The 288,358-nt window shown below is 42.1% G+C and overlaps 2 protein-coding genes across 6 annotated transcripts; both read left to right on the forward strand.

The window, feature by feature from the left end:
* Positions 1 to 94,243: 94,243 nt before the first annotated feature.
* On the forward strand, positions 94,244 to 216,142 carry Prom1 (prominin 1). Of its 5 annotated transcripts, XM_045161859.1 has the most exons (28): positions 94,244 to 94,557; positions 101,651 to 102,064; positions 138,642 to 138,697; positions 145,276 to 145,302; positions 147,288 to 147,493; positions 157,617 to 157,737; positions 160,157 to 160,220; positions 161,439 to 161,528; positions 173,096 to 173,322; positions 175,701 to 175,775; positions 177,765 to 177,828; positions 180,973 to 181,132; positions 183,552 to 183,704; positions 184,954 to 185,077; positions 187,210 to 187,313; positions 193,616 to 193,700; positions 195,738 to 195,884; positions 197,282 to 197,353; positions 198,350 to 198,442; positions 198,960 to 198,977; positions 200,245 to 200,298; positions 204,415 to 204,495; positions 204,608 to 204,676; positions 205,258 to 205,350; positions 207,953 to 208,068; positions 209,008 to 209,076; positions 214,106 to 214,145; positions 215,094 to 216,142. In XM_045161859.1, the coding sequence occupies exons 2-27, from the start codon at positions 101,842 to 101,844 to the stop codon at positions 214,119 to 214,121; spliced, it is 2,607 nt and encodes an 868-aa protein (XP_045017794.1). In that variant the 5' UTR covers positions 94,244 to 94,557; positions 101,651 to 101,841; the 3' UTR covers positions 214,122 to 214,145; positions 215,094 to 216,142. The 5 variants fall into 5 exon arrangements, with proteins under 5 accessions (XP_045017794.1, XP_045017796.1, XP_045017798.1 ...); XM_045161863.1 differs by lacking the exon at positions 209,008 to 209,076 and having other exon boundaries at positions 94,245 to 94,557; XM_045161861.1 differs by lacking the exons at positions 209,008 to 209,076; positions 214,106 to 214,145; positions 215,094 to 216,142 and adding an exon at positions 208,342 to 208,973.
* A 50,658-nt stretch (positions 216,143 to 266,800) lies between these two features.
* On the forward strand, positions 266,801 to 269,183 carry LOC101595826 (fibroblast growth factor-binding protein 1). Its single transcript, XM_004656073.2, has 2 exons — positions 266,801 to 266,847; positions 268,374 to 269,183. The coding sequence occupies exon 2, from the start codon at positions 268,394 to 268,396 to the stop codon at positions 269,111 to 269,113; it is 720 nt and encodes a 239-aa protein (XP_004656130.2). The 5' UTR covers positions 266,801 to 266,847; positions 268,374 to 268,393; the 3' UTR covers positions 269,114 to 269,183.
* The last annotated feature ends 19,175 nt before the right edge of the window (positions 269,184 to 288,358 follow it).

Below are 288,358 nucleotides of genomic sequence, written 5' to 3' on the forward strand. Positions count from 1 at the left end.
ATGGCACAGAATACACATTTACACTGCAGAGATGACATTGGGCATAGCAAAGAAATTTTCAACCAATACTAGATCTAAAACAACCAGGGCAAACATCAAACTAACTACAACTCTAATCAGTGACAAATCTCCAAATCTGATAATTCTAACCAGTGGTATGTCTCTGGAGTTCCAATTCCTCCCCGCCAGCTAGGCTACTCAAAAACTTATCTGTTGCCCACAACTCTCCTTGGCAGCTATTTCATAGCTGGCATCTCCATTGGGTCTCGACTGCAATCCATGGTTCATGCTCATGGCTCCATCCAGTCTCCACACAGGTAATCCAACAGGCCTGCTTCACACTGCCCATGGCCATTTCTAAAATACAAACCTGTGATGCAAATTCAATGACTCTTTCCTGCATTTGTTACATTCCATAGTACCAGACAGGCTGTCAGTTTGTTAACCCAGTGGGGAATAAAGCTGACTTTAAAAAAAAAAAAATTGTGTATTTTTATTTATTTATTTGAGAGTGACAGAGAGAGAAAGAGGCAGAGAGCAAGAGAGAGAATGAGCATGCCAGGGCTTCCAGCCACTGCAAACGAACTCCAGACGAGTGCGCCCCCTTGTCCATCTGGCTAACGTGGGTCCTGGGCAATCGAGCCTTGAACCAGGGTCCTTGGGCTTCACAGGCAAGCGCTTAACCACTAAACCATCTCCCCAGCCCTAAAGCTGACGTTGAAGAACAGGATACTTCTTCAGTATTCAGACCCCTTAAGAGTCTGCATTTTTCCTGTTGTCCCAATGCAGGTCAACTGGTCCAGTCTCAATGGTTGTAATCTCTCAATTGCAGCCGAATGGGCAGAAGTTGGGGTCCAAAGGTTTTATTTTTTCTGTGCCATACCCTTCCGCTCGCACCAGCCCATTTCTACACAATGCAGTCATGCACAAGTTCACAGGACACAATCACGCAGAACAGAGCAAGCCTCTCATAAACTGCTTCTAGCCAGCCCAAGCAAACCTTTTCTCATAAGCCAAATCTCACAGTTCATAGTTCTTACTGCATTCAGGTCTTTCAACCCTGACCAGAATAGTCCATCAAGCTGTACTTACAGCACTGCAAGGCATGTCTTAGGCCAAGGTTTCAAATCCTTCTACATTCCTCTCCCAAATCAGCTTCAAAAGGCCAAAAATCACAGGTGTCTAGCATCAATGACCCTACTTTTCAGTACCAATTTTACTGTTGTAGTCAGGTTAGCCTTGCTGGCAGAAAACACCTGACCAAGAGCAGCTTTCAGCTTGTGGGTGGGAGGTAGGGGAGGTTTATTTTGGCTTACAGACTTAAAGGGAAGCTCCATGAAGATGGGGAAATGATGGCATGAGCAGAGAGTAGATATCACCTCCTGGCCAACATAAGGTAGGCAACAACAACAGGAGAGTGTGCCAAACACTGGCAAAAGGAAGCTGGCTGTAACACTCATAAGCCTGCCCCCAACAATACACTGCCTCCAGGAAGCTTTAATTTCCAAATTGCCATCAGCTGGGGACCAAGCATTCAGAACACTTAAGTTTATGGGGGCATCTGAATCTAATCACCACAAAGGCCAAGTATTTGAAAACCAGAAAGATAGGTTAATCCAAGAACAATTGTTAGTAGCATCCTAAGTGTCAAGAATCTTTATATTGTTTTGTAAGATAAGCATTTTTTGACTAATTTTGTCTTGTAACCAATTATTAATTATAGAAATATAACTAGAGACCCTTGAAGAATTTTTTAAATTTTGTCTCATGTATGGTTAGATTTATTTTAAAGATATTGGGTCATACATATGGACTGATGCCTCCAATCACATTTTAAAACAGCCTGGAGCCTAGTGGCTTGAATTTTTAGTTTCCAACATATGTTATAGTTTATTTCATAAGTTGTACTTGGGTCAGCAGATTTTTATTTATCTCATGTTATATGGTAATGGCACTCATTAAATTACACACAGTTTGATATACAGAATATGTTGTTAGAGTAGATTAGGTGACTTTTGTCACTGCTATGACAGAAGCACTAGGATAAAATCAGCAGTGACTTTAGTGACTATGTGCATACCAAAACCATTTAACCATTAAGGTCTGTTGAAGTATACTACTTTATTAATTTTAGTAAGATCCCTGGATTCATTTCAAGGATCAGTGTAATTTACCTAGATAAGGCATAGGCCTCACATCACATAAATATATTTTCACCAAACAAGTAAATGAAGTATAGTAACAGCTGGGAGAGCGCAGACTATGAAATGGATTTTATTTTTGTGTAATATTAAAATGACCAGTAAGAAAGACATATGGCTAGCGACTGCAACAGTGAATTAATTGACCCAATGTTGCATTTATAGAAAGTAAGTGAAGAGACAATTTTTAATTGTAAATTTATTTTCTCACATTGAATAATTTTTAAAAGATGGAGCCAAGTCACCAAATAAAAACTTGTGATGATCCTTTACCTAAAAAGGGTTGGAGGTTCTATAGCCTTTTTTCTCCCCATATAAAAAAATCATTGTTATATACTGTTAAGCCATTGATAGACATATGGACAAAAAAAAGAACAAATATGTTTACCATTAATCCAATCTTTCCCCAATCAATAATAGAATAATTTCCCAATCTGGTAATGTCTTGTACAGTCCCAAAATGTTTCCCATAGGGATTTCTTGATACTCAGGATGAGGATTTGTATGAACAGAGCAGTGAGGTATGGAAGGATGAAAGCAAAAATTCAGCTTGGCTGCTGTTTAAGTGGAGCCAAACCTGTAACTTGGGTATAAGGCATAAATTATTAGAACCCATGCATATAAGCAAATGAGTGGACCAATAATTGATTTCTGACAGTGAAATGTGGGTAAGATTAACTTGGCTGTTAACTTTAGGAAGCTGTATGCCTCCTGGCCAAGAAGTGACATCATTGAAAATAGGGAAAGGCGGATCCATCCATGAAACAGGTCCCCATGAAGGCAGGTCAGCTATGAAAGCCCAATACACATTCCCTTTTCTGCCGGTATATACATTACCACCCAGGAGATGACTGTCATCATGGCCACAGGGATCAGAGTAGAACTTCTATAGGACTTTAGGTTGACCTGACATAGTCAGAGCCACCTCTGTCTCATGGGAAAGTTTCTTCGGGCTCCTTCATGTCACTGTAGGGTTTTTCTGGTCTGCACCAGGAGTGGAGGACTAGACAGGATTGATTTTGGTTGCTCTAAGTTTGAGCAGCCATGTGACCATCTTTTTGAACATTAAAAAATTAAATAATAATAGTGTGTAGCTTAGTCATGGATGATTTTAGCCTTATTCCTTAGTCCTTATTCTTTTTGATTAAATAACAAGGGTTTGTATGAACTGTGTGTCCTTTTTGATCTAAAATATGTGTTTTTAAATTGAAAACTTACCTTATGCTTATGATTTTATTTCTTTATATTGAATGGTCTTTCTTACTATTTTTTATTATTATTATTGTTATAATTTAGAAATGAAAGTCCAGAAAACTGTATTTTACAGGAAGTATAGCAATTATAAATACAGACAAAATACATTAACAGTTCTGTGGTCTGTTAATTGAAATTAATGGGTTAAAGATTTAAGTCATAATATATATTTAGAAGGTAACTTTAAAACTGTTGTAGTAATCATGAACAAACATTAAGGCAAAAGCTTAGAGACGAATTATTTTAAATATATTGTAAGCCTGATTTTAGCAATTATTTTAATATTTATCCATGTATTTTTGAACATTTAATGGAAATAAATTTAGATACACATAAAGACAAACTGCATATAATATAATATAATATAAGCACAGAATAACATAAAAAGTGGCTAATGACAAAGAACATAACTTATATTTAATTTATATGAGTATTCACGAATCAGTGTTACTATAATAGTAGTATAGACAATATACATCACCCTTAGCCACATACACCACTGTAAGGGCCAAATAAATTCTATAGTTTTAAGATTTGTCATTACTTGGTTTTAAAATCAAATAATTATCTTAATTATTATTAATTTTTGTAGCACTAAGTAATCTTAAAGGTAGGGCATCAGCTATAAGATGTAAGAAATGACATATTTTGCTGTGCATGGTGGCACACACCTTTAATACCAGCACTCGGGAGGCAGAGGTAGGAGGATTGCCATGAGTTTAAGGCTGCCCTGAGACTGCATAGTGAATTCCAGGTTAGCCTGGGCTAGAGTGAGACCCTATCTTGAAAAGCCAAAGGAAAAAAAAAAGAAATTAGGTATTTTTATTTGTCTTTGGGAAAACTCTGATATTGAGGGAGGGTAAATAGGAGGAAACATTTGTAACTCAGGTGAGAATCTTGTGATCCTTACTTTCTCCATTCATTATTGAATTGTCAATAGTTCTATTACCATTACTGTAGACCTTGTATTCCTGTATTGCTTTGCTTTAAAGTTTTAGTAGCTACCTAGCCAAGGAATTGCTTCCTCAAGATGACTTTATGTTATGTCTAGAGAAAAAATAAAATGTCATACAAAACTCGCCAGGTGAGGGCATTTGTCTATGAGGGAGGGGATAAAATCTTGAAGCAGGAACTATCAGTTTAAGCAACATGGACATTTTGTGAAATTAAAATTGGGACAGTAACTTATAGAATAAACTCTCAATTAAGATTAATTACCCTTGTTGTTTAAATTTTTAAAATTATATTGTGTTTTTTTTTTTATTTATTTGATAGCAACAGACAGAGAGAAAGAGTCAGGTAGAGAGAGAAAGAAAGAAAATGGGCACGTCAGGGCCTCCAGCCACTGAAAACGAACTCCAGATACATGCACCCCCTTGTGCATCTGGCTAACCTGGGTCCTGGGGAATCGAGCCTCAAACCGGGGTCCTTACCTTCATAGGCTAGTGCTTAACCACTAAGCCATTTCTCCAGCCCTATATTGTGTTTTAAAAGGAATTTGGACTAAGGCTGGCGATATGGCTCTGCAGTTAACATGCTTGCCTGCAAAGCCACCAAATGACCAGGTTTGATTTCCCAGGACTCACATATTATATGTTTTGCCCTTGAAAACTAGGGAATCTGAAGCACCTAATAATAATACAGATTTTAAGACCTATTAAGTTCACAGCAAGCAGGGAAAGCCTTTTTTTTTTTAATATTTTGAATCCAGAATGTTCTAAGATTAGCTCTCCCACAGTATTTCCAGTTGCTCTACTGAGGGTAGGAGAGTAGTTAGAATATCTGGTGATCAATCTTTATATGATATCCCATCAGAAAAGCCATGCACTGTAGAAAGAAGTAAACAAAATTATCCAACACATGTTTGAAAAAAAGAGCGCGATTGCTACTTGCTGTTGCGCGGTGAAGGAGGTCAGGGCCAGTTGCCTCCGTGGGCGCATGCAGGGTGATCTTCGCCAACAGCAACTGTACAATGTGAGGAAGAAAAGGCTGCTCTCCCAGGAGGACCTGGGCCAGAGAGCAGAGCAACACAGAGGGACAACATTGGAGGGTCCCTTCTCATGGGTTGTCTTGTACTCTGTATCCACCCGAACTCAGAATGCCAGACTCACCGTGCCATTGTCAGGAAACCAAAAATGACTGTCAACTACTGTCTATAATGGCTTCAAGGCTGTTCCTCTGAGACTCGAGCCCCTGAGAATTTTTTAAAATGTCAACAAAAACCTTAACATATTATTTCTGTTAAGTGAAAAATTATTCCTCCGTGTTACCATGACTGAACTACACTCCCTGACGATGGGCAGAAAATTCCTCATTTTACTTATGGTTCCAATGAGGAGCTACACTTTTTTTTTTATTTTCTTGTTTCTGTGTTTCCTTCATTTTTCATGCCTCCTGAGTTATAATATCCCTGTTCTGGACACCACTTATGTACATCAACCAGCGGTGTTTGGATAAACATGACATGATCACAAAACAGGTAACATATGATTTAGTGGAAGGCCAGGTGGTTGCACTCTAGTGTTCCCAAAACTCACTGCACTCAACATTTTTATTCATTTTCAGGCAGTTAAAGCTATAGGGTGTCTGAGCATAAGACAGACCAGGGGTTGAGACCCTAAGTTGTTTATTTCATCAGGAAACCTTTGGAGAAGCTGTGAGTTCTGTCTTCATCAGGCTCCATCGAAGACGCATAGTTTCCCATGTCTCCAGGATTAGCCTGTGCAAAGATTAGCCTCATTCCAATTGGCTTGATCTCCACAAGCTAGTGGAAGGCACTGTTTTACATGGTGTAAAGCTGTATTTGAGATTCATGCCTAAAGAAATAAAAAAGGGTTAGCATTAGCCAATGCCAGGGTTTTGCTTTTGCCTTCACTACATTTACAAGGTGTGGAAATCCGGGTGTTCTTGAGGGTGCCTGTGGTATCATTTAAGGGTTATTGCAGAGCTACAGAATAAATGAACCTGCGGGATGATCAGCATACGAAATGGATAGTTTGTTCTGAAACTGCAGTTACTCTTTGCATGTCTGTGTGAGGTGCGCATATATATCTGTATACTGTGAACACATCTAAGTGGATGTGTGTGCATGCAGAGATAGACTTAAGGGTCTCCATCAACCATTCTCCACTTTACTTGCTGAGACAGGGTCTCCATTGAACCCAGAGCTCCCTGACTCAGCTAGTCTAGCGAAGCAGCTTGCCTGCGAGGAGCTCATCTGCACCTTCAGAGTGCTGTGATTACAGGTAAATGCCATGCCCACCCAGCATGTATATGTGCTCATTACCCTCTACCCACTGAGCTGTCTCCTCAGCCCCAGAAACCTCAATTAATTTCAACAAGCATATTCTCATTCAGCTTTGCATCTGTCTACATAGGATTGTAAATACTAAGGTCAGCAATGGTTATAATGTGAGGGTTAGCCAGGTTAGTGAAATGCAGAATGAGAAAAACACATAACACATCTTGCTATACTTAATTCAACAAATATTCATTTCCCAGTCACTTCACAATGTACAAATGAAGCAGAACTATGAACTATCTGGTCTAGTGGTGAGGGAGGGGGAAAACACCCCAAAGTTGCAGCTCCACCTGATAAGGCTTGCCAGAATCATAAGCACCAGTCACAATGGAGCATCTCCTTGGGACAGGCTCTTCCACATCCGGGGCTGAAACGCTACACCATGCACATAGCCCCTGCACAGAGACAGCCAAGAAATCTTTCCTGGGTCAAGAATCACTATAGAGGGTGTGCACTTGGGATGCCTTGAAAAAAGAGTACTTAGAGGTTTAGAAGGGAAGAGAGATCGAAAAATGTCATAGGATTCAAAGAACACAGAGCATGGCTGCACCCCCGGCTCAGCCCCTGACCCATACCCATTGAGAGCCAGTGTCTGCAGAGATGTGGAGGAGGGCTTCTGATTGTGATAAGGTGGGGGCAGGGCAGGCTGGGGAGGAACTAGAGCTGGAGGATGACACTCAGTGGTTACTGCAGTTGGCCAAGCCAGGGGCTCTCAAGCTCATTTGTCTTATGACTTACAAAGAATTGGTAAGTCCAGACTCACAGATGAATTAGCTAAGAAAGAGTTATCTTAGGGAAAAGAGAGCAGAGACTAAAAGTAAAGCAGAAAAGCTGAGGTGGGAGAGGTCCTGAGCAGGCGGTCTGCATGGAGACATGAAATGGTTTTCCTTCTAACCTCAGAGATATAACTTAGGCATCCAGTTGGGATAAACTTCATTAGTTAAGTATAAATGTATGTGGAGCAGCTTAATTGGTTGGTGGGTCCGGGAGAACGGTGCTGACTTAGAAAGAGCCCTTGGGTAGGGAGAGGGACCCTAAGAAAAATTAAGGAGAAAGTACCAGAAAACTGCTCCTGATCCATCTTGAATCCGATGGCAATATTTAGTCAGACTAGAGTCACCTTCTAGTCTTGCCAGGGCAAGTCAACATTTATGTTCTTTTGGGCCTGTGACACTAACTTCCCATAAAAGACGACATTCTTGCTCTGAATCTCTATCACTAGGATATCACTGGTCCTGGGGCCCAGAGCAGCTGGCATGGGACCAGAGAGGCCAGTGAGGAGCCATCTGTATGGAATGATCTGGACTCAGACCCAGAGTCAAACCTGATGTCAGGAGTCCCCAGCCTGGCCTGGGGCAATGAAGCAGTTGCCCTAGAAGGCACCAGGAGTCAGATCTGGGCAGAGGACTCTAAACTCAACCTTGGCCCATTGCTTCATATAATCTGCACAGAGTTCCTGTAAAGCCCCATTTTACAGATATGTAAACTGAGGCTGAAAAAGCACTTTTCTTAACTAAATCACCTTAGTAAGTAATACCAGTGACAAGATTTCAAACACAGTCTATCTGCTCAGAGAGTGCCAGTCCTTAATCAATACATGGTCTATTGACCGTGGACAATAGTGGACTATGGACTTGGGACAATAATGGACTTGGGACTATGCACAATAATGGAGTATGAACAATGGACATCCCTGAACAAAAAGCTGTTTTCAACACAAAATACTTTTTTCCAACATCATCAATCACAGTCATATTTTCCATTCCTTATGCCCTCCATTTACATTTTTCAGACCTCACGTGATTCTAATTCTCCACAGATAGGTTTGCAGTGTGTTATCTTTAGAATCTGATTGTGAAGAGATAATTTTGGTTACCCTGCTTATATAGTTTAAGCATTTTTTCTTCAAGGAATCATGAAGTATGAGACAAAACAGCATAGATTTATGTGATACCTGGAACTTGTCAAATAATCTCTCCTTAACTTCTGACTCAAGACTGCAAAGGTGTATACAAGAGGACTGGTGGTGGCCATGTGCCACTGAGGCCCTGGGTTCCCAACAGTTTAGATGCAAGGCCAGGCTGTGAGGAGGAGAGGTCCCCACAGGTAGTTGGCCCTTGCTTGCTCAAAAGGTCTTCCAGTTCATGTAGAATATGCCCACTCTGTGAGAAGGAAAGTTAGGGAGGCCAACCTGTTCCGGGCTCAGGCTTTGGAAAATGCCACATATTTTAAAGACTCATTAGTTTAGATCTCCAAATAATACACATTAGCTATATAAAAGTCAGAAGGCCATTAAGTAAAAGGTGGAGTGAGTGAGAAGGATAGTTTGGGTTGTAAGCCTGCAAGTTGTTCCTGATAATGTACACCCAGGTCCAAGTGTCTACATGTAAATGTAATTCATTGAGACTGTATCATACATGCTGGAAATATGCCATAATTTTTATGCATGTTTCTTATGAGTATTTAGGTTTGAATGTGAAATGTCCATCACAGGTTTATGTGTTTGAATACTTGGTCCTCAGCTGGCAGCTCTGGGAAGGTGGTGGGACCTTTAGCATATAGAGCCTCAATGGACTAAGTAGGTCACTGTAGGTGAGACTTGAGGTTTTATAGCCCAGTCCCACCTCTCTATCTATCTGTCTGCTTTCTTTCTCTGCTTCCAAACTGTATGTGACTAGCCATCCTCATGCTCTTATTGCCACACCTTTCTGGCCATGATAGAATGAAGCCTCTAGACAACTATAAGCTGAAGTACACCCTTTCTTCATTAAGCTGCTTTTTGTCAGGTACAGCAATGAGAAAAATCAGGGATACAGTGGACATTCTTTCATATATATATATATATATATATATATATATATATATATACACATTTTTATTTCATATTAATTATAACAGGTTATTCTCATTTATTCTCACCCCATCTCCTGTTACCATGAAGACACTCCTCAGTGGGGTTAAGGTATTCACTGTGGTTTCATGAAGATCTCAAACAGGCCCTGTGGGGTAGCAAGGAACAGGGCCTCAGGTTATTTCTACCCACTTGGTGGCCCTTACAATCTTTCTACCCCCTCTTCTGCACTGTCATCTGAGCCATGGCATGCTTGTTGGCATTCTAATTAGTGTTGAGTTCCCTGTAGCTTCTGGATTTTTGTTTTGATAGGTTTTGATTGATCATCATGTTTGTCACCATCAGCCCCAAACTGGGCGTCAGGCTAGCAGTAAGAGCAGTATTCATGTTGTCATTTCCCCCTGCAATTTCTCCTGGGCTGTGGCAGATGTGCTAGAGGTGACATAGCTCATGGTGGGCAGTTGGCTAACTTCTTGTTGATGGATCTTGATTCTCCTCCATTTTCTCTGCCATCTGTAAAATAAAGCAGATTCTATAAACAAGAGTGCAAGCTGTTTGAGTTAAAAGAAGGTATGCAAATTTGAGAGGTTTTTTTTTGTGTGCAAGCTATTTTTTTCTATTTTTTATTGACAACTTCCATAATTGTAAACAATATTCCATGGTAATTCCCTCCAACCCCCACTTTCCCCTTTGAAACTCCACTCTCCATCATATCCCCTCTCAGTCTGTCTTTTATTTTGATGCCATGATCTTTTCCTCCTATTATGATGGTCTTGTGTAAGTGGTGTCAGGCACTGTGAGGTCATGGATATCCAGGCCATTTTGTGTCTAGAGGAGCACATTGTAAGGAGTTCTATCCTTCCTTTGACTCTTACATTCTTTCCACCACCTCTTCTGTAATGGACTCTGAGCCTTGGAAGGTGTAATGGAGATATTTAAGGGCTGAGCATTCCTCTTTCACTTCTTCTCAGCACCATGATACCTTCTGAGTCATCCCAAGGTTGCTGCCATCTGAAAAGAGAAGCTTCTCTAACAAAAAGTGAGAGTAGCACTAATATATGGGTATGAATAATAAGAGAAATGCTTACTGGGCAGTTTGGTGAGCATAGTATATATATTTAGCCAGACACCAACAGATGTTACAACTCTAGGGCTAATGGCTACACCTGTTGTAGGTTTTCAGTATTAGGGATGTACCTCATCCCATGGAGTTGGCCCCCAGTCCCGTTAAAGAGTGGTTGATTTCTCCCATAAAGAGACATGCCACTATTTCACACATTGGCTCATTATGCCTGGCTGGCCAAATTTAAGGTTTGCAGTGTCCACTGTTGAGTATCTTCACTGGTGGTTTCTCTGTCTCTCCAATTGAATTGTATGCAGTGTAGCTTTTTCCAGCTTTCTGTCAGCTGGTCTACATGGAAGAGGTTTTCAGCTCAGCTCCAACAGGATTTCTCAGTAGCCTTGCAGCCAAAGCATGTGAAGTCTTCAGCAATAGGGTCTTACCATCTATTCCTGGTGGGAAACCAAGGGCCTTGGCAATGGCCTGTAATGTTTTTGGAGTATTAGTGATCACATGGCCAACAACTCACTGGAACTTATCCTATCCTTGGCACTAAAATTTTCTAGTAACAATCTATGGCTTCTGAGTGTTCCATTGTCCCAAAACAGTAGGTTTCCATATGACTTATTTATATCCTCTTAGATTTTGATTATCCCTCCCTCCACCTTTCCTTTATTTGATCTCTTCCCCTGACTTCACTTAGGCCTTTTCACCCCCATTAATCTGTTCTTCTACTTACAGATATACAATGCCATCCTATTAAGTACCCCCTCCCTCCCTTTCTATTCCCTTTATATCTCCTTTCTATTTTATTGGCCTCTGCTACTGAGTTTTATTCCTACTCATATAGAAGTCCAATCATTTTTATTTATTTGTTTATTTTCATTTATTTATTTGAGAGTGAAGACAGAAAGAAAGAGGGAGGGAGAGAGAGAAAGAGAAAGAATGGGTGTGCCAGGGTCTCCAGCCACTGCAAACAAACTCCAGATGCATGCACCCCCCTTGTGCATCTGGCTAACATGGGTCCTGGGGAATAGAGCCTCGAACCATGGTCCTTAGGCTTCACAGGCAAGAGCTTCACTGCTAAGCCATCTCTCCATCCCAGGTCCAATCATTTGTAGCTAGGATCCACATATGAGAGAGAACACATGACTGTTGGCTTTCTGGGCCTGGGTTACCTCACCAAGTATAATCCTTTCCAGATCCATCCATTTTCCTGCAAATTTCATAAGTTCAGCTTTCTTTTACCTCTGAGTACTCATCAGTTGAGGGACTTCTAGGCTGGTTCCACTTCCTAGCTATTGTGAATAGAGAGTAATAGACATGGTTGAGCAAGTATCTCTAAGGTAGTGAGATGAGTCTGTAAGATATATGCCTAGAGTGGTATAGCTGGGTTATAAGGTAGATCTATTTTTAGCTGTCTCAGTAACCTCCACTCTGATTTTCACAATGGCTGGACCAGATTGCATTCCCACCAACAGGAGGGGTTCCTCTTCTTCCACATCCTCTCCAGCATTTATAGTTTTATGTTTTCATGATGGTAGCCAATCTGACAAGAATGAGATGGAATCTGAACATAGTTTTAATCTGAATTCCCCTGATGATTATGAGATGCAGAAAAAACATTTGACAAAATCCAACATCCTTTCATGATAATAATCCTACAGAGACTTGGAATAGAAGGAACATATTTCAACATAATAAAGGCTATTTATGGCAAGCCTACAGCTAACATACTAAATGGAGAAAAACTTGAAGCTTTTCCACTAAAACCAGGAAAAGCATAAGGTTGTCAACTGTCTCCACTTTTGTTTAATATAGTACTGGAAGTCTTAACCATAGCAAAAAGGCAAGAGACACACATAAAGGGGATACAAATTGGAAGGGAAGAGAAAAATTCATCATTGTTTGCAGATGACATGATTCTATACAAAAAGGACCCTAAAGACTCTATCAGCAAACTGTTAGAGCTGACAAACACTTCTATCCACCTAGCAGGATAGAAAATAAATACATAGAAATCAGTAGCCTTCCTATATGCTAACAACACATAGAGGATGAAATCAGATAATCATTCCCATTCACAATTGCATCAGAAAAAAAAAAAAAAAGATACCTTGGGATAAACCTAACCAAGGAAGTAAAAGAGCTCTACAATGAAAACATTAAAACACTCAGGTGAGAAAATTCAGAAGACACTAGGAAATGTAATGATATCTCTTGTTCTTGAATTGGAAAAATCAATATTGTGAAAATGGCAATCTTACCAAAAGAAATCTACACATTTAATGCAATCCCCATCAAAATCCCAGTGGCATTCTTCGTGGAAATAGAAAAAACAATCTAAAAATTCATTTGGAAGTGCAAAAAAATCTCAAATATCTAAAACAATTTTGAGCAACAAAAACAAGGCTGGTCATATCATCATAACTGATTTTAACCTATATTACAAAGGCACAGTAACAAAAACAGCATGGTTCTGGCACAAAAATAGACATGTTGATCAATAGAACAGAGTAGAGGACCCAGATGTAAGTCCAGGTATATAGCCTCCTGATCTTCTACAAAAATGCCAAAAAATACTCATTGGAGAAAAGAGAGCCTCTTTAGCAAATGGTGTTGGGAAAACTGGATATGTATCTTTAGAAGGATGAAAATATATCCTTATCTCTTTCCATGCACAAGAATTAAGTCCAAATGGATCAGATACCTTAATATCAGACCTGAAACTCTGAAACTGCTAGAGAAAAAAAGTAGAGGAAACCCTTCAACACATTGGTACTGGAAGAGTCTTTCTAAATATAACCCCAATTGCTCAGAAAATTAAACCACAGATCAACTGTTGAGACCTCATGAAAGTACAAAGCTTTTTTACAGTAAAGGACGCTATGAATAGAGCAAAGAGGCAACCTACAGAATGGGAGAAAATCTTTGCCAGCTATACATCAGACAGAGAGTCGATATCGAGGATATACAAAGAACTCAAAAAAATAAATAATAAATCAAACAACCCAATTAACACATGGGCTATGAAACTAAATAGAAAGTTCTCAAAAGAAGAAATACTGATGGCATATAAACATCTAAAAAATATTCTACAACCCTAGTAATCAGGGAAATGTAAATTAAGACTACATTGAGATTCCATCTCACTCCTATCAGATTGGCTACCATCATGAAAACAAATAACCATAAATGCTGGCCAGGATGCAAAAAAAGAGGATTCCTTCTATACTGTTTGTGGGAATGAAATCTGGTCCAGCCATTGTGGAAATCAGTGTGGAGTTTCCTGAGACAATTAATAGATCTACCAGGCTGGAGAGATGGCTTAGTGGTTAAGCACTTGCCTGTGAAGCCTAAGGACCCCAGTTCAAGGCTCGGTTCCCCAGGTCCCATGTTAGCCAGATGCACAAGGGGGCGCACGCATCTGGAGTTCGTTTGCAGAGGCTGGAAGCCCTGGCGCACCCATTCTCTCTCTCCCCTCTATCTGTCTTTCTCTCTGTGTCTGTCACTCTCAAATAAATAAATAAATAATTTTAAAAAATAGATCTACCATAGATCTACACTCCTAGGCATGTATCCTAAGGACTTGTCTCACTACCTTAGAGATACTTGCTCAACCATGTTTACTGCTGTTCTATTCACAATAGCTAAGAAATGGACGCTGGTAAGTTCAGATTGGGCTGCTCTCCTCCTCAGTGGCTTGCTGTGAGAGACAGTCATCAGCTGGCTAATAAAGACTCTCCTTTTAAAATCCTTAAAAAAAGAAAAGAAAAGAAAAGAAAAGAAAAGAAAAGAAAAGAAAAGAAAAGAAAGAAGAAATGGAATCAGCCTAGATGTAGAGTGAAATTTCAAAGGGGAAAGTTGGGGGAGTGAGGGAATCCCTATGGGATATTGTTAACAACTATGGAATTTGTCAATAAAAAAAAAAGAAAAAAATGGGCTATGGAACTAAATAGAGAGTTCTCAAAAGAAGAAATACAGATGGTGCATAAACATCACTCTTCTTTTTCAGAGAGCAATGGGGGCTTATCCCTAGTGTCTATGAATTTTCTGAAAATGAGATTTTGACTTGCTTTCCAATACCAGATATGAGTTCTCTCCCACTGAGTAGGTCTCATGTCTAATCAGAGAACAGTTGGTTACCTGCAGAAGCTGTGTGCCACTATTTCACAAGTGTGTACTTATTAACTGGCTGGTTGATTTCATAGTCTGTAGGGTTCCCTGCTTATTCATACAGGTGGTGACCATTTTCCTCCAGTGTCTACCATGGGGTTTTCTAGCACTATGAGATCTAGCCAGGTGGGAGCCAGTTTCCCTTTCAGTCCTAGCATGATATTCTGATGTCCTGTGACCTCAGCCAGTTTTTATCTTCAGCAATAAGGTCTGACATTTTAGCTGTGGTGGGCAATCAAGTGTTTTGGCAATGCCCTGCAAAAATTCTAGGAATCTTTTTTTTTGTCAAAGTAGGATTTCATTCTAGCCCAGGCTGACCTGGAATTTATTATGTAGTCTGAAGTTGGCTTCAAACTCATGGAGATCCTCCTACCTCTACCTCCTGAGTGCTGGGATTAAAGACATGCATCACAACACCTGGCTCAGTGGACATTCTTCCATGTCAATAATTTTAAATATATTCAAAGGCTACATTGAATTCCATGTATAGCCAGAATATGATTTGTTTGATGAATTACATTGCAAAGGGCATCTATCCCATTATTTCCTTAGAGTCCATTTATAAAGCTGGAATTCCTTGGACAAGTGAATATTGGTACCTTGCAAAGGCAGCATGTATGTGAGTGTGTCTGGAGTCCACACTTTGAACCAGCCCTGGGTTAAATGAATAGAACAGACTTTTAATTTCTGCCAACCTTTGAGGAGTTTGAAGCAGAGGACCTGGCTTCAGCAATGTGATTGAATATCTTTAATATGTAAAATACATGTTTTAGGTATCTTCCATTTCTTTCATATCATTTAGTGTTGCAATTTAAGTCTAATTTTTCTTTGATAATATTGTCTTGATAATTTAAAAAAGTTAGTTATGAAAGTTCAACCACTCTTCTGCAGTATCCAAATGAGTTCATAAAAAGATAGAAATTCTTTGTTCTACCAAGGTAAGGCGAGGCTCTCTGCAGGACTAATAAATAAATTTGCACTCTTGCAATATGCTACATACAAAATGAAGGAAGAAAGGAAATGTTAGCAGGTTAAACACTTACAAGGCCTCTTTAGTACGAACCCAAAGAGGGGATAAATAAGTCATTTCTCATGTGGTGTGTCTATGAGTAAAAAATTCATGGACACAAAGACAGTAAGTTATATGCAAAGACTCTGGATTAAGAAAAAAAGTAAATTCTAATGAAGTCAAACTGTCAAATATTGGCAGGCTCTCCTCACTATTTTAGGCCTCTGCTTTCTCTCCTTCTAAAGTAAGAATAGATGCATGCTTTAACCAATTAGTTTAGTTAAGGACTCTCCCATCTTGCCATTCTATAATAAGATAAATTTGTTTGTTCTTCCCTCTTTTGTTTAGTAACCTTTTGGGCTAGTTGAGTCAATGCCAAAACTGGAACTTTAGAGAAATCTGTTAGTTTTGTCACGCCAGTGAACCCAGACAACCTTCTTTAGTAGAAGCTTCAGAAGAGAAGGAATAAGATTGCAGGATGGTAAATACAAAGAGATTAAGCTGTCCCTTCCCTGAGAAAGGTGTGAGGTGACCTCCCAGGTACCTTCTAACCCCTAGAGTCTTAGAAAACATGACCCCTCTGCATGAAGGTCACTGAGTATAAAAGAATGTGGGGATTTCCCCCTGATTTACATTCTTCTTGAGAATTCTAGAAATTCTGGAAATCTTTGTTGTTGTTATTGGGTATTTTTTTCTTTTTTGTTTATTTTTTTGAGGCAGAGTCTCACTCTAGTAACACGGGCCTAGAACTCACTTTGTAATTCCAGGCTGGTTTCAAATTTATGGTGATCCTCCTACCTCTGCCTCCCAAGTGCTGGAATGTGTGCCAGCATGCCTGATTTTGGAATTTTTTTTAAAAAAAATTTTGAGGTGGGGTCTCACTCTAGCTCAGGCTGACCTGGAATTCACTATGCAGTCTCAGGGTGGCCTCGAACTCATGGCAGTCTTCCTACCTCTGCCTCCCAAGGGCTGAGATTAAAGGTGTGTGCCACCATGCCCAGCAGAAATCTATTTTTTTATTTCTTATATTTATTTGAGAGAGAGTACTGGCTTGACAGGGTCCTACCCCACTGCAAACACTCCAGAAGCATGTGACACCCCATGTGTCTGGCTCTATGTGGGCACTAGGGAACTGAACCAGAGAAGTCAAGCTTTATTTTTTTCCAAGGAAGGGTCTTACTCTAGCTCAGGCTGATCTGGAATTCACTCTGTAGTCTCAGGGTGTCCTCAAACTCATGACAATCCTTTTACCTCTGCCTCCTGAGTGCTGGGATTAAAAGGCGTGCACCACCACACCCATTTTTTTTTTTTTTTAAGAGAGAGAGAAAAGGAGAGATAATGAGCCTCTAGCCACTGCAAAGGAACTCCAAATGCATGTGACATCATGTGCATCTGGCTTATGTGGGATCTGAAAAATCAAGCCTGGGTCCTTAGGATTCACAGGCAAGCATCTTAACTGCTAAACCCGGAAATCTATTTTTTTAAAGAGCAACTCAGATGTTGGAAAACTCAGTCTTCTTTTCTCAAACTCTAGCTCTTTCCTGGAAGACTGCTGAAGACAATGGAAGGATCTGGGCTTTAGAATCAGAAAAACCTGAGTCTGACTGGAGGTATCCTATCTACTTCCATAAGTCAAGTGATATCATCTATGAAGACAATAGAAACACCTCCCAGTGTGTTTAGATGAAATGGTAGGAAATAAGTGTCTCAGAAATGATGCTTCCTCACCTCTTCTTCAGTCTATGGAAGAACATAGGCCATTTTGTTAAGTTCACCAAATAAACATTGACCTATAACGCCCTAATATGATGCTAGGAAGTGATGAGAAGATACAAAGGAAAATCAAAATATTACCATAGGGATGAAGAGATGGCTTAGTGGTTAAGACATTTGCCTGCAAAGCCAAAGGACCCAAATTCGATTCCCCAGTACCCACGTAAGGCAGATTCACAAGATAGCACATGCATCTAGAGTTTATTTGCTGGGTTAGAGGCCTTGGCGCACCCATCCTCTCTCTCTGCCTCTCTCTTTTTCTCTCTCAAATAAATAAAATAAATATTTAAAATTTTTTACCCTAACCGTAGATACATAATAGGTAGTAAAAACCTTCAAAGCAGGCTGAGGCAATGGCTCAGGCAGTACAGTTCTTGCCACACAAGCATGAGGACCTGAGTTCAGATCCCCAGCACCCATGTAAATTTTGGATATGGTCGCATACACCGGTAGTCCCAGTGCTCATGAAGTGTAGACAGTTGAATTCTTGAGACAAGCTGGCTAGCTCATTTAGCAGAATTGGTGAGCTTAGGGCTCCTTGATCAACCCTATCTCAATAAATAAATAAATAAGGTAGAATGCAGCTAAGGAAAATATCCAATGATGACATCTGGCCTCTATATGCACATATGTAGGATCATACATATACACATGCACACCACACACACATACCTATGCAAAGAAACATTTTGGGGGCAGGGATACTAAGAACTAGGGTGGGTCTCATGGGGAAGCTATGCTAAACTTTTTTGAATGAAAGCATTTGAACTGTATTTCTATAAGTAAGTCAAGATTCAACTGCAAGTAACAGGAGATCCAAGTTCAGCATCTCTAAGGGAGATGGCAATGGTTCTCACAGAATCCTGGGCACAGTCACTCAGCAGCATTGGTCAGTGATTGGACAGCGCCATTTTCCCTCTTGGTCTCAAGGTGAAATGCTGCTGCATTTTGGAAACAGGAAGAAGACAAGTGACATCCTCATCATGTCTGTCCTTTAATGGGGAAGGCACAGCTTCCCAGACACCTCTCACTGGTGCTTATGGCAATGGAGCTGGAAACAGAGAAGTATGGTTGGCCTACCCCAGTGTTTTTCAGGTGTTTGGACTGCAATCCATAAATAGAAGGGAATGCATTTTATATTGAAACCCAATATGCACACACAGTTGTAATAAAAGAATAAAGTTGGAGCCAGGCATGGTGGTACATGCCTTTAATCCCAGCACTCAGGAGGCAGAGGTAGGAAGATTGTCGTGAATTTGAGGCCACCCCGAGAATGCAGAGTGAATTCCAGGTCAGCCTGAGCTATAGTAAGACCCTGCCTTGAAAAAAAAAAAAAAAGAGAGAGAGAGAGATTGAAAGAGAGAGAGAATAAAGTTGGGACTACTGTTTAAGATGGCAGTAGGAACCACACTAGAACAACCTAGGGAGAAAGGAGGTAAGATTTTGGTGCTCCCATACAAGAGGGGATCTGGAAGACACACAGCCCCCAATAGTTAGACTTGGGGATTCACAAACAGTGAACCTTCCCAATTCCTATGCACTATGTCTCATGGCTGGATGCATGCATCAGCAGGTTTCCTACCTAATCACACACATGGGCTGGGGGCACACATGGGTGTCAGCCTGATCTCCACATGCAGCATGGTTCAGACATATGCATGGACTAATGATCTGCCTGATCTGGGACCCACATGCAAGCAGGCAGCTGGGCCATGACAGAACATTGGCACCTTTGGCACACTCAGTGTGATCAGGGCAGGGACACAAGCAGAAATCTGGGTGACTTAAACACTCAGAGTGTCCATGCATGTGGACAACTGGAGATCTGCAGACCATCACTGAACCCAGATCATCCACACAACTATGAGAGCCAGTCTGCTGTTCATGGACCATAATTAAGGTCCAGATCCAAAAGCAGGATTCCCCCTTCCCTATGAACCTGCTGCCAACAGCTGCAGCCAACCCCATCCCCAAGGACCAGCATTCAAGCAGCATGGGGAGAATAGGACCCTGCTTGGCAATGGACTTGACGAGGCTTCCCAGGGTCTGACCTAGAACCATTGAGAGACAGCACACACAAAGAAGATTCTGCCCAGACCCAAGGGCACCCAGCAAAAACCTACAGATATAATACTATCCCACCCCATCTGGATCAAATTTGAACAGAATATTTAAGAGCTCCTAATTGTCACATCCTTAAAATAAGACACCTACCTCCAAATGGGCAAACCTCAATGCAAAACAAATAATGCATGATAGCAAACCAAGAGACCTCCACCAGGTTCCTACAATGGAATCCTCCAATGGCGTGGGGTTGGGGGGGAAGAGGCTACTCCAGACATAGAATCCTAAAATGAAAGCATGATACACATAATAATAAGATTAATGAGGCCATGAAAAGACAGATGGGTGAGATGGAAGAAAAACAACAAAAAAAATCAATAAACAGTTTGAATATGAGTGAAACAACATGACAAACAACAAGAAAGTCAAACCAGGATCTGACAATAGAACTCAATAAAGGGATGGGAAAGCTGGAGAAATATGCAATAGAGAAAAAAAATGAGGGGGGGGGGGAGGGCGGGAATTACCATGGGATATTTTTTTATAATCATGGAAAATGCTAATAAACATTTAATAAAAAAAATGAAATAGCCCCTTTAAGAAAGACTCCCTAAAAAGCCTCACCAACAGAGTAGATCATGTGGAGGACAGAATATCAGAACCTGAAGACAAGACAGAGGAAATTGACCAGGAGTCCAAAAATTATGATAGGTTCAAAGAAGGATGCGAACAGAATATGAGGGAATTGTATGACACCTAAGCAAACAGAAATAACAAACAAGCAGGTGTGGCTATATTAATATCTGACAGAATAAACTTCAAACCAAAAGTAATCAAAAGAGATGAAGATGGTTACTTCTTACTCATCAAGGGAACAATTCAACAAGAGAACATCACAATCATAAATCTATATGCATCAAACACAGGTGCGCCACATTTTATAAAGAAAAATCCACTAGACAACAAACCAGAAATAAATCTCAATATTATCGTAGTGGGGGACTTCAATACCCCATTATCATCAATAGACAGATCATCCAAGCAGAAAATTAACAGAAAAATAATGGAGCTAAACAGCACCATAGACCATTTACACCTAACAGGCATGTACAGAACATTCCACCCTAATTCCACAGAATACATATTTTGTTCAGAAGCTTATGACACCTCTAAAATAGATCATATATTAGGGTATAAGGCATGCCTCCACAAATTCAGGAAGATTGACATAACACCCTGCATTATATCTGACCACAATGCACTAAGGTTAGAAATTAACAAGAGAAATAACAGAAAATATAACCATCCCTGGAGACCTAAACACTGCTATTAAACAATGAATGGATCATAGAAGAAATCAAAAAGGAAATCTATAAATTTCTAGGGGTGAATGATAATGAAAATGCAACATACTAGAACCTATGGTACACAATGATCCTAAGAGGAAAATTTATGATACTGAATGCTTACATAACAAAGACAGATCTCAAGTAAACAACTTAGTCATCTACTTAAGGTGTTGGAAGAACAAGAACAATCTAATCCTAAAGAGTTCCAGATAGAAAGACATAATCGAGATCAGAGCAGAAATTAATGAATTGGAAATTAAAAAAATATTTATTTCAAATGATGAAATGAAAAACTTGTTCTTTAAAAAATAATCAAGATTGATGAATCCATAGCCAAATGGATCAAAACAAAAAAAAAAATAAAGACGCAAATTAACAAAATTAGAGATAAAAGTGGAGAAGTCACAACTGGGCATGGTGTCTCATGCCTTTAATCCCAGCACGTGGGAAGTGGAGGTAGGAGAATCACAGTGAGTTCAAGGCTACCCTGAGACTACATAGTGAATTCCAGTTCAACTTGTCTAGAGTAAAACCCTACCTTAAAAAAAAGAAAGAAAGAAAGAAAGAAAGAAAGAAAGAAAGAAAGAAAGAAAGAAAGAAAGAAAGAAAGAAAAAGAAGTGGAGAAGTCACAACTGACACAGTGAAATTGGAAGAATTATCAGGATATATTAAAAAAAAAACTGTACTTTACAAAATTGGAAACCCTGGAAAAAAATGGACTAATTCCTAGACAAGTACCTCCCACCAAAACAAAACCCAGAATAGATAAATTACCTAAACATGTCTATTATATTCAACAAGATTGAAAAGGGAATTAAAAATCTCCCAACAAAAAAAATTCTAGACCCTGACAATTTCACTGCCAAATTCTACCAAATCTTCATCGAAGAACTAAAACCACCTTTTCTCAAGTTATTTAACACAATTAAGCAAGAGGGAGTGCCCCCAAACTCCTTCTGTGAACCCAGCATTAGTATAGTACCAAAACCAGAGATGCAAGAAAAGAAAATTATAGGCTGATATCCCTGATGAACTTAAATGCAAAAATTCTCAACAAAAACCTTGCAAACTGATTTCAAGAACACATCAGTCAAGTAGGTTTCATCCTAAGGCTGCAGGGATGGTTCCACATATGGAAATCAATAAACAGAATGCATCACACAAATAAACATAAAAACCACATGATCATTTCAAAAGATGTGGAGAAAGCCTCAAACAAAATACAGCATCACTTCATGATCAAAACACTGGAGGGACTAGGGATGGAGGGACCTTATCTCAACATAATAAAGGATATATATAAAGCACGCAAGGCCCAAATCATACTAAATGGGGAAAAACTTGAAGTGTTCCCATCAAGTTTGGCAACAACACTCGAGTGCCTTCTTTCATCAGTGCTCTTTAACATAGTACTCAAAGTCCTGGTCCAAGCAATAAGGTAAGTAAAATAAACAAAAGGGATACAAATTTGTAAGGAAGAAGTCAAAGTAGCCCTATTCTAAAGGTAATTAACTTTTTTCATCAAAATTAAAACACACACACACAAGGCAATATTTTTATACACAAAAGACATACAGAGACAGAGATCAGTGATACTGTCCCATTTTCAATAGCAGCAAAAGATAAATATCTTATTGGATCAATAACCAAGGGAGTGAAAGATCTATATAATGAAAACATAACACTCTGAGCTGGGCAACACATTTAATCCCAGCACTTGGGAGGCAGAGGTAGGAGAATCACCGTGAGTTCCAGGCCATCCTAAGACTACATAGTGAATTCCAGGTCAACCTGGGCTAGAGTGACATCTTACCTCGAAAAACAAAACAAACAAACAAACAAAAAACTCTGGAGTGCCAGGCGTGGTGGCACACGCCTTTAATCCCAGCACTAGGGAGGCAAAGGTAGGAGGATCACCAAGAGTTCAAGGCCATGCTGAGAATACAGAGTAAATTCCAGGTCAGCATGGACTACAGTAAAACCCTACCTCAAAACAACAACAACAACAACAAAAAAAAAAAACTCTAGAGAAAGAAATGGAAGAAAATATGAGAAGATGGAAAGTCCTTCCATGCTCATGGATTGGAAGAATTAATATGGTGAAAGTCGACATTCTGATGAAAGCAATATGCAGATTCAATATAATTAAAATAAATTTCCAGCAACATTCTTTACAAAGTTAGAAAAAAAATAATCTCAAAGTTCATATGGAACTACAGAAGGCCACAGATATCTAAAACTCTCCTCAGCAAAAAATATACTTCTGAGATATCACCACTCCTGATTTCAAGATACACTACATAGCCATAGTAATAAAATCAGCATGATACTGGCACAAAGACATATGGATTAATGTAATAAAATAGAAGATTCAGGCCTAAGTTTAAGTAAGTACAGCTACATGATCTTTACAAAGGGGCCAACAACACACACTGGAGAAAAGAAATTTTCAACAAATGGCACTGGAGAAATTGGCTAACCACATGTGGAAACATATCTAGAGCTCACCCTATGCAAAAACCAACTTCAAATGGACTAAGGGCCTCAATATAAGACCTGAACTTCTAAAACAACTGGAAGAAAAATTAAGAAGAACACTCCAAAATAAAGTATTGTGGAAACACTTCCTAAATAAGACCCCAGTAATTCAGGAAATTAGACAACTATGCAACCAGTGAGATCTCATGAAACTAAAAAGCTATTGTATAGACACACAAACCATGAAGAGAGCCAAGAGAGAATGCCCAGAATGTTGAAAAATCTTCTCCAGCCATATCTCCAACAGAAGTCTAATATCTAGAATCTACAAAGAGCTAAAAAAAAAAAAAAAAAAAACCTAAGCAATAAAAAGCAAACAATCCACTCAAAAAATTGGGGCAGAGACCTGAACCAAGAATTGTCAAAGGAAAAAAAATGTAAATAACTAATACTCACTTAAAGAGGTGTTTAATATACTATAATATAATATTCATTAGGGAAATGAAAATTAAAATGACTTTGAGATTCCATCTTAGTCCAGTCAGGATGGCAATCAACAAATCAAATGATTGCAGGGCATGGTGGTGCATGCCTTTAATCCCAGCACTCAGCAGGCTGAGGCAGGAGGATGGCTGTGAGTCTGCAGCCATCTTGAGACTACATAGTGAATTCCAAGTCAGCCTGGGCTAGAGCGACCCTCTCTTAGAAAACCAGAAAAGAATAAAATAAATAAATAAAATGACAACAAATGTTGGTGAGGCTGTGGGGGAAAAGGAACCCTTTATTCACTGCTGAGAGGACTGCCAACTTGTAGAACCACTATGGAAATGTGTATGGAGACTCCTAAAAAAGATGAAAATAGAGCTACCATCTGATCCAGCTATGCCACTCTTGGGCATGTACCCTAAAGATTCCGCTCTTCCCTTCAGGGATACTTGCTTAACCATGTTTATTGCCACTCTATTCACAATAGCTAGGAATTGGGCTCAGCCCAGATGCCCGCTGACTGATGAATGAATAACAAAGATGTGATATATATAAATTTTATTTGAATTTTACTCTGCAGTAAGGAAAATTGAAATAGTGAAATTTGCAGGAAAATGGATGGACTTGGAAAAAAATCATTCTAAGTGAGGTCACACAAACTAAGAAACTCAAATGCTGCACGTTTTCTCTCATATGTTGACCCTAACCTGGACCAACTGAAGTTGCATGAAAATGGGTATAAGCATTAGGACTATGGGTGTGTAAGTGGAATGCAACCAGAACTGGGTTACCTCCTGCCCTATAGTGAGCAGTTTATCAGGGAGATCCATGAGGTCCCTAAAACAATGCAGGCCATTGCCAAACACTTGGTTACCTGGCAGAGATTAAAGGTAAGACCTTATTCCTTGAGACACCACAAGCTGCTGTCTTATGATACAGAGACTGTGGGAACTGAGAGGAAAGCCAGTCCTTATCTAGTAAACCCTCATGGCACTGGAAAGTGCTATGAGACCTACTGGGGGATATTGGTTGCCAATAGCATGAATAAGCAGGGGACCCTGAAAGCTACATAATCAACCCTCAGATAGGAAGTATACTCTTGTGTAATAATGATATTCAGCCTTTGGAGGTAACCAAGTACCCTCTGATTGGACATGAGGCCTGCTCAGGGGGAAAGAACTCATATCTGCTACTGGGAACCAAGTCAGAATCCCATGACCAGGAAACTCACAAATCCCAGCGAGAAACCTCCATTGCTCTTTGGATAAGTAGAGTGGACACACACATCATAATGTCTCTCAAATTTTTATGCATATTCCTCTTAGTCAAAGCTGCTCTCACTCTTGGCTTAAGAAGCTGTTGTATTTTACAGATAGCAGAGCCACTAATACTAGAGAGATCCAAGATCCACCAATACAGCAGGAAAGCCAAATGCTCACCATGAGATGTGTCACCTCTGCCACATTTACCCAGGCCTAGGAGAAATTGTAGAGGAACCAATGACATAAGTATTCAGGAAAATAGAGATAGGGGTAGAGGGAATATAAGACTATAACCTATATTAAAATATAAATATATAAATATTTTTAAAATTTATATTTATAAATATAAAAAATTAATATTTCAAAAAAAGTTGGACAAAACAATATTTGCTTTTATTCTGATTTATTTGGATATTTTCTGCTTGTAGTTTTTAAATGCTGCTAAATGCACCTTACTGATGGACCTTGTGCCATAGTTTGATAAACATTTGCTTAGTCCAAGTGTAATCAACTGTCTGGAGCATATGAGTTCCAGACACCATTAGAGGGCCATGAGCAAAACCTCCAAGGGAAGTAGATACAGGCATGCACAGACGTGTGCATGTGTACATACACACACACACATACACACACACACACACACACACACACACACACACACACACTTCCTGGAAGGAAACACTGCACCCCAGAGAAAGGAGGAAAAGTGTGAGTGAAGGCAGAGGTGGTTGTGCACCTATACTCTTGGCTATCTGGAAGGAGGCATGGCTGCAAAAGTTATCTGAGCCTTGCCCACCACTGAGGGCTTTGACTGCTGTAGGGAAACCATATTGGCTGTGTCATGTTGCATGCTTATAATCCCAGCACTTGGGAAGTGGAGGCAGAAGGCTCAAGGTCGTCCTTGGCTGCATAACAAGTTCTGGCCCAGCTGGCAACACATGAGACCCTGTCTCATAATAAATAAATAAATAAATAAGTAAATAAATAAATAAATAAATAAGCAATAACTAAGCTCATTGTGGTATTTATGAGAACAATATTACACTATATGTGTTTTTTTTCTGTGTTGTCTTAAAGCTTTGTAAAAGACAGTGGTCAATAAAGAAACAAAATCTCCATTTTTCTGGAAGTTAGGGTATGTTTGAGAGAAATGACAGAGATGTGATTGTGAACCCTTGCATTTCCATATAGCCTAATGATTTTTGGGCTTAGTTTTCATCAATTATGTTATTTAGTATCTGGAATAGGACTGATTACTGTCAACACAAAAGACACAGCTCTATCCACAAAGGGAATAGCAGACAGTTCATTTATTAATATCAAATGATAGTAATCATGGCCCAGAAACACATATTTATCTTATCCTAAATTCCATGCTACAGTGTGTTAATTTCAGGAAGGCTTTACAGTTATAGAACAAAAGAAAGTAAAAAATCCAAAGCACTTTACAAAAAAAAATACATTGGCTAACCATTAGGTAGCAGGTTACAGAAAAGCAAAGAAATCTCCACAGGCTTCAGAGGCTATCTGATGACATTCTTAGCCCTTGGGTTGGTGGAAGCTGGAGTCTATAGTACATTAAAAAAAGTTCACACCTGATAGTCACCAGGATGTTAGGTCAGACACAGAGGTGGGCAATAAATGTGTATTAAGGGGCTAAAGGCAGCCTGTATTAGTCAGAGTTCTCTAGAGGAACAGACCACTAGAATGAATTATTTTAAAAAGGGAATTTATTGGATTCGTTTGTGGTAGTCCAATAGCAGCTGCAGGTCCGAGAATCAAGGAACCCAGTAGCCACTCAGTCCACGTGGCCAGATGACTCAGCAGTCCCAATCCGGCACTGAAGGCCTGTAGACTTCTTGAGGGGCCACTGGTTTTCAATTCCCGTGGGTCTTCAGTCGGTGCTGGAAGGCAGCAAGCAGGTCCGGCAGCCAAGTGGAAGGAAGGAAGGGGCTCTCTTCACCCAGAGCTTCCTTATGTAAAGGCCCCCTCTGAGAGGGGCCACCCGCTCTGGGGGAAGGGCTCACTCTGGGGGAAGGACTTCTTCCTTCAGTTAATCCTTCCTGGGAGCAAACTCAGAGACCCACCAAAAGGGATGTCTGTGGATTACTAAGCAGATCAAGTTGACAACAGCTTAACTGTCACATAGCCCAAGGTAATTTGCTCTGATTCTGCAACTTTCCATCTCTCTGTGAACACAGGAGTTTATCAGTCCCTTCAGCCTTGACCAAAAGATGCAGTGCTTTGTCAGGAACTTTAGTTCACATTACCCTATTTTCAGGGCAGGTAGACAAGACCTGGAAAGATGACATGGCCTGTTCTAGGTCACATCTCACACTCTAGTGATGGAAAGACCCACCTGGATCTGCAGGCCTCACAGCACTCCTGAGGAGAGCTGTGCTTCTCTCTTCTATTGCCAGTGTCAGTTAAGCTCCTGTGATTTAATTAAAGTAGCAGTAATTAGCTCTGTCAATTTATCACTCATGACTGATATCAGTGTGACCTTTGACTCCACTTTGCAGAAGTATTTTAGCTTCCTACTAATTAGGCCACAACATAATGCCCCCAGCAAGCTCCTGACTCTGGTTGAAAAGTGAGTCTGCACCTCATTGCAGGGGTAGTTCCTAATTGTGAATTAAAGTCTTCTAGGCATTGATGAACTCAGTTTTGACTAGCACAGACAGTCCATCCCTTGAGTTTCATCTGAGAGCAGGCCAAGTTCCCTCTTGGGTGTTAGGCTCAAATGACAATGAGCCCTTACTTTCAATAGCACTTACAGTTCACCAAGAGGCTCCTTCCCCTATCTAATGTGTAGTCAGGGATGCCCACCAGGTCACAGCAGACCATGGTACTCTATGTCTGTGGGATGCCATTTACCATGCCTGCACTCTGTGAGTAGCTGCACGCATCCTTTTCAGTGAGACACTGGTATAATCTACCTCCCTTTTACAGAGATGTATTTCAAGAGAAACTAGAAGTGCTCACTGTCAATGGCAGAGCAGACTTCAAACCCAGGAATCTGAACCCACAGCACCATTATCCTGTAAATTCCACTGGAGGCCTTTGTGCAGTACTGAGGGCTGTGTCTGCCACTGGGGCTGGGGTCCAGTTCACAGAACATGCAAGACCAGCAGACCCTAGGAAGATCATAAAATTCCCCTTTCCTATGGGATAGCATAGGCATTAACTGATTCCTCGGGAACCAGAGGGCTAAAGAGAAGGAGGCCATTCTCTTGGGTGGCACATTCCTGGTCCAGGCCATATACTGTTGTAGTCCTCATAGCAAAGACAGACGTCTCTCAGGTTTATAACTGAGGAGCCAGGGGTACAAGAAGGCCAAGGAAGGTCTCTAAGGTCATGAAGTTGGTAATGAGGCTGACTGAAGGGTGGCAACATTGTCTCATTCAGGGTCAGAGGCAACAATCTCAAGGTAGGGCTGGTATCAATGACACAAGGTGATTAAGAAGGCACATGGCCAGCTCATATGACTGGCAGCATAGACCAAGCCCAGACAGAATCAAAGTCTCCCTAGGCAAACCTCAGTATTTCCTTGGATTTTGTTTTTCAAAGATCAAGGTCCAAGAGACATTGCAAATGGAACATTCTTTCATTAGAGGTGACAAGACTTAGTGATTCCCCCAAAGAGCCAAAGCCCACGTTATCTGACTGGTTTGCATCTTGGTGACCAGTATGAAATGCAGCCTGTCCTCTCTGATAGGGCATTAGCTGGACCTACTGCTCCTGTAGTTTGCCATCCCTGAAGCATGGCTTTTCAGTCTCACACAATGACAAGACACACAAAGGGGTTGGCAAAAAGAGGGTGGAACTGTGCTGGGAAATCACATAGTAAGTAGTGTTTGCATGAAGTCGGATCCCTAGGGCTCACTGACCAGCCAGTTTAGCTTAGTAGCTGAGCTCAGGCCAATGAGAGACCCCATCTCAAAAACATAACGTGGACACTGTTTCTGAGGTCTCTGGCCCCCACACACTTGCACATACATGTGCACTGCACACACACACACACACATATATACACATACACACACACACACACACACTTTTTTTAAATGGTGGACAAAACGATGGTGGAGTTTGCAGGCTACGCCTAGGGTACTCTCTTAGAGTGAGGCTGAGGGAAGATGAGGTTTGGACTCCTTCCTCCTCAGCACAGTCACCACCACCTGAGAGCTTAAGGGAATGAAGATGGCAGATAACATCTTTAATGACACCCTCAGCTCCTACAGGTCACACCCACAAACCCTGTGGTAGGAAAACCGCCTACACTAAGATGGACACACCTGGGGAAGATTGGCATGCCTGGAAGTCCTCAAGAAAGAGGTGGTCACTGCCCCAGCTGTTTGCCAGGGTATAGGAAGAGAGATCCAGGAATGCATTTTTGGTTCTGCTTAGCAGACAAGCCCTGTTAGAAGCCTGGAGAGCTCTTCAAGCTGGCAGGAGAGCCTGGGATATTCTCCTAATTCCTGTTGCCTCTTCCCACCATGAGGAAACAAGGTATTCCCTGAAAGGTCAAATTATGGGAGGCCCAGCCACTGAGTAACATTCTTGTATTCTAGCAATAAGCTTGAATTTCTATTTCTGTGGTAGCTTAGTAATATTTCAAGAGGTAGGCATAGTGTTGAGTTTTGGGGGCACAGGAAATGGTGATTAGGGTGCTCAGTGGGGAGATTCTTGTTACCTTCCAGCCCTTATAAGAAAAACCACTTGGTGGGGCCAGTCAGTTCTCTGGGATGCTGGCTAGCCAGTGACCAGGAAACAGACTGCTGTGTCTGTTTCCTTTAACCCAGCATGTGAAGGGAAACACCCAGACCAGCTAAGGCCTGAGTCTGTTCTGGCCAGTGCCCATACCTTTGAGTTGGGAAATGCATCCCATGCTTGGCCCTGAGTACTATTTTATACACAAACTATTTCTACTGCTTTAAAGTAATTGGTCTGGTCTTCCCCTCTCATAGTTCTTTTTATGCTTTCTGCTTCAACATGTCTTACATGTATATAAATTTAAATCTAGATCTACATCTAAGAAAAAATATGTAATAACTATATTTTTTAAATTATTTATTTGAGAGAGAGAGAGACAGAGAGAAGCAAATATAGATAGAAAGAATGGACATTCCAGGGCCTTTACCCCCGCAAATAAACTCTAGAAGCATGTGCCAGCTTGTACATCTAGTTTACACAAGTTCTGGGAAATTGAACCTGGGTCCTTTGACTTTGCAGGCAAACACCTTAACCACTAAACCATTTCTCTACACCAATATTTGTCTTTCTGATTTGGGCTTATTTTGCTGAACATAATTGTACAGGTTAGGAGCAAGGCAGCCTATTTTATGGTCGGTAGCTAAGGATTGGCCCATGGAATCCACCTTGACTACGCTGGCAGGACTAGAACCTGTAGCTGACCCAGTCTCATCCAAGATGGCCGCAAGCAACACCTCCTCAGGAACAGCTTCATGTTTCTTTCTGAGCTTAGCACACCTGTGGGCTGGCCCTTCCTGAGTCAACCTCTTGAGCTTACCGACCAATCAGGTCTCCCCTTTATGCACCTGAGTCTGATGATGCAGCTCATCCTAATTGGATGTTTGACCCATATAAATTAGCCTAACCATGTATGTGAAGTTCTCTTGGCCCCTGACTCTCCTGCCCTTTGCTTCTAGTCACCATTGGTAAACTCTTCTTCTTCCTGGAAAGAGGGAGGATTTCTTTTTCTCCCAGTGCTTTACTGCTTTGCTACACATGTGGTCTAAGTCACTTACTCTCTCTCAGTGTTCTCAGACCCCCTCTGCACAGAACAGTTTTTGGCTTGGGATATCCTGCTTTGCTTTCCACACGTATGTGAGCCCCTTCCCTTGAGGCTCCCTCCCAGAGATGTGAGGGGGACTTTCCCCAACTACCCTCTCCCTTCCTATCCTGATTGGGAGAACTTCTAGCTTGGCCCTTCCTGTTATCCTTCCCTCTGGAACCTAATCTTCCTAAAATAAATCTCGCAACTCATATTTTACTGTTCTTTGAGTCTGTGCTTTCAATTCTTTATTTACTTGGACAGGGACCCAAAAATTGGGTCTTCAGCCTCCTGCATCTTCATGGACATCTAATGCCCCACACACTTCAAAATATTGCATATACTGATTTTCAGTTTCATCCATTTTCCATTGAGCATCATAATTTTTTTCTTCTTTATGCTAAATAAAATTCCATTGCATATACTTGTCACATTTTTTTATTTATTCATATGTTGTTGAAACTACAATAGTGCTGCAATAAACATGGATATGCAAATATCTCTGTGATATGCCAAGAATTCTTTGGGCATATACCCAAAAGAATAGCTGGATCATATGGTGATTCTAGTTTTAGGGGTTTTTTTGGTCCTTTTTTTTTTTTTTGGAACCTGCATGCTGATTTCCACAGTAGTTGTACTAGTTTACATTCCCATATAAGAGTTGCTTTTTCTGGGTCTGTAGAGATGTCTCAGTGGGTAAGGAATTTACCTGAAAAGCCTAAGGCCCCAGGTTTGATTCCCCAGTACCCATGTAAAGCCAGATGCACAAGGTGGTACATGTACCTGGAGTTTTTTGCAGTGGCTAGAGGCCCTGGAATACCCACTCTCTCTATCTGCTTCTTTTTATCTCTCTTATAAATAAATAGATGATGAATAAGGTATTTTTTAAACATTTTTTAATTAATTAATTTATTTATTTGAGAGCGACAGACACAGAGAGAAAGACACATAGAGGGAGAGAGAGAGAATGGGCGCGCCAGGGCTTCCAGCCTCTGCAAACGAACTCCAGACGCATGCGCCCCCTTGTGCATCTGGCTAACATGGGACCTGGGGAACCGAGCCTCGAACCAGGGTCCTTAGGCTTCACAGGCAAGCGCTTAACCGCTAAGCCATCTCTCCAGCCCAAAGGTATTTTTTAAAACTTGCTTTTTCTCCCACACCCTCATCAGTACTTGTTATCACTTGTTTTCATGATGGTAGCCATAGTAGTACCTGGCAAACTGATCTCTGTCTGTGTATTTGTAGGGTCTAGTATACTTAGCATGATTTCTACAAGTTTTCTGGAACCTAGAGGACAAACAAAGTCATCTACATTAATCTTGTTGAACTATCAAGTACTGTGCTACTGATACAGGCATTGGGTTATCATTTCTGCTCCAGTTCCTTAGACATTTGTCACTCCTTAGGTACTCTAAGATTTAGATAGAACTGTTCAGGAGTGGTTAGATACATGTAAGATGCAGGAGTGACCAAGACCACGGAGACCACTCTGAGGCAAAGATGGAATTCGGGAAAACATGAGCTGCCAGGACTAACTCTCAAGAGTGGAAGTGGAGTACAGACAACTTAAAATTCCAGATAGTGCACTATATAGAATTCTTCAGTTGAGGAAAGGTGAGGAAGGGAAAAGTTAAAAAAAAAAAAAAGGTTTCCTTAGGGGAGATCTAAGATAGCCAGGGTGTGACACAAAAACAGTGACCACAAAATAAGGGGACAGGAGACCTAGACCTGGGGCATTGTTAGGCAGGGAGGGGGTAATGACTGGGTGGTTCCTTGAGGAATGTGGATGACCCACTTCTTTGTGTCTGTCACCATCCTGCTGTCTTTGGTGACTCCATTTTGTCCTGATCTAACAGTAGCAAGTTTATCAAAGTGAGAAGACAATTGCTGCAAATGTCAAAAATAGAAAAACACAGTTTGTTAGAGTTGCCAAGTATGTGGGTACCAATTAGAAAGTGTAATCATCTGATTCATCACTATTGGGTTTTGTAAGTCTTTCTAGTTCCTCTCCATCCCCACTGGAACACTCCCATAGATTGCCACTCAGATCTCAAATCCTTTCTTGCCTAAGTGCACAGTCAAGATTTTGAGACTTACTGGCATTATGGATAAATATGGAAGGAGGACTGGAGGGGCTTCCAAGAAGAAATCCAAGGAGGCCTGAAGAAGAAGACCAGACAGACAGTGTTGTGATGATGACAGTGGTGACTTGGGACATCAGGACATGGAACATATTATTCAGGAACTTCCAAATGAAAGCCACTGAAAGGCCCTGGAATGCACACACTATAACTGTGTTTGGTGTTATCAGTGACCTTAGTTCTAATAGTGTTTGTTTGATGAATTTCGGAGCCCCCATGTTAGGTGCATATATGTTTAGGATTGTAATGTCCTCCTGTTGGAGTGTACCCTTAATCAATATAAAGTGACCTTCCTTATCTTTCTTGACTAATGTTGGATTGAAGTCTACCTTGTCAGATATTAGGATAGCAACCCCTGCTTGTTTTCTAGGCCCATTTGCTTGAAACAGTTTTCTAACCTTTCACCCTAAGATAATGTCTATCCTTTGTAGAAAGGTGAGTTTCTTGGAGACAACAAATTGTAGGATCCTGCTTTTTAACCCAGTCTGCAAACCTATGTCTTTTAGTTGGGGCATTGAGGCCATTGATATTAAGAGATATCATTGAAAGGTGTGTATTTATGTTTGCCATATTTTTTTGTTGTTGTTCCGGTTCTACGTTTGCTCTCTTGTGTTAACTAGTATTTGAGTATTGCTTGCTTTTTCCAGGTTCCTTATATGTGTGCTTTTCCTTTTCTTCAGCATGAAGGATTCTTTCAAGTATTTTCTGTAGAGCTTGTTTTGTCTTCAAATACTTCTTTAACCTGCTTTTGTCATGGAATGTCCTTATTTCTTCATCTATTTGGATGGATAGCTTTGCAGGATAAAGTAACCTTGGTTGACAGTTGTTAATCTTTCAGAACTTGGAATACATCACTCCAAGCCCTTCTGGCTTTTAAAGTTTGTCTTGAATAATCTGCTGTAATCCTGATGGACTTGCCTTTGTACGTAACTTGATTTTTCTCTCTGACTACTTTCAATATTTCTTCTTTGTTTTGTGTGTTTGTTAGTTTGATTATACTATGGCAAGGAGAGTTCTTTCCAGGTTTTGTCTGGCTGGGGTTCTAAAAGCTTCCTGTATCTACATTGGCACCTCTCTCCCAATTTGGGGGAAGTTTCTTCTATGATTTTGTTGAAGACGCCTACTATGCCTTTGGAGTGGAATGCTTCTCCTTCTACTATGCCCTGAATTCTTATATTTGATCTTTTCATAGTGTCCTGAATATCTTGAAATTCCCACTTACACTTTTCTCTAAGTTTGTCTTTCTCTTTGTTGGACTGTATTAGATCTGCCACCTGGTCTTCTACTGGTGAGATTTTCTACAGAGTTTTTTATTTCATTAACTGTGTTCTTCATTGCTAGTAATTTTGACTGTTTTTTCTTTATTTCTATTTCCTTATTTATGTCTTGTATTGCCATCTTCACTTCATGAAATTGGTGTCCTGCATCTTCTTTGATTCCTTTGAGTTTGATTCTCTTTGAGTTCCTCTTTGACTCCTTTGATTTGTTCTTTGACTTCTTTGATTATATTTACAATCATTCTTTTGAAATCTTTCTCAGGCATTTCCTCTAACTCATTCTCATTGGAGGTAATTTCTGATGCATTAATACTTTTAGGTGGATTTATATTGTCTTGCTTTTTAGTGTTTCTTGTGTTATAATGTATATATTTTTGCATCTTGGATTAAGTTAATGCTTGGATTTTCTAGCTAGCTGGGTATTGTTAGCTGTATCAATTGATCTGATGTTATATATCTTCAGGGTAGGAGCTTAAGGTGTTAGGTATGGCTCTTAAGACTCTAGGAGTATCTACAAAGGTGCTCCTAGGGGTTTAGTTTGCTTGCTATGGGGGTGCTCAAGTAGGCTGAGTGGAATAAAATACAGGTAGATTCTAAAATTTAACTAAACACTGTACACATTCAATCAAAAACAGCACCGAGTACTTATGTAAGAGTAGGTATTATAATAACAAGATCTTCTATCTACAAAGAGGTTAAGATTTATGGTCTGCTGAGGGATCTAAGTCAGTTTGTGACCACGTGGGACCCTTCCCTCATGCAATGCCAGTTACCTTTTTTGATGATTTTGGTCTCAGTCAAGTTGCTGGCTGGGTTGTTGGGCCACTGTTCTGATTTCTGGAGCTGGGCACTGGCTTTTCCTGTGGGGCAAACCGAGCCTGGCAACTGTGGCCCTGAAGATTGGCACCCCCGCTGCTGGAACTGCTACTGCTGCTGCTGAAGCTGCTGCTGCTGGATCCATTGCCACTGCTGCTAACACTGCCGCTGCTGCTACTGAAGCTGTTGCTGCTGAAGCTGCTGCTGCTGGATCCACCACTGCTACTGCTGCCACTCCTGTAGCTGCCACTGCTGGATCTGCCACTGCTGCCTTCGAAGCTGCTGCTGCTGGAACCTCTGCTGCTGCAGCTGAAGCTTCTGCTGTTGGATCTGCTGCTGCTGGGGCCACTGCTGCTGTTGCTGGAGCCACTGATGTTGCTGCTGGACTCTGTTCTTGCTTGGGTCCTGCTGTCGGCTCAAGTTGGCCGGGTCCCTGGATCACTGCTCTGTTCACTGGAGCTGGGCACAAGCGGTGGGTGAGGGGAGGAAGCTGTAGTTATCTCACTGTTCCACGTGTTCTTCTTCCTTGTGATCCCTTCCTCCGTTGTTCACTGCCGCTCTCCCTTCACGTTTCTAGAGTTTGCGGTGAGCTCTGGTGTGAGTGGGAGCTCCCCTCACCTAGCTTTTCCTGCGGCTCAAGCCTAGCATGGTGGCTTTCTGTCAGACCTGCCAGGGCCGCTTTTGCCGGACTGTGCGGGCTCTGGATGCTCTAGATCTCTTCTACTTCTCCGCTGCCATTTCAATTTCCTTTACACCTCGCTTTTTAGTAAAAGTGTATTTTGCTGAGTTTTTTTTGGGTCTTCCCCCCCCCCCAGGCTGCTTTGGCATGGTATCTATGCCACCATCTTAACCGGAAGTAAGATATGAATTTTTTAACATATATAGTTGACAAAGATCACCTGTTCTGAAGACTGTCCTTCCACTCACTGCTGGTTATTTTCTTTACTGTGCGTCTCAGTTCTATGTAATCAATCACACTTGCCAATTCTTGCTTGAGCCATTGGAGTCCTTTGCAGAAAATTGTGAAGTGTTTTTCCTATATTTCCTTCTAGCAAGATCTTTGATTGGAAGTGTGGGCAATAAAGAAGGTAATAGGATATGTGTCATAAAAACAGAAGGATGGACTGTTTGGTGGGAAGAAGCTGATCAGCAAGAACAGGGAAGTGGGACGGGCAGACCAGAAGAAAAAAATAATGATATATGTGTATTGAGAGAGAGGTAGAGAGACAATGGAGGAGAGAAAGAGAAAATGTACATTTGGGAAGGAAAAAATAAGAGACAAAGAGATTAAGAAATATGCACTTTATGTTAGGAAAAAAGGCAGAAGAAAAGTGTTAAAGAGTTGACACATACCTATTTGTGACCATGCCCTTGGAGCAAGGCAGATGTGCCCAGTGTGTGAGGGTGTGAGTCAGTCCTCAAGGAATAAGAAAGGCCAGTTATATTCTCTGTCAAGTGAATGATCCCTTTGAATATCTCCGATTTGGCCAGTGAGGAGAAGGAGAGAGTTCTGAGGCTCTAAGAAAATATTTAATTTTTTAAATTATTTATTTGAAAGAGAAAGAGGCAGAGAGAGGGATATAGAGACAGAAAGAGAAACACAGTGAGTATGGGTGCACCAGGACCTCTAGCTGCTGGAAATTAACTCCAGATGCATGCCCCACCTTGTGCATCTTGGTTATGTGGACCCTGGAGAATCGATTCTGAGTTCTTTGGCTTTGCAGGCAAGTGCCTTAAACTGAAAAGCCATCTCTCCAGCCCAGAAACATTTTTATAACCCTGAAAGAGACTACCTCCAACTCCCCCAAACACCAACCCCATCCTTCAGTAACTGTTTGCCTACTTTCTAAATTACAAACACCTGATATAAGTGGAAGCATACAACATGTGGGCTTCTGTGGCTGAGTGCTTTCCCTTAGCATAACACTATTGTTTTTCCTTGTTATAGCATGCATCAATGCTTCATTCCTTTTCTGCTGAGTAACATTTGTTATATGGATGACTGTATTTTCTTTTTCAAAAAAATATTTATTATCTGCATGCAGAGGAGAGAAACAGAATGAACTCAAGATGCATGTACCACTTTGTGCATCTGGCTTTATGTGAGCACTGGGAAATTGAACCCAGGTCACCAGGCTTTGCAAGCAAGTGCCTTAACCGCTGAGCCATCTCTCCAGCCCTATATTTTCTTTTCTTTTCTTTTTTTATTAGTTATGTACACAGTGTATATACAGGCATGTTGGTGCCATCATTGGCCTCCTTCCTGTCTTCTCCCCTCTGCAGGGACACTCCTTGTTGGGGAATGTGGGTCATGAATTGTGGGGTTAACCATCAGTTATGGGGAAGAGGCAATGTCTCTGTGCATAAGGTCCCAACTTGTGGCTCTAACAATCTTTCTGCCCTCTCTTCTGTGAATTTTCCTGAGCCATGTTGGGTTCGTTTTAGGTCTACTTCAGCGATGAGGTCTTGAGAGCCTCTGTGTCTCTAGATATCTGGTTTGGTAGGGGTTGAGTGTTCTCTGTGTCACTCTCCTTCACTCTTTTGCTGGTATTAGGCTCACCAAGAAATTAGCATTCTTGCTCATTTACCCAATTACTCTTAGTTTCAGCTTGGGCCCTGATGAGGTGAGATAGGCTGATTCTTTCCTCAGGATCTGTGTCCATCTCGAAAAAAGAAGCAAATTCTCCAACAGAGAGTGAGGTCAGAATGAGATAAATGGGATAACCATTATTATTTTAGAGAGAATTTAATAGGTGTAGGCCCTCTTGTAGCCCACAATTGGTGGGAGCTTGATATTGGAGAGCAGGTTTGTTTTCTGGATATGGTTCTGACTTGTTTCCCAGTCACAGCTATGGGTTCCATTCCACTAAGCAGATATATTAGCCAAATTAAGAGCAGTTGGTTACCCACCATGGCTGTATGCCACTATTTCACTTGTATGAACATCATGTCAGGTTGTTTGCTGCTGAGTAACTTAGACCACAAGTTGCTTGGACAGATGTTGGTCATTTTCCCCCAGTCAATAATATAGCTTCTGGCATTAGACAAGCTGTGTGGGGACTGACTCTCTTCCAGATTCCAGCCAGGTCACTCCATGTTCCATACCAACAGTATATGGTGTCTTTGGCAGTAGGGTATTAACATTAATCTTTGGTGGGTCATTAAGTAGTCTGACAGAAATCTGCCTTCTTTTGGGAAACCTTGTAGGTCTTTCTGATCAACAGCTCACTGTGGATGTTAACTGCATGCTAGTATTGGGAGCTACAGGCCAGCACCAAGGGAAAATAAGGTGGAAAAAGATAGGTGATATAAAAGAGAAAGAGAGAAGAGAGAGAAAAAGGAGAGAGAGAGAAACAGGAGAAGATTAAGGTTAGTCTTCATACCCTCTCCAGGGCCCTGGGATTCAGGTGTTCCCTCTAAGGACCTGATGAGTGTACAACCTTTTAGTATGTCTTTCAGGATACAGAATTTTATGGTACCAATGCCATTTGGGTCCAGTTTTGTGTCCCCCTCACCCTTGCCCTCCCCTCCCACCCAATCCTTCCTATTGTCTGTTTCTCAAGATGTTTATTAGGTAGATCAACATCTCTGGCCTATTCAAGTTAGGAGACACAGATGAGTGAGACCATGTGACAATTATCTTTCTGTGATTGGATGAGTTACTGAAGAATGATCTGTTCCAAGTTCGATCATTTTTTTTCAAATTATATTGTCTCATTTTTCTGTATTGATGTGTAGAATTCCATCATGTAGATATACCACATTTTGGTTATCCATTCATCTAATGATGGACATCTGGGCTGATTCTAGCTCTTAGCTATTATGAATTGAGCACTTATAAACCTAGTTGAGCAAATCTTTCTGAACTGAGGCATGGAGCTTTTAAGGAAATTCCCAGTAAGGGAATAACTGACTGGGTCTGTTAGGACTCTCCATATTTCTTTCCAAGGGTGGTTGTACCATCTTACATTCCCACTAACAGTGAATGAGTGTTCCTATTTCTCCACATCCTTTCCAGCATTTGTTTTCATTAGATTTTTTTAAAGATTTATTTTTATTTATTAGAAATAGAAAGAGAGAGAGAGAGAGAATGGGTGTGCAGGGCCACTGCAAATGAACTCCAGATGCATGCAGCACCACGTGCATCTGGCTTACGTGGGACCTGGAGAATCGAACCTGGGTCCTTAGGCTTCACAGGCATGCGCCTTAACCGCTAAGCCATCTCTCCAGCCCTCATTAGATTTTTTAATGTCTGCTATCCTTACTGTGGTAAAGTGGAATCTCATAGTTGTTTGAATTTGCATTTCATGATCATTTCAAAAGATGCAGAAAAGGCCTTTGACAAAATGTGACATCACTTCATGATCAAAACATTGGAGAGAATAGGCAGGGACAGTTTACATCTCAACATAATTAAGGATATATATAAAGTTCCTAAAGCCAAATAATATTTAATGGGGAGAGACTGAACAGAGTCCCATTGAGACCAGGAACAAGGCAGGGGTGTCCACTCTCATCTCTGCTCTTCAACATATATAAATCTGTCAATGTAATGCACCACAGAAATAAGCTTAAGCACAAAAATCACACAATCATTTTGATAGATGCAGAAAATGCCTTTGACAAAATGTGACATCACTTCATGATCAAAACACTGGAGAGAATTGGCATGGTCGGTTCACATCTTAACATAATAAAGGCAATATACAATGCTCCTAAGCCCCAAATAATACTTAATGGAGAGAGACTGGAGGAATTCCCATTGAGATCAGGAACAAGACAGGGTTGTCCACTCTCACCTCTGCTCTTCAATATAGTACTGGAAGTCCTAGCTCAAGCAATAATATGGGAGAAAGAAATAAAAGGTATACAAGTTGAAATGAAGAAGTTAAGTTAGCCTTATTCACAGACAACATGATTCTATACATAAGTGACCCGAGAACCTCAGTCTCAAAACGCTTAAAGGTGATTAACTCCTTCAGCAAAGTAGCAGGATACAAAATCAATGCACAAAAATCAGTAACCTTTCTACATGCAAAAGACAAAGATACAGAGAAAGAAATAAGCAACATTGTCCCATTTTCAATAGCAACAAAAAACATAAATGTTAGACACAGCCAGGACCATGGTTTAAAGCAAGCCTAAGCATCTAACACAACTAAGAGCCCTAGATCATGGAGAGGTCACAGCAGTCTGAACCACTGGACATATCTTGGTGACCAGATAAGCAGCGGAGCTCCTCCCCCAATTTTCAGGGGTTACAGTGAGCCTGGATCCCTGGACAAAATCTCAGGCCCCGAGAGAGGCAAGTAGTAGGGCCACTCCCTTTCCAAGATGGAGATACCTGGAAATTCAGAAAAGACATAGGCTTTGCTTATCGGCCTGTGGCCTTTGGCCAGTTGCCTAGGAACCTCCTTATCAGCCAGTAGCCTTCACACAACCCATCCCCCTGGTACTCTCTTCCTGCCACTACATAGGTCACCTGACTCTCTCCCTATGTGCTGGAATGAACATCCCCAGACATCGGCTAGCAACCTTTGAACCCACCAATCCCCTTAGGACCCTCTTTTGGTTCTCTTTCAACTGCTTATAAAAACTCAGTCCCCCTAAGCAGGCATGGTGGCACACACCTTCAACCCCAGCACTCAAGAGGCAGAGGTAGGAGGATCACCATGAGTTTGAGGCCACCCTGAGACTACATAGTGAATTCCAGGTTAGCCTGGACTAGAGTGAGACCCTACTTTGAAAAACAAAACAAAAAACCTTAGTCCCCTGACAAATAAAGGAGCTGGAGCTGTTCTCTGAAGCTCTGAAGATGTCTTCCAGGTATACTGTCCATCTCACTCATGGCTGCTCAAGACCCTGCTCTGCAAGTTACCTGAACATCTCCAGGGAACGATGGCCCAAAGGATCCAGGAACCCACAAATAAAATACACTGGAATAACATTAACCAAGGATGTGAAAGACCTATGCAACAGAAACACAAAAACACTCAAGAAAAAAATTGAGAAGGACTTGAGAAAATTGAAAGACCTCCCATGCTCCTGGATAGGCAAAATTAACATTGTAAAAATGGCAATGTGAAAATAACATTGTAAAAAAAATACCAAGGGCAATATACAGATTTAATGCAATACCAATAAAAATCCCAACATTTTTCTTCATAGAGATAGAACAATGATCTCAAAATTCATATGGAATGAAAGAAGGCCTCAGATACCCAAGCATATCCTCAGCAAAAGAAACACCTCTAAAGGCATCACCATACCTGATCTAAAGCTATATTACAAAGCCATGGTAAAAAAAAAAAAAAAACAGTATGGTACTGGTATAAAAACAGGATTATAGACCAATGGAACAGAATTAAAGACTGGACTTTGGGTCAAGTAACTACAGCCACTTGATATTTGACAAAGGCTCTAACAATGTACACTGAAAAAAGACAGCATCTTCAACAAATGGTGCTGGACAAACTGGATAACCATATGCAGGAAAATGAAACTTGATCCACACATCTTGCCATGCAAAAAAACCAAGTCCAAAGAGATCAAAGACCTCAATGTAAGAGTGGAAACTCTACTAGTACAGGTTGAAAAAATAGGAGGAACTTTCCATGATATAGGAGTGGGAAAAGACTTCCTGAACAAAACCCCAGTATCTCAGGAACTTAATCACTCAACCATTGGCATCTCATGATGCTGAAAAGTTATTTTACAGACAAACATACAATAAGCAGAGCCAATAGATTACCCACAGAATGGGAGAAAATTTTTGTCGACTATACAACTGACAGAGACCTAATTTCTAGAATCTCCAAAGAACTCAAAAACCTAAACAACAAAATGTCAAACAACCCATTCACAAAATGGGGCAGAGAACTGTACAGGGTGTTCTCAGAGGAAGAAATACAAATGGCAAACACACACTTAAGAAAATGTTCATTATCCCTAATCCCTTATCATCAGGGAAATGCAAATTAAAACAACTATGAGATTCCATCTCTCCAGCCCTAAGTTTTCTTTTTCTTTTTTAACTTTGTTATTCATATTTGTTTATTTGAGAGAGAATGAAGAGGAGAGATAGAAGAAGGGGCTTGCCAGTGCCTCCTGTCTTTGCAAATGAACTCCAAACACATGCACCACTTTGTACAATTGGCTTTATATGTATACTGGGGAACTGAACCTGGCTCTTCAGGCCTTGTAAGCAAGAATCTTTAACCACTGAGCCATTTCTCCAGTCCCTTTTAAAGCTTTTATTGACAACCTCCATACATGTAGACAATATCTCATGGTTGTAATCCCCTTCCATCACCCTCCCTTTCTCTACTCCTCTACCCTACTCCACTGAATCCCTTTTTCTTCCCAGTGAGTCTGTCTTCTATTTTTGATGTTATCATTTTTTCCCTTCCATTATGCAGGTCTTGTGTAGGTAGCACCAGTCACTGTGAGGTCATGAATGCCACAGCCACTTTGTGTCTGGAAGATAGTACAGCAAAGCACTCTTCCCTTTCCTTTGACTCTCACATTCTTTCCTCCACTTCTTCCTCAATAGTCCCTGAGCCTTGGAAGGTGTGATAGAAATGTAGCACTTAGTGCTGAACACTCCACTGTCACTTCTTAGCACTATGGTAAGTTTGAATTCTCCCCAGTGGTCACTGCTATCTGAAAAGTTTCTCTAAACAAAAGTGAGAGCAACATTAATATAATGGCATAAACATAAGTAGCTCATTTTGGTGGGTATAATATATCCATTTAGCCAAACAACAGTAGTAGTTACCCCCTTCCCACGCCCACCACAAGAACTATAAGTAGGTTTTCAGTACCAGGCATGAATTCCCTTGTGGATGGAGGAGGCCTCTCAATTCTAATCAGAAAGCAGCTGGTCTTTCACACGAAAGACAAGCCGCCATTACACCTGCACTGTATTAGCTTGTGGACCTTTACATTGCTTCCACTTTTTTGTCTGTTGTGGATATATTCATGGACATATTTCATTTTTCTTGGGCATAATCGTAGGAGTAGAATTGCTGCGTGAGTCCCACATAACGATTTAGCTTTCTGATGAGCTTGCAAAGCAGCTGCCCCGTGCGCCACCACTGCCATGTCTGTAATCTCTCCAAATTTTTGGTAATACCTGTTATCTCTTGCTGTTTTTTATGATACCAATTCTGGTGGGTGTGGTGATTTCTTTTAATACACTGTACATGTCACTGTTTTATGACAAGCATATATCATTTCAGTAATTGTAAAGGGTGTGTCATCAAAGTACACATTGTTAAAAGCCCCAGTGGGTAGAGTTTCCATGGGTAAGTGTGTGGAAATGTAGTTCTCATTAGGAAAGCTCACAGGGTCTGTAGGAGAACTTGGCAGCATTATGTCTGTGGCTTCTATTGGTCACCCTGAGCCCCACACCCACCTGGATGTGGCAATAGCAGCCTCTATGCAGGTAAGTTTCTTTCTAAAGGCTATGAACGTGGCTTCCAAGTTCCTGGCCCTCTGAGTCAGGCACACCTGAGTGTGAGCCCTGATGTCAGGCCTCTGTTAATACCAACCTCTTGTTCATTGACAACCTCTGTAAAACTGAGATGAGTCTCAGCCTTTCACCACCACTGAGGTGGAGTGCAACATGGTCACCACAGTGACCCACAAGGAGTGTGTTCTTCCTACCCTCTTCTCCAGCATTGTTCTTCCTGTCTCCTGCTTAGTGAGTTTGGGAAGGACAGCCCTGGCTAGATTTGAAGGTTGCTTTTGGTTTAGTCTGCTGATTAGTCTATGTGGTAATGACCAGCCTGGCTGGATCAAGGGGTGCCCTTGGTTTGGGTCTTGCTTTATCCTTCCCCTTGGATGGTGGGCAGCAGAACGCACTAAAGGGATCAAAGAGCTGGAAGCTATTTCTGGAAGATGCTAGACATAGCACAAGTAATAACAACCTACAGCAAGACCCAAGCTGTGGAAGAGATATGGCCAAACACACCCAAATTCCCTTGTTCAACTGATGTACAATTAGCCCTCAGCTGTTTGAGAATGCTACACCAGTGTTCCCCAACTCCAGGCATCTCAGGTAATAACAGGAACTTCCTTTGTAAGTATAGCCTAACAAACAGCATGATCACTGTCAGCACCATCCAAATTACTACATTCAAAACAATTGCGGTAGACCCCAGTCATTGAGCACTTGGTGTCCTTAAATCAGCAAGCCACTCCCGAAGCTTCCTAGTCCTCCTCCTCCGAAGCCTCCTGTTTCCTCCCCATCCTGAATGGGGAAGGAGCTCCTCCTCACACTGTTGGTTAGTTCTACAGTGGTAATGAGACAGAGTAGGCATTTAGGGTGACTGGGCCCCTGAAAGTAAAAAAAAAAAAAAAAAAGACAGGCTGGGAGTGGTGACGCACGCCTTTAATCTCAGCACTTGGGAGGCAGAGGTAGGAGGATCACCATGAGTTTGAGGCCATGCTGAGAATACATGGTAAATTCCAGATAACCCTGGTCTAGAATGAGACCTTACCTCAAAAAAAAAAAAAAGGAGGGGGGCAGGAAAATATGTACTTGCTAGAAATCAAAGATGATCTGACTTCTTATCTCTTGCCTAGTTCCCTATACTTGTTTCCCCACAAACAACCTGTACCTCCTGAGAGGGAGGTCTTTTGTAGGATTTATTATTTATTATTTATTTATTTGAGAGAGAGAAAGAGGCAAATAGAGAGAGGTGATGGGCATGCCAGGGCCTCTAGCATGAACTCAGTTATACATGCTACCTTGTGCATCTGGCTTACATGGGTCCTATGGAATTGAACCTGGATCCTTTGGCTTTGAAGGCAAGTGCTTTAACTGTTAAGCCATCTCTCAAGCCCTCAATTGTGTAGGATTTAAACATTGCAATTGGTCAAGTTCAGCCCCCAGGACTTGGTGTCAGGGCTAGCCTCTTCCTGACACAGCTCCCAACCCTAGCCAACCACCTGTCCCTCTAGTTCACCTGAGCTGGAATACAGGGCCCACCACTGTAAGATTATAAATACCTTTGCAAGAGGGGGCCATGCTTTCAGAGCTGCCTGACCACTTGGGAATTTCCAGTTGTGGGTGAATTTTTCCTCGGCTGGCCAGCCGGGCCAGCACAGGGGAGGGCCCCTAGCCCTTACTTTCCACATGGGCTCTTAATCTCCTCTAGCTCCCCAAATGGCAGGAGCTCCTTGAACTTTCTTTTCTCTCTTTTCTTTCCAAGGTTTTCCCAGGCCCTCCATGTAGGATCTCTAGCCACATGGGTACCTTTCCTTGGCTGTGTACTTCCCTTAATGAATATAATAATTAACTAATTATCCTTCTCAGTATTTTTTATTCAATGCTTTGATTAAAATTATAAGTGAACCTAGGATTTGGAATTCAAAGACTTTCCTGAACCCTGAGTACCCTATTCCAATAAGGAGTCAGTGCGTGTGTCAGTCATATCTTTTTCGGCCTGTATTTTTTAAAATTTTTTATTTTCATTTATTTATTTGAGTGTGATAGAGAGAGAAAGAGGCAGAGAAAGAAAGAGAGAGAGAGGGAGAGAAAGAGGGAGAGAGAGAATGGGTGTGCCAGGGCTTCCAGCCACTGCAAACGAACTCCAGACGCATGTGCCCCCTTGTGCATCTGGTTAACATGAGTTCTGGGGAACGGAGCCTCAAACTGGGGTCCTTAGGCTTCACAGGCAAGTGCTTAACCACTGAGCCATCTCTCCAGCCCATCATCCTGTATTTTTTATACTTTGCCATCTTGAGGCTTTGCTAACCCTGGAGGCTTTGCCCTTCCCAATGGCTAGGGATGGCAAATTTCAGGTCTGTTAGCCAGCTTGCCTTTCATGTGCAAACAGCCTGCCTACAGCCATCTTCCTTTCCCAGCTGCTTCCTTTCCCAGGCTTCCACAGTGGCTCAGTGGCTCCTGCCCTGAGCCCCCAAGACCATTAACTAGACCAATGGGGATTGCCTGGGTGTCCCAGAGCTGCTGAAATTATCCAAACCAGCTGATCCAAATCTGCTTCTCTTGTCCTTCTCTTGTTCCTTCCTGTGAATAAAAAACATTGTGTACACATTCCCCTCACTCCTGCCTTGTGACCTGTCCTGGAACTTTTCCACCTGGCCCTGCATAGCATGTAGTAAGTCTGGCTTTTCGGAATTACGTGTATGTGAACTCCTTCAAGCCAGACACCTCCAAGTTCACTGTACCTAACAAAAGCAAATCCCAGGCAGCTGCTATGCACTCCTAGAGGATCTAGGGCCCTCACCGACCAACAACCTCCTGATGATTGTGGTGGGCATATAATTTCCTTCACTAAGTCTCTTCTTTCCTTAAAATACATACAGGGGGAATCTACTTCTTGTACTCAACTCTGCTTGTGGGGGACCAGATCAGGCATCTAGTTTTTGAAGTAGCTTGAGTTGCAGAATTCAATGTTTGTCCATCTCACCCAATCAGATCTCTCTGGAGCATGCACCCTGCCCAGGTGTGGGTGGATTCCTCCTCTGAGCCCAGGTCCAGTGGTTGGGATACCTGGTACAGATTTGTCAAGGTGTGCTGAGCACAAACTCTAAAATAAATCATTTATGGGCCCACAGATAGGTTTCCATCCCAACTGTCTCCACTGGCCCAGGACAAGGTCCACAGACCCCTCTGACTGCACCTCTGTGTCCACCAGGAAGCATTGCCATTGACCCCAGCACAGTACCACACTCACCAATTCCAGAGGCCTGAAAGCATTTTCCTGAGCATGGATTGTTGCTCTGGCCACAGTGGTCAGCCTCCAGGGAAGCTGTTGTCAAGCAAGTGTTTTGAGATTCCTTGAAGTCTGGATCATTTCCCCTGTAGCTCCAGGTTAAGGTTCAGTCCCTAGAGGGTGGGATATTGTGGAATTGAACACACATTCTTTCTACCACGGAGAAGCCCCAGGATGGTGGGAAATCTGAGCACAGTGCTTTCTACCTCCAGCTTCTACAGAAACATGCTTGGTGCTAACTGAGACTTATAGAAAACTTCAGGGTCAATGCCCATCAGATGTTTCTACATGAATGTTTTTGTTGGATTCTCTTCCATCCTTGGTTTATTGAGACAATTTCCTCCACTATATGCAGATTCCATAGGTCATTTTGTTAAATTTGAGATAGTGAACAGATTCTAGTTAAACTAAGTCACCTTGATATAGTTGCTTTCTCTCTTTCTTTCCCCCGCACTCTCTAAAACTTGCTCTGAGAGACGGACTTCTACCTCAACCTTCTGGGTGTTGCCTCTCCTTTACTATGCATTAGAGGGGCGATGTGCTAGGTTTACATTTTGGCTACTTCTGGGGGGATGTGTCTAAAACTTCCTTTCATTTTTATTTTTCCTTTGTGTGTTTGCTCTTTTGGGGGAAGATGCACTCTAGCCCAGACTGGTCTCAAATACATGGTACTCTTCCAACCTCTAAAACTTCCTCTAAAATGTATGAGAAAATAAATATATAAATAAATAATAAAATATATGAGAGAAGATAGGCGGATGGCTCAGTGGGTAAAATGCTTGCCACACAGTGTGAGGATCGGAGTTCAGATTCCCAGCACCCATGTAAAGTCCAGGTCTGATGGCATGTACCTGAAATCCCAGTGGTGGGAAGGTGCTCAGAGCTTACAGTTCGTCTAGCCAAATTATTGACTCCAGGTTCAAGGATGATGCTCTAATCAGCCTCTGCCCTCCACATGTGTACACATGCACATGCACCCACACTCATACACACATATGGGCACACCACACACATACCCACAGCCATGTGAAAGAACCACTGTGTTTAGCTTGAGGCACTCAGGCAATCACAACATATCAGACAAGTCCCACTCAGCATTCTGGTTGAGGGACAAAGCACTCAGTAGGTGACAGTGTGAGTGAGTTCTGTGACCACAGATCTTGCACTGACTCTATTCACACATGCCTGGCAGTCACTGGCAGCCACAGGGCTGAGGGGATGCTGCTGTGCTCCAGTGCATACCTCATCAAGGACAGGATACCAAGTTCTGTTCTTTCCAGAGGACTATCCTGAGCTTGGATAGATAGAATTTATGCATGTGTGATTAACATGAGCCAACCCAGATGCCCTCTTATTCAATTGTAACTACAAGAGGGCTACTTTACCCCAAAACAAACCAATTTCCTCATCTACACAGTCTCCTCAGCCCTTCATAACAGTTCTTCAGAGCAGTTTTTATTATATGAAACATCTTGAGTTATAGTGAGTTGGTATGCCTTGCTCCCACTTTATGGAAGCTGAGCCTTATCTGAATAGTTTCCTGCTACATCTAGGGTTTAAGAGAGTTGGGAAAATGACAGATGGTGTGGATTGAAAGTTATTCACACCTCTGCATGGATAAGTCAGTCAGAAGCTGTGCATGGCTTTCTTTGGGGAGGGGCCTGTGCAAAAGTAATTATTTAACCCCAACACTAAGGAGCAAATCCAGGTCCTGGCTACTTATGCACTCTGCAACTGAGAACAACTCTAGCTATAGTTACAGAATCTAAATGAAGATCATCCAGAGTAAGGTGGGCTCTAAACCCAATGGCAAACGTCCTTGTAAGGAAGGAAGAGGAGATGTGGACAAGGAGGCCATATGAAAAGGTAGTTGAGTTGGAGTGATGCAACCACACTCAAGGAGAGAGCACAGCTCTACTGACATGCTGCTTATAGGTTTGGGGGGCTTTAAGATGGCAAGTTTGTGGAAATTTGTTACAGCTGTTCCTAACAGTCAAGGTAGACCTCCAGTGAATACATGATGAATTAACAAGGTTCCTGTGCATCTACGCAGCATTGAGCCCCTTTCTGCCGGATCTTGTAGAACCCAGTACATCATGGGCTCACTTCTAGAGAAGGGGATGTCAGAGTTGGCCTCAGGATGATTTAATTCCAGTTCTCTTCTAATCCAGCTCCCCAACTCTAAGAAACATCTTCATGGTCCCACATACACTGTGGAGACTGTGATGACTCTCTGAACATAGCTCTTCCCTAACCTCGAATGCCTCTGCCTAAGGCCTCAGCTGGCAGAGGGCCACCAGGATCCCTCTAGAGCAGGGCCCAGGCTGCATGCCCAGGAGTGGCAGCTGCTTTGTGTCTGTATCTGCCCATTCATTGGTGTCTTTTGGTTGGTTACCTTAGCAATCGTTTCTCTCTCAGAGAGTTGGGAACAGATGGTGGTAGAACTAGGTGTAAGCTATCTCCTGACCAGGCTACAAGCCTAGTGCATTGCAAAGGACTTTTACTTCTAGGAAAGTGGGGGAAACAATTGCTTGGGGATGTTTCCTGTCAATGTTCAAGGTGTGCTTCCGTTGTATGGATTCTGGGATTCCTCCTGGTATCCTGTACCTGCTAGCAAGTCTGCTCAGCTCTCCTGGCATACATAAAGCAGGCTATTTTTGGACATTTGTAAAAATCTGCAGAAAGCTCTGTTCGCTGAAGAAGCTGCCTGTGGATCTCCTGGGATGGTGTTGGAGAGCCAGCTCTGGGTTTGTTCCAACAGGCTTATATGGGGTTTTTAAACATGCAGATGCCCAAACATTTGAGATGAAGTTCAGTTGACTTCAGTCTTCTGACCTTTCCAGTGACTAATTCTTTCTGGTCAGCTGCTGGCTCAGTGGAACAATTGTGGCCCTGGGAGCTGGAGTGGGGTCAAAAGGAACATAGAATTATATATCAAGATATAAGGGCATGAGAACAACATGTGTGACTTTGGGCAAAATTTATAATTTTCTCTGGACCTCAGCTGACTCAGTTTCTCTGTGACAACCTCAGGAGGTGGCAAGAGGATCCAGGAAGCCAAGCACTTCAGGACTTCTTAAAAGGGCTTGAGGGTAAGATGAGAAATAGTGGGGAATACTGGGAAAGGAAGTCTGATATTCACAAAAAGATTAATCTTGCCCAAAGAAAAGTGTGTCCTCTGCTCCAAAACACCTGGAAAGTGGACCCTTTGAGGGCTGGAGAGATGGCTTAGTGGTTAAGAGCTTGCCTGTGAAGCCTAAGGACCCTGGTTCGAGGCTCGGTTCCCCAGGTCCCACGTTAGCCAGATGCACAAGGGGGCGCACGCGTCTGGAGTTCGTTTTCAGAGGCTGGAAGCCCTGGCGCGCCCATTCTCTCTCTCTCCCTCTATCTGTCTTTCTCTCTGTGTCTGTCGCTCTCAAATAAATAAGTAAATAAATAAAAAATAAAAAATAAGAAAGTGGACCCTTTGAGCCTTGTAATATTTTGCGTAATTATCTTCATTTTACCAGAGCCTTGGACTCTGCCTGAGTCTGTGCTAACACTGTGGTTTATAGTGGGGTTCTGAATCAGGACTTCTCAACCAAAGCCAGTCATGTGGGTACGTCAGCCATGTACACATGCTCAACCCCCAGTAAGAACTCTGGCCATCAAGTAATCTGCCCAGTTGGCAATACTCCATCTAGGTTGCTGACCATCTTTGTTGGGAAAAGTATTCCTTACCCTCATGGTTCTGGGTGAGAGCACCTAGAGGCTCATGCCTGGATCCCTCCTTAAGCGCTTCCTTTTTCTATTGCTGAGTCCTTTCACTCTAAAAAAAATCATGTGTATTATAGAGTTAGCTGAATTCAGTGTCCCCCTACTGGGTTATTGAGCCTGGTGGTGGTTAGGGACTCACAACTTGAACTTGTACTTGGAGAACAAGCAAGAGGTAAGAAAGGCTCAGCATTAAGGAAGCCAGAGAAGGCCTCGAGAAAAGTGAGTCCCACCAGATGCCCCCTGCTACTCGGCCCCAGCCTCCTCCAGCTATAAGCTCTGTGAAAGATCAGATTAGATGTTCAGTTTCTAACGAAGAAGAGAACACATGTCAGGGTGCCTCACAGCAGTCTCTGTCTCAGAAGTCTCATGTGGAATTTCCAGGAAGACTTACTGGATAGCAACTTACATGTTGCGATGACCAAAATACCTGATACTGAAGGGAGTCAAGGTTATTTTGGTTCATGATTTCAGAAGGATTTCAGTCCATGTGTGGGGAGTGGGGAGTTCGTGGCTGTGGGAGCTTGTGGCAGGTATTAGTCACATGGCAGAGGAAGCAAAAAGGGGCAGAAAGGAGGGGTTAGGTTGTAACCTTCAGAGGTCTGCCGCACCCCTGAAAGGCTGCACAGTACCCTAACAGAAACATCAGCTGGGGAACAAACCTCCAAACCATGAACTTATGGGGAGGACCCAGGATTTCACTACTGACCTGGGGGCTGGGCAGCCCAAGAGCAAAGTGCTGACAGATCCAGTGCCAGGCGAGGACTTGCTTCCTGGTCCTTCTTGCTGCATCTTCTTCCATGGCAGGAGGGCTGAGGCATTTCTCTCAGACATGTTATGAGGCATTAATTCCATGCCTGAGGGTTCTGTCCTATACCTACATACTTTATTAATCACTTGGGAATTAGGATTTCAGTCCTGTGAATTTGGGAGGCCACAGGTATTTAAACCATAGCATGGCCTCAATATAAATATCACACAGGAGCTCAGCAACTTTCTTGGACTCAGTGGCAGCCTTGAGGTTGACAGAGGATGAGGAGGTAAAAAGATGGACTGGATTACAGTAGCCATGCAGTGAGTAGTCATCCTTCTGTTGAGGGTAGCCCATCTCCAGATTGGTTTTCATTAGAAAGAGATAAACACTGTAGTCATAAGCTAGTCCTAAAGCCCGACTGCTACAGAAGTGACATGAGTCCCAGGCACAGCAGACAAAATAGTTGTGATTTTTTTCTTTCCATGACATAAACATACCTTTCTGTTCAACTGCATAGTAGAAGAATTCACTCATGTTTCTAAAGAGCTTTGAAAAGTCCCTGTAAACAAATTTAGAAGAGAAGTGGGATTTGGGCAGAATAAGACAGAGTGATGGTTTAGGCTCTAGAGGGCAGTACTAGACATATGAAAATGAAAACATTTTGGAAGCTTGCACTTGTATATCTGTTCTGACCCAACTAATATATACTTATGGATGGAAAGGCTGCATAGGTAAACAAAAGAACCCCTTGGAAGCCACAGGGATTGCTATCAATGTGATTAGAAAACATCTTGATAAGGCTTGGTGTGTGTGTATTTAAAAAGTGCACTGAAATGTGTTTGGCCAAATTTCAAAATGACAAATGGTGCAAGTATTTCATCACAGACAAGATAAAACTGAATATTGTGATCACAGGATGAAGTTATGTGATACATAATAAATTGATTTTTTCCAAAATTCATTTAGTTTTTTGTTTTGTTTTGTTTTTGTTTTTGCTAGTGAAACAACTTAATCAACATAAAGCTTCAGCACCAGCAGCTGTGTGTCTCCTAAATCACTCCACTGTCACAGGACTAAAAAGACGCTCATTTTCCTTTTTGATAGAAGGAGACATGTTTGGCCAATGTCAGGAAAGTAAAGTATCTTTACCTACTTGGCTCCAGTTTGGTTTATGATAGTGGCACAATTTCACTGAAGCAATTTTAGAAGCTAAAGCTTGGAGCTCTTACAGATGCTACCTCACAGATTTGAAAACTTAAATAAAATGGACTAACACTTAGATTATCCAAGTGCTGAGATCATCAAAATTCATATGGGATAAACAGTAACTAAGACAGTCTTATATAGAGTAAAGAAGTTTAAGTGATAATTAACACCATTGGAAAGAAAAGAATATTATTTCAGCTGAGTATTGTGCTACATATTTCAAGAAGTTATACTGTGTTTTTGCCAGAGATGGCAAGCATGCCATTTCAGGATCATGAGGAATCAAGCACTGAAGAGCTGCTTGACACAGTTCCAGCCCAGCTGTCTCTTCCTTGAAGACCAATGTGTCCCCTCTATAGAAAAACCTTTGGCTATCTAGGCTACAGATATCTATGGTTTTCTGTATAACGTTTGTCTTTCTCTGTCTTTCACTTGGTGTCCTAATCTCTAAGTTTACTTTTCCAATAAAAATTGGTGTTATGGGCTGGAGAGATGGCTTAGCGGTTAAGCGCTTGCCTGTGAAGCCTAAGGACCCCGGTTCGAGGCTCAGTTCCCCAGGTCCCACGTTAGCCAGATGCACAAGGGGGTGCACGCGTCTGGAGTTTGTTTGCAGAGGCTGGAAGCCCTGGTGCGCCCATTCTCTCTCTCTCCCTCTATCTGTCTTTCTCTCTGTGTCTGTCGCTCTCAAATAAATAAGTAAATAAATTTTTAAAAAATTGGTGTTAGTGAAGTGTTGCTCAATGTATCTGAAAGAGGCTCTGGCATAGAATTGGAAAAATAAGAAAATGGGTCAGAGATAATTGTTTTCCTTAAAGGCCTTAATTAAAGTCAGGCATGGAGCACAGTACACTTAGGAGGAATCAACCTCCTAGATCAATGTATAAATTGTTCTATGACTAATTTTTCCAAATGGTGGCAATTGCAGCAAACTATGACTCTTTACGAAGAATCCTTTCAGAAAGACAGCCGAAGTCTGAAAGAGTTCAACTGGGGGGACCAAAGTCTAAGTATTGGAGATACATGAAAAGGAAAATTCAAAATAAATTATCGAGGGATAAATGGACCTGTTGGATCAGTGATTAATGATGGGAATTCCCATTTGTGTTTTTTTTTTTCTCTCACCTTTAATATAGTAATTGAAAGGATAGAAGTTCAGGAAATCACAGGTGCTTGACTGCACATACATGGGGAAAGTGTGAAAACAGTTAATCATTATAGGGGCCTGACGATTTTACTTGAGGTGAATAATTATGGGATTGTTTGATGTAAAGGAATAGCAAAAAGTTTCTATGAATTCTGTGAAACTACCTTTCTTTAAGTTTGCTCTTGCATGGCGTGATTAGAAAATAAAAGACTTAGGCTAAGAGCTGTGGCAGCAGAAAAACATAGAAGCATGAAAGCATAGAAACAGGAAAATACAGAAAACAGAGAAAAAGACAAAAAAAAAGAGAAAAAGGGAAAAGGATAAAAAGAAAAAAATAGAAACAGAGAAGCAGAGAGAGAAAGATGGAAAAACTCAGCTGCCTTCAGCATTAGCCTGTCAGCTTGCACCAGAACTTGACTTCGAGTCATTATTGCGCTGCTCCCTTTCACACCTCTCTCCGGGGACCCTCCTTCAAGCCAGGGCTGGACTCCTGCAGTTTTTGTACAACTTTCCCTGACAAAATAGAAGCAAAGAAACAGGGCCCCAGTATTAAGAGGGTAGCATTACCCTAATATCAAAGACCGATAAAAACTAAATTACAGTCAGGCTGGAGGGCTAGCCTTGTAGTTGGGGTACTTGTCTGCAAAGCCAAATGATCCAGGCTTGATTTCCCAGGACCCATGGAAGTCAGATGCACAAGGTTGCGCATATGTCTGATATTCATTTGCAGTGGCAGGAAGCCCTGGTGCACCCATTCTCTATCTGCCTCTTTCTCTCTCACTCTCTCTCAAATGAATGTAGTATGTCTTTAGTTCTCTGTATTGTTGTCTCAAAAATATTAGCTTCATTATTAGAACCACTTATTACAAATATTAGGCATGATAGACACCTTTAGTGGCCTTCTCACCATTTTCTCTTCCCTTTCTTTTTCCTGACTGGTGTGCCTGTAGTGTGAGGGGGTGCTGAGATGGGGTCTCTCACTGAGCCTGGAGCTCTCCCAGGTGTTTTGGTTAGACTGTGTTGCAGTTACCTTCTTGTTGCTAGGATAATATACCTGACCAAAAGCAGCTGATAGGAGAAATTTTTTTTTTTATTATTTTGGTATACAGTCTCAAGGGGAATCTCCATGATGGAAGGCAACAGCTTGGTATGAGCAGAAGCTGGACACCACCTCCTTGCCACAGCAGGTTGACAGAAAACAGCAGCAGGAGAGTGCTCAACCTCCCCCAACCAGTTGTGGCAAGGTACAGCTGGTTATAACACCCCTAAGTCTGTCCCCAACAACAGACCTCCTCCAGCAAGGCTACACCTCTCAAAATACTGTCTCTGGGGGCCAAGCATTCAGAGTCCCCCACCTTAGACATTTTTTACAATAATGTGATAAGCGGTCCTTCCCCCACTCTCCTTTTCAGGAGTCCTGTCGCACAGGGTGGCCAGAGGTCTGAACACAACCTCTTGTGGCTTTATCAGTGCCATACCCCATGCCAAGAACTCAGCATAACCAACAAACATTTGTTGAGTAAATGAACAAAGAAATGTTTCCTATCCCTATAATGTGGAGAAGGAAGTAAGAATTCACATTTATGTGCTGTGGGATCAAATAAGTGTGACCACCAGAGCGAATCAGTACTAGGGCTTGAGCAGTGCAACAAGAATTTTCATCATTATTTCATTTACAGGTGCATTATAATGAAAATCAACAAAGGTATTCTCATTTATTCTACCTTTTTGTTTGTTTGTTTTTGCTTTTATCAGGTAGGATCTCACTCTACTCCAGGCTGATCTAGAATACACTCTATAGTCCCAGGCTGGCCTCGAACTCATGATTCTTCTACCTCTGCCTCCCGAGTTCTGGGATTAAAGCCATGTGCCACCATGCCTGACAGCTATTCTAGTTTAAATGGATCTAGCTGCTCCTCCACATTTCCTGCCCTGAAGAAAGTCACATCCCATAAATAGCTAATGAAACTTCTTCCTAAGCCATGAGTCTATTTTCACCCTATGCAGATAATTCAAGGGGTTTTATACACAGACAAGAGCACATGAACTCCTCTGGGGGCCTACCCTGGAGTCGGGGGATGGGAGCCTTTTGTCGCTAGTCACCAGGTTCTCTGAAATGTGAAGATAGCCAGCCAATGTTAGGAGAAAATAAAGTTAACAAGGCCCTGGCTGTAGAACATGAGTCGCTGAATTACACTGTACCTAAGAACATGCCTCTGTTCTTTTTCAGGTACCTAAGACAGCTTTCTTTTCATGCTTAACTTCCTTTGGAGCTACATTTCTATCACCTTCAACCAAAGGAAATTACAGCTGTAATTCTGTCAGTTTCCTTCTCAGCAAGTAAGCTACCTTCCAGGCCTGTTATAGAACCAAGTGAACTAATGTTTGTTTCAGAGCTTTGTAAGAACAAAGTAATTCAGTCCTATACAGCCCCAAAGCACGTGCTAGGAAGACTGCTTTGGGCTGTAGGTACTAGAGCACGAGCCTACCATCAGTCTAAACCAAGGCTCCTGAAAGTGTGGAGCCTGCACCAGCACCAGCACCAGCACCAGTACCAGCACCAGCACCAGCATCAGCATCAGCATCAGCATCAGCACCAGCACCGCCTGGCAGCTTGTTCAACTGCAAACTCTTGGGCTCACTCTGCTCTCACTCAATCTAAATTGCTGCATTCTGAGATGCTCCCTAAGGGGTCCTGGGGCGCACTAATGTTTCAAGATTAGTGGCTTAAGGAACAAATGATTCATTATCTGGTATCAAGAGTGCTCCAAAGGGAGGCAGGAGCCTTTGTTTAGTTCACACTGTTTCACTTGTTATCAAGGGCCTGGGTCCACTGACTGGAAGTCCTTGCCTAGAGAACTCTAAAGGTTCTCTCCTTTCATCTTCGAGGTTGAACTAGGACTCATGCGATTTCTGAGCCATCTCGGACCTGGTAGTGAAGTGACTGCACTGTTTTACATTAAGCAACACTGGTCCTATTTGGCTATTGTCACAGAGAAGTCAGGTCCCTGGAGTACACAATACTGTATGTCTCCAGGCCTTATTATGACTTTGTCACCAAGAGAGGAGGTTTGTCACAGTGAGGGAAGAACCAGGTGGATCATTGTGTACCCATAGGATACACCCTGGATCATGTGTGATCCCTTAGTCAGTGCCAAATCAGAGAACTAGGAGCCTTTTCCCTTTCTTGGGTGCCCACATGGGTCACAAATCATGGAGATTTTTCAAGATGCATCAGTTGAGGTTTTGTTAATGGGGAAAGCCAAGGACAGAAGTAAGATGGTGAGAGCTTGTACTTTTCAAAAACTACCTGCAGCCTTCTGCTCCAAACCTTTCCCAGAGTCAAGCCACACCCATAGCACAACAGCGCTCCTCTTGCGGTCTTGTACCACACAATGTTTCCACACAGGCTTTGTAGCCACATAACCTAGTGGAGACCTGACATTGTCAAGAAAAAGATTCCAAGTCATGAATTCCAAATTCATGAATACCAAGAATATGTCACATCAATGACAATAGTAATGATAAGGAGAGAGCAACCCAATCCAGATGTGGGTGCTGTGCAAAAGGCTTGGCTCACTGACTAGTCCACATGGGTTTGGTGGGGAAATAAGTGTGTTGAAAACAAATGTTTTACGTAGCGCATGTATTACTTTTCTCATTGCTATGATCAAATATGTGACGAGAAGCTGCGTACAAAAGGGTTTATTTCAGCTTGCAGGTTCAGTGGGTACAGTCCATCGTGGTGGAGAGCCTGGAAGCAGAAATGGGAAGCCTATTGGCTACATTGTATTCATAGTCAAGAAGAGAAAGGCAACAGGAAGTGGGGTGGGGCTACAAAAACCTCAAGTCCCTCCAGCAGATGCACTTCCTCCAGTGAAGGTCCACCATCTTCCCACACAGCACTACCAGATGGATACCAAGTGCTCAAACACATGAGCCTATGAGAGGCCTTTCATATTCAATCCACTACGGTGCTTTAGCCATCTTGGAAATTCTTCATTCAGGAAAAATAAGGGCCAAATGACTAGAGCTATTACCCCTTAAGGTCAAATTTTACTGAGCTTGATTTGAGAGGGAGTCAGGTAGCTTTGTTAGGAATCTAGGGTGACTGGGCCCCTGAAAACATTTTTTTTTAATTTTTACTTATTTATTTATTTATTTATTTATTTATTTATTTATTTATTTATTTATTTATTTGAGAGCGACAGACACAGAGAGAAAGACAGATAGAAGGAGAGAGAGAGAATGGGCGCACCAGGGCTTCCAGCCTCTGCAAACGAACTCCAGACGGGTGCGCCCCCTTGTGCATCTGGCTAACGTGGGACCTGGGGAATGCTCCGAGCGTCAAACTGGGGTCCTTAGGCTTCACAGGCAAGCGCTTAACCGCTAAGCCATCTCTCCAGCCCCCTGAAAACATTTTTGTAGTCTCCACTTTGCTAGAGATCAAAGTATGATCTGACTTCTTATCTCTTCCTTAGATTTGTTTTTACACAAACATCCTGGGCCCCTCCTGGGAGGGAGGTCTTCTTTCCTAGGATTTAATCCTAACATTGTGTTCGGTCAAGTTCAACCCCCAGAACTTGGTGTCATGGCTAGCCTCTTCGTGAGACAACCCCTAGTCCAGACCAATTGGCTGCTCACCTGACCCAGAAGGTGGTGCCCCCCACCATAGGTTATAAATATATTTACTAGGGGGAGGGCAACTTCTCTTGGTGGTCCATTCATCACTCATAAACTTCCAGGTTCTGGTGAATCTCCCCTTCGTGCAGGTGAGAGCCCCCTGACCCTTACTTTCCACATGGGCTCTTTACCTCCTTCTGCCCTCCACATGGCAGGAGTTATTTATACTTTCTTTTCTTCCCTCTCTAACTCTTTTTACATTTCTTTCAGGCCCACCATGTGGGCTCTGAGACCACGTGGGAGTGTTCATTTTCCTTTCCTTGATTCTGTACTTCCCTCAATAAATATAATAATTTTTTTTTAATTTTTATTTATTTATTTGAGAGCGACAGACACAGAGAGAAAGACAGATAGAGGGAGAGAGAGAGAATGGGCGCGCCAGGGCTTCCAGCCTCTGCAAACGAACTCCAGACGCGTGTGCCCCCTTGTGCATCTGGCTAACGTGGGACCTGGGAAACCGAGCCTCGAATTGGGGTCCTTAGGCTTCACAGGCGAGCGCTTAACCGCTAAGCCATCTCTCCAGCCCTAAATATAATAATTTAATACTTATCTTCTTGCTCTTATTTTATCCAATTCTTTGGTTGGAAGTAGACACAAACCTAAGGTTTGGGGTTCAAGGATTTTCCCGAACCACTAAGACCCCATTTCCAATTTACTGAAGCTTAGATTTATAACTACTCCACTCACACACCATCCAGAAATATTCTTGTTTGTTTTTGGAATGAATTAGAAAGTAGGTCATAAAATATGTACAGTGTACACTAGACAAATATTGTGAGTATGTCTTGAAAATGGTGAATAGGGCTGGAGAGATGACTTAGCAGTTAAGACACCTGCCTGCAAAGCCTAAGGACCCAAGTTCGATTCTCCAGTATCCACATAAGCCAGATGCACAAGGTGTTACATGTTTCTGGAGTTTGTTTCCAGTGGCTAGAGGCCCTGACACAGCCATTCTCTCTCTCTCTATCTGTCTCTTCCTCTTTCTCAAATAAATAAATAAAATACCTTTTTAAAGGGTTTTTAAAAAATTATGAAATAATGGTAAATAACTCAAAAAGAGATAGAGATACAAACATATGCTTTACAACATATGGACAGAAGGGAAGGGCATAAGCAAAGGGATGAAAACACAGGTCTGAAAAAGAGGGTATCTCAATTATTTGTTCCCTGGTCAGCTTTTAAGTAACGTGATACAAATGACTAGGCATTGATTTCTCTTATCACTGTCCACAGCTCAAACTCTTAGCCTTAGAAAAGAAACTGATAATTCATCACCTGGGTTATATCTGAGCAGCAAGGAAGAGGCAGGAGAAGGGCTCGGAAGGGACGTTGCACATGTGCCTGATGTCAGCTTGCACACACAGCCTGTTGTCTTCTGTACTTCCTCCTTTTTTCATCCTTAGTTGATGTGCTTTTGGCTTTAGAGGAAAACATCCTGTGTCCTCTTCCAGACCCCTAATTTCTTCTGTTTCCTACAAGATGGATCATACACATCATCCCATGGGTAACAGATGGTGGCAGTCCCTGTTCTTTGTCAAGACTGGGTGCTGTACTTGACCCTGGCCACCACTCATCAATCATGTGTGACCTCATAACAGTGTTCATACCCTGTGTGAACTATAGTGGACCTTTGTGTGGTGAAACTCTGGGGGAGCTGATACCTCATGAACTCAGGGAAGGAGGTGCTGAGTAAAAATTGCTCAGGGCAGTCCTGGCATTTAGTGAGAATTCAGTGCACACTTCTGTGGTAGGATGACGATGGTGAAAAATGTGGGACAGATCTAAGGTGTCTCTCAGCATCTCTCTCCACTACCTCTCAACATTCATGATTCCTGGGGTGGGCTCATGGCACCTCATTGAGTTTAGTGGAGTGGGGTTGTGGAGCCTGTAGCTCATCAGCCGTACAGCTAGGATCATTGGAGCCTGCCAGTTATTGGTGTTGACAATAGGACCTGGGGCTACAAATTTTCCTTGAAACTAAGAAGGCAGAAGGACTTGGTGAGTCCATGCCAAGCCCCTATCCCATGGATGACCCAGAATGCCACTGAAGAGAGGGATTTTGCTTTGAGTCAAGTCTCACAGCCAGATCAGCCAACTTGGCAGCTATGTGGGCCTCTAGTCCCAGGACTCCATAGGAGCTGGGAGCAGCTGCCTCTGGGGATGTTCCTCCCCTGCGTGAGTGCTCCAAAAAGACAGGACTTCAAAGAACTGGGCACTCTGCAGGGACTTGAGCAGCAGTGAGACCTGGAGTCCCCCTGCACCTTCAAGTTGGGTTATTTATTTTGCTGTTTTGGTCTGGTCATGGTTTTAATTAGCACCCTGGGAGCAGGCATAGTCTTGTGGCTCTCTGGTGGATTTAAGGAAATGCTCAACAGACCCATTGAATTGTTTTGGTAACAGCATGAAACACCTACCGACCAGTGAGCAGCAGATACCAACTGTGGATGAGTGTCTCAGTCTAACACAGTCTGCCTTGCTGAACCTTACCCCAGTGCCCAGCTGTCCTCCTGGGGTTTACATGAGAGGCTCTCTGTGAGGAGCAATTCTTGGCACAGCATTGCCTGAGGGTCCTGCTTGAATGACTTTTGCAGAACCCAAGGCCCAACGAGCCTGTTTGCCCAGCACAGTTTCTGCTTCTCTGGAAATTCCACATGAGCTTCTCCAGGAACAACCAGGAGCTGACAAAGCAGGCCAAGGAGGAAGCCTTGGCAACTGGGAAGCCAGAGTCAGATGCCTGGAACCACACAAAGGTGAGGAGCCTCATCACAGGCTGATACGTCCCAGGTGAGGAGCCTCTTTTACCTGGGAGGAGACAACTGGCTGGGCAGGGGAATACTGACAACTTGCCCTTGTTACCAGATTTATTCCTAACTAGGGGTAGGGGTGGGATCCCATATGGATTTGGCCTTCAATGCCTCAGTTTCCCTTGCTCTAGGATGGGATCAGCTAGCATGTAGAAAAGTACTCAAAAACAATGTTGATTTTCCTTGTCTGAGGGCAAGTTATGTGACCTCCCTGACTCTGTTTCATCCTCTGCAGATATAACAATCCCAACTTCATGGGGTTGAGGGGCCCAATCATAATGAAAGCCTTTGTATGCTTCATTGACCAAGTGCATCTATACTTTAAATAAACCTATGAATTGAGTATTGCTATCATCTCCATTTTGTTGGGAAAGTTTAATCAATCAACCCAAGACACACAGAAGACTTTATACTCATCCATATTTTCGTGAAGGGGGATGGAAGCTTGTCTCTGATATCATAGTATAATTATTCCAAAAGATGGCATTTGAGTAATTTTTTTTATTTTCTTCTATGAGTTTTCTTCTATTCCCAGCTTTTCTACAATGGCATGTGCAACTTTTAGCAGCTACACAAAATAATATCAAGAATGTTTCAAATACAACAAATACAAAAGCAGTTAAGCCCTATCAGCCTGATGCTCTGCAGGCTGTTAGAAGAAGATGCTACATAAATCCATGTGGCTAAATACCCAGAATAAGGATATTTGGAGACAGAAAGTGGATTGGTGATTGTTAGAAGCTGGGAGGGACAGTGGAGGACAACTGCTTCATGAGGAGGGATTGTTAGGGAAGATGAGACTCTTTTGGGGATTGGAGAGATAGCTCACTCAGTAAAGTGCTTACCTCACAAGCATAAGGACCTGAGTTCAATCCTTCGTAACTACATGAAAATGCCAGGTGTGACTGCACACTGGAAAGAAGATGGATCCCTAGTGTTTGCTGGCTGACTAGTCTAGTATAACTGTGTTCCTGAGGATGGCACGCATATTCAAACATGCACAGACACATGCAAACCCATGTAAACACACAGAAAAAAGATTTTGAACTAGATAGAGGTGTTGTTTACCCAACATTTACAATGTGCTAATTGGCCCTAAATTGTTCAGTTTTAAATGGTTAATTAAAAAAAATTAATGTCTTTCTTTTTGCTGAAGATCTGACCCACAGCCTTTTTCACATAGGCAAGTGCTCTATCACTTAACTATGGCCCTGGCCTTTAAATAGTTAATATATTTTTTTGTTTGTTTTGTTCTGTTTTTTTTTTTTTTTTTTTTTTTTCCTTTTTTTGAGACAGAGTATCACTATATCCCAGGCTGACATGGAACTCACTCTGTATTCCCAGGCTGTCCTTGAACTCACCGTGATCCTACCTCTCTACCTTCTAAGAGCTGAGGTAAAGGTGTGAGCCACCTGCCTGGCCCTGGCTAATTTTTCATTGTGATTTTAACCTCAATTTTTACAAAAAGCTGGAAATGCAATTTCTATAGCTAATCCCTATTCTCTGACTTTGGCTAGTGGGAAGATGTCCCTGGGTCTTCCCTTCCAAAACACCTTCAGAGGGGAACTCTCTCAGGCTTTACCTGGCCTTTGTGTGTGTAGTGTGTATGCATGTGTGTGCATGCCCTGTGTGTTCGCACGCAGAGGCCAGAGGAGAGGGGGCGTTGTCCTCTTCAATGATTGTTCTGCCTTATTTCCTTGAGACAAGTCACTAAACCTAAACCTGGAACTTGCCTTTTTTTTTTTTTTTTTTTTTTGGTTAGACTAGCTAATCAGTGAGATCCAGCAATTCTTCTATCTCCACTTCCCTTCCAACCTTTGGATAATAGGCATGCATCTACGTTTTATGTGAGTGCTAGGAATCCAACTCAGGTCCTCATACTTGCTCAGGAAGTGCTCAACCTGCTGAGCCATCTCGTTAGCCCATCATAGCCCATCATCATACTTCGAATGCACTAGCTCCAGTCTCACCAAACACAAACCTGGAGAGATGATCTCATTCATGGGAGTGACATTGAAATGGATGAGAGGTCTTGGAAGCCCCCAGCAGCCTTGTCACCGAGAATTTTCTCCGTGTTGCCTTCTGGGAAAAGCCTATTTCCTAAAAGTTGGCCATGTACAGCAGTAGCCATAGCCTGTGGCTCCAAACCTGTAGGACCTATGTAGCATAGGACTCCCCTAATTCCCCATTCAACTGCATTGTTGGGAAACCAAGTTGCTAAAGTGGCCCTTGATAGGAGCCCTGGGGCGACAACTCTGGACAGAGTGGAAAAGGCCACTCATTTTTCCCCTCCATGTCAGAACAGCTTTCAACAATGTTTGCAAATAGATTCTGGGCAGAGACAACAGAAGGGTTGTGTGTGTGTGTGTGTGCGTGTGTGTGTGTGTGTGTGTGTGTGTGTCTCCACTTCCTTGAGTTTGGCTTTCCTTGACTGTAGAAGGAGGAACCAAAGGCTAGTCTCTGCCTCCCAGGCATGGCAAGACAAGAAGTGTGCAGACTAGTCTCCCGGAGCAGGAATTTCTTCCTCAGAATGACTGGTGCATGTTGCTGGGCCTTCAGAGCTGGGGCCACTCACTGGGCTTCGTAATGTAAATAAGGAAGCACCTGCCAGGCATCCAGTCCTCTCCCCTCTGGAAGAGCAGGTGTTCTGTTCCGTGAACAGATATCACCACGGGAGTTAATTGGCAGCCATGCCACCTAACACACCGCACTGAGGTGGTGAACTGTGGTAATTACCACCTTCTCTGATTACACCTCAGCTTGTTCCTGCTGTGGGAAAGCACAGCGCTCCAATGCCCCAGACCTGGAGAGGGCCAGGCAGTGCAGTGAGTCAAGCTCACTGATGTTGCCATGTATGAGGCCCTGGGGAGAAGGGAAGGTGACACCTGCCTTTGCAAGACTCAGTTTCCTCCCTCATGGAGTATGGATTTGTTTGTTAGGGTTGACACAAAAATGTCACTAAGTGCATAGCCTAAGTAACAGAAACTTGGTGTCCCTAGTTGTGAAGGGTGGAAGTGGCAGATAAAGGTGTGGGCAAGTGGGTTCCTTCTGAGGGTGATGAGAAAGGATGTGTCTTGGGCCTCTCTCCCTGCCTTTAGGCCACGACCTTCTCCCTGTGACTTCCCTCTGAATGCAGATGTCCATGTGTCTGAATATCCCGTTTTCATAAGGAGAGCAGTCATATTGGTTACAGGCTACACATTTCACCACAGTTTCATTTAATAATGTATAAAGATATTGTTTTCACACAAAGTGACATTCTCCAGTTTTGAGGAAGGGATAGCAATTCAGTCCCTTAGTAGGCTGGCTGTGATGAGAGGGATCAGAGACAGTTACCAGCACTAACATATTATTTTAGCAGAGGAAGGAAAGGGGAGCCTTTCTTTTGGGGGAACTTCTTCTCTCCTCATCTTGTGTGGCCAGTAGAAGCAATTCCTGGACTCTTGTTGGGTAGTAGCCTATCTATTCCAGATAATTCTACCTTATAGTCTGGTGGAGAAGGGAGCATGGGCTCAGCATAAAATGGTACCAGGCTTCAGGTCTCTGGTTTGGTTGTTTCTGCTTCCCCAGCTTCAGAATTCTTCAGTTAACATGCAGTCTGGTATATTGGCCAAAATGCCAGTCCTGGGTTGGCCAACCTGCTTGCCAGTCCCCTGCTCCCATTGCTTACAGGGCCTCTCGCCAAACCTCTCCACCTCAGGAATCAGAATCAATCACATGCTTTGTGTCTTCCTTCACACACTCTCATGTCTACCCTGCTAAATTCACAGAGCACATTCAGCTCTGTGGGTGTGCATGTCTGTTTGCTCTCCTGGCATGTCACCCAGGCCCCGCTTCCTGTGTGTCCCTTCTGAATTCAGACAACAGCCCTGTAATATTTACTTCAGGGGAAGGATTCCTCAGACCAAGGCACCCTGGGTAAGGAACCACATCCCCAGCCTGAGTCTGGTAGGTTTTTAGGAAAATCTCTGCGAACTATCTGAATACTGCAAAGTGTGTCAGCAAGAGGCCAGCCTTCCCAGAGACCTTGTTCTTCTATGCTGGGGCTAGTGATGGAGCTTAGCTGCCACTGCCCTCCGGAACTCCAGGCCTCTTTTCTATCACATGAGCACATAAAGCAGACACCTGTTACAGAGTCTCTTCACCTGCCGCATTTATCCATAAGCTCTTTTTTATTAGAATGTTTGCTTAAATGTCACCTCAGAGAGATGCTTTTGAGGACTCCGTGAAATGAAGCAACTCATCTTCTCCCTGCATGTTCTTTGCCGTCACAGCATTAATTTCCTAGAGGTATATTTTCTAGCATGTTCACTCATGTGTTTTGTCCCAACAGAATGTCAACTCCATGGGATAGCAACTGCCTTGATCACTGCTGATTCCTAAGGGCCCTGGAACAGGGCCTGGTGCAGAGTTGGTAGATAGGGAGTATCTTTGAGTGAATAAGTGAAAGCAACAATACTACTTAGCTTCTTCTAGGGACCTAAGCTTTGCCATCATGGAGGATCAAGCTAGCTTCCCAGGACAGGAACATGACCATGGTGGCCTTAAAGAACCACTACATGTTCACCTCCTCTTTCAACCATTTACCCCCCTCTCCTTACATAGTCACCTTCTGTGAGGAGATCTAGCCCCCCTGAGCACAAATGGCCCTTCCCCTGGGTATCCTGGATATTCATGAGTTTTGGTTCCAGGACTCCTGTGGATAGCAAAATCCGCAGCTGCTCTGACCTCTTGTATAAAGTAGTGTAGAGTTTACAGAGAGCCTACTTGAGGCCTCGTGTGCAGTTTGTCTTCTCTAGTTTACTATGTACAATGTGGATGTGATACAATTGTTATGCTGTGGTCCTTAGGGGCTAATAACAAGAAAATAAAGTCTACACATGCTCAGGGAAGCCATAAGTTTTTATGCAGATATTTTAAATTCACAGTCAGTTGAATCCAAAGTCATGAACCCATGGATGCAGGATCCTGCTGTGTCCCTGACTACCCTCCAATTATCCTTCATGGGTCTACTTCTTACAGTGTCCCTCCTCACTCTTGCGTTCTAAAAGTCCTATTCCTCTGTAGACTCAAAATGTATTCACTCTTCAAGGGCTGGCTTGAAGCTCTTGAATTTTCTTTTGTAAAAGTATACCAAGTGAAACAAATATTCCTTGAATCCCAGGGCACATTCTTTTTTTTTTTTTATTTGAGAGTGACAGACACAGAGAGAAAGACAGATAGAGGAAGAGAGAGAGAATGGGCGCGCCAGGGCTTCTAGCCTCTGCAAACGAACTCCAGACGCGTGCGCCCCCTTGTGCATCTGGCTAACGTGGGACCTGGGGAACCGAGCCTCGAACCGGGGTCCTTAGGCTTCACAGGCAAGCGCTTAACCACTAAGCCATCTCTCCAGCCCCACATTCTTTTATTTCAATTAAAATTTCACCTGCTTTATATTACATACATTATATGTCAAGGTTTAAATCTCCTTGGTAAGAATCTTAAGGCCATGGATAAAATGTTAGAATCTCTAGAATTTTGCATATAATAAATGTTAAATTGATATTTGATCAAGTGAACAAAATTGGCATTCTCTGAGAATTAAGTAGAAAAAAGGAAGTAAATTTAAATGTGTTCTATGTGCTAGAGAGTATTTTAATAACACACGACATACTTACCTTTCAGAAGTGCTCTCTATAGACTAACCAGATGTATGTTTTAGAGATTAAGGCTGAGAGAAGTTAGGTAAGCTAGCAAGAGGTAGAACCAACATTTGAAAATAGACATATTTAATGACAAAATAGTCTATATTCTTTTAAATTAATTTGATCTCTATACAGTGCAATATGGAATTCTATAACATAGCATAACTGGATATGAATAGGCATGAGTTGGTAAGGAGTTTTAAAAGGCCAGAGAGTAAATAAATTAGTGTGTCCTGGTTCCATAGTTCATACCACAAACAAAACAAAGCAGTGTGTCTTTTTTTCCCCCACAGGAATGAAAGTGATTTTTACATAGTCATCTTTTGTGTGAGGACTCTCTAAACTACATAGACAACAGCCTCAGACAAATCAAATAATTGTGCACAGTGAGACCATACATACAAGTGACACTTAATTAACATGTTTCTTGGGGCCAGGACGAGTGAATGTCATCCAGTGCTTTAAAAGACCGAAGAGATGTGTGTTAACAATCACAGCTGATTGGAAGTATTTCTGTGCCAGTTAAGTTTATTCTAGGGAAAAATATTCTAGAAAATCTTATAAATACTGTATTTTATAACAGCATTGTACTGGGCTCATTGGCTGGAGCAACAATTTAAAAATAATATTTTAAAAACCAGTACCTCGGGCTGGAGAGATGGCTTAGCAGTTACGTGCTCTCCTGTGAAGCCGAAGGACCCAGGTTTGGTGCTCGATTCCCCAGGACCCACATTAGCCAGTTGCACAAGGTGGCACACTTTGCAGTGGCTGGAAGCCCTGGCATGCCCATTCTCTCTCTCTTTCTCTCTGCCTCTTCCTCTCTTTGTCTGTTGGTCTCAAATAACTAAATAACTAAATAAATAAATAAAAAACAGTACCTCACTGAAGTTAAAATAGACAGAGAGAAGGTTGCCTCAGAGTCATATTTATGAGAAATTTAGCATGTTGAATTTGGCTTGATTTCCACCTTCATAATAGTTCAAATGAAGTAAAAGTCTTTGTCATAATAAAATGATGCAGCCAAGGCCACAGTCTGCATCAGAGTGCAGGATTTGCCCCTGATACACTGTCATTTGCTCCTCTGCAACACAAAGCTTGTATTTTTTTTGTTTATTTTTATTTATTTATTTGAGAGTGACAGAGAGAAAGAGGCAGATAAAGAGAGAGTGAATGGGGAAACCAGGGCCTCTAGCCACTGCAAACGAACTCCAGACACATGCGCTCCCTTGTGCATCTGGCTAACATGAGTCCTGGGGAGTCAAGCCTTGAACTGGGGTCCTTAAGCATCACAGGCAAGCGCTTAACCACTAAGGTATCTCTCCAGCCCAAAACTTGTACTTTAAACTGAATGTGTTTTTAGACTTTCTTGTTTTTTTCCCCAGAAAAGTTTGTTCCCAAAATGCCTCACCTATAAACTCTAGAGATAGCAACACCTTCAGAACTGTACAAAAAATATGAAAAGAAAGGATAGTTTAATAAACTTTTATGTGGTTTTAGTGACTTCCTTTAGTGACTAAAGGAAGCATTCTTCTTTTTTAAAAAAAATATTTTTATTTATTTATTTGAGAGAGGGAGAGGGAAAGAGATAGAGAGAAGGAGAGAGGAAAAGAATGGGCATGCCAGGGTATCCAACCACTGAAAATGAACTCCAGATGCATGCACCATCTTATACATTTTGTTTACATGGGTCCTGGAGAATCGAACCTGGACCCTCTGGCTTTGCAGGCAAGTGCCTTTACTGCTCAGCCATCTGTCCAGCCTGAAAAATCTTCTTGTTTTAATGCTGATTAAAGTGAAATGCTCTTACACAGCAAATCATGAAAACAGAAAGAAATTAAAAGAAAAGAAAAAGAATGCTATTCCCTTGCTCAAAGACAATAGTGGTTGGTGTGTTATTGAATTGACATTCTGTGATTTCTTTTAATCCTTAAGTTTAGTTTTCATAGTTGGGTGCAATTTAGTTATAAAAATCATGGGTGACCTTGCAGATGGAGGTCGTAGGTCCCAGCTGTGCCTGGAGGTGGAGAGTGAGCCATGGATGCTGTGCTGTGCTCTTGAGTCACTTGTCAGTTCAGGACCATGTCCAAACCTACTAAGAAACAATGCAGGTTAACCCCTTCAACTAGGAGGTTTTTTTTTTTTTTTCTTCTTCTTCTGTTTTTTTTTTTTTTTTTTTTTAAAGAGGATCTCATGAAGTCCAAATTGGCCTTGAACAGTCTTTATAGCAGCAGACGACCTTGAATTTTTGATCTTCCTCCCTCCATCTCATGAATTTTGGGATATTGCAGGCACTATGCCTAGTTTCATGTGGTACTGGGATCAAATCCAGGGCCTCATATGTGCTGGGCAGGCACTCTACCAACTGAGCCACACCAACTAGGAGACTTTGAGGATCCCTTGGCAGTTTACAATCATGACTCCCCTGAAACTCTCAGTATCTCCAGCTATTATTTAAGTCTTTCTTCATCCTAAGGAAGGAAAGTAAAAATGAGGAGGCCCTCAGAACCTAGCGCTGGACCTCTCCACAGCGGCCTCCTCAAGGAGTGACACAGTCTATCGGGAGCAGAAAGTCTGAAGGTTAAGTTCACTGGGAACTGTCTCGAGGCAACTGGCCAGAGATACTGAGATTAACTTAATGTAACTTGGGGGGGGGATCAGAATCCATCAGTTAAGCTTCAAGGAAATATTTGATTTTTCCTATTCCTACAAAATGTTTCTGACTCATGGCATGCCTTGGCATGCACCTGAAGCTTCCCGGTGTGCTGGTCACACCCCGAGTACTAGACCACCCAGTGTCCAGAGGAAACAGGACAAAGAAAAGCTTCAAGAGGAACCAACTTCCAAATTGTCTCAGTCAGTTTGCAGTGACTGCTTCCCACCCCATTTTGTCCCCTGAAAGCACAGTCAACACCTGGCATTGCCACTGGCTAGCTCAGGAGGGACAGAGCTGGGTGCAGTGACAGGGGGAGAATCTAGTGGTGTGAGTATGGCCCAGGAAGAACTCCTGACTGGAGTCTGCAAGGGATATGGGCCAGAAAGAAGCACGGAAGTGCATTGCCACATCTAGCTTTATGTGAAGCAATTTTGTTCTCTAGAAAAAAGTAAGGGTTATCTCATTTGTCCTGGTGCTAACTTACTCTCCGTGGGAGAATCTGCTTCTCTTTTTCAGATAGATGTAGATCCTAAGGAGAGAGCCACCCCATCATACCTCAAAAGGGCCCAGGCTGAAACTAAGAAAAACTGGCAAAACAAGCAAGGGTGCTGTTTTCCTGGTGAACCAGATACCAGCCAAGGGGGAAGGAGATCAATACAGAGAAAAATCAACTCCTACCAAATCAGAGAGCCAGAGGCCCCCAACACCTCATCACTGAAGAAGACCAAAAATGAACCCAACATGGCTCAGGGAAATTTTGTGGAAGAGGGGGTGGAAGGAATGTCAGAGCCACATGTTGGGTCATGATATTCAGAAACATTTATCCTACCCATAACTGTGGGAGAACTCCACAATGCCTGACCCATATACCTCAACAAGGAGGGGCAAAGGGGAGGGGGTAGGTCACAGATGAGCCTAATAATGGTACCAACCTGACTATATTTGCTGAATACAAAACTAATTTTAAAAAATTTAAAAATTAGAAAAAAAGAAAGATTTAAAAAAAAGAAATACCTGAGGCTATGGGGGCATGCATTCAAACTACCACAGACATACATTTCTAGGGGATTTCTTTGCAAGAATATTTCCAAGACAGAAAAAGCAAAGGGGAGGCAAACACAGACCGCACTGAGTAGTTCATGTGACAGTTCCTGCTCAGATGCCTCCTCTCTTTTGTCAAAAGAAATTCTGCAACTGAAACCTGTTATTTATGTGAATTGTTTTGTGGGTTCCATGGAAGGTCTCTAAAATTTCCTGGGCAACTCTAAATAACACTGCCCTGACAAGCTGTGGCCAAACCTGAAATGAAGAACAGGGCAAGGAAGAGAGAAGATGAGAGAGACTCTCAGAGGCTCTGAAAGGAGAGTCTGCTACCCAGAGGAGGCAACCAACCTGCCTGAAGACACATAGGGTAGGTGGCAGAACTGGAATCAGACCCAGCACCCTGTGTCCCCAACTTGTGCTTTTCTTCCTTTGATTTTTAGAGAAAGAAAGAGGGAGAGAGAGAGAGGGAGAAAGAGAGAAAGAGGGGGGGGGGAGAGAATTAGCACACCCGGGCCTCAGGCACTGCAATTGAACACCAGACGCTTGTTCCACCTAGTGGGCATGTGCAGCCTTGCGCTTGCCTCATATTTGGTGCATCTGGATTATGTGGAATGTGGAGAGTGGTCCTTAGTTTTTGCAGGCGAGGGCAGTGTGAGAACTCCTACACTACACCCGTAAAGGCAGGCATAAGCAAGAAAGATGGTCCCATGGTACTCACCATCTTCCACTGGACGGGATCATGCTGTCATTAGTTAGGAGGAAGTTTGGCTACAAGTCATAGACAACCATCCACAACAGTGGCTTAAACCTCACAGAGGCTTGTCACTCATGTTCCTAGCTGCAGGAAGGTACTTGTCATGTAATCCACTATGGCAGCATCCAGGTTCTTTAGTTTTCTTATCCTGGTGTATGCGACCTCATCTTCAGTGCCAACTCATGATCCACAAATCCCAGAACTTCATGTCAGTCATTTAAAAACTTATTTCCTTATTTACTTATGAGACACAGAGAAAGTATAGCTGGTACCAGGGCTTCTTGCCACTGATAATGAACTCTAGACACATGTGCTATTTTGTTTATCTGGCCTTTATGTGAGTACTGGGGAATTAAACCCAGGCCGGCAGGCTTTGCAAGCAAGCATCATTAACTGCTGAGCCATCTCTCTAGCCTTCAATGTCAGTCATTTTTCCAAAGTTGAGTTGGAAGGAAACAACAGAATGCTTTCTTTTAGAGTGAAAATAGTGTTAACAATCTACCATTGGGCTGGAGAGATGGCTTAGCCTGAAAAGCCTAAGGACCCAAGTTCTGCAGGTCCCATGTAAGCCAGACACAAAGTGACGCAAGTGCACAAGGTCACGCATGTGTCCGGCGTTCAATTATCATGGCTGGAGGCCCTGATGCACCAAATCTCTCCCTCTCTCCCTCTCTCTTGCTCTTTTTTGTTTGTTTGTTTTTTCAAGATAGGATCTCACTCTAGCCCAGGCTGACCTGGAATTCACTATGTAGTCTCAGGATGACCTCGAACTCATGGTGATCCTCTACCTCTGCCTCTTGAGTGCTGGGCTTAAAGGCATGCACCACCATGCCCAGCCTTCTATCTCTTACTCTCTCATTAAACAGAAAAATAAAAGAATCTATCATCTATATTTGACATAGCTGTATCTAACTGCTTTGAAAAGGAGATGAGAGCAACTTCCTGCTTAATCTCTAAGGCTCGGTGCATTTGTGCCAAGCTCTTACTGAGAGGCCTTCCCTCTATGGATAGAAAGAAGTAGCAAACATGGCTTCCCTCGCTTTGTGCACACACCGTAGCACAAACCACTCCCTTGATAGCACAATTGTGGGGACCTTTTCCCAGCAGAAAGCAGACACACAACAGACACCACCAGGATCCTCTAACCCAGCTCAATTCTAATCCTGTGTGCCTGGTGACAGCATCACGTTCCAGGCCCAAGATGGCCTCCCCCAGGTGTCATCAGAAGCCCCTGCTTATTTTACCTGTACCTCTGATGACAAGCTATATAAACCATAGATTCTATTAATTGGCAAGAATGGCTTTCAAGACTTGAGGAAATACATTAACGACTTTATTATAGAGGATACCAAAGGAGACAAATGAAGATGGGCACACAGCAAAGTCTGGGGGAGGCAGTTTGAGCTTCTATGCTCTCTGTCCTCTCTGTCTGCTGCCCACTGCCTTACAGAGATCCCCACATAGTTTGCTCTGACTTCTGTCCTAAGCGGTTGTTATGGGGCCTCACTGCATATGCATTTGAAGCTTGAGCAACCATAGAAGTGTGACTAGATGAAAAGAGGGAAATCAATGCTAAGAAGACACATGGCCAGGTTGGGGAGATGGCTTATGGTGTAAAACCTATAATTTCAGTTCTGGGGAAGTGGAGACAGGCAGATTTCTGGGGCTTCCTGGCTACCTGGTCTAGCTGAACCAGTGAGCTCAGGGATATATAGGGTCCCTTCCTCAAAAAAGAAGGTGGAAATCAGTTAAGGAAAATACCCAGCATCAAGCTCTGGCCTCCACATGCATACACATGCACATATGTCATGCACACACACACGTTTTAAAAAAGGAGAGTGTTGCAGTCCGGTTCACATTGCTGGTAGAAATCACCCAGCCAAGAGCAGCTTCTGGGAAAAAGATTTATTTTGGCTTATAGGCTTGAGGGGGAAGTTCCATGTTGGCAGTGAAAACAATGGCACGAGCAGAGGGTGGACATCACCTCCTGGCCAACATAAGGTAGACAATAGCAACAGGAGAGTGTGCCAAACACTGGCATGGGGAAACTGGCTATAACACCCATAAGCCTGCCGCCAACAATACACTGCCTCTAGAAGGCATAAATTCCCAAATCTCCATCAACTGGGAACCTAGCATTCAGAACACCTAAGTTTATGGGGGATCACCTGAACCAAACCACCACACCAGGGTTTGGTGTTCAACAACCTTCCTGAGCCCCAATACCCTACTTCAACTCCACAGAGTACATACTTACCATATCAGGAAGGCTTCGGTAGTCTGTGCAACCATGCCTCTAGAACACGGTAGCTCTTAGTATCATACAGAAAGCTTGAGCATATGTAAGCTGCCTAAAGAAGGAACTAGCTGAGAAGTTAATGGACACTCAATCCTACCCTTTATTGATATCCTGACATTGACATGCAATAATATAATAAGATTTCATGGCTATAATTTAGGGCTCGGGATAAACAAAGCTGCTGAAAAGCACAACAGTGTCATTAACAAGTAATTTAATGGTCATTTTCTAAATCAAAATATTAAGCCCTCTATGAATCACAAAATTGCTTCAATGTAATGCTGTCCTTGGGGGAAATGGTGAATCACAACAGACTGTGATGGGAGAGGATCTTAGAGACTTCACTAAATGTTCCAAACAGTGGATGGAGAACACTAACTCCTGTGTTGAGCTGTGTGCAGAGGAAAAGCAGGGAAAGAGCTGAGAACGGAGGGTGCACAGAATCTCTGCCCTGCTGGCTCCTACAGGAGAGTCAGGTGTTGGAGTCTTTCAGATCAGAAGAGTAAGATTCTGAAGACAATAAACCAGGTCCCAAGACGTGTGTGTGTGTGTGTGTGTGTGTGTGTGTGTGTGTGTGTGTGTGTTGTGCATGCAGGCTAGAGAACAACTTTGTGTTGTTCTCAGGAATGCAATCCACTTTTTTGAGACAGGGTTTCTCTCATTGACCTAGAGCTCACCAATTAGTTTCTACTGGCTGGCCCGTGAGCCCCAGGGATCCATCAGAGCCCACCTCCCTAGTCCTGGGATTATAGGTGGGAGCAGCCATGCATGTCATTTTTACATGGTTACTGGACTCAAACACAGGTAGTTTACCAACTGAGCTATCTCCCCAGACCCAGTTCTTGAGGCTGTTAAGATTCTATAGAAGCATTCATTGGTGTTTTGATTTCTGAATAATAGCTCCCATTGGAAAGGAGGCTATCCCCCCACCCCTTGATCTCATGAGGCTTCTGGAAGAATCTGCAGATGACCGCTGGCATATTTGTAAGTGACTTGCTGACCTCTGTCAGCAAAGGGGCAGCAAAAGTTCCTTGAGTGGTTCTGGGGAATTAGAGTGGCCACCTAAAACACATTGAGCTTTCTGTGGTGACACAGGGTTGACCATGAATAAACCCCATTTTTCAGAACTCGCAGATTTGTTTCAGAAATATCTCATAAGAAGTCCAGCAGGCATGATGGCTCATGTCTTTAATCTCAACTTTTGGGAGGCTGAGATGGGAGTATAGCATGACTTCAAGGCCATTCTGGGCTACATGGATAGCCTGAGCCAATGTGTGACTCTGCCTCAAAACAAAAACAAATAATAAAATAAGAGAAATCTAATTCCTTGCAACTGGGGTGGGGAAGGGCATGAACTTTGTGTAATTAGAACATGAAACTAAATGAGATTTTGTTCTATTGGTTGCTTTTGAGCCACTGTGACCAAATACCTAACAGAAACAACTTAAAGGAGGAAAAATTTATCCTGCTTTCAGTTTTGGAAGTTTAATCCAGGGTTGCTTATCCCCAGGCACTTGGGCAGAACCTCACAATGGAAGACAATGACAAAGAAGGGCCAGGGACAAGATACCTGCTTCCTCTAACTAGACCCCACCTAAAGTTTTGTCAACCTCTGAAAACAGTGCCCCTGCAGGGGAAGGAGTGTCTCACACATGACATTTTGAGATCTGGCCTGTCCAAATCACAACACTTTGCTTGCAGAGCTGGCTGGTAGACTACAGACAGTCACTGAATGTAACAATTACACTTCCTTGGCCTGCAGTTGCAGAGGTGGTGGGGGTAGAGGCACAGGAGGAGGGGTTCAGTGTCAGGATTATCCTAGAGCCCCAAACTATTTAACCTCCAGCAAAGCCAGGCTCCACAGGATGCCCCAGCTCTTGTGATCCAACTCTGGAACTCATGTGGGTTGCTCCCTACTAGATCCCTCTCTCACCAAACTGCTCTCCACCTCAGCCTCCTTCTGGAATGATCCTCCTGAATGATGTTACCCCATGTTACTATAGTACCTTTAACAGCTCCCTCACTGCCTTAGATGGTCCTAGTTCCTTAGCCTGGCAGATGAACCTACAGCTCTAGACTCTTCTCATTCATGTTTCCATGCTGTGTTGTATACCAGCATATTGTAATCTTGCCTATACCACCAACTGACTCTGAGCACTACTGAGTTCTCTCTCTCCCTCACTCTGATGTTTGAACTTAGGGTTCATGCCTACCAGGGAAGCACTCTACAACTTTGCTGTACCCACAACCCTCTTCTTACATTTTATTTTCAGACAAGGTCTCATGAAGTTGCCTAGGTTGGTCTGGAACTCATTCATTACCCTAGGCAGGTATTGTATTTGTGACCCTCTTGCCTTAGCTCCTGAGTAGTAGGGTGACAGGCCTGTCCCACCAGGCCCAGCTCCAGGGAAAGCTCTTCTGATCCAGCTGGGTTGAAGTGGCCCTTTGGCGAGCCATATGCATCACCTTGCCCTCATTCTCTATTGCTGCCTCTAGAACTCAGATTGTCTGACATTTGCCTGTTTTCCTCACTACACTGTGATATATTTTCAGGTTGGATAATGGTGTAAACTACCAAAAGAGAGAAGCTATACAAGAATATCAAGTTAACTAAGAAACAACAATGTTGCAAAGAGTCATGGTAAATTGTGGGTGTGTCCAAGGAGACCTCAGGAGACAAAGGTGTTCAAAGGTAAGAAGACATGACTGCCTAAGCTATTTTGAAATGATTACCCTTGCCCACAGGATCAGAAACCCAGACAGCATCAATCCAAGGCTGAATAGAGGTAATTTTGTACAAGGCTATGATTTTGCTAAAGTCTTTCTGGATAGCTTCTGTTGTCAGGCAGTGATGTCTGAGGAGCTCTGCTTCACGGCCTCTCTTGTTCCACTTTTCCAGGGTGTGACACAAGTGGCTTCACTGTGATTCCAATAATCTTCATATTGTGAATCCTCTCTGTGTCATCATTGTCAAGTAAAGTTGGGGGCAGAGCAATGCTCTAAGAATGGATCAATGGAAGAAGGTGAGTTCCTAGCAGTTTGGGCTGGTATCAACAGAGACGTATAAGGGTCAGCACACAATTTGACAATGGGCTGCCTAAACAGCTCATCGTCAAAGCTTATCATACTTATTTGTAGGTTTGTTTCACATGTGTATGTGTGTGCATGTGTGCACATATGCATGTGAACAAAAGTTGACACTGGGTGTCTTATTCTGTTACTCCCCACCTTATTTTTCATAGTTTTATTATTTATTTGCAAGCAGAAGGATACAGAAAAAGAGAGAGAGAGAGAGAGGCAGAGAAAGACAGAACAAGAGAATAAGCACACTAGGACCTCCAGCTGCTGCAGATGAACTCTAGATGTATGTGTCACTTTGTGTATCTGGCTTTACATGCAGGCAAGTACCTTAACCATTGATCCATCTCTCCAACCACTTTGTATTTTTTGGAGACCAGGTCTCTCACTAAACACAGAGCTCACCCATTCAGCTAGTCAAACTAGCCAGCAAGCCCTGAGGATCCTCCTGTCTTCACCTCCCCAGAGCTGGGGTGACAGGAACATGATACCACACCCAACATTTTCCATGGGCCTGGGGATCTGAAGTCAGGTTCTCAGAATTGTGTGGCAAGTATTTACCTACTGAGCCATCTCCTCAGTCCCATACTCATAGTGTTTAATTAAGTATGTAAAAAATCCTTCTTTATACCAAAAGTTCATGATACAACCATCTCAAAATGTTAGATACTGGCAGGGTCTGCCCTTGAGTTTGCATGATATCTCCCTTGCCTTCCTTTGGCCTTGGCACTGAGTACTGTGGGGGAGTTCAAATTCTGAGTGGATGAATTAGCACTGCCACCCTGAGACTGGAGAGGAGGGGAAGTAGTAGAAAGTGAAGGGAAGGAGATGTTGCTCATGGCATGCCTATCAATCAGAGATCAGTGCAAGCCATTTCTGGATAATCTTCACTAGAAACAGAATATGTCAGAAGGGCATCACATGGTTCCACAGGTCCAGTGGCTAGAAGGCAGGATGGGAACCAACTGTGCGCACAGCCTAGTTGGGAGACAGTTGCTGGCCCCACCCGTACCCACCAGAACACACTCAGGCTATTGCAGCTGCTCCTCTGATCATTGCATTGCCCATATACTAGATCACACGTGCCAGGTCAAAGTTCTGCACAAAAGTGGCCTCTGGTAGGCCATGCTTGGTAGGGTCCTGAGAATGGGTATGGGGGGAGAACAGTCTTTTGGTTTTGCAGTGAGCAGGGCTGGGCTGGATATAGCTACTGCTCCACAAAGAGGAGTTTCATCAAGTTAAAAAAGAGCACAGTTGTGAATCACTAAGCAGATGGTAAATAATATGGAAAGTGTTGGCATTTTCTATGTGGTTTCTGCTGAAGTCATTAAGATGGACAAGTCTGAGAAAGAACTGTAGAAGTAATATTCTAGAATAAGTTCTCTAGAGTGGCTTAGATTTTGTTTTTATTTTTGTAATATAGTCAAAGGAGCATATAATCATCCCTTGGTGTCCACAGAGGAGTGGCTACTCCCTTCAGAAACTAAAATCCTCAGACACTGGCCCTTATATAAAATGGCTCTGTCCTGTTTGCTTTAAATCATCTCTAGGTGACTTACAATGCCAAGTACAATGGAAATGCATGTAAGCAGGTGCAATTTTGTATTGCTTAGTCAATAATGACAAGGCAGATAATTTGTACATCTTCAGGACAGGCAGGACAATCATAAGCCTAACTATATAGTATGTCAGCAATAATGTCACTTTTCCCCTAAGTATTTTCCATTTATAGTTGATTGGCCTTTGTATGCAGAACCCACGGATATGGAGGTTTTCAGCTGGTTTAACCTTTAGGACTACAGCTGGCCAGGAGGTACACTAGACTGTTTGCTGGGTGAAGATAGCTGTGGAGAGCAGGTGGCCTCCAAAGGATCAGGACAGTGCCACCAGAGTGCCTCCTCTTTGCAGGGGGTCAGAGCAGCACCATCCCTGGGGGCTCCCGTGTCGCTGCAGCATTGCTCCTATCCAGCTCCATTCCCTGGTACTCCAGCCACACATTTACTTCTTTTTTTTTTCTTTAATGAATATCTCAAATCTGCAAATTATCCATCAGCCACAGACCCATGGGTATGGGGGAAGGCACAGTGGAGACTGGGCAAGGGTGCCATGTATCATGTACCCTAAACACAGCCCAAAGTGCAGCAGAGCAGGCAAGAAGAGAGTCCACTCCTACCAGGCCCCTCTGGCATGCAGTTGCCATTGTCATAGAATGCTAAGGGGACAAAGGAAGGTAGGTGTGTCAGAGTCAGACTGAGCCCCAGGGTGGGCCCCTCCGAGGCCATGTTTCTCTCACCAAGAAGGGGATACCCCTCATATACTAAGCTTTGGTGGCATTAGACATTTATTTAATAAATTAGTGATAATGGCAAAGTAGCCTGAAGTCAGACACATGTGTCTCCTTGCTTGTTACCTGTGCACTTTCCCCTAGATTCCACCAACCTCTTGGCTTTCGCCAACTGCCATCCCACCCTCTGGGCAGCTCATTCAAGCTCAGATGCATACATTTCTCAGTGATACAGCAACAAGCTTTTCTTCCTCTTCTACTTACCTTTCTATAGTAGAAAATTTCAAACCTGCACAAAACACACCCAGATATCTATTACCCAGTGTGGGGGTTTGATTCAAGTGTGCCCCATAAACTTAGATGTTCTGAATGCTAGGCCTCCAGCTGATGGAAATTTGGGAATTAAAGCCTCCTGGAAGGAGTGCATTGTTAGGGGCGGGCTTATAGGTGTTACAGCCAGCTTCCTCCAGCTAGTGTCTGGCACACTCTCCTGTTGCTATTGTCCATCTGATGTTGGCAAGGAGGTTCATCCTGTGCTTATTCCATCATTTTCCTCTGTCATCATGGAACTTCCCCTTGAATCTGTAATCCAAAATAAACCTTTTTTTTTTCCCCACAAAATGCTCTTGGTAGAGTGTTTTCTGTCAGCACTGTGAACCTGACTGCAACAGTAAGTTGGTGCCGAGAAGTGGTATTACTTCTGGTAGAAACCTGATTGTATGGCTTTTGGCCTTTTGGAGCTGATTTTCAAGAGGAATGTGGAATGATTTGAAACCTTGGCCTAAGACACACCTTGTAGTGCTGTAAGTACAGCTTGATGGACTACTGTGGTCAGGGTTGAAAGACCTGAATGCAGTAAGAACTATGGGCTGTGAGATTTGGCTTATGAAGGTAAGAGAGAGCTTTGCCTGGATTGGGCTAGAAGAACTTTATGTGAGAGGCTTTCTGTTATGCCCTTGTCCTGAGAACTTGTGCAGGCTTGCATTGCATAGAAATGGACTGGTGTTAGGAGAGGGATATGGCACAGAAAAAAATAAAATCTTTGGATGAAGCTGCTGCTCATTCAGCTACAACTGAGAGATTACCACCATTGAGATTAGGCCAGCTGACCTACATTGGAATGACAGGAAAAATGTAGTCTTTTGAAGGGGCTTATTGCAGTCCGGTTCGCATTGCTGTTAGAAATCACCCAACCAAGAGCAGCTTCTGGGAAAAAGAGATTTATTTTGGCTTACAGGCTCGAGGGGAAGCTCCACGATGGCAGGGGAAAACGATGGCATGGGCAGAGGGTGGACATCACCCCCTGGCCAACATAAGGTGGACCACAGCAACAGGAGAGTGTGCCAAACACTGGCAAGGGGAAACTGGCTTTAATACCCATAAGCCAGCCCCTAACAATACACTCCCTCCAGGAGGTGTTAATCCCCAAATCTCCATCAGTTGGGAACCTAGCATTCAGAACACCTAAATTTATGGGGGACACCTGAATCAAACTACCACATTCTACCCCTGGACCCCATAAACTGATATCCATACATGATGTAAAATACAATGCATTCAGTCTGACTTTAAAAGTCCCCATAGTTTTTATCAATTCCAATGATGTTCATACATCCCCATAGTCCAAGATCTTTTAACTGAGCCATAAAACCAAAAAAATAACCTCAATAAAACCATAATGGCACAGAATAAATATTCACACTGCAATAGATGGCATTGGGCATAGCAAAGAAACATTCAACCAATACAAGATTTAAACAACCAGGGCAAACATCAAACTCTGTAGCTTCAAGTCCAACAACTCTAGCCAGTGACAAATCTTCAAGTCCGATAATTCTAACCAGCAACAAGTCTCTGGCATTCCCATTCCGCCCCTCCAGCTAGGCTACTCACAGTCCTGGGAAACTTCATCGGGCTGGCAGCTCCTTGGCAGCCATCTCACAGTCCCGGCATCTCCACTGGGTCTCCACTGCAAGCCACAGTTCATGCTTATGGCCCCATGGGGTCTCTATGCAGGCAACCAGCAAACCTGCTTCACACTGCCCATGGCCATTTCCAAAACACAAGACCATGTTGCAAACTCAATGACCCTCTTTCCAGCATTTCTTAGACTGCACGATACCAGGTAGGGTGCCAATTTGTTAATCCAGGGGGGAATAAAGCAGACTTTGAAGAACAGGACACTCCTTGAGCACTCAGGCCCCTTCAAAAGAGTTTACATTCTTCTTGCCCCAGCGCAGGTCAGCTAGCCCAGTCTCAAAGTTGTAATCTCTCAGTTGCAGCTGAATGGGCAACAGTTCACCCAAAGATTTTTCTTTATGTGCCATATCCCTCTGCACACACCAGTTCATTTCTACGCAAAGCAACCCTGTACAACTTCTCAGGACACAGGCATAAGAGCAAGCTTCTCACACAAACTGCTAGCCCAGTCCAGGCAAAGCTCTTTCTCACCCTCATAAGCCAAACCTCACAGTCCATAGTTCTTACTGCATTCAGGTCTTGTAGCTCTGACCAGAATAGTCCATCAAGCTGTACTTATAGCACTGCAAGCATCTCTTAGGCCAAGGTTTCAACTCCTTTCACTTTCCTCTTGAAAATCAGATCCAAAAGGCCAAAGCCACACAGTCAGGTGTCTAGCAGCAATCCCACTCCTCGGTACCACTTTACTGTTGCAGTCCAATTCGCATTGCTGTTAGAAGTCACCCAACCAAGAGCAGCTTCTGGGAAAAAGAGATTTATTTTGGCTTACAGGCTCTAGGGGAAGCTCCACGATGGCAGGGGAAAACGATGGCATGAGCAGAGGGTGGACATCACCCCCTGGCCAACATAAGGTGGACCACAGCAACAGGAGAGTGTGCCAAACACTGGCAAGGGGAAACTGGCTATAAAGCCCATAAGCCCGCCCCCAACAATACACTCCCTCCAGGAGGTGTTAATTCCCAAACCTCCATCAGCTGGGAACCTAGCATTCAGAATACCTAAGTTTATGGGGGACACCTGAATCAAACCACCACAGGGCCTGAATGCTGAAGTGGTGTCCTGTTCCTATTCCCCCCTGGATTAACATGTTGGTAGGCCACCTGGTATTGTGAAGTATAACAAATTCAGGAAAAAGAGGGTCATTGCATTTGTATTTTGTACTGAATTGGTTTTGTACTTTTGAAGTGGCCATGGGCAGTGTGAAGCAGGCTTGTTGAATTACCTGTGTGGAGCCTAGTGGAGCCATGAAGATGAACTGTGGGTTGCAGTGGAGACCCAATGAAGATGGCAGGATTATGGGATGGCTGCCAAGGAGAGCTGCTAGCACTGGATAAAGTTTTCCAGGACTGTGAGTAGCCTAGCGAAGGGAAGGGTGGAATCGGAACTCCAGAAACTTATCACTGGTTAGAATTATTAGGCTTGGAGACTCATTTAAATCTTTTCTTAGTTGAATATTTCTTTATTATACCCAGTGCCATCTTTTGCAGTGTGTTATTTTGTGCTATTATGGGAATTTTGAGTTTCTTTTCTTTTTTTTTTTTTGGTATTATGGCTCAGTTCAAAGACCTTGAACTATGAGGATATTTGAACATCATTGGGGTTGATAAAAACTATGGAGACTTTTAAAGATGGACTGAATGCATTGTATTTTACATCTTGTATATCAGTTTATGGGGGTCAGGTGTGGAATGTAGTTGTTTTATTCAAATGTCCCCCATAAACTTAGGAGTTCTGAATGCTAGGTCCCCAGCTGATTGCAATTTGGAAATTAATGCCTCCTTGAGACAGTGCATTATTTGGGGCAGGCTTATGGTTATTATATCCAGTTTCCCCATGCCAGAATTTGGCACATTCTCCTGTTGCTATTGTCCACCTGATGTTGGTCAGGGTGTGATGGCCACCCTCTGCTCATGTCATTGTTTCCCCTGCCAACATGGAGCTCCCCCTTGAGTCTGTAAGCCAAAATAAACCCTTTTTCCTACAACATGCTCTTAGTCAGGTATTTACTGCCAGTAATGCAAACCTGACTGCAACACCCAGCTTTAATGATTTAACTACCTAATCTGACATCACCTCAGAGTTCATTAGTACTTCTTTGTTTCCTTAGCAGGGATTTTGACTTTTGGAAGTCTATGCTAATTTTACTTTGAGATCTTCCCTCTCTTCAAATTGAACATCTCTAAAAATAAGGCACTTCTTTTTGCATCTATGGATTAAAAAAAAATAAGAACAGCGTTCATGAGCCTCTGAAATGCCATGCAGAATGCAATGCATACAACTAATGACTGGTGTGGATTCATGTCTTTTGTCTTTGTTAATCTGTAGAATCCACTATCCTTGGTTCCATTTTCCAAGGCCTTGATTCTCTAGTTATGACCATTCTTTGTTGCTTCACAGACAGTTCCAGAAATTAGGTTCTTCTCTCTTTATATATATACAAATACATACTTACACACACACACACACACACACACACACACACACGTATATATATTATGTGTATAATATATACTTGTACATATATTTATATATTTACTTATCTTTTGTGTGTTCTGCTGGGAAACAAACCCAGGGTTTGTTCATAACTAGGCAAGTGCTCTACCACTGAGCTATGCCCACTAGCCTCCTTTTCCTTGTTTTATTGTGTGTGTGTGTGTGTGTGTGTGTGTGTGTGTGTGTGTGTTATACACACATGTGTGAAGAGGCTTTGTGTTCTGGGTACACATGTGTAGAGGCCATTGAGGACATTTGGGGTCCTCTATTGCTCTTCTACCTTATTACTTGGAGGCAGTCTCTTACTGAATGTGGAGATAGAATTATTTGCTTCAACTGGATCCAGGAAGTGCCACTGGTCCTCTTGTCTGTGTCCCACTCAGCCCTAGGGTTGCAGGCATGTGCAGGCATGTCCTCCCCCTCACCACCCCACCTCCCATCTTTTTACATAGGACTTGGAGATGAGACTTAGGTCCACAGGCTTGTACAAGCACTCTTATCTTCTGGGCCATCTCTCCAGTTCTCATTTTCCTTCTAAATTATTAGTTTCTTTCCACCATTGATTTGCCATTTAATAGAATTTAATTGGCCAACTAGGGTCTGTGAGGCTTACAATGAGTGTGAGGTTGAAATCACCTCTGCATCCCTGTGTACCAAGACTAGGACCTGCCTGGTAGAGATCAAGTGTTCATTAACAACTCAGGCTTTACCTTCAGCCCTTAGGTTGCAAATCTCCAGTCCCTGTTCTTGTGCTAAGAGCTTTCAAGTTGTAAATAAGAGGTGGGTGAGATTTGCAAGTGAATTAGACTTTAATTGACATTGGCTTGGGGCAAGCAGGTCTTTCCTGCTAGCTGTACCAAATTTCAGTCTCTTCATCTGGCCTCCTGGCAGCTTGCCAGCCAGGGACAGCCTGCTGGTCCTTGTGGTGGTCTTTGCCTGCATGATCATCCTAATTACCTGGCTCACTCTGCACCTCTTGAAGGTTGTACTTTGAAACTGTTTCTCACTGAGACCACCTTGGCCATCACACTGAAAAGTTGTTTTTTGTTTGTTTGTTTTTTCCCTTTCCCTCAGCCTTCTCTATTTTTAGAGCTCTGAGCAACTTCCAATACGTTATGTGTTTTAATATTTGCGGTTTAGTCTATTTTCTGGTCAAAACAATGGTGCCACGAAGGCAGGTATCCTTGTTTTGCTCATGAATGGTACTCACATGGTGGCAGGAGACTGGCACAGGCATGGTGAAGATCTCAGTGCTGACAAGCCTGTGATCTGTCTCTTATGGTGAAGCAAGAATTTCTGAAGCATTTTCTTGGGACCTTTTTCCTTGAGAGCTGGGTTGACATCACAGATGAAGGTGTGGCCTCTGGAGTGAGCCAGACTCAGTCAGAGTCCCCCTTAGGCAAGTTCATTTCTCAAGGGTGTTAGTTATTCCACCTGTAAAATGATGTGCTTATGAGTTAAGCTGTGAATATGCCAGGTCTATGAATGAGCTCTTCAAAGTAGATTCTTTGCAGACAATGGACTTAGAAGTCATTATAGTGGCTGGAGTCCTTTCAAACAGGACGATGTAGAGATACAAAGACAAGGAGAGGTGGCAGGAAGATACTGGGAACATCCTGGGCTACCAGAAGCTGAAGGAGAGGCCCAGAACAGTCTCTCTCACCACTTTCAGAATGATCAGCCCTTCCAGATTATAAGGCAGTACATTCCCGTGGTGTAGGTTACGCTGTCTACAATACTGTTACAGCAGTTCCAGGAAACTAATATGAACCATCTTGTTTTATGGTTCCCTAACATAGATGGTTAACTTCCTCCTTTCTTCGTACACTGAAAATCCCAGAAGTGTCCTTTGCTGCTGTAACTTTACCACCTATCACTATCTTAGCACCTATGTTTGTTTAGTTTTCTACATTTGTCTTAAGTGCTTAAAATAATGGTTGCACTTACCAATGATAATGGTTACTCTTAGAAACAAGAAAGTAAAGCCAAGGTCTATGAACCTTAATTTCCTTGTCTGGAAAATGAAAGTAACAATGCCTTCACTATTAGACTTAATTAAGAGAATATAGGCAACCCAGTGCTTGGAAAATAGCAGTTAGGTTAATGAATAACAGCACCAGGTGCACAGGCTACATGGCAGATTTCTTTATAAGTCTTTTAGTAGGCTCTTGCTGCTGTCACGTTACATGAATTTTTATTTATTTTGTTCTTTTGTGGCAGGGTCTTGCTGTAGCCCAGGCTGACCTGGAACTCACTATGTAGTCTCAGGGTGGCCTTGAACTCACAGCAAACCTCCTACCTCTGCCTCCCAAGTGCTGGGATTAAAGGTGTGTGCCACCATGACTGGCTGTTTATTTTTATTTTTATTTTGAAATACATTTATAAGGAGAGGGGAGGGAAGAAAAAGGACATGCAAGGGCCTATTGTCACCACAGACTCCAGACACATGTGCCACTGTGCATCTGGCATTATGTGGGAACTGAAAATTGAAGATAGACTGGGAAGTTTTGCAAATAAGTGTCTTTAACTACTGAGCCATCTTTCTAGCTTCCAAATTTCATTTTTCCTCTGAAATGTATTAAAGATATATCATGGGGAGATATGGGCATAGTGGATAAAGTGCTTCCTGTGCTACACTGAGTACCTGAGTTCAGATCTCCACTTAGACCCCATGTGAAAGCCAGAATTGAGTTAGCTTTTTGTAATCCCACGTGCCTACAGCGAGAAGGTAGGCAGAGACAACAGAATTTCCTGGGCTTGCTAAGGCCACACTGAATAACAAGAGATCCTGCCTCAAATATGGTGGGAAGGGAGGCCAACCTAAAAGTTGTCCCCTGACCACCACCCATGCCATGACATACATATGCTTGTACTCCCACACACTAATTAGATAAAATATTAAATTGTATCATGTGCTAATTTCAGTAATAGTTCTGTAATTTTTTTTCTAAGTATGTCTGTGCTCCATTATCTTGTAATAAACGTTGGAATTTCAATAAGGGATGGGCTGTGTTCAGAATGAGCACCAACCACTTTGGATTGGAATTTTTATGTTCTGAGGATGAAGTCTTTGGCTCATACAAAAATTCAGCATAAGTTGGAATAAATTTCTATGATTAAGTGTAAATGTGTATAGAGGACTTTGATTAGGGAGTGGGTCAGAGACAAGAGTATAAAAGCAGAGAGAGCCACTGGAAGGGGAAAAAGCCTATCAAAAGTTCCAAAGAGGAGGAAGAACCAGGAAGTAGTGAGAATAAAAGTGCTGGCGATCCAGTGGTGTCTTCTGGAGTCACAGCTTTTTGGATTTCACCTCTGAACTTTCTACTAGGGTATGTAAACATCTTGTCCTCTCTGGACCTCTACCCTAAGTAGTTGCCTAAAAATGAGACTACGTTGCCTCTAATCTCCATCACTGTTATCAGGCAAGCACTTAGCCAGCGTGACTGTGGTTTTGTAAGAAAAGCCAGCTCTGCCCAATGTTCTTGTTTTCATCCTCTTTCTCCAAAGTTGTGATAGTTAATCTTGGTTGTCAATTTGGTAGGATTTATAATCACCATGGAAACAGGTCTCTAGGTATATCTATGAGGGATTTTCTAGGTTAGAATAATAATTGAGGTGAGAGGACCCACACAAATGTGAGTAGCCCTGTTCCATGGGTTGGGTCCCACAGTGCAGGAGATGAAGCAGGCAAGCGGAGCAGCGTTCATGCTTCTGTCTCTGCTTCCTGACATAGGACACAAACTGACTGGCCCCATCGAGCTCCTGTCTCCAAGACTTCACCATGATGGACTGTACTCCCAAACCGGAAGCCAAAATGAGCTCCTCCTTCCTTGAGTGGCTTTGACCAGGCATTTTGTCACCTCAGTGATAAAGTAACTAAAACAAGCATGTTTGCTTGTCCTTCTGTCATGTAGTGACTAGCACAGAGCCCCTTTCCAGATGGGCCCCCAGCCCTGGACTTCCCAGTCTTCAGAGCGGTAAGCCAAATGAGCTATTTTCATATTTTATGGGTGTATGGAACTCTATAAGCACCAGTAAAACAGACCAAGACAGTGGTATAGGCCACCTTTCACACAGAGGAATTGCAAGATTTCTCTTTTGTGTTTTTCTGTGTAGGAAGAGTCCTGAAAGGGAATCTGAAAGCTCTGAGTGTGGCCTATCCTTCCTATGACTTTTGGGCAAATCACTTATTCTCTAGGCCTCTGTTTTCCATTTATGCAATGCCACTAATGAGAGACCTATTCAGCTGCTTGCCTTGGGGACTGTAAGAGAAAATACATACTTAGAAAATATAAAAACCCTGTCACCAGGAGAAGAAAGTCCACTAGCCTAAAGGGCAAGGAAACATAAGTGGGTCAAGTGGGCTGAGTGGACAGTATGTCTGATAAGATTTTTTTTCCCCAATTTCTGTCAGTGTTGCTTGTGACCTTTAAAAATCGAACTTAACTTTTGAACAATCTGCCCCAGATAGGGGAGAAGGAATTATCTATACCTGATGAAGCTGCTATCGGATATTGTTAAACAGCTTCTGAGGCACAGCACAGCTCTCACTGCCAGAATTTATCCAGCCTCAATGTTGAGTGCTGAGATAAAGAAAAAAAAAAAAAAAAAAGCCTGACCTAGAACAATTTTATTGTATTATACTAATACCTATTCCCTCCCATGATAAGCAATTCTGGAAACTATTCTCACATCTTGTTCCTATTATTGGAAAGTGTTCGGCAGTCTAAGCCTCGAATTCCATCTCCAAGCACAGTTTTGGTCAATATTTTCCCTCTAGCCAAATCTGCTTTGATGTGCCCTGACCTTCATGGCTGAGGTCATTCTATTAAGCTATGGAAATGACTGCATTGTCAACATTTGCACTTTGCTACCAAGACACATTCCTTCATCTTTAAGACCTCACAGTGCAGTGGAAGACCATGTGCTTAGCATATACAAGGTCTTAGGATCAACCCCCAATATCACAAACAAAACAAAAGAAAAAATCCTTCATGTTGGTTAATTTAAAACAAGAAATCAGGGCTGGAGAGATGGCTTAGTAGTTACGGTGCCTGCCTGCGAAGACTAAGGACCCAGGTTCCATTCCCTAGTGCCCACATAAGCCAGATGCACTTGGTGGCACATGCATTTGGAGTTTGTTTATAGTGGCTGGAGGCCCTGGAGCACCCATTCTCTCTCTCTCTATCTGCCTCTTTCTCCCTCTTTCCCTCGCTCTAATAAATAAACAAAATATTTTTTTTAAAAAGAAAGAAATCATTGTGTTCCGAGCAGCCAACAATTCACTAGAATCTAATTCTTGAGTATTTACTTTTGTCTCTGGCTGTTGCTTGGAACCTTGAATGAAGGATTGCTCTGAACGGAGTTTTTATGGGAGGATTTAGGAGAGTTGACAAGAACCTTCCTTGTGAACATGGAGCATATCTGACCCAGGAAAAAGACTTACTGCAATCCCAGGTCAACATCACAGTCCCTTCAAATTTTAGAGGTAACTGCGGATTTAATTTTGGTTTCAAAAATCAATTGCATAGTCTTTAAATTTTTTTTATTTTTCTCCATGATGGCACACACCTTTAATCCCAGCACTTGAGAGGCAGAGATAGGAGGATCACTGTGAGTTCAAGGCCACCCTGAGTGAATTCCAGGTCAGCATGAGCTAGTGAGAAAACAAAAACACATGTGAACAATTGTACTCAGTTCACTGATAAATGAGGAAACCACTGGGTTGTTATAACTGGACTGGTTCGAAGATTAATTTGAAGGACTGGCATTTATGTGGACAATGAGAAAACTGAAGTAAATATTTTTCGGTAGATGAAAAACTTGTCGGTGCTCTCAATGATGATGAGGAAAAGCGCAAATCAGAAATTCTTTAGAAGAAAGCCCTAACAGTAATTAGTCCTGCCAAGGTGAAACATTGCCCAGCAGAGGCAGAGACTTGCTTGATACACAGTATAGGTTACTGGCAAAAAATGTTAAGTCTCCTATTGGGGATGACAGAATACTGCCTCCTGCAGATAGCATCTTCTCTTCCTTGTGAAGTGGGATGCTCTTGTGCTTTGTAACTGGGTTTCTGATGTTCTCTTTTTCCCTTATTGGTTAGTAAAGACAAATTAAAGCCCTATCTGATTTCATGCACATTCACAATGTTATCAGAAAGAAACAGAGATGAAAGGTGGGTCTAGAAAAGGGTAACTGTCCTGAAGCAGTTCCCCACGGGAAGAGATTTCTATGCACAAAAATTTTGAAAAGTACCCCACATCTGCAGCCATCAAACTGTGAGAGAGGTGCCCCACTTCTCCGTAGTGCTGGCAGTTTGAATCTAGTTGTCTTTGCCTGGCCTAGTCTACCTCTTACTTGTACATTCTTCATATAGGGTGGTAGCCTTCTTTCTCTGCCCTTGAATTAGTTGTATACAATGGACTTGTGGATCTGTGGCAGATCAGATCAGAGCTGATGGTGCTCCATGTAAAGAGGAAGGGTATATTAGCTTTTCATTATTAAAGATCAGTGATGTTATTTTTGGCAGCCAAGCCCAAAGGCAAGGGAGAAGAAAGCAAGAAGAACAGGAAATCCTCAAGTAAAACATTTACAGAGAACCCTGGCTTGACTAAAAGCCTCTCTCTCTTCTCCTTTCCTCTTTCCCTCTTTATTTCTCTTTCTTCTTTATGCCTTTCACTCTTCTCATTCCTTCTCCTTCTTTTCTTTCTTGGGTTACACAAATTTTAGTTTAAGTGCAAAATTCTTTACTGGACAGGCCTTATGCAGCCATATTTGTGGGTCATACAAAAATAATATTTTAATTATTTAAAATACTTATTTTACCATAATCTACCGTAAATAACTCACCAGAAGTTTCTCTCTGCCACAGGTACACATGAGAACTGTTGCCTTCCAAAGGATGACTTTCTGAGTGATTTTCCATATTTTCATGTCACCAAGAGCATACCTTCGATGCAGTCCCTGTCCCATGATTACTTCAAATCTACATCATCAAGTCCTTTATTCCCTGAGCCAGTTCAGAGTAGTTAGTGAGGCAGGCACTACAGGGTCCGCATTCTCCTCCAGGGTGAAATAAGGCCCCTGCGGTGGCACAGGGCTCTGAGAGAGCCACTACAGGCTCTGCCAGGCCCCTTTGCTCAGTCTCACTATGGTGAGCACCTATCCTGCATCAAGGTCCTCCACAGTAGCACTGTGCAGGGACTCTGAAAAGCAACACCTTTTTGGGGGGTTGAGCATGGTTATTCCTGGAACAAGCTGTCAGGTTGGGTAGTATAATTACTCACAAACCTAGATGCTTTAGTTTTAGCCACTCTTGGAAAAATATTTATAACCACAAGAGATATTTTGCCAAGGACAGGACTGTTGAATTACTAACTTCTGTCTGTATTCTGACGATAATTAACTTTAAATAATATTTGTTTTCTTTTGTGACCCAGGCTGACCTTGAATGTTTGTTTTAATCTTCCAAGTGATGGGATTATAGGCGTGTGCCACCATGCCTGCCTCTCTCTTTTGGTGCTGGATCTTAGAACTCAGACATGTTTAGCGTATACTCTATATAACATCCGTTGAAAGTTATGTGTCTTATCCAAGTGCGGCTCTGACTTCTTTTATCAAAGCTGACTGCTCTTAGTTATCCTAAGGCTGCCAGTGGACTTTCTGCAGTAACAGAAACATTAGCCATCAGCAGTGAAGCTACTGAGCAGGGCATTGCTTTCGTGAGGTGCACAAGCCCAGGGAGGTTACACAAGCTGCAGAACCGTGCTGTGAGCTGGAACAGAACCTGAGTGGGCCTCCTGGCACTTAACCCCGCGCTCTTTCCAAAATGGCACACTGCTCATGGTCAGATGTCATTTTGGAAGGAATAGGGAAACCCAAATGTTGCATGTAATAACTGAGTGTGTAACTGAAAACAAACATAAATCATAAACATTGTCACCTCTGGTCTTATAGACAATAATGATACAGATATTATGGTGACCATGGAATTAGGGTTGTCATATCACTGTCTGCCTAAGGATGTTGTCTAATAGTGTGTCTGTGTTTATTTATTTGTACATATTGAGTATCTACAGTGATCCAGGTCAACAGGCCATGGAAATGCATAAAACATTTGGAAGCATTAAGTGCCTTGAGTAAAGATAGATGGTTGTGTAACTACTTTCTCTGAATTGAAACATTTCCTCCAAGGAGACAGGATCATAAGTTTCAGGAAACCAAGGAACAGAAGTCGCAGGAAGCTGGGAAAATTACAAGACCCAGAAGGCCCCTCTCCAAGGTTGTGGAAGCAGGAAGCAACTGCTGGTAGAGGGGAGACTCTCCAGTGGACCTGCCTGCAAATGGGCCAGGGAACTCCACAGATACAGCCCTTAGCCGTCACTCATGCTGGGGTGGGCTTTCTGGTGACGCTGCTGCCTTTGTGTCTCCCATGCCCATGTAGGTAACCCCTCCCTCACTCGTGCTCCTGCAACTCAATAAATTCACTGGCTCATCAAGTTGGACTTTGGTGAAATTGTTTATTTGGCCTGTTGTCAGTGCCCTGTCTGAGAAGAATAGGCATTCTGATTTCTTCTGGAAAAGACATTTAACAATGGCCAATCAACCATTTCAATCCAATGTGGCAATGGTCAAGGTGACTTTTCACATATTTTCTAGAGGGCAATCTTTGAGGTTCATTGAGACTTCACTTGCTGGGTAACTCCAGACAAATTAGTGAATTTGTAATTATTATCACAGATGATTAATTATTGTCATCATCATCATTTCAAGCTGCTATTGTCACTAAGTTTACATAAAAATTCATTTAAAACACTTGGTCTGGTGCCTTTGGAAGTGTTGCTACTCCACACTACTGCCCTCACTCCATGGACATTATTATTATTAGGAATGAAAACTAACCACAGCAGTCACGCACGTCTTCATTTTGCAAACAGAGAAGCTGAGAATGAGTCAAAATCACCAGAATAAGATGGGACAGGAAGAGTTACTCTCTGGAAAGAGAACCGACCTCTTCCCTTAGCATCCACTCCCTGAGACTGAGCATCAGGGTCTGCAGGAGGGAAACTGAGGTCTTAGAACCCTCCAGGACCACCAACCCTGATACATCTTAATGTGATTTTTCAGTTTTTTCTTAATTCCCATTCTTGTCCTGCAAATATGCACAATCAGGGTCAATTTAAACTTTACAAATAAAAACCTTTTCCTTAGCTGGGCGTGGTGGTGCATGCCTTTAATCCCAGTACTTGGGAGGCAGAGGTAGGAGGATTGCGGCGAATTCGAGACCACCCTGAGACTACGTGATTACATAGTGAATTCCAGGACAGACTGGGCGAGAGTGAGACTCTACCTCGAAAAAACAAAATACAAAAAACCCCAAAATACCAAAAAAAACTTTTTTCCTTTCCCTTCTCGTCCCTCAAACCTGTTTTATGTTAGATTCTGATGTAGTAGAAGATCTCCTGAGTTAATGTCCATTTGTCCATATATCCATGCTTCCATCAAGCGATCCATATACACTAAACACCTATTGGATGCTAAACACTGTCCTGAGGATGCTTTCCTTCCTTAGTAGTGCTTTTCTTATCCAATAGTACAGTTATTCCATGGTATTGAGGCAGTTTAGGGATTTATTAAGGTCCCCGAAAGTAAGCTAAAAATGGCTAAGGATCCTCTAAGGGGAGGAAAGTTCTCCAGACTATTAGGGAGTGATAGATCCTGGTTCTTTCTTACCTCTTTGTTCCACAAAGGTGTCCTGGCAGCCTCCACCTGGCTAGTGGCCAGAAACATAAGGGGGCGGCTGGGGGATCTGGTATTGCTTGGAAGAGAAATTTAAGAGATGAGATTACTTCCTTTTTTGGAAACCTGGGAGCACCTGGACACCTAAGATGGGTGCTGGACTGACCAACTGGGCCCCATCCAGTGCTACCATAAAGGATCCCACTCAGAGTTTCCATGCCGGCTTTTCCATTTCCGTGAACACCCTCCTGCCTTATAGCAGCAGTTCAATGTGCGAAATCTGTGAATTCATACGAGAAGAAACCAGAGGCCACTGACTCAATGGAAGTTTGTGTAGCTGTGAGCTTCCACAACCCTAACTCCTGATTTACAGCCCAGCCAAGAACTGAGAAAAGCCCTGTCACTCTCAAAGATACCCCAGATTCCAATATCAGTATTTGGGAAGGAAGATTGTTTCCAGGACCCGCCATGGATGTCAAAATCTGCAAATGCCCAAGTTCCTTACATAGTGTCATGGTGTTCAGACAGAACTATTGGAACCCTCTAGGATCCTTTAAACTATCTCTAAATTAGAGTATCTAATGCAGTATAAGTGTTATGGGGTTGTTCTACACTTAGGTTAGGGAAGACTGTGCAGTTGACAAGAAAAAGTTCTCTTCCTAACAGAACAGAAGCAGTGTGGTTTTGCAACCTAATTTCCATTCACTCTTGGTTGAATCCAGGAATGTGAATGGATAACGAGGATCACGGAATCCTCCATCCCACATAGCACGGCGTGGGGGCGTGGGGGGACCTACCTTCCCAGCACCAACTTGTTTTTTTTTTTTTTTTTGTTAAGTTTTGTTAAAAACTTAATGCATTGGAAGCAGATAGCTGGTCTAAAGAGGACAGGAGGCCACACAGGCAAGGAGTTTTAGGAGCTAGGGGAGGGCTCTGGCAGGGTCAAAGAAGCTTACGTGATCTAAGAAGAGTGTGCAGGGACTAAGCCGGCTTCTGCAGCAAGAAGGAAGTAAGTGCTGGCCAGGTCCGTGTGGATGTCCTGAGACTGTGGCTAAGTTGTTCAGATGGTCCAATCAGAGCACACCCATAGCCCCGAGGCTCAACAATATTTAAGTTACTAAGCTGGTGACAACAGGCACCTGGCCTCCAGCCCAGCTCTCCCGCGGGTAAGTAACTTCCGAACTTTTCCCTTCCCGCCGCTCGGTCCCCACCTCGGGGCCCAGAGACCCGGCAGCAGCAATAGGTCTCCCAGCAGCGGCTTCTCCCGGCTCGCAGGGTCCCGCCACCAGCATCCCTCCGGCGCGCGGGCGGGCTCTGGGGACGCCACGCTCGGCCGGCCGGCGGGTGAGCGGGGCTGGGAGGGCGGCGCGGCGCGGGGCCGGAGCTGGCGAGCTGGCGGCGAGCGGAGCGGAGGGGCTGGGAGAGCCGCCCGGGCCAGGGCCGAGGACGGGAACCACGGGATGGAGCGGCGGCGCTGCGCCCCTCCCAGGCTCTGCAGCAGGTGGCGGGAGCCTCGACTGTGCCCGGGACTTAGAGGTGCTGCGGGTGGTCAGGGACTCCCGCCCCTGGGGATCCCGGGTTCTGAGAGCCCGGCAGAGCGCACAAACTTTTCCCGCTCGCCGCCCCTGCGGGCGAGCCTCCATCCTCGGGCCGGGCTCCACGGCGCGCGGCTGGAGGGGGCGCGTGGCTGGAGGGGGCGCGCGGCTGGAAGGGGTGCTCTCCGGCGGGGGCGGACTGTCCTGCCCTGGTGAGCGAACTGGGACTGGCCGGGGGACGCGGGACGCCCAGCCTCCCCAGTGACGGACGAGGAAGGCCGCCGCCTTCGGCTTCCCGAGTGGGGTGCGCACAGTGCCGCCGGCCACCGGCCGAGGGAAACCCCCCTTCCCCTCCCCTCCCCCCCTCCCGGCAGTTGGCGAGCGCACGGACCCCGGCCCGGAGCCCCCTCAGCCCTCGTGGCGCGGCCCTCGCGCTTGCCTAGAGGCCCCCGGGACTTTGGCTCTCGCTGGCGGAAGAACCGGGGTGCTCGGGACTTAGCTCTGCGGAGCGCGGGACGGGACAACAAAGGGGAGAGTGGACCGAGGCAGAGCTTCGCGGAGGCGGGGAACTCGGGGCTCCGGGGCCTGCCAGAGAAGGGGAAGGGGCAGCCCAGCCCCCCCTTCTCGCGGGCTCCAGGGTCCCCGGTGGGGAGGCCGAGCGTCGCGCTGGGGCGCCCAGTCCCTCCCTCCCCTCCCCCAGCTGGCTCCGCGGCTCTCGGGGCTGCGCGCCCTCCCGGCCCCGCGGGCTCTTTTGTCCCGCAGCTGCACCGGCCCCCCGCGGGGGATGGAGCCGGGTCCGGCGCCGGCCGGGCGGGAGCCTGGAAGGCCGAGCGGACGCGAGAGCCGGTGCTGGGCTGCGGTGGGGACCCGTCGTTCCCGGAGCCGCTGGCCTGCGGACCTCTCCCCGCGCCGGCTGCCCGCCGGCCTTTGTTAAGATCCGTGAGTGAATGAGGGTCCTTGAAGGGCCGCCGCCCGGACCACCGGAGACTGCTACAACCTCGGCGATGCACTACTTCAAAGCCGAGGAAACGCTTTGTGTTGGACATTTGAATTCCGTCGGCTTTCTAAGGTTCATCTTAGAGGGCTCCTTTTTCTTTTCTTGCTCATTTGTGAATTTCCCTCTTTGAATTTCCACGGAGCTGCCCTGTGTATGAGGGTGCTGCGATGGTTAGGTGGGCACGTGGTTAGTACGGAGCTTCTAGAACTTCGTTGACTGTTTGCACCGTGCCTTGTTATTTACCTGCCAGCTCTCCAACCTGCGAACGCCGTGGAGCCCACTTCACAGATGAGGCTGTAAGCAAGTGACGTTGCCACAGACTTAAGTGAGACCACAGCCCCATTCTTTCAAAATATCAGGGCCGTTTAATTTTCTTTTAAGTGGCCTACCCATAAGTTTTTATAGACTTCCTTATGATTTCTGGACTGTGTTTTAATTTAGTGAAGTAAGCTAGTGCACCCAAGGTCAGATTGAAAATAACAATCCTTTTAACCGGTTTTGTGTAAAATATGAAAGAAATGGGGGTTGCAGGTGGCTGGGTACTACCTACCTCCTGGTATTTGAGGGCCAGGTCACTCTGGGCGTTTGAGGCTGAAGCAGGAGATCCTGGAAGAATGGAGCACTATGAGGAACTGGGGACCGGGGTGGTTAGCCTTCATCGGAGACACAGGACAGCTGGCTCTTCGACTGCCTACAGCCGTGACAGCCATCAGGGCTGCTGTTTCTGCTTTCTGCACTGCCACCCTAGTTCTAGACAGGATTAGAAACCGCCCAGCTTCACTATGGGGTCCAGGTCCAGGGGCGGCATCTGATTGGCTGAGTCTGGCTCTCTGCCATGACCTATTTGGGCACCTCAGCTGTCCTCACAATGAAAGGCAGGGCTGCCTCATGGGACTCACAAAAGGGGGGCTCAGAAGTTAGGTAGCCCCCACATCCCAAAGAAGCACTCCAGATAACATCTATCACAGGGATCCCTTTTTAGAACAGATTTTGAGCAATTCCCACCGAAAGAAGAAAAGAAAATGAAGCTAGCTGATCACACTCTTTCCTGTTAAAGCCAGGGTTTGCAGAAATGCAATTTTTCGGACTCCATCCTCATAATCATGTGAGATACTTGTTTAAAACTGACTTTCTTGGTTCCTTTTCCAGTAGGATTTTTTTTTTTTTTGAGGCCCGACAGAATGGCCTTTTTTAAAATTTTATTTTTAGAGACAGAATCAGAATTGGTACCCTAGGGCCTCCAGCCACTGCAATTGAACTCTAGATGTATGCACCATCTTGCTGGGCGAGTACTTGCATCACCTTGTGCCTCTGGCTTACAAGGAGAGTTGAATATGGGTCCTAAAGCTTCACAGGCAAGCGCCTTCACCACCAAGCCATCTCTCCAGCCGTCCAATAGGATTTTTATCCATTTGGGCCCATCAGTGAGCAAAGTGATGAGGCTGGTTTATTGACCAGTAGCTGTGTTTACTATGGGGATGGCTCTGGATGGAGAAGTTTGCAAACTTGTAGAGTTGAAGGTCTCAGGAAAGCAATCTTCCCCAGAATGACAGAGGAGAGTTTGCACTGTGAGTTGAAGGAAAGAAGCAATACTCCAGTTAGAATCCTTCTCTAGAGTGTAAGACTGCCTACGGGTAAATGCTTGCTACAATTTTATAAGGGGTAAAAATAATGGCTTTGAGCCAGCCTTCTTCCCATATTCTTCTAGCAGTCCTTTATTGAGTACCTCCTGTGCATCAGGCCCTGGGGATGCTGAGGAGAGTGGGCCCCCTCCCCCTCTCCTGTCACCTACTGCACAGAAGCTGGGACAGGTTAGGTTCAAACAACATGAGTTGGCATGTGGGGGAGTTTGTACCTTGTGTTGGTTGTCTTGCAGTTGTGTCCAGAGCACCTGGAGGACCCTTGCAAAGTTGTATGACTAAGCTAGGCAGTGGATTCCAGGAACAGCAATGGTTCTCAAAACTTCACTATTTTCCATAGGAGTCAGCTGAGGAGCTTGTTAAAAGTGAAGATTAAGTTAAATTTAGCTATCTTGTATTTTTAAAATTTTTATTTATTTATTTGAGAGAGGGAGGGAGGGATAGAGAGAAGAGAGACAGATAGAAAATGGGCGTGCCAGAGCCTCAGGCCGCTGCAAAGAACTCCAAATGCGTACACCCCTTGTGCATCTGGCTTATGTGGGTTCTGGGGAATCGAACCTGGATCCTTTGACTTCACAGGCAAAAGCCTTAACCGGTAAGCCATTCCTCCAGCTCCAACATTCAAGCTGTTATTAGAAATTCCTGACTTTTATCACTTGTCTAATGCTTCATACCTTCTAAGAGTTTCATTCATTTTTAAAAACTTACCTTAAAATTTAAGAGATTTGCACTTTTTCTAGTAGGATACCCTCTTAGGCAAAGGATGCTTTTGTCTTAGCTATAGTTAGCTGAGGTGTTTTCTTTCCTTTGGGAGAACTTCCTGGTACTGAGTTTGGAAGCTTTTTTTTTTTTTTTTTTCGTTTTTCAAGGTTGGTTCTCTCACTGTAGCTCAGGCTGACCCGGAATTCACTATGTAGTCTCAGGGTGGCATTTAACTCATGGCGTTCTTCCTACTTCTCCCTCCGGAGTGCTGGGATTAAAGGCATGCTCCACCACACCTGGCTAAGCTTGTTTATTCATAGCTCTCTCAGGACAATTCTTTCTATCTCTGTGGCTTGGTGGTGTTACCAGGAAATGTGCTTTTCTCAGCAGCTGAGCCTTTAAGCCTCCAACTGCTATGGTCCAGCTTAACTCTAGCCAAGCAAGGTATGAGGCTAGTGTGGTGGGGAAGGAGGAGGGAGGCATTCAAACCAAGCCCTTGAAAACTATCATCAGGGTCACAGGTGCATATTGTGAGTGTGATGAAGCTTGGTCCTGGGGGCCCTGGGGATCTGAGCAGCATGTGATTGGCTGAAGGGAGACTTCAGTCATCTGTTGGATGCTCTGATGCTGAAGTAATTGGAACAGGATAGGAGTTGGAAGAGGAAGTGGCATCTAAGGGATTAGATAGGAAGCAGCATTTTCATTGAGATAACTTAATGAAATCCCAGCTCATCTCTGGACATGTCATGGCCCCACCCCCAAAATATGTTACTTTCTTGGTTTTTTTTTTCCTTTTCTCTTTCTCAGAGTGTGTATTTTAGGTCAACTTGTACTGAACTTAATTTTATCAGAAAGTGTACTTTGTTTCTAGCATACAAAATAAAAGCATGTGTTCTAGAACAAGGCTTCTTAAACTTTTCCATACACAACCCCTTTACATCAGGGACATTTTATACATAGGCATACGAATCAAAAACTAACTGATAATAAATCAAAGATACTTATTTGAAAAAAATTCTTTGATATACACATGCTTTTGCCATTTATTAAAGATGAAAGTAAATTTGCATTCTAATCAGGTATGTGTTCTTTTTGTCTAACATCATGCAAATCAAAGATATACTAATTTCTTATATGCTGAGTTGGAAAATAGTGAAAGCCTTTGTTTTCTGTATTAGTTGCGATGGCTCTATAAGAGCAGAAAATTTTGTATAGTAAAATCACTGCAGTTTGTAACACATAATAGTCTTGAACCTGAGCAGAGAAGAGTTCAGGCTGCATTTGTTGGAGTTGTGTGCCAGTGAACAGCGCAAAGTTGCACATGGTGTGTGTTCAAAGGTGCAGTGAAGTCACGTCACGCAACACTGCCCAGCACTGCCGGAAACATCGCACATTTATATGCGTTTTATTTCAAGTTAATTTTTGCAACCTCTTATTGTCATTCTTTTGCCACCGCCACATTCAGTTTCTGGATGCCCACATGGCGGTGTGAACCACAGTTTAAGAAGTTGGGTTCCAGAGCTCCAAAACCAAGAGGAAGAGCCATGCACCCTAGGTTCTGCTGGCTCACCTAACCTTATGAGATGATGCAAACAGTCAGGTGTTTGCCTTCTTGTTTTCTTTTCCTTTTTTGCCCTTTCCTTTCTTTTTCTTTTTATTGATATTTTCGAGGTAGGGTCTCACTCTAGCCCACGCTAACCTGGAATTCATACTGTAGTTCCAGGCTAGCCTTGAAATTACAGTGATCCTCCTGCTTTTGCCTCCTGAGTGCCGGGATTAAAGGTGTGTGTTACCACGCCTGGCCTTTTTTTTTTTTTAATATTTTTTTATTTATTCGTAAGAAGAGAGAGAGAGAATGAATGAATGAATGAATGAGACACATAGTGAAATTGAGAGAGTACTCCAGGACCTCTTGTCACTGCAAACAAACTCCAGATGCATGTGTCACTTTGTGCATCTGACTTTATATGGGTACTGGGGCATCAAACCCAGCTATCAGGCTTTGCAAGAAAGTACTTTTGACAGATGAACCATCTCTCCAGCCTTCTTTTTCTCTTTCATTGTTCTTACATCCAACAGGCACTTACTTATCAAGTATAGATGTCAACTTTTGCCTGAACTTGTGTTAGGACAAGTGGCCCCTCCCTAGACAGTGTATATGATGTTGGCAGCTGTCTGCTCTGCCCTGCTTCTCACTCTTAGTGGTTAGTCATTGGAGATAATGCTTTGGGACACACCTGGTGGCCTTATTAGAAAAGCACATTCTGGGGCTGGAGGGATGGCTTTGTGGTTAAGGCATTTGCTTGCAAAGGCGAAGAACCCAGGTTCGATTCCCCAGGACCCATGTTAGCCAGATGCACAAGGAGGTGCATGTGTCTCGAGTTTGTATGCAGTGGTTAGAGGCCATGGCATACCCATTCTCTCTCTCCTTTCTCTGTCAAAATAAATAAATAAATAAATAAAAATTGCATATATATATATATATAGAAGAAAAGCAGAATCTGGCTTGGGGGAGAAGGCTCAGTCGTTAAAGGCACTGGCTTGCAAAGTCACTGGCCTGCTTAGAAAAACTAAATCTGTAGTATATAGTTGAGTGTGTGTGTGTTGGGAGGGGGGCTCTGTGGTCTTGACCACACGGCCTGAGAGGGCTAGCATTGCAGATCACAGACTCAGAGTCCTGGTTACAGCTTGGCCTGAAGCAAAATACTTGATTTGTTTTGTGTGGAGGTCTCTGTGAGCAGGGGCAGGTTAGTAAGATTTTCTCTATCCATTTCCTTTGGAGTTGGATAATACCTTGAAAGTATGTACGGCAGAGTCTGATGCAGTAAGTGCTCAACAAATGTCAATTTGTAAGAATCGTGCACTTCCTGCACTCTGGCCTTTCTAGAACCTGGAAAGGATCTTTGCTGTAAGCATGCCCTGTGCTGTAGGGAAGGTACTTAGCTTTCACCCCAGCCCCTCTCCCACACTTCCAGAGCAGGCTGAGCAGGCTTGTGTGTTTCGTTTCTAGGTACCTGGATCACAACAAAGAGCTTTCTTTCTATCTTTTAAAAATATTTTACTTATTTGTTTGTGTTTGTTCTTTAAATTTATTTAAGAGAGTGAAAGAGGGAGAGAGAGAGAATGGGTGTCTTAGGGCTTCTAGCCACTGAAAACGAACTCCAGATGCATGTGCCATGTTGTGCATCTGGCTTACGTGGGTGCTGAGGAGTTGAACGGAGGTTCTTTGGCTTTGCAGGCAATCACCTTAACCATTAAGGCATCTATCTCTCCACCCCCAAAAGCTTGCTTTCTAAACTGCTTTGTGACCCCTCTGAGGTGATGGGTGGGGCAGCTCCTGGGGCTGTGAGATGCCTGTGAGTGACTGCTGGTCTTCTCTCTTTAGCAGGCATGGTGCTTTGAGTGAATGACTGACTCCCTTGGAGACACACTTCTGTGGCCCTTGCTGTCAGCCAGCTTTGTCTGGAAGCCGAATACTCTGCAGCTCCAGGGTCCAGTGGGCCTCTTCTACGGGTGAAGGCATATCTTTCCTGAGGCCCCCAGAAGCTAGCACATGCTCAGGAGATCAGGCTAGCTATGACCCTCCTACTTGGCGTACTGCTCTTGCTGCTGGGGCTGTGTGGAAATTCCACTTCAAGAGTGTGGTCTAAATCTACTAACACACCGGAAGATTTGAATTATGAATTTCCTGCCACGAACTATGAGACCCAAGACTCCTATAAACCTGGGCCCATTGGCCTTCTCTTCCAGATGGTCCAGGCCTTCCTCTACGTAGTACAACCAAACGATTTCCCTGCAGGTAAGTGCTTACCTTGGGGAGATGGGTTTGCCTCCACATGCCCTCAGCCGTGGTTTCTTAAAGCTCATGCCATTCATATAGTACATAGCTAGAGATTTACAATATGAGGTTTAAAATCATTGACTGAACAGAAGACAGAATATTCAAATATAATTAAGTTAATCAGGTTAATTAGGGTGACAGGAAAGTGTTTTAGTTCCTTACCTTTTGTTTTGCTTTGAGCTAGGGATTATGCTGAAGCTAATATCAAAAGTGAAAGTTAAGGGGAAAATGCAAATTCTCTGTCATGGAATAAGATGGTGATAATTGCCTAGGTTTGAATTGGGGCTTCATAATGGAAGACCAAGAGAAACAGCTTTTTGTAATAGGGAGAGGGAGAAGTGGGGAGGGAGAAAAAGAGAAAGAAAGAAAGAGAGAGATAAGAAACAGGAGATCCAGAAAGAGGGAAGAGTGGCCCTTGGGTGGTGTACCCAGGTGTGGGTAGGGGGATGTGATCTTCTCCTCATAACACAGAAGTAGACTCATCACACCAGGAGGGAGGAGTCTCAGGGTTAAAGTGGTCAGGTAGAGGGGAGAGAGAGGTGAGTATGTAAAGAATCTGAGACTCAACACTTGGCATCTATTGGTCACGTCAGTTCTTAAAAACTTAACTCCGCTGCATACCACCAAGTGGAATTTTGGACCTGTTTACCTGATTTAGTTCTAAGAGTTTGGTGTGAGGAAGGGAGGGTGGCAGCTTTCTGGTTTTCCATGCACAGTACTCTTTGATCCTCTTGCTGTTCTTAACCTATTCATTTGGACTGGAAAGTCCTGTAGGGTGTCCTTTAAAAAAACTATTTATTTATTTAATTTGTTTATGTACGTGTGCGTGTGTGTATGTGCGCGCGCATGCATGTGTGCACGCCATGGCCTTTTGTTGCTGCAAACATACACTAGGCACATACACCACTTTTTGTATCTGGCTTTACATGGGTACTGGGGAATTGAACCCAGATCATCTGGCTTTGCAAACAAGTGTCCCTTAGCCTCTGAGTCATCTCTCCAGCCCATTTTTTTTTAAATTTACTTTTTAACTGAAACACAAAAATATTGAAACTGTACATATTAATAATGGGATTCCATGTGCTATTTCAATACATGTATATATCATGTAATGTTTTAATCATGTTTAAAATTAATCATTTATGGTGAAAATATCACAAATTCTTTCTTCTAGGGCTCTGAAATACAGCCATTAATTGACATCTGTAGTCAGGCTACAGTTCTCTTGCACACAAGAACTTGTGGTTCATATCTTACTGTAACTTTATGCCTGTAGATTACTTTTCCACACTGCTCCCTCCTCTCTTCTCTGCCTCTGGTTACTTCCAGCAACTGTTTGAGTACCAAGCTTGTCTTTCAAGTACAAAGATTCGAATTAATTACAAAGTTTGTGGTAGTCTTCATTTTACTTTCCTTAACCAGTCAGCTAGCATTCATAAGAAGCTTATTCATAAGCAGCAAAGGTGTCTTCGAGAAAGAAAGAGAGGAATATCTAGTAAACATCACTTGTTTATGTTGTGAGGCATTGGTAGCATTTCATTAAGGAACACTTTTACTGACATTTTCATGTTTGTCATAGATTAGCTTGAAACAGTTTGTAGTGCTATTGTCAATGATCTGTTCAAATTTGAGTTGTACAACATGAGTCAATCTGGGCACTCCTTTTTCCATTGAAGAGGATCCTGAGCTAATGCTACCTAGAGTTAATGTCACTGCTTAAGTGACTGAAATTTGCAAATCCAAACACAAACACAATAATAAGCAGAGTTGGGCTAGAGAGGTGGCTCAGCAGTTAAGCGCTTGCCTGTGAAGCCTAAGGACCCCGATTTGAGGCTCGAATCCCCAGGACCCAAGTAAGCCAGAAGCACAAGGTGGCGCATGCATCTGGAGTTAGTTTGCAGTGGCTGAAGGCCCTGGCGCCCCCGTTCTCTCTCTGTCTTTGCCTCTTTCCCTCTCTGTCTGTCTGTCTCTTTTCAAATAAAGAAAAATAAAACAACAACAAAAGAAGAATGCAGATTCTAAAAAAAAACCAAGCAGAGTTTAGTTACTAATGTTGGTGACAAATTCACTGTTTGGAAGAAACCTCTCTCACATTATTCTTTTTTTTTTTTTTTTTTGGCTTTTCGAGGTTGGGTCTCACTCTGGCCCAGGCTGACCTGGAATTCACTATGGACTCTCAGGGTGGCCTTGAACTCACAGCAATCCTCCTACCTCTGCCTCCCAAGTGCTGGGATTAAAGGCGTGCGCCACCACGCCCGGCCTCTCACATTATTTTATTTGTAGACTTAGTATGAATGTTATTGTATAAGCAAAAAACTAATAGTGATACAGTCTTTATGTGTATGCCAAGCACAGACTTCACTTGTTTCATATGAATTTACAAATGACTTCCCATGCCTGAGTCTAGGGCACACTATGTAGTTAGTTAATCCTATAATCCCCTTCCATATGCTGTTTTATTTTGCTCCCTCTGGTTTTATAGGAAGGTCTCCTCATGCCTTTCGGGGCAAAGCAGTATTCAAAGTCTGCATTTCATATTGCTGCAATAGCTGAGGATATGTCTAAGGTTTTGAACTGCAGCCACATTGTTAGTTTCAAAAAGAGATTTCTGAAGAATCTAAATCCAAAAGTTGTTGAAGTTTATTAGTTTACCTTGTAGTTGTAGTTTGGCCTTCATCAAAAATCACTACCATTGAGGAAGAACTTCCCCAAAATTTCAATGGTAGAACAAAGCAGACTGGCTTTATCTTTAGGGTGAAAATTATCGGAGTGCTTCCAGAATATATTTAATTTGACAGTTCACACCTTGGAATTGTGGCTTTCTTTTATCACCACAGTTTTCACATTCTTTTACTTAGTTACTAGATTTTTAATAGCCTCAAGGTACTTCCCTTACCCTGTGAAGGAGACACATGAGACATATGAGCCAAGGCCGTGGCTCTTTCACTCGGGCCAGTACAACTCACAAGCACCTAATTATGGAGAGATGTCTTCATAAAAAGGAGGAAAAACACAAATAAAAAACAAATGAACCAAAACAAACAAACAAGCAAAAATCCAAAACCCAAATCCATAGCATGGTGGCTCATACCTATAATCCCAGTTTTTGGGAGGCTGAGATAGGAGGATTCCTGTGAGTTTGAGGCCAATCTGGAATTACAGAGTAACTAACCTGGACTAGAGTGAGTCTGCCTAAAACAACAACAACAGAATCAACTAACCAACCAAACACTTCATTCTGCCAAAAACAAAGAGGGAAGGGGATTCCTGTTTATCATTGATTAGTTTAATATATCAACCCAAACAGAAAACTTTAAGATGAATATAATATCTTGATGGATATTACCTGTGGTTCTCTGCTTCTGTTTGAGAGTAAGAAGCACTTGAAACACAAAGTTCAGTGCAGGCTGAGGAGGGGAAGAGAAAAGGATGACACTAGAGCCTGGACTCACTCTTCTTGTCGTATATCCTGTGCCCAAACAAAACACTTAACTGAGTTTAGCATTTTAAACTCATTAGAGAAACCTATGCTCAATCTTGAAAAAGCATCTAAGCTAGAAATGCTTGATCAGTTGCTATGGAGACAAAGTTCCACTTCTTAGACAAAAGAAGGTAGATGAGAATAGATTAGGGGCACGAAGAATGTGTGCTACTGCACAGTGTTTCCTGGAACATGATGTGCCTGTCTCATGATCATCTTGGTTTGAAGCGGCAAGAGTAAGGTTGCTGGCTTTGGGTTAAGAAGAGAGCTGTGTTTCATCTTGAGGTGACTGGGAATCCTAAAATCAAGGGGATATAAAATTTGACATCAGAGGAAGGCCCACATTCCAGTTTGTAGACATCTGTCTTCTTGCTCTCTGCTCACAAGGCCTTTCCTTGGGCCATGTTCAGACAACGAGAGCAAGGAAGATAGATGATAGATAAATAGAGATAAATAGAGACTGTGCTTTCTTGTTTCATCTAACCCCAGTTATCTCTCAGAATCTCTACCTCCAAATGCCGTCACATTTGTTCAATATCTAAATTTAAGGGAACACAGACATTCAGCCCATAACAGTGGATGAGGTAGGAATTCATGTAATAAGTTGGTCAAGGTTAGGGAGCCCCAGAGCCGGAGGGAAAGCAGTATCCACAGGACAGATGGTTTTGGAAGTCTCTGCTTTCTGTAGTGTCCCTTTTGGGTATTGTGAGCCAGTGTATACATGGGATTGGGTTTGGGAAGAGTCCCCAGTAGCTAGTGGGATAGATCACAGAGAGGTGGAGAGTCCTGCAGTGGTCCAGAGGGAAGATAATGAACTTGAAAGGAAGCAGAAAGTAGTGGAGGACATGCATCCAGTATCTATGTCATGTCCAAAGAACTAGGCTGAAATCTTAGCTATAGGATTGCCTGCATGGGTGGTCATGACCTTTGTTTCTCTTGGATGGAATCTGACTTTCAATTGATAGTTTTTATTTCTGAGGCCTACATGATCTGATACATGTAAGGCCTTTGTTGAAAACCATGCCTGAAAGGCACGAGGAAATTCTTCAATACTTATATTTACTGTTAACGTTATTGTTCAAGGGAGTCGACCAAAATGTGTTTGCCAACATTTTGTAAGGAGGGGGCATAGAAATAAGCAGCTTTCTCCCAGAGGCATTATTAAAATGTCCTTGCTGCTGCTCCTTTGGGAACTTTCTACACAGATTTTCCCACTGGAAGCAGTTCCATCACTTCTCAGGGTACAAGGGTCACGTCTGCCCGGCAAACCCACAGGAGAAGAATGGGCTCTTGGAACCAGGATGTTTACTAAGTGCTCTCCTCTCTTCACCAGAATACCTACATTGAACAGGTTCTTGTGTTTCTCCATCTCTTTGTTCTTTCCTGTTGTCTCCAAAATCTGTAGTAAGGCTTTGCTATGCAGTAGCTTGTGGAGTATTTGTAGGTGGCTGATGACCATAGTGGGGTGTTAGTTTCAATTATTATATTCCTTTTTTATAGGCTAGAAAAATAAGTCATAAATGTTCTAGGCACTAGAGAAGGACAGACTGAGATGTCTTTGTCTTTAAGACTATAATTCATGATTACCTTTGGGCAGTTGGTTTTCATTTTATTTTATTGGGTGCTGTTAAAATAACCACAGCTTGAGAAATTAAAAAAAAAAAAAAGAAAGAAACAATGAAAATAAAGCCATTTTTTTTTAATCAAGAGAAATAAAACAAGTATGGGTTAGTGTGAAAAGTAGTAATATTTAGATCTTAAAAGTGGGTACTATAGAAGATTATCTGATATAGTGTTGAGTAGATCTGAGCCATTTTAATTCTGTGTCTACCTTTATGAAATTCTCTATAAAGTATATTTCAAAAATTAGATTTTAGCATGGCTGACCTATTTCTCAAGGCATTCTGGCTAATCTGGTTTGTCCCTGGGATCTGGAGCCTGTGAGCATGAAGTTAGGAGGTAGAAGTGTGGCTGAGGGAAAAGGGATGTTGTCTCCGAGATCCCTTAGGATGTTCTAGTGCGTGTAGGAGCCCTCTCTCATGTAGTTAAGGAAACTTATTGGCTGAGGTGATCAGAAAGGAGATGGGGTGTATCATGGCACTCAGTGAGGGATGAGGCATGGGAGTAGGGTCACCTAGCTGTCAGAATTCCCTGTGCCTCTCTCTGGGCTCTTCAGCATCGGCATATATTCTGCATCCTCGCAGCCCTGCCCTTCTGAACTTCCATTCCCACAGTCCTAGTGAAGAACCAGGTTGGTCATGTCACTCACAAGTTTCAGACCAACAGTTTCTCAAAGAGGGACAAGGCCATTCACCCAGCAAAGCATCACTGAGTACCTGTGGCCAGGGTAGGGTTGTGTGGGTCACTCTCACCATAACATCAAAGGCAGAGAGAGACAGTTCTAGGAAGATGCTGGGCAGGTGGACAGCCCAACAGGTTGTGCCCGTGCCAACATCCAGGTCACACTGGGCTCCCAACACCTGCATGTTTTTATGTAATTCACATAAAGCCTGCATTGTTCCCTTTAGGTTATGTGACTCATGTTGGCATTGGGCCTCTACATGAATAAGTTCACAGAGGGAAAAAACTGATGTGTATTGCTCCTCCCTCCCTCCCTGCGTCAGTCAGCACTGGGCACCCTGTGGCACCCTACCCTTCCATCCCAGCAGCCTTAGACCAGTCAACCATTCTAACTACATCCTGCTAGTGATTCAATTTATGGAAGCTGAAGCTGAGGCCCAGAGGCTGGGGGACTGGCCTGGATGTAGCACCTTAGCTCATCATAGCCACCATTGCTGCTAAGGGATGTGAGACTCCAAGATGGAGAAAGTATCCCAGGGTCCCTTGTGCCATGGCCAAGGGGTCACAGTAAGCTTTGACCAAGACTCTAGGCCACCAAGCCTGGCTTCTTCCTCATGCTGCCCTCATGGGTGACAGAGACTTACCACCCACACTGTGCTTGCATATGGATGGGTAGGTGGCATGTTCACAGGTTATAACAGGCACCCCAGTCCTCTTGTGTTTCCAGCTTCATAGGACAGTGTTATAATATATCTACAAAACATTTGCTGCCAGCCAATGCCAGTTTTCCTTGCCTGCAAAGTCCCTCTGAAATGTGGTTGTATCTTTCCATAAGTGAGCAGAGGTGGCTTAACACAGCCAGGAAAGTTCTTTCCAAAGACACAAGAAGCAGGGCTTCCTGCTTTGCTGGTGTGGTGTTATCCTTCAGGCATGAAAGTAGGTAGAGGGAGGTGCCCCAGCAGCTTCCAGAACCAGCAGGGGGAAAAGCATCATTCGACCACTGGATTAGCAGATATGAATGTATAGGCTATACTTTGTGTCAGCTCAGAGCTGCCCAGCAGGGCAGACCTTTTCAGCAGAGATCAGGACCCCACTGTTTGGCTGGGGTTGAGATTCAGAGGAAGACACCATGCTGAAACCATTGCCTGGGCTTGACTGTCTCTAGTGTTTACTAGCTCTGTATTATTGAGCAAATTATTTAACATTTCTGTTCTCCTATAAGAGAGAGCTATTAATAATAATAGCATCTACTCTTTGGGTCATAATATTTAAACCAATAATATTTATAGAGTATTTAAAATAGCACTTAGCAGTTAATGTTACTTAATTGTTTACCAAATAAAACCTGAATGAATAAAATCTATATTTATTGCAAACTTTTAAGTCAACCCCAGTCTTTGTCAGTGGAAATGAGAAGAAGCATATTTATCTGATCCTCACTGTATAGATGTACGCAGGACAGCTGTGGCAGATGATCACAGCCTGGGGAGCTTAAGCCAACTCTAACATCTCTTCTCACAACTGGACGCTGAAGGTCTAAAGTCAGGGTGTGGGCAGGGCCTCTGTGTGAAGGCTCTGCGAAGAATCTTTCCTTTTGTCCTCTAGTCAGATGGCACAGGGTGCCCATTGACCTGTGGCAGGATTCCTGCCAGTTCAGTCAGTCTTTGGGCCAACTTCTGGGTCTTTGGCTCAAAGTTCTCTTTCATAAGGACAGCTGCCATTGGATTTAGAGGCCCACTAAGCCCAATATATTCTCTTCTCTGGATACCTAATTCAGCTGCAAACATTCTGCAAATGTTGTAGGTTCTGGGGTTAGGACTTCAATATATAATTAAAAAATATTTATTTATTTACTTTTATTTATTTATTTATTTTTAATTTTTTTAAAATTAATTAATTAATTTATTTATTTATTTGAGAGCGACAGACACAGAGAGAAAGACAGATAGAGGGAGAGAGAGAATGGGTGCGCCAGGGCTTCCAGCCTCTGCAAACGAACTCCAGACACGTGCACCCCCTTGTGCATCTGGCTAACGTGGGACCTGGGGAACCGAGCCTCGAACCGGGGACCTTAGGCTTCACAGGCAAGCGCTTAACCGCTAAGCCATCTCTCCAGCCCTATTTTTAAATTTTTATTAACATTTTCCATGATTATAAAAAAATATCCCATGGTAATTCCCTCCCTCCCTCCCCAACACTTTCCCCTTTGAAATTCTATTCTCCATCATATTACCTCCCCATCTCAATCATTCTACTTACATATATACAATATAAACCTATTAGGTACCCTCCTCCCTTCCTTTCTCTTCCCTTTATGTCTCCTTTTTAGCTTACTGGCCTCTGCTACTAAGTATTTTCCTTCTCACGCAGAAACCCAATCATCTGTAGCTAGGATCCTCATATGAGAGAGAACATGTGGCGCTTGGCTTTCTGGGCCTGGGTTACCTCACTTAGTATAATCCTTTCCAGGTCCATCCATTTTTCTGCAAATTTCATAACTTCATTTTATTTATTTATTTTTATTGACAACTTCCATAACTGTAAACAGTATCCCATGGAAATACCTTCCTTCCCTCCTCTTTCCCCTTTGAAACTCCACTGTCCATCATATCCACTCCCCCAATCAGTCTCTTTCATTTTGATGTCATCATCTTTTCCTCCTATTATGATGGTCTTGTTTAGGTAGTGTCAGGCACTGGGAGATCATGGATATCCAGGCCATTTGATGTCTGGAGGAGCACATTATAAGTAGTCCCACCCTTCATTTGGCTCTTACATTTTTGTCATCTCTTCCACAATGGAGTCTGAGTCTTGGAAGGTGTTTATTTTAATTATGTGTATGATATCTGTCAGTATCTCTCTCTCTCTCTCTCTCTCTCTCTGTGTGTGTGTGTGTGTGTGTGTGTGTGTGTGTGTGTGTGTGCACGTGCACATGGGGAAGCATGTGTGGAAGACAGAGGTTGAAAGTGTGTCTCTTCCTCTGTCCTTTCTCTACTTATTTTATGAGTCAGTGACACTCACTGAACCTGAAACTCACTGATTTATGTAGACAAGCTGGCCAGCAAGCCTCAGGGATCCTCCTGTCTCTGCTCTGGGATTACAGGCATGCACTGCCACTCTGGCTTATTATATGAGTGCTAGGAATCCAAACTCAAGTCCTCATGCGTGGTAAGCATCTCTCTAGCTCCAGATATGTTATTTTAATGGCCATTATTCAGCTCTCTTTGATTATTACATTCTTTCTTGGTTCTCTCAGTAACCTTGTGCAGCTCAGAGGAACTGAGAAAGGATTTCAAGATCATAGTTTAAAAATAAATAAAGGTGAGAAATTCAAAAAGTCATAGGGACATACTATAAAAGCATATACTCCACAAAGTGTGAAAATCTGAAAGAAATGGATGATTTCCTTGATTTATATGACCTACCTAAGTTAAATCAAAATGAGATTAATCACTTAAAGAGACCTATAACAAACATGGAGACCCGAACAGTTATCAATAATCTCCCAACTAAACAGGCCCAGATGGATTCACTGCTGAATTTTACCAGACCTTTAAGGAAGAGCTAACACCATTGCTTCTGAAGCTTTTCCGGGAAATAGAAAAAGAAGGAATTCTACCAAACTCCTTCCATGAGGCCAGCATCACCCTGATACCAAAACCAGGCAAAGATAGAACAAAAAAAGAAAATTACAGACCAATCTCTTTCATGAACATAGATGCAAAAATTCTCAACAAAATTTTGGCAAACAGAATACAAGAGTATATCAAAAAGATCATTCACCCTGACCAAGTAGGCTTTATCCCAGAGATGCAGGGATGGTTCAACATATGCAAATCTATAAATGTAATACATTACGTAAACGGGTTAAAGGACAAAAATCACATGATCATCTCATTAGACACAGAGAAAGCATTTGACAAAATCCAGCATCCCTTCATGATAAAAGTCCTACAAAGACTGGGTATAGAAGGAACATATCTCAATATAATAAAGGCTATTTATGACAAGCCTACAACCAACATATTACTAAATGGGGAAAAACTGGAAGCTTTTCCACTAAAATCAGGAACAAGACAAAGGTGTCCACTGTTCCCAATTTTATTTAATATAGTTTTGGAAGTCTTAGCCATAGCAATAAGGCAAGAGACACACATAAAAGGGATAGAAATTGGAAAGGAAGAGATCAAGTTATCATTACTTGCAGATGACATGATTCTATACATAAAGGACCCTAAAGACTCTACTAGCAAACTGTTAGAGCTAATCAAAACCTACAGCCATGTAGCAGGATACAAAATAAATACACAGAAATCAGTAGCCTTCCTATATGCTAACAACAAACACACAGAGGATGAAATCACAGAATCACTCCCATTCACAATTGCATCAAAAAAAAAAATAAAGTATGTTGGAATAAACCTAACGAAGGAAGTAAAGAATCTCTACAATGAGAACTTTAAAACACTCAATTGAGAAGTTGCAAAAGACACTAGAAAGTGGAGAAACATCCCTTGTTCCTGGATTGGAAGAATCAATATTGTGAAAATGGCAATCTTACCTAAAGCAATCTACACATTTAATGCAATCCCTACCAAAATTCCAAAGGCATTGTTCATGGAAATAGAAAAAAAAATCCGAAAATTCATTTGGAATCACAAAACACCTCAAATATCTAAAATAATACTGAGCAACAAAAATAAGGCTGGTGGTATCACCATACCTGATTTTAACCTATACTACAGAGCCATAGTAACCAAAACAGCATGGTACTGGCACAAAAACATACATGTAGACCAGTGAAACAGAATAGAGGACCCAGATGTAAGCCCAAGTAGCTATAGCCACCTGATATTCGATAAAAATGCCAAAAATACTCATTGGAGAAGAGACAGCCTCTTCAGCAAATGGTGTTGGGAAATCTGGATGTATATCTGCAGAAGGATGAAAATAGATTCTTCTCTCTTGCCATGCACAAGAATTAAGTCCAAATGGATTAAAGACCTTAACATCAGACCTGAAACTCTGAAACTGCTAGAGGAAAAAGTAGGGGAAACCCTTCAAAATATTGGCAAAGACTTTCTGAATACAACCCCAATTGCTCAGGCAATAAAACCACAGATTAATCACTGGGATCTCATGAAATAACAAAGATTTTGCACTACAAAGGACACAGTGAAAAAAGCAAAGAGGCAACCTACAGAATGGGAAAAAATCTTTGTCAGCTATAAATCTGATAGAGGATTAATATCTAGGATACACAAAGAAATCGAAAAGTTAAATAATAAGGAATCAAACAAGCCAATTAAAAAGTGAGCTATGGAGCTAAATAGAGCATTCTCAAAGGAAGAAATACGAATGGCATAAAAGCATTTAAAAAAATGTTCTACGTCACTAGTCATCAGGGAAATGCAGATTAAAACTACATTGAGATTCCATCTCACTCCTGTCAGATTGGCCACCATCATGAAAACAAATGTTCATAAATGTTGGCGGGGATGTGGAAAAAGAGGAACCCTTTTACACTGCTGGTGGGAATGCAGTCTGGTTCAGCCATTGTGGAAATCAGTGTGGAGGTTCCTAAAACAGCTAAAGATTGATCTACCATATGACCCAGCTATAGCACTTCTAGGCATATATCCAAAGGAATCATCTCATTTCCTTAGAAGTACGTGCTCAATCATGTTTATTGCTGCTCAATTTATAATAGCTAGGAAATGGAACCAGCCTAGATGTCCCTGAACTGATGAGTGGATAATGAAGATGTGGCACATTTATACAATGGAGTTCTACTCAGTGGTAAAGAAAAATGAAGTTATGAAATTTGCAGAAAAATAGATGGACCTGGAAAGGATTATACTAAGTGAGGTAACGCAGGCCCAGAAAGCCAAGCGCCACATGTTCTCTCTCATATGTGGATCCTAGCTACAGATGACTGGGCTTCTGCGTGAGAATGAAAATACTTAGTAGCAGAGGCCAGTAAGGTAAAAAGGAGATATAAAGGGACAAGAAAGGAAGGGAGGAGGGTACTTAATAGGTTGGTATTGTATATATTTAAGTATAATGATTGAGATTGGGAGGTAATATGATGGAGAATGGAACGTCAAAGGGGAAAGTGTGTGTCGGGGGGAGGGAGGGTATCACCATTGGATTTTTTTTTATAATCATGGAAAATGCTAATAAAAGTTAAAAAATAAATAAATAAATAAAGGTTTGGAGAGATGGCTCAGTGTTTAAGGCACTAAAACCCCATGCATAAAGCAGCACATGCATCTGGAGTTTGTGACTAGAGGCCCTGGCGCACCCATACTCTCTCTTACTCCCTCTCTCTGCCTGCATGTCTGCTTGAAAATAACTATATAAAATATAAAAAAAAATGAACAAAAACCAAATTGCAACCTTACTGTCTTGATTCCAAGTGCTCCCATTTCAACTTTGCAAGCCCATGGTGAGCTGTCTGGCTGGTGGAAGCCTGCTGCTGTCTGGCTGACATTCCTTGCTGGGTCCACTACTTTCCAAAGACTCAAATTTAGCTGAGAAGCCCTCCAAAGTCAGCCCTGACCCAGGTCAGGCTGGTCTACACTCATTTTGAGATGGGAATGTTGAGCTCACTGCTATCCACAGGAGAGACTGATCATAGGAAGGAAATGAGAAGAATCTTCACAGAGGAAGTAGCATTTCAGCTGAACTCTGTGCAGGAGAGTTCCAGTAACAAAGAGCACACCAGCTTGGGAAAGCTGCCCCAGCAGTGGCTGAGTGATGCAAGCTGAGATGGGGTTCAGGAACGCGGCTGGGGAGTAGGAAGCTGCAAGATTGGAAGGATGTGAGATGTGATGGGGTTTGTAGGCAGATGGCTGTTAGGCTGTGTAGTGTCCATATGAGGTTCTGCAGACAGTGAGGAACAGACATCACTAAGAAAGCCTATGGTCCTGACACAGCTACCAAAGGAGGCCATGGGGCAGGGGTGTACTTGAACTAAGCCTCCTCCTGGAAATTGTCTATACCACTGGACGCTAGGATAGCTCACTGCTACTTCAAATGTGTGGCTTTTGGGCCACTTGGGAGCTTTATGAAGTGCAAGCACTTGTCCCTTCATGTCACACTTAATTAAATCACTCTTCTTCTTCTTCTTTTTTTTTTTTTTAGAATATAAGTATTTTAGTTAGTGATTAGAGACATACTTTTTGTTTTATGAAAGGCAGAGAGTGCGTGAGTGCTAGAGAATTGGCATACCAGGGCCTCTAGCACCTGCAATCTAATTCTAGACACGTGCCACTTTGCGCATGCATCACCTTGTGTGTCTGGCTTACGTGGGTTTTGGAGTGTCAAACCTGGGTTCTTAGGCTTTGCAAGCAAGCGCCTTAACCACTAAGTAATCTTTCCAGTCCTCACTCTCCTATTTCTTAAGCCCATTTAAACTTCTATGTTAAAGTACCATATGCATGCAGAACAAAACACATCAGCTTTCAGCTTGATGACTTGTCACAAGTGACACACATCTAGAGCTGAGTTTGGAGGAGCACCCTCACAAAAGCCCAATGCAGCAGCAAAGGGGAGGTGGAGACAGTAGAACCCTGTCTGGTTAGTTAGTCTAGACTTACCAGTGAGCTCTAAGTTCAGTGAGAGACCCTGCCTCAAAAAACAAGGTGAAGAGTGATTGAGGAAGACATTTTCCTCTGGCCCCCACATGCATGTGCACACAGGTACCTGTACCTGCTGATATACAAACACATATATGCATGTTCATCATATACACATAAAATGATTAAAAAATAAAGATAAAAAATTAAAAGTAAAATGAATGACAGGTATCCAGAGCAAGGAAAATCCATTCCCCAGATGACACCCCTCCAACTTTTTCTTGGTCACTGATAAGCAGCCATTTTATTGACTTTCAGTATTTTATGCACTTTCAGTAAAGACTAGGCTATTCATGGTGGGATCACATCATACGTGTTTGGGTTCTGGCTTCTTTCCCTCAACATTTATTTATAAGATTATGGTTACAAGCATTCATGAATACTCATTCTCATTTTTACATTCTGTTCTACTGTGTGTTTATATCAAATCATATTAACCTATCCAACTGGATTAGCATTTCAGGATTTCTGGTTGGGGCCATTGTTCACATTGCTGCTATGAAGATTTTTCTATATATGTTTTATGGCTTTATGCACACATATCTGCTGGCCATGATTGCCTATATTTCCTTAGTATTTATTTTATTTTTTTTACTTATTTGAATGTGTGTGGGAGGTGGGGAGTGGACACCAGGGTCTCTTGCCACTGCAAGTGAATGCCAGACATATGCAGCACTTTATGCTTCCAACTTTATGTGGGCAATGGGGACTTGAACCCAGATCAGCAGGATTTGCAAACAAGTACTTTTAGCCACTGAGCCACCTCCTAAACCTACCTTTTTTCTCCTTTTACTGTTACCAATTTTCCTAGGTGAATATATTCACTGAGTCTTTTAAAAACATCACTAAGGGGCTGGAGAGATGGCTTAGTGGGTAAGACATTTGCCTGCAAAGCCTAAGAACCCATGTTTGACTCCCCAGATCCTGTGTATACCCAGATGCACAAGGTGATGCATATGCAATGTCGTACATGTGCACAAGGTGGCACACGCGTCTGGAGTTTGATTACAGTAACTAGAGGCCCTGGTGCACCAATTCTCTCTCTCTCTCATAAAATAAGGCCAGTCTGTTGGACTTGCTCAAAAAAAAAAAAAAAAATCACTAAGAGCCAAGCGTGGTGGTGCACGCCTTTAATGCCAACACTTGGGAGGAAGAGGTAGGAGGATCACCTTGAGTTCAAGGCCACCCTGAGACTACATAGTGAGTTCCAGGTCAGCATGGACCAGAGTGAGACCCTTCCTCAAAAAAACAAAAACAAAAAGAAAGAAAGAAAAAAAATCACTAAGGAGCATTTTGGCTGTGTATATGGCAGGAGCTGAGTTTGATGAGCCCCCATTTCCAATAGCATCACTGCTGGGGTTGCTCTTCCTCTAGCCCTTTCTCCTCTTGTTTTGAAGTGAATTCCAGCTATTCTATCATCTTATTCCTAAATATTTCATTGTAGTTCAGTCTAAAAATGAAGACATAATACTACTATCACATGGAAGAAAGTTATCAGTAACTCTTCAAGTATTTAGGAAGTGTGTGTGTGTGTGTGTGTGTGTGTGTGTGTGTGTGTAGTATGCATGGTGTGGTCTATCATGTGTAGCAAATGCATATGTGTACAAATGTATGCAAAATGTATGTGCCTACAGAGGCCAGAGGAGACCCTCAAGTGTCCTACCCTATTGCTCATCCTTGGACTTCCTTGAGATGGAGTCTTTTTCTCACTCTGGAGCTGCTGTTTTGCATCAGTAAGCCCTGCTCAGGCCCTGATGCCTGGGAAGTGCTCTTAATCACTGAGCCATCTCCCAGCACTATTTTTATGTTTATTTGTTTCTGCATTTTTTATAGTTTGTTTCAGTCAGGATCTGAATAATGCCTATATGTTACAGCTGGTTGATATGTTCCTCAAGACTCTCTTTAATTTATTGGATAGCTTCTATGTCGTTTTCTTCTCCTGATTTGTCTGTTGCAAAAACCAAGTTGTGTTTGCTGCAGTTTTCTTATCAGCTGAAGTCGATGGTTGCATCTTCTTGGTCAGGTTCCTGAGTCCTCATCTTCTTTCATTGTCTTCCAGCAGGAATTGGTTCCCACACACACCATAGGTAGCTTTAAGTGTTGGCTCTACATCAAAAGATTGGCCTTTCGTTTGTGAATGAATGAGTCTGTGGATGTTCTTAATGTAAAATGACAGTGTTTGTATATAAACGATGTATATTCTCTCATATGCTTTATTTTTATAAGTTTTGAATACTTTTAAAATAAAAGAATTTTTGAAATCAGGTCTCATTTAACACAGACTACCCTGTTTAAATAAAATAAATGAAAACTCATGATCCTCCTATCTCAGCCTATTGAGTGCCATGATTACTGGCATGTACCAGGTTTCTTGGCCTGTCACGTATAGGTTTGTGACTTTATGCTCACATCTAGATTACTTATAATACTAGGACAATTTCTACATTACTTATAATACCTAATACCATGTCAATGCTGTGCATGTAGTTGTTATACTGTACCGTTGAAGGAATATCTGAAGCAAAACACCTTCAAGATGGTAAAGATCTGTACAGGCGTCAGGTCATATGCAGTTGTATCTCTGTTTCAGGTCCTCACTTGATGATAGACACGATGGTCAGTGTCTGATTCACTCAGTCATATGGAGCCTGCTTTTTTTTTGCATCAACACCAAACATGTGCTCCAATATACTAAAACTTTTAAGAAAGAATGAGATCCTCCACATCTTTTATAACTTGATATTTTCACTTCATGCATTCAGCACAACTTCCCATGTTGTTCCTTTTATAGTGTTGCTGAAACTAAAAAAAAAAAAACAAACTCTTTTAATCAAGGAATTTGAAAACATTTATTCATCAATCTTTTGATGTAGAGCCAACACTTAAAAGCTTGTTTTTATTATGAGTTAATTGTTTGAAGGACCAAAATTTGTATTTCTGATATAAATCACGTTCACAATGCATCCTCTATAATTTTGATTTTTTTGTTTTGGTTTCTTTGAAGTATAGCAAAAATGAAAACACTTGTTGGAGTTCAAAGTTCTAGAGTTTTTAATTTGTCCTTTTTCTCCTTTGTACAATTTTCTCACATATAATTTCATTGAAACGTTGGCCTTTACTAAATCTATAGATTATTTGGTTTAATTTATTTCTTTCACAGTGCTGGGAATTGAACCCAGGGCCCCCCACACGCTAGGCAAGTGTTCTGCCTCTGAGCTACATTCCTAGCTTGTTGGCTTGGTTTTTAAATACTCATCAGCTTTACATTCATATTTCTTCAGTTTGTGTAATATTTAATTGACTATACATTAAGAGCTTTACTTACTATACATAAAAAGACTTACTGGCAAATCTAGTGTTACCTGGTTAAATTAGCTGTGCTTTTCCCAAGTTTATATGTGGAAGTTCAAACCCTCAGCATCTCAGAATGTTATCTCATTTGTAACCAGGGTCATTGAAGATGAAATTTATGGTAAGGTGAGGTCATATTGGAGCAGGATGGACTCTTGATCCAACATGGCCAGTGTCCTTTTGTAGGGGGAATTTTGAAGATAGACACACATGGACAGTGATGGTTGAGATCACACTGCCGGAAGCCAGAAGATCTTCCCCAGAGCTGTCCTTCAGAGGAGCATGGTCCTATTGACATTTTACTCTTGGATTTCATTGCACAATTTTTTTTTTTTTAAAGAAATCTTTCCTGCTAATCACAATTAGGATCCAGAATTTAGAGTCTGACTTTACTGGATTCTGAGGTGTAACCTTCATGGCAGGAATGGAGATATTTTAAAGAAACACTGTGCTCCTCCTGGTTAGCAGATGACTAAAACAATGGACCTCAAGAAATTGGAATTTCCCCAGGAGTTTCATGCTGAGAGAAGGAAAAGACTGAAGCCTGGTCCCAACCAGAGAGGGAACTTGTCTTTGGAAAAGAGATTTCACACAGTGCTGACAATTTGTTAAACCATATTACACCAGGTACTGGAGCCCAGACAATGATGATTGGTGGGACCACACCTGGACCAGGACTGCTTAGTTATGCACACATCATGACCTCTGAGTGTAAAGCTCATGTAAGAACCCTGAAGATGGACTTGGCAGGGTCAGGGGAGTGTCACTAGACATCTTAATTTATTCCTTTTCCCAATGTGGCCATGTTGAGCAAATCACCTTTCTCAGCTTTTTGCTGTTTATTTGTTCTTTCAGTTGGCTTATTGAGGACTGGTGCCCAAGCCCCTCTTCACACTGCTCTTCCTGTTTTCTGGAATCATGCATGAAACCTGTCCCTTTAGTTTCCCTTATGATAGTCTGGAGGCATCACTGATCGTGTTCCAGAACAAAACATAGTGACATACAAAAATATTGCCTTTCTCCCCTGCCTTTGACCACAGGGCATGACTGTGGTGTGCCGTGGCTTTGTGTGGCCTTTCCCAGTAGAGATGCGTGGAGCTGGTGCTGTGGGAGGGGACTAGAGTCTGCCTGCATGGAGCTCCCAGGTGTCCTCTTAGCTGCCTGGGTTTGCCCCCTGTTTTTGTTTCTTTTTATATTGTCTGGACTTTTCATGTATTTCCATTGAGGCTTATGAATGAAAAATACAAAACCCTAAGAATAAATGAAAACCAGAAAAATAAATGAAACCCAAAAATTAAAAAAAAAAAAAAAACCCAAAGCGGTGGGTAAGAAAAGACAGATGCTTTAAAAGTGTCAGTGGAGAGCTCCTCTCCCCTCATGCTACCTGTTGGATGGACGATCCTTGAGTGTCCCCTTAGTGGTACAAAGAGAGTGGTGATGAGTTTGTAATGGGAGTCATGGGATTCCTTGTCAATATGCCAATTGTTACAGTCAGATTTGCATTGCTGGCAGAAATCACCTGACCAAGAGCAACTTGTGGGGAAAAAGGGTTTATTTTATCTTACAGATTTGAGGGGAAGCTCCATGACGGCAGGGGAAAACGATGGCATGAGCAAAGGGTGGAAATTACCTCCTGGCCAACATCAGGTGGACAACATCCAGCAGGAAAGTGTGCCAAATACTGGCAAGAGAAAGGTGGCTATAATACCTATAAGCCTACCCGCAGAATACACTGCCTCCAGGAGGCTTTAATTCTAAATTGCCATCAACTAGGGACTGGCCATTCAGAACACCCAAGTTTATGGAGGACAGCCGAATCAAACCACCATCCCAGTATATATCAACATGCTAATAAATTTGGACTAACCCCAGATCCTTGTCTTGTGAATTTAAAGAATTAAAATCCACAGTCCAGAGGGTGAGTCTTAGACAGTCTTTATTAGATTAAAAGAAGGAAACAGAGTGTAGAGAGCTCTTGCCATGTGACAGGCAGGAGGGGTAAAAAGCTTGTAGGAGTCCTCTCCCTCTGTCATCCCAGCCTAACTAGGCTGAGGTGAGGGGTCCTTACTGGAATAGGGGCCGGGAGGTTCAGGAAAGATGAACAGCCAAAACGAGGCAGTGTTCATCTGTTAAGCATCTATTGATAATTTTATTGTAGTGGGCTTTACCCACAGGCTGAGGTGAGTCTGAGAGAGGGCTGGTGGATCTGGGTCAAGGGGCTGGCTGTGAAGAGGTCAGCACACCTGAGTAGGGGACAAGAGAGCTGACTGGAGGAGACTGGATTAGACATTGAACTCTAAACAGGTGCTAAGCAGGTGCTGTGACCTCTCTTTGATTCCCTCTTTGGGCCCTCTCCTGACTGGCTGTCTGACAATAAAGCTACCTCACTAATACCCCTCAGGCTGGCCATAAGCACCCCGAAACAGGCTTCCGTTTAATAGTCCTGTGCAGAGGAAACTTTTCAGTGGACTGTGCGAGTCCCAAGGTGGTTCTGTGATGGTGCATTCATATTTGATATTTCTCTGGCAAGAAACTCTAAGTGCCTGGGTGCTGGCTTTAAAATGTCTCAGTTGGATGCTGTTACCTGATTAAATATTACATGCTGATGAGGTGAGTCAAAGGTTCTCTTCGGATGGCCTTATGCCTGGGGTAAGAGGAAGGTTTCTCTCTTTCTCTGTCTCTCTTTCTCAAGATCCTCTTGGAAATTGGCTGACCCAGAGATTCAGCCTAATGACATTTGAACAGCCAGCTCCTGGAAAGCAATAGAGTGTCATGTCTCCAGGTCTGCTGAGGTATGGAGGTGGATGCCCACTTGGCAACTGACTGTATTTTTTTTAAAGAGCCATTCCAAATACAGCTTGTACATGCGGATAAATATGAGAGCAGTGTTAGAGTCTCAGAGCTCCCTTCCCATTCCCCTCTCCCTTACCATCCAGCCCAAACTCAACAGGGGATCTACCCAGCCTGGCATCTTGAGAGCTTGTTTGGAGGTTTTAGCGGGGGAGTGCAGCTACGCGTATACCCTTGACGGAAGACTGATCCTCCTCTATTTGGAGGAGGTTGTCCTCTTCAACCTACTGAGCATGCAGCTTCAGGCGGGACACACATGGAGCAGTGAGGGAGGAAGGGGACACCCACTGTTGCAGTCCGGTCCTCATTGCTGGTAGAAATCACCCAACTAAGAGCAGCTTCTGGGAAAAAGAGATTTATTTTGGCTTATAGGTTCGAGGGGAAGCTCCACGATGGCAGGGGAAAACGATGGCATGAGCAGAGGGTGGACATCACCCCCTGGCCAACAGAAGGTGGACCACAGCAACAGGAGGGTGTGCCAAACACTGGCAAGGGGAAACTGGCTTTAATACCCATAAGCCGGCCCCCAACAATACCCTCCCTCCAGGAGGCGTTAATTCCCAAATCTCCATCAGCTGGGAACCTAGCATTCAGAACACCTAAGTTTATGGGGGACACCTGAATCAAACCACCACACCCACCTAGCCAGCTATCAGCCATATCAACCCTGGCGACCAGTGGGGTGACAGACATTGCAGCCAGATCACCCTCACATCCCTGGCTCCTTTTCTTAGCACAGCCCACACCTCCATAAGGCCCTTCCCTTCACTGGTCAAATCACCCTGCTTCAAGGGCATGAGCACAAAAGTCCCAGACACCATTCCTTCGTTCTGTTTGCTGGCCCTGTTTCTTAAAACAAGGTATATGCTCTGTTCTCCGTCTCAGACAATCTCTGTGTCTGCCTCAACCTCCTGTCTGCTTTCCTTTTTACATCTGTACTTCTGGGCTGACAGCACTGCTGTCCACCATGGATTCCTCTGGTTCTTGCCCCTCTCCCTTTTCCTAAAACTCCTGCTCTCAGCCATTAACAGTAAATAACAAGTTTCTTGATGGAATATCTGCTTCTAGCATTCAAGCAAATAGTTCACCAACTTTGGAAATGGGAGTCCCACTGTATAAAACCACAGGAAGCAGGCCTGTTCTACTGAAGGTCAGTCTGCTCACTTGGAAATGGGATGTTGTGTGTGAGTATGCTTCAGATCTGTCCCCTTCCTTCTGTTAGGCCTGTGGTTCCACAGCTGAGGCTGCTAGTCTGCTGGACGATGGCCAGGTCCCTCTAGCATAGACAGACACTGGGGACTACATGCACTGCTCACCTCCACAGGACTGTGATGAGGCCACCAGCTGAGCGCTGCCCTGCCTCAGGCCCTGAGCTTGAGCATTCTCCTGGGGGTCTCATTTCTCATTTCCATGTCTGTTCAGAGTTCATCTACTTTGAGAGATTATCTCCCATTTCAACCTCCACTTCCTTGTTTCATTGTCCTTTATATCAGGCATCCTAGTATTATAGTAATACTGTGATAGAAACTAGGAGTAAGTTAGCCCCCATTTTGTAGGTAGGTAGTTAGGTTTACAGGCCCTAAAAGAATATCACTAATTAGAAGTCTGGAGAACAGAGTTCAGTGACTAAATTCCAAAAACCCTGACTCATCATGACTTGCCAAGATGTTGGCGACCACCAACCCTTGTGCCTTTGTTATTTTTTTCATTAAGAGCTCTTATATACACACAAAATAGCTCATTGAGTTTATCCAGACTTGATGCCTAATTTCTATCCCTAAGGGTCCCTGAGGGTTTAAGAACCCCTGTGCGCTCAGTCACTAGGCAGTTAGGCTCTCAAGGACCCTCCTAGCTCAAGTTTTGGAGGTTTCTACTTTACTTGATCAGAATATAAGTTGTGTTTATCTTGCCCTTCTGGTTTGTCTACACTTGTCAGTCCTGTGTGGGTTGTAATAGTGAACACGAGAGAGCCACTGGCTTGGGGAGTTCTAGTGACTGCTGAGTGCCTGGCACTCTAACACCTAAGCTAAGCTGAAAGAGAGCTGAGAAAGGCTCATATGCTCTGAAAACCTGAAACATCTGCTATTTCATTTCCCATAGCTTCAGTAACTTACAGTCTGCAATATTAAGTTGAGAACCCAGAAGAAAACAATTGAAGTTCTCAAGCTGTATACTGTTCTGTTCAGGAGGGTGTGATGAAATCTTGCTCCATCTGGCTTCCTCCCATGCAAGATGTGAGCCAGCCCCTTTGTCCGGAGTCCCCATGCCATAGAAACTACCTGCCTGTTAGCTGTCTCTGCTATCAGATTGGCCGGTGTGGTGTCACAGTGCTTGTGTCCAAGTAAGCCCAATGTTTTTACGATGCTGGTGGCTTTATTACACTAGAGTGTTACAGTTCTGTATTATTAGCTATTGCTCATCTCTTGCTGTGTTCAATTTATAAACGAAACTTTATCATAGGTATGTGTATAGGAAAACATTATAATATATGTAGGGTTTATTACTATCTACAGTCTCAGACCTTCACTAGGAATCTTGAAACATTCCCCCTACTGCCCCTAAATAAGAAAAAACTGCATAGGAAATATTTATCTTCTCAGAATCTAAACATCTTGAGGGGGTGGGGCTAACTGATCAGTTCCTCAGTACTCCTCAGAGCCTAGAATGGTGCTGTAGTACAAAGCGAGTGATGAGTACATATCTGCTGGCTAGATGAGCCACACCCCAGCCCTGTGCTGGCTTCTGCTCTCTTCTCTGAGCCCACCTCCAGCTTATGCCCTCTCTCAGTCTGTGTAGCCTCACTGGCTGGGCACACAGGCTCCAGCCTGATCTTCCAAGTCCTTGCCCATGCTGCCTGCGCAGGCATTGGCCTTTTCTGACAGAATGCACTAGCTAGGCCCCTGCCTTATTCTCCAACTCAGCACCCTCAGATCTTGCCCTTGAAGCCCTCTCCTCACTTTTCCAAATGCACAGTCCCCACTCTAAGCATCCCTTCACTCTCTTTTACTATGGTTGTCGAATGGTGAAACCCCAGGTCTAGTTTTAGTGTTTGCTGGGCACTTCTGGTGTCTACGTCCAGCAGTGGACTGCTCTTGGAACTGCATCACCTGGACTCACTTTCCCTGTGTTATTTCCTGCTCTCCAATGACACTCATGTTTCCTTCAGCCCTGACTGTCCTCAGCACATTGCATTCCTATGTCCTCCTGTCTTCTCGTGACTCAACTCTACAGAGCCCTTCTCCACCAGCCTGTGACTTAGCTCTTCTCAGAGAACTTGGATGAGATCATGGAAAAGCCAATGTGTCCCCCTGAATTGGCAGTTTTTCACTAGGGTTACATATGCACATAACTTGGTGTTTGTGCTCTTTGGATTCTTTCTCCAAGTTGAATGATTTGTCAAAAGATATGATCATTTTCAAAGGTATAGGAAGAGTTAACAATCTACCAAAAGGTCTCAAATGACTTATGCCACTCTGAGTAGTGTGATAAGCATTTAAAAAAACTGCATTGTGGAGGCTGGGGAGAGGGATCATCAGTTAAAATACTTCTTGTACAAGCATGAAGACCTGAGTTCAGAACCCTATCACTCATGTTAAAGCTAGGAATAGTGGCATGGGCTACTTCCCAGCTCTGGGGAGGTAGAGACAGGGGCATCTCTGGGTTAACTGACTAACTAGTGGAGCTGAATTTGTGAGCTCTAGGTCCAGTGTGAGATCTTGTCTCAAAAAATAAGGTCAAGAGTGGTTAAGGAAGATGGTGATATCTGGCCTCCACACACACATGTATACATACATTTGCCCATATACATATGAACAAACACAGAGAGCATGCACACCACACTCACACACCTCAAAAAGAGGAGCCTGACCTGTTAAAAATATGGGCATCACTTTCTTTTGGTATGTTTCTGATTACTGGGGAGACTGACGATTTTCCCATTTGTTTGTTTCCTTTTTTGAGGGATTTATCTATAAAATAGCATTGTCTAGTTAGATCTCTTAGCTCCTTTTTATTCTAGACTCCTCCGCAGCAAAACTTTACTTTTTAAAATTTTTGTTTTGTTTTGTTTTTCAAGGTAGGGTCTCACTCTAGCCCAGGCTAACCTAGAATTCACTATGTAGTCTCAGGATGGCCTCAAACTCACGGCAATCCTTCTCCCTCTGCCTCCCAAGTTCTGGGATTAAAGACATGTGCCACCATGCCCTGCCTGCAGCAAATCTTTGTACAGAACCCTGTACACTGGGATTTATTAAGACATTTGGTTTGAGGGAATTTGTCATTTGGAGGAGGTCATCTGTTCACAAATAATCATCATCTAGTCACATACTTTTGCTAAGGGAGCACTAAGGCTTGGAGAGAGGAAGTTTGCTCACATGAGTTCTCATAGCAATGGGAGCTGATGGGACAAGTGCCACAGGTCTCTCAGCACCCAGAGACAAATGTATCCTTTGTCATTCCACATTGGGTTCCTGTTGTTTGGAGTATCATGGAAACTCTTTTACATTAATATGCTTTGTTGAATGTAGAATCCAGTGGTTGAATTTTTTTAATAAAGTTATAATTGCAAGCATGACGGGCATACCTTCATTTCTGTTTTGCAAGGAATATATATTCATATAAGATATGCAGAAACAAAAAAAGGTTTGTGTTTATCTACAGATAACTCTGTTTCTAAACTTCTTAATTGTTATTTTTTCAAAGCTGCAAGCATACTGTATTACCACATAAAATGTAGGCATTGCAGTATGACCCAGAAGAAAACAGATTTCTAGATCCTCTGGCTGTGAAACATTTACCCACTAGGCTCTTGTGTATGGAAGTTATTTAAAACTTTTTATTATAATAAATGAGACTTAAAAAGTAGGCTTCTCATTTAAATAGTAGCCAGACATTCAAACTTGGAGCTGTAGGGAAATTAGAATAGACGTGATCTCAAATCTACCTTGGGTCTGGAGTTGTTATGATCTCGAAATTACCTTGGGCCTGGAATTGTAATAATCCTTAATCTACCTTGGGCCTGGAGTTGTAATGATCAATGATGAGTTGGAATTTTTTTGTTTGGAAGAAGCTTTTGATTTTTTGGCTCATGTCACTTACCTTTTGGGCTCAATAAAGAAGTGGAGGTGGAAAACATACAGAAACCTATGCCTGATAAAAACCCACTTATTAATAATAGTAACATGTTTGTATTTCTGCATTTGCCCCCAAAGAACATAATTACGCCTGAATAAATGCTCATTTCTGGACCTCATTCACATGTCTTGTTTAGGGCATACAAGTTTTATCAAGCACTTAGCAAACACTCTGAAATTTGGGGTCTACGTGAGAGAAAGAATATTTCCTTCTATAAGGAATGAACTGTCTCTAATGGAGGAGACAGCATATATTTTTTCACTGAGTCAATAGTCTAGGGAACATATAAACCAAGTAGGTGTTAGTATTCAATGTTAGGGAAGTCAGCTGGGCCCCTCAAATTTTAATTTTGAAGGAATAATGGAGTCTTTGATAGGTGAAAGAATGGCATTGGCAATCCTCAGAGGGGTCATGAACAAGGGATGTTTTGGTGGCCTGGAAACTGGCTGGATTGGCTATAGTAACTGTCTGCTACTATTTTACTGTGTGCTGAGCATGTTGCTAAGGTCTTATCAAATATTAATGAATAATACTATTATCTCCATTTGATAGATGAGAAAATTAAGGTCCAAGGAAACTAATAATTTATGAAATTACACTGCATGATGAGTCAGACATGAAATTTGATTTCAGATTTATGTGATTATGGTGATTATTCATTTAACATGTGTTGCAGTCTGGTTCACATTGCTGGTAGAAATCACCCAACCAAGAGGAGCTTCTGGGAAAAAGAGGTTTATTTGGCTTACAGGCTCGAGGGGAAGCTCCACGATGGCAGGGGAAAATGATGGCATGAACAGAGGGTGGACATCACCCCCCGGCCAACTTAAGGTGGAACACAGCAACAGGAGGGTGTGCCAAACACTGGCATGGGGAAACTGGCTATAAAGCCCATAAGCCCGCCCCCAACAATACACTCCCTCCAGGAGGCATTAATTCCCAAATATCCATCAGCTGGGAACCTAGCATTCAGAACACCTAAGTTTATGGGGGACACCTGAATCAAACCACCACATTCCGCCCCTGGCCCCCATAAACTGATATCCATACATGATGTAAAATACAATGCTTTCAGTCTTACTTTAAAAGTCCCCATAGTTTTTATCAATCTCAATGATGTTCATTTATCCCCATAATTCAAGATCTTTTAACTGAGCCATAATACCCAAAACATAACCTCAAAAAAAACCCAGAATGGCACAGAATAAATATTCACACTGCAAAAGATGGCATTGGCATAGCAAATAAACATTCAACCAATACAAGATTTAAAATAACTAGGGCAAACATCAAACTCTATAGCTTCAAGTCCAGCAACTCAAACCAGTGACAAATCTTCAAGTCCATTAATTCTAACCAGCAACAAGTCTCTGGCATTCCAATTCCGCCCCTCCAGCTAGGCTACTCACAGTCCTGGAAAACTTCATCGGAGCCGGCAGCTCCTCGGCAGCCATCTCATGGTCCCGGCATCTCCACTGGGTCTCCACTGCAAGCCATGGTTCATCCTCATGGCCCCATGGGGTCTCTATGCAGGTAACAGGCAAACCCGCTTCACACTACCCATGGCCACTTCCAAAACACAAGACCGTGTTGCAAACTCAATGACCCTCTTATACTCCACAATACCAGGTAGGGTGCCAATTTGTTAATCCAGGGGGGATTAAAGCAGACTTTGAAGAACAGGACACTCCTTGAGCACTCAGACCCCTTCAAAAGAGTTGACATTCTTCTTGTTGCCCCAGCGCAGGTCAGCTAGCCCAGTCTCAAAGGTTGTAATCTCTCAGTTGCAGCTGAATGGGCAACAGTTCACCCAAAGATTTTCCTTTCTGTGCCATATCCCTCTGCACACACCAGTTCATTTCTACGCTAAGCAACCCTGCACAACTTCTCAGGACATGGGCACAAGAGCAAGCTTCTCACACAAACTGCTAGCCCAGTCCAGGCACAGCTCTTTCTCACCCTCATAAGCCAAACCTCACAGTCCATAGTTCTTACTGCATTCAGGTCTTAGAGCTCAGACCAGAATAGTCCATTAAGCTGTACTTACAGCACTGCAAGGCATCTCTTAGGCCAAGGTTTCAACTCCTTCCACTTTCCTCTTGAAAATCAGCTCCAAAAGGCCGAAGCCACACAGTCGGGTGTCTAGCAGCAACCCCACTCCTCGGTACCACTTTACTGTTGCAGTCTGGTTCACATTGCTGGTAGAAATCACCCAACCAAGAGGAGCTTCTGGGAAAAAGAGGTTTATTTGGCTTACAGGCTCGAGGGGAAGCTCCACGATGGCAGGGGAAAATGATGGCATGAACAGAGGGTGGACATCACCCCCCGGCCAACTTAAGGTGGAACACAGCAACAGGAGGGTGTGCCAAACACTGGCGTGGGGAAACTGGCTATAAAGCCCATAAGCCCGCCCCCAACAATACACTCCCTCCAGGAGGCATTAATTCCCAAATATCCATCAGCTGGGAACCTAGCATTCAGAACACCTAAGTTTATGGGGGACACCTGAATCAAACCACCACAACATGTAAATGAGATATTTTAAGAAAAAAAGAGTAATGTTGTCAGTAATGATAGCATTAGGACAAGTATGACCGGGAACTGCTGGGACAAATTGAGATGTACATTTGATTACTGTAACCCCCCCAAACCTGTACTCACTTTGATAAGAATTGGAAGGGCACAATATGTATAGCTTAAAGACAACTAAGGGAGTTCAAGGAAAGGGGCTGTAGGTAGATTAATGGAGACTGAAGAGCTTGTAGGTAGATTAATGGAGGCATTGGAATGACTGAAAATAGATTAATGGAGATCATGGAAGAACTGTAGTTAGAAAATGGAGGCCATGGAAGGACTGTAGGTGGGTGAATGAAGGTCGTGGAAGGATTGTAGGTCGATTATGGAACACCATGGAAGGACTATAGGTAGATTATAGGAGGTAATGGAAGGACTGAAGTTAGATTAATGGAGGTCAAGGAGGCATTGTGGCTATATTAATGAAGGCCATGGAAGAGCTATAGGTAGATTCATCTGGCAGTATTGTTAGTTGTTACAAAGCTGGTAAGATTGTTTGATTATTTAAGGCGGTATCTTCCAAATTGTTCAATATTCTATGCTTTGCCCAACAATCACTTCATTTTAGCGTCTATAGATTCTTATTTCTTCAGACTCAGTTCAATTGTTTCAATCTTGACTATTCCCCAAAGGCCCATGTGGTCAAAGTCTTTGTCTCTTAGTTGTTGCTCTTGAGAAATGATACAAACTTAAGAGTTGGAGCTTAATAAGAGGTCTTTAGGTCTTTTGGGGTATAGCCTTAAAGATGATTGTGGGACAGTGGCCCTTTCTGTTCTTATTTCCTTTCTTGCTGTGATTTGAAGGTATGTCTTTTCATGTTCTTCCACCATGGGGTTCCTTATCACAAGCACAAGCAACTGGAACCTCTATGTGAGTGAAAACACACCTTTTATCTTTATAAAGTCATTTTTTCTGTGTTACAGTCAGTTTTGCATTGCTGTACAAATATCCAACCAGAAGCAGCTTATGAGAGAAAGGGTTCATTTCAGGCTTACAGAATCAGAGGATGTTTCCTCAGGCTAGTAGAAGCTGAGTCACTTCTGTAGATCCAAGCCACAAGATGCCATCAAATAGCCAGGAAGCATCAACAACCAGAGTTCCCACTAGCTCTTCACACACTTAGTAAGGCTGGACTAAAGATCTACTCCCCAGTGACATGCCCCCTAAGCAGGGATCTGCCTGCTAGAGACTCAAGTTGCAAACTCAATCTTGATTTAAAGAAAAAAGTGCCTGAATCTATGGGGCCACAAATTCAAACCACGACATTCTGGTAATTTTTATAGCAATGCAAAGCTGACTAATACAGTCACTATCATGGTGGTTCTATTTCATTTCTTTATTTTTGCTATGTCAGGAGCACTGTGGTTACTGTGTGACAGAAATGGGGAAAGCTGCAGATCTCCATATTTCCCAAGAAACTGATGGCAAATTTGTAAGTGTTCTAAGTAGAGCTGCTTGTTCTGTGGGAGTAAAGCAAATAAGGTTGGAGGTATGGAGCTGCAGAAACCCCAGGGGAATAGCTTTGTGGTTCTGGTTTCCTGGAAGACCTGCTCTAGCCAGGCATTCTCAGGGAGGCTCACAGGTGGTAAGATTCAGGGATTTAACATCATTCCTGTCTATTCCACATTGGCCATAGCTTCCATTCCAGAGTTAACATATAGGTGCATAAAGAGAGCCTCCAGAGAGTGGCCTGTTTATGTTGAAATTGAAAAAAGGTGGTCTTGGGCAATTAGATTCCCTGTCTCTTTTATTTCCTTCTCCCCTTCACTCTTCCTTTCTTATACCGGGAAAATATAAGGTCTGATCATATTTGGGCCAACTAAACACTTTTGGGGGCTAAAGAGATGACTCAGTGGTTAAAGGCAGTTGCTTGCAAAGCCTGACAGCCCAGGTTTGATTCTCTAGTACCCACGTAAAGCCAAATGTACAAAGTGGCACATGCATCTAAGTTTGTTTTCAGTGGCAAGAGGTCCTGGCACACCCATTCTCTGTGTTTCTCTCTACTTGCAAATAAATAAATAAATAAATAAAACATGTTGGGGGATAAAATTAGACCAGGCCATATATATGTTAGGAATCTTAGACTCTAAAAAAGGTAAGTGACTGTCTCAACAGTATAAAATAGAGAACCAAGACTAATCTCCAAATTTGTCTTCTCCCAGTCTTACCCTCTTACTAGCTGTAAACAAATGTTTTGACATTATTTATCTTGGATTGATAAGGCCTGAGAACTCTATGTTCATGACCTTATGCTATGTTTACCATCGTGGCCACCACATTTGGGACTTATCCTGTATAATTAGATTCTGTTCCAAGCACTTTACATGGGCTCTTTGTATTGCCTAGAGTAACATGCAAGGTTGGTACTATTTCTGTGTTCGCAGATAAAATTTTAAACAGAGTTCAAGGGGATGGCTCAGGTCCCTCCACATGCTCAGGGTGGGTGGCAAGGGTGGCATCAGTGTCAGAATTCATTCAGAGGTGCTGAGTGGAGAGCCCTGAGTGTCTGCATGACAGCTGTCCTGCGTGAACTCCTGCCCACCATCTGTTCATTGAGCATTCCTAAGCAGCTTCTTCAGCAGTTCTGGGCTCAGGTCCCTCTGCAAGACTGCAGGGAGGCTCCTGAGAGGAGGCCACTGGACCCGCTTGTTATCTGATAACACTCACAAGACAGCTGTGGTGGTTTGAATCAGATACCTCCCTCCCATAAACTCATGTATTCTGCATGCTTGGTCCCTGTATGATGGCAATTTAAGAGGTGGAGCCTTGTTGGTGGGGTGGACTTAAGGGTATTAAAACCAGCTCACCCTGGCTAGAGTTTGATACAATCTACTTCTTTTCTTTTCTACCTGCTGTGGCAGAGGTGATGTCCAGCCTCTGCATATGCCATGCTTTGCCCTGTCATCATGAAGCTTCCCCTCAAGATTGTAAGCCAAAATAAAAACTTTCTTCCCATCAGCTGCTCTTGGTCAGGTGCTTTGTCCCAGGAGTGACAAGGTAACTGCAGCAGTAGCACGCACTCTGTTTCTGAGGTGAAGTCTTGCCTTTAGGTGAAGAAGCTGTGTTCCTGAGTTTCTGCCCTTTGTCATTGTTGAAGCTAGCCACGCAGCTTGCTGGTGCTGGACGCAGGGGAGGAGGCCAGTTCTGCATGATTCCAAGGTGCACGCTTCTGCCCCTCAAACCTGCCTGAAGCACGGAGCTCAGTGTGTGGTTAGTGGTGCATAGAAAGTAGTCTTTTCTCTTTCCCTCTCCTCTACAGCCCTCTAGGAAGTATGGAATGGGAAGAGCCAGTTAAACCTGTGGAGCAGGACCTGGACAGACCAGGACAAGGGATGATAGTTCTTAGAGATTTGTGACAACTGATGTATGGTTAGGGAACATCTTTCACCAACAAACAAACAAACAAACAAACAATAAAACTATCTCTCCATCCTCCCTGTATCTATAGGGCTTAATTTAAGGAGACATAGGTTTGTTCGACATAGTTACCAGCAGTAGTTGTTAGATTTTATGGCAAATAGTCCACTGTATACTGGGTACTGAAATGATGTGAAAATCACTCCAGGTCACATTTCCTCTATAGACTATAATAAAATCTTATTTACCTTATAGGAACAGAAATTTTTCACTTTATAGTGTTAGGAACCATATTTCTCTTTTGGAGGGGATTGGAGTTGAGACGAATATGGAAGAATATGTCAATAACATTATTTTTTAAGATTAAAAGGTTAAAAAATATTCAAATGAGCTCAAAGTATATACAGGACCCCCTGTCCTTCCACCACACACCACACGCCTGTCCCTAAACAGGCGAGCCTTTGGCACATACACAAAAATGGAGCTTAACCGAGTCATACTTCTGCAGCTCTGTAGTTGACATCCTGTGATATTCCTTAGATCAGAACAGGTAATTTGAACCACATGTCTTTTTCTGCAAGGCCTTCCAGGGATACTCTTCCTCATGATGAACAAAGATAAAAGCTGTAAATGGAAGTATGTTCTGTGGGGACTTTTAGGGGAGGATGCATACATGGGTTCTACAGGGAGTCTATGAGTACTGTGGTGGTGGGTCTTGACCTGCTCAGCCTGAGCTTGCTGTGGGCTGTAATCCTAGGCTTCTTGACCACAGGCCATGGAGAAGCTGCTTCCTATAGCTCAATGCCAGAGAGGCCTCTCAGCCCCAGAACTTCCTGAAAAGTGACCTTGCTGAGGATTTCCAGCTCCGGGAGACTTCAGAAGCTTTCTAAATGCAATGGCAACCTCAGAGTACCCTTTAAAGGATTCAAGGGTAGCCAGTAACTGTGGATTCGTGCCACATGCTAAGTGGATCCAGCTAAAGTACATCACCATCCATGGATGTGGGTGACGGGCAAGCCCGTGGCTGGCAGCCTGGTCCCAGGTGCTACCACATGTATAGCCTCCTTGGCAGCAATGCTTCCTTGTTCCTTGGAAGGCAAGTTAGTCCCATTATTAGTTTAGTATATACCAATGTGCAGGGAGAAGCACTCGGTCAGCAAGAGGAGAGGAACTGAATGCAGACATGTGCTGTCCAGAAGGCAAAAGCACAAGAGTGTTTGAATTAGCATCATCGGATATGTCTTTCTTTGTCACTCAGGCTGGCCTCAAATTTTTAAGCTGAGGTGATCTCCTCCCTTAGCCTGATGAGAGCGAAGATGTCAGCTATGCATTGTTGTACCCAGATTCAGGTTAGATTTTAGATAAAAGGAAAGAGGCTTTCCCTGGCCCAAATACTTGGTTATAAACTCTGAGTCAGGGGCATACCTGCTAAACCTGACTTGGCTTCTAAATGTCTGAAGCATCTACCTCCGATTAAAGGTGAAACCAAAGGGCTGTTAGGTTGGTCTGGGATCTGAATGGTTTTCACCAAGCCTTTCACTTGCATCATTATGGGGAACTGTGGTTCAGGAACAAACCACAAGCCCCAAACCCTAAATTTGTGTCTGTAATTTAACCAAAGAACTGGATAAACCAGACTGAGAAGGATGATTTTCCTTCTTTCTTTCTTTTTTTTTTGAGACAAGGTCTCATTCTAGCCTATGCTAACCTAGAACTCACTTTCTAGCACAGGCAGGCCTTGAGTTCACGGGGTCCTCTTACCTCCACCTTCTGAGGGGTAAGCCTGTTAGGAGTCACATTGCCCAAAGTTGTTGTTTTGTGTAGTTCTGGGGTTTCAACCCAGGGCCTTGTGCATGCTAGGTAAGCACTCTACCGTTGAGCTATACTCCCAGCCCTAAGAGTTGTTAATGATGTTTCACATCCCTGATCTGAAACAGTGCTGCTCTGAGATGTTTGCTTGGTCATACCTGCTGCTCTGATAACATTTCTTATGTACATAATGGCAAACTTGGACAGATAGAGTGATAGTTTTCTATTTCAACTTAGCCACATTAATGTACTCAGTCACTTAATCTGACATCAATCTGTGATGGTGTAGATAAAGTTAACACCTGTGATTAATTCTATGTAATTAGGTGCTATGCTTTAAGCCAGGGCCTTGCACATTATGATTCCACTGAGCTATGTCTGAGCCTACTACAAGTTGAGTTTTAAGAAAGGCCACTTGCTCTTCATTATGTGGATAGGATTCACATGTTAGTCAAAAACTTTATAGCCAAAGCCTGAGCATTCTCAAGGGAGAAGATACGCTGCCCTACATTGTGGCATCAACTGCTGCCTGAATTGCCAGCCTGCCCTGTAGATTGCAGACTTGCCAGCAGCCATAATGACTTGAAGTAAACCTCTATCTATCTGTCTCTGTGTCTACAGTCATGCTTCTCCATCTTTTAGTTCTCTTCATGATCCTGTCTTTCTGGAGAACTCAGATGGATGTGGGCAGTTCTTCTTAGGCTCTTTCTAATCAGAGAGGCAAATGGACCTCTGAATCTTGAGTCTGACCAATGAATGCTATTTCTGAAGTGTTCACACTGGGTGAACATTGCAACTTTGTGACTCTGTGAGGAGGCCTATGGATTGGAAGTAAGATGCCTGGCACAATTTTGCCGTTATATTTTGTCTATTTTTTTAAGGTGCTGGGGTTTGAACCCAGCAGGTTGCATATGCTAGGTAAGCAGTCTACCACTTGGAACTCACTACGTAGCACAGGCTGTCCTCAAAATCACCGTGAACTTCTAGATTCAGCCTCCCCAGATCTGGATTACAGCATGATTCAACTCACCCAGCTCATTAAAAATAATTTATTTCTCATGGCTCAAGTCCAGTGTAGAGGGCGAGGGGTTAGTCTGATTCCATGTGCCTAACCTACCATTCTCCCATGCTCCTGGGTTTTAGAATTCACCATGGGATCCTCCATCTTCATCAGAGAGATAGAAAAAGTGGACAAACACTGGAGGGTATTGTGGCGGTTTTAGAGTCTGTATAGAATGCCACAAGGATATGTCTGTTCATGTTCTGCTGACCATAATTCACATCACAAGGTCCCACCTAATGTAGGGACTATGAGGAACAGAATTGTGCTGTGGGCCAAGAAAGAAGAGGCAATGCACAGAGCTGAAAAGTCCTCATATTCTGTGTTTGCTGAGGGAGTGGGACAAGAGCTATCTAGATTTGTGTTTGTTGAGACTTAAGAGGTTCTGCTTGATTTCCCTGTTTGGGAAAGTATGATGGCTCACTTACAGTTGCAGTGCTTAAGAGGTGAAGATGGATTTCCAGGGTCAAGCGGGTTAGTTAGACTAGCCAAATTGGCAGACTCTGGGTTCAAGTAAGAGACACTGCTCAAGAAGTGACAGAAAAATTGAGAACAACATGCAGTATTATCCTTTGGCTTCCGCACATGTGTGCCAATGTGTACATGTATATGCCCAAATACATATGAATATATACCACTCATATTTACATATACCAAACATAAACTAAAATAAGCCCTTGTAATCTGGGCATGGTGGTGCATGCCTGTAATTCCTGTACTGAAGATGCTGGGGCATGAGAGTCACCATGATTTCCAAGCTAACCTGGGTTATACATTAAGACTTTCTCAAAAAATAAAAAATAAACTAGCAAATGTCAAAGAAACAAACAAAAACCCCAACCCCTCACTTTTATAGATAACTATTTTATTAGAAATAAACATTTTTAGATAGCATTTGGTTTCTGTATTTGTGCAAATCCCTTCAACATCTAGCTTGGTGTACATCATCTGCACTCTTATAGCAGTCAGTTTGAAGAATAGTGTGAGCACCTGGTCATGCTGAGATATATGTATACTTATAAAAGAGGAGAGTTTTAGTCATCTTTTAAGATAATTCTGTGTAATATATTTTATTGTGACCTGACATCAAGATACTAGTTTTTTATATATTTTATTTTTATTTATTTATTTGAGAGAGGGAAAGAGAGAGGCAGAATGAATCAGCATGCCAGGGCCTCCAGCTGCTGCAAACAAACTCCAGATGCATGCATCACCTTGTGTATCTTGCTTACATGGGTTCTGGGGAGTCATACCTGGGTCCTTTGGCTTTGCAGATAAGCAACTTAACCACTAAGACATTTTTCAGCCCCTAAATACTAGTTTTATAAAAGCTATTTTCAGTGTAGAATATGAGTAAATATTTCATACTCTGATATACTCAAATCCTAGATTATGATACTACATCCCATCTTATGATGAACATGACTGTGTAAACATATAGATGACTTTTAATCTTCTTTTAACCAATAGGAGAACCTCTCCAGTGAAAATCTGTCTGTCTATAAGGCAGACCAAAGTGATGCTGCCTGGCTGCGGGGACTGGATAAAGAGATGGCAGCTGGGGGTGTGGGACAGCCTAGAGGTTCTGTGAAAGAATGACTCAGGTCCCCAGGGTTCTTCACACTGTTCCTACAGCATAGTCTTCAAACATCTACCCAGGTCTCTGCTAGGCAGGATAAAGTTGTGTTCCCAAATTCCTATCAAGAAGTAGCTGGTTTTGTTCTGCGCCACGGAAATAAGGGCATTCTTATTTTAGTATTTTAGTTTGTTTAGGATTTTAGTTTGCTTAGGATTTTAGTTTGTTTGTTTATTCACTTTTTGGAGTGTGCATGTGGTATAGTACACAGTGTGTGCTTTGCGTAGGTATAGTGTATGAACACGAGTGTGTAGATGCATGTGCCCCATGTGGAAACCAGAGGAGAATGTCATTCTTTCATGTAGATACCTTGAAGTGGAGTCTCCTTGAAACCTGTAGGTGACATTTCTTCAGTCAGATTTGCTGATCAGCTAGCCCCAGTGATTCTCCAATCTCTGCTCCCCATAAGACTGTGGTTCCATGTATGCATATCCATCTTTTGCTTCTTACATGGGTGCCAGGAATGTTTGAATAGCAAAGAACTCTTACCTGCTAAGCCAAGGATTTCTTATGGGGTTTCTTCTGTCCCATGCTGGTGGTACATTTCAGTGTGATGGACACAGAGCATTGCAAAGGTTCTTGCTGTGACTGAGGGACAGTGGCAAGGAGTCTGGGCAGAAGGGAGGCCTAGCTGTGGCCTGGCCTCATCATCAGTTATGGTGATCCTTTGGCAGGGACTTCCCTGTCTGGGTCATCAATGTCTCAAACATGCCTCCATAGTAGCTCGGAGGAAAAGATGGCTCTCGATTTTTGTTTGTTTGTTTGTTTTGGTCCTAGAGTTATCTGAGAATTTGAAAATGTCCAAAATGCACATGAATAGAAAAGTACAATTTTTCATAGCATTTCAGTTTTAACATACTGCTCAGAGGGGGGACGAGAAGGATTTTCCATGGTAAGAACTCTTAGACCAGCTTCATTTCAAGACTCATTTGTAAAATGTTATGCAAATGTGTAGTTACTGGAAATTTAATCATATTTGTGGTTCCAAATAAAGATGAGGGGTCCCAGTGTAATGCTTTATCAGTGATTTTTGATGAGTGGCCTGTAGCTTGCTGGGAAATGTTAAGGTGACTTTTGAGAATTTATGAATTCTATAAAAATGACCATCCTCTGGTTCTGCATCTGCCAACAATGAATCAAAAACACACGTCCTTCTTCCCTGTTAGCCTGACGCACAGATTCAATTATTTTCCCTCCTGTTGGCAAGTAGGGCTAATATTGTGAGACTGTTACATCTAGGTATAGTAATTTATAAGTATACATAGTCCTTTTTTTCTGAATAGGCACTTTACATTTTTACTGAAAAAATAATTTAGCTATTTTGTATCTTTTCTTTTTCCCAGATATTGTCAGAAAAGTCGTACAGAAGAAGTTTGATATCTCAGTTGATTATGAACAGGTAACTTTCGGTTGATGTACTTATTAGCAAAAAGAACAAGTATGAGAAAAATCTTGGATGACTTGAGCACAGCTCTTTAAACATCCATTATTTAATCTGTAATTCCAGTAACCTGTTTCAACTAAAAACTTTTATGAGATATTGAAGTACCTTGTAGATTACATTTGAGTGACAGCAGAGATTTCAAAATTGGCACTTGAGAAAAAACAAGCTATATGTTATTTGAAAATTCACATTTCCTGAGAGAAAACATTAGGTTGTTTTTTTAGCTAAGGGAGGAGAAGGCCCTATCTACTAAGTGAGACTGTTTAAATTCCTAGAAACCATGACATAAGGGGTGCTTTAGAAGACAGATTTTTACACACAAAGCCACTCCCTGCCTGCACTGTGTTCACTGATTTACTGGGCAGAGGTGGAGGGACAGCAAGTGGGGATGAGGAAGGCAGCCAGCACTCAGCACATGGTGCAGGCAGGACCCCATGGGTCAAGGAGGAGGGGAAACAAAGAAATAACTAAATACAGAGAAGCATGCAGAAAAAACAGAAAAATAGCTCATTCTGACCACAGGCTCCCCAGAGGAAGTGACTGGGGCAGAGGGAGAAAGGATAAGGGTATGGGTCAGGTGGAACGTTGCTCTGTTCACATCTCAGGCTAGGGAAGCTATTGAGCTCAGAAGCCAAGTGTGATATAGACCCAGATCCTGGGAGGTGAGCAGTCAGGAGTTTAAGGGAGCATCAGGCAACTTTTGCTAATCCATTCTGTTTCCATCAGTGACCTGAACTGAAGAAGGGTCCTTTGATTTTGCTTTGTTGTCGTGTAATGCCCCGGAAACATGTAATGCCCAACTTTTGTGTTTAGTGTTAAGTGATAAACATTATGGAATCTGCCTATCATGTTCTTAGTCCTCAGCAAGGTAAGTAAGGTACATTGTTCTTTCTTTCTCCTTTGAGGATGGTGTCACAGTCAGAATGAGCTGACCAGCACACATCTGGATTGCTAAGTTTGGATATGTATTTACAAATGGCCCCATCATGTTCTCAGTTTGCAATAATTGATGCCCACAAGAATGGTGACGATAGAAGCCAGAGGAATGCCTTCTCAGAAAGCTGTTTGCAGTGACAGATGTCAGATGACAGATGAGGGAGCTGCATTGCCTCCTGTTTGCAGTGCTTGCTAGAACTCTGCAGAGTGCCTCCGTTCTCGGTGCCACTCGCACCATTCATATCTTCCAGATCGTTGTCCAGATTAGCCCATATCTCCAGCCAGATCCAAAGATTGCTACTTGCCTACATGCTTGAATGACCTGAGTGCCTGAATGACACAGGTTTGCCTGGGAGCAGGTAGTAACTGGAGTTTCACTTGGAGCTAGGCCTCAGGGGACAAGGTCCTGAGACCCTCTCACCCTGACCAACAAGACTGTCAGGAGCCTGTGAACTGGTGCAAGCTTCCCTGTCCATGGGAGACTCTTAGAGGAGAAACCCCTTTCTCTTTGGCTAGGCATTAGGTTTAGAGGTTCTGTATACTTGGGGTGACCTGGACATAAGTCAAGTCACATAGGTGGATCTGAGTGAAGAGAGGATGCAGAGCTGAGCCTTTTATAAACAAAGTGGGTCATTCCCCAGATACAAAATTGGATCACTTTTTGCAGTCTCCCAGGACAAGGGATTTTATTAAGCATAGGTACCAAGGAAGTGGGGAACCTCTACAGGGGACTTTCTTTCCTTCTTTCTTTCTTTCTTTCTTTCTTTCTTTCTTTCTTTCTTTCTTTCTTTCTTTCTTTCTTTCTTTCTTTCTTTTTCGGTTTTTTGAGGTAGGGTCTCACTCTAGCCCAGGCTGACCTGGAATTCACTATGGAGTCTCAGGGTGGCCTCGAACTCATGGCAATCCTCCTACCTCTACCTCCTGAGTGCTGGGATTAAAGACATGCGCCACCACGCCCGGCTTTAGGGGGCTTTCTGATTAGAGTCCCCTCTTCCTCAGGCATCCAGAGTCAGGGACTGAAGGCAGAGTCATTTATGTGGGAGAAAGCCCATAGGGAAAATACCCTATACAGTGAATGCCAATATAACACCTGACAGAGACTAACAGCTGTATCCAGATTGGCCCATGGCAAACTGCATAATAGCAGCTTCCAGATCAGCCTGTAGGAAGGGTGAGAGAGCTGATACATCCATGTACCAAGCCATGTACTGATGAAGGGCTGCTTGCAAGTTGGAAACAGTGCTATATCCTAAGTACTCTGACTCCCATGATTGCAGAGAAACCCTCTCAAGCACTGAGGTCAAAGGTTTCTCTGGAATCATGGGAGTCAGAGTACTTAGGATGTAGCACTGTCTGGGATAGTTAAGACTGCAGAACATTGATTGGCACTCTCAGTATCTTCACTGTGAAGTCAAACACCAGGAGTTAGACTTCTGCCCTGGGATAGTTAAGGCTGGGGAGCATGGGTGGCCATTCTTGGTATCTTCACCCTGGTCCACGGTCACTCTGCACAGTGACAAAGGAAGAACTGTCCAGGTATGTGACACTGGTGTAAGTGGAGCCCTCCAGTGGCCAAAGGGCCAGGCAGCCAAGCCAGTGGCTTTCTGGTGGAGTCTTTACCAGTGACCTCTTCATAAGGATGTTAAGAAACATTCGCAAGTGCAAATTTGTTTTTTCAAGGAGTAGTCTGATTTTTGGAAGGAAATAAGACTTTTTTTTTCCCTTTCAAAAAACCGCCTTGATTCTGCACTGTAAGTGAATGCTGAGAGTAGCTTTTTAAGTGTGTAGCCCCTTTCTTCCATGACTTCTTAAAATGCTTTTTCTTGAGGCTGGGGAGATGGCTCCATTGGGAAAGGGCTTTCTGTACAAGCATGAGGACCTGGATTTGGATTCTTAGTCCTTGTAGAAGTGCCTGCCATGCTAGTGTACACCTGTGATCCCAACACTGGGAAGATGGAAACAAGATCCAGCTTGCTGCAATGGTGAGCCCTAGGTTCACTGAAAGACTCTTTTCTCAAAAAAATAAGGTAGTGAGTGATTGACCTCTGATCTACACATGCATGTGCATAAAGTTCACACACACATGAATACACACACATACATGCATGTATAAAAATGCTTTCTTTTTATGGTATACCTCATGAATCAATATGTATGGCGCTCCATTAGCAGCAGTTCATGGTAAGGGTACAAACACTCCAGAGCCCCTCCTCCAAAATCTCTATGAAATAAAGACCAAGCCCTAAGATGGGAGTGTTGAAGTTACAGGCTAAATTGTGCCCAGAGTTCTTATGCTAAAGTCCTCACCACCTGTGTGTAGTTTGACATAGACTTTTAAAAGAGACATTTGGTAGAAATATAGTCATTAGGTCAGCACTGATCCTCTGATCCACTGTCCTTCTAAGAAGGAGAAAGGGCATAGTCAGTGATGCAGGAAGACTGTGAAGGTGAGAAGACCTCTGATAAGCCAGCGAGGGAGGCCCACAAGAAACCAACCCTGTGACACCTTGACCTTAACCTTGCCAGTTTCCAGGCCTGTGGGAAGTGTGTGCCGTGGAAGCCATTCACCTGTGCTTCCAAGTCCTGGCTCCTGGGGTTCCTTTGCATATGGTCATGCTTTATCTCCTCTCTCATCTTGCTCATCTCTCCTCTGCTTTTAGCTGCTTTGTCTTGGCTTCATTCATCTTATTCCTCAGGTATATGCTTTCCCCTGCTTGTTGCTTCCTCTGGTGACAGGGGACTCCCCGTGATGCTTTTCTAACCTCAGTTATGAGCATGGATTTGACACTAAGTGTCAAGAGGTTTGTGGGTTTGGAATTCATCTCCCTGTCTGTGAAAGATGAGTGGCTTAGCTACCTTTGTGTTTCTTCCCAGAGGGAGATGATACACAGAGGGCTGAATGCACACCGCTTTTCCACTCTACAGAGCTCAGAGGGCATATAGAGAGAACTGGAGTTTTACTGTGGTAGATACTGCTCTGAGTGCTTCACAATTATCCATTCATTTACTACATGATAAGACATTTAGAATAGAAAGATGTATAAATAATGTTACTTACTGCCATTTAGATTCCTGTTCTTTCCCAACTCTTCAGACACTGTAGAGGAAGGGGAACCTGGAAGTTAGTGGGGGTTTTTGTGGTTAAAGTTTATTGGTTTTGCTGGGTGTGGTGGTGTACACCTTTAATCCCAGCACTCGTAAGGCAGAGGTAGGAAGATTGCTATGAGTTCAAGGCCAACCTGAGACTACAGAGTGAATTCTATCTCAGGCTGGGCTAGAGTGAGACACTACCTTAAAAAAAAAAAGTTTATAGGTTTTATCAAATTACATATAGAAGAGAAGGAAGGAAGACAGTTCATGCCCACAGGCATGAGTGGGGTTTCTAGAAATGGGGAAGCCCAGAACTTAAGAGAAAGAAAGAATGCAGAGCTCTTGCCCAAGGAAGCAAGAGGGGGTTTGAGAAGCCCCAAGTTAGTGGTTATAACCCATCCTGAGAGGTGCTTATTGTTGGTGGGTTTGTGAAATTGTGCCAAGTGGTATCAAGCCTATGGACTTTCAACCAGGAAGAAAGGATAGAGCTGTGCTGGATGTCCAGGGTGACCCTGGAGACATGTGTAGCTGAGCTGCTCCCACCCCCAGTATTTTGAATGCCTCACTTAAAAATTACTAGACTTGCCAGGCATGGTGGCACACGCCTTTAATCCCAGCACTCAGGAGGCAGAGGTAGGAGGATCACTGTGAGTTCAAGGCTACCCTGAGATGACATAGTGAATTCCAGGTCAGCCTGGGCTAGAATGAGGCCCTACCTTAGAAAAAGAAATTACTAGACTCAGGCCGGGAAGAGAGCTCAGTGGACAAAGTGCTTGTGGTGCAGCTGTGAGGACCACAGTTTGGGTCCCCAGCACCCATGTAAATGCTGGCTGGGTGTGGTGGCCCACCTGTAGTTTGTTCCAGCATTGTTAGGCAGAGACTGAGGTCACCTGGGACAATTTGGCTAGCAAGAATAGTACAATTGGTGAGCTCTGGGTTCAAGTGTGAGACCTGCTTTAGTAAATAAGTGGAGATCAGTCAAGGAAGACCCTGTCCTCAACCTCTGGTCTCTCTGTGCATGCACACCCCCACGTGTTCACAAATATGCAAACACATACACCCTTGCCGCACACAAACAACAACAACAAAGAAAACTTATTAGAATCATGATCATTGTTCTTTCTGATCTGTGAAGATCTGCCATCTAAGGCAATATTTGTATACTTTCAGATTTCTTGAAAAAAATTTCTTTAAATTATTTGGAGAATGACAGAGCCACCTCATTTTATTTCATCACAAAAGGATTTTTTTTGTTTATTTTTTTAATTTTTGAGAGCGACAGAGAGAGAAAGACTAAGAGAGAGAGAAAGAGAGAGAATGGGCGCGCCAGGGCTTCCAGCCACTGCAAACGAACTCCAGACACGTGCGCCCCCTTGTGCATCTGGCTAACGTGGGTCCTGGGGAATCAAGCCTCGAACAAGCGTCCTTAGGCTTCACAGGCGAGCACTTAACCGCTAAGCCATCTCTCCAGCCCCACAAAAGGATATTTTAAATCAACTATAGCAACCACAATGGCTTTGTTTCTCCTAATGCATAGATCACTAAAAGGGTGGTCTTATAAACAGCAAGTTTAGCTTACTAGAACATTCCTAGCCTCAACTTGACTCTCTCCTTGTCAACTGGTCCATCTCCCTCACTACTTGTCCCAGGTCTCAGGACCACTGTGGAGTAGTCGCTGGTTTGAGGTCATGGCTTCCATTCTATTAGTTTATCAGTTGATTCCATTTGGGTTGAGTAATTGTTGCATGCCAGTTCCTGCTCTGGGTACTAGGGAGGGAAAAGTGAGTGTCACCATCATAGGTCTTGCTCTGCTGGAGGTAGTATAGCACAGGAGAAGGCCATGAGGGGTCCAGTTCTTCTAAGTGGAATAAGTTATGTCAAATGGCAGGTACAGGGTTCCAAGGTAGTGTGAAAGAAGTGTATAGCAGCCCAGACTTCTTGGAGAAGGTACCATTTACATTGATATTTGAGTTTGGTTTGGAGATACTGTATGTGAGGAGGCATCATTGGGAAGAGAGAGGGCAAATGACACAGTCTTAGGACATTTGATAGAATGACAGCAAACAAGTTAGGATGGTCAAGAAGAATGCGGACATGGAGTCAAGATCAGGTCATGTAGAGCCAAACTGGGAAGTCTGCACTGAAAACAATGGAACCTCACTGAATCTCATCATAGAACAATGTGGAGGAAGTTGCCCCTAGCTCTGGGACTTGCTTCCCTAGCTCATGCAGATCATGTGGCTAGTGTGCTGGCACACACAACTTCCTCACTCTCCTTCCTGTGACTGCTATTATACTGCTTGATAGCCTTTCAGGAACACAAGTGAAAACTTTACAACTTGACTTGAAACACTTTCTCAGATACTCATGTTGTGTTCCTTTCATATTTCAGCTCTATCCTTGCTTTTTCTCTGTGGTTGTGGTTAATCACTCATGTGACTTTCTGTTTTTTTGATGCATGCTGCCTCTGCCACACACAAACTCTTCAACTGCTTTGACTTCCACAGCCAGAAAATGTAGTTTTGGCTCTCAAGGTAAGCTGTGTGTCTGACATCTGTTTCATGTTGTTTGTCTTGAGGCAGTGAGTAGTATTTTGATCTTATTGTCAAGATACTCTATAATATGCCCAAAGGTCAGACAAGATTGTATGAAGTGGCACATGTATGCCTATTCTCTCTTTCTTCCTCTCTTCCTCTCCCCTTTGCTTTTAAATATTTCAACTTTTTTCTCTTCAATATTTTAATCTTAATATTGAAGTGGATGTACTGAAGTGCCATATGCACCTGGCTTCATATGTGAACACTTGTGCATCAAGTTAAATTATTATTAGATACTGACTGTGAGTTGGGCACCTGGCTAGTTGTTTTCACAGTAAGATGTGTAAGTTCCCATTCTTCCTTGCAATATACTTGTAGAACTCCTGCTAATAGAGCACTTTCCAGGTTAGGGACCCAGGATCCCACTAGTGGGATATCCATGACTCTGATGCTTATGCTCTCTACAAAGTCATCAACATAACATGTGGATTAAATCAAGAGACAGGTATTGAAGCAAAGAAGGTGATTATTTAAAAAGTCAGCAAGATGAGAGAATTTGTCACCAAGTTCATTTTGTCAATAATTTAGAAGTGATTTACATACTTTCTCATAGCAGGTGGTCAGATGGTACTCATCTGATCATACTCTCCTAGTCAAGATGCTTTTAAGTTCTGCAGACATCAACAAAGATCGGCTGGTGTGGTGGCACACACCTTTTATCCCAGCATCTAGGAGGCAGAGGTAGGAGGATCGCTGTGAGTTCAAGACCACCCTGAGAGTGCATAGTGAATTCCAGGTCATCTTGGGCTAGAGTGAGACCCTGCCTTGAAGAACCAAAAAAAAAAAAAAATAATAATAATCATTATTTCCTTTGGCTGGTTGTGTCATTGGAAGATGGAAGATGCCACAATGACAATGTAGAGGGAGACAATGTCGAGGGAGTGCCCGCCCTGAAGCCCTCCTACTGATTGCAAGACTCATGGTAATGGAAGGGCACTTACTTCCCCCATCACTGTAGAAGAAAGGGGAGGATGAGATTACCAGATGGAAGTTGGATGTTACATCTGCTCTCAATGTGTGGCTTCACTGTGCTCGTCTTGACTTTTGCATCCATTGTTATCTAGGTGGCCAAATGCCAGCCTGTGATTTTCTGCCATTCTTCAGAAGTGTGACTTCATGCATGAATTACAATGAGATAAACTTCATTATTCAGTTGCATTGTTCCATGCATCCCAGAATAGAGACAGCAGTCATAATGAAAACCCACTTAGGTCCCATAATTATATCTGGAAGGTAGTAATGGCTGTTGGGAGACATAGGCTGCCAAGTCTCACCGGGTCTGCCTCATAGGTGGCATAAGAAGTTAAACTCAGTGAATGTCCACAATGGGGCTGCTATTCAGAAGGTACTTTCTCTTTAACCACATACCACCTCTAAATTTCATAGTGATCTGACAAGGGCCATGATGTCATTTTCAGTGTATGGACAGAAGCATGACTTGCTGACTCAGAAAGTCTGAGCCTCTGTTCTAAATCTAGATAGATTCTGTATTCTTTTGTGAACATATACTTTTCAGTAACTGCTCCCATCTAGATTGTTTAAAATCTTTAATAATTTCTCATCTATTTTCTGATATAAGGCACACTATATGCAAATGGTTTGTTATGCAAAAACTTACTGTACCACTTAAAAACACACAAAATACCTTTGAGGTTAAAAATAAATGGTTTTCCATTTGACCCTGCACTTAGCTTGCTGGCAACGGAAAGGAATACATTAGCCTTTTGCCCTATACATTCTAATAACTTAGATCTCTGCTTCCTTAGGGCGAAGAAGCTTCAAGATGGAAAATGATCTGAACACACATAGATATTGTGATACAGTGGTGAACAGGCTAAGACAGTGAAGTATGTACACCGTGGCATGCTCTCCTTCCAGCTCTGTGTCACAGTGTGTGCTGTTTCTTTCCTTTTCACTGGCAGGTTGCCTACTATGAGATTGGCATTCTCATCTGCGCTATCCTGGGATTGCTGTTCATTCTTTTCATGCCTCTCGTGGGCTGCTTCTTTTCTATATGCCGTTGCTGTAACAAATGTGGTGGAGAAATGCACCAGCGACAGAAGGAAAATGGCCCCTTCCGGAGGAAATGCTTTGCAATCTCCCTCTTGGTGATTTGCATACTTATGAGGCAAGTGGAATCTCACACAACAGCTTACTGCACATGTTTTAGAGTAATGTGGGATGTCTCCTTTTAACTCATAAGCCCATGAGATTTATTTATTCATTTATATTTGTGATCTATGTAATTTAGGCTGGTTTTGAACTTACCATGTAGCTCTGACTAGCCTGCATGTGTCGGCACACCCTGCTATACCCATGAGTTTAAAGTAACACACACACAAAAAAAATTAGTAACTACAAAAACAAAACAGGTAGGGACACTTCACGTATTTGGCTAGGATGATGATTCAAAAATTTAGTATAGTAAGGAAGCTGTCCTAACTTACTTGTTGGGCCCACTTTAGTAGTTTCCCCTTTTGCGGAAAAAGTTCTGGTCATTATTCACTGGCCTAAACCATTTACCTTTGGGGTGGACCCCTGCTGTGCCATGTGGAGCTGACACCATGCAGGAAGGTGGAGCCTGCCTTTCCAGCTGGTTTGTTAGTTATTCCAAAGTAGTGCTGATGGGTGCTAGAGTCCTTGTAGTTTAGAAATTTGTGAATACTGTTGAACACAGTTAACTTTCTAATAATTTCTAAATCGCCTTTTCTTGAACTTGTCTCTTATTTACTACCTTCTTTGTGAAGTCTAGAACACATTCATAATTTAGGATGCTTCTACTACAGTTCTTGGTGCTGACAGGAGTTCTGAAGTTGGTGGGCAGATAAGAAATGCACTGCTTGTAAAGTGAAGATGTTTTTCTGAATCCAAACTTATTCTCCACTGAAGAATGTCAATCAGGACACTGGTCCCCTTATGATTTTCAGTTATTGTTCCATATTTCGTCATGTATCCAATGAGTATTTCAAACTTAGCAGAAAGGAAGTGGATAGCGCCAAGATAGACCTGATGGATCCAGACAACAAAACAAGGCTGGCACTCAACATTCTGCTTATCTTTTCCAAACACCATGTTTGTTCAGTAGCTGTCAGATTTTTCATGTTTGAGTGAAAATAATTTTAAGAATTTAAACATAAACCTTAAGTCTTACTGGGAAAAGTTGTAGCTGTAAACCCCACATCTAGGTCCTTAAGTGTGTACCGTCTGGCTACGTTGCATGGCTTGGGGGATCTGTCACTAGAATGGAGCCTGTGCATTGAGAGACACAGCAACTCGACCCTGTTGTTAGGATACTGTCTAAGAGATGACATGAAAATGGCAGCTCACTGATTCTGAGTATAACCTGGCAACTGTGATTCAAAACAAAGGAGGGGGGCTGGAGAAATGGCTTAGTGGTTAAGGTGCTTGCCTGCAAAGTTAAAGGACCCAGGTTCAATTCCCCAGGACCCATGTAAGCCAGATGCACAAGGGGGCCACACGCATCTGGAGTTCATTTGCAGTGGCTGGAGGCCCTGGTGTGCCCATTCTCCTCCCCCAACACCTATTTCTCTCTCTCAAATAAAGAAAGATAAAAATATTTTTTAAAAACAACAAAGAAGGAGCCGGGCGTGGTGGTGCACGCCTTTAATCCCAGCACTCGGGAGGCAGAGGTAGGAGGATTGCCATGAGTTCAAGGCCACCCTGAGATGACAGAGTTAATTCCAGGTCAGCCTGGACCAGAGTGAGACCCTACCTCGAAAAACCAAAAAAAAAAAAAAACAACAAAGAAGGGAGGCACAAAGTTGGTTTTATTTGCATACAATGTCCATGGAAGGGCTGACAAGCAGGCTAGCAGGAAGAAGGAGAAGCAATGGTGGGTTATTGGGCAGAAGGAAGGAGCTTCTTGCTTGAGCTCAGCAACTTCACTCCTGTGTTAATGTCCAGGTTTGGGTATTATTTACTGAATTAAGCTAGAAATGAAACATGGACAACTGAGGATCCCTGTAAATGACAAACATCAAGGTATTAGCACTTGTTTCTACAGCAGGGATTATTTAAGCAAGACACAACTTCGCTGAAAATGGTGAAATAATAGACTGACCAGTGTTGTGCCAACAGGACCCAAGTAAATATGTTACTTCTATAGCAGTAGGTCACCTTGGGATTCTGTATGCTCTTGCTATGAACTTGAAATGTGCATATCTCTTGTCCGGCTGGCTGGCTCTCTGCATACATAACTTGACTCTCCCTTCACTCATTCTGAAAAGCGGTTTAGAATCTAGACAATGGAAATTCCAATTGTCTGTCTCTTTCCCCTTTGTGTTTGAAGTCTTCCCAGGGATACTTAGCCCCCTGCAGCCTGGTAGATACTTAACTTCTTCTTAGTGACCAAAAGAATGTCAGTTATAGCCAAAGGCCTGTCAGACTAAATGGGGTTACATTAGCATTCCCTGGAAGCCAGAGACTTAACAAGCTTCATTCATTCAAAGACTTGCTTCTCATCTGTATGCCCTAGACACCAAAGGTGGGATTCAGATCCGAAACTGTCATTTGAACACATTGCCTTTAGGGCTTGTTAACATTTAGCTACTTAACTAGTTAATCGTTTTTTATTGGTATAAATAAATATATTAGTTTCAGGAAAATTATCGTACCGATTTGCCTACCTCAATAAGTATTTACATACCTAATTATGGGTTTTCAGTCTTTTGAATGCAGTATGTACTTTATAATGGATTCCTTTTTGTTTTTTTTAAATATTTATTTATTTGAGAGAAAAAGAGAGGAAGAGGCAAATAGAAAGAGAGGAGGGAAGAGAATGGGTACACCAGGACCTCTAGCCATTGCAAATGAACTCCAAATGCATGTGCCGCCTTGTGCATTTGACTTTACGTGGGTATGGGAGAATTGAACCTGGGTCCTTACGCTTCACAGGCAAGCACCTTAACTGCTCAGCCATCTCCCAGCCCAGATTCCTCTTTTTTTGTTAATTTTTCCTTACTTATTTTTTATTAATTGACAAAGTTCCATAATTATATACAAAGTTCCATAATTATATACAATAAACCATGATAATTCCCTCTCCTCTCACTTTACCCTTCACAACTCCACTCTCCATCAAATCCCCTCCCCCTTTCAGTCTTTTTTAAAAATTTATTTTTATTCCATATGGACATACTTAGTATGTAAACAACACATGCTGGTGCCATCCTTTTCCCTCATCCCTGCCACTTTTCCAAGAGGCCCTCCTCATTGGGGATGCATGTCCACCCCATGGGAATTGTGGGTCATGCATTTTGGGGGCAGCAGTCAGTTATGGGGAAGAGGCAATGTCTCTGTGCATAATGTCCCAACTTGTAGCTCTAACAATCTTTCCATCCTCTCTTCTGCAAAATTCCGTGAGCCGTGCTGTGAACATTTTAAGTCTACTTCAGTGATGGGCTCTGAGGAGCCTCTGGATCTCTGCTTTGGTAGGTGTCGGGTATCCTCAGTGTCTCCTTCACCCTTTTGCAGATACCAGGTTCCCGGAGAAAGCAGCACTCTTGCTCATTTTCCCAGTTCCGCTGTGGTTCCAGCTGGGGCTGGGCGGAGTGCAGTGGGTCATTTGTCTCCTCCAGTACCACTCCCATTCCATGCCTCTGTGCCCCCTTGGACACACAGACCAGAATGCAGAACCCGGATCAGGGACCTGGGAGGAGCAGGGAGACAAGTTTGCTCAGTTAGTCTTAAATTGGTCTTCTGTTTGTGTTTCATGTAATTTGTTCTTCATTCTGAACTGCCTGAGTTATTTACCACATATATACACACACACACATACATACACACACATACACATGCATACATATATTTGCAAAATAAGAAGTAAGTATGAATTCCATTTATTTGTAAAATTAATGTGATGATTATCTTTGTTCTTCAGATGCAGACTCATCAAACAAATTTAGATATGTTTCTTTTGTTTTCCAAGTACACATTAATTGGGAAAATTCTTCTTTTTTAAATCCCTTGATTCTAATCTTTCCTACATATTCACTTAAAATGTTTTTGTAAGCATTTAGAATATTAATTTGAAAATCATCATTTATATTTCAGTACAATTGAAACAAAAGTGATGTACTGTTTTAGGTTGTGACAGATTTAAAACTAATTTGATTTTACCTTGTACATTGAATTTGTGTATAAATTACAAATAAGTCTAAATGAGAGTAGTATATGGGATTTTTTTTTCCATTTATTCAACTTAAGACAAGAAATTTAAGGATCTTTGCCTTGAGCTTCACAGTATATTGTAGCTACTTTGATGATGCCTCTTTGAAACCTCTTAAGCATCAGGAATTGAATAACAGCTAAACATTGTTTGCAAGTAATCAAAGCTTCTGGGAATGATGAAAAGCAGAGGGAAAGTGAAGACAGAGAAGAAAACACATCACAAAGTTAGAATACTAGGTAAAGAGAAGAGGGTGCAAATGCCACCCACAGTCAACAGCAGGGAAAACATGAAAGTGCAGGCGGAGCTCTCCCTGGCCTCCAGCTCATGTTGACCTCAGCAGAAATGGTTAACACTTTACATTGTGTGCTTGTGTGTCCATGTTCATGAGTGCGTGGTGTGCATCTGTGTGATGGCCAGAGGCCTGTGCTGGAGTTCTTCATCAGTAGCTCTTCACCTTATTCTTTGCGACAAAGTTTCTCACTGAACCTAGAGCTCATGGATTTGGCTAGACTAGCTTTCCCTGTCTACACTTCGCCAGTGCTGGGACTACAGGGGCATGTGCCATCTGGCCCTGCGTTTTATGTGAGGACTGGTGATCTGAACTTAGGACCTTTTGCTTGTGTAAGCACTTCACCCACTGAACAATCTCCCCAGCCCTTGATAAATAGTTTTTGATTATGATTTTTATTTTTTGGGGGGTTTTCAAGGTAGGGTCTCACTCTAGTCCAGGCTGACCTGGAATTCACTATGTAGGCTCAGGGTAGGTTAAACTCACGGCGATCCTCCTACTTCTGCCTCCTGAGTGCTGGGATTAAAGGCGTGCACCACCACACAGGGCTTTTGATAATGATTTTTTAAACTATTTTTTTAAATTTTTGTTTATTTTTATTTATTTGAGAGCAACAGACAGAGAGAGAAAGAGGGAAAGAGAGAGAGAAAGGGAGCGCCAAGGCCTCCATCCACTGCAAATGAACTCCAGATGCGTGCGCCCCCTTGTTCATCTGGCTAACATGGGTCCTGGGGAATTGAGCCTCGAACCGGGGTCCTTAGGCTTCACGGGCAAGTGCTTAACTGCTAATCCATCTCTCCAACCCGATAATGATTTTTTAAAAGTTTTTCAAAACCCAGGCACAGTACTTACTTTTCTTTTTTCTTTTTTTTCTCAGGTAGGGTCTCACTCTAGCCCAGGCTGACCTGGAATTCTCTATGTAGTTTCAGGATTGCCTTGAACTCACAGCAATACTCCTATTTCAAACTCAGCTAGGATGAAAGGCATGCACCACTATGCTTGCCTCTCTGTTTATTTTCTATTGGACTCAATTTTATTTATTGATTCTAACTCTTATAATGATATGAAGTTTGTTTAAATATTAGTTTTTACTAATCTATTTTTCATTTAATTCTTTTTTATACCAAAGATTTTAAAGCTCTTTTTATTTTGTTTCTGAGAGATTGCCCCATCTGTGTGGAGCACACATGAGGAGTGCTTTCTTTGTTAGAGCTTTTCCAAAAGGCAGCTATGGAATATGAGCTTTTGGGACCTAGACACATGTTTATATGGTTTGTCTGGGCACCAGTAGGAGATTGGGTTTCCACCTCCCCGTGGGCTGGTTCCACAGATGGGTTGCACTCCATGAAAAGCCAGCTTTCCCTTCTTGTGCACTTGTTACCTCTACATCTTTCACAATTTCCAAAAGCATATTTATGGAAAAAAAAAAAACCACTTTAACTTCTACTGAGTCTTTCTCAGTTTCTGAGTGCCTAATCACCTTTGCTTCTGTTGCCCTGGTGAGTTGATGTAACCCTGTCCCTGGGAAGCTGGCTGTCCTCAAAGTTGTTAGGATATGGTCATTAACTCCTGGCCTGGAAGCTAGAAGAGTCTAAGAAAAAGAAATGGAACTGTAGCATGCCTGAAGATCATGAGAGGTCTAGCTATTTAAAATTTAAATAAATTATAATAGTAACAGATCAGTTACAGACTAAAAACATTTATTTGGCACTCACTGGCTAATTTCATTGTCAGCAAAAATTGGTAGAAAAAAATTGCTTCAAATTTTAAAGGTTTAGTCAGTAAAAGCTTTACGTCTACTTATAAGCATATGTGTGAGGATATGAGTTTTGCCATAAAGCGTAGAAAATTTGTAATACCATTATGCCATAAAAATTCCCACCTTCTCAAAATTTTAGGACATTTCATTATGTTGCATAAAAGTATCTGGTTTCCATAAGTTAAAAGCATTATTTCAAGTGTCAGCAAAGGGCTATTCAAGGAAGGAAGTTTTACTCCCTTTTGGTGTTAGGTAAATTTCTCTTAGTAGCCCATACCCTAACAGTTCACTAGTGGTTGTTAAAGTACAGAAAACTTAATTCATATGCTTGTTTCTTTAGCACATAGCTCCAAACCATTTTGAGCCACTTGGCCATATTTGCACAAATATCATCCACAACTGATTATTACTAAGGCACAAAGTTGTCTTTCTAAAAACATTGAAATTTAGGATGGAAAGTGTGGGCTATATAAGATAGTCATTCTAAATGGTAGAGAATATTTTTTATCTACTTTCTGAGATGCTATCAGAAGGAGCCTCCAGAACTCTTCTCTCCTTTGTGCTTGAGGAACACTCATGCAATCTAAGCAGCATTGGGCCCAATTTATATAATGAGATTTAAATTGGCTTTTCCCAGTTACTAAATGAGGCTCACAAGAAAAGTGACTCTTCTAAGCATGCCCAACGACTTGCCAGAGGAGGAACCAGACACAAAAGCTATGTTCCTGGTTCTAGTATTCATCCCACTGTAACTTGTTAGCCACAAGAAGCCATGTTCAGTGCTTGGACCTGTATAATGCTATGCTGGGAAGATGGGTTTTAACTGACACTAGCTTTTAAGCAGGAGGAGTGTCCACTTTTATCTCATAATGTGGAATTCTTCAATAGCAAAATTAGGACAACTTGTCCCTCTACATTGTGTGTGTATTTATAAAGACCAAGAAACTGCTTTTGCTTAATAGGCAATTTATTAATTTTTGGTATTTTCACAAGGTTTTTTTGTTATTTGTAAAATTGTTCTAAAATCTTACACAGAGACTTTCCACTGGATGATTATAAAATAGCAATTTTGATTTGTTGCTTCTGAGGGTTAAACATGGTGTTTTGCTATCTCTTTCATTCCTTGCTGCCATCTAGTGTTCAAACCCAGTAGGACCTTGGCTATGAGCTGTTACTTGAGGTCTTTCGAGACTGAGTCTCCGCCAGTGCAGCCCTTGCAGGCCTGGAACTCTGGGCTCCTCTCATCTCAGCCTGCTGAGTGTTGACGTTTTCACATGTATACCACTAGACCTATCTGAAAATTAACTGCTAAAATTTAAAAATTGAAAGTTCAAATGCTTTGTAAAAAAAAATGGAATAATCTAATATAAAGTGAAAAGATTGACAATAGCTGGAAAATATTAGGAGTCCCTAATGTGATTAAATTTAGTCATTTTTGATGCACTAGAAAAGTTTATCTTGATATATAGTAATCTTGCTTATAAGATGTCTTTCATGAAGCATTTATAAAGCAGTTTTTATAAATTCTTTTTAATTTTTAAATTTTTTTCTGCAGAAAGAGGGAGAGAGAGAGAGAGAATAAGAATGGGCACACCAGGGTCTCCACCCACTGCAGACGAACTCCAGATGCATATGCTTCCTTATGTATCTGGTTTACGTGGGTCCTGAAGAGTCAAACCAGGATCCTTTGGCTTTGCAGGCAAATGCCTTAAGTGCTAAATCTCCCAGCCCTGAATTTTTTTTTTTTTTTATTAACAGCTTCCATAACTATAGACAATAAAACATGGTAATTCCCCCCACACACACACTTTCCCTTTGCAACTCCACTCCATCATATCCCCTCCCCTTCTTAAACAGTCTTTCTTTTGTTTTGATGTCATAATCTTTTTCTCCTATTATGATGGCCTTTTGTAGGTAGTGTTAGGCCCTGCTAGCTCATGGACATCCAAGCCATTTTGTGTCTGGAAGAGTGCATTGTAAGTAGTTCTATCCTTCCTTTGGCTCTTACATTGTTTCCGCTACCTCTTCCTCAATGGACCCTGCACCTTGGAAGGTGTGATAGAAATATTTCAGTGCTGCGTACTCCTCTGTCACTTCTTCTCAGCACTATGGTGTCTTCTGAGTTATCTCAAGGTCACCACCATCTGAAAAGAGAAGATTCTCTAACCAAAAGTGAGAGTAGCATTAACATATGGGTATGAATATTAAGAGAAGTGCTTACTGGGCAGTTTGGTGAGCATAGTATATACATTTAGCCCACCAGCAGACGTTACGCCCCCAGGGCTCATGACTTCCCTTGGCATAGGTTTTCAGTATCAGGCATATATTCCCTCCAGTGGAGCATGCCTCCAGTCCAAGTAGAAAGTTGTTGGTTTCCCTCATAACAGACATGCCACTATTGTACATGTTGGCTCATTTGGCCTGGCTGGCTAGATTTAAGGCTTGCAGTGTCCACTCTTGAGAATCTTCACTGGTGATTTCTTGTCTCCCATGGAGCCGCATGCAGTATAGCTTTTTCCAGCTTTCTGCTAGCTTGTCTACATGGAGGAGGTCTTCAGCTCAGCTCCAGCAGGGTTTCTCAGTGGCCTTGCAGCACAAGTATGTGGAGTCTTCAGCAATAGGGTCTTATCATATATTCCTAGTGGGAAACCAAGAGCCTTGGCAATGGCCTGTAATATTTTGGGGGCATCAGGGAACTTCCTGGCCAACAACTCACTGGAAGGTATTTCATCGCTAGCACTGAAAATTTTCTAGCAACAATCTGTGGCTTCTGGTTGTGCATTTGTCCAAAAATTAGTTTTCCATATGAATTACTCATACCCTCTTAGATTTTGATTAGCCCTTCCTCCACTTTTCCTTTTCTTAGTCTCTTTCCTGACCTCACTTAGGCCTTTCCATCCCCATTAATCTGTTCTTTTACTTACACATGTACAATACCATCCTCTTAAGTCCCCCCTCCCTTTCTATTCTCTTTATATACCAGGGCCTCTAGTCACCGCAAACATATTCCAGATGCATGTACCACTTGTTGCATCTGGCTTACATGGGTTCTGGGGCATCGAAACTGGGTCCTTAGGCTTTGCAGGCAAGTGCCTTAACTGCTAAGCCATTTCTCCAGCCCATTATTTATTTATTTATTTGAGAGAGAGAGAGAGAGAGAGAGAGGGAGAGAGAGAGAGAGAGAGAGAGAGAGAGAGAGAAAGAGAGCAAGCACTGCCAGGACCTGTAGCCACTACAAACAAACTCTAGATGCATGTACCACCTTGTGCATCTGGCTTACGTGGGTATTGAGATTTGAACCTAGGTCTGTAGGCTTTGCAAGCAAGTACCTTAACCACTAAGCAATCTCTGCAGCTATAAAACTTTTTATTAAGTATGTTTTACATGGAGAAAAGTGTTCTTTTCATAAGTACATATGCATGGATTTTTCCAAAACAGTAAAAAAGTACATACTGCCTTGAATCATCCTTCAGATTAATTAAATTCAGGCTTTTTATGTCATCATTGTCCTTGCCTTGTACTTTACATAAGTGACTGGTACAGCAGACATGAGACTATGTGTTGCTCCTCATGTAGTATATAAGCCTAAAACAACTATTTCTTTTCAACCTGGATATACAGTAACTAACAAAGGCTTAGTCAAAAAGGACTAAGTCATTTGTACCACTTGAATATTTCCCTCATCTTCTTTGGGGGTGCGGGCAGCACAGATTGTTTGGGTCCATAAAGGTGCATACAGGATACACATGTGCATGTCTGGACCAGAGTGGGACTAGACATGCACACGGTCTAAAACCTTTGTGACTTTCTTCCTTGATTTGCTGTAAATGGTGTTCCTTGATGGGAGTCATTTCCAACAGAGTAACTTCATCTTAACTGTAGATTTTTCTTCTGAGGTTCAATTTTGTGCCCCTATTTTAGTGATAGGTGGACAGGGATCTTCATGGTGGTCTAAAGAGGGAAGGACAGGGAAGCCCTCTGTGACTCTTCCTTCTTCTCTACTTCTCTGGCAGCCTTGGCATCATCTATGGTTTTGTGGCTAACCACCAAGTGAGGACCTGGATCGAAAAGACACGGAAACTGGGAGACAGCAATTTCAAAGACTTGAGAACATTCCTTAATGAAACCCCAAAGGTAATTCCCCAGCTACACAACCCATGCGGGCACTTGGTGTCATAGCTACTCTGAGTTCCTGCATGTGGGTTTGGAACTTGTGTGAATCATGCAGGAACCCTGGGAATTCATGATTGAATGTTGTAGATGAGGAAATACAGGTCCAGCAAGTGATTTTCAGCAGTACAAAAGCATGGTTTTAGAATTTGTGTTTTTATTTTTATTTATTTTAATTTAGGTGTAACAATCACATAAAAGTTCCTAACAATTTTAAGGAGTTCATGATGCTTTTAGAAAAGTTATTGGAAGCTGTTATTCTTTCCTCTGGGCAATATAATTAGTAGTGCCTCATTATTTACAAGGTTATTCTTATGTTAAGATCCTTTTACCTAATGCACACACATTTATTAATATCTGTATAAGTGTGTAACACTGCATCAGAAGGACCGACACTCTCACATGAACACACATGTACTCACGCATACACAAATTATCTTTGGGGAAGGGGAACAGAGGGTCCAAAAGTCAGTGATGGGAAAGGCCCTCTGTTTGTCTGTATCCTTTGAATGTGTTGATATATTACCTGTTCAGAACATGGTTGGAAAACGTGCCTGGGCAGGAACCCACCTTTCAATCGTGTGATGCTGCAGGTACTAGCACTGGGAGGAGGGTGCCACGCTGATTGCCTGAAAGAGCCCCCCACCCACTGCTCACACAGGATGTGACCTTATATGTTTATTCTATTCTAAAAGTACTATGCATTAAGTAAGTACTTTTTTAAGGAGCTGGAAGTAAAAGAGAACCAAATTGCAGGCATTTAAAAATGTTTAGAATAGATAAGTTTATTTTATCCATAGTTTTTTGTTTTTTTTTTTTTTTTTTTTTGGTTTTTTTTATGTAGGGTCTCACTCTGGCTCAGGCTGACCTGGAATTCACTATGTAGTCTCAGGGTGGCCTTGAACTCTCGGAGATCCTCCTACCTCTGCCTCCCGAGTGCTGGGATTAAAGTTATCCATAGTTTTATAGCCTTGTCCAGATGGAAATATTTTCTCAACCTGTAAATAAAAATTCACTTTTTAATCATCACATTCTGAAAACTTCAAGGAAAACCCTTTTCCCCCTAAAATGTTGAAATTAGCAATTATGGGTCAGTGAAGCTTGGGATTGATTTTGTCTTATTTTCTTTATTTTTATTTTTTATTGTATTTTATTTTTGTTCTGTTTTTGAGGTGGGGCCTCACTCTGGTTAAAGCTAACCTGGAACTTATGGTCATCCTCTACTTCAGCCTCCCAAGTGCTGGAGTGCAGATGTGAGCCACCATATACTGTTTGCTTTCATATTAAAAGAAATAGTAAATTGTTGACTTTGGGGAAACTTACTGGTTGAACACATGAAGGGATTTAACACATAAAAATTAGGCATTAGGGCTGGAGAGATGGCTTAGCAGTTAAGCGCTTGCCTGTGAAGCCTAAGGACCCCGGTTCGAGGCTCGGTTCCCCAGGTCCCACGTTAGCCAGATGCACAAGGGGGCACACACGTCTGGAGTTCGTTTGCAGAGGCTGGAAGCCCTGGTGCACCCATTCTCTCTCTCTCTCTCTCTCTCTCTGCCTCTCTCTCTGTCTGTCGCTCTCAAATAAATAAATAAAATTAAAATTAAAAAAAAATTAGGCATTAAATTGAATAGGTAACTGACAGATGAACTATAAATGGCCTCAAACAAAATAAAATGTTTGATATACTCTACTAGAGTATTGCCCATTACTAATTGGAGAACTGAAAATTTAAGCACAGATGCATATTCACTGGGAAATGGGCAAGAGTTGTTGAAAAATGATAGCTCAGTCTTGTTAGCGAGAGTAGGAGACAGGTCCACTGAGCTGTCAACAGAGGACAAACAGTTCCTTCTAAGGCTTGTTGGTTCCAATCAATAAAATGGACTCAGCATACCAGATTGCAGATGGCTGCAAACTCGCGGTAGTCCCTACTGTCAGGAGTAGAGTTTGTCTGCTGGAGTGTGGGCTGTCCCTGTGATATTCTTGGGACGAGGAGAATATAGTGGGCATATCTTTGACTAGTTCTAAACTGTAGCCTTATAACAAGTCTGTATTATGTAAAGCTACATGGAGAGAGAGAGGTCCTTAGATGTGCCCATTTAATGCCAGCAAAACAAGGTCAATCCACAGAATCATGACACATAAGGAATCCTCACAAATAATAAATTAATAATAAGAGAATACACTTCACATAGATAAGTTGGTGTCTGCCAGTAAGCCTGAGAGTGTTAAACCTTTGTGTTAGAAGCATCTCCACTACTTACTGGCTAGTCATTTCTTTTAAAAAATATGCAAGGACTAATTTTTGTGTGCTAAATCTCTTACTGTTTTTACACTGTGGCTGTGAACCTCAGGAAGGCAGATATCATACTATTCTCTTTTTCAGCAAATCAGTTATATATTGGATCAGTACAATATCACCAAGGACAAGGCGTTTTCAGATTTGAACAGTGAGTAGCATTTCAAATTGGCTCATAATTTTGTTTGTTATAGCGCAAACGATGTGTCATAATCACCTCCCATGAAACAAGAACTAAGAGATGCAGTGATTGAAGGCAGTGTGAAGATGCATAGTTCCATGGAGTTGTCTGCTCCACCCAGCCTGTCAGTGGATGGCTAAAATACAGAGTTTAGCTCTAATTTCACAGGCAGAAGGATTTTTTGTTTTAATTATGTATTTATTGCAAAGAGTTTTCTATTTTAAAATCACTCTCCATGTAGAAGAAGAAATACGTTCCTGCCAGCTGCTCTGTTACAGTGGGCTTTAGAACTAGCCTAGTATTGCTGGTTCTTGGTGGACCAGGTCTCATCGGAGGACTCTCACAGTTTGGTTCTCAAACAAAGAGTGACATTTGGTGACTTCTGAAAGGGTTAGCTGAAAGCAGTGGTACCTGGTATCTGTTGGGATCTGCTGCTTAGCATATAGTGTGCATGACAGCCTCCCTCACAAAAGAGAGATCTTATCCCACACTTAGCTGTGACATCATGGAGAATGACCAGTATAGCTGCAGAAATTGGGACAGCAGCTACACAGCTCAGTGCAATAAAGGCTGTGTTCCCAGCACATGGGGACTGATTTTCCAGTAAGGGCCATGACTGTGGGGACTTTGAAGCATGTGATGAAGTCCCTGTAGAGCACAGTTGAATGGGGTCAAGAGTGAAAAATGGAGCTACCGGGCAAGCCATGGAATCCTGCAGTTGAAGAGAATGCTTGTAGGTGTTTTGAGAGACAGCAAGCTGGTACTGCTGAGAGGCACTGAGAGGAAATGCCTTTTTAGAATTGGAAGTTTAGTAGGAAGTTGTAGCACCATGCCACAAGCAGCACATGGTGTGGTGGTGGTGGCATTGAGAGAGAGAGACTCCAGAAATTATATGTATGTATATATAAACAAAGGAAATTATTTTACTTTCATAGAGTTCACTGGGAAGGGGGAGGTTCCAACCTGTGTGACCCATCTAGGAGCCAAGGAGGTGCAGGCAGTTGGGAAGGACAGAAGGCAGGGATCTTGGGTTCCCCTTGCAATAAGGGACCAGTCTTGCTTTCTCATTTGGCCTTGGACCCAGGGAGCAAGGCCTCTTAAAGAAACCACAGTTATGTTCAAACAATGCTGAGAGTAAAGGGAGAAGAAGACTTCCCCTTATTGCCCTCTCTGCTTCTTTGAATCCAGGAATTAATTTATTGCTCGGAGGTGGAATTATTGAACAGCTCAAACCTCACGTGATCCCTGTTCTTGATGAGACCAACTCCATTGTGACTGGTAAGTATGGTGGCATATGTCACTCATCTGCCCTTGGATTCCCCTGAATTTGGCAGTTGAGCCATGGGAACAGGCCAGGTAAAAGCACAAGGTTGCATAAAAGTTGGGTGTTGCTTTTAAAAGCTATTGTACTGAAGAGTCATTTGAAATAGTAGTGGCAGGATCTCATAGAAGTTAACTACTTGTTTTTTCTAAATAAAGTTGTTTTGTTAATTTTTAATTTTTTTATTGACAACCTCAATACCTACAGACAATAAGCCATGATATTTCTCTCCCCCATATTCCCCTTCAAAACTCTGCTCTCCATCATATCCCTTCCCTCTCTCTGTTAGTCTCTCTTTTAATTTGATGTCATCATCTTTTTCTCCTATTATGAGAGTCTTGTGTAGGTATTGCTAGGCACTGCAAGGTCATGGCTATCAAGGCCAATTTCTGTCTGGACAGTTGCATTGTAAGGAGTGGTACCCTTCCTTTGGCTCTTACATTCTTTTCACCACCTCTTCCACAATGGACCCTGAGCCTTGGAAGGTGTGAGATGTTTCAGTGCTTAGCACTCCTCTGACACATCTTTTCAGCACTATGTTGCCTTTTGGGTCATCCCAGTGGTCACCACCATCTGAAAAGAGAAGTTTCTCTAACCAAAAGAGTAGCATTAATATATGACTATGAACATTAAGTGTACTGCTTTCAAGGCAGTTTGGTAAGAATAATATATGCATTTAGCCAGACATAAGCAGACTTTATACCCCTAAGGCTCATGACCTCCCTTGTCATAGGCTTTTGATTAGATTTTCAGTACCAGGCATGTACTCCCATAGAGCAGGCCTCCAGTCAAATAGCAGTTGGTTTTCCCCAGAGCAGACATGACACTATTGCACCCATTTGGTCATTTGACTTGTCTGGCCAAGCTTGAGGCTTCCAGTGTCCACTGTTTTCACCACTGATGACTTCTATCTCCCAAAGGGCTGCATGCAGTGTAGCTTTTTCCAGCTTTCAGTTAGCTGATCTACAGGGAGAAGGTTTTCAGCTCAGCACCAGCTTGATTTTTCAGTGACTTTTCCGCCCACACATGTGAAGTCTGTAGTAATAGGGTTTTACCATCTGTTACTCAGGGGAAACCCAGGGCCTTGGTAATAGCTTGTAATGTTTGGGAGGCAACAGGTACCTCCCTGGCCAACAACTCACTGGAAGGTATTCCATCCCTGGCACTTAAATTTTTCTAGTATCAATCTATTGCTTCTGGATATACCATTATCCAAAAAAGTAGGCTTTCATATACTTATTCAGAATATCTTGAATTTTGAATGACCCTTTTCCCACCCTTCTCTTACTCAATCTCTTCTCCTAGCCTCACTTAGGCCATTCCATTCCAATCTGTTCTTCTACTTACATATATACAATACCATCCCTAAAGTCATTCCTTCCCCTCCTTCCTTATATCCCTTTTCTGACTTACTGGCTTTTGCTACTGATGCTTTGGTTCCAACTCACACACAAGTCTAAACATTAGTAGCTAGGATCCACATATGAGAGAGAACATTTGGCTTTCTGAGCCTGGGTTGCCTCACTTAGTATAATCTTTTCCAGATCCGTCCATTTCCCAGCAAATTTCATAATTTCATTTTTCTTTACCACTCAGTAGAACTCCATTGTGTAAATGTACCATATCTTTTTACCCATTCTTCTGTTTAGGGACATCTAGGCTGGTTCCATTTCCTAGCTATTGTGAATGGAGTAGCAATAAACAAGTTGTGCAAGTATCTCTAAGGTAGTGAGAAGAGCCATTAGTATATATGCCTAGGAGTGCTATAGCTGGATCATACGGGAAGTCTATTTTTAGCTGTCTTAAGAACCTCCACACTGATTTCCACAATGGCTGTACCAGATCACATTCCCAGCAACAGTGTAGAAGGGTCCATTTTTTCCACATCCTCACTAACATTTATTGTCATTTATTTTCTTAATGGTAGACATTCTGACAGGAGATGGAATCTCAAAATAGTTTTAATTTGCATTTCCCTGATGGCTAGTGATATAGAACACTTTTTTAGATGTTTATATGCCATCTGTATTTCTCCCAATGAGAACTCTCTATTTAGTTCTGTGGCACATTTTTAATATACGTTTTATTTATTTACTTGAGAGAGAAAGAGGTAAAGAGAAAGAGAGAGAGAATGGGCCCACCAGGGTCTCTAGCCACTGCAAACGAACTCCAGACACATGTGTCTTCTTGTGCATCTGGCTTACATGGTCCAAGGGAATTGAACTGGGGTCCTTTGGCTTTGCAAGAAAATGCCTTAACTGCTAAGCTATCTTCTCTAGCCCCCATATCCCATTTTTAAAATTGGTTTGTTTGATTTCTTATTGGTTGTTTTTGAATTCTTTGTATATCCTGGATATTAACCCTCTGTCAGATGTATAGGTGTTAAATATTTTATCCCATTCTGTAGGTTGTCTTTTTGATCTGTTCACAGTGTGCTTTGCTATACAAAAGGTTTGTAGTTTCGTGAGAACCCAGTGGTTGATCCATGGTTTTATTTCCTATGCAATTGGAGTTATATTCAGAGAAGGCATTCCTTATGTCAATATGTTGAAGGGTTTCTCCTAGCTTTTCCTCTAGCAGTTTTAGAGTTTCAGGTCTGATATTTAGGTCCTTGATCCATTTGGGCTTGATTCTTGTGTATGGAGAAAGACAAGGATCTATTTTCATCCTTCTATGTATAGATATCCAGTTTTCCTGGCACCACTTGTTGAAGAGGCTATCTTTTCTCCAATGAATATTTTTGGCATTTTTGTCAAAAATCAGGTGGCTGTAGCTGCCTAGATTAACATCTGAGTCCTCTATTCTCTTCCATTGATCTATGTGTCTTGTCTTAATGCCAGTACCACGGTGTTTTTATTACTATGGCTTTGTAATATAGCTTAAAATCAGGTACGGTGATACTTCCAGCCTTATTTGTGTTGCTCAAAATTGTTTTAGCTATTCAAGGTTGTTTTGTGCTTCCAAATGAATTTTAGGATTGTTTTTTATTTATGTGAAGAATGCCATTAGAATTTTTATGAGGATTGCAAATGTGTAGATTACTTTTGATAAGACTGATACTTTCACAGTATTGATTCTTCCAGTCCAAGAACAGGGGATGTCATTCCATTTCCTAGTGTCTTCTGCAATTTCTCACTTGAGTGTTTTAAATTTCTCATTGTTAATGTCCTTCATTTCCTTGGTTAAGTTTATTCTAAGGTACTTTATTTATTTATTTATTTATTTAATTTATTTATTTATTTTGAGGCAATTGTGAATGGGAGAGATTCCCTGATTTCATCCTGTGCATGTTTTTTGTTAGTATATAGAAAAGCTAAGATTTCTGTGTGTTTATTTTGTAACTTGCTATGTTACTAAAAGTGTTTATCTCTTACAGTTTGCTGGTAGAGTCTTTAGGGTCCTTTATATATAGAATTATGTCATCTGCAAATAATGAGAATTTGATTTCTTCCTTTCCAGCTTCTATCCCTTTTATGACTGTCTCTTGCCTTATTGTTATAGCTAAGACTTCCAGTACTATATTGAATAAAAGGGGGACAGAGGACATCCTTGTCTTATTCCTGAATTTAGTGGAAAAGCTTTAAGTGTTTACCCATTTAGTATTATATTGGCTGTAGGTTTGTCATAAATAGCTTTTATTATGTTGAGGTATGTGTCTTCTATTCCCAGTTTCTGTAGGACTTTTACCATGAAGGGATGTTGGATGTTATCAACTGCCTTTCCTGCATCTATTAAGATGATCATGTGATTTTTGTCCTTCAGTCAATTATATAGTATATTACATTTATCAATGTGTGTATGTTGAACCATCTCTGCATTTCTGGGATAAAGTCTACTTGGTCAGGGTGAATAATTTTTCTGACATATTATTGTATTCTGTTTGCCAATATTTTGTGGAGAATTTTTACATCTATGTTCATGAGGGAGATTGTTCTGAAATTTTTGTTATTGTTCTGTCTTTGTCTGGTTTTGGTATCAGGGTGATGCAGGCTTCAAAGAAGAAATTCAGTAGAATTCCTTCCTTTTTTATTTTATGGAAACATTTGAGAAACAGTGATGTTAGATCTTCCATGAAGATCTGCTACAATTCACCAGTGACTCCATCTTTTTTAGTTGGGAGACTTTTTATAACTGCTTGGATCTCTGTACTTGTAATAGGCCTATTTAACTGGCTTATCTCATCTTGATTAAATTTTGGTAGGTCATATGAATTGAGGAAATCATCGATGTCTTTCAGATTTTCAAACTTAGAGGGATATATATTCCTAAAGAATGCCATTATTGTTTTCTGAATTTCTTTGGTATCTGTTATAATGGTGCCTTTTTCATCTCTAATTTTATTAATTTTGCCTCTTCTCTCTTTTTTCTGGTCAGATTTGCAAAGGGTTTATCAATCTTGTTTTTCCTTTCAAAGAACCAACTCACTGTTCCATCGATTCTTTGGATTTTTTTTTTGTTGTTGTTTCTATTTCATTAATTTCTGCCCTAATATTTATTGTTTCTTCCCAAACCATTAGTTTTTGGCTTGCCTTTTTCTTCTTTTTCCAGTTTCTTAAGGTAAAGTATTAAGTTGTTTACTTGTGAACTCTCTATTTTCTTAATACAGGCACTTAGGGCTATAAATTTCCCTCTTAGGACTGCCTTCATTGTGTCCCAAAGGTTTTGGTATGTTGTATTCTCATCATCATTTGATTCTTGGAATTTATTGATTTCTTCAATGACCCATTCATCATTCAATAGTGTACTGTTTAGTCTCCATGGATTTCTGTATGGGCTGTAGTTTTTTCTTATTGTTGATTTGTAGTTTAATCCATTGTGGTCAGACAGGGGGCAAAGGATTATTTCAATTTTCCTGCATTTGTTAAGGTTTGCTTTCTGTCCTAATATATGGTCTTATTTTATAGAATAATCCATGTCCTGCTGAGAAAAATGTATATTCTGCAGCATTCGGATGGAATGTTCTGCAGATATCTGTTAGGTTCATTTGTTCCATGACATAATTTAAGCCAGATGTCTCTCTGTTTATTTTTTTGCCAGGATGACCTATCAATTGATGAGAGTGGGGTATTGAAGTCACCCACTACAATTGTGTTTATTGTTATCTGTGACCTTAAGTCTAGTAGTGTTTGTTTGATGAATTTGGGAGCCCCCATGTTAGGTATATATTTGTTTAGTATTGTAATGTCCTCATATTGAAGTGTTCCTTTAATCAGTATAAAGTAACCTTTATCTTTCCTCACCAATGTTGGATTGAATTCTACTCTGTCAGATATTAGGAATGCAACCTCTACTTGTTTCCTGGGCCCATTTGCTTGAAATACTGTTTTCCATCCTTTCACCCTAAGACAGTGTCTATCTTTTTTTGAGTGATGAGTTTCCTGGAGACAACAAATGGTAGGATCCTGCCTTTTAAACCAGTTTGCAAGCCTGTGTCTTTTGGTGGGGGCATTGAGGCCACTGATATTAAGAGTTATTATTGAAGGTATGTATTTATTCTCTCCATTCTTCTTGGTTTGTAGTGCTTGCTGTTTTCCTTCACTTGCTAGTTTTAACTATTATTTGAGTGTGGATTATTTTTTCTTTTTTCCTCCTGTGTGTGATTTGCTGTCTCTTCAGTGTGAAGGATTCCTTCAGGTATTTTCTGTAGAGCTGGTTTAGTTGTCATAAATTCTTTTAGCTTGTTTTTGTTGTGGAATGCCCTTATTTTTCCATCATTTATCTAAAACAGTCTCATTGGTGATAATTTCTAATGGATTTATATTTTTTGTGGGGTTGTATTGTCTTGATTCTTTGTGTTTCTTATATTATAATGTTGTGATGTTTGCTTCCTGAGTGGATTTGATGCTTGGATTTTCTAATAATCTGTGGTGCTTTTAGATTTGGAAATCCAACTTTATGTACCATCCATTTATGGTGCCAAGTGTACCTCTTATACTCCATTCCAACTGCAGAAGTAATCCTAGGTTTTGAATTTGCTTGCTATTCAAGTATTCTAGTGGGCTGGGTGGAGCACATTCTAAAATTCAACTGAGCAATATACACATTCAATAAAAACCAGCACAGAATGTGCAAGTGTGGGGATTGAAACAAACAGATAACCTTTTAAAGCCATAATCCTTAAGGGTGTGTTGCTCTACACCCTTAATCCTGTTAGCTGGGAGGTTGAGATTTCTGTTCTAAATTGGGTTCCAGGTCAGCCTGGTTGTAAATCAGACCCTGCCCCCAATAATGACAGAAGCAAAAGACAAAGGCTCTATAAATCTGAAAGCATCAGAGGCAAAGTAGTCAACCCCTAAATACAACTTAATTGAGACTGGTAAAGCCAACCAAGAATATGTAACCCATAACCTGCCCTGACATGGAAAGAGAGATTAGCACTTCCAGTGTAAACCCGTGTACCTGCTTTTCTGTCAGTCATCCTCATTACCTTTTGGGGTGTCTTGCAATCTCACCAATGCTGAGTACCCACCTCGATTGTTCCCTCTGTATTGTGCTGTGGAGCTGCTGTTATGGTCAGCTGTACTGGGTACCCTGCTGCTGCAGACTGAATGTGTTCTCTGGAGGTTCGCGAATCTGATAGTTGGGGGATGGGAGAGTGCAGGAAGCTGGAGCTGTACTGGAACTGCTCAGCTGGTCCCACCTGTGTCCATTTCAGCAGCTCCTTAGCTGATCTGCGCGGTCTCCCCTTCAGGTTTCTTGATTTTGCAAGGAGGCTGATGAGCTTGGAAAATCCCCTTGTTTGATTTGTGCTCCTGCAGGGTGGGTGTACCAATTGTGAGGATCATGGCTGCAAGCTCCTCAGTGGGCTTCTGGCCATTTTCCTCCTTTCTGGTGTATCTTGGTCTCTCCTACTTCTCTGCTGTGGCTAATTTGCTTGTATATTGGCCTGTGACTGTTTTTGTGAGAGTTCTGTGGTTGTCATGGAAACTGTATTCCACAGTCTTAAGAAATTTCCTATCTGGACTTTAAAAGAAATATTTGTTTACCTTAAAATGGTAAAAGTAGGATTTTAGGTCTTTCGAGGTCAGTTGATTATTTTCCTTTTTCTCCCTTAAAAGAATAACATATATATACATACATATATATGTATATAACATGAGCAGATATATTGATTTCAAAATACCTATTTTTTAAAACAAGTTTTTTAAAAAAATATTTTTATTAATAGAGAGAGAGAGAATGGGTGCACCAGGGCCTCTAGCCACTATAAACAAACTCCAGACACATATGCCACCTTGTGCATCTGACTTTCATGGGTACTGGGGAATTGAACCTGGGTCTTTAGGCTTTGCAGGCAAGCAACTTAGCTGCGAAACCATGTCTACAGCCCAAAACACCTATTTTTTTTTTTTTTTTTGTGATGACAAAATGTCCTCAGGCCCTTCCAAATGTTAAGGAAAATGTGCTGAATACTAGATTTGAGCAGTGGAAGCAGTTTCATCTGTGCAGAACAATTGGTCAATGTGAATTGTGCTTTCTGGTACTAGTACTTCTGAGAAAACAGGAAAGGATAGTGCGGAAGGTTCTTTTTGCCATTACTTACAGGTCAACAACTTTGTGGACCATGTGGGCACTGGGGCAGAACAGCCCAAGAAGTGTCAGGGTTAGTTTTAGCTAATCAAAGAGGTGTCCAGCCTGGTGGAAAAGAGCTGTGTAATCCTGACATTGAGGGATCAAGGCCAGACTGGACTACATGGAGAGTTCGAGGCCAGCTTGGGCTATATAGGACCCTATATCACAAAAGAAAAAAACAATGTGGGAGAGAGCTGTCATGATGTTTCCAGATCTCTTCATCACCAACCCTTTCCTTTCTAGGCCAGGAATATGAGGTGCAGAGAGGGGATGTGACCTGAAAGACCCTTGTCTTCCTATCCCTGTGTTTCCTTTTTTTAAAAATTATTTTTTATTGACAACTTCCATGATTGTAAACAATATCCCATGGTAATTCCCTCCCTCCCCTCACTTTCCCCTTTGAAACTCCACTCTCCTTCGCATCCCTGCCCCCTCTCAGTCAGTCTCTTTTATTTTGATGCTGTTCCTTTCCTCTTTCCCTCACCTCCTCCCTTTCTTTCCTTCTTCCTTGGCCTTTACCTATCATTCCAGTTTCACTTCCTATCTCAATCACTCAGCTCTAGTGTCTCTTTCCTCTTCTTATAAAGACGTAAGTCCTATCCAATTAGATTTATGACTTTATTTCATCTTAATTACTTTCCTTAAGGCCCTGTTTTCAACTATGGTCACATTGTAGGCTAGGGATTACTAATTTGGGAGATAGTTTATACATATCAGTCGCTAGAAAAGGTAGAGTTGGCATCCAGCCCTTTCTGACAAAAGGCCATGGTACTCAGATCGGCCTAGGTGGATAGATTCCAGAACACTGAGTAGTGCTCAGCTGCAGGGATCCACTGTGCCTTCAAGAAGAGGGCCACAGAGTCTTTGTTTGAGCTAATGTGACAACAGGTTGATGCCAGGCACTCCCACATCCCAGACTCCTTGTGTGTTGGTGCATTTGGAATCCTAGATCCTCTTTATCTCCACAACTAAATAATGGTGCCAGTAGCAAAACAGTCAATCACCAAAACCACATAGGAACAATGCAGTGTGATTGGTGTATAACCTTATCTTTTGCCCAGTGTTTTTACATTTTTCATATTTGAGTTATGATTCTTTCTAGATAAAAGTCAAAGTAAATGTTACTTTCCCCTCATTGTGTCTCATATTATCAAAGTGGTATTTTTAAGGTAGGCTGAATAAATAAATCAGTTTTTTTTTTAGCTTCCATCATTGCTATTTTAAAACATGCTCAATACGCTGACCCAGCAAATATTGTGCCAAAAATGTGTTGTAGCTTTGTGTTTAGTGAACCTCGTAGAGGAACACAATTGCCCTGCCTAGCATACGTGAGCTGCAGGTTATGGCCTAGAAAGGGAATGAGCTCTAGACTGGTGAAATGTTAATTAGCTAAAATTTAAAATCTGAAGCTGGCACGGTGGCACACACCTTTAATCCCAGCACTTGAGAGGCAGAGATGAGGATGGCTGTGAGTTTAAGAGTTTGAGGCTAGCCTGGAGTTATAGAGTGAGTTCCAGGTGAGACTGGACAGAGTGAGACCCTGCCTTGAAAAAACAAAAAGAATGACAGTTGGTTTTTTTCCTGTTTATTTCATGTACATAATATCCATGATGGAGTAGGCCTGGAATGACTTCTAGAGGTATTATCCAATACATATTTTATAGGCATGAAATGCCTGGGGAGCTTATAGAAAATCTTTATTATAACCCCTGAGTGTTTCCTGGGACATGACACAGTATTACCTATAATTCAGAATGTCTCTAAATAATGACTAGACATGATTCCTGGGCCATCTTTCATGTTGTTTCTTGCACTAAAGAATCTTACCTTGAATATAAGTTGAAATGGGCAGTGAAAGGTAACCCTCAACATGGAGTATGGTATGAAGTTGTACTAAATAGGCAGATTAGTGATGCTGGCTTCTAAGAGTTCAGTCCTTCAAACCGATCAGGCCACAGACTTCTGATATCTAAGAGATAATCCACAGACTGAAAACTGATGTCCTTAGATATGTTTTCCACAGAGGTGATAATGCAGTAGAGACCGACCTCTGATGAGTCTGGACTGCTTTGTGCGAGACCCCATCACAGCACATCAGTGCTAAAACCCAGGGAGGTGAGGCTGGGGGCAGGACAGGCATATACATTCACGACTACAATTTTGCTTGTTTGTTTTTGACGTACGGTCTTGCCCAGGCGAACCTGGAATTAGTCTCAGGCTGGCCTTAAATTCACTATGATCCTTTTGCCTCCTGAGAACTGGGATTAAAGACGTTTGCAACCACACCTGGCTACAGTTTTTTTTTCCTCTTTTTTTTTTTTCTTCAAATCTAGTTTTAACACTTTGAGTTTTTTTGTTTTTGTTTTTTTCTGCCAGGAAAGGTTGGGGCAATGAGTTTTAAGGAAGTTCATGCTTCCTTGCATGGCTCTGTTGCTGCCTGATGTTATGTTTTATGTGTCCCAGAGCAAAGACCTGACCAGGAAGGTTTACTGCTTAGAATAATGACTGTTAGTTTAAAGTGCATGTCATTTATTGCTGTGGCCTTAAGCTGCTGCAGAAGAAATGTTATACTTTACTGCCTGACCCTCCCCCAAAGACAAGAATGGGTAGGAGACCATTGCTGAGCCATAAGAATGTGCCATAGACTGTGGAGCACACAGAGAAGAGACTCGTTGCCTTTGAGCTGCTTCAGTTTGATTGTTCTGATTCCTGTCTTTCCTCAAGAACATGCTGATAATCTCAGAATTTTAACAGGTCTAAAACCTTGTTCTCAGCTGGTCTCTGAGGTTAACTCCAACTCTTTGGATTTTTTTTTTTTGTTCTGTTTTTGTTCTTTAATTAATTTAGGGTTAGGGTTTTACTACATAGCCCAGGTTGGCTTTGAACTTATAGTCCTCCTGCCTTATACCCCTTAGTACTAAGATTACAAGTGTGAGCCTATAGGGTCATGTTTATTTTTTATATTTTATTTTTATTTATTTTAGAGCTAGTGAGAGAGAAAGAGGTGGAGAGAGAGAGAGAGAGAAGAAGAATGGGGAGGGAGAGAGAATGGGTACACCAGGGCATCTAGCCACTGCAAACAAACTCCAGATACATGAGCCACCTTGTACATCTGGCTTACCTGAGTCCTGGGGAATTGAACCTGGGACCTTTGTCTTTGCAAGCAAGCACCTTAACTGCTAAGCCATCTCTTCAGCCCATGTTTTTTATAATTTTTTTAAAATTTATTTATTTATTTATTTGATTGAACAAGAGAGAAAGAGGCTGAGAGATAGAGAGAATGGGCACGCCAGGGCCTCCAGCCACTACAAATGTACTCCAGATGCATGCATGCCCTGGGTAAGTATCTGGCTTACATGGGTCCTGGGGAATCAAACCAAAGTCCTTTGGCTTTGCAGGCTAATGCTTTGACCACTAAGCCATCTCTCTAGCCCATTTTTTTTAAATTGTATTTTAAATTAATATAAATATAAATAAAATAATATTTTATGTTAGAATAGAAAGTAATGGGTTTCATGATGGTATTTTCATATGTGTGTGTGATTATGTTTTCTTAGCACTCATTTCTCCCTCCCACTGTGCATTCCTGAGCCTTCTGCCTACCTCTGACTGTGTTTTTTTTCCTCTTTGAATACTCATAGTCAAATAGGTATAATCCATTTTTATGTGGATTAAAGTGTGTGGGGTGGGCTTCTTTGGACTATCTTTTCAAGTTTAGGCACTGATTCTTTGCTGACCAGATACTGGCACTTGAGGTGCCCCCATCACATTCCTGAGTTGGTGCTCCATCCCTGCTTCTGGATGAAAGAGACCCCATTTGGGACAGCTGAGCTGATTGGAGCAGTTTCTCTTTCACACTGCCCCTCCCAGCTGTCTAGGTTCATCTGCACATTTTTTAAAGCACTCTTCCGGCCGGAAGTGCCCTGTTCTCATTGGAGCTATGCTTCTGCAGCAATCAAGGAGACCAAGGAGGCCCTGGAAGACACCAGCTCCACCCTGCAGGCCCTGAGCAATGAGACTGCACAGCTCAGCAGCAGCCTGACCAAAGTGAAAGAAAGCTTTGAAAATTTACTCAACAACACAAACATCAAGGAGTGTCGTCCAGATGTACAGAACAGCCAGTGTAACATCATCAGGGCATCCTTGACCCAACTGGTGTTTGACCCAGCCTTGGAAGAGGTGAGTAGGGGTGACTTTGCCACAGGAGGCTGGGCAGGGCTAAGCTCCGTGCGCCTGCTGGGCCAGGGGATAGCACCCTTCATGCCCCTGTCAGCCCTCTCAGGTCATCTGGTTGCCATGCTGGAATGACTTCAGGAAGGGCATAGAAATGAAGGGGGACCCTCCAAGGGCGTTTTTTCTATTTGATGAAACATCAGGATAATTTCAGAAAAGAAAAAGAGAAACAGAATACATTCCGGTAGATCTTTAAAACTAAACTATGTTAAAACTAAGTGCCTAGTATATTAACCATATATGCTGAAATAGACAAGTCTCCTATTTCCTGAAAATTGTACCCCCATCTGGGATATAGAAAAATTCATGTCTATAAATTATATTTAATTTATTAATTAAATTATATATGTCTCATATGTTATATAAAATATTATAAACTCTCACTTGCAATACATGAGTCAACTTTTTTTTCTAAGGAGTTCACATGTATCTTTGTCTGATATACTACAATCATTTCTGTAATCATTAAGTTTTGAGAACTTAGTTGTATTTAAGTTGTTTGAGAAACATCTTTTGGAAAGATATCTATTTAGTTACCTATTTAATTATATTTTGAGACAGAGTCTTTCTGGCTTGTCTGGAACAACTCACAGTCACTTAAGGCTGACTCAAACTTCCCATCCTCCTGTCTTCTCCTCTCTAGTGCTAAGGGTTCAGATACAGGTATGAAACACTTTTTATTCTTAAGATGTTTTCCACCATGTGGAAAGTTGCTTATACCTGTCACTCCTTCCAGGTCTTTAATCACATTCTCTGAGGGTCAACATATTGTCCCACTTATCATTTTATCTATTTGTACCAGTTATTTCTGCTTTGCTGGGTCAAAATCCCTGACCAGAAGCATCTTAGGCATGCAGTGTAGTTTGGCTCACAGTTCCAGAGAGTAGGATCCATCATGGCAGGGAAAGCATGGCAGGCTAGAGCAGGAAGCCTGTGTCATATACTTATATTGGCAAAGGGAGCAGAGAGAACTGCACTGGTTTTTTTTTTTTACACCTTGAAGCCTGCCCCCACTGACCCACTCCTCCAGCAATACTCCACCTCTTACAAGTTCCCAAACCTCCCAGATTATCAGACACAGGAGACTATGGGGGGCAACTTACATTCAAACTAATGCAGTAAAAGCTAAGTTGAGATAAGTTGCAGTCATGTTCCTCTGTGCCTGAAGATTTTAGTACATTTCATGCCTTTGCATCAACATCATACACAGAAAAATTAGAGCACTAAGCATCAACCCAATAGCTCTATCTATTCTCATTTCTACTCAAACACCGTCAGTTTTTCTGAAAATGCTCTTTCTACTGCTCTCTTCTTTTTGCAGTCCAAAATCATGTGTTGCATTCATGTCAAGGCTTTTGTTCACTTTAATCAGGAATAGCTTATTAGTTTTTTTCCCCTTGTGACATTATTTTTGAAAAGGCTATTTTGTGTATTGGCCTTCAATTAGGTTTGTGTGATGCCCTGTCATAATTAGATTTATGTTACCCACTTCTGACAGGGACCCGTTTCTGAAGAGATGTTGTGTCCTCCTTGGTCTTTCATGTCAAAAGGCACACGGGATTGGTCCCGGTTGCTAAGAGCTAGAGGACTTCAAGTCTATGTATCAGGCTGGCAATGAAAGTCTATTCCACACACACCATCTACTTACATAATCACTGGATGTATTACTTAATTTTAATGCCACTGTTAATTTATTCAGTCAATTTGATATTGGGGACCAAACCCAGGACACGTGTTCTTTACATAAGTGAGCTACTGTCTCAGCCTCTGTATTACTTTTTTTTTAAAATTTTTTAAAATTTATTTGGGTGAACGAGTGAGAGATGGAAAGAGGCAGATAGAGAGAATGGGTGCACCAGGGCTTCTAGCTACTGTAAACGAACTCTAGATGCATACAACTACCTTGTGCATCTGGCTTACGTGAACACTGGGGAATCGAACCTGGATCCTTAGGTTTCACAGGCAAGTTCCTTACCTGTTAAGTCATCTCTCTAGCCCCTATGTTACTTTTACGAGTGATTTTAAAAGATTATTTATAACTTTATTCAACAATATTCTATACTTGTGTTTATATCTGTGTTAAGTTTTTTTGTATCATTTTTAGCTGACTGCAACAGGAAACCTTGCAAATACTTAAAAATGAGTGTACCATTCTGCATAGAACTGTGATTTTCCCAAACAATATTCTGTTGTTCAGAAGAAAGTAAGGTTGAACCCTCAATATCACTGCCATGAGACATGGGTAGAAGATAATTCCCTTTTTGTGAAAGTGAGCTGGGAGGGGTAACCACCTTGTCTTAATATTTTGTTCTATAAATTTTCAGCTCCGAGTGGTGGATACAGTACTCAACAATACTAATGAAATTCTTAAAACTGATTTGGATGGCCCCATCAAAAAAGTACGTCTTTTTTTGAACAACTATAGTAGCTTATGTTATAGTAAAGGGTATTTAGATACATAAGAAAATAGGAAACAGCCCGATTACATTGACCTCTGACAGAGAGATGTTCATGACTTCTATTTTCCTGGACATAGTGGTGGGTATAGTGGAAGACCCATGTTATTCTTACTGTAAAGTTCTGCCTCTCTCTGCCCACCAAGGTAGCCATGCTTGTTTTATTTTTGTTTCTTTCTAATTTCTTATCTTCGCACACACTGTGCCTTCATTCTGCCACTTTCTTCTTCCCTGCCTTTGTCTAGCTACTTAGTTTTTTAACCTTCATATATCACCTTTTTTACTTGGTATTTGTTTTATTCTGGGATGAAATGCAGGGCCTTGCACATGCTAAGCCCACATACTGAGCCCTGTGTGTCACCTCAATAGGGTCTTTCATGCTTAAAATATTGACTTGTCTAGGTTAGAACTTTCAGCAAATATTCTCTAAGTTCCTCCTAACTACAATTATAACTCCCTTAACACCTCTGTTTTTGCCACTTGACTCAACCCTCAAAACTTTAGGGACAGTGTTGACCTGGATTTTATTTATTTGTCCAATAACTTACTAATTGCTGTGATTTATTTGACCAGTAGATGCTGAATATATAATAAATATTTCTTAATAGGAATATTCATTAGAGTGTGTTTATTCAACATCCTTGGCCTGAGCACACTGCTGTCATTATACTTGTTAAACAATGAGATTTCACTAGGAAATCCAAAAGGCTGTCTCCAGCCATGAAACCCCATGTTGTGTAACATCCATAAGTCCAAATGTGGAGCAGTGTAGAGGAGTTATGGAAAACCAGCAGACCCTGTGCTGCTTGGTCACTGTGAGGAAATGCCCTTAATGTACATTTTTTTCCTTAATACCTAACATAGTTCTGATAATGACAAAGTTGGTAGCCCTGTACATCTCAGGAAGTCTATAAGCTCCAGTGTCCCCTAGCAGATGGTCATTACCACCATCAGACTTATTAAGTAAGGCCCTGTAGAAGAATACTAGGCACTTAGCTGAGTACTTTAGAATTAACTTTCCTTGTCATGAACTAGCCCTGAGCCCACATAGCTGCGCATAGTTGTTGGGAGCTGTGTTTTAGCCTCACAACCATTTGCATTTTCCATAAGCTGTATTTTGGGACATTTTTTCCTTCTCTGCAATTAGATCTCTCCTTTCATAATTGCATCAGAAGATAAGAGTCTCCACTTATAAATCTGCTTTGTATCTGCACATTCATATTGTATAGATCAGAGTTTGTCTTGTGGGAGCCTTTTATGTATTGTGGAACACTAATTAGGATTGCTGACCTGTTCTTATACAGTGCCAGTAGCATTCCATAACTGTGACAATAGAAATGCCTCCAGGCACAACCAAATATCCATGGGAGGACAAAACTGCCCTTGGAGAACTACTGCTATGATTGATATGTTTCTGTCATAATCCCTATAAAATCTGTGTAAGCAAATAAGTTGATTTAAAAATGACAAGAATATCCCACCTTCACAAATGGCTATGCTAAGTACCTTACTGTCACAGTGACTCCTGTCTCTTGTTTCCTTGATGTATGCCATGTCCTTATCTTTCTCTGGACTTTCTCCACACACACCTCTTGACACCTCAAGTTACTCTGAGCTCAAGTGCTCTCCAGAGAACTTCTTTTAGGATGAGAAACTTTTAACTGGGTCTTCAGTTTATCCTACTTAAGAAAAGTGCTCATGGGCTAGGGATATAGCTCAGTGGTGGAGTACTGGCCTAGCATATGCAAGGCACAGGATTCAATCCCCAGCACTAAAACAAGCACTCCTCATCATATTAAGGTAATTTCAACTTTAAGAAAAGTGTTACATTTTAATTTTATGTTTGTGCTCCATATGAAGGTGAGAAATGAGTATTAGTCAATTAGTCTTCAATTTTTCTTATACATTAATTTATTTTGAAATATTTTTTAGGGTTATGCATCACTTGACAAAATACCTGAGAAGGTACAAAGCCAAACTACAGCCTTGATAGCAGGTGAGATTCATAGCATGAGGTTACTTTGCTTTTCTTTCTGTTAAGAACTCCATGATTGGTTTGTACAAAAGAAGGCATTGCTATGACTTACGGATTTCTTTTCTAATTTAGAAAAATCATCTCTTACCAAAACCTTGAGGGAAACATGATTATTGGAGTTTTCTAATTGTGTTGTCTTTAGTTAGTGATGTAGATTATTATAAAACCAAAACCAAAACCCCAAATCCAAATTACTATTATTTAGCACAGTTCATGTTTCTGGCTGGCCAGGTAGGTGTGTATGTGGCAATAGAGTGGTTGCGCTCTGTAATGAACTCTTCCACATTCTGATTATTTTCCCTGGTGGTACAAACTATAGATTATGATATTTTCTAAATGAACTTAAAGATGATCGTTTTGAAGACAGAGACGCCTATAGCCTAGGCTGGCCTTGAGTTCTCTATGTAGCTGAGGACCCTTGAGATTCAGATCCTCCTGCCTTCACCTCCTGGTGTGGGGATTGGAAGCATGCACCACTGTTCCTGGCTTAAGCTTTAAATATATCATTTATTTACTTTGTTTTTAGGAATAGTATGTATAAAGATTTATCTTATCACTTTTGGGAGGATTTTTCCCTTGGTGCTAATGTAATGGTCCTTTCCATTACGGTGCTGCCTAGAGTTTTGGAGACAGAATCTCTGTTGGAAGGATTGTAAGGCCGTCAATTATTGAGTCATACTGTGTTCAGTTTATGGAGTGCAGGGGTGAGTAATATACACAGAATGTATGTCAGCAGCTTTTTGTGCCAGGATAGGGATAAACTTGAAGAAAAAAAAGAACTCTGATGATCATCTTCTCCTTTTTGAAAATTATCTTCCCAATACTTCTTTCATCTATTAACCAAGGCCTTGTAAGATATTATGCTAGCAGTTTGATTTTAAATTTCCCTGATGATGTCCTTTCAAGGGTGGGGCTACTTCATCCTGTCACATAGTGAGTTAGTTGTGCTGTGGGTTCTTTTTGTTTGGTCCGGGATGCCAAGGCAGTGCTGACAAAGTTTGTGCTTTTCTCTGATAACACCTGAGGGCTACTGCACACTGCATGACGTTACCTGGTCACTAATGTCTCTGTTGATCTTCTTGTTTCCCTCTTTTAACATCTTCTGGCTCTGTGTGCAGCCCTTGCTTGTAAGTCTGATAAAACAAAATGCATGGCATGCATGAGCAAGGCCAGGCATGTGGTTCACTGCTTGAACACAAGTCTGCATTTTCTTAGGGCCAGAAAGTGCCAGTTCATCAGCCTGGGCATCAGGTTTTGTTTACATGTCCTTAGCACTCAGGCTTTGACGCTTCAGTTCTAGACTGAGTGCACTTGAAAGTGCCTACTTTGTACCAAGTTCTTCCAGATGCCGGGCATGTGAGAAACACAAGGAATAACCGCTGACTGTCTTTAAGCTAGTCAGGCACTCAGATGCCATGGATCAGACTCTGAGAATGCAGCACAGTGAGTACAAGGTAGCTACAGCAGGGAGAGGGCAGTGAAAGAAAGGGTTTTCAGGAGCAGGCATTGTGCAGACTGAGGCTTGAAGAAGGTGTTTGCTCAGAGAGGGCACCACTACCTTCAGGGTCACCAAAGCTGAGAAGACCAGGGAGCTTCATGGTATTTTACATGAGGGCAAGATAGGCCAAGAAGCAGACAGATCCCCTAAGGAGCTACTCATAACAGAAAGGGTGTCTTCATATCACATCTCTCAAAATTCCAAGGTTAAAAGAGGCCATGAGGTCCTACGGTCAAGGATCCTTGGGGACTTCTGCACATGAGCCATTTGAGAAGACAGTGAGCATCATAAGCCTCCTTGTGGAATATATCCAAACACAGAGTATTTGGCTGCTTATGTCTGTCCCTTTGGTTTCTAGATTTCATATCTATGTGAAAATACACTTTTCAAAAGATTCCCACCATTTTTATACGTGATCTCATTTTGGACCAAGCTACTAACTCCATCTCTTAATGAAAGTTCACCAGAAGTCCCAGGATTACATTTGTGAACTGCTTGTTCTGCTGCCATTACCAGGAGAGTTCTCTCCAATGTAGGATCAGTGGACTTTTAAGTGATGCATTTGTTCTTGGTTGCGCCTGTGTCCAGAGCCCCTGAGAGTAAATCCAGCCTCAGAACTAGTAGGAGTGCTTGTCCAGGGAACACACTGCAACCCAAGTACATCTGACCTGTTAGGATGGACAGATGCATTCTTGAATTTGCCTTGTCTCTGGAAAACTGTTATAGATATAAGCAGAAGCCATTTGATCAAAGGAATATTGTTGCTTTTAGTATATAGCAAATGCAGGTTACTTCTTTGATAACTCCAAAATTGAATGGACCTTAAAATTTTAACAAATATATTATCTGGAGTTATTTGTCCAGAAATATCTTGGATAATTATGGCCCTGAATGCACTATCTTTATTCTCTCCACTCTCTCTTCTCTTCCCCTGTCTCCTCTTTTCCCTTTCTTCTTCTTCCCCTCACCCCCCTCTCCTTCTCAGGCTTTTTCTTTTCTTTGATTCTTACTATGTAGGCCAGGCTACCCTCAGACTTTCAACAATCTTCCTGCTTTGCCTCCCAAGTGCTTGGATTATAAGTCTGCGCTACCATGCCTGGCTCCCAAGGCCATTTATTAAGGGGTAGAATTATTGTGATTACTCCAAGATCATGTAACAGGACTTTTCTACTTTCAAAGAGACTTAAGGATAAATAACAACCTCTGTGAGCCTCAGGGTCAGCCTCAGTGAAGTAGGATTAAGAGGACCTATCTCACTGGAATTAACAGATCAATACTGACTGAAATGCCTGGCACACAGTAGGCAATCCTGCATTTTAGTCACCTGTCTCCCTCTCCTCTTGCTTTTTTCCTTGCAAGGTAATTTAGGAAGAAGAAAACTGGCTCAACTTCACCACCATCCCATTGAAAGTCTGTGCTCAGAGCTAGCAATTTGGCTTCGTCATTGCTTTTAGATGGTCTTAGCTGTATTCATACTTGTAGAAACTTACCCTACTTAAAACACTCAAAACATGGAAAAAAAAAAAAGTGGCTTGGCTTTTCTTGGCCTTTCAAAGTCTCTGTGTCTTCCATGTTTGAAGTACTAACCAAGGTTCCATTGTTTTCAGATATCAAAGCTGTCTTAAATTCCATTGGCCCAGACATTAATGGTGTAACCCAACAGATTCCTATTCAGAAGACTCTTTCTGGATTCACTGGTTACCTTGATAACTTTGAAAGTTACTTCCATAAGAAGCTGCCCATGTTGGAAGAGCATGACTCCTACTGGTGAGTGTCTCTCTGGAGCTGGAAAATGAGACCAAATAAAAGCCTCATCATTGCCAGAGCATATGACACAAAGAGGCTGTGGCCTGATATGAACAACCCCTAGTTTTTGTTCTTTAAAAGGTTGAAGTGCTCACTCAGGCAGCATAGCTGGAATAACACAGAGTTGTCCCTAAGTAAGAGTGACATGCAGTTCCTAAACTGCTCCTTATCTAAAAACAGAAGTTGGAGATGGGAAGTTCTTTAGCCAGATATTCAGCAGTATATAATTTGTGATGTCTGTAGTAGCTTCTAGATTTTTTTTTTTGTTATAATTAGTAAACATGGAGTAGGATTTGGAAATGTTTCAGTAATTAAGAAGAGAATTTGGAAAAGATTCTCTTCTGTTTGGTTTATGCACATAGTGGCTAGGTTTCCTGGAGGAACCTGCTTTTCTCTGCTCTACCTTGAGGCCACAAAGTTACCTTTGAACTCAGGGGAGCAGGTGCTATGTGTGGGGTTAAGCTGGGAGATTGACTGTGGTCATTCCACACAGAACAGAGGAGGGACCAAGATTGGGAAATAGGCAAGCTCTTGGGAGGTATATTTGCTTCTCTATTGGCTCCATCTTTGGACCTCCCACTGCAGAGTCCAGAAGCAGCTCCTCCTCCTCCTCTTCCTCCTCCTTCTTCTCTCTCCATATATAAATAACTTTTTTATATAAATAAAAAAATTTATATATATATATATATATATATATATAAATTTATCTTTTATTTATTTAATTTTTGTGTTCCCAGTATGAAAATTGCATCAGAACACGAGACAAACAAAATAGTAACAATAATGGCTCCTTTTTAGAGAAGCTTTAGTGTGTTCACCAGGAACTTTGTTCATATTCTCACCAAACATCTCCTTGGTTGTTCAGTATATAAACCAGTTTTGCAGACAAGAACTTTGGGACTCATGGAAGGGAGTGACTCACTTAAAGCTATTGGAATATGGTAGGGGGAGGGGTTAAGCCCTCCCTGGCTATACCATACATCATTGATTCATTGTTGATAAGGACCTGTACCATGTTTCCACTGGGGGGCTAGGCCATACCAGCAGGTCAGTTAAGTCATAAACTCATTAGAGATAGAGCTTCACAAGTGGGAAGGAGTAGTCTGCCTGTTTCTTGGGCTGTTCCTCCTCCTTCTACTTAGAGATCATAAGCTTACCTTAAAAAGAAATTCAACTAACCATTAATTCTAAAAGTTTTCTGATATTAGACACCATGGCTGATTTAATTTTTGTGTTCCCAATATAAAAATTGCTGCTAGTGGCTATTATTATAATTACCAAGATTGATCTTAATTGAATGAAAAGTTTTAGTGGTGACTTGTCCAGAAGCCTGGAGCTGAAGCAAGTTCTGTGTTTCTGTGACTATCTTAAACGCCAAGAAGCACCCTGCCCTTGACTGCTCCTTGGCATTCCGGGAATGCAGGAACACCTACTTGATTATCCACCACCCAAAAATGTCTCATAGTACCATTATGAAATTGAGATTCGCATTCTGCAGACATTTGATTTAAGATGCTTATAAAATTCATGCATCGTCCACGTAGAGTATTTCTGTTTCAGTAAGGAACACAGTGCCCCAGAACATTTCTGCAACCCCAAAACATTTTCAAAAAAGGCCAAGGAAAAAAGCATGCTGTTTTTCTCTGCAGAGTCTGATCGTGGCCTGTTGGCGTTTTCCAACAACAGGAACCTTGACTGACAGGATTTACAACTCTAAAGGGTTGTATTTGACACTTCCTTGTTGCTGCTAACAAATACCTAACGAGAAGCAACTTAAGGAAGGAAGACTATTTCAGCTAGCACTTTGAGTCTCTAGCGGGTCAGACTGAGGAAGGCATGGTAATGTGAGCTTGAGGCAGCTGGTCACATTTAGTCCACAGTGAGGAAGCTGAAAGTGATGAATGCTGCTGCTCAGCTCACTTCCTCCTTTTATTTAATCCACAACTTCGGCCCATGGGATGGTGCTGTCCACATTTAAGGTGGGTTTTGCCACCTCAGTTAACACAACCTAGAAAATCCCTCATAGATCTTCCCAGGGATTTGAGTCCATGGTGATTTATAAATCCATTCAAGTTGACAACCAGAAATGAACCATCTTGGAGGTGTTCTGCTCAGGGCCTGAGGGAAAGCTCAGGAAGGCCAGCTGTAAGCCTTATACACTATCTGCCACTCTAAGTCCACCACAACCATTGAAAGGGACATTTCAAAGCCAGGATGAAAATGTCTCAGTTGCTCAGGTTAGGAATTTGGGGTAGGAAGAGATCTTGTCATACAATCTTGCCCTCTGCTGTTGTATCGATAGGCAGGAATTGCTCAACTCCTCTGGCTTGTGAAGTCACTGCATGTTTGATGTATGGTAACACTGTGCTTACTTCACCAGGTGGCTGTGTGGCTTGATAGTCTGCTTCTTGCTGACCCTCATCGTGACATTTTTCTTCTTGGGTTTGCTGTGTGGGGTGTGTGGCTATGACAAGCGCGCCACCCCGACCAGCAGAGGCTGTGTGTCCAACACTGGAGGCATTTTCCTCATGACGTGAGTGTTTTCTCCTCTCTATTATATAGGGTAGGTATGCAGGGAGGAGGATAGGTGATGACATTGGTATTGTGGAACTTCTTGGTCAGGAACTCTGAGTAGGTACTCTATAGTGATGTTTTCTTCCTTGGTCTGTGCTCTTTGGTAAAGCACAAAAAGTAAAGGAAAGTTCTCAATGATTGCATTTTGATGAACCAGCTTAAGTATGTATATGGTGGACTCTTTTCTCTAAAGCAGATATCATGAAAGTATTTCCAAATTCACTTTCTTGATACTATCTCTTATTTTCAGTAAGTAACTCATTAATTCCCTCACTCACCAGAAATGTGTTCTCCATGGTCAACAGCATTGCTGACTTCAAACTCTAGGAATTTGATTTAAAATAGGATGCTGTCATAGTTAGTACCACACTGCTCAGATGAGCATCCAACCATACACCATTTATGAGAGGACCAAGTTTATTTCAAGCATACAGATCCAAGGAAGTTTTATCAATGTCATAAGAACCTGGTTCCCTTTTACAGATCCAAGCAGAGAGAAATAACCAAATAGCCAGTAAACACCAAAAGGCAGCAAGCAGGGACCCTGCCTGAATGCAAACCCTCTCTGCATGCCTTTGGACTAGAATTCAGATCCAGCTCCAGTGACAGGCCCCCTCAAGCAGGCTGCAAGAGGCTTAAGCAAGAAGTTTAACCATTATAAAAAATACCTAGGCTATGGAGGACATACATTCAAACTACCACCGATGCTAACATAGCACCTTAGGAAGATCAGGTGGCATTTATTCCACGTTTTTTATTGTTTTGCATATGTGTATATGTGTGTGTGCATGTGTGGAGGCCAGAGGACAACCTCAGGTGTCGTACTTCTCAGACACCTGGCTTTGCAACAGGGTCTGTCAGTTTGGACTGGCTAAATTGACTAGCCAGGTACTCTAGGAATCCTCCTGTCTCTGCCTCCCCTGTGCTGTAATCACTCACTTGTCACCATGTCTGGCTTTTCAAAGCAAGTACTTTACCAACTATAGCCCTAATTTGTCAGTTAAAGCCTGGGGTCAAGTGAAATAATCAGATTTCTCAGGTTTACGTGTTAAGTGCTGGCTCTCTTCACCCATGGTAGACAATGATCTTAGCCCACATCACTGAATACTTCAAGTCCATTGCATTACATGTGATAGGTAGAACTAGTGAGTGGGTAAAATTGAATAATTCCCCATAGAATAACTAATTTTGTTTTTTTTTTTCCCTAGTGGGGTTGGATTAAGTTTCCTTTTTTGCTGGATCCTGATGATCATTGTAGTTTTTGCTTTTGTCATTGGTGCCAATGTGGAAAAGCTAGTCTGTGAACCTTATACAAACAGGAAGCTATTCCAGGTAAATAGGATTTTCTACTTGCCTTGGGAGGACTTGAATGGACATTTGCATTTCACTGAGTCTTGTGGGTTACTTCAAGAGCAGTGAAAAGCCATAGCTAGTTTGCTTTTAATTCAACAAGTTGAAATTCTTTCTGTTTGTAATAGCAAATGCACACATACGCATATATAATAACATTCTTATTTTATTATTTTCAAGTTATAAGCAAAATCAGTGCTATAAATTAAGGACCGTATATCAGTGTGTAATGTAATACTGGGGGAGAAAAACGTTCTCCCCAGCAATGATTTCCAAAGGTAACTGAGAATGTCAAAAGATCAATTCCTAGACCCCTCTCATAACCCTTTGGAAGCTACAGACATTTTTAAAGAGTTTCACAGTTAATAAAGATGTTCACACAGACCTATACAAAAAGTGAAGGTGGTCACACTGTTGCAGCAGACGTCTGTTCCTGGTGGACACCTGAGAAGGATGCAGCCAGGAAGTGAAATGAGTTTTACGTCTCCCTCTGAGACCAGCTCTTACAGACTGCTTCAGGCAGTGTCACCTTCCTTGTTAATGAGATCTGGTCTATGCATCTTGCTTCTGGTTAGTTTTTCATTGTTTTCCTCTGGATTCTGTGTTTATCTTTACCTCCTCCTTTTATGGTGAATATATTTTCACCTCAAATCTGTTATGGAGTCAGATCTGAGTGGCAGAGAGCTGGTAGAGGTAGCCAGTTCTTCCAGTACTTCAGTCATTTAGTTGGTGAAGGAAAATTCAATTGATAGCATGAATGGATCACACTTCCTCCATTTGGCCTCTTAAAACAATAGTAATATTTCAAGCCCAGCTTCATTATCTATTGTGCCATTTGAATCTTTAAAAACAAATTTTTAAAAGTGGGGGATATTACAAAATCACTTCAAAAGGCTGACCATCACTAATCTGAATATCTGAAATCTAAAATTTTCCCAAATTTGTTAGAAAGAAGCGAAGGTGGAGGAGGGATTTGGAAGGAGGGAAAGGGAGAGTGGTGGGACGGGATTATGATCATGGTATGTTGCCTATATGTATGGAGGTTGTCAGTAAAAATTAAAAAGCAATAAAATGAAAATTTCCCAAATCCGAAAACATTTGTTTTCAGCCAGTGCTGGGGCTCAAATCAGGGCCTTGAAAATGCCAGGCAACAAAAAAGAAAAGAAAAAGAAAGAAAATGCCAGGCAAGTGCTAAGCCACTGAGACTCATCCTCAGCCCTTGAAAATCTGAAGTTTTGAACACTGACTTGACATTACATATGGAATATTCTATACCATGAAACTTTATTCCATATATAAAATTATTAAAAATATTATATAAAAATTACCTTCAGGTTATACATATAATAAAAATATAAAACACAGGTGAATTTTATGTTTGGTGTTGGGGTCGCATCCCTAAGATATTTCTTATGTATATGAAAATACTCAAAATCATTCAAAGTCATTTTTCTGCCATCATCCTCACATATTAGAAAAAGGAAAGTATGTGTTGATGACCATCATAAGTAAGAACTTTCTTGTGTTCTTACGAAGTGTTAGACACTTTTCTAAACTCATGCATCTTACTACATGTGAATACAACCTTATAGCCATGCTCCTTACTGAATGGAAAGTAAGTACAATTATGTATATGAAAATATTCAAAATCATTCAAAATTGGAGCAGTTTGGTCCTAATTTGGATAGGGGATACTCAGCTCGTGTGTAGAAAGCATATGCCCAATCAAGTACTAGCTTATCTGTTCTAAATACATGTGGCTCAGGGTTGGAGAATGTGATGCTTGCCTCATTTGTCCTGAGGGAAGTAGTGCAGCTCTGGGCCTGTTACTTCATCACTTTGTAGTACATGTTCTGAGCTGAAACTATTTACTTTCTCACTTCTCATGTAAAATGGCATAGCTGTAACAGTGTTTTGAAAATTCTGATTGATGTTACCCAGGGGTTATTGATTTATTCCAATCATACTAATGTTTTCTAGTTCTAGACTGGAAATGAATAGGAAATGTCACGAAATTTTAAAAAATCTCAAAAATAATTAACAGAATATTAATTTGAATTATACATGTGCATGTTGGTTTAAAACTGTCTTTAAAAATCTTTTGTTTGTTCTAGATTTTGGACACCCCCTACTTACTAAATGAGGAGTGGAAATACTTCCTCTCTGGCATGATACACAATATGTCAGATACTAAGCTCACGTTTGAGCAAGTTTACAGGTATTAATAATTGCATTAAATAGTTGTCTACTTTTTTAAGAATGAAAATTTTGCTTTCAGTATACATTGTTAACCTTATGGATAAAATGTTCAACTTTCATAGCTAAGCTATTCGCTTGTCTTAGCAAAGTGGTCATAGAAATGAAACCCAAAGGTCTAATCCTTCCAAGCTTTGAGACCTGGTGTTGGTGAGTCTTCCGTCCCCCTGTCTAGGTATCTCTGGTATGTCGTGGTTAAGGTGACACAAAGATGTATCAACAGGACCTTGTAAGAACTCAGGCCCAAGTCACAGTTGTAACAAAAGTAACACAGTTATAAGGCTAGTCTCTGCAAATAGATCACTTGAATTCCAGTCTTGTCACTGCTACCAGAAGCATGTGACCTTGGACAATTGTACTTATTCTCCATTCAGTAAGGAACATGGCTATAAGATTATATTCACATGTAGTAAGATGCATGAGTTTGGAAAAATGTCTAACACTTCGTAAGAACACAAGAAAGTTCTTACTTATGATGGTCATCAACACATACTTTCCTTTTTCTAACATGTGAGGATGATGGCAGAAAAATAACTTCCAGTGCGAACACACCAGGAATGTTGTTTGATACACATATTTCTTTAAACCTTTTGAAATTACCTTCAGATTCCCTCTACTGGAGTTGTATCATGTCACTGACTGCTCTCCTGTCTAAAAAACACCCCTGTAAATTTTTTTTCATTTGTGTCTTTGCACCTTTCAAGTGGGGAAATACCCCCTGCACAGTAGCAAGTTCAAAGAAGATGGCCAGTTACTGTGCTTGCCTGAAAACATATTCCCTCTCTCTCTCTCTCTTTTGCTTTTTTGAGGTAAGGTCTCACTCTAGCTCAGGCTGACCTGGAATTAACTATGTACTTTCAGGGTGGCCTCGAACTCTCGGCAATCCTCCTACCTCTGTCTGCCAAGTACCGGGATTAAAGGCGTGCGCCACCATGCCTGGTCACATTCTCTCTTGAGTGAAGAACTGGACTGTTTGTGGGGCTGTCTTCCCAGTACTTGGATTACTGTTTTGTCTGCCTGTGTATCTCTGCACCTCTATTAGTGTGTTTTGAGGTTCAGTAGCCACATACAGGCACATACATGAAAGAGCCAAGTGACTTCTAGAAACGTCTCATGATCCTCTCAAATTCTAGGTAATCTACCAAGATAGGGGAATGAGTTTGAGACTCACTCTGGATCTTGAAGAACTGAGGGCCTCTAGATAGTTTAAGCTTTTTATTTATTTGTTAATTTATTTATATTTAAGACACAGAGAGAATTGGCATGTCAGGGCCTTAGTGACTGCAAACAAACTCCAGACATGTGCACCACCTTGTGTACACATGTGTCACCTTGTGCATCTGGAGAGTTGAACTTGGGTCCTTAGGCTTTATAGTTAAGTGCCTTAACCACTGAGCCATCTCTCCAGCCCTCCATAGTTTAAGCTTTTATCAAATAAATGCTCTTTTTTTTTCTCTTTGTAGTCCAGTCTTTATAGCAGGCCCCCAAACAGTGCATACTATTCCATTCCTTCTGTTGTATCAGCTCCATACTGCTGGGATGAAACTCTGAAGCAGACACACTTTATAGGACGAATGGGATTTATTTTATGCTTACAGATCCAGGGAAGTTCCGTAATGTCAGAAAAAGCTGGCCCCCTTTCACAGATCCATGCAATGAGAATAAAACCACCACCACCACAAGCAAACACACTCATCAAACAGCAGGGAATCCCCAAGCAGAGCTCAAGCATTCTGCATACCTTTGGGCTGGAATCAAATCTGCCCTCAGTAACACTTAGGGCTGGACTCCAGGATCCACCCACAGTGATACCTCTTCCAGCCAGGTGGCTAGAGACACAATTTGCAAGTTGTTTTTTTGTTTTGTTTTGTTTTTCAAGGTAGGGTCTTACTCTAGCCCAGGCTGACCTGAATTCATTATATAGTCTCAGGGTGGCCTTGAACTCATGGCAGTCCTCCTACCTCTGCCTCCTGAGTGCTGGGATTAAAGGCGTGCACACCACCATGCCCGATTTCCAAGTTACAGGTTTTTAAACATTTTTTTATTCATTTATTTGAGAGAGAGGTAGGAGAGGGAAAGAAAGAATGGGTGTACCAGGGCCTGCAGCCATTGCAAATGAACTCCAGATGCATGTGCCCCTTGTGCATCTGGCTTACGTGGATTCTGGGGAATTGAACTGAGGTCCTTTGGCTTTGCAGGCAAACACCTTAACTGCTAACCCATCTCTCCAGCCCAAGTTACAGGTTTTAATAAAACTCCTGAGTCTATTGGGGGATATAAATTCTAACTACCACACCTTCTAAATCTAGCATGACTGACTTTTTGCTTACTTCCATCATACACCTTTGCTAGATGATGAAATGGTCTTACTTAATGTGATGGTTGATGGGTTTAAGTGTTTTAAGTTTCGTTGTGAACTGATTGGTAGCTGTCTGCTCTGAGCCATTGGAAAGGAAGTCACTAAAAGATTGACATCCAGCCACAGAACACTTTTAAAAAATATTTTATATTTATTTATTTATTTATTTGACAGAGAAAGAGGGAGAGGGAGAGAGAGGGAGGGAGAGAGAGAGAGAGAGAGAGAGAGAGAGAGAGAGAGAGAGAGAGAGAATGGGTGCACCAGGGCCTCCAGCTACTGCAAATGAACTATAGATGCATGTGCCATGTTGTGCATCTGGCTAATGTGGGTCCTGGGGAATTGAACCTGGGTCCTCCTTTGGCTTTGCAGGCAAATGCCTTAACTGCTAAGCCATCCCTCCAGCCTGCCACAGAACACTTTTTAATTAACAATGACACTTATTTCTACTCAGAGTGAGATGAGAGGGTTAGAGGGTCTACTATGTCATGACATGTTCTTAGTGACTGAAAGTAAAAAAAAGAAAAAAAAAATACAGGGGCCATAGTGGCTCACATTGAAAGAAGAATGCCTTTGAGGTGATGGAGACTTGCCATCATCTGCCCAGGATCTCTCCCCATCACCAACACAAACCTCCATTCTTAGTGTTTTTATTACTTTCTTAGAGTTTCATTATTCAGTTACAAGCAAAATAAGATCTATGCTTAACACTATTATATGCATCTTTTTTTTATACTTTTGCTCGTGTATGTGTGGTATGCATGTGTGGATACATGTTTACATGTATGAGGGCATCTCTGTATGTGTACATGTGTGTGTGTGTGTGTGTGTGTGTGTGTGTGTGTGTGTGTCAGAGGTTGATGTTGGGTGTCTTTCTTGATTGCTTTCCACCTTGAGTGAGGCAAACTCTCTCACATGAACCCAAAACTCACCTATTTAGCAAGTCTAGCTGTCCACCCTGTCCCCAGGACCACCTGTTTTCCTTCCAAGCTCTGGGATTACAGACAGGCCACTCCAGCTGTCCTTGGCATTTATGGGGGTGCTGGGGGTCTGAATTGAGTTCCTCACATTTGTGCAGCAAGCACTTTATCTGCTGAGCCATCTCCCCAACCCCTTGTATGTGTCTTATTAGTTATCATTTGACAGAGAGATTTATAAGCATTTTAACTATTATTAGATACACCTGTAGGCATCATGAGTTTTTCTTCCTTTTGCATTTAAAAATATTTTAAAATATGCATCCATTTAATTAGTAAATGAACATTCTTTTGGATAATCTTAACAAATTATTTGAAAACAAATATGTCATTACTATTTATATCACAATATATCACAATAGTGGTCATTTAAAAAAGTTACAAGAGCCAATACCTTGTACATATAAAATCTTTAATGTGCACAATATTCTATGAGATAGGTACCATATTAACCAAACAAAAATTATTGTGGCACCAGTTCTGTAGAAGTTACCTCTTATTACTAGGACAAAACACCTGACCAAAAGTAGCTTATGGAAGGAAAGGGTTTGTTTTAGCTTACACTTTTAAGGGGAGGCTTATTCATGGTGAGAAAAGCATGGCAGAACAGACAGGTGGCTCAAGCCTTCCCATCAGGCGCAGAAAGGAAGTAGTAAGAGTGAGTTCACTGGCTCTGGCAAGTGGGGCTGGAGTATAAAATCCTTGGCCCCACACCAGTGACACACTTTCTTCAGCAAGGCTTACCTTCCCAAAGGCTCCACCAGCTGGGGACAAGTATGAGGCTTAATCACAAACTCATGAGGCTATGGGGGACATTTTACTTTAAAAAACATCATGCCATTTTTATATTTTTATTTTGAGATACAGTCTCACCAAGTTGCCCTATCAGGCCTTGAACTTGTAATCCTTCTGTCTCCTGAGTAACTTGGTTTACAGGTGGACAACTCCATACCTGGCTTAATAACTCCTTTCATTGCTAGTTGAGGACACTAAGTACTTGATGAGTACTTGATAAATATTACACAGCATTGACTAATACTGTGGTCCTGATACCAGGAGAAATCTGGTAGAAAAAGAGATCAATCATTACGAAATGTTGCAAAGCAGCTAAACTTAAAAATGATAGAAAGGTGCGGTGACTATTGTCAGAGCCTCAAGAAGATGTAGCATTGGGATGGTGAATTAGAGAAGGTGAAATAGAGATGCCCTCCTGAGTGAAATGCACCTTTTTAAGTGAGAAGGGATTGTCTAGACAAAAAGCAATAGTGCATGTACACACTTAGAGAGGCAGGTGTAGGAAAAGGAGGTGGGAAGCAAAAGTTTGTCCTTCAGAACTCTTAAAAATATTCCACTCTACAGAGCAGAAGTTCTTGTTTGTATGAGGCAACACATGACAACAGAAATGAATTTCAGGACCTGAAGGCAACAATCAGAATGAATTTTTCCAAAACCTGGCATGATAAATGTTACTTGTAGACTTTACCTTAAATCCATTTCCTCTCCCTATTTGCAACTGGCCTCCCTGCTTCCCATTCTGTCCTCCTAGCATCTGGGAAAATGGATCACTTCCTGCCTAAATCATAGCACCTCTCCGTTGCTACCAGCAGAGGTTGCAAGTAAGTGATGCATGTGTCCACCCCTTCCCTTCCTGTGTTCATGGCAGAGATTGCTAACCAGCTGCAGTCTCAGGATGCTTTTCAACAGTAAGCTTAAAGCAGACATTGTCAATCTGTTAGGATTTATGTGTACAGTTAAATTTATCTGCTGGCTGTCCCACACTGAGAGGCCAAGGCTAAGCTTCTTGGCTTGTCTTGCCAGTTCTTTGTGACAATGTCCTTGCCCTGACCATAGAGTCCTCCCACATTGCCTTTGTTCATGCATCCAGTTCTAACACAGAAGCCATGACCAACTTGATCCCTAAGGAGGGTGGCCATCACAGAAATGTGAGAAAATTGTTTCACTCAGCAAACCTTAAGGTCAGTGAGCCCTGGCTACTCTGGCAACAAAGCTATGCCCTTAGGATGTAGCTATCTTTATGGCATGAATATACTTCTGATGAAGTCTCCTCTTAACTCAGACTTTAACCATTTTACCATTTCTGAGATAGGATTGAGGTATGGAAAGGTAAGGCTTTTTCACCAGAGTGGCCAAATTTAGTTTATAGACAAACTGGACTATATATTTGGATGTCTCTGGGTCTTTTCTTGTCATCATTGTCAACTTTGGAATAGATGTCTAAGCATATACATTGTAAGTGAAGTCCAACCCTAGAAATATGGAGGGTGCTGGCAGAAGCAGGATAGAATTAATAAAGCCCATGATACTTTGCAATGGATCTCTTTCTAGCAAATTTCATTTTGGCATTTTTTTTTTTAGGCAAACCCAACAGACTGGCCTTCTTTTTTTATGCAAGAAGGGGGCTGGAGAGAAGTGATATGCCACAGCCTCTAAGCACTACAGTCGAACTCCAGATGTGTGCGTCCCCTTGTGCACATGTGCAACATTGTACGCTTACGTCACTCTGTGTCTGGCTTATGCAGGACCTGGAGAGTCAAACATGAGTCCTTAGGCTTTTCAGTCAAGTGCCTTAACTGCTAAGCCATCTCTCCAGCCCTCATTTTGATACTTTTAAATGAGAATTTATTTCTTCCCATTTTGTAAGTGTTCCACTGGGAACAGCACAAAGGAGATAGATGAAGAAGGACATATTAACCAATCCTGGAGTTTCTGTTTTAATAATGAGAAAGAAGAATGGCAGATGCCAAGGGTTTTCATGGCCATGGCTGACACCCAGAATGTACTTGTGTGCTGAAATACTTTTGTGTACTTAGAAGAAGAGTTTAACCAACCTTTTTCTTCACCCTTTGCAGTGGACAGAGATATAGCTGCTATCCTGCTTTTCTGAGGCATCATTTCTGTTTCTTCCCATAGTGATTGCAAACAAGATAGAGGTGTTTATGGCACACTTCAACTGGAGAACAAATTCAACGTCAGTGATCATCTTAACATTCAGAAGGTAAGCCATGGAGCCAGCCACAGATCAACTTTTTTTTACTAAGTCCACTCATGTCTTAGACCCATAGTTCCTCTAAGGCATTTTACATTGCCTTAGTGAGCAAGCTGCAGCATATGTAGAGCAAGTTCATCCCTTCCTTTTGTTAAGATTGATGTAAAATGCACATCAGATAAATCAGTTGAAGTGACATTTAGGATATTTACAAAGTTGTACAATCTCCATCATTCTGGAATTCCCAAATATTTTCTCACTCCCAACCAGTTCTCTCTCTTTTTTTAAAACAAATATTTTACTTTGATGTATTTATTTGAGAGAGGGAAAGAGGGAAAGAGGAGAGGGGGATGGAGGGAGAGAGAAAATGGGTGCACCAGGGCTTCCAGCCAATGCAAACAAACTCCAGATTCATGCACCACCTTGTGCATCTGGCTTTCCTGGGTCCTGGGAATCAAACCAGGTCCTTTTAGTTTGCAGGCAAGCACCTTAAGCACTAAGCCATCTCTCCAGCCCTTTTTCTCTCTCTCTCTCTCTCTTTCTTTTTTTTTTTTTGTAGCTTGAGGTTTTCTACTAGATCTCCAAGACCCATCAAGGGGGTTTTACTTAGGACACTTCACATGGGACGATTTCATTTCACCAAGTGCACAAGTCCCAACATAAAAGAGCCACACTTACTTTCCAGGGAGGTGGTTCTTCATGACCATTCCCCCACTCTGCCAGATCCCAGAACTGGGAATCAGATGCTGAGAAGTATGGTTCACACTGTCTTCACTCCTTATGAAACCCACTGTGTCCCCAGGGCTCTAGTATGGATTATAGTGAGCTCTCCTGGGCCATGACAAGAGGCAGAAAGAATGAAAGCAGAAGAAATAGAGCCTCCAAGGAAAGGCCATTCCAGGGAACACAGGACAGAAAAAAAAATAGTTTCTATTTCCCAGATCTAGATACCTCCAAACCCCCTGCCTAGATGTAGACCTCTTCTGGCCTTCTCAGCTGTACAGGGAAGATAGAGATCTTTCTTGTGTGTTTCAAGAATAAACAGATCCCAAGAAGTACCAAGGGATGAACTTGCTCCACATACCCTGCAGCTGGCCCACTGTAGGATGAATGCCCTAGAGGAACCATGGGGCCATGATGGCTTGACAGTTTTCAAATGTGAAGAATTTTTACTTGAAAACTGTATATGAATTTTGTTTGAATTATCTTGCCTAGTATTCCTTTATGGCCAATAAATAAATCATCATTGTATCACCAAATCCCAAGAAAATTCCCTCTCTTCCTCTTGCTATCAAGTCATACCATTTTCCCTGTCTCATATCAGGAACTGTTTGGCAATGACACTAGGACAACCAGGTACTCCATGAATGGTGCCTGGAACGACTGACTTGTTAGTAGAACAAACTCACGGGGGCTGGAGAAATGGCTAAGTGGTTGGTTAAAAGCACTTTCTTGCAAAGCTCAATAGCCCAGATTTGCCTCCCCAGTACCACATAAACCCAGATGCTCAAAGTGCCATATGTATCTGGAGTTCGTTTGCATTGGCAGGAGGCCCAGGTGCCCCTAGCGCTCTCTTCTCTCTCTTAAATGGATAACTGAGCATGCGTTAAAAAGAACAAAGCCACATTGCTAAGATCTTTTTCCAAATAAAGGAACACTGTTTTCCAGAAGGTATCTCTCATGTCTTCCTTCTCCCTAAAAAGCCCTTTGTGCTGTCCCTTTCAGCATCTATTTGTGAAGGCTAGATGCTTAGAAGCATTCCTGTCTACTGTCCTCTGTTGAGTTCTCTCTCCTGGTCTCCTGATGGGGTTGATGTGCCTCTTTTGGGACATGGCCCATCCCTCCCAGGTCTTTTAGGATGAAAATGCCATCGTGTTTTGCTTTGTGTTCCACTTCCATGGGGTGTGAGGAGGCGAGCAGGCAGGAAAGGAAGACAGATAGTACATATGTATCTTGTGCGGTCCTGAGTCATCTGACTTCTCTTTAAGGCCCTAAATACGTGACTTATAAAATAATAGAATGCTTTGTCAATTTTATTTCATCTAGCATACTGGTAACATAAGCAACAAATTTGAAAACCTGGATGTGAATATTGACAACATTGTGCTGCTAGATGAGGCAGGAAAAAAAGCCCTCCAGGATTTTGCTCAGTCTGGGTTAAGCAGCATTGATTATGCTGAGTTTTTATCTCAGGTATGAGCCAGTGTACTTGTTTGATGTGTGTGGGGTGGTTTGCCTGTATGAATGTGTTGGTATGTGGTATGTAGGGTGTATGCATGTTCATGTGTGTGTACGGGCATGTGTTCATGTGTGTGGAGACAAATGTGGTATCCTTGACATTATAGTCAAGAAGGCTGCCATTCTTTTCTCATTGGCCTAGAATTTACCAATTATGCTACATTAGCTAGCCACTGAGCTCCAACTTCCACCATGCTGGTATTATAAACCTGTGCCACCATGCCAGCATTTTACATGGGTACTGGGGATCAAGCACAGGTTTCCCTGCTTATGAGCTGAGCACCTCACCCACTAAGCTGTCTTCCCAGCTTGCAATGAACTTTTGGAGACAATTAGAGTATTGAGTATGGTTATTTACTTTTTTTGTTTGCTTGTTTGTTTTTTGAGGTAGGGTCTCGCTGTAGCTCAGGCTGACCTGGAAGTCGCTATGCAGTCTCAGAGTGGCTTCAAATTCATGGTGATCCTCCTACTCTGCCTCCCGAATGCTGGGATTAAAGGTGTGTGCCACCATGCCCAGGTTTGAAGACATTTTTTAATGAAAGTAGACTCACATAACATAAAACTAATCACTTCTTGGGGCTGAGGAGGTGGCTCAGCAGCTAAAGATGCTTGCTTGCAAAGCCTTCCAGCCCAAGTTTAATTCCCCAGCACCCATGTAAAGAGGGAGCAAAATGGTGCATGCATCTGTGATCCTGCTGCATCTTAGACCAACTAGACCAACGTCAGGCTGGCAGTGTACTTATCCCTTGAAGTTGTCCTCTGACCTCCCTATGTACTCCATGGCATGGGTGTTTGTGTGCATGCATGTGTGCGTGTGTGCACACACACCCACATACACACACACCCACATACACACACACCCACATAAATTTTTGAAATTTAATTTAAATATTAATTATTTCTTAAGCCAGAATTTTAATGTCATTTAGTACATTCATAATGTACATAATTACCACCTTGAATTCCAACACGTTTTCATCACCCCACAGGAAATGCTCTCTACTCATTAGTAGAGCCAAAATCCTGTCAGCCACCAGTCTATTGTGACCTGTTCCTTTTTGCATGCATCATACACCATGGGAACTTTTGTGACTAATTTCTTTCACTGAACATATCCTTGAGAGTCACACATGTTACAGCATCTTTCAGTATTTTGTTCTTTTCTATGATTGAATAGTATGATTTAATAAAATAACATATATAAATAAAAATGCAGATGTCACTTATAGAAAAGTTTCCAGCCTATTTTGTGACTTATGGCTATGGACCCATGTTCAGCATGTTAACAAGATAGTGTTTAAGTTTAATATCCCCTCATGTCCACAACTGAATTTCCTTTACCTCGTTTGTAGGTTGATTCAAACTCTATGAAAAATGATATTGAAACATTTTCAAAGACTGTAGTAGAAGCAGCAAAACGTATGGTGAGTATGGATTGTCTGGCTGAAAGTGGTAGTATTTGTGGTGTTAAGGTCACTACCAGAGAGCCTCCTGTCATCCACACTGACCGTGCTTCATAGCTCCTCATGGGCACATGGAATGATGACACTAGCAGCCATTACCAAATGTCTGGATGCCTGAGTGCATCCAGGGCCCTTGCAGCTGTTATTTGGTATCTGCTTTCATCTTGGTCAACCATTCTACCTCAGACACACATATATGTGTACACACGTACACACACACACACACACATACACGTGCGCACACACACACACACACACACTTTTTCCTGCGGTGAAGGGAGCAGTAACTGAGAACAGGGTATGTTTTGTTTCATCATTAGCAAGTGCGTAAGTGTGGGCAGGGACCCCATCAGACTCCATCAACTTCCCCTCCATCAACTCTTCTGCATGGCCAATTCATTCTTCTCCAAAGAACAACAGACTATGGTGCTAGGGAGCCTGGGTTCTGGAAGAAGTTCAAATCCCGACTTGGCCTTTTCTCAGTATAGGAGTTTGAGCACAGTTTGTCCCTCATCTGAGCTTTAGTTTTCCTACGTGTAAAATGGAAGCAATAGCACCTGACTTATGGGATTATTATAGTTTATATACTAAACATCATTTAGGTATGGATTCAAAATTAGTTGCCCATTGAGTCTTATTTTGTTTTGTTTTGGCTTTTTTCACTCATCTATTAAACTGGGAAATGGAGTGGCTCTGTCACAGGGAGGCAGATAAAGAGAAGCCACAGTCTCTTGTGTTTAGGAAGGCCTCAGAGTATGACGTATTGCTGAGTCTGTGGTTCTGTAATTTGGAACAGGGTGCCTGGGTGCTTCCCCTCCTGATTAACCCCTAGGTCTACCCATGTCATCTCAGTCCAAGGGGGTGGGGGTGTCATGTTTATGTCATGTCTGTGAGGGGCCTTGTGCTTAGAGGGTATGCTTCAGATGGTGTCAATCTTCATTTTTTTACTCTTTGTAGCCCAGAGGAGATTTGAAAGACTCCTTGATGACAGAAGCACAAACTCTTAGCAGGATTTATCAGGAGCAAGTTATTCCTATGGAAAAATCTCTGGTAACAGTCAATAATCTATGGTCTTTCCCTATGGTGTAAACAAACCAAGTACTCCTAGTTGGCTTTCCCATAGCTGAAGACATACACTCATCTTATGGAGACCTGTCTACTGAGCTTTGGCCTCAGGCATTGAGCTGGCTTTAGAAAGCATGAAACTGGCCGGGCTTGGTGGCACACGCCTTTAATCCCAGCACTTGGGAGGCAGAGATAGGAGAATTGCCGTGAGTTTGAGACCACCCTGACACTACATAATGAAGTCCAGGTCAGCCTGGACTAGAGTGAAACCCTGCCTTAAAAAGAAAACATGAAACTGTATTTATGTCATCTGTGCTCTTAACCCCTCTCCTCTTTCCATGTGAGTGAACCTGTGAGTTTCCATCTTTGCCTGCCTCCCACGCCTTGCTGTAGTGCCCCTGCTGGCAGGTGGCCGAGCCGCGTGTTTAGCACACTGCTGACGATTTTGCTGTGAGCTAACTTTCACATATCCTCCACTTCTTTTTCTCCAAACTCTGCCTAGAAATATGTGAAGATGAGGGTAAGTACTTTTCTTTCTGTATCCTCCTCACTTGTTGGCTGCTTCTATGGCCACTGCTTTCTCTTTCCCCTCCCACCCTACCTTCTAGCCTCTGGTTCTAATGTGTAAGAAGCAGTTAGTAGCAGAGAAAGAACACGAGTTTTGAAGTCAGACATCTTTGATTTCAAATCCCACTGTTTTCTTTCCAAAGCATGGTAACTTCTCAGTTTTCTCATCTAAAAATAAAAAAAAAATTAAGTTAATATAAATGAAACAGACACAATGGTGAAAACAATTCCCTCTTCGCTGTCACCTGGTTGATGGAGATGAAGGAACTTGAGCTTGGCACTGAGAAAGGGGCAGGGTGCTGCTGTGCCTGCTGAGGGCCTTTTTGCATCTGTCAAGGGAGAAGTGTGTGGAAACTTACTAGGCCAGCTGACCAGGTTTGCTGAAGCATGTAAGTCTGTCCTCTCTAACATCAAACCTTCAAGACTTTGAATTCAGTATCTAAACCTTGGGTTGGTAAGCTGTGGTCCACATAAACCACAGTCTACATACGAAATATAGTTTTAGCAAATAAAGTCTTGTCAGGACACAAATATGGCCACTTATTTACAAATGGTCTGTGGCCACTATTGGCCGTAAGTGGAGTTGTTTGGATAGGATATGGCCCTCCAAACCTAAAGTATCTACTGTCTTGCTTTTTACAGATAAAGTTTACCTCCACCCCAGCCCCAACTTACACTAACTAGGTAAACCATTCTGAATTTAGGGAAGGCTAACCTCTGAAACTTTCTTCTCCAGAACTGGGCAAACTGCTTCTAGTAGCAGAACCCAAGAGGTGAAAGGTAACTCCTGGCATATGTTATACCCAGCCCAGGAGTGGGCTAGCCCCCTCTAGCAGGAGCCATAGTTCATTCCCATATTTCATTTTCATAGTCTGTTCCCATAGTTTATTCTTATAGTTCATGCCCACAGGTTGGAAAGGCTGTGCTTTAGTTAATGTCCTCCACACTGATCACAACTCATGCAAAAGGTTTCATAGACACCTTGCATATGATATGCAGTTCTCCAAACCCTTCCATTATGTTCCCGACTTTTCTTCTTCAGGTTTTCTTACTAGTGGTATGTAAGATGCACACTGTTACCTGTGTCTGTTGTTTTTTCTAGAATGAAACCATTATAGTGTAACGTCAGATTTAATGGTTTTATTAGGAGAGGGAAAAACACAAGCCACATGATCTTTTTGCTTTTATAATAATTTTGAAAATATCCATTTCTTCACCAGAATGCTTTAAGGCAAAACATCCAGAGGCTCCAACACATAGCCAACAGATTGCCGGTAAGGATTCATTTTGTTTCTCTGCCAGTGTTTGTTATCAAGTATCACATCTAAAATTTCAGAGATGTTAATTTTTATAAGTATTTAAAGTAAAACAAGGGGTGGGTGGGGAGCAGAGGTGGCTCAGCAATCTATTCATTTTAAAAACCTAACTTGGTTTTAATACTATTTCCCTTCTTAAAGTGCTTCTAGGATATTAGATGTATAGGAGAAATTTGTGTTTTGATGTGTAATATGCAAGCCTAGAACATGTAGTGACCATTTTTAAAAATTAATTAATTTTTTATTAACAAGTTCCATAATTATAGACAATAACCCATGGCATTTCCCTCCCTCTTCCTACTTTCCTCTTTGCAACTTCACTCTCCATCATATCCCTTCCCCCTGTTAATCAGTTTCTCTTTTTTATTTTGATGGCATCATCTTTTCCTCCTCTTATGATGGTCTTGTATAGGTAGTGTCAGGCACTGTGAGGTCATGGATATCCAGGCCTTTTTGTGTCTGAAGCAGCATGTTGCAAGGACTTCCTTTGGCTCTTACATTCTTTTCACCACTTCTTCTGCAATGGACCTTGAGCCTGGGAAGGTGTAATAGAGATGTTTTGGTGCTGAGAATTCCTCTGTCACTTGTTCTCGGCACCATGGTGCCTTCTGAGTCATCTCAAGGTGACCCATCTGAAAAGAAAAGATTCTCTAGCCAAAAATGAGAGTAGAATTAATATATGGGTATGAACATTAAGAAAAGTGCTTACCGGGCAGTTTGGTGAGCATAGTATATACATTTATTGAGACAGCAGCAGTCGTTACACCCCTAGAGCTCCATCACTCTCCCTGTCATAGGTTTTCAGTATCAGGCCTCCAGTCCAAATGGAGAGCAGTTGGTTTTCTCCATGACAGACATGCCACTATTGCACATGTTGGCTCATTTGGATTGGCCAGCCAAATTTAAGGCTTTCAGTGACCACTGTTGAGTATCTCCACTGGTGATTTCTCTCTCTCCCATTGAACTGTATGCAGTATAGCTTTTTCCAGCTTTTTGTCAGCTGGTCTACATGGAGAAGGTTTTCAGCTCACCTCTGGCAGAATTTCTCCGTGACCTTGCAGCCAAAGTATGTGGAGTCTTCGGCAATAGGATCTTGCCATCTATTCCTGGTGGGAAACCAAGACCTTTAGCATTGTCCTGTAATATTTTGGAAGCATCAGGGACCTTCATGGCTAACAACTCACTGGAAGGTATCCCATTCCTGGCACTGAAAATTTTCTAGTAACAGTGTATGGTTCCCAGGTATTCCATTGTCCAAGAAATTAGGTTTCCTTATGACTTATTCATACCTTGTTAGATTTTTAATTAACCCTTCCTCCCCTTTTCTCTACTCAGTCTCTTCCCCTGACTTCACTTAGGCCTTTCCACTCCCTGTTCTGCTTAAATATATACAATACCATCCTATTATGTCTCCCATCCCTCCGTTTCTATTCCCTTTATATCCCCTTTCTAGCTTACTGGCCTCTGTTACTGAGTTTTATTCCTACTCACATAGAAGTCCAATCATTTGTGGCTAGGATCCACATATGAGAGAGAACGTGCAATATTTGGCTTTCTGAGCCTGGGATACCTCACTAAATATAATCCTTTGCAGATCCGTCCATTGTCCTGAAAATTTCATAATTTCATTTTTCTTTACTGCTGGGTAACACTCCATTGTATAAATGTGCCATGTCTTTATTATCCACTCATCAGTTGAGGGACATCTGTATTTTTAGTGTAGAATGCAAGTCTGAAACATACAGTGACCCCTTTTACAGAGATAGTGTTGCTCTGCAAACAATGTCAGTCTCAGTACCTCCTCCTTATCAGATGGTCATCATCAGGGCTGGGCTGGCCACAGGCTTCTTTACAACTTGCTCCTGAAAGACAGCCTACAGGAACACCTCCTGTGTGCGTCACCTCATTTCCTCTTTGTGGTTCTATGCTAGTCTGCTTGTCATTGCTGTGACAATTCCTGACAAAATCAACTTAAAAGAGGAAAGAATTTGTTTTGGCTTACAACTTCAGAGGTTTTAGTCTGTGAGTAACTGCTTCCATTACTTTAAGGCCCATGGTAAAGAAGAAACATCGTGGCAAAAGGTGCCCTAATTCCTAACAACCTACTGATCACTAAACTCATCAGTGGCTCAATCCAATGAGAAAGTTAGCACTCGCATGATCTGCTCACTTCTCAGTTATACCGCCAGCTAGGGTCCAAGTCTTGTTTTAACACTTGAGTCTTTTGACTCAGTAATCAAGTGATAAGTGTACAAGCTCAGGGTACAAGCAAAAATAGCTTGTCTTTATGCACTGCTACTTTGATTAAACTCTGTTGGCCAAAGTTGTGTGGCCCCAACCATGTTCATCATCATGGGTGGAGAAGCACAGTATTACCTCAGTATGGTTTCAAGACCCTCCATGAATATGCAAGTCTGTTACTTCAAATGTCAGAATATTTATATATAACCTGTGTATACTTTATATATGTATATATACATATATATGTGTGGGTATATATATATATATGTATATATATATATAAAATACTTAATATAATGCAAATTCTATGAAGAGTATACTTGCTGTACTACTGTAGGGAAGAATGACAATGTCTGTGTGTCATTGGTACATGCCCTAAATCTATTAATTAGAACCTGAATTCAAAGTCCCTATATTTGAAGGGCTGATCAGATATTCCACATACCCTGAAAAGCCATGCAAGGGATGATGCAAGTGATTTTCAAAGGTTCATTCACTCACTGCACTGGGTGTCCCAGCCATAGGTACCACAAGAAATGGAGTTCTGAGGCTTTTTTAACAAAAATATATTTGTTTATTTGAGAGAGAGTAAGAGGGAGATAGAAAGAGAATGGGCATGCCAGGGCCTCCAGCCACTGCAGAGGAACTCTTGATGCACATGCCCTCTTGTGCATCTGGCTTATGTGGGTCCTAGAGAGTCAAACGGGGATCCTTTTGCTTTGCAGGCAAACACCTTAACTGCTAAGCTATCTCTCCAGCCCATGAGGCTGTGTTTGTTCATCTTGGGCACAGAACTGCAGCATGCTACAGCTCAGAAGAGATTTCTTTACCCAACAGGACAGATTGCCCATGAGGGCTTTGGGGCATCAGTCCCATTGTCAAAAAATCTGTTCTTCTTTTCAACTCTCTTCAGTGAGGCTGCCACCAGTTTTCCCTGATTCAGGGCCATCCCTGTAGAGCTCTGACCATAGTACCATTCCGTAGATGGTGTGTCTTGTGCCAAGGGAGCTGAGTCACTGGTGGCTTTTCTGGCTCCATCCACGCCTTGGTGTGGAGGACAGCACTGGTTCAGCTGAGGGTGTGAGCTGAAGCAGAACTTTGTCACTGGCCTGGCTATGTTCTCCAGGTCTCTGTGTCAAAGGAGCCCTTTCCTGTTTGTGACAAGCTGTCCTGAGAGTTGGCTGTGGTTTTGTGTGACAGTGTAATGAATGCCAGCTTTTAGAGTCACATACAAATAAGCTAACAATAAAACACTAGATGCATGCTTCCTCACATGGCAGCCCTGAAGAGCTTGCCTAGTATGTCCTCTTCAGTGTTGGGAATTTACCATTAACCTAGGGAGTGCTATGCAGTGCTTAACCAGTTATCTGGCTCAAGTATGCTTTCTTTCTGCACTGACCTCCTGTCCTTAGAGTGCTAGACCAGGGTATTGCACTGGGGTACCAATCACTGGACAGTTGGCTGGCTGTCCATCACCATGGGTTCTACATCAATGGGTTCAGCCAAACCAAGACTCAAAATAATTGGGAAAAAATTACATAATAAACACATACATACTCTTTTCCTTGTCTTCCTATAATCAGTGCAGTGTATCATCTGGGTGTTGGAAGTCTAGAGATATTTAAAGTATACAAGAGAATGTGTACAAGGTTATATGAAAGCACCTCATGATTTTATATAAGGGATTTGAGCATTTGTAACTTTGGGAATATTTGGGGGAAGAGGAAGTCCTGGAACCAGTCTCCCTAGGGACTAATTGATTTGAAAATTGACTAAATATTTTCTTTTTTTTAAATCACTTGATCCCCTTCTGGTTATTGCTGTATTTTCCAGGAGAAGGTGAACGTGCTTTTTTCATCTTTGGACTCTGCTCAGGACTTCCTCTCCACTAACATCTCCTCCATCACTACGGAAGTGAGTTCTCTCCTTCAACCTAAGTATAGAGAAGTAGACGTATGACCATTCGGTGATTAACTAGCTATGCTGTTGATTTTAATAGTTTTGCTTATGTTTGATTTCTTCCTAGGAAACTAAGAAGTTTGGGAGAAGGATAATTGGATACTTTGAACATTACCTGCAGTGGGTTGAGTTTGCAGTAAGTTGTTTTATATTTCATGAACATAAAAGGGGCTGCATCTTAGAAGAGCCATTTTCTAGTGTAAAATGTGGAGGAAATTAAACCCCAGTAATTTAGTTGAATATGAGTGAGGTCTTTTAAATATCGGGACAAACACCTCTGGACAGCCCTCCAGGTAACAGGACCTTCTACTCTCACTAGCCCATTGTCCCTTGGTTGACTTTAATCATATGGTCATATGGATTCTTCTATTTTTTTCCCAACCTCCTTTGTTAGATAACAAAGGGATCACATAAAAAAAATCTAATGGAGCCAGGCATGGTGGTACATGCCTTTAATCCGAGCAGTCGGGAGGCAGAGGTAGGAGGATTGCTGTGAGTTCGAGGCCAAAAGAAAAATAAGAAAGAAAGAGAGAGAGAAAGAGAAAGAAGAAAGGAAGGGAGGGAGAGAGGGAAGGATGAAGGAAGGAAGGCAGGCAGGCAAGCAGGCAGGCAGACACCCTTGTGAATGTAGCCAAGAGTAAATGGCGTGTCTCCTGCTTGGGAGCTCTTATGGGGGTGGCCCAGAGAATGTTTCTGTCTGTGTTTCCCACCTCATAGATCACAGAGAAAATGGCCTCCTGCAAGCCTGCAGCCACCACCCTGGATTCTGTTGTTGACGTCATGCTGTGTGGTTATATCGTGGACCCTCTGGTAAGAGCTTCTTCAGCTTTCAGAAAATGCAGATACAATAAATGGAACATCTTTACAATTGTAGTTATAGTATAATAATAATACAATATTAATTTTTTTGCTTGGGTTTGTTATGGTTTTAGAATTTAAACCTTAAAATCTAAAATTTAGTCAAGCACTCTGGTACATGCTTGTAATCTCAGCTACAGGAGGTGGAGTCCAGGGCTCACCTGGGAAGCTCAATAAAACAGAGAAGTCCCAATTGCCTATTCTTTTTTGTTCTTTAAAAACATTGCATTTATACAATCAGGGGATACATATGAGGAAAATAAAAAAGCAAAGTGCCTTTTTCCTGGAATAATTAGAAGTAGTCACTGTTGTGCTGATTACTAATATTATAAAGGATTAGGTAACCATGTACACAGCCAAAGAGCTACATCAAACTTAAATTTTAAACAAAATTTAATATATTTATTCATTTATGTATTTGACAGAGAAAGAAGGAGGGAGGAAGGGAGGGAGGGAGGGAGAGAGAGAAAGAGAGAGAGAGAGAGAGAGAGAGGGAGGGAGGGAGAGGGAGGGAGAGAGAATGGGCATGCCAGGCCCTCCAGTCACTGCAAATGAACTCCAGATGCATGCACCCCTTGTGTATCTGGCTAACATGGGTCCTGGGAAATCGAACTGGGGTCCTTTGGCTTTGTAGGGAAACGCCTTAACTGCTAAGCCATCTCTACAGCCCTAAACAAAATTTTTGATTTAACAGCCCTCTGAGGTGGACTACTAGAATGGTAAATTCCACTTAATCAGGTTTACTTGTCAGTGCTGTTCACTCCATTGTGTCAGTGTACACCACCATCCAGTCTTCTCTCTTGTACTGCTTAAAGCATTTCCGTAGCTTCCTGGTGCTGGCATGATAAGATCACAGTCATCCCTGCACGACTGGGTCTTCTCCCTTCCAGCCTTAGTCTGTGCTTAGTTTGACCCTTTGCTCCAAGCACACTCCTTTTCTTCCACTTCTTTAAATCCATCTAGGTTTTCCCACCTTAGCCCTTCACACATGCCTGCCCGCCTTCCCTCTCTTTGGCTGTCTTGGCCCTTCACCACCTCCTCCTATGAGGCTAGCTCCTCTAGGTCTTGTTGGCATTCAAACTCCATTTCTATACTTTCTGAATTCTGAATTGACTTTGCAAAGTTACTGAAATTTTATGAGCATCAGCAATGAAATGGGGCTGCTTGGCAGCTCAAGAAGAAAGATTATATGTGAGGTCCTTTACACCATTCTTGACACATCATAAATGTTTGCTATTATTGATTATTCTGTTTTCAGGACTTCGTTCAATGTATCGTCTTACATGTATTTGAAAGAGAGAGGGAGTAAGAGAGAGAGAGAGCGTGCACATGCGTCTCTTGGCACTATAAACATATGGGCCAACTTTGTACATCTACTTTTATGTGGATATGTGAGGAATCAAACAAGGCTGTCAGACTTTGCAAGCAAGTGCCTTTAACCACTGAGCCATTCCCAGAGCTCTAATGTATCTTTATTTCAAAAGGGTTTTGGTTCTTCAGAGTATACCGCACTCCCTTTTCTCACCATAACAAAACTTGATGCTCTTCCTGTAAAGAGCTTATTGCTGCTGACTGACACATTTGTCTCATTATGATACTTCATCCAATACACGCTAAACTACACCCAGAGTGGAGGCCTGTGTCCCCACCACCAGGCAGACTACTTGGTGCAGAGGAGTCATATTGAATAAGTAAAGTCATCCAGCTCTATGACCTACCACATCCATCTATCTGTCCATCTTCCTCATTCCCATATGGATCTCTGCTGAGTCACTTATTGTCCTCAACAGGAGTGTTCCTGATGCTCTTGTAGCACATGGACCTAGACCTGATGCACCTGGATGCCTCTCTCCTCCTGTAACTTACTCTGTTTGGCCCATGTCTGGTGGACCTGGCTCTTGACTCTGGCTGAAGCCTTTATTAAAGAAATATAGGCTCACCTGCTTGGCTCTGAGTTGGCCTTTCCTTGGGCCCATTCCCATTCCCATTCCCCACCACAAAACCAAACTGCCTGCCAGGTAATGCCTCTCTTGCAGGCATCTTTCCAACAAGAGGAGGGGAGGCCAAGAGGCCCTTCAGGGGTTGGAATTTTGTAACAGGTGTTTTAAAGAGTAAGGAAGTGCTCCAGGCATCCACTTTGTCAGCAGAATAGACTACAGGCTACTCAACATGTTTCTATTGTATCTTAATTATTTTCCACAGGACTGAGGTCACTCCTAGAAAAAAAGATATTGTCTTAAGGTGTGAAGAATTCCCTAAACAAGATTGAAAACACAGAAATCTCATAATAATTGAATAGATAAAGTGTTTACTGGAATTTTGGGGTCAAGAGGTGCCACCAAAAAGCAATACTCAACTTGGTCACAAGCAAAGCAGACATGCAGGGCTAGGCTAGGAAGGAGTGGGCAGCTGCCGCTAGGTCCAGGCTGTGCTCAAGGGATTTTAAAGAACATAATGAAAACTCATTTTAAAAATTGCAAACAATAATCTTCCCCAAGCAAGCTTACTTTTCATCTTCAAGCATTTAATTCTGCTATTTTTTTTTAACCCCTAGAATTTGTTCTGGTTTGGCATAGGAAAAGCTACGGCACTTTTATTTCCAGCTGTAATCATTGCAGTGAAGCTGGCCAAGTACTATCGCCGGATGGATTCAGAGGACGTGTACGATGAGTAAGTGCGAGGCTCTCATACTGTGGCATTTTCTGTGTAAGGTTTTCCTTGGTGACCTGTTAAAGAGGAGTTCTGACCAGACACAGCTTGGCTTTTGTTTAAACACTGGGTCATTCTTTCTCATGTGTTTTTTGATGTACTTATTTCTGGTTTTATATTTTTGTTTACGGGTAGCTAATTAATTAATTTATTGTTTTTAGCTACTTCTTATTCTTATTCTGGTTTTTCCCCTCTTGTCTCAGTGTTCTTAACCAGCATTCTTCTCATTTGCAGCTCCTCAGTCTCAGGGACTTGGCACTTCACTTTATGATAACCGTTGTTGCTGTTTTCCATGCTCACTCTGTGGTCTGCTGTGCTGCTGCATGCTTCAGTTTTACTTTTCTCATCTTCTTGTGTCTTCTCTGGAGTTTACACTGTCAACATCTGCATTGGAATAAAAGTCTGGGGATGTAGTTGATGAGTTTTATAAGAGGAGTAAATAATTCTGCCTCCCCTTTTTGTATTTTGTAGTGTTGAAATTGTATTCATGAAAAAGTAAGCTTTTTTTAAAAGATCTATATTCAAAGATGGGATGGGGGGGTTATTATTATTACACAATAGACTCAGTTAAACTAGTAACATCTTAAAATTACATAAAAGCAGCAGATATGCCCTGGTAAAAATGAAATGTGAGACTCTTAACGAGAGGACTGCTATAGAGAACGTGCTCAAGAAGTGCTTATTGGATGAATGTGTTTTGTGTTAAATTTATTGAGCTGTAAAGTAACTCTTTCTATCTTTGTCTTGAGAAAAGTTTCATTATACCCTTTCAACTTCTGTACACATGTAACAACTTGTCACATACTTTTCATGACCATTACATTGTCTTTGTGATCCATAACAGAAATACTTCACCTTAGAGATAACATGGTGTTTTTGGTCTATTTATTTTTGTTACAGTATGGAAAGTGGTAATAATGGTTATCATAAAGATCATTTATATGGTGTTCACAACCCTGTAATGACAAGGTAAAGCAAAGTCTTCAAGTGCATGTCTGGCCTGTGCTGAACTTCCTCTTGATCACTAAGTTTCCTGCATGCTGCTGTTGTCCTGCACTTTTCTCTGCATGATAATCTGTAGCTAGCTCCATCCCCATTCTACATAGCATTCTGCCAATGCCTTATCTTTCAATTTCCAGTGGATGTCTTAGTAATGGAATGGTGCCACAACTAAGCTATCATGTCATCTTAAAATGCTATGTATGATGAGCTCATAGTGGGTTCATGCAAGTACATCTTCCATTTAGCATATCTCTACACCAAATGACTATGATTTTCAAGACCTTCCCTACCTTCCTACTTTCTTCCCTCTCTTTCTTCTTCCCTCCCTTCCTTCCAATAAGTTAACTATAATCAATCACAAAAAGAATGCCATTTTTTCCTCCAAAATCCTTCTGGATTCATCTTCACTGGAGCTAGGGAGTTTACAGTGGCTGTGGACCTAGAATGCTGAGTAAACCTTGTCCATCAAACTCTGCTGAGCTTCATCAGAGCTTCAGACATGCATGTCAGCAGCCTGTCTACTGAGAAGATGTGGGAACAGGACACGAAGTCCCAATAGCGAACCATCCTCTTTGGTGGATGTGGTCTTCCTTATGTACATGTAGCTGACCTTCTAAGCAAAGGAGTGAGTGTGACATTATTCAAGGGGGATCCTGTTTAGAAGCCCCACACCCCGGATGCCATATTCAGGGAAGTCCTTACCTTGGCTTCTCTACCAGGTGTTTCCTTATAGGTCTTATTTCTCATAGGCTCCTCTTCACTGTGTTCTCACATTGTGGGGTCCTGCTAGTTCTCTAGGCCCAGCTGGGCTGAGACGATGAGAAACTCACCAGAAGCTGGAGGTTCACCTGTGGTCAGCAGCTGAGAGAGAGAGAGAGATTGCCCTCCCCTGGTAAAACATCTATAACCTTTTGGTGATGGGTTTCACCTTCTGGCTCAGATGAACCAGAGAGACAGCTGATTGGTCTGGACTAGAGGCCGACTCAGAAAGAGGCCAGCCATGATGCCAAGTTCTGGGATCTAAGCTTGACCACAATGTCAGTATTCTAGAAAAAGACCTCCCTCCCTGGGACAGGCTGAGGTATGGAAAACAGGTCTAGGGAACTAGGCAAGAGATAAGAAGTCAGATGATTGTTTGATCTCTAGCAAGTGCAGACCTTCCTGACTTTTTACCTTCAGGGACCCAGTCACCCCAACTGCCAACAAAGCTCCATGACTCCCTCTCACTTCCTCAATGGTCCATTGGACACATGAAGTCTTCTGTGCTTTTTGCATTCCATAATACAGTCTCAAGGGCAGGCTGAAATGCTTTGTTCAATAAGAGAAATAACAATGCTGGCCCTTCTTGTGTCCTTGAAGCAGCTTCTTCAGTGACAGTTACGAGTCTTATCCATACTAAACACACCCCATCACCCCACTGATTCTGGGATTTGGCATGTCTTTGAGGCATCATATCTTTATTTTAGCTCTTGGGTGGGCAGTAACTCAAGAGTGAGGGCACTTAGAAGATCAAGATCTCATATGAATTAAGTGGCCTCTGAATTCTTGTCATATGAATATCAGCAAATGAAATCCATGGAGCAGAGAGTAAGATTTTGAATTTTTTTTTAATGGACAGAATGTGAGAGAAGAAAGGAAAGCAAAACTCTTGAGCAGCAGGAGGGAGTTTCTGGGAAAAAGACTCGGGTTGGGGTTTTCATAGGAATGGGGAGTACGCTGGTCCATCCAGTCTTGGCTTCAGGTGTTTGGGATTGGGTTTTCTGGGAGCAAGACTAATCACTTTCATTCTTTTCTCTCCTGAGAAAGGAAGAGCTAAGACCAGAGATACCTATTTGCTTCATCTGGTGTGGTCTTAGGATAGGAGATAAGAAAAGGCCAGACTCTTCCTTACAAGCCCAAGAACATGTCCCATGTTTCTCCAAGAGAAAGCCATTCACTTTGGGGCTCCTGTTGCCCTTATACTACCTCACCATGTGAATTGGCAAGGCTTCTGGCTGGATGGCTGGCTCTTACGAAAAGTAAAGGAAGGAGCAGAGGTAGTTTCACATCAGAAGGTTGGTATGAAAATGGGAATCAGCTCTGCCCTGCCGATAACTTCTTAGAAGGTGCTTGGCCCTTTAAGGAAAACCTTCTGCCACTTGGGACTAAAAAAACTAAGGTAGGAAAAAAAAACTAAGGTAGGAGTAGTTTGACCACAGCTATTGCTTCAGAAGTTTTCCTGGAAAAGCCTCATAGGAGGAAGCACAAAGCAGGCTGTTTCTGAAAAGCAAACTCAGTTTCATAGGCTAGTTCATTTCCCCTTTTCTTTTTGCCCTTACTATTTTTTCAGTACACACAAACACACCCTCCAACCAGTCCTTTGCATGGTCTCTTGAGGGTCATTAGCTCTTGTCTAAAGAGAAAGCATCAGGGGATGGAGGGATGTTCAGTTGGTAAAGTGCTTGCTTTGTGGGCATGAGGCCATGAGCGTGATACACAGAATTCAAGTAAATCTTCCTGGCATGATAACATGTGCTTGTAATTCAAACCCTGGGGAGTTAGAGAGACTCAGTGGGACTTAGTGAAACCTAATTAGTGTGCTCAAGCCAGGGATAGACTGTCTCAAAAAAAAAAAAAAAAAAAAAAAAGACAGTGGTCTTGTCCCTGAAGTGCTGAGATTACAAGCATGAGCCACCATACCTGGCTTGAAACTACACTGTAACAGCATACCCTAGGACTCCAACAAAATGTGTCTATGCACTTATGCCTTGACAGTTGAGCTGTGGAAGATGTTCTTGGTTCTGTGTACTTGGAGATGCTATGGGGGAAAGTGGGAAGGGCCTGTACGGCCCACTCACTGCATTTCCTTTACCAAAAGAAGGAACAAGTAGACCCCGGCGAGTGCTAATGCAACTACAGCCGCTCCTTGCTGTTCATCCTCTGACTGTGCAGGTCCAGTAGAAGGTGTCTGGAGCATCTCCTGCTGTGTGAGACCAGAACCTTTCACATATGCTAACTTGACAAGAACCATTGTGTATGTTGTCTGGTCTGAGAGAAAAGGTGTCACAGCTGTCATGCACTGACCACCCTTAATATTTTGCTGCACTGGGTGTCCAGGAAATTAAGGCCAAATCCTCCCAGCCTAAGGAAAGGTGTGCTCCAGTTACACAATCATCCCCTGCACATCAAAAAATTCCAGAATTAATTTTAGTTACTTAAATCAGGTTTTGTTGTCTGTTCCTGGTTCTGTATCTCTATGATAAGTTAGTACTTGTCATCTGTGCTGTGCCAAGCCAGGCAGGGAAGACCCCAGGGTCCAGTTAATTAACTCACTGTCCCTCTACTTTGGAATTGTAGGAAAAAAAACCCTGCAGGGGGCCCCCACGCTCTGCCCGGATAAGGTAAATAAGATAATAAATAAATAAGATAAATCACTCACGAGAAGCGGTCTTGATGCAAACTGCAAGAGGATTTTATTCCAAGCGTGCTGGGGCCCACAGTCGTACACCGCACAGGGGTAGAGGACTGCAGAGCCCTGAATGCAGGAACGGGGCAGTTTCTATAGGGTTTCTAACAAAGCCTGTGCATTAGACCAATCATTATTTAATATCAGGAGCCCCGCAGGGTGTTAGCCAGTCAGTTTGTGACACCCCATAGTTTCTAAGCCAATTAGTTTACTTTGTTCATGCCCCTCATGGACCAATCATTCTCTTATGACCTTGGTGGTCAGCATTTGCGCAGGTCCTTGGGTGGGAGTAGCAGAGTGTGGTACCAGTCTCCTATGACCTTGGAGGTCAGCACTTGTGCAATTCCTTAGGTGGGGGTAGCAGAGTATGGTATCAGCCTCCTATGACCTTGGTGGTCTGAGGCAGGCTGCTACAGCTTATGGTGCGAGCTACTAAGGCTTACAGTGTGGGCTATTAAGGCTTATGGTGCAGGCTATTTACAGAAACCAAATAAGTGGTTCACTTCATTACTCATTTCCCATCCTTGAGGGCTATCTCATGCCGTTTTTACCTAGTTTTATATTAGGAGCGGGCTCTGATATAATGAGAAGAGGGATTCTTTACTTGCTTCTAACAGAGAGTAAAGCCTGGAGTTTGAGGTATGCAGGGGGCCCGCTTAAGCTCCCTTTGGAGCGTGATAGTATTTCTGAGCTTCTGAATTCTTGGGCCTTTCAGAATTAAAATGTACACATTCTTCAGAAATGACTACTGGAGCCTGCAGTTCTCCATGACAGTCAGCCACGCTGCCAAATGGAACAGGGTGCTGAGCCCGCCCCTGGCCTGCAGCCTTCCTGCTGACCCCCGAGGCCGTGTAATAGTTTGTTTCTTTGCTGAGAACATAAATTCAGAAGAGGCACACAGAACTAAGCATGTGTGGCTTCCAAAATTAGTCACACTGGGAGAAATTTCTGCCTTGTGAGTGCTTTGTTGTCTCTGCTATTCTTCTGCTCTGCCTTCAGGCATCTCCATAGTCTCCTTTGGGCATGGCTCATCCTTCGGGCAGACTGGGGATCGCTGGGTCTGGAAAACTCCCAGCTCTACAGTGGCAGCTCTGCTGGTGTCGAAACTGTACAACCTGCAGCTGGAGTTCTCCCCTTGTGAAGACCTTTCTTAGAGGTCAAGGCCGTGGCCATGGAGAAACCTTATAGAGGGCAGTAGGACAAGTGTTGGTTTCTAACCCAGAAAGCTACTTGAAGGATGTCTGTACATCTGGTTGCATAACTATGGATTCATAGTAACAGTTCCAGCAAAGGTTCCTGCAGAACTTCCATTTGTTTCTAGTGTGAATTTCAGTGAAATTATATGTGCCATAGTGTGTCTCATTCCTCCTCCTCCTTTTAAATTCAGTATAAGTTGAAGTGAGAACTCATTCTACTGACGGGCTTTTACTCTGACACATTTTCTGAGGTGTAGTCTGGAGTCATCTGTTGCCTTAGTCATGTTCTGCTTCTCAGCACAGAGTTGTTTGGATCACCCACAACTTAACCTGAGGTTATATTTTTGTTTTTTAGCCAATTGCACTATTGACAGCTGAAGTTGAAGTGGCATGAGGTAAGTTTGATATTTGCATATAGTTGTTAGAATGAATTTATAGCTTCTAGAACATTATGGCACAGTGAATCCTAACATGTTAAATGGAAAATACAAGTGAATATACAGGTTACATAGCATGATTGTAATTACATAGAATATAATGATTATGTTTATGTGACTAGATATTTGCATGCATATATATATACATAGATATGTACATATACACAATGAATACATGTATGTATAGGGTATAAAATAAGGTTTTATATGTGTAATAAAAATTTAGCTGTATATATTATGTACTAACATACAGTGAGTCTTACAAAACTTTTCAGACATGGGCTGGGGAGGTAACTAAGTTGGTAAAGACAAGCATGAGGACCTGAGTTCAGGTCCCCAGCACTGAAAAAGCAAGGAAGGTGGCATGTGTCTATAATTCTAGCTCTGGATAGGTAGAAGCAGAAGAATCATTGGGGTTTGCTGGCTAGCTGATCTAACTGAGTCAGGTGAGCTTCAGGTTCAGAGTGAGACCCTGTCTCAAAAATAAGGTGGAGAGTGATTGAGGAATACACTCAGCATCAGCCTCTGGCTTCTAACTACATGTGCACACATGGACACACATGTGCATACACATGTGCACACCACATGCACAAAGGATGTATACATGTGTGCCACCACATAATGCACATAAAGCATGTGCACACATATGCACACCACACAACATGCACACATGAAGACTTTTGGTCATGTTGCCATTTTAAAACATTGTTTTACAACAAATATGTCTATGACCATCTTGTTTAAAAATTATGTTTGGGAAACTAAAATGAGATGATGTGAGCAAAGCCAGGCCAGGAATCTGCCTCCTTTCATGTTTATCTTTCCTGTAGTTCTTGGGTTTCTGTTTTAGGGATCTGCATTCCTAGTTTCTTTCATAATCATAATCATGTTTGACCTTTGTTTCAGCATCAAAACAGTCAAAATGGAAAGGAACAAAGACTTCTGATAGTTTCAGTCTTCAAGAACTTTCCAGTCCAGGACGAACTGTGGTGTCAGTGTGGTGACTCAGGCAGGCACCAACGATGTGGCGCTGTTGGTCTCGGGGTAGTGCTTTCTTTGTTAGGAATGAAAGCAGTCACAGCTGTGGTCCATGTGTCCATCTCTATTCGAGGGTGATTCTACACTCCCCTGTTTGTTTCTGTTTTTTACATTTTTACACTGAATTTCTATTTAGACACTAAAACATATGGGGTGTTTGTGCTGTTGGAAGCATTTCTCTATGAGCCAGCTGTTGGGTTCCTAACTTAATCCATATGTGGAGTGTGCTAAAAACATACCAGTTTACAGAAAAGATGTATTTTGTGTATAGTAAATTGTATATGTACCTTTTACCAACCACAGTAAGAGTTTTTTAAACAAGTGTTGTAGATTCTCTTCTAATTGAGGTTGTTATTGGATCAGGGCTGACTTATTGGTGCTGCTGAAAATAATCCAGTGTTCCTAAAAGCATGTGAATCCTTTAGCATACCCTAAACTTCGGATTTCCAGCAGTTTGTCAATGACCTGTCTGTTGTGGAGGATGCAAAGGCAATCACAATGAAACCTGCTGTACATCATGAGAAAATTCCCATCACAGAGACCTTGAGAGAAAGAAATGCCACTCAGCTGGAAGTGGACTTATTTTAACCGATGCAAATCACAGTACACACTTTGGCAGTTCTGATTTGTAAGGATGAACATTAAGTGAAGTGTCATCTGATTATTGATGGAATTCTCAAATGAAGTACAAGGACAGTTTTATGATTCTTAGATGTAGTACTCAGCATGAATTGAACACAGTGTCAGTGTCCATGTGCTGTGTGTTTTTCATGTTGGGTGTGACAGTTTCCACAGTGATCAACAGTTAAAACTGGCCAAGCGAAAGTTAGCTCTGATATCCTGAGGAAGGATAGCTGTATACCAGGTGTATACTATAGACCACAGTTCTGATTCTTGCAATAAAAAGATGCTTGGGATATGTTGTCTGTGTGTTTATTCCCTGTGCTGACCCTGGAATTGCATGAACCTGGAGGATGAAATCTGTGTTTGGGTTCATGTTCATTCCACTTTCCATCAGCAAAGTGCCCACAGTTCAGAGGTGATAAAGAAAAATCACTGTTGGAGGCTGGAGAGATTGCTCACTGGTTAAGGCACTTGTATGTAAAGCCAAACAACCAGTGTTTGATTCTCCAGTACTCACATAAAGCCAGATAGGCAAAGTGGCTTACACATCTGGAGTTCATTTGCAGTGGTTAGAGGACTTGGCATGCCCATTCGTTCTCTCTCTCTCTCTGTCTCTGTCTCTTCTCTGTCTCTTTCTGCTTGCAAATAAATAAATATATAAATAAAGTTATTGTCACTGCCTGTGTCCTTGATAAGCTGTCTTCTTTGTAAATTATTTTTATTTATTTATTTGAGATAGGGAAAAGAAAAAGTATGGACAGCCAGGGTCTTTTGCCACTGCAAATAAACTCCAGAGACATGCACAACATTGTGCATCTGGTTTTCCATGGTTAGTTGGGAATTGAACCTTGGGCTTACAGGCTTTGCAAGCAAGAGATTTTCACCACTGAGGCATCTCCCAAGCCAAGTCAACTGTCAGTGTTTCAAACCTAAAGTCAGTGCTTTGCCAGATGTGGCAGTGCACACTTAAAATGTTCACACACAGGAGGGAGAACTCCAAGGATAACAAGTTCAAAGCCAGCCTGGGCTGCTCCTAAGAAAGTAACGATGGTCATCATATCTTAGGAAATAATCTATGTGTCAATGTACACAATTTAATCCACCCACAAGTAATTTTCCTTTATCTTATGTACTCCTAAGTGCCCAAGAATGAATATTTGTTAACTACATGAGAGACTTACAAGTTAGCCACATTGGGTTATACAGCATATAATTAATTTGAAGGAAATCAATCCTTAATTTTTGTAGACATAAATTTCATAGTGTGCGTTCTTTGAAAATTCTAGTTATGTAAGCCAACTGAACTCAATACTCTACAGCTTAACTCTCACTGTCTTGGAGTTGTCATTTCCTTCCACAGATGCTCTGGGTGGTGCAACACATTTGCTTTCCTTCTTGCCTTTTCAAGTAGTTGGCCTGAACCAGTTCCCCTACATCTCTGGACTCCACTTTCTCAGCTCTGTTGGGTTCACCTCCACTGCTTTGAAGATGATTTGACTGTTGGCCACTGCCTCTTAAGATCCCTTTCTGTGGCTCCCAAGAGAGTCCTCTCCTATGTCATCTTCCTGTACCACCCTCTGTCATTACATTGTGTTCCCAGGCGCTCTCCCTTGCCTTCTCCTTGGAAGATTCCATTCTTCTTTGTGGCTTCATCTGTTTTCCTGGGCCCTCCTGATGCTTATCTCTGCTCACCAGAACATTCCCACTGTGCCTCTCCTCCTCCTGTGTCTGCAGTCTTGTCCAGTGATGGGGGGAACAGTAAATATATTGGGCTTTGAGGGTACATGGTCTGTTGATAGCACAGAAAGTGGAGGGAGCTGGCTGTGTTCTAAAGTTCCCCTGTAAACAGGCCACACAGGTCATAGTGAACTGACCCCTGCCTTAAATTTCTACCTGACTCCTGCCACTATGTGCTATTTCTTCCTCCTTCACTGTACTTCTCGATCCAGAGTCAAGAAATTCTGCTTTCTGTCTCCTTTTTTCACACCTATGGTTACCAAGCCCTCCTCTCTGTCTCCATAGTAGTTACCTGCCTACAGGTGGCTTAATGTATTCTCACCCTTTCAGGCTCCTAGCTCTGGGAGTTTAGACTGAACTTACAGCTGACTGAGTGGGAATTACATTGCCTATGCCCACTTTCAGCTAGGTTGGCTCTAGAGTATAGGCTTATGAAGCATCTACTTAGACAAGGCCACTTATCTAGAACTTATTCCACCAGAAATGGCCATAGCCAGAAAAATCCTGGAAGCTAAGGGTTAAATGTGAAGAACCACTTTGTGTGGACCTGTTCAATCCTTGTTTAACATTGCAAACAGGTAAGTTAATGGAACTTTGATCATGCCACTCCCCGTGTGAAAATGAACAGGTGATTGAGCCCCCTAAGACTCAGGGAATATCATGGAAGATGGGTCTGAAAGAATGTGAGAGGTGGAGCATGGGGAGAAATGCTTTGAAACTCTGATATCCAGACATGACAGGGCCAGTGCATTCATGATCTATACTAGATATGATTACCTGTACATGAAGGGGCCAGTCAGCAACCGGTTATCCATAGGAAAGGGACTTGAGGGCTCTCTTCTCCCTAATGACCTATAATAACAGTTAAAGGTTTCCAGGGCTGGTGAATCATTCTTTTCCATAGAATTGTCCCTGGCAGGTGATGAAGAGGGAATACAGTAGGACTGGGGTATAGGGAAGAGTGATGTAGAGTACATATGATCAAAATGTAATATGTATGCATGAAAATGTAAAAATAAACAGGATTGAGGCAGGATGAAGTGACTGTTACAGAAAAGTGCATTACATCAGTGTTCAGGGAAGGCTACTAAGAGGTGGTTAGGCGCTAAGCATGAAATTATCAGGAGAAAGAAGTTTCTGGCAGTGGGCTTGCCTTGCTACAAAAAGCAACAGAAGAATGTGGTTAGATCTTTATTATGCTTAAGTTCCCATAGTAGAATAAGCCCATCTCACCAGGGAGTTAGAAAAGGCTGGCTATAAGCTCAGGGCAGCAAGACAATGGTCAGGCCTATGGTTCTTTGACCAAGACAATGCCATGGGTAGATGAGTGCTTGCCCTGCAACCCCCACTGTCTGGACACAAGGTAGAGCCTGACAAGACAGCATTAGGTGTAGTATGAGAAGCCTTTTTCATTAGCATCTGAGGAACACAACACAGGCTGGGGATATGTGTGTGGAATGATGTCTGGTGGTTCTCTTTAAGATCATTATTTCTACAGGTACTTGGCAGCAGAGGTCTCACAAGTGGAATGTAGTAGGGAGCTATGTTCCAAGAGATCAAGATCTCAAAGGGCAACTCAAGGCAGAGCTGCCATCCTTTGCTAGGGTCTCCACTAAGCATAGTTACCATAAGGACTGGTCTGAAGAGTCCTTGGAGGATATAGGCTCCAAGGATAGGGATGAAGAGAGAACTATTGAACTATACTTAATGCACTTGCTGCCAGGTCCTTGGATAAATTTGGCTAATTTTCTACCTAACTTGTACACAGACCTCAAAACAATATCTACGTAAGATTTATCTTGTCTCATCCCCAATTAGTCCTCCAACTCAATTCAGAACGCCTAGTGGTGAAATACTCCATGACCAAACCGTGGTACTTTGAATGTATGTCCCCCATAGACTCAGATGTTTTGTTAAGCTCGTTACTTGGGTCTCCAGCTGCTGGCTGGAGGAGGTGTCACTGGGAGCAGATCCTGTGTTCCAGGCCTAAGGTGTGTTGTGGGGGGGGTGCAGATCTGATTCCAGCCCAAGAGTATGGAGAGAAGTCTTTTCTGATGGTCTCTCTCTCTCTCTCTCTCTCTCTCTGTGTGTGTGTGTGTGTGTGTGTGTGTGTGTGTTTGTCTGCTGGTGGTGGCTTCTAGCTTCCCTAAATCTGTAAGCCTTGAATAAACCCTATTCCTCTCATAAATTGTGTCTGTTAGGAAGTTCATCCCAGCATTGTAAAACTGTTTACAACACCCTCCATCTTGCATTTTTTAGGTCTCTAAAACCAATAACATGTGGACCAAGTTCTCTTGCCAGCTAAGGATGTAGCCTGCTGCCCATGGAACAGAGCTGTAGCAGCCTCTGTATGCTGACCATGGAGAACAGGAAACTCCTCCAGCATTATCTCGAACCTTCTCTTTAAAAAAAAATGTATTCTTGGGCTGGAGAGGTGGCTTAGTGGTTAGGCGCTTGCCTGTGAAGCCTAAGGAACCCAGTTTGAGGCTTGTTTCCCCAGGACCCATGTTAGCCAGATGCACAAGGGGGTGCACACATCTGGAGTTCATTTGCAGTGGCTGGAGGCTGTGGCACGCTCATTCTCTCTCTCCCTCTCTGCCTGTCTTTCTGTCTGTCGCTCTGAAATAAATAAAAATAAACAACAAAAAAAAAACTTCAATGTATTCTTGCCAGTTAGAGGCTTGAATAGGTTGGCATACTGGTGTGAATCAGATGGCTCCCCTATAAAGTTATGTGTGGCAGTTTGGGTAGTAGAACCAAAATAAGCCCTTTTCTCTCATCAGTTGCTTTTGTTTAGGTGCTTTGTCCCAGCGACATAAAGGATGCTGCAACAGTTGGGCCTTGCCCTCATGACATCCTTCCTATTGTCTCAGCACAGAGCAGTAGATTATTTGTAAAAGGTGTTAATAACTAGCAGTTACAGCCCTGTGGTCTGTAATGTCCATGCTTGGAACTTTAAACTTATGCAGTTTCTTTCCATGGCAAACAACAGTTTTCATTTCTGCTTTGAACTTTGCTCTCTCCTGGTGGATCTGAATCAGAGCAGCAAAGGGAAGCCATACCACAGACTTTATTTTATTCTGCCTTGAAATTTCTTTCACAAAGCATATTAGTCCATTATCTTTATTGAAGTTCTCATGACACAAGCAAAATGCAGCCAGTTTCTTTGCCTAAATGTCACACGAACTGCCTCTAGCACAGTTCCTGATAGAGTCCTTGTTCTTCTCTGAAACCTCATGAGCTGGCCAGTCCACATTTCTCTTGGCCTTCAGGTCTTCTGAACTCCCACCAAAATGGCCCATTAAGCTCTGCTTACAGCATTTAAGGCTTCTCCAGTCCAAAGTTCCAAATTCTTCTCTATTCCTCCTGCAAATGAGTTCTAAAAGCCTATAAACTAACCACACAGTCAGGCAGTGGCCCCACTTCTCAATGCCAGTTTTCAGTATCAGTTTTTCATTGCTAAAAAAACAGCTTGTAGAAGGAAAGAATTTACTTTGGCTTACAGTTCCTGTGGGTAGAGTCCATCATGATAGGGCAGGCATGGCAAAAGCAGGCACAAGCTCATCACATTGTCACATTGGCAAGGAGGAAGCAAAAAGAGAAACAGCAAGTGAGATTGGACTATGAAACCTGAAGCTGTCCCCCAGTGACCCACCTCTTTTGGCAAACTTTCACTTTTTAATCTACATGAATAGCACCTCTGGTTGAGGATCCAGTGTTCAAACACTTGAATATTTAAAAGGATGGAAATTCTGACACATGCTATAAACACAGGTAAACCATGAGGCATATGCTAAGTGCAACAAGCCAGTCACAAAAAGACAAACATAATAGGTGGTACCTAGTCAAAATCATAAAAACAGAAAGTAGAGTGTTGATTTGCTAGGGGATGGGATAAGATGAGTAAAAATTTTAGATTTAGGGTCTAGAGAGATGGCTCAGAGGTTAAAGGCATTTGCTTGCAAAGCCTGATGGCCTGGGTTTGCTTTCCCAGCACCCACATAAAAGTGGTGCATGTGTCTGGGTTCAGTGGCAGGAGACCCTGACATGCCCATACTCATACTGTCTGCCTCTTTTTGTCTCTCAAATAAATAAAAATATTATATATATTCATTTACTTAGAGAGAGAAAGGAATATTAGAAAGAGATAATAGGTGCTCCAGGACCTGTGGCCACTGCAAATGAACTCCAAATGCATGTGGCACCTTGTACATCTGGTGTTAGGTGACTACTGGGGAGTCAAACTTGGGTTCTTAAGCTTTGCAGGCAAGTGCCTTAATCACTGAGCCATCTCTCCAGCCCTAAAACTATTTTTTTTTAATTTATTTGAGAGCAATAGACACACAGAGAAAGACAGATAGAGGGAGAGAGAGAGAATGGGCACATCAGGGCTTCCAGCCTCTGCAAACGAACTCTAGATGCGTGCACCCCCTTGTGCATCTGGCTAACGTGGGACCTGGGGAACCGAGCCTCGAACCGGGGTCCTTAGGCTTCACAGGCAAGCTCTTAACCGCTAAGCCATCTCTCCAGCCCCTAAAACTATTTTTAAAAGCATTTAGTCTTTATAGAGTAAGGTAAAAGGACAAAAGTCAGGGTGGAGCAAATCAACGTGAATGTAGTGAATTCTGCTGCACTGCACACTCAGGATGGTTAAGATGGGGAAATTTTTGAGTTCTTTATAGATTCCAGAGATTAGGCCTCTATCAGTTGGATAACCCGGAAATATTTTCTCCCATTCTGTGGGTAATCTATTGGCTTTGCTTATTGTATGCTTGTCTGTAAAGAAACTCTTCAGCTCCATATGATCCCATTGGTTGAGTGACTGTTTAAGATTGTGAGCTACTGGGGTTTTGTTCAGGAAGTCTTTTTGCATTCCTATATCATGGAAAGTACTTCCTAAATTTTCTTCCAGTAGTATTCGAGTTTCTGGTCTTATATTGAGGTCTTTGATCCATTTGGATTTGAGTGTAGTGCATGGTGAAATGTGTGGATCAAGTTTCAGTTTCCTGCTTGTAGTTATCCAGTTTGTCCAGCACCATTTGTTGAAGATGCTGTCTTTTTTCCAGCCTACATTGTTAGGGCCTTTGTCAAATATCAAGTAGCAATAGTTGCTTGACCCAAAGTCCGGGTCCTCAAGTCTATTCCGTTGGTCTATATTCCTGTTTTTATGACAGTACCATGCTATTTTTATTACTATGGCTTTGTAATATAGCTTTATATCAGGTATGGTGATGCCACCAGAGGTAGTTCTTTTGCTGAGGATATGTTTGGATATGCGAAGCCTTCTGCCTTTCCATATGAAATTTGAGATCATTTTTCTATCTCTGTGAAGAACACTGTAGGGATTTTAATTGGAATTGCATTAAATCTATATATTGCCTTTGGTAGGATTGTCATCTTCACAATGTTAATTCTGCCTATCCAGGAGCACGGGAGGTCTTTCCATTTTCTCAAGTCCTCCTCAATTTCTTTTTTGAGTGTTTTTAGATCTTTCACTTCCTTGGTTAACATTATTCCAAGGTTTTTTTTTTTTGTTGTTGTTGCTATTGAAAATGGAACTATGCCCCTTATTTCTTTCTCTGTATCTCTGTCATTTGCATATAGAAATGCTACTGATTTTTGTGCATTGATTTTGTATCCTGCTACTTTGCTACAGGAGTTAATTACCTTCAGGAGCTTTATGACATGTGCCTTTTGGTACAATTGCTCTATATGTAATTTCCAAAGGTAATATTTTAAAATTTCTCAATTTTAAGTTAATTTTTTCATAAATGTAAGGGTTTCATTGTGACATTTTCACAAATATATGCTATTATATTTTGTTCATATTCACCCCCTCATCCTCTCCCTTCCTCATTCTACCTTCTTGGTGGACCCCATATTCTTTAAAAGAGAAAAAGAAGGAAAGTCTTTAGACCAAATATTACTGGGATAGTAATATACTACATAAGAAAAGTATAAAAATATACTATTGATTCACTCTTCCCTCACCAGTTGATTTCCCCACTCCTGCACCCTGACCTTCTTTGTAGATGGTTATGGACTGGGAAGTGTCAAGGTCAATGATGTCCTCTACTGAACTGCCCATGAACCTTTTCTTCTTCTATCCTGATTTTCTCTGAACACCACCAAAGGTAAAATTCCCCTTGAGATAAGCTATCTTTAATGTTTGCACCATTCCCTGAGGTGTGTAGGTCACAAAGCTGGTAACAATAACTTTTTAAATTAAGTCACAAAGTTCATTATACCAGTTGTGGGAACCACCAGCCTGAGAATGCTAAGGGCATGAAATGGTGACTGTCTTGTCCATGGGACCACCTTGGTATCCACGTGTTCTAGATAGTGCAGCAAGTGAACCACATGGTCAAAAACATGACATAACTTGTTCTCAGAAGTGCTAGCTGGTAGCATCTGCCACTCTCAAATAAGGTAACTATCAAGTACCGCCACATGCAGTGGCAGCCACCAGATGGCAGCATAGGAGTGGGATGTTGTATTTGTTAGAGGAAAGACAAACACTACCTTGTTCACTGTTAGACAACACATCAACTACTGCTGGGTGCCATACTCATGGTAGGCAACTTCAAACCTAGGGCAAGGGGTGGAGACCTGATTTGAACCCATTGCACTATTGACCAAATTGCTATACTTCATTGTAGTGAGCCAGTAAATACGTGGCTCTCAGTCTTCCAGCTTGAGTTCATGGAGAAAACAAGACACAGAAGAAGCACTGCACAAAGAAGGCAACCATCTGAGAAAGCTGTTCTTGTTTATTCTTGAAAACATCTTGCTGGAACTGAGGTCACTCTGAGTACAATCATTCTATTAGTACTTGTGTAGAGTGTTTTCCGTTTAAACAAGGCTAACTAATCAAAACCATATTGTTTTATGTTGTACTCATGACACACTATGACTGTTCTAACATGATCTTGTGACGTGAAAAAAAGCGAACTCTGGGAAGTCAAGGGCATCTGACTGCTCATGACTTTCAGATCCTCTGCGTCAACTCTGCATATGTTTCTTCTGCTCCACATATCTGCACACCTTCATCTGGATGCCCAACATAGGGCAAGAAGAAGTAAGCTTCTTTTCAGCGAGGCAGGCTGAAAGGGGTAAGGATGCTCTGAGGTAAGAAGAACTTTCAGCATTAAGTGTAGAGTCATGGGGAATTTCCACTTACTCCAGAAAGACTGTACAGAAATGCTACAGGAGCTCTTGCATAGTACAGGAGTGGAAGTGAAATGATCTAACTTTGATGAACTTTTTATTTTTATCCATTAGCATTGTTATTGGTTTCATCCATCAGGAAGGGCTTGTCTTAATTTGAAAGCATGGAAACAAGTCCTGCAAGCTCTCTGGCATGCTCATCAGAGAGGAGAAACAATTACTTTAAAGGTTTAGTCTTTATGTAATTTTATTGCATTGGCATTAGTGCCTCTAGTCTGAATCTGAAAGTTCTTAAAAGATGCATAAAGTTAATTCAGGAGATGAAAAATCCCTAGATGGGAATGAAAATGAATCAGAAGCAGAGAAATACTATCCACTAAAATTAAATTTGAAACTTTTAAAGGTTCTAAACAGGACACTGATAATTCCTCTGATTCTAGTTCAGGCTCTGAAAATGAAAATAAACATGAATTTTCATTCTCCAGAGAATGAAAGGAATTATTAGAAAAACTAGAAGGTTTGACCAAAAAAAAAGGGGAGATAAAAAGACTAAATATCACTTGGCAGAATTAGTTTGTTCAGCTTCTATAGGACCTTCAACCTCTACCACTCCATTGTTACCTCCTCACCTCAGTTCTTCAATGCCCTCTCCATATGCTGCTTTTTCACCTGTGGTTTTGCCAATGCCTACTTAGTGGTGGTTTGATTCAGGGGTCTCCCATAAACTTAGGTGTTCTAAATGATGAAGCCAAGCTGATGGAGATTTGGGTATTAACGCCTCCTGGAGGCAGTATATTGTTGGGGGCGGGCTTATGGGCATTATAGCCAGTTTCCCCTTGCCAGTGTTTGGCACACGGTTCTGTTGCTATTGTCTACCTTATGTTGACCAGGAGGTGATGTTCACCCTCTGCTCACTGTTTTCCCCTGACACCATGGAGCTTCCCCTTGAATCTGTAAGCCAAAATAAATCCTTTTTTTTTTCCCAAGCTGCTCTTGGTCAGGTGATTTCTGCCAGCAGTGTGAAACTGACTACAACAGACACTAATGTCATCCATTACACAATCTTTTTTAGAACCTCGGAAGCAGGGAGATACTGATGCATTATAAGTGTCTTTAGCATATCCAATAATGATTGAGCATCATCCTCTGAATGCACAATATCCTCAAGGTTACTTAGAACATACACATAATCCCCTATCTTTTAAAATTATAAAGGAATTAAAACTTCTAAAATGATGTATGGAATGCAAAATACTTATGTGAAAAGGATTTTTCAAGGTATTGCCAATGTATTTTGAATGATTCCTGATTGGGACATGTTAGCTCCAACTACTTCAGATCAGGGAGCTTTTATGCAGTTTGAGACTTGATGGAGAGATGAAGCAGATCAAATAGCAGATGAGATGTTGTAAGTAATGTGCAGAAGAAGAAACTGAAATGGATAAAATTTCATATGAATTTGGCATATTTAGACCATATAGATCTTAAAGTACCTATAACTTTAATAATATTTCCTTCTTAACATTCTCCAACTGGTATTACATATCAACCTCAAAAGATATTAGAATAGATCTTTTTACCACATAAAATGACAAAGAGTGTCGGGCTCCTTCCCTGTCAGACAGGTAGTGCTGAGGGAAGGACCAGGCCTGCTGGTTCCTCCCTAGGGATTGAGAAGGATGATGAGCGTCAGATGACCCAGACCTCTCCTGGCCACCGGAGAAAAACCACACTGAGTCAGGAGTCTTTTCAATGCAGGAACTCGCAGAAACAACTCGCTTTATTACTCTGAGCAGTTGTCTATATCATGTTGGGGATGAAGGCGGGGATTTTAGGATGGGGAAGAGGTAAGGGCCAATAGTAAACTGTAACTATTGAAATGGTAGTTACAATTACCACACGGAAGTGGCAGGCCAGAAGCCATTAGGCGTCTTGCTGAGTCCTAGCTGGCCAGAGACAGGTCGCCAAACTTTAGCTAGGCTCAGGAAGTTCCACTATGCCTCACGCCTGGGCCTTTCAGAGCCCAACAAAAGAGTATAACAACATATTTGGGAAAATAAGCTATGTAGTAAGTAAAGGAAGATTATGAATATGAACATTAACTAGAAATTATCCTTTTGAAATAACCGTACCACTAACAAGCAAACAAATTCATGACAATTAGCAATTGAATGAGGATTGGCAAATAAGTTTCTGCCAATTTCTAGACAAAATACACAATCAATATCCTAAAGATAAAAGAATACAATTTCTAAAGAAAACTCAGTGGATATAGCCTACCATTGTTAGAAATACCCCTTTATCCCAGGCTAAGGCTTATTATACTGATGCTAATAAGGAAGGGAAGGCAGGATATTTGGGAGAATCTATGAAAATTGAAAAAGCACAATACCATTCTGTTGAAAAAGTAGAATTTTATGTAATTATTGTTACTCTGTGATATACTATAACCTCTAAGCATTATAACTGACTCTCAATATGCTGAATTTACAGTAAAAAAAAAAATAGAAACGGTTTATATTCCTAATAATGGAACTGAATTGTCACAATTATGTTACAATTGCAATATTTGATTAGAACTAGGTATCACCCTCTTTATATTACTCATATTAGAGTACATAGCAATTTACCAAGACCTATGGCTCGCCATAGTCATTTAGTTGATCAAATGCTTATTGGTATGGCAAGTGAGGCACAAGTTTCATCAACAAATACACATTAATGTGAGAAGATTGCAACACAAATTTTGATTAGACACCAAGCAAAAGAAATTATTCATCAATGTCCACAATGTTCTACGTTACATAATATTCCTTATCCTATGGGTGTGAACCAATGAGATGATAAAAGTAAGATGTATGGCAAATGGATATAACACATATCCCACAATTTGGAAAACAAAAGTATGTGCATGTTTCTGTAGATACTCAGGATTCAAATAGGCTACACCTTTGAATGGTGAAGAGGCTGATCATGTCATTTAGCATTTATATGAGTCTTTTAATATTATGGGTATACAAAAAATGATCAAAACTGATAATGGACTTGCTTATCTTTAATATTACAAAGATTTTTCAATGACTGGCATATCAAACATAACAGGGATTACATATAACCTTCAAAGGCAAACTATAGTTGAATGGGCAAATCAAACAATAAAGGAAATGCTCTTTAAACAAAAAGGGGGAAAGGAGGAACACAAGAAGACACCTAGACTCATGTTACATAAAACACTCTTTACTTGAAATGTTTTGAACATTACAGACAGTGATTCAACAGCCACAGAAGGCTTAGATAATTGCAAAAATCTTTGATATTTTACAACATATATTTTATAAAGATATGAATAATGAATGGAAACCAGGATTAAGGAAAAGATGAGGATGGGGGTTTGCTTGTGTTATTACAGATAGTGGAGACATAATTTGGATTCCATCCTGATTGATTGAACCCCATCATGAACAAAAGAGCAAGGTTTGACTTCAACCCTCCAACTGAAGAATTTTAAGCTAAAACCATTGGAAAACCATATGTGTGGGTTCAGCTGCCACAAACTCATCAAGCTCCACAAATAACATGGGGACATATCACAAAACTGACAGGATATGCTGAAACAATGTTAACTCAAACAAATCAACCAAAAAATTCTTCTAATCTTTTCCTTGCTATGCTTACTCTTACCATGGTAGGACATGCATCTGCTAGTAATGATAGTTATCATTATTGGGCTTACATAACTAACCCATCTATTAATAAAGGGTTACATTGGCTTTCCAATCCCATTGCAATGTATGTTAATGGATGCCTGGTCCACATGATAATAGAAGTCTTTGGGTTCCTGGAGAAGAAAGAAAAACTATAAGCAATTATACTGTGTGGGTAGAGGGAGACTCAATCTGTGTAGGTTATGAAAAACATTACTTGAAGCCAAAAACTTAAGCATGTTACCACTAGTAAGAAATAGCTCTATTAATGCACCCCAAAGATTGTTTTTATTACAGGCTTCTGGATTTGTACACAGTAATGAGACAAGGAATCTTCTCGTGATTTACCTTTATGTACCTGGCCAGTGATCACTGAAGTTAATAAACAGGTACAATGGGTCAAATGGAAAGGGCTAAATGATCGAGTACTGGTTAATACTTCCTATGGAAGAGTCATAGATTGGAGTCCTGTAGGCTCTGCTCAGGAGATGGAATTAAGATGGCACAGAATGCATGATGGTGGGAGTCTTATTATTACCACAAACGTTAGACGTGATGCCATCTTGTGGCATGGAGGTGGTATATCTCCTCCATACCCACATGTACCCTCTCAACCCAACATTTATGGAAAATTCCCATGGCTTTGAATACAATGTATAGATGGGTAAGAAAAATAAGCAAAAATGTTACTTCTAATGATTCAAATTTGCCATTTACTCAGAATGACTCCTATTATGTTTCAGTTTGTGTTTGATTACCTTTTATGTTTATGATAGGGCACCTAGTTATTCTGTCTTTTGTCCAAATTGCATTTTGTATACCTGTTTGAATAGAAGTATTTCTATGAACTTCTCTTCAGAAAGTATGTACATTTTAAAAACATGAACAAATTAAAGCTGCCTATATGAATGCATCATGAATGGCAGGATTCACCTGCAATGGTGATTATTTATCACTTGATGGTTCAACTTTTGAAACATGCCAAACATATGATAAGACTAATTGTTGCCACACTCATGGGACTGATAGCTGTTCTGGCCACTGCTGCCATGGCAAGGCCTGCTCTTCATTCTACCATACAGACTGCTAGATTTGTAACTGAATGGCATAAGAACTCGGCCAATCTTTGGACGGCCCAAAGGCAGACTGATAGTGAAATCAATTCTGAATTCGCTGATTTACAATAATCACTAGTAATTCCAGGAGATCAAATTGTTAGGCTACAGTGACAAGTCAATTTGAAATATGATTGGAATATAAGAAATTATTGTGTAACTCCTATTCCTTATAAGAAAACTCAACTTTCATGGGAAATTTCCATGGGAAACATTTACTGAATCATGGCAATGTAACTAAAGAAATCCTTAAATTGTAATAGCACGTATCTTCTACTTTTAACAAATAATTAGCTGTTATAAATAGCAAGAATATTAAGGAATTTATGAAGGGCTGAATGCACTAAATCCATTTAACTATTTCAGATGGTCTGGGAGTATCTCTGCAGGATTGTTATTAATAATTGTCTGTATCTCTTGCTTTTTTGTAGTGTGGAGACCAGACTCCCAACAACAACAACCAATTAGGGATATGGCTAGAGAGATTGCTTAGTGGTTAAGGCACTTGCTGACAAAGCCAAAGGACCCAGGTGCAATTCTCCAGGACCCAGATAAGCCAGATGCACATGGTGGCACATGTGTCTGGAGTTCGTTTGCAGCAGTTGGAGGCCCTGACATACCCATTCTTTATCTGCATTTCTCTCAAACAAATAAGAATGAAATATTTTAAATAATAAAATAAAAAAGAATTAGGGATAAAGATGCAACATTTACTGTGTTGTATCATCATATGCTGAATAAACAAAAAGGGGGAATGAGCCTGATGTGGTGGCACACGCCTTTAATCCCAGCACTTGGGAGGCAGAGGTAGGATGATCACTGTGAGTTTGAGGTGACCCTGAGAATACAAAGTGAGTTCCAGGTCAGTCTGGGGTAGAGTAAGACCCTACCTCAACAAAAGGTAGGGGAGGATGTACTCAGCCAATGAATAATACATAACTCTCAGCCTTCAAGCTCGAGTTCACTAAGAAAATAAGACGCAGAAGAAGCACTGCATGCAGTATAACCAGAAGGCAAACCTTCTGGGAAACCTGTTCTCCTGCATTCTTGAGAACATCTTGCTGCAACTGAGGTCACTCTAAGTGTAATCATTCTGTTAGTATTTGTATAGAGTATTTTCTGTTTAAACAAGGCTAACTACTCAAAAGCATGTTGTTTTACAATTATACTCATGACACACTATGACTGTTGTAACACAATTTTATGAAGTGAATAAAAGCAACTCTGGGAAGTTGAGAGCATCTGACTGCTCATGACTTTCAGATCCTTTGCACCAACTCATCTGCATCTGTTTCTTCTTCGACAGCCCATACCTAAACACCTTCACTCTATTTCTAAATGGACTGTGGCTGTAGTGCTACCCTCCAGCCCTGGGCACACCCAGCCACACAGACTTTTCTACTCATTCTCTTCTAGACACGTGTTCTTTCCATGCACATCCTTAAGGGATATAAAATGTTTTTCCAGGCTACAGTGACATCTCTGGCAGTTGACAGGAATGGGGATAATTAGCTCCCAGGAAGCAGAGGGCAAGCACTCAGCCAGTAAAGGCAAGTAGATATGGATGGAGTCACTGGTGCAGACCACAAAGACATAGTAGTCACAAGAGCTCATGTGAGCATCGTGTGAATGACTGCCTTGTGGTGAACCTAGAAGTGGCAATTGAGTAGGACAGCCTGGCCTTTGGTAGGCTGAGGTAGGAGGATCTTAAGTGTGACACCTGGGCTACACAGTTAAGATATTATGTCTTATCTCAAAATGATATTCAGTGGTTTCAAGAATAAGACAAATTAGTTTCTTGAAATTGTAAGGTTTGGGAGTGACCAAGACCACGCAAAGCTCTGAGGCAAAGATGAAAGCTTTTATTCAGGAAAACCATGAGTTACCAGGACAGACTCTTAAGAAGAGCACAGCCAACCTGAGATTCTAGATAGTGTGTTTTATAAAGCTCTTCAGTTGGGGGAAGATGAGGAAGGAAAAATAACTCCTTTGTTCTTTACATTAGCCATTTTCAAATAGCCAGGGTGTGAGTCCAGAATAGTGAGCAGGCCACTTAGGAGATAAGGGGGCAGGAAACCATGACCTGGGGCATTGTTAGACAAGGAAGGGATAATGGCTGGGCAGTTTCTTGAGGAATGTGTCTTCTTTATTCGCTCTTCTGCTGTCCTTGGTGATTCCATTTTGGGAGCCTATCCTGACCTAAAAGAAATTATTCATGTGATTGTTTTAAGGAGATTGGAAAAGGTAGCTGACCTCCTTTCTGCTTTTAGAAGATTTAAACTTGTAGGAAGAGGGGGAGGGCTGGAGAGATTGCTAAGTGGTTAAGGCTCTTGCCTGAATAGCATAAGGGCCCCGTTGGACTCTCCAGGTCCCACATGAGGTGACACAAGCGCAAGGTTGAACATGTGCTCAAGGGGGCACATGAGTCTGGAGTTTGATTGCAGTGGCTGGAGGCCTTGGCATGCCAATTCTCATTCTCATGCTCTCTCTCTCTTGTGCATGCTTACTCTCACATAAAAAAATAAATGGCCTGTCTGTTGGACTTGCTTCAAAAAAACTAAAGAAAAAGAAAGGAAGGAAGGAAAGAAAGAAAGAAGAGGGGGAGCATTTTACCAAATTAAAAATGATCACTTTTGGACTATAGTCAAGGATACAGGGCTCAAAGGGGCATTGTAGGTGTCCATGAGGCCATAATTAGTAATATATTTTGTAAATAAACATGCAATGCATTTTCAAATGGCAAAAAATAGTATCATAGCAGTAATGTTGTGAACTACAGTTTCCAGAAAAGTATTGCATCTGCTGCACCTACTTCCAGCAATGCTGAATGGACTGATAAAGCTCCTGTGATCACAGAGAGATGGAATGTTGCAAGTCAAAGCCAAGTTACCTTTGGTTACCTCTAGCCCTTTAATAGTCATTTATTGCCCACCTTTGTGTCTAACCTAACACCCATGTGACTATCAGTTGACCAGGTGCAAACCGTTTTGAATGTGCTGACAGACCAGTCTGCTTCTGCCAACCCAAGGGCTGAGAATGTCATCATACAGCATCTAAAGCCTAAGGTGGAGATTTCCCTGCTTTGCTATAACCTGCCTACCTGAAGGCCAGCCTTCATTAATGATTTTCTTGTTTTGTAACTAAAAAACCTTCATGAAATTGTTAACACATTAGAACACAGAGTTGGGATAATCAAAATCTGTGTTCCCAAGTCATGATCACTCAGATTTGGCTCCAGAATAAACTATCTCTTATCCCCCTTGAGGTGAGAGCTGTGTCTTTTGCATCAACAATGTGCAGCCACACTGACAGGCATTACCACATTCCCACCTGCTCAGTGGCACTGTGACAGCCAGCTGGACTAAGTGCCTGGATAGAATCTGGATGACTTGTTTTGGAACCCTGGCTCTACCACTCACAAACTGGCCCTGGATAAGCTTTCAAACCTTCTTTCTACTGTAAAGAGAGCAAAATGCTATATTTCTCTGTTTCTAGGGAAATATAGAAGTCACTTCCTTATAGGAAGCAAATGGCAGGTAAACTGGAGGATCTGCTGGTCTGAACAGCATTATCTGGGCCTGCATTGTTAAGAAAGCTCCTTAAGTAGAGATGAACTGTTTTACTGGGACATTCCTGGTGACAGACCTACCTCACACCCCCACCCCCAGGCACCTCCTGTAACTAACAAACAGAGCCTTTCACAAGTCCCTTTTTCTTTCTTCCCTATCATCTTCTAAGATGAACTAAATTCCTCACTGTGTTTAAAATTACTTTTATGGCTATAACTGTCACATGTGAATTGTGATTTATGGTTTAACTCTCTGTCCTGTTTTTGCAATAAATATTTTGTAGTTTGTTTTTTTTTTTTTTTCAATAAAAGCTGACACTCCCAACAGCTGGGGGTTGTTCTCAGAAATCCCACACTCTGATGTGCAGCCCTGGCACCAAGAACCAGATCTCCACTCACCTGCATGTTCTTGGAGTTGGAGCTGGTAGCAAGCAGGAGCTTTCTCCTAGGAAGACCGGCCCCTTTCTTTGCTGGGTAAGAAACCTCCGGAGGTGCCTCCCCCCACTTTTTAAATTTCTTTTTGTTTTTGTTTTGTCATTTTTTTTTCCTGGTTTTTCTGGTTTTCTGGATCTGCGGATTTTGTCTGGGTCCAAGAGGGAAGGTAGCCGCCTTTGACCCTCTCAGACTCCATTTTGATTTTGAATGGAGGTCTGTTTTGGGTTCAGTTTTGGTTTAACAGTGCATTTGTTTCTGGTTCCGTTTTGGTAGTCACATGGCAATGTCAGGAGAACCATTATTGCTACCATATTTATGTTTGGTGTTGTGTTTGTCTTGTCCTCAGCTTTAAAGATATGGGTCAAAATCATTCTGTTGAAAAATCTCCTTTAAAAGTGGTTAAAAAGCACTTTAAATATATTTTTTTAAAAAAGACAAACAAACTTCTGGTTAAGATGGCGGCATAGGTACCACGCCAAAGCAGCCTAGGGGGGAAAAAAAGACCAAAAAAACTCAGCAAAATATACACTTTTATTAAAAAGAGAGGTGTATAGAAAATTGAAGTGGCAGCAGAGGAGTAGAAGAGATCCAGAGCATCCAGAGCCGGCACAGGCCGGCAAAAGCGGCTCCGTCAGCTTGGCCAACCACAGCGGTGGTGGCGGTGCACCAGAAAGCCGCCAGGCTCGGCTTCAGCCGCAGGAAAAGCCAGGTGCAGGAGCTTCCACTCACAGTGGCGCTCTCTGCAACTCAGGAAACGGGAAGGGAGAGCGGCAGTGAGCAAGGGAGGAGCAGACCGCGAAGGTAGAAGAACACGTGGAGCAGCGAGAGAACCAGAGCAGCTGTGGCTCCCACCCCTCCCCCACCGCCTGAGCCCAGCTCCAGCAAACAGAGCAGTGGCCCCAGAACCCACCCACACCAACTTGAGCTGACAGCGGGACCCAAGCAGGAGCAGATTTCAGCAGCAACATCAGTGGCTCCCGCACCGGTGACAGCGGCCCCAGCAGTAGCAACTCCAGTCGCAGCAGCAGTGGCAGACCCAGCAGCAGCAGACCCAGGAGCGGCAGCAGTGGCAGACCCAGCAGCAGCAGACCCAGCAGCAGCAGCTTCTGTGGGAGCAGCGGCAGTGGACATAGCAGCAGCAGCTTCAGCAGCAGTGGTGGCTCCAGCAGTGGCAGGTACAGCAGCAGCAGAGGCAGCAGCAGTGGTGGGTCCAACAGCAGCAGCTTCAGCAGCAGCGGCTACAGACCCAGCAGTGGGAGCTTGAGCAGCAGTTCCAGCAGCAGGGATGCTGATCTGCAGGGCCACACATGCCAGGCTCGGTTTGCCCCACAGGAAAAGCCAATGCCCAGCTCCAGATATCAGAACAGCAGCCTGACGACCCAGGCAGCAACTTGACTGAGACCAAAATCACCCAAGGTAACTAGGATTGCACCAGGAAGGGTCTCACATGGTTGCAAGCTGACTTGGATCCCACAACTGACCAGAAATCCTAACCTCTTTGTTGATAGAGGATCTGGTCATTATAATAACTACTCTTGCATACATACTCGGGGCTGTTTTTTTAATTAATTATTTATTTATTTGAGAGTGACAGACACAGAGAGAAAGACAGATAGAGGGAGAGAGAGAGGGAGAATGTGCGCGCCAGGGCTTCTAGCCTCTGCAAACGAACTCCAGATGTGTGCGCCCCCTTGTGCATCTGGCTAATGTAGGCCCTGGGGAACCGAGCCTCGAACCGGGATCCTTAGGCTTCACAGGCAAGCACTTCACCGCTAAGCCATCTCTCCAGCCCTCGGTGCTGTTATTGATTGAATGTGTACAGTGTTTAGTTAAACTTTAGAATCTCCCTGTATTTTATTCCACTAGGCCTGCTTGAATACTTCTATAGCAGGGAAACTCAATCCCTAAGACATCTTTGAAGATACTCTGAGAGTCTTAAGAGCCACAGCTAACATCTTAAGCTCCTACCCTAAAAACATATTACATCAAATCAATTGATACAGTAAAGAATACCCAGCTACCTAGAAAATCCAAGCATTAACTTAATCCAAGATGCAAAAATATATACATTATAACACAAGAAACACTAAAAAGCAAGATGATATAAATCCACCTAAAAGTATTAATGCATCAGATATGTCCTCCAGTGAGAACGAGTTAGAGGAAATGCCTGAGAAAGATTTCAAAAGAATGATTATAAATATGTTCAAAGAGGTCAAAGAACAAATCAAAAGAAACAAAGAAGAAATCAAAGAGGAAATCAAAAGAATCAAAGAAGACGCAGGACACCAATTTAACGAAATAAAGAAGGCAAAACAAGACATAAATAAGGAAATAGAAATAATAAAGAAAAACCAGTCAGAATTACTAGCAATGAAGAACACAGTTAACGAAATAAAAAACTCTGTAAAAAATCTCACCAGTAGGATGGATGAGGGAGAGGACAGAAGATCTAAACTAGAAGACCAGGTGGCAGATCAAATACAGTCCAACAAAGAAAAGACAAACTTATAGAAAAGTATGAGTGGGAATTTCAAGATATTTGGGACACTATGAAAAGATCCAATATAAAAATTCAGGGCATAGTAGAAGGAGAAGAAATCCACTCCAAAGGCATAGTAGACATCTTCAACAAAATCATAGAAGAAAATTTCCCCCAAATTGGGAAAGAGGTGCCAATGCAGATACATGAAGCCTTTAGAACCCCAGCCAGACAAAACCGAGAAAGAACCTCTCCTCACCATATCATAATCAAACTTCCAAACACACACACCAAAGAAAAAATATTGAAAGCAGTTAGAGAAAAAAATCAAATTACCTACAAAAGCAAGCCCATCAGGATTACAGCATATTATTCAACACAAACTTTTAAAGCCAGAAGGGCTTGGAGTGATATATTCCAAGTTCTGAAAGATAACAACTGTCAACCAAGGTTACTTTATCCTGCAATGCTATCCATTCAAATAGACGGAGAAATAAGGACATTCCATGACAAAAGCAGATTAAAGGAGTATTTGAAGACAAAACCAGCTCTACAGAAAATACTTGATAGAATCCTCCATGTTGAAGAAAAGGAAAAGCATACATATAAGGAACCTAGATAAAACAAGCAATACTTAAATACTAGTTAACTGAAGAGAGCACAGGTACAACCAGAACCACAAAAAAAAAAAGGCCAACATAAATAAACACTTTTCAATAATATCTCTTAATATCAGCAGCCTCAATGCCCCAACAAAAAGACATAGGTTTGCAGACTGGGTTAAAAAGCAGGATCCTACAGTTTGTTGTCTCCAAGAAACTCACCTTTCTACAAAGGATAGACATTATCTTAGGGTGAAAGGTTGGAAGACGGTGTTTCAAGCAAATGGGCCTAGAATACAAGCAGGGGTTGCTATCCTAATATCAGACAAGGTAGATTTTAGTCCAACATTAGTCAAGAAAGAAAAGGAAGGTCACTTTATATTGATTAAGGGCACACTCCAACAGGAGGACATTACAATCCTAAACATATATGCACCTAACATAGGGGCTTCCAAATTCGTCAAACAAACACTATTAGAACTAAGGTCACAGATAACACCAAACACAGTGGTGGTGGGTGACTTTAACACCCCACTCTCATCAATTGACAGGTCATCCTGGGAAAAGATAAACAGAGAAGCAACTGGACTAAATGAGGTCATAGAAGGAATGGACTTAACAGATATATACAGGACATTTCATCCAAAGGCTGCAGAATATACATTCTTTTCAGCAGCACATGGAACATTCTCTAAAATAGACCATATATTAGGACACAAAGCAAATCTTAACAAATTCAGGAAAATTGAAATAATTCCTTGCATCCTATCTGACCACAATGGAATTAAACTACAAATCAGTAGCAAGAAAGGCTATAGAGCATACACAAAATCAGGGAAACTAAACAATACACTACTAAATGATGAATGGGTCAATGAAGAAATCAAGAAGGAAATAAAAAAATTTATAGAGTCAAATGATAATGAGAACACAACATACCAAAATCTCTGGGACAACATGAAGGCAGTTCTAAGAGGTAAATTTATAGCCTTAAGTGCCTATATTAAGAAATTAGAAAGATTGCAAGTAAACGACCTAATGCTTCACCTTAAAGCCTTAGAAAAAGAAGAACAGAAAAAGAAGAACAAGGCAAACCGAAAATCAGTAGATGGGAAGAAATAATAAAGATTAGGGCAGAAATTAATGAAATAGAAACAAAAAGAACAATCCAAAGAATTAATGAAACAAAGAGTTGGTTCTTTGAAAGGATAAACAAGATTGATAAACCCTTAGCAAATCTGACCAAAAGAAAGAGAGAAGAGACACAAACTAATAAAATCAGAGATGAACAAGATAACATCACAACAGATTCCAGAGAAATTCAAAAAATCATAGGGACATACTATAAAAGCATATACTCCACAAAGTGTGAAAATCTGAAAGAAATGGATGATTTCCTTGATTTATATGATCTACCTAAATTAAATCAAAATGAGATTAATCACATAAATAGACCTGTAACAAACATGGAGATCCAAACAGTTATCAATAATCTCCCAACTAACAAAAGCCCAGGCCCGGATGGACTCACTGCTGAATTTTACCAGACCTTTAAGGAAGAACTGACACCATTGCTTCTGAAGCTTTTCCAGGAAATAGAAAAAGAAGGCATTCTACCAAACTCCTTCTATGAGGCCAGAATCACCCTGATACCAAAACTAGGCCAAGATAGAACAAAAAAACAAAATTACAGACCAATCTCACTCATGAACATAGTTGCAAAAATTCTCAACAAAATATTGGCAAACAGAATGCAAGAGTATATCAAAAAGATCATTCACCCTGACCAAGTATGCTTTATCCCAGAGATGCAGGGATGGTTCAATATATGCAAATCTATAAATGTAATACATTACATAAACGGGTTGAAGGACAAAAATCACATGATCATCTCATTAGATGCAGAGAAAGCATTTGACAAAATACAACATCCCTTCATGATAAAAGTCCTACAGAGACTGGGAATAGAAGGAACATATCTCAATATAATAAAGGCTATTTATGACAAGCCTACAGCCAACATATTACTAAATGGGGAAAAACTGGAAGCTTTCCCATTAAAATCAGAAACAAGAAGAGGGTGTCCACTGTCCCCACTTTTATTTAATATAGATTTGGAAGTCTTAGCCATAGCATTAAGGCAAGAGACACACATAAAAGGGATACAAATTGGAAAGGAAGAGATCAAGTTATCATTATTTGCAGATGACATGATTCTATATATAAAGGACCTTAAAGACTCTACTAGCAAACTGTTAGAGCTAATCAAAACCTACCGCAATGTGTCAGGATACAAAATAAGTACACAGAAATCAGTAGCCTTCGTATATGCAAACAACAAACACACAGAGGATGAAATCAGAGAATCACTCCCATTCACAGTTGCATCAAAAAAATAAATAAATAAAGTACCTTGGAATAAACCTAACCAAGGAAGTAAAGTATCTCTACAATGAGAATTTTAAAACACTCAAGCAAGAAATTGCAGAAGACACTAGAAAGTGGAGAAACATCCCTTTTTCCTGGATTGGAAGAATCAATATTGTGAAAATGGCAATATTACCTAAAGCAATCTACACATTTAATGCAATCCCTATCAAAATTCCAAAGGCTTTCTTCATGGAAATAGAAAAAACAATCCAAAAATTCATTTGGAATCACAAAAAAACCTTCAATATCTAAAATAATACCGAGCAACAAAAATGAGGCTGGTGGTATCACCATACCTGATTTTAACCTATACTACAGAGCCATAGTAACAAAAAACAGCATGGTACTTGCACAAAAACAGACATGTAGATCAGTGGAACAGAATAGAGGACCCAGATGTAAGCCCAAGTAGCTATAGCCACCTGATATTCGATAAAAATGCCAAAAATACTCATTGGAGAAGAGACAGCCTCTTCAGCAAATGGTGTTTTGAAAACTGGATATATATCTGCAGAAGGATGAAAATAGATTCTTCTCTCTCTCCATGCACAAGAATTAAGTCCAAATGGATTAAAGACCTTAACATCAGACCTGAAACTCTGAAACTGCTAGAGGAAAAAGTAGGAGAAACCCTTCAACATATTGGTCTTGGCAAAGACTTTCTGAATACAACCCCAATTGCTCAGGCAGTAAAACCACAGATTAATCACTGGGACCTCATGAAATTACAAAGATTTTGCACTGCAAAGGACACAGTAAAAAAAGCAAATAGGCAACCTACAGAATGGGAAAAAATCTTCGCCAGCTATATATCTGATAGAGTATTAATATCTAGGATATACAAAGAACTCAAAAAGTTAAATAATAAGGAATCAAACAAGGCAATCAAAAATGGGCTATGGAGCTAAATAGAGCTTTCTCAAAGGAAGAAATATGAATGGCATATAAGCATCTAAAAAATGTCCTACGTCACTAGTCATCAGGGAAATGCAGATGAAAACTACATTGAGATTCCATCTCACTCCTGTCAGATTGGCCACCATCATGAAAACAAATGATCATAAATGTTGGCGGGGATGTGGAAAAAAAGGAACCCTTCTACACTGCTGGTGGGAATGCAATCTGGTCCAGCCATTGTGGAAATCAGTGTGGAGGTTCCTAAAACAGCTAAAGATTGATCTACCATATGACCCAGCTATCGCAGTCCTGGGCATATATCCAAGGGACTCATCTCATTTCCTTAGAAGTACGTGCTCAACCATGTTTACTGCTGCTCAATTTATAATAGCTGGGAAGTGGAACCAGCCTAGATGTCCCTCAATAGATGAGTGGATAATGAAGATGTGGCACATTTATACAATGGAGTTCTACTCAGCGGTAAAGAAAAATGAAGTTATGAAATTTGCAGAATAATGGATGGACCTGTAATGGATTATACTAAGTGAGGTAACCCAGGCCCAGGAAGCCAAGCACCACATGTTCTCTCTCATATGTGGATCCTAGCTACAGATGATTGGGCTTCTGTGTGAGAAGAAAAATACTCAGTAGCAGAGGCCAGTAAGTCAAAAAGGAAACATAAAGGGAAGAGAAAGGAAGGGAGGAGGATACTTAATTGGTTGATATTGTATATATTCAATTACAATGTTTGTAATGGGGAGGTGATATGATGGAGAATGGAATTTCAAATGGTAAAGTGTGGGGCTGGGGAGGGAGGGAATTACCATGGGATATATTTTGTAATCATGGAAAATGTTAATAAAAATTAAAAAAAAATGACAAACAATAAAATGAGCTAAGCCTATTATTCTAGCTACCTGGGAAGCTGACACAGGAGGTTCCAATATGATAGCCTGACTCCACATTTTAAACCATGTGACTTTTATTTGTTTGCCCCAGTACATAACTTTAGTTTGAACTGTGCCTGATATTTCCTCTTTTGTCTGGGTTTTAAACAAATAAGACATTGGTTATAGACAACTTTTGGTTTCTTTATTAGTCCAACAGGTCTCTTCTAAAGGTTTTGTTGACATTTGATTTATTTCAAAGTTTTTGTTTTTGTCTTTAAAAGTCAGGTTTAACTAAAGCCTATGGTGAGCTGAAATTTTATGTAAACAAAAACATATTTTGTCACACAATCTTATAAATATAATTACTTAATTTATTTTCTAGGTCAACATCAACTTATACAGAGGACTATTAAATTCTCTCTGAGGTGGTGACTCAAAATTTGCCAGGTATTTTAAAAGATTATAATGTCCTGTTACTTAAAAGGAGGAGGCAAGTGGTGTAAGTTCTAGGCCAGCCTGCCTCAAAATAGAAACAAAAGTTTGCCTTAGTTACTCCTAATAAAAACATTTCCAGCGGAAAGAATGTAAGAGCCAAAGAAGGGGTAGGACTCCTTATAATGTGCTCCCTCCAGACATAAAATGGCCTGGATATTCATGACCTCACAGTGCCTGATACTACCTACACAAGAACATCATAAGAGGAGGAAAAGAACATGACATCAAAATAAAAGAGAGACTGATTGAGATGAGGAGGGGATATGATGGAGAATGGAATTTCAAAGGGGAAAGTAGGGGGGTATTGCCATGGGATATTTTTTATACCATCATAAGAGGAGGAAAAGAACATGACATCAAAATAAAAGAGAGACTGATTGAGATAAGGAGGAGATATGATGGAGAATGGAATTTCAAAGGGGAAAGTAGGGGGGTATTGCCATGGGATATTTTTTATACTCATGGAAGATGTTAATAAAAATTGAGAAAGAAATTTCCAAATGTGTTAGAGGTATTAATAAAGATTATCCCCACATGTTTTGCCTTGTATTTATAGAAAGTGTATTTCATGGAGTTTATTTTTTTAAATTTATTTATTTATTTATTTGAGAGCGACAGACACAGAGAGAAAGACAGATAGAGGGAGAGAGATAGAATGGGTGCGCCAGGGCTTCCAGCCTCTGCAAACGAACTCCAGACACGTGTGCCCCTTTGTGCATCTGGCTAACATGGGACCTGGGGAACCGAGCCTCGAACCGGGGTCCTTAGGCTTCACAGGCAAGCGCTTAACCGCTAAGCCATCTCTCCAGCCCATCATGGAGTTTATTAATAGGAACCATATCAAATCAATGGGTTATATAAAATCTAAAAGTGTATACTGGTATTATAAAGCAAGTCTGGTTGTCAGGTAGTGAGTTTTTTGGTGACCTAAGTATTAAGGAAGGCTTTTTTCTCTACAAATTTCCAATAATAAGATGGTTAACTGCTTGAAGCCAGACTACTTGCTTCTTTGTCAGTGGGTAATAAGAATAATCTATTTGGTGTAGTTTTTCTTAATAGCCTTAAAGGAAAGATGGTTAATTATGGGTTAAGATGAGATGATTGAAGGAACTGGGAAGATGTTTTTCAATGTTAGACATAAAATGCTTATTAAAAATGCTTTTTGAGTGGAACTTAGATCAGAATGTTAAAGTATGTACATAAAGATGTATGAATGTAGAAAGGATGTAAAAGATCTAAAAAAAGAAAAGACCAAATTTTGCCTAAAATTAATTTCCTTTTAGAAGAAACAGAAAGCTAATTTTCAGGTTAAACCTAAATACCATGCCTGAAGTCAAAGGATTTTCAACTGCTTACAGACTTTCAAGGATACTCTAAAGGTTTTATATAGGGACATAGACTTAATGTAAATTCAGCTTACATTAAACATGGGTGATATTCTAGGTGGGTCACAAAGCCATAAGCACAGATGTAATTGATATCTTTTAGAGGTCTAACCAGGTTAGACAGATAAGACCCTATCACTTTATGTATTACAAATGGATAAACTAAATTTCCTAGGTTAAAAAAATATCTTCAGAGTAAAACAAGGAATGTAAGGATGCTTAGCTCTCTACTCTGTCCTTACTGTTTAAAGTCATGGCAGCTGACTCTGGAAAAAGGGATGAGGCCCCTTTTATTTCAGACCCCATGCAAGTTTAAGCCATGTGTCCCCCTGACCCTGTCCAGATACAAAATGGCCAATTATCTCTGATAAAGGAAAGGAAATGACAAATGGCATATAACTTTGTTTCTCTTTACAGTTCCTCTCTTTTGAACACCTAAAGATACATCTGTTAGATGAAATTTCTCAGTAGACAAAAGGTTAGATAGGTAAACTGAGTCAAGGTACTTGATCAAGTTACAAACTTGTTACATAAGGTAAACATCATACTTAACTAAAGTATATATCAGGATATAAGCAGGTGATAAAAAGGGGGGACATCAAGTAAATGATGGCTTAATGGTTAAAGTGCTTATGTGGAAAGTCTAAAGACCTGGGTTCGATTATCCAGCTCCCCCATTCTTATTGCTAGCCCTAAATATGATTCAAAGCAGGTTCTCTGACACCCCTTCTCAAGAAAGTCTTCTATATTCATCAGGCCACCTGGGAGGACTGTCAGCAACTTTTGAAGACTCTCTTCACCACAGAGGAACATGAAAAAATCAGAAGGGAAGAATGTTGGAAGCTGATGGCTGCCTCACTGAGAACCCTAATGCTATTGATGAGGTCTTCCCTTCCACATGACTGGACTGGGATCCCAACGCGGCTAAAGATAGGGCATCCCTTATCCTATTTCGGTGGACTCTGATCAGTGGTCTCCAGGCAGCACCCTACAAATTTGTCAAAGGTGAATGAAGTGACACAAGGACCCCCAACCCCCCCCCAACTGCTTTCCTAGAAATGCTTCAGAAAGCATAAGGGACATACCCCCCTCACAGGTCCTGAGGCCCCTGAAAATAAACAAACTATTAACATTGCTTTTATAACTCAGTCCACACCAGATTTTAAATAAAAGGAGATTCAGAAAATAGAAGGCTTTGAGGGTAAACTTCTTTCAGAGTTAATAGAGATTGCTGTCAGGGTACAAGAGAGACACTCCGGAAGATAGACAGGCTAAGGTTATGGTGGTTACCTTCCAGAAGGCACAAGACCCCATGAGACCGCCCTTATACTTTGCTCTGTATGATTCTACCTGAACAGCAAATATGTATAGTGCTGGACTTAAAGGAGGCTTTCTTTAGCATCCCAGTGGTGAAAGAAAGTCAACCCATTTTTACCTTTGAATGAACAGATGTGGAATGAGGAACCAATGGGAAATTGACCTGGCCTAAACTTCCCCAGGGCTTTAAAAATTCCCCTACTCTCTTTGATGAGGCTCTCTATAAGGATTTGAAGGTTTTTCCGCAAGGAGACACCTGAGGCAACTCTCCTGCAGTATGTGAATGATCTCCTCCTACCTGCAGAAACAGGGAGAAATGTCTTGCTGCCACAGAGTACCTCCTGGATACATTACAACATCTGGGCTATTGTGTGTCAGCCAGGAAGGCTCAGCTCTGCACGAGTAAGGCAACCTACTTGGGATGAAAACTTCAAGGAGGTAAGAGGATGCTGTTGGCCTCTAGAATTCATCCCATCACCCAGATCCCCATGCCTCAGACTAAGAGACAAATCTGAAAATTTCTCAGAGCTGTGGAGTATTGCAGAATTTGGATCCCAAGGTTTGCTGAATTAGCCAAACTTCTGTATGAGGTCACAAGAGGGCAAGGAAAAGATTTTAATTGGACTATAAATGAGGAGCAAACATTTCAAGAACTAAAGTCAGCTCTAACATCAGCCCCTGCCCTGGTGTTCCCAGATTTAACCAAACCCTTCCACTTTTATATGGATGAGAAAAAGCAGACTGCCAGGGGCATCCTAACCCAGAGACTGGGGCCATGGCATTGCCCAGTTTCCTACTTATCTAAGAAGTTAGACCCAGTAGCCATTGGTTGCCCCTGCCCCTGTCTCTGGGCAATTGCAACTGCTGCTTTTATGACAAAGGATGCACCCAAACTAACCTTGGGACAGACCTTACCAATTACAGCCCCGCATACAATAGAGACTCTTCTCAAAAGCCCTTATAGTTTAACTGTCATCTTGTTTTTGCGATAAACATTTTGTAGTTTTTTTTCCAATAAAAGCTGACACTCCCAACAGCTCAGGGTTGCTTTCAAAGACCCCATGCTATTCTGTGCAGCCCTGGAGCGTTGGTTCATTCCCAGCACTTTGTGAGTCAGTGGTCTTGCTTATGTGACACCAGACCCCACTACACCGCAAGATGGACACAAAGAGCTCCTAATCATGGTGCCAAGGCCATGTAAGATCATCCATGAGAACTGCATGTAGCAGTGATCTCCTACCACTCTCATGGTCACATTGTTTCTCAAACATTGCTTTCTAAATGGGGAGTTCATATTGTGAAAGGGCCCACATTCTTGGAAAGATAGAGAGCCATTGTCTAAAAGGTCTAGATGAAGCCTGGGGTGACTCAATCAAGCTCTTTCACAGTCTCTTCCTTCTGAGAATGCTTCCCTTCTGGATTAATGTTTGCACCTCCTTTAAATCCACCCACACCCTCAAGGGCTACAGATGATGGCTCAGAGGCAGGAGCAAGACTGAAGAGCAGTCTATCAGTCTCCCACTGAGTTCAGCTCAAAGCTGCTGACCCCATGTTTACAAGAATTTAGGTTAGATAATAAAACACACTGAGGTAGAGTATGTGAGTGGAATGTGTGGGTTGCATTTGTTGCCCCAATTCTCTGTATCTAGGTGCTTGCATTAATAATGTATGTTAATTGCATGTGTGTCTAAAGATGGCATCTGTGAGGGCCTCACATACTCAGACACAGAGAATCTCTCCAGAGTCAGCTAACTGATAAAGATAAACAAGCCTGGATATTCTTGACCTTGCAGTACCTGGCACTACCAATACAAGACCAGTATAATAGGAAGAAATTATGATGACATCAAAAATGCTGATTGAGAAGGAGAGGGGATATGATAGAGGTGGTGTGAAGGAGGAAGGGAATTAACATGGTTTTATTGTCTAGTTAAAAAGTTGTCAATAATAAAATAAATTCCTTATTATAGAATTAGAACTATTAGAGATGGGGACAACATGTCTTAAGGCCTTGCTTATTTCCCTTCTTGGAAAGCTCTTGTTGTATTACTTAATAGGCCATTCATATATTTGAAGTATCCCTTTATCTTTGGTTATACATTTCTCTCTGAGTATTTAAGACCAAGAAGATAGCCAAAATTTTATCAAGGATTCATTCTGCAGGTCACTAGTAGCTCTCCAAAGAGATGTTAGGGACCAGGAGTGGCCCTATAGCTTCTCCAATACTGGTGTTGTCTGTTAGGATGAGTCAGGGCCATGCTGGCTAAATAGTTTCACTTTTTTGGGAAGCCAGGAAGACAGACTTTTCCTCAGCTGTGACTCTCCTGTATAATATATTTTTTGTGTGTGTTGTTTCTGGGTCTCTGTACTCTCCCTGATAAGAAAGACAAATGACTTACCAGTGGGCCAGTGTTGAAGTATCCCATCATCTCCAGTAGCTTCATGACTTGGGAGCAGAGGCCAAAGTATTGCTCCTTTAGCTCCAATTATTTTAATTGGCTTTGGCTTCTACATAGGTTATTAATACACTTAGAAAGGAAGTTACAACAAACTTGAAGGATAAAGATACATGGCACGTTTGATTACTAAAACTTATCCAGATAAAGAATGGCATCAATGTTTTACATTGTTATTTAACCTCTAAAGTTAGTTATTCTGTGGCAGCATAGGCCATATCTGAAGCATAGGCATATCTGAAGTGAGCATGTCTTATGTTTTAAACATCTAATAGCTATAATGCAAGCAGAACTTATCAATATTGAAAATAGTATAAATCTAAACCAATTAATTTAACCTAGAAATTGTCAGCAAAAGACAAGTAAGACAATATAGTTTTGGCACCTGTGTTTGAAAACATTTTTGATTAGTCCAGATACCTGTGTGGATACCAATTACACGGGGAACACTGGAAGCAGAACCACAGGACTTGAAATTATTTCTCTCAGATAAGGACCATTGTTTGAGTATGAGATTGTACCTAAAGTAGGGAATGTCTTAAGAGTTAATTTTGTTATAAGCACTGGACTTGAGAATCCAGACACAAGACAGTTACTTTACATATAAAAGAGCAGAATCTGGTCATTGTTGAACCAAAACAGCTAAGCTTCAATACATCCTTTGACAAATATGTTTTGAAAGAGAAAAACACCATTTGACAACCAATGTTTTTAGCTATGTCTTGTTTAGCAATTGATCCTAGATATAAATTTTTTATTAACATAAAACAATTTTATGTTTTACACATAACTTAAAATTGATAAAGCTTAGGCAACTATCCCAATATATTTTACCTGACAGGAGCATAAAGATTACAGTGACTGAAATTAAATCACTTAAACCTAAGTAATTAACTTAGTGATGACTACTTGATAGAATTAGCATAAAAAATAGAAGCTATCTTTGAAGTCACAATGTTGTTGGGTATGAGTATCTTATGTTTTGAAATTAAACATGTATATGTGAGCCTTTATCTTAAGACTCAGTTTCTCCAATACTTAAAACCTTGGCAAATAGAGAGACCTAATTTACTTTACTGAGAGTCTTAAAGCTAGTTTTTATAAACCTTAAACCATAACAAATTAGCATCAGTGAGCTGTTAATGAGTGGAGCCTTAATCATAAGACACAGTTTCTCTACTGCTTATAACCTTGACATCAAGTAAACATATTTTAAATTTTATCCAATTAAATGTTTCAATGAAGGAGCCCATCCCTGAGCAACTTTGTGAATGTTTCAGAATGGTCTATGGACTAAAGGGTATTATTTTAAAGGTAATCTTTGGTTTTATTACCTTAAATATAGATATCCTCCATTTGTTTATATTACAGAGAGAGAGAGATGAAAGAGATCGTTTACTTGATGCTTTTTTTTAAAAATCATATCTGCTTATCCCTTGATATACATTTTAGGTAAGTCTTATGTTTGTCCTATGTAAGGGGTTTGTAACCTGATCAAGTAACTTGACTCATTTTACCTATTTAACCTTTTTGTCTAGTGAGAAATTTCATCTAACAGATGTAACTTTAGGTGTTCAAAAGGGAAGAATTATAAAGAGAAAAAGAGCTATATGCTGTTTGTCATTTTCTTTTTCTTGTTAGAGACAATTGGCTGTTTTGTCTCTGTACAGGGTCTGGGGGACACATGGCTTAAACTTATGTGGTTTGAGATACAGAGGGCATCATCCCTTTCTCCACAGTTCAGCTTGCCATGACTTTAAATAGCATATAACAGTAAGCAAGAGCAAAAGGAAATAAGAGAGTGAAGAGCTAAGCATCCTGACATTCTTTGTCTTACTCTGAAGTTGTTTGTTTTTACCTAGGAAATTTATTTTACCCATTTGTAACACATAATAACGTGATAGGGTCTTGTCTATATCTAACCTGATTAGACCTCCAAAGAATATGAAGTACACCTGAGCTTATTACTTTGTGACTCACCTAGCATAGGACATCACCTGTGTCTAATGTAAGCTGAATTTAGATTAAATCTATGTCCCTATATAAAACATTTAGAGCATGGTAAAGAATCTGTAAACAGTTTACCTATATTTAGCCTGAAAATTAGCTTTCTGTTCCTTATAAAAGTAAATAGTTTTAAGCAAAATTTGGTCATTTTAGATCTCCTGTATCCTTTCTACATATGCACACCTTCATTCACAGATTTTAACATTTTGATCTAAGCTTCACATAAGTAAAAAACAGCATTTTTAATAAGCACCCTATGCCCAACATTGAAAAAGTCCTTCCCAGTTCCTTTAATCATCTCATGTCAGTGCATAATTAACGGCCTTTCTTCTAAGATTATTAAGAGAAACGACACCAACTTGAATAATCTTATTATCCATTGACAGAGAATCAAGTAGTTTAGCATCAAAGAGTTCACCATCTTATTGTTGGAAATCTATACAGAAACAGCCTTAGCAGAAAAACTTACATTTTTCCTTAGAATTTATGTCACCAAAAATCTCTACCAGACAACCAGATTTGTTTTATAATATCAGTATATATACCTATAAATTTTATATAACCCATTCATATGAGATGTCTCCTACTAATAAACTCCTTGAAATATACTTTTTAGTTATATGTATAAATACAGGCAAAAAACAACCATTTGGGGGATAATATGTCTAACACACTTGGAAATGCTTTTAATGGGAGTAACTAAGGCAAAGTTTTGTTTTTGTTTTGAGGTATGCTGGCCTGCAACTCAAGCAAGTTACCTCCTCCTTTTAAATAACAGGATATTACAATCTTTTAAAATACCTGGGAAATTATGAACAACCACTGTTAGGTCAGGACAGGCTCCCAAAAATGGAGTCACAGAGTACAGCAGGATGGCAACAGAAATCTATCCACATTCCTCAAGAAACCACCCAGCCATTATCTGTTGGGAGCTATGAGCCTAACTTCGGCCATATTGACACAAACCGCCATATGGTGAGTTAAGTTTCTATCTCCTCATCTAAATGCTCAGTTACCAGAAATGAAGAAATCGTATGCTTGGGTGATAACACTCCCTGCCCCCCCCCCACCGTGCTGCCAGTAACTGATAAAGAAACAGAGGCATTGTGGTTTAGCCATTAGCTCTGTGATCTTTGGCGTGATTATGTCCCCTTACCCCTACGACCCTATATAAACCTACATGTAAAAATAAAATCTTGAGACCTTGACCAGAAAGTTGGCTTGGTCTCCTTCTTTGTGTCTCTTGTCTCTCATCCAGGTTAATTTCTCCTCGGGTCCTTGTTCAACTCCCCACTGGCCAAGGCAAGTGGCGCATGAATGTGGGGCTCGAGGTACGAAGTGCGACCTGGACGTCGCTCAGTGGACAGCCATTCCCCTCCATTGGATTGCCACCTCAACAGTGAGTGATGATCCGCATGCAGAAGTGACTGCCTGTGATACAGATCCAGAGAGGTAAGAAGAGCGAGGCAAACTTCTAGGCAAACCATTTAAATAAAGACTATTCAGTCAGATTTGCAAGACACAGGAACTATGGGATTTCTTTGTTGGTCTTTGTAAACTTCTTTTCTTTCTTTTACTTTCAGTTGGCGCTATCATGTGGAGTCGCAACATAGCGACAGTTCAACTGAAGCCTCTTGGCCAGGGCTACCCTCAGGCATTAGCTGAAGGCCCCTAGCTCCCTGTGCCAATCCCAACAGTCTGTTCAGGCATTGGCAAAGACTTCCTATCTAGCCTTTCTTCCAACCATCAAAACCGGTAATGCAACGGCCAGTAGATGCCCTTAGTGCAGCTGCCAGATTCTTAAACTTGCGAACAGGCTTGTGTCAGGCCCATTGGGGAATCCCCCATGCCAGTTCTCCAACTGGGAATGTTGCCTTCTGGTCTTGCCATTTCTACTCTTTTCTCTCTATCATGGGACAGACCCTAAGTAAACAGGACAATTTCATGCAGGGACTTAAAGACTCCCTCAAGACTTGTGGGGCAAAAGTTAAGAAAAAAGATCTTGTTCACTTCTTCCTCTTCTTAGAAGACTTATGTCCATGGTTTTCCCAGGAAGGCACCACTGATGAAAAACAATGGGGGAGAGTGGGAGATTGTTTAAAGGACTACTATGGGACCTTTGGGCCTTAGAAGTTCCCAGTTCAGATCTCCTCCTATTGGAACTTAATAAATGATGTCCTTCAAGTCCACTAGTGCCAACCAGACATTTCAAAAGTTGTTAAGGATGGAGAGTCCTTTATAAAAAATAGTCTTAAACCTAGCCAGACCACTCCCACTCATGAACTAACTTCCTGCCATCAGGATCACTGTGTGGCTGTAGCTGCAGCTGCGACTCCATCGTTTCCCTTCCCTGAGCCACCTGGTCCTCTAGGCAGGCACTGCGGTGGCGGCAGCCCCTGGGCAAAGAGTGATCCCCCTTTGCAGTGCCCCTCTGTCATTGTTCCTATGCCTGAGGATGACCTAGTCTCCTAAACTCCTAAAAGCCCCCCTAACCCCCCTAAGCCTATTTACCCTGCTCTATCAGGAATTACCAGAGACCCCCCCACCCCCCGGTGACCCCTTTTTGCCTGATGAGGAGACAGAATTGGAGGATGAGGCCGCTAAATATTGGCCCCCTAACACAACACCTGTGGCAGACCCTCAACCTTATCTGTAGATTCCTAGGCCACACACCTTTTGCGACCCTGTAGCTCTCTTAGGTGTGGACTTCCACTGTAACTTGGAGGAAATCACTTGGCAAGTGACTCACCAACTTTTCCAGAGGGCCCAATCACTAAAAACCCTCCTTGCAGTTAAAAAAAAAAAAGCCTCTTTGCTTAAACAACTCCATGATTTAGACTTAGAGATACGCTTTCCCTCTCCTGCCTCCATGCAGCACACCAGAACTAAAATCAAACAACCCCAGACTCTTCAGGCATTTCCTATAACATACGCCCAAGTGAAAGCAGGATCCAATCTTTAACCCATTCACCACCTGAGTCGAGTGGGGCATAGACAGATTTAGGGGAGGAGGCTCTGAAGGAGATAAGTACTCTAAACAATCTACTGATTCAGATGATGATAGTGAGCCAAGCAGGAATAAAAGTATTATTATTAAGCCCCAGAAGTACGACCATTTAAAATTTAAACATATCAAAGAATTAAAAGGTGCTGTTTCCTCTTATGGACCTACTGCTCCATTTACCATGTCCCTACTAGAGGCCCTTAGTGATGATTGGCTTTCAGTAAATGATTGGAAAATGCTTGTCAAAGGTGCCCTGACACGAGGAGACTTCCTCCTCTGGCAGGCTGATTACACTGAGAGATGTTGAGATGCTGCCCACCGCAACATGTCCACTGGATCCTCTTCTAAGTCCTGGACACTAGATAAACCTTTGGGCAATGCTCCTTATGATACTAATCAGGACCAGGCAAAATTCTCCCCTGGACTGCTCTCACAAACCCAACATGCTGCCCTTAAAGCTTGGAAAAATCTCCCATCTAAAGGATCGGCTGTAACCTCCTTGGCTAAGGTACGTCAGGGAACAAATGAGCCTTACAGAGACATCATTGGTCACCTCACTGAGGCCGCAGAACAACTTATGGCAAGGGATGAAACAGATAATGAATTCATAAGACATCTCACTTTTGAAAATGCCAACTCGGCCTGCCAGGCGGCCATCTGCCCCTTCTGCCATGGCAAAAGTATCTCTGACTTTATCCAGTTGTGTGCTGATGTGGACCCTGCCTCTCATAGCATTGGGCTAGCCATAGGAGCCACCCTAAAGGGCTTCACACAGGGAAATAACAATAAAGCTTGCTTTAATTGTAAAATGCCAGGTCATTTTTCCTGAGAATGTACAGCCCCTAAGGCTGCATGCCCACCTCCTTCCTCCCTCTGTCCACATTGTAAGTATGGCAAACGTTGGGCCTCTGAGTGCCGGTCCAAAATGGATATCCAGGGAAACCCCTTACCACAAAAACAGGGTAACTTAATATGAGGCCTACCCCAGGGCCCCAGGCCTCCCCACTCCAGTGGCAATTCCTGCAGGGTATTGTAAAATCATTGTTGACCTAAAAGATTGCTTTTTCACAATTCCCTTGCACCCTGAGGATCGTCAGCATTTTGCATTTTGTTTGCCTATGGTAAATTTCAGAGGCCCTATGCCGAGATTCCAATGGAAATTCTTGCCCCAAGCAGTGGCCAATAGCCTTACACTGTGTCAAAAATTTGTGGCCCAAGTTATAGATCCATTTAGACATAGATGGCCTTCTTTGTATATCATTCGTTATATGGATGACATTCTCCTGGCTGGCCCTGATCCCACTGAACTCCTTATTTGCTCTCAAGAGCTTTCTAGGGCCCTTACCAAAGCTGGTCTTCAGATAGCTCCTGATAAAATTCAATTAAAACCCCCTTACTTATTCTTAGGCTTTGAACTTTTTCATAACAAAATTCTTTCACAAAATATTCAACTTAGAACTAATCATCTAAAAACTTCAAATGGTTTTCAAAAACTCATAGGAGATATCAATTGGCTCAGGCCTTATCTCAAGCTAACTACTGGAGAGTTTAAACCCTTGTTTGACATCCTCAAAGGAGACCCAGACCCTGCTTCAGGCCACTCATTAATGGCTCCCCTGCCCTAGAGGCCCTGAAGATAGTAGAGGCCGCAACTCTGAGCCAAAGGGTCACTTGAGAAGCCTCTTCTCCTGGTCATTTGTGCCACTGACTTTACACCCACTGGGGTGTTCTGGCAGGAGGGGCCCCTCTTCTGGGCCCATTTAGCCACCTCGCCACCCAAAGTTCTAACCCCTTACACCTCGTGGGTGGCAGAATTAATAAAAATTGTGTGTGACCAAAGTAGAAAAATATTTGGTGAAGACCCAGATAAAATCCTTCTACCCTATTCCACTACCCAAATCCAGTGGTCAATAGAAAATGATGACAACTGGGCAATATCTTGCACCTCTTTTCAGGGATCCCTTGATAATCACTACCCTGCTGACAAGCTTCTCCAATTTCTGAGAATTCAACCATTTGTTTTTTCTACATTGACCTCTCCCATACCCCTTCCCCATATCCCCCTAGTTTTTACTGATGGCTCCTCTAACAGAATGGTAGCCTTTACTGTAGACAATCAAACTACTTCCCTATAATCCCCATTTCACACAGCTCAATTGGTGGAGCTTTTTGCTGTTTTACAGGTTTTTCAGCAACTTCCAAATACCTCCTTTAATCTGTATACTGATAGTGCTTATATTGCTCAATCCATCCCCCTGTTAGAAACTGTGCCATACATAAAACCCACTACAAACACCACCTCTCTGTTTTTCTCTATTCAGCAATGCATACATTCTAGACAACACCCTTTTTATATAGGCCATATTTGTTCTCATTCTGGACTCCCTGGGCTTCCAGCCACAAGCAATGCCATAACTGACAAAGCCACGCAATTTGCCTTCTTGTTAAGTTCAATCCTGTGACCCAAGCCAAAGCAGCCCACTCTTTACATCACCATAACACTCAAACCTTGTGTCTTCTTTTTAAAATCACTAGGGAACAAGCTCACCAGATAGTCAAACAATGCACAAACTGTGTCACCCTCCTACCCGTCCCCCACTTGGGCATAAACCCGAGAGGTTTAATTCCCAATGAGGTCTGGCAAATGGATGTAACACATGTTCCCTCATTTGGTAATTTTAAGTACCTCCATGTTACTGTGGATACCTTTAGTGGATTCATCTTTGCCAGTCTCCATGCTGGAGAAGCTTCAAAAAATGTCATTGCTCATGTGCTCAATTGCCTTGGTGTCATGGGAAAGCCCCAAATTATTAAACCTGATACTGGTCCTGGATATACTGGGAAAAAATTCCAAAATTTCTGTCATCAACTACAAATTAAACATATTACAGGCATACCATACATTCCCCAGGGTCAAGGAATTACTGAGCGAGCCCATCAAACTATTAAACATACCCTCCAAAAATTAAAAACAGGGGATTTATATCCCATAAAAGGCTCCCCAATAAACATCCTTCATCATGCCTTGTTTGTCCTAAACTTTTTAACCCTTGATACTCAGGGAAATTCCACTGCTGATTGCTTTTGGCACACAAACACAAAAAATACCTTTGGCAAAGCTATGTGGAAAGATCCTTTGACTCTAAAATGGAAAGGCCCAGACCCAGTCCTTATTTGGGGTTGTGGATCAGTTTGTGTGTTTGATACGCAAAGTGATGCTGCACAATGGCTACCAGAACGTTTAGTCGAACAAATCAATGAGCCTATAAATTCCCAGTAATATATGCCTAAGAACACCCTGTTCCAGAGCAACTCCCTCTTTTCTCTTCCAGGTTTCCAATACCCAAGGTTCAAGATGAAAACGACTGACCCCAGACATCTTCTACTCCTCTGCTCCTTGTTGCCCATCATTCCCCTAACTACCGCTCTCATTCTTCGATGGGAATTTCAAGTAAAGGAGGGCCCCATCAAACAGGATTCTACCACCCTTATCAGTTCAGGGTGCTGCCCTCTTACAGGATGCCGGTCAGACCTCACAATTAAAATCACTCCCAAAACAATTACTGCTACATATAGGCCTTACGCCTGTTTTTCCTATAATAAGGGTACTTATATAAATGATGAATCCACCTAAGGAGGTTGTAGATATTGGAACTGCAATCGGCATGAAGCCTTTAGCAAATACAGTATCCTACGCTTCAAAGGAAAAGAATTTACTCTTGTTATTTCTGACCCTTGGGATGAGTGCTGGCAAATAGGAATCACAGGCAAACTCTATAATGATGGCTAGTCCTCCTACCCTACAGGAAATATATATATATATATATATATATATATATATATATAGCTCCAGACAATTAGTCCCTGCAGACTCCAAGGATCAAGTAAACCAAATAATTTTAGAAAATGAACAACACCTCCACTCTGCCCTCCAAGATAACAAGGTAAAATGGGACTTTTGGCCAATATATCTCCAATATGCCACCCATCTACTTATTGCCTCCCAGGTAAATGCCTGCTGTTTGCTTTGTGCTTCCCTTTCGCACCCAATCCTTGCCACAACTCCCTTAAATGCTTCCTCTACCCTCAACCTTTCCTTTAACAAATCTTACTATAAGACCACTCCTCCTGTCTCCCCAGTCCCACAACTCTCTCATCATCTAAATAACATTTTCACGCTGCGCTGCTTCCTTACTAACAAATCACTACCTACTGACCTAACATGTACACAAAACACCTCTGTAACTACGGAACTTATATCCCCCCACTGATTTATTTCTGGTGCAATGAAACCCTGTTTACTCGCATTAATAACACCCCAGGACCCTGTATTTTGGTAGCTGTGGTCTCCCAGTGCCCCGGCCAGTGGGGAGTCAAACAAGGACCCAAGGGGAAATTAACCTGGATCAGAGACAAGAGACACAAAGAAGGAGACCAAGTCTATGTTCTGATCAAGGTCTTCAGATTTTTATTTTTTACACAATGGTTATATAGGGGAAGAAAGCGGGGAATTTAGCTGGCTGACATGGTTTAGGGCTGAGGGATTTCTAGGGAACCTAGAGGAGATGTAACTGAGTGTTTATCTAACTTTGCCTCAAAGGCTTAACAGCCTGACTTCAATGGCTTAACAGCCTGACCATAAACTGGACTTTTGCAAAAGATAAGATTCTGCAAGCCATCTGCTGACCAACATTTCTAAATGCAAGCTGAATGGACCAGCTTTCTAACAAATTAGTCAATTTATGAACAGGCCCAAGCAAAATGGAGAGGCTTTTGCTCTATGGCTCCTGACTTCCCAGCTCACCATGTATAGCCCCGATGAATTTGCATGGCTCTTCCACAGCACTCATAAGTGGAGCAGCCTTCCTTCCATTAGTGGTAGGTGCAAGACTGGCCACATCAGATGTTTCTGCAGGGGTGGCAGGCAGAGTATTGGGGCACTCCTTGTATTCTGCCAGCAAATTTTCTGAAAAACTACAACATATGATTGACTCCACCACTAATAGTCTTGAATCTCTCCAGAGACAGATCACCTCCCTAGCCAAGATTGCCCTACAAAACCGATGTGCTCTTGACCTCCTTACAGCAGAAAAAGGAGGAACATGTATGGCTCTCCAAGAGGAGTGCTGCTTCTATGTCAATGAATCTGGAATCATTGAGGAAAATTTTTAGAAAATTAAAAAAACTTAGTTGAGAGTTGCATTCTCGATATGGTCTCTACTCCTCTCAACTTTGGGCCAATTCCCCCTTCTTCTCCTGGTTGCCATCAGTACTAGGACCTTTACTTACCTTAATCCTCTAATTTCCAATTGGACCTGTTATTATAAATAAAATCATGTCTTTTATATGTCAACAGATTAAAGCCATTAAGATACAGCCCTTGCAGGTCCATTATCAAAGACTGGAGATGGCAGATCAAGGCGTTGCCACTGAAGACCTACCACCTGCAGCTGCCACTCTCCCTTGATCTTACATTCTGTACTCGTTTACTATGCTACTGTCCTCTACACCTCTGCTATCGCTGTGGTCTACCTGTCTTATGGCCAAATAGCTACCCCTCCTATGGGAGCTGCATAGGATCCAGACCTATGCATATCAGCTCACAATAAAGTGAGTGCGATATGGGCACCAACGTGGGTGTGAGGCAAAGCACCACAGGGGAAGGTCCCTTTCTGACTGCTTCTGGATTCCCTTAGAGAAAAACCTGACTTGAATGGAGGTTGGTACCATAACTGTTACCACATAGGCCCTGCCTCCCCTCCCCAAAAGGTACCAAGGGCCAAAATTGTGGGAAAAAGACATCCCACGGGAAGAGTCAGATCACTACTCCCCCAGTTGGTTAATGCCCACTGATGTATAGTGGGCCTCCCCCTCTTTTCATATAAAAGAAGGGAGGAGATGTTGGGAGCTATGAACCTAACCTCAGCCATGTTGACACAAACTGCCATATAGCAAGTTAAGTTTCTATCTCCTCATCTAAATGCTCAGTTACCAGAAATGAAGAAACAGTACACTTGGGTGATAATACCCTTCCCCCTGCCCCGTGCTGCCAGTAACTGATAAAGAAACAGAGGCATTGCAGTTTAGCTAGTAACTCTGTGATCTTTGGCCTGATTACGTCCCCTTCCCCCTACAACCCTATATAAACCTACATCTAAAAATAAAATCTTGAGACCTTGACCAGAAACTCGGTTTGATCTCCTTCTTTGTGTCTCTTGTCTCTCATCCAGGTTATTTTCCCCTCCGGTCCTTGTTCAACTCCCCGCTGGCCAGGGCCTTGCCTAACAATGCCCCTCCCAGGTCATGATTTCCTGCCCCCTTATAACCTAAGTCACCTTAATTGTCTCATTTCTTGTATGTAAGTTCCTTGCTTATAAAGATAATGATACTTAAGACAGGTTTCCTGCTCTAGAACAAATAAACTTAAATTGCTGTGTTGCTTCCAGTTTGGAGGGTAATTGGTATTTCCATTGGTATACAGATTAACCAAAGTGGTTTTCAAACACAAATGCCAAGTTTTTATACTATCTTGTTTTTTTCCTGGCATACAATTTCTAGATTAAATCAGTTGCCTTAAAGTTATTGATAAAATAATTGATACAATATTGTATTCATGGCTACTAAAATATTCTTCCTATACTTATACCTGATAGATACTTAAAAGATATAATGTCCCAGCTTCTGGTAAGTTACCTGTCTTCTCAATCAGAGAGGACAGGGAGATCTGGAGATGTATATCTACAACAGGAGAGTCTCATCAGAGGAAAATCATTTCTCCAGGCTCCCCAAAAGAAGGAGGGCCACTTGTTCAGCATGGCCTTGACTTATCCTAGCAGATGACAATGCTGAGTCATAGAACTCCTCACAGGTCCCTAAAAGTCTGTCCTAAAAAAAATTATTGACCTCCATTTAAAATATACAGTTAATTCTGGCAGGCTAGATGGTTTTAATCACCCAGTGAGAAAGATATTACTACAAAATATAACTACAATACAAACAATGAGTCAGACTAATAGGCTCCTCTCTGATCATGACTTACAATACTAACCTCTAACATTAATTTATGTCTTCTGCCTCTTCCTGTCCCTGATTACTTCTGAACTCCACTTCCCCTGGCTCCAGCTATTCCTCAGGTGCCCCCATTCCTTAGCCCTTACCCTATCTCATCCAGGGATAAGTACATTGCCACCCCAATGGTCATTCTCAAACTTAAACTTGTTTGTGTTCTTACTCTTCCCCTCATCCCAAAATGCCCTTCTGCCTCCTCTCTCATGCCCCAAGCCCTCTATCCCTTGCCTCTGAATGCTCATCCTCCCTTTATGCCTGGTGTTTTGATGTCATAGCTATTGACAAGAATAACAAACTCCTTTATTCTCCCTTCTCTCTTCTCACAGGGTGCACAGAGCCCATCTCCCTCACCTTCTCTATAACAGGTGTTGCCAGTGACTGCCCCAAAGCCACCTCAATACAGGGATGGTATTAGAGAAGTCTGATTCATTCAGGACCAAGTCATGCTATTGATCTCACCACTCTGCCATCTCTAACCACCATGAAACTGCCTCCTCATCACCTGCCCTCAAGGGAGACCCATTGACTGCATTATCCAGCCTCTTCCATAAAAACTAATCACCCTTATGGTCAGCATGAAAAATTAACTTTTGTCTTTTATTATTAACAAGGCTGGAATGTTAGGTTGGGACAGGCTCCCAAAAATGGAGTCACTAAGGACAGCAGGATGACAACAGATAATTATCCACATTCCTCAAGAAACCTCCCAGCCATTATCCCTTCCTTGCCTAACAATGCCCCTCTCCTCAGATCATGATTTCATACCCCTTTTATCTCCTAAGTATCCTATTCACTGTTCTGGTTTCACACTCTAGCTATTTGAACTGGCTAATGTAAAGAACAAAGGAGTTCTTTTCTCTTCCTCCAACTGAAGAGCCCTATAAAGTGCACTATCTGGAATCTTAGGTGTAATCTTGAATTGGAGAGCCTCCTGTCACAGCTTCCCAAGTAGCTAGGATAATAGGCCTGTCCTATCAGGTCTAGGTCATTTTACTGTTTATAATACCTGCAGGAATAAATGATTTACAAGTTATATAAAGCTATATTTATCAGAGCAACTTAGCAGAAAATCATGGCAGTTAGCAGTACCATCAGGTATGTCTTTCCCATTGTGTCTCCGTATTTCCTGAGGCACAGCATGGTTACCTCCCTCACCAGTGGGTTCAGCCCCAGGCCTCAGCTTCGTAAGTGGGTGAAAAATACCTTTCCATCCAAGAAACTAGGCTTGGGGCTTGGCTGGATCATTTTCAGTCACCCCACCACCCACACCCTACATTTAGGCAGCCGGAGACCCACAGTTTCCGGCTGGCGGCTCCCTCCACTCTGCTTTGGAGGTGAGATTCCAAGTCTCCAATTGAGGGACTAAGCCCAGAGCAGGAGTTGAAGCTCCATCCTTTCACCCCCTCCCCCACAAGCAGTCACGTGTCTTGTGGCACAGCAACTAGAAATGGTAAAAGGGAAAAAAAATCCTAGAAGATATTCAGACCAAGGGTCTTCGGTTCTGGAACCTCCATGTGGCCATGAGGCCCCTTCTCTTGCTCAACAGAACCAGCTCCCAAGCTCTGGAGTTCAGCCCTGTGCCTGGGGGTTGGAGAAGCTCAACCAAGTGCATCTCCTTTCAAAAGTTGTCACCTTTACAAAAGAGCCTCACCTGATGCCATCCCAGTTTGGCCTCAGGTGATAGCGCTCCAATCACAGCAGGGTGGAGCAGGTCAGGCAGAGAAGCCAGAGAAGCTAGAGAAGCTGAGGAAGGTAGGTTACCAGTCCGAAGGGAGGTCTGTCTGCCTACCTGGCTAATGCCAATGCCATTCATTCCCCTTGGCTTAATCAGAGATAGTGATCTTAGCCTCCAACAAGAAGAGAAAGCAAGCCAGTTTTCCCAAAAGTGAAGAAAAACAGTACAAATACTCCAAGTACAAATACTCTTAGCCAGAAAACCTTCTTGCCCATCTTCTCTCATAATATAATAATAATAAGTTTCCTTCTCAAGATTTCCCTTGGTCAGAATTGCCAACTGTAACAGGGTGGTAAGGGGTCCAAGAGAGTCCGTGAGCCCCATACCCTAAGTTTGCTTCTAATTTTATTAAAAAATATTGAATAAAAAATAAGTCTGAGAAGGATAATTATTAAATTATTATATTTACTGATGGAAGTACAGAGCCAAGGGAAGGCACCCATATGGCTAGAGATCCAATGTGGAAAGCCTAGATAAAAAGCATGGAAGTAGCTGGGCGTGGTGGTGCACGCCTTTAATCCCAGCACTCAGGAGGCAGAGGTAGGAGGATTGCCATGAATTGGAGGCCACCCTGAGACTCCATAGTAAATTCAGGTCAGCCTGGGCTAGAGTGAGACCCTTCCTCGAAAAGCCAAGAAAAGAAAAAAGAAGCATGGAGGGCTGGAGGAATGGTTTAGTGGTTAAGGTGTTTACCTGCATAGCCAAAGGACCCAGGTTCGATTCCAAGCCAAGCTAGCCCAGGCTCAGGTGAGGCAAAAACTCACCCATAGATGGAAGTTCCCAAGTGATCACAGAGCCTGCCCTCTCCTTGCAATGGTATTTATAATCTTTTAGTGGAGGTGATCTGTCTTCCAGCTCAGGTGAACCGGAGGGACTGTTGGTTGGTTAGGGCTAGGGGCTGTCTCAGGAAGAGATTAGCCCTGGCACCAAGTTCTGGAGGCTGAACTTGACCAACCACAATGTCTAAATCCTATGAAAGGCCTCCCTCCCAGGAAAGGTCCTGGATTTTGTGGAAAAACAGGTCTAGGCAGGAGATAAAAAAGCATCTCATCTCTGATTTCTAGCAAAGTAAATTTTCCTGTGCTTTTCACCTTCAGAGGTTCAGTCATCCTAAATCTATGCCCCTCTCAGTACCACATTCCCAGCAAGTCAATAGCAGGTTCTTCCTGAGTGCCCTTTGGATGAATGAAGGAATGAGTGAGGAAAATAATGAATGAATTGTGGAATGAATGAGGTCTCCTAGAGCTAGTCATGGTGTTCCCTGCTCATTCTTGCCCCGTCCTAACTATGACAAGGCCCTTCAGCTCATGGTGAGTCCAAACCTACCTGTCAGAGTTGTTTCTGGAGTTCTTTTTTTTTTTTATATATATTATTTATTTATTTGAGAGCGACAGACACAGAGAGAAAGACAGATAGAGGGAGAGAGAGAGAATGGGCGCGCCAGGGCTTCCAGCCTCTGCAAACGAACTCCAGACGCGTGCGCCCCCTTGTGCATCTGGCTAACGTGGGACCTGGGGAACCGAGCCTCGAACTGGGGTCCTTAGGCTTCACAGGCAAGCGCTTAACCGCTAGGCCATCTCTCCAGCCCTCTGGAGTTCTTATCCAGGAACTTGGTTAAATGAAAATGTGCATGGTGATAGTCCCCTTTCCTACCCTTCCATGGAGACAACTGGTACTTTGTTTTTTAGCACACATGGTCTAGAGGCTGAAAATTAAAACAGGGAGACTCACTAGAACATCCTTTTACAAAAAAATAATAAGATGGCCTGTTGCATGTACACTTGGATATGTTATATGTCATGGGTACACGAGAGCATGTAGTAAGTGGATGCAGATATATGTATGCCATGGAAAATTGCACACAAAAGGGAAGGTTTCTTTAAATAATATTTGACATTAAAATGCTTTTTATTAAAAATAAAGATCCAGGGGCTGGAAAAAATGGCTTAGTGGTTAAGACACTTGCCTGTGAAGCCTGAGGCCCCAGGTTCAATTCCCCAGCACTCATGTAAGCCAGATGCACAAGATGGCACATGTGTCTGGAGTTTATTTGCATTAACTAGAGGTTCTCTCTCTCTCTGTCTCTCTCCCTCTCTCTCTCACACACACACACATAAATAAATAAATAAAACATTTTAAAATATATATATTTTTTTAAAGGTCCAAAAAACTCCTGAAATGATCAAAAGCTTGATTTGGAGGAAAAGTTGATCATAAAGGAGCTTAGAAAGGAAAAAGAAACAAACAAACAAACAAACAAAACCTATAATAGTTTTTGTTGTTGTTTATTTATTTGAGATAGACAGACAGAGAAAGAAACAGAGAGAGAAGAATGGGCACACCAGGGTCTCCAGCCACGGTAAATAATCTCCAGATGCATATGCCACCTTATGCATCTGGTTTACATGGGTACTGGGGAACTAAACCTCGAACTGGGGTCCTTAGGCCTCACAGGCAAGCACTTACTAAGCCATCTCTCTAGCCCCACATGTTTTGGTTTAACTCTGAGTAAAAAATAATTTTGATTAAGTTCCATTCTAAAGTCTAAAAATCTAAGCTGTGCATTTTGCAGAGTTTCATACTTTTGAGTCCTTGTTCTCATGACCATGAAAAATTAAGCACATGTATGAAAAAGGGTGAGTAAAGTAAAGATTTGTTGAGATTTATTTGGAAAAGCCCCAGTGTCAGGGCATGCATGCTTGGGATTTTGGCTGGCATCCAAAGCAGAGAAATGAAGGACAGGGAGGAGGGAGTAAAAGAGGTAAAGTTATACTTTCTGATTTAGGGCTGAGAAAAGTAGTCAGGCTCAGCAGTCTGGTCTGTATGGAGTGAAGTGTTCTCAGGAAGGGGATGACTATTCCTTCAACCTCCTTAGCATGTCTTTTTAGGTGGTCTCTTGACCAGAAGAATGACTGATATGCCTCCACATTCCTCCCTTTCAAAACAGGGAGAGACAAGAGGCAGGTCCCCTCCTTGAGCAATGTCCAAGCGGGCTAATGTCTGTCTACCTACTTTAGCATTGTAACATATAAAAGAACCTCTAGGAATTTCTTTATATCAAGCTAAGGTAAAGACCAGAAAATATATTTTAGATTTATTCAGAATCAGAAACAACTATTGAACATATCTATCAAAATGGGTTAAAATGAAGTGTTTTGAAAAGGATATTCTTGATGTAAATACATTTGAATAGATTTTCATTACTATTTCTTGTTCAAAGTTGTCACATCAACACTTTGTTGTCCAATTGTTCCAAGGAGGTAAAACTTTTAACACCATGTAACCTTTGCTTTGTTATACAGAAATTATGAAATCTCAGAATGTGAATGCATAATGCACATTCTCTTCAGCCGCTGCAACATGAGTGCCTTTGCCCAGACTCATTAGAGTTTACTGTTTAGTTAGTCAATCTCCCCATTTTCATTGATGGTGGATAATCTTTAACATTTTCTGATCCAACAAATTGATATTATCGAACTCATCGCCTTTTACTTCTGTATACAAGCTCACTTTGGAAAGAGAAGGTGATTTTTGACAAACTTGCCCTGGTAATATTGCATGTCAATAAGACTCACCCTCAAAGCCAAACATACTCACCCACTCATACAATCTCTGATGACCATGCCAATAGGGCCAGCACCTCAGATCAACAGGTTATATATAGTAACAGCCTAGGGAGCAAAATCAGCTCTGTACTTGAAATCCCTTCACAGTGAACAGATGGGATGTGCTTTCAGTCGTCAGCTGTAACTAGTGAGTTTATTTCTTAGATCTCTCCAAAGAAAAGTTTCATTTATTATTTAAATTATTTGATGTGCAAGCATCTCTAAAGCAATGAGAAGAGTCCTTAGGATATATGCCTAGGAGTGGTATAGCTGTGTCATATTTAAATTATTTAGTAAAGAGAAGAATAATATAGCTCCAACCGTTATGAGAGTTTTGGGGTTCTTTGCCAACACACTAATAAACTTGAGGTGTCTCTGGATCTTTAGCTTATGAATTTAAAGAAGTAAAATCCATAGACTAGAAGGTAAGACTTAGACCTTATTAGATTAAGAAATGGAAAGAGAAGGAATTACAGAGAGCTCCTGCCACGTGGAAGGCAGGAGGGAGTAGGGAGCCCACGTGGGAGTAGAGGTCCCCCGCACCTCAGCCAAGTGGGGCTCAAATGAGGACATTACTAGAGCAGGAACCTGGAGGTTCAGGAAAGACCAACAGGCAAACAAGAGACCATGCCCACGTAGTAAGCATGTCTTTATAATCTTACTGGGATAGGCTTTGCCACCAGGATTAGGGTGAGTCTGAGAGAGGTCTGATTGGCCCGAGCTCTGGGGGCTGGCTCAGGAAAAAGGTCAACACCCCCCCCCCCAGAAGGAGGTGAGAGATGATCGGTTAGGCTGGGTCAGACACCGAATTCCGGTCTTGTGGAAGCAGGCAGGCGGTGTGACGTCTTTTCCTCTTTGGACCCTCTAGCTGGCAGTAAAGTGAAATAAAGCTACCTGACTAGTTCTTCTTACAATCTAATGAAAAGCAACAAATTTACAAGTGAGGAACAGTCTCAAAACATGTAAAGTATGTAATAATGATGTGGGAATTTGGGGTGTCTTTGAGAACCTCAGAGCCCTATCTTAGCTTTGGGGTGGACAGTAATTCAGCATCTAGGGTCCCAGAAGCTCAACTGTCACTCAAAGCTCTTAGAGTCTGTGACCTTCGCGATTCTTGTCTTATGAATGGAACCCAAAGAGCAGAAAGCAACGTTTAGAGAGACCTTATTATAAGGAAGACTTAGAGCTTAGGAGATGGAGACCATAAGAGACGGAATGAAGGAGCTCAATCAAAGAAGGAAAAGGGGATTCCAAGAAAATGGGGAGGCCCACTTAGAGACTCAAGCTTCATGTTTTGAAGGTAGTCTACTGGATGTGTGGTTGTGGGGCTGAATGGGTCAACTCAGTCATGCATGGGAGGTGCTAAGGAAAGGAGCAATCCTTTTGCATTCCTGTCTGTCCTAAGGAAGGACAAGACCTGAGACATGGCCTCCTCTGGTCATGGCTTAGGAGATTATAGAAACAACAACAACAAAAGAAATAGATTCTTTCCTATGATCTAATAGAAATAGATTCTTTCCTATGATTTTCAGTTTCAGCCACTTTTAGTTTACTTTGGATATAGTGGTGCTGCTATTCCTAAACTGTTTTAATAATACAAATGCCTGTTCTCAAAGAACAGCTTAAATCTCATAATGTACCCAAAGTGCCCTACTCCACTTAAATAGCTCAGCTCTAGTAAAGATTTCAGTGTTTTTGTTTTTTTTTTTGTTGTTTGTTTGTTTTTTACTCATTGGGTGGTGGTGGTGGTGGTGGTGGTGGTGTGTGTATGGTGTATGCAGTGTTTGCACTATGCACCTGTGCAGAGGCAAGGAAGCCAATATAGGCTATTTCCTATCACACTATTTCATGTGTTTCCTTGAGACAGAGTTTCTCACTGAACCCAGAGCTGCTATCCTTTTATTCAGTTAGACTGACCAGTGAGCCCCAGCAATTCTCTTGTCTCTGCTTGCCACAGGACTGAGGTAACAGACATGTGTGGTCATGCCAAGACTTTTACATGGATTCTGGGGAATTCAACTCAGGGAAAATCAAGCCCTCTTGTCCATAGTGAGTCAGGGATCAGTAGTTTCAAGGATGTCACACAACTCACTGAATACTGTGGCCAAGATTTACTTAGAGCAGGACCAGTGTAAACTCCCTCATGGGACCTGAAGGTGAACATTTTCACACAATTCCTTATCAGAAATTATCTACTAGCCTTGGGCCCATGGATGCACTTGCATACATAACACATTCATGGCTCAAAGACACAGAATTATATTCAGCAACTTTAGAAATTCTCCAGATATTTACTGAGACTTCCAGGTGGGAAGAGATCAGGCCACCTGTGCTAGAAATCTGGGTTTAAATTTCAAACCCACTTCTCCAATTCTATGAACCTGTACAGTCCATTTAATATCTTCAGGTGTCAATTTCTTCCTCTGTAAAATGAGAAGCACTGCATACCAACTCATGGACAGGAGATACAAGATAGAGAAAAATGGCTCAGGATTTGGCAGCTACAATTGCTGTAGCTATTTTTATCTTCCACTGTTCAGAGACAACACTGCTGGGACCCAGCTCATCAGGGAGTCTTGCAAGACTGGCTATGCTCTATGTGGGCCACTGTGTGGAAAAGAAAAGCATTGCAAGAAGCAGGACTTATGGACACAAGTAACCCATCCACTCCCATTCCCTGGATACCTCCCAGCACTTTCTCTGCTGGAACTGGCTTGCTTTGAGGGGTGTGGCTGTGAGAAGTTGAATAAAGCTCTGCAGGGAAGTGTGTTGTAAAAACCCAGTCAGTGGGGCTCCTGGATAAATAGCCCAGCCTACCTGCATCTCAGAGCACTAGAAGCCAGCAACATTTGGAAGCCCGAGCTCACTTTCACAGCTGGATCTGCATATCCAGAGCAAGGTAAGGGCCTGGTTCTTAACTCATTACCCACCTACTTCTCAAACCCTGGGCCCTTTTGGGTCTTACCTGACTTACCTAGCCTCCTATCCTATCCTTCACTGCTTGAGCCCAAACTCCTCCAAATGCTTTTTCTTTCCCTTCACAGGGGTGGCAAAGTCCTGGGCAGAAATGAGATCATGATCATTTTCAGGACCTTGCCCCTTTTCAGACAAAATTCTATGTGCTTTTTTTTTTTTTAAAGCAGAGAACAGATTATATGAATTATCCATGCCATACCAAACCCTGTGTAGTTCAGTTTTTGTATTGCTTGACAAAATTTTCTGAAGGGAAGAATAAAGGTGAAAAGCAAAAAGTGACCAAGGTAGAAGGATACAGAAAGGAAGAGAGATTTGGTCTGGCTGCCTACTGTGCTGTCACTGCCCATTAAGGGATCTTGAGCAATCTACGTACCTGCCTGAGCCTGAACTGTGCCAGCTGCTACTTGAGGTGTTACATTAATAGCTATGTAGTGGGCATGCATTTAGCAAGGAGAACCAAATGCTTAGCCTGTATTAGATGTCAAACAGATATAGGCTTCTCTGCCCCCTTTAAGTGTGGTTTGTGTATTGTCCACTTGGTACAATCTATGTATTTTCATGTGGTTATTGAAATTCACTCTGTCTGTTTTCAAAAAACACTGGGTGTTTTCTGTATGTTTAGTATTATGCTTCCTAGGACTCCAGAAGTCAATTTGACATGATTCTTGTTTTCAATCTTGTAGTCTAAACCATTTAGTTAAAACTCATACTTCCTCCACCCTGTTTCAGTATGCCCCATCAAGTCTGATGACCTGCTTACCTTTTCTGCCTTCCTCTTCATCCTGAAATGCTCTCCCCCTCCCCAGCCACACCCAGCCCCATGCGTCAACCCTGTGCCTATGCAACCTGTGAGTCAATCTCTTCTCATGACACTTCCATGACTCTTACGATGTCCTTTCACATGTTGTGATATTTGTGTCCTGGCAGGCTTAGGAGGTAGAAATGAATCCACTGTTGGCTATTTCACTCAACATCTTGTTGTCCAGAGTGCAAGAGTTGTTTTTCTAAGATTAAGGTGAAGACAGAAGAAACAGACTCCCTGGCTAATGCTATTTAAATACCTCCTCCCCCATTTGTAGCCTATAAGTTCTTGAAGACCTGAGGCTTTCTCATGCTGTAGGAATATTTAGCAACTAGGCGAGCACACAGCATGTTGTAGTGCTCAATCAATGCTTGTTGCATGAGTAAACAAAGGACTGAGTAAGCGAGAAAATGCAGGCGTGAGTGAGCAAAGGGAGAAGGTCATGGGCCCCACACAGTGGTGAATTAAGGATAAAAATTTGCAGTTTTGTAACCTGCAGGTGGAAATGGGAGCAGATGGGCTGCTTAGGTAGTGGAGCAAGGGCAAACCCTAAATCAAGCAGGTCTGGGCAGGGGTGGATGGGGGCCAGCCTGCAGCCCTGAACCACTGGAAGCTGCGCACCTCATTCCCTTGCTTTTGTCAAACAGGTGCCCACCTAGTTGAAGCCATGAGGATCCACGGCCTCACTCTGCTCTCCATCCTCCTGTTGGCTGCTCAGGTGCTCTCAGAAAAGGTCAGAAGTGGAGCAAAGAGCATACAACGTAGCAAACCGGATGAGGATCTGTCTGCCCCTCTGGGTAAGGCCCAGAATAAGCAGAGAAGCAAGACATCCAAGTCCATGACCAATGGCAAGTTTGTCACCAAAGACCTAACAACCTGCAAATGGGCTGTGATCAAGCAGGAGCTGGGCATCACTCTCAAAGTTGAGTGCACTAATCAGGAGCACCAGTTTTCCTGTGTCTTTGCTGGTGACCCAAGTGAATGCCTGAAGCACAACCAAGACAGGGTTTACTGGAAACAAATTGCCCGGATGCTGCGCAAACAGAAGAACATCTGTGGGAGTTCCAAGAGTGTCCTGAAGACCAGAGTATGCAAAAAGCAGTTTCCAGAGTCAAATCTCAAGCTAGCCACCCCCAATTCACTGGGGAACATGAAGCCCGAGATGGAGGAAGCAGAGCTGACCTCCCAGACCCAAGAGTCTTCCAGTGAAGTCAAAGAGAGCACCTCCAGCCCAGCGGTGACCCAGCCTGTGGCCATCAAAGACCCAGAGTGTGTGGATGACCCAGATGTGGCAAACCAAAGGAAGACTGCCCTGGAGTTCTGTGGGGAGTCCTGGAGCTCCTTCTGCTCATTCCTCCTCAACATGTTACAGGCCACATCATGCTAATGATCCAAAAGAAAAGTCCCACTAAGATATGTGGTGTTACAACCCCACTGGATGCTGTAACGCTCTCCAGGCTCCCACCAGATAAAGAAATTCATGCTGTTGGCATGAAATTAAGTATTTAAACAGGTTTTATATTTTATGTTTTCAGGTTTTGGAATTTGTTTAATTTTGCATCCTTGGATGTGCTTTTCTGAGACTCTGTACCTCATCATATGTTTCATGGGCCACAAACCCAGGTGCTTCTGAACAGGGAAAACCTACCTTACAGCTGGACCAACCAGAGTGATGCTTTCCATTTACGGCATTTTCAGCCATATTAATCAGGGTAATAAAGCTCTGGGCATGCTCGGCAGTATCGTCAGCCATTGTTTGCTTTTGCTACCTCTGATTCCAAATGGGCCCATGGTTTATCATAAGTAAGCTTGCAGATGTAAAGTGTCTAAGGGAGACTAAAATGCCATGTGTGCAAAGCCATCCTCTAACACAATCCAGTACGTATTCTCTTTCATAGTCTGACCACTGCCCTGGCGGGTTTGGAGCTTATGGAACAGTCATCAGGACCCCTGTTGTGGCCGGTACGCCCTGCACATAGTGTGCTAAGGTGACTTATCAGGTCTCACAGGTGTAACCGATGAGACAGGACTGGAAACTAGGAATTATGGTAACTGTGTTGACTGGCTTAAGGACCTTGAGCCTGATCTACTCATGCCTACCACCATATGCAGGACCCTTGCCCTTGCAGAGCTCATGTCTGGGTTAGTGGGAAGAGCTTGCTTAAGCACAGTGCTTGGTGAAGATGTCCATAATGGAAAGAGAAGAAAGCAACATAGGAAACCCGAGAGAAGCAGTAGAAACTGCTGGGAGACCTAAGCCAAGTTTCACAGGGGAGCCAATAGTGGAGCTGGATTCTGGAGACGGTGTCTTAGAAATGAAATGTAGCACATGAGAGCATAGAGATGTGAAATTTCCAAAAGTGAGGAGTGGCCAGGTGGCTGGGATGAGGTGAGCTGAATCAGTGAGGCCATTGATAGTCATTTATATGTTAGTGCCAAAGAAATGAAGGTATTTTAAATCAAGAGTTGGAGAAATAGGACAAAATGTAACAAACAATGCTTGTTACAGTCCCAGCAAGAAGGAACAGTGAAAAGCTGGAATTGATAAAATAAATAACACTCTTCATAGATAAATAAATAAATAAAAATCACTGTTCCTTAGCATCTCTGATGGCGGCAGAGAACTCAGGGTACAAAGAAAGCCCCTTCACCCTCCTTATCCTATCCAGGTATACAGTGAGAGTTGCAGGTGACCAATTCTTGGAATGACAGCCTGGTAGTGACATTAGGAGGTCATCATCAACATCATAAAACTAATAGGAATCTCTTACTATGGCCAGGCATGGTAAGCTCTCCCCAAGCTTATGCATACCTTCACCCACTTACTCTCTAGTTCAATCTAAATATGGTTTATAGATCTCAGGCCCCTGCCAGGCTATGTGGACACACAGCAACACTCCAAAGATGGATGTCCTTTCATTATAGTTCTTACTAATAGGGAAAGGGATATGATAATATAATTCTACAAGAATTAAAGAAATTAAGGTGGTGGTTGGGTTGAAGTAAAACATGATGAGGAGTTTTACATGGGCTAGACAGAGGTAGCCTCTCTCTACAGGTGAATTTTCAGCATAGACCTAAACAGAGGAAGTGAGCCAGTGATGTTCAGGGTTAAGAATGTTTCAAACATAGGGAATAGTCTGAGCAATTGTTCTGGAATCAAATGTTGTTCCTCTGTCCGCTACTGTAAGTTTGCACCACTTTCCACTCCTACAGAGACAGCAAGTGCTAAGAGAAACATTTCCCTTGTCTTCATCAGATAGCAGTGTCCTAGGATGTGGCACATGGCCTGACTCGTGAACATTACCACCAACTTCAGGAGAATGGAAACAACCTCCCATTCTTTCCTTGCTATACTTTGGGTCTTGACTGTCATATAAAAGCTTGTGGGCTCTGTTGGGAGGTGGCTGAACTTTTAAGATGTGGGGCTTCATGGGAAGGGGTTAAGTCACTGGGGACATGCCCTTTCTTTTCTTTTACTTTCTAGCCTGTGTGCATGCATGTTAGTATGTGTGTGGGTGTATATGTGCATGTGGGTGCTCATGTATGTATGTGTGTGCAAGCTAGAGGTCAATTTCAGGTGTCTTCCTCAATCACTCTCCACTCTGGGGCTCTTTATGTGGGTGTGCATGTGGAGTGTGTGTGGTGTATGCATGTGTGTGTGCAGATGTGCATGCCCCATACACATACATGTGGAGCCTAAATGAAGACATTGAGTTTCTGCTTCTGTTGTTCTTCCACCTTATTTCCCTGAGACAAAGACTCCTATGGAAAACAGAGTTTCTTGGTTTTTGTTTGTTTGTTTTTGGCTAGATGTGGATTAAAGGTATGTGTGGTCATGCCTGCTTTTGTACATGACTGCTAGAAATCAAACTCAAGCTATTTCAGCAGCATACACTCTTACCTGCTGAGCCACCTTCTCAGCCTTGGAGGTGTGCTTTTGAAGGGGACATTGGAAAGCCACTTTCTCTACTTTCTGGCAGGTGTCTTGCTCTTTGCTCTTACATGATGTTTAGTGTCATACAGACCCAAAGGAGCAGGGCCAAGGGACCATATACCTCTTAAACCATGAGCCAGAACAAACTTTTTCACCTGTGATGCTGTTTATCTTAGGTAATACTTCTAGGGCGGAAAGCTAACACCCTCTGCCAAGCTCCCCAGAGCCACAACAAAGGGAGCTGTGTCCTCTGAAGAGTACATGATTCTCAGCTCTGCAACCACCTACTCATCTTACACAACTCAACACAGGGAGCCTGAGATAGTAAAAGTCACTTAACACATCCAGGAGTCACTAGAAAATAATGCTGGTCTGGTCTTCGTTGGTTGAACCCATTGACTCAAACCTTCACTAGATTCTTCCAGCTCGTGGGGTTGTGGAGTTATTGGTTCTTTTGGTTCATTCATCGTCTGTCACTGGGAGACGGATAAGGAGAAATAGGAGGAAGCTAGCTTCTAGGCAGTTTCAGTTGCAAACTGAGGCCCAGAGAGAATGGATGCCTCCCTGCCCTGGCAGGAATGGAACTCCTGTCTGATCCACCACAGCTGCAGTGCCTCCTGCTGCCCACAGTCTAGCACGCTACCTAGATAGGCAGCCTTCACTGCCAAGGTGAGCTGACACTGAAGCCTGCCCCTTCAAATCTCCAAACCAATCAGATCATCTCCTTTACATACCTGATTTCGATGGAAGAATACATTTTCAACCAACTGTAAAGGCCTGTCCATGCCATTTTCCAGGCCTCCCCCCCAACCCCATATCCCCTTGCTATGCTCTGTAATTTTTCCTTGGATATATATGAATACTGCCTCTTGGTCTGAGCAGTTTTTTGTTTTGTTTTGTTTTGTTTTGTTTTTGCTTGACTCTGCTTTATACTTTGGGATAACTTCTCACTTTAATTATATGTATGATTTTCTTTTGGTCTTTGAATCTACACATGCATATTGTTCTTAAACTCTAGATCTACCATGTGGGTGCTTTCTCTAACTGGGCCTGTTATCTGCATAGTTTCTCTAAACTCTGGGTAACAATAGGTATAACTCTTTTCACTATTCCTATCTCATCTGAATTTCTTGGTCTCTGCTTTGATATTTTCCCACTGCTATTTTTCATTAAGTCACCACCATTTGTTCTCTTAACTTTCTTCCATGGGGAAGTTCAGGATGGATGTTGTATATGTCTCTTCCAAGTCTTCCTACATAAGCACCTAGGTTCTATCTTCCATGTGTTTATGGCTCTGCCTCCTCTTAAGTGATGCTGTGTTTTCCTGTGAGTGCATGTTTCCTTCCATCCACGTGCTTATCACTGTGCTCTAGCCTGCTTCCTAGACCCCCGTTTCCCTTAGATAAATCCCACAATTTGTAATTTATCCCTAAATAAACTTAATTCATAATTTATCCTTGGTGAGCCAATTTTTATCAGTTCTTTGTTGAAGGTAGAACACAACCCCAAATTAGGGTTTATAAACTTGGGGAGCCCCTACTGACCCCAAATTCTTACATTAATGGGGCAGATATACCCTCCATCATGGCAGGTTCTGCCAGACATGGGTGAGAGGCTGGCTTCTGCATGTAGTGAGCCCAGCTCTGGGCCAATCATTTAACCCTCTGGCTACAAATCAACTCACCTGGATAATTGGATTAGGAGCCCAGCTTTAATTATTACTGGAAGACTGACATAAATCAATATTTAAAAGACCCAGTTTGGGGCTGGTGCACAAGACTGTAATCTCAGCTACTTGAGGACTGAGAGAGGCAGATCGCAAGTTCAAGGACTGCCTAAACTAGATATTGAGTTTAAGACCAGTCTAAGCAATTTAGTGAGACCCTGTGTCAAAATAAAAAGTGAAAAGAGAATTAGGAATAGAGCTCAGTACTATAGTATTGCCTAGCATGCATGCATCTCTTTCTTTACTCCCTAGTAGCACAAAATAAATAAATAACTATAGCTATTATCCCCCACCACATAGTGGGTGTTCAACACAAGTGACCTTTTATTATTATTATTATTATTTGTTTCTTGGGTTTTTTTTTTTTTGTTTTTGGTTTTTCAAGGTAAGTTCTCACTCTAGCCCAGGATGAACTGGAATTCACTATGGAGTCTCAGGGTGGCCTCAAACTCATGGTGATCCTCCTACCTCTGTCTCCCAAGTGCTGGGATTAAAGGCATGTGCCACCTGACCTTTTAAAGTCTGCAGCTTGGGCTGGAAAAATGGTTTAGCAGTTAAGGCACTTGCCTGCAAAGAAAAGAATGCATGTTCAAAGCTCCAGGTCCCATGTAGCCAGGTGCAAAAGTGATGTAAGTGTGCAATGGAACACATGCACATAAGGAGGCACACACAAGTTCATTCATAGTTGCTGAAAGGCCCTGGTTTGCCCTGTCTCTCTCTCTCTCTCTCTGCCCCTCTCTCAAAATAAAATAATAGAAAATAATAAAAAATTAAAAAGTTAAAGTCTGCTATTTCAGATTAGATTCTGTGGGGAAGTAAATTTTTTCCTTATAGCGCTGTAATTATGGGAGTTGCCTTGCTTGTTTTTAGTTTTGGGGAAGGGATGATTTTGTTTATTGTTGTTTTTGAGACCATTTGGAGTCCAGGCTGACCTCAACCTAATAATTCTCCTGCCTCACCTTCCTGAGTGCTGGGATTAAAGGCATGTATCACATGCTCAGATTGTTTTTGTATTTTTAGCACAATACGTGACCAGGTGCCACTATTAATGATCATCTACTAGGTGACATTGTCCTTGTTCTCTTATTTAATCTCTTCATCAACCCTGTCTGAGAAGACTTCTCATCCTCCTTTTGTGGGTGGAGGTTCAGAAAAGCTGAGGAACTTGCCAGAATGATGAAGGCATAAGTGGCAGGGCCTGGACGAGAGTCCTTGTCTTGAGACACGTAGCCTGTCTACCTCTGAAGCCCCTAACTTTCTTCACTGGAGAGAAGAGTGCTATCCACGTCTGCAGACATGAGGCAAAGCTGGGCACATGTGCATTATCTCCAAGTCTTCACAGAGAGAAAATTCTAGAAGCGAGGGTTTTCAACATAACTTTCCCACATAATCACATCCTTGAGGGGATGTTTTTATAAAAAAAAAAATAAGTAGACACTTCAGTCTTTATATTGGATTATTTCTAATTTTCACTATATATTTCTTTCGGTGAGAACTTTCTGGATATAAAAGAGAAAAGTTAGAGGAAAGGAAAGGAGAAGAGAGGAGTGGAAAGAGATATTTAAAATATGATTCCCCTTGATTGCAACAGATGGAAAGTTTTTAAGTAAGCAAAAGGTGCTGGGTGGCATGTCTGCATCACTCACATCAGGGATGTCTCTCTGCCCTTATAAACCCACGTCTCAGCAGAAGGAGGGCATCTTCCCTCTAGCACCCCCAGCTCCATGTGGGAACTCGCTAAAACTCTAGTGCAGACTTGAATTGCTGGAATCTGGCACATCTCACCTTGCCTCCTTCCCATCCGCTTTTCTTCCCCAACTTCCCGCCTGAATTGCTTTTGGCAGAACAAGCAAAAGCTGAAAGCTCCCACACAGCCACAGTCAGTCATTCTCTAATTCCTATATGGTGCACATCCTGAAATGTCTCAATTAAAAACATGTCATGTCACAAACAATGTATGAGGAAATATTTATTATAGTCCATTTAAATGAGAGATCAGGAAGGTAGAGGGGGAGAAGATGCTATAGAAAGGCTGGCTTAGGGGCCTAGAAGGTTGGACCTGGGAGTTTTCATATTCATTTAGAAACGTGAGTTATAACACAGCAAAGATGAAGTTTGTCTGTCCATCAGCATTTGCTGGTATTTAGTGCACGGCTCAGCTCATGGCACATCTGTCAATACCAGCTAAGTGATTATAAGAGAAGAAATCATGGCAAAGGAAAAGATAGGTTTCTGAGAAAGAGAAACCTAGATTTCAGTTCCTGTTGTGCCAACTGAGGCAAGTTATTTCATCATATGCTCCCATCTATGAAATTGGAGTAGGAGAATGCATCCAATAAGAATGCTACATGACAGGAGAGATAACTCACATAAAATTGGGGTGTGGTGGCACATGTCTGTAGTCTCAGCACTGGGGAGGTAGAGCAAGGCAGATTCTGGAGCTCACTGGTCAGCCAGTTTTGCCCAATAGGTAAACTACATGCCAATGACAGACTCTGTCTCAAAAAGAGGTGGATGGTGAACCTGAGAATAATATGCGAGCTTGTCTTCTTACATACACACACATGCATATGCACCCATACACACAAACACACACATAAACAAGCATGCATACCATACACAAATATACATATAAAAGAAACAAAAAGATACATAGGTCTGGGGGAGATTGCACAGTGATTAAAAGGTAAAAGGTGCTTGCTTGCAAAGTCTGGAGTCCCAGGCTCAGCTCCTCAGTCACTCATGTAAACCAGATGCAAAAGTGGTACCTACATCTGGAGTTCTTTTGCAGTGGCAAGAGGCCCTTACATGCCCATACTGTCATTCTCGCTCTCTTTCTCAAAAACAAATAAAAATATTTAAATGTGGAAAGAATAATATGCAATCTCAGAAGAATGGTCCTTGGGAATCCTAATAAGAAAGAGTTTGTTGAGAGAACACATGGACTAATTAGCTGAAGGAAGAGTGGGAAAGAACTTGATACTTAAAGAGAAGATGCCTTCCAGAGTGGTAAGCCATGTTTTATGGACTATTATGGTGAGAGTTTGAAAATGTGAAATAAGGAGAGAATTGTATATGGAAGCATTGCTTATGAACTCTCAAAGGGGAAGAAAAAGGCTGGAGAGATGGCTCAGCAGTTAAGGCACTGGGCTGAAAAGTCCAGTGACCCAGGTTTGATTTCCCCCAGTACCCACATAAAGCCAGATGCACAGTGGCACATGCATTTGGAGCTTGCCTGCAGTGGCTGCAGGTCCTGGCATGACCATTCTTTCTTTCTCTCTGCCTGTCTCTGTTTTCTATCTCTTTGCTTGCAAATAAGTAAATATATTTTTAAATTTTTATTAACATTTTCCATGATTATAAAATATATCCCATGGTAATTTCCTCCCTCCCCACCCCCACATTTTCCCATTTGAAATTCTATTCTCCATCATATTACCTCCCCATTACAATCATTGTAATTACATATATACAATATCAACCTATTAAGTATCCTCCTCCCTTCGTAAATAATTTTTTTAAATAAGGGAAAGGAAAGACTACAAGGAACTTTGTTGGAACAGGGCTACTGGCGCAGGGTCCAAGCCCTCCCACTGTGAATCCCATGTCCTTGTGCACTGCAGCATTGCCAAGAAGCTGAGGCCTGGAGATGAAGCAGATGAACAGCTATGCACGGGTTGTGGGTACCACTGAAGACTAGAAGGAAAGAATATCGAGGAAGAAGAAATACACTTGAAGAGGAGGAGAAAAGGGAGAAGGACAAGGAAGAAGGAAGAAAAAATGAAGAAGAGAAGATGATGGAGGAGGAGAAGGAGTAAAAGGAACATGAAGAGAAGGAATGAAAAGAAGGAGAAGTTGGAAGAGAAGAAGGAATGAAGAAGATGAGACGTAAGAAGAGGAGGACAAAAGAAGGAGATCAAGGAATGAAAATGGGAAAGAAAAGGAAGAGAAGAAGAAGGAATGAAGAAGAGGAGATGAAGAAGGACAAGCAGAAGGAAGATGTTGCAGTCAGGTTCACGTTGCTGGCAGAAATCACCCACGAGCAGCTTATGGGGAAAAAAATAAAGGCTCATTTTGGCTTATAGACTTGAGAGGAAGCTCCATGATGTCACGGAAAATGATGGCATGAGCAGAGGGTGGACATCACCTCCTGGCCAACATCAGATGGACAATAGTAACAGAAGAGTGTGCCAAACCCTGGCAAGAGGAAGCTGGCTGTAACACTCATAAGCCTTCCCCCAACAATACACTGCCTCCAGGAGGCTTTAATTCCCTAATTGCCATCAGCTGGGGACATGGTATTCAGAACTCCTAAGTTTATGGGGACACCCGAGTCAAAACACCACATAAGAAAAGGGAGAGAAAAAGGAATGAAGAGGAGGAAAAGAGAAGGAGAGTAGTGACAGTAAGGAGGAGACTTCTCCATTATCTCATAATTGGGATGAGAAAAGACTGCTGAGTATTTAAGTTATGTAGTGTAATCAAAAGGAAGTGCCAGGTAGTAGGGAAGGACATGTGAGCTGACACTAGAATCAGAGAAGAGTTTTCTTTTTTAAAAAAAATTTATTTATTTATTATTTGAGAGTGACAGACAGAGAGAAAGAGGTAGAGAGAGAGAGAGAGAATGGGCATGCCAGGGCCTTCAGCCACTGCAAACAAACTCCAGATGTGTGCACCCCCTTATGCATCTGGCTAACGTGGGTCCTGGGGAATCGGGCCTTGAACTGGGGTACTTAGGCTTCACAGGCAAGCACTTAACTGCTGAGCCATCTTTCCAGTCCCAAGAGAAGAGTTTTTTGAAGAGATGATAGCTGAGCTGAAATCTTTAGGGTGAGTTTTCTTGGGAAAACCAAAAACTGGAGAGTATGACACAGGATGGCTTTCTCAACTGTGCTAACAAAAGACTGAGCATGTTGGCCTTGAGTCCTAGATTCCTGTGATGCTGCATCTCACAAAAAGCTGGTACCTTCAGGCCAGCTCTGGGGACGGGGGACATCCAGAATGGATTGAGGACTTTGTGTGCGTAGACAGGCCCTCATTTTGAGTTTCTTTTAGGTCTGGGTGTTGAGTACAGCAATGATAGAAGTCATAATGTTCAGGAATAGGTCTGTCTGGATTTCCATGCTTCTGGACAAGTGCCCTTTGGGATTAGGGCAGAATTCCTTAACATCCGTGCTGTTGATAGTTGGAGCTGATAAGGGTTTGCGGCCCAGGACTGCCCTTTGTATTTAGGATGCTTAGTAACATTCCAGGCCTGCTTCTAGCTTCCGGTTCCTAGAGCTACCTTTCCCCAATTATGACAATTAAGATTGTCTACAGAGTTTGCTAAATGTCCCTATTGCAGACAGTTCACATTGCTGGTAGAAGTCACCCAACCAAGAGCAGCTTGTGGGAAAAAAGAAGTTTATTTTGGCTTACAGGCTCGAGGGGAGGCTCCATGATGACATGGAAAACTATGGCATGAGCAGAGGGTGGATATCATCCCCTGGCCAACATCAGGTGGACAATAGCAACAGAAGAGTGTGCCAAACACTAGCAAGGGGAAACTGGCTATAATACCCACAAGCCTGCCCCCAACAGTACACTGCCTCCAAGAGATGCTAATAACCAAATCTCCATCAGCTGGGAACTTAGCATTCAGAACACCTAGGTTTATGGGGGACACCTGAATCAAACCACCACATCCTGCCCCTGGCTATTAATCTGTAATAGATCAGTGCAGTGAAGTTCGCATTGCTGGTAGAAATCACCCAACCAAGAGCAGCTTATGGGCAAAAAGATCTTTATTTTGTTTTACAGGCTTGAAGGGAAGCTCCATGATGACAGAGGGAAATGATGGAATGAGCAGAAGATGGATATCACCCTCTGGCCAACATCAGGTGGACAATAGCATCAGGAGTGTATGACAAACACTGGCAAGGGAAAACTGGCTGTAATACCCATAAACCTGCCCCCCCAAAATATGCTGCCTCCAAGAGGCTTTAATTCCCAAATCTCCATCAGCTGGGAAGGTAGCATTCAGAACACCTAAGTTTATGGAGGACACATCAATCAAACCCCCACAGTCCCCTAGAGACAGATTGAACCTAGGTCTCTTGGGCAACTTCCCCCATCTGTGTGCTAGGAAGGGAAGAGGAGCAATGACAAGAAACTTGTTCTGCAGCTAAGTCCATCTGCCTTTGGATGTGGTGACACTGGGCCTGGTGAGCCTGAGATGGAAGATGTGAGTCTGCTGCTGCTCTTTCTCCCTCTGGTCTCTCAGTGTTTGAAATTATGTATTTCATTGTCCACCCTCTCTTGCTAAGAGCACATACTGCAGCCTGGTAAGTTGTAAAGAAAAGAGGTGTATTCTGGTTCACAGTTCTAGTCCAACATTAAAGGGTGGCACTGGGGAAAGCTTTTGCTGGAAGTGTCCTGAGGGGGTGCAGGCATCACAAATAAAGGGATAAGGAGGTTGAAATACCCAGCCAAAACTTATTTTACAGCAGGACCCCTCTTGAGATAGTCCATTAACCACTGATCTATTAATCATGTGAGGAAATTAATGAATACATGATATCAGAGCCCCAATTTCCTCTTAATAACACTATCTGGCTTTAGCACTCAGTATCTCATAATGTAATTCACCTTAGACATGTATTTTGGAGGGGACAAACCATATACACACCATATACACAGCATGCTCAAAAGATGACCGATGACTTCATCTGGTACACAATGAAAGAAAGGTTATAGAAGAAACTTTTGAGCATAATCAACTTTTGCAAATACAGACACTGCCTCCAGAGTCTGACTTCGGTGGGTTCTGTGACTTCAGGGTTGCACTGTTGCTGTCAGAACTGAAGCCCTCCTCCCCAGAATGAGATCAACTGAGGTAGAAAGTGCACCCACGAGGTGCCCACTGCACAAAGACCACCATGCTTGAAGTTGCAACCTTCTTTTGCATCCACTTCCACTAGTATAAGTCCTCTGGAATTGACTTTCCCAGAACTAGGCATGAGGTTGCCATAAGCCAAGCACCAGTAGGGGTTTTTGTCAAAGGAAGCGCTGGCAGCTATGTTAGTGAGAAAGGTTACTGCCAAAGTCCTTCACCTCAGAAAAGCCAGGCAGTGCTGAAGATGAGAAAGTAGTGGTCAGCCTTCCACAGATAGAGGAGGTTTAAAGACATGTCAGGACAAAGTGGCCTCATCTGGTGTCTATGAAGTACTTTCTGCATGTGAAAGCCAGTAGTTTCCAAGCCATCAAAAGAGCTTTAGAATATCCCAGTGCTCAAAGTCCACCCAAACTAGTCACACTGGAACCATGGGGGAAAGCCTGGTCACTTCTGTTTGGCATGGGTAGCCTGTGTACTGTTCCAAGTTCTTCCATGCTATTATCTCAGTTTATCTCCATAGCCACATTGCATTCAAGACTGTCCTAAGATACACAACTAAGTCTGCATGGAACTTGGCCACTCTCCAGAATCATCAAGTGAGAGAAGCCGAGACTGGGGCCGCCCTTGGCAGCCTGGTGGCAGAACCCATGTTCTCAAGACCTCACACACAAAGAGGTGACTGCTTGAGAGGCTGCGGAAAGAGCAGAGACATCCTTTAGAAACAGTCTGCCTCCTCTGCTTGTAGAGGCCCTGGGCAGGTATTTTCTTTCCAGATTTTCTGAGCCTTCGCGTCCTTGCACTGGAGTATTACAGGAAACAGTGACACAGAGATGGCACCAAAGACAGAGTGGAGACTCATAAAATTTATTCATGTAGACATGAATTCTGGGGATTAACTTCCAAAGTGTAAGTACTGATCTCTGATAGCTCAGATATTTTACATAGTATGGCAGGCAGTCTGACACCACCTTAAGTTCTTTACCCTATTGGTGGGTTAGAACTTTCCATGGTTATATTATGTTAGGTCACAAACAGAAAATTCCCTAGCAGTCAAGTACAAATGTGGAACAGAAAGCTGTTTGTCCAGCATTTTTGTACCTTTGACTGCACTAACCAGATAACATACAGGCAGGTTGCAGTTGCATAGACAGGGAGACGACTCGGGGTCATGCTGTCTCCCTGGCAAAGCTTATAGATTAGAAACTGTGTTTTAGAATATAATCTGAGAATGGCTTCTTTGTTAGATTTCTTCTACCACATTTCCCCCTTTGGATGTATTCTGTAAAAACTACTAGCAGACATCACCCTATTTGGTATCACCATAGATGTTAACCCTTTTAAAAATATTTAATTTAACTTAATTAATTAATTTATTTGCAAGAGGTAGGCAGAGAGAGAGAGAGAGAGAGAGAGAGAGAGAGAAAGGGGGGGGGGAATGAATGTGTGTGCCAGGGCCTCTAGCTACTGCAAATCAACTTGAGACACATGTGCTACCTTATGCATCAGGCTTATGTAAGTACTAGGGAATCAAACCTGTATCCTTAAGCTTTTCAGGCAAGTGCCTTAACTGCTAAGCCATCTCTCCAGCCCAGTGTTACCCCTTTGATGCTCCTGGAGGAATATTTGGAATTTTACAGATTTTAATTGAGAATAAACAAATTACTATTATTTTGATAATATAAAGACCAAACAGAAGGAGGGGCCAACAAAATGAAGAAGCTAGGATCTTTATCAGCTACCTATCTGTGACTTGTAGAGCTTAATAAGGCATAAGCTATTATTAGAAGCAGATAATTTCTCTAACCAGGTACACCTAATACATTAGGAACATGGTTAGAGCTTTCTTCAGTGGTACTTAAGGGCATTGTGTTCATTTCCCCCACAAGCCATATCCCATCAAGTTCCTCAGAATTCTGCCATGTGTGGAACTTCCAGGATTGTGACTGGAGCAGGACTGCAGACTCCTCAAGCTTGTCAGCCTTCGTAATGACTGCAGGAGAGCCATAGTCTTCTCAGCAGGGGTAGGTGTCCTCTGGAGTTTGACCCTGAGAAGACTCTCTGGATCCCTGGTAACTTGTCTACAGTCACACTTAGCTGAGGACACTGTCCTTTTCACTCTGCTATGATGAATCTATACCATACCTGGAAAGACTGTCAGGACTGGAGCAGTTATTGGATCTTTTTATGTATAGGCAAACAGTGGCTGACTAATCAGAGCCAAGCAGAGGTAGAAGAAAACATAAGCTCTGTAGGATAGACTTTTGAAAACCTGTGTGGAGCTCTGTTATTCTCAGCATTGTGTCTAGGATAAGTCAAGGTCATGCTGACCACATAGCTTCCTTTGGAAGTATTTGCTGTGACTCTTCTTTTGCAGATACATTGACTTGGAGTCCATTGCTGGGTCTCCATGTTATCCCTGATGAAGAAGAAAGGTAACCTACCCAAGTCTAGAAGCTAGAAGTATCCTGTCTTCTATTGCCTTTTGACCTGGGAGCAAGAACCAAAATGTTGATTATCTTTTTTAATTCCAATGTTTCCAATTGACTTTGGCATTTACTTATGGTAATTCATCACTCAGATAGACTATAGACATCTGATTATCAAAACAGGTCTAGTTAAAGAAGTACAGAACATATCTAACGTTTAGTTGTCAAGTGATAGCATAGGCCATACCTGGAACATAGAAAGCAGGCATATTTTGTCTTTTAAGTATCTGTAGGTTATAAGTACAGGCAGAATATGTTAGCAGCCCTGGAAACAACATTTTACCAACAACTGTAAATCAATTGATTTGATCTAGAAATTGGATGTCAGGAAAAGACAAGGGAGCATAAAATCTTGGCATCTGCATTTGAAGACATCTTTGGTTAGTCTGCATGTGTGGGTACCAGCCATCTGGAGAAAGCTGGGAGCAGAACAGCAGAGTTCAAGATTATTTTTCATTGATGAAAATCATTTCAACCTGAGGCTTTATCCTTGAGCAGCGAACATGTCCTAAGGATCAATTTATCTTAAGCAATGAAATTGAAATACCAAATGAGACAATTACTTAAGTAAAACGTTGCCTAATACTGTGATTATACACAGCTTATGAATAGAGCAAAACCTGGTCATTGTTGAACTAAATCAGTCTAATAGCAACATAATATTAGGGACATTGTGACAGACACAAAGTAACTTTGTAAACAAGCACCTTTAGCCATTGGACCACTTTATAACTTAACAGAAAGCGACATTTATGACTGTTAGAGTATGAGGCAAGTTTAGACAAGCTATACCAACATTATTTCTACATAGCAGGTTTTACCAAGACGTGGGGAGTTTTCTCAGTTCCTCTAAGAACAAAGCCACAATGACTAAATCACTTTTTATAAGACTTGGATAATAATTCCAGTGATAATCACCCAACAACCAGCACGAACAAGATAGTAACAAAGATACGGTGTTTTAGATATAATAACCTTACAATAGAAAATTGAATATTGATTCCTAATCTTAGTACTAAGTTTTTCTAGTAGTTAAAAGATTGACAGAGGAACATAGCTAAAGTCAGTCTTTTGTTGTTGTTGTTTATTTTTATTTATTTATTTGAGAGTGACAGACAGAGAAAGAGGCAGAGAGAGAGTGAGAATGGGCGCATCAGGGCCTCCAGCCACTGTAAAGGAACTCCAGACGCATGTGTCCCCTTTGTGCATCTGGCTTACGTGGGTCCTTGGGAATTCAGCCTCAAACTGAGTTCCTTAGGCTTCACATGTAAACACTTAACTGCTAAGCCATCTCTCCAGCCCCTAAGGTCAGTCTTTTACTTTTTACATTATCATGAACAGATTAACGTCAGTGAGTTGAAGTTTTGACCTTGATATTTTAAGGCATGATAACATAAATTCACAACCTAAATACCATGACATCCTGTAACCAGCTGGGATCATCCTTTTTTAGTTTGATACAAGCCCTAGGAAAGTCCAATAACTATCATATACCCCAGGGAGTCTATAATCTGAGGAAGCACTGTAAGACTCAGTTTATCTATTTTGTCTTTTTGTCTAATAAGATTCTTACCTGCCAGAGTTGTCTCCAGGGGACAAAAAGCAGGAAAGAGCCAGGTGTGGTGGTGCAGACCTTTAGTTTCTGCACTGGGGAGGCAGAAGTAAGAGTAGCATGTGAGTTAGGGGCCAGCCTGAGGCTTCATAGTGGTAGTGAGTTCCAGGCCAGCCAGAGCTAGTGCCAGTGCCACACCCTACCTTGAAAAACCAAAAAAAAAAAAAAGCAGAGAAAAAAATACAGATTTATATATTTTCAAAGTCTTGTTATAGTTTAAATTTGTTCCTTCATATATACATTTATGAATATATATATTTAAATCTTCTGTTTATTCCTACCTTTTTTTTTGGTTTTTTGAGGTAGGGTCTCACTCTAGTCCATGCTGACCTAGAACAGCTAAGCCACTATCCCTCCAGCTGAAGCTCAGGGATTTTATAGCAATATGGTAGGCAGTCTGACCTTGAATTCTTTACACTATGGGTTATAAACTTCTAAGGTTACATGATTTTGGGCCACAAAAGGAAATTTCCTTAGTGACCAAGTATATATAGAACAGAAAGTTGTTTGTGCCCATGACTGTACTAACCAGATGACATACCAGCAGGGTGCATAGCACAGATAGGCAGGAGACTCAGGAACATGCTGCCTCCCTGGTATAGGATTGTACAACAGAAACTTGGGTTTTAGAGTATCATCTGGGCCTGGTTTCTTTGTTAAATTTCTTCCACCACAGTAGGCTTGTCATCCCTGTTGCAGGTCACTGGGAAGGTCAATGAGGTGGCATTGCTAGAGCTCCAAAGAACATGCCAGGCACTGGAAGGGACACCAAGAGGGCAGTGCTGGAGCTCCTCAGGACATGCTGGGTATTTAGCACAGGGCCTTCCTATTTATTATTATTTACTGTACAAAGAAATAAAATAAAACCAGAGGCACAGCCAGGAAGACAGGTGCTAAGAAGGAGGGCCCCTCCAAACAAGAGCCAATGACATGCTGAAGGTCAAAGATTAAGAGTCCCAAACAAAGGCCAAATTTACAGGAGAGCTATGGGCACTGGAAGGAAGAAGCCACATCAAGCAGGACCATCCTCTGTCCACTGCCCATTCTCACCCTCAGTTCCTGAGCATTGCTATGGGTGGCTTAAAAAAAAAAGCAGGGAAAGTTTTTGGTCACCTTATCTTTTTTAACACTTTCCTCTGTCCCCAGTGTTTGCTCATTTTTCTCCTGAGCTCTGCCTAGAACAATTCAACATAAATGACATTTGCTAAAAGGAAGATAAGGTGGGATCACTCACTATTTACCTCAATACAGTCTAGTCTTCAGCCAGAGCAAGAGTTCTTTCAAAGAGATACATTGAAGCCGGGTGTGGTGGCGCACACCTTTAATCCCAGCACTCAGGAGGCAGAGGTAGGAGGATCAACGTGAGTTTGAGGCTATCCTGAGACTACATAGTGAATTCCAAGTCAGCCTGAGTTACAGTGAGACCCTACCTCAAAAAAGCACAAAAAAATTTTTTTTTAAATTAAAAATTCAGGATTTTTTTTTCTTTAGGATAAATTCCTGAGGCAGAATGAAAATTCCTTCTTTACCTTTGGAAAAATGTATTTTAATTAGTGAACATTCAAATACCCATAAATAAAGAGAGACAGGGGGCTGGAGGGATGCCTTAGCAGTTAAGGCACTTGCCTGCAAAGCCAAAAGACCCAGGTTTGATTCTCCAGGAACCACATAAGTCAAATGCATAAGGGGGCATATGCTTCTGGAGTTTGTTTGTAGCAGCTGAAGGCACTGGTATGCCTCTCTCACCCTCTGTTTTTATCTGCCTCTCTCTCAAATAAATAAAATAAATAAATAAATAATTAAAAAAGAGAGAGACCGATGTAATCGATGTCTAAGCATGGCACTAACTTTGCTGTCCTCTCATGGCTGATCTCAGGACATCTGTTCACTGTCCCACTTATTCTCACCTGTTGGTGTGTTCTGACAGCAGATCTTTTCATTCAGACATATTTCAACATGTGTTCCTAAAAGGCAAGGCAACAGTATGCTCATGTTTAAAACTCTTGATATATATCGCCAAACTGCCTGCCAAAGACTTTTGCAACAATTTCCATTCCCACCAGCAGTTTAAGAATGTGGCCATTTCTCCCCTCTTGTCACCACCAGTTCCGTGTTCACTTAAGGGGTGGGGGCAGAAATGAAGCTGAAGCAGATAGCTCAAGAGAGCTATAATGAGACACGAGCTACATGGTGCTGGGAAAGCTTAAAGGGTTCAGAGAGGTGATCTGACAGCCAGAAGCCAGAAGTATCACCCAAGCAGCCTAGGGCTGGGGAGACCAGGGAGGAGGACTCCAAGATGGAACCCGTGACCCCTGGCAGGGCTGCTGCTGCAGCTGGGACACTGGAGGGAGATGCCACCCCAAAGGAAGCAGAACAGTGGTTATTGGACTGCCACACTATTCCCATACAGAAGAACCATGTCTTGGATGTTTATTATGGCACTGTTTATGATATCAAAAGACTGAACATAATGGACATATCCATAGAAAATGGCTATAAAACACAAATGAGTCAGTTATGATGATGTCTAATAGATAAGCTAAATAAGTAAAGGTTAGGAGAACAATGTGCATATCATACTTTTCCTGTGTTTATGAATTAGTATGTACCTAAATATTCCTCAAATATCAGATTTTTCTCAATCACTAACAGCCATTGTCTTTTGGGAGAAGAGGTCAAAGGTGAGAAGAGGGCAGAGACCTCAATGCCCTTTGTTCTTTTAAAAATGCCTACTTTACTTTGTATTGGGCTAATAATAAGAACTCACCAATGCACTGTTATTCTTGACCAACAATTTCATACAGCTCAAATTAGTGTTTCTTTATTAATTAGAAAATAGCCAATTTTCATAGCCCAGCATGGAGAACTGAGCTTGACTATGTGTTCTTGGTGTCAACCGATGATATGTGAGTCTGTGCTCTCCATGAACTAAATAGGAAAGCTAGGATTGAAGTACCATGAGTTGAATCACTTCTGAAGGGTTTCCATGCAAGAGTGCCATCCTGATTCTTAGCACAATTCAACTGTACAGCATCTGCAGATGAGGATATGTGGGGGCGGAGTGGGGTGGGTGTGCTTGACTGCTCTGAAGGCTGCCAGAGGCCAGAGCAAATGGAAAGCAAGAAGGAAACAGCCCCTCTGCCTCTCTTCAGACACATTGTGTAGATGCTGTTCCTGGAGTTTTCTTCACTCAAAGATCAAAGGAAACTTGAGAAACTTTGACAACTTCTGATGAAATGAAAACTCCCCAGGCCCTTTATAGTCTAGAGGCAGCCAGGCACTTCCTGGGCTTCTGATGAGTGACTAGACTTGTTTGGATTCACCAGGAGCAGCCTGGGGTGCCCACAGATGCTATAAAACATGGGAAAGGCAAACAGAACAGGAGAGAGAGAAAGCAGTGTGCACTGGTGGTCACAGAGTGCCATTCACAGCCTATCCCCTAGCAGACTCATCAGGAAGGGGTGGCACTTTGTACCCATATTATAGGGAAATGAGGAGGCCATGGAATCAGGCTAGGGTCATGCAAAACCTAGGTCTAAGTTCAAAGTGTACTGTGATGACCACACTGAATGTGGCCATGCTGGAGTGGTGCAGTCCATGGGCACAGATGGGATAAAGCCATTAGTAGTAGCACAGCTCACCAGGCCGTTACCAGCTTCTAACACTTCAGCAGTTCCCCATGGCCTTCGTAATATGCCCAAATGAGCACAGAGCACAGGCGCCTTCCTTGCCTACTTAGCCATTCTCCCTTCTGCCAGCCATCTTCATGACTCTGCTAACCACTGCCAAGCAGAAAACAACTTTTCTTTTTTACAGAGCCCCTTGGCCCTCTCAAGAACCTGTCTTCTCCCTGAACACATTCTATTTTTGCCTGGACTGCGCTTTTCCCCTCATTGGGCACATAGATAACTGGAAGACTGCTTCCTAACATTCCTTCCCTCCCTGAACTTTCCTAAGGATTCCTTCCCTTGACATTGTTAGTCTCTATGCTTCTCTC

The sequence above is a fragment of the Jaculus jaculus genome, chromosome 11, assembly GCF_020740685.1.
Source record: "Jaculus jaculus isolate mJacJac1 chromosome 11, mJacJac1.mat.Y.cur, whole genome shotgun sequence".
Lineage (NCBI taxonomy): Eukaryota > Metazoa > Chordata > Mammalia > Rodentia > Dipodidae > Jaculus > Jaculus jaculus.

Bases quoted from the DNA above. Each gene is read 5' to 3' on its own strand.
- Prom1 (XM_045161859.1), top strand. From the start codon at position 101,842: ATGACCCTCCTACTTGGCGTACTGCTCTTGCTGCTGGGGCTGTGTGGA. The intron at 177,829-180,972 runs GTGAGATTCATA...CATTGTTTTCAG, and splicing joins AACTACAGCCTTGATAGCAG to ATATCAAAGCTGTCTTAAAT. The intron at 195,885-197,281 runs GTATGAGCCAGT...CCTCGTTTGTAG, and splicing joins ATGCTGAGTTTTTATCTCAG to GTTGATTCAAACTCTATGAA.
- LOC101595826 (XM_004656073.2), top strand. From the start codon at position 268,394: ATGAGGATCCACGGCCTCACTCTGCTCTCCATCCTCCTGTTGGCTGCT.